Below are 233,057 nucleotides of genomic sequence, written 5' to 3' on the forward strand. Positions count from 1 at the left end.
ATTAATAAAATTAAAAAACAAAAAAAAAAAAAGTTATTTTATACGTTTAAATTTAAAAATTATATCTTAAACTTGAAACTGAAAATAATTATTTAAAAAAAAATCCCAATAAGCCTACACCGTGTAAAATGAATATGTTAATAAGTGTTAGTGTAATAGTACCTTTAACTAATCTGATAAATAAATTAAAATATCACAGTGATTTCGGTTAGAATCTCAATTTTTGTTTATTACTATTGATGAATACATTGGTAGAGATACGGGTGATTTAAATGTGAATCAGTAGACTTACGCCCATCGTATAGATACTGACTTTGTTGTGTATTAAATAATGGCGATACAAAACGTTGTAAAAATCAGTAAATCAACCTTTACAGTACGAAGATGATTTCTCAGTGCATAACCCGACTGTTGGATAAATTAGAATACCGCAATAAGAATTTCGGTCACACTTTTTCCGCTCAATGAATCCGTTCAATCTCATGATGTCTAGATGATTTGACATTTATATACGTCGTCGTTATTATTTTGACGAAGAGAATCAGTGGACTAGCGCCAATCGTAGAGACTGATTTTGCGGTGTATTGAATTCCGATGAGAAAAAATTCGATTACTATTTACTACACCTACCTACACATTATTATATTATAAATACTCGCGTCTACCTACCCATAAAATAATTTATGATATGCAGCTCGGAGTCGTCGGCGGCGTCCATACGGAATTCCGTCGACGACAAACGGATTGCGACCGTCTGTGTATAGTTTAAATACGTGAGCACTCGCGAGGAAGCTCAGCAACGAACAATCGACAACTGAATAAAATGAAAAACGGGAGAAAACGAAAAAAAAAAAGAATCGTAATCAAACACGGGACTATGCGATATTTTTTCGTCGCAATAATGGTGACCGATCGGTCTCGTGCTTCCCATATCGCCGGTCAGTGTTTCACGCACGCATTATTGTCGACGACGTCCGGTATGCATAAAATATTATATTATGTACTTGACCTACGCCTATATTACTCCTATACGCTGACGACGGCGACGTGCCCGCCCGCCGATGACGACGCGTCTCCAAGAATAATATCGTCGTATCGAGGACGACCGTGTGGAGCACGGAAACACGAGTAACGATACAGAGTCCAATGCACTATACCACCAGAGCCTTACCTACCTAATAATAATAATAAGTAATTGTAATTCGGAACACGAGCATTACGGGATCGCATGTGCCCATTGTGCACCACAACGCGTATATTGTAAGCACACACTAACACAGTACAACCAGACAATCGAGCACGTACAAAAAGGCGCGTTCTTCCCTAAAGGTATACTATATAATATTGTTATTATTATTATAACCTATGCATGGTGGATGAGCGGCGGCACCGCGAGCGGTTTATAATAATTGGGAGTCAGATGAATTAATGTTCGGTAATGGCCAGACGACCTAAATCGATCGCACAGAATGCGACACTCCGCCGTCCATCAAATACGCGTTGTTAATTCAATCAAACCATCAGAATGCCAAAAAGTTCGCAAGAAGTAACCTAACCTAACGATTAGGTAATAATTACAAAAATAAAAATACGAAAATAAATATAATAATAATAATAATTTGAATAGACATATCGAAATAGTTGCAAACTTGCCACATAGTACTACTCAAAGATCCAATTACCTATAGTCGTATATATTTTATAACGCGCTATCAATCGAACCGCTTCTTGATCTATGGTAAAAGTTTTCAAAACCAGAACGAATTCCATTTCGCCGTTTCCATAAAACAAATTATATTTTATTCCCACTGCAGTCATGTATACAATGTTCATATTTACAAATAATGTAGTGACGTTATAAATTTATATTACATATTTTCGTATTTTCTCTCACATAACATGATAATATACCTTCTATGAAATAAATTATTTTAATATTATGTAGTTTTAGTATACTTCTACAAGACCAGTAAAATAAACTATAAGTACCTAACTAAATTATTAGTATTAATTTTATTTCACAAATGACTTTTGTCAATGGCATATATTAATACAATTATCTACCCAACGGTTAATATATTTTAACTCACGAAATTTAATTGTTCTAATAGACGATCGTACGCGCCATCAATATTCTTAACTGTAGTTATAACGAGAAGAATAGTCAATCAAACTATATTCAAAAAGTAGGTATGTCATGAAAATATATTCACATATATGAGTATTATACACATTTTTATTAATTTATACCAACTACGAACGATAAATTTAATACTTAATATCATTCCATAAAATATATACATGTATAAATTTGTATACATCATTTTTAATTGATTTCATTAGCTACATTCTAAAACTTAATAGTTTAAATCTTAAATTGAATAATAATTATTGAGCTATGCAATTCCTATACCAATACGTGTATAAAACTTTAGGTGTATTGTATTAAAATAAAAATTTGCATATCATAAACAATTAATACTAAGAAAGTACCAATCAATAATGTTTGCATACGACAGAAAATTGCATTTTTAGACTTTAGTTAATGTTAATTTAATTGCATATACTAAGAAAATAGATTATACACGCCTCCTACACCTAAGTTAACTTTTATGAATTCATAAATATAGAACGGCAACAAAATAAAATTCGTTTTAAAAGTTATAACAAGTTTATGGTAATGAGAATTTCGTAAATACGACAATTGTTTACTTACAAAACATTTAGTCAATCAAGGTCAATTAATATAGAATAAATATGTTTTTGAGTTGTTTAAATTACCTTTATAATAGAATTTTTATTAAACCGAGATTAAAACATATTATTCTTAATATTTCAATTTACCCATTACTATTTTATATGTTTAAAAATATGTTTATAATAGATCTTTTAAATAACAATTAATTGGCCATTAAATAATTTAATATAATTTTTAATGGATTGCTCAAAATGGCATTTTTTCATAACTATTCATCATTACTATTGGGCTATTTAATAATTTCCCACATATTATAAAATTATTGATTTGATTAAACTTTAAAACATAGTTTTAAAAATCATTTATTTATTTGAATAAAACTAATGTGATGTAAAATTATTATTCATTAAATTAATTAATTACCAGTTTAAAATTATTTTACCATGGGAAATTAAACATCGATATTTAAATATTATGTATTTTATCTGTTGCATTTAATTAATATTGAAAAAAAATATTGACTCTAGACGATAAAAAAAAAAAATGAATTTTCAAACATTTTATTATTTTATTAAAGATAGAATTCTGGCCTAATTGTGATTTTTGTACAGAATAGGCAAGACAAAAATTAAAACAAAATAAAAACTTATTAAATTTTAAAAAATAAAAGGTAATCCTTCTTTAACCAATACAGAAACTAAAATAAAAAAAAGGAACTTATTATAGTAATTTATTGAGGTGTTCTTAAATTTTAAAAACAAGCAAAACTCCTCCACGATTCTCAGACATTTAAACCATTGTTTATAAGTATACCGCAAAAAATCAATAGATTAACAGATATAATAGAAATTATTATTTTTAAAATGTGAATAATAATTTATCACAACAAAAAACACTGTATGCGCAGTGTTCGTGACCGCGCATTAAAATCTTTAATACCTAGCTAGGTATGCACCCGCTCTAAAATTGAATTTTTTTTTTAACGAAAATGTTTTATTAATGTTTAATAACAATTATTTATGTCATATTAGTTTTCAGACCTCTTGATAATGCGTAACCAAGGTTTGATTTTACTTACAATTTCAATATATAGTTATATATTAGTTATAGGTATAGCCGGCATAGGTAGGCATGTCAAGGAAGAAAATAATATTAAAAGTAACATTTTTCAGATTGTAATTTGATTTCCAAAAAGGTTTTCAATGTTATTGATATATTTCGTTAAAAATAAACTGATTAGTGAACGCAGTATTCAGCGCCACGTAAAAAATAATAAATCTTTTTACTCAGACTCACCAGTTGGATATAATACAATATTATAGTGTCACCTGCGTTTCTCAGCAACTCGAATGGTATGCATCACACTCACTATATTATTATCTAATTACACATTAAACTAAACTAACGGAACGAAATTAAACAACAAATAACACTTAAGAGAATAACATTCAATAAACAAAATCGGTAATCACGAAAAATATTTTCGACTAAATTCTCAAACGAACGCACTACACGTAGATATCGGCCGTAAGAATCGACTTATGCCTGACTGGGCAGTGTTATTGTTTTGGATCTGGTGTAGCGTGGCAGTATCACGTTGATAGCTGCTGCTGCTCACCATACCTGTTTAATCCTACCTACCTGTCGAACCGGAGTGAGATCGTTTCACGTACACATCCACAGTGCAGCCAACGGAATTGCTACAGACGGGAGATAGCCCGGATAATAATACTGTTTTTCATGATATTATAATGCATAGATACCTATACGTGTATTAAATACCAATATACCATAACATCGTAAATAATACAATTTTCTCGTAATAATTTGTTCAACTAATAAGTTATGACTAAAAATAATATGCAAATTGTATTGTCTATTTACCTATAATTATCATGTATATTTATTGTATTGCCATAATATCGTTTGAAATTTGTTTCACTTTTTTTAATTAAAAATATTTACCAAGGTATCCATCTACTCTAATGGTTAGGTACCTAATCATATAATATTCATATACCTAATACCTAGTCGGAAAATAGTTATCGATTTTGTAATATTGAATTTTTTTTTTTTTTTTTTTATTTGCTAGTAAATATTATGCCAGACTAATAAATACTGTACGTTGACTTAGATTATTTCCAAATACAATGTTTTCACTTATTGGTAAGCTTATGTATAAGTACGAGTATAATAATATTATTTTATAGGTACCTAGGTACCATAGTGTTTTTTAAGTTTTTATCCTTTATTAATAAAAAAAAAGACTGAAATATTTTAAAAGCTTAAAAAATAATATGAATTAAAAGACTTTTATATATATACTTAAGTGACTATAGATATAATATACCTACTTAATATACTAAAAAGTTTTGATTACAAATTAACTTACAAACTTATCTTTTTTAAGTGCCTATTTTCATACGTAGGTATGAAATAATAAATTATAAATAAGTTCATATCAAAAATCATTATTTATTGAAGGCAACTAGTATTTAATAATCATATTTGTATATGTTCATTGTTCAATTATATTTATTAATAATTCATAATACAATATCCATAAATATAAATATCTATATACATTGAATAATATAGAACAAGATACTTCTACATTTTTTCTGATATCGGATTCCATCTATTCTCTACATTCTATCGTTGCTGTATTTTTTATCACAATTCAAAATTGATGTTAAAATTATAACTGCTGAGAATATCGACTACCTACAATTTTTAAGTTATCATAAAGTACTATATAAAAACAAGTATTAATGTAATTATTAAAAAAATTAAAAAAAACTCAAATTAAACAAAAATTAATATTGTACATTTCAAGTTTTTAGATTTTAAAGAAAACATTTGTTAAATAATATTTACGTTATTTTGATGATTTAAATGCACACTTAGATTTATCAATATAGTATTATTGAATAACACAATTTGAGAACACATTCATTGTAACGGGTAGGTACTCTCGTTGAAGTCTCCGTAATAATTTATTGAAGTATCATAATAATATCATTATTACGGTTGTGAGTTATTTGATATACCTAGTTCAATTATACAATTTAAACATCGCATGATAATTTAAATAGGGACTACTCGAGCTTATATAATAAAAATAAATAGTGCAAAAATAATTATTTTTAAACATACGTTTCCAACCTTGTATACAAATATACAAAACACATTATATTTATTTTACCAGCATTTGTATTTGTGTATACCTATATACATTTATATATATTTATATATATAGTATATAGTGTATTTTGAGTGGCCCATAAATGTCATAGTAGATTGATAATTTTGTTATAATAATATAATTTAATTTAAATTCAAAGTAAGTAAAAAAAGATACGAATTATTATTCATGGTATAGTATGGTATAGTATGATTTAATTTATTGACCATCTTGTATTATTAAGTAATAATGAATTGAGTTCTAGTGTTATTTACATATATACACGTATTATATACATCTTTCAGTCATCATCAACTTATTGCAGAGTATTTTAAACTAATTGTAATTTAATTATTTGATGTAATGTAACCGCTTAATAAAGCTGTCGTTTATTTAGATAGGTATACAATTTTACTGAATAGCATACTTACAATAGTAATCAATAATATCACAGAACAATTCAATTTCCAATATGATTTATATTGGTTATATTATAAATTAATTTTTAACTTAAATTTGGTTAAGTCGATTACAAAAGGTACAGTTTTTGTATAATGTGTGCCAAGATTTAAACCTAATTGACCAATAGTAAACTATAAACATTTAATTACTAAATGTACATTTTGTGATTCAATGTTTTTTATATTATAAAATTATACACTTCTATGTCAATTGAGAAAAAATAATCATGAATACTAATTCCATTGTTGTTTTAAAATTTGGCATTGCCTAATAAAAAACTATCTAAACATCGAATAATATAAAAGTATATTAACATGTTTTTCTCTGTAATGTTATACTTATTTATTTCTATTTTAACTACAAGCAAACAATAATAAGGTGATTAAAATTCAATTTTGGCTTTAATATTTATAACTGTATATTTTTAAAATACTTAATATTTTACATGTTATTTATTTATTTATTTTCATTAAATTTTTCACACAGTGCATAGTGTATAGGTAGGTATGTAATGTATATTAATACATTTCATTAATAGAAAATTATTATAGTACAAATAAACAATAAGCTAAATAAGCAAGGTACTATACAAAAATTTACAATTCCAACACGAAATCAGAAATATTAATTGCGTTAGGGTCGTAGTATTATATAATATAATATTATTCAGCTAATATCTAAAGATAAATAGTTCGGAATACAGCTGGTGCATTATTACCTAAAAAGTGTGGTAATTTAAAAAATAAAACCGATATAAGTAACCAAAATATTTGTTTTTGGATGCGTTCCAATCGCTTAATTATACTACGTTTTAAGTAAAGATTTCATATACCTACCTAACGACGCTGTACTTAAGTAGTCAAGTATAACTACAATATAATAATGTATTTTAAAGCACCAAAAAATAACATTATATAGAATTTAAAGCTGCACATTATATTAGATCTGCCAAAACCACTGAAAGGCTTTGCTGAAAATTAAATTGATGTAAATACGAAAGGATATTCATATAATATATTATTAAGTATGGGTTTCTACAAAACACCATTTTTTTTTTTTTTGACAAAGTTTAACTGTAAGAACATAATACACGATTAATAATATATACAAAAAAAATCATAAAAATACATTTTATTTATTTATATTTTATACTTAATACACCTAATTCCCATGAAGACAAAACGTATAGTACCTTCAAAATACATGTCTTCTGTAAAAGTATTTCGCAGAAAAAGTATTAAAAGACTTATACAAAATAATATTATTTGGTTTCTATCAATGAATGGCTTCTTTACTCATATCATTCATGTAATCTGTATATTTCTTTATCATATTTCCTTATTGTGCATTACTAGCAAAGATTTTTATTTTGTTTATATTTTTATTATTGTAATTTTATCGAAAAATAAAAATCATATAAACTTCCATCTTTAAAAAGTAAAATTTTAAATGTAACAGATTATTCAGATTTTATTCAATTATAATTGACAATAATCAATATTATATTATGCTTTTATTTTATGGTTTACTGTTATTAAAATTTAGGTACATAATACTATTACATAGATAAAATTATATTTGTATTTCTTTTTCTGCCTAATTCATGAATTCGGCAACACATTATTCGATGACACTATTTTATAGATGGCACGATTCGCATGTGTACCCCATTAAGAAGGTATTATGAGCTCATCGTTATCAAGTTATCTTAATGGAATATATAATTATATTATTTAACGATAATAGACGATATGATATGCGTAATGGCATACAATAATAATAACAATATTATTTTATTGAATAATTCGCATCTTAAATATTTTACCTCAATTGTTATTTTTATTATAACTTTAAAAAAATAATGTACCTACGGATTACGACCAACATTACATGGTATGTACTCTATCAATTCAATTTACAAGTGTTGAAGTTAACAGTAGGTATACTGTATGGACTTTTTTAACAGGCGCTCACGTTGGTATATTAATTTTTAGCAACGATGGATTTGAAGCAGACAGCAGAATGAGATGCTGAAATATAAACGTTTTAACTAACGATCGTCTGTTAAAATGTTAGACCTAATGAATACTATGCGAAATAATTTGAAGTTAGAAATTTAAACTGATGTAGAGGTAGAGTTAAGCATAGTTTCTGATCATTCTTCTGAAATGCGATGCAAGATTACAGTGCGAAATTTAAAGCATCAAGTAGACAAGATGATAAACAAAGATATTTTCTTTCCTTAAAAAGTTGGTGGTAATGTTCTATTGGCTATCCCATTAGTGAACTGGGAGCATAGGGAGCAGCTAATTATCTCTTTCTGTAATTATCGAGGAGAAAGTGGACAATTTCATACTGTAACTAGAGAAAAGTTCTAAGTACAGGGCTGGAAAAGAACAACTTTAATACTACGAAGTATAGTTCACAAACGATTGTAGGTGTCAAAATAGACGAATTTTTGTTACGGGAACTCATTCAGTTAGGTTCAATAGGAACGGAGCATGATTACCGACGATGCATATATGTCGTATAAATTGCACATCAAGTAGAAGTTTAGATGTAAAAACAAAAATTAAATTCTATATGTTAGGATGTCACCCCAATTGTAGTAGTTAACATTTGTAATTTTATAATCTTGATTTGAATGCTAAAGATTTAGAACTATTTCCTTCATTGACAACAGTACAATATATAGTATTATGTAACTTAAATTATATAAAACACTTGCCTCAGATTAATGATAAAATACTAAAATGTATTATTATCTGTAAAGATTTCAAGACATAGGAATTAAAAAATAAAAATAAGAAATACAAACATCATTTTTTTTTTTTTTTTGAGTGTAAGTTAATTTTAATCGTTAGTGATTAAGTTTTCCAAACAGATAATAATATTTTATTTATGTAAAACTAATATATTTTTTGTAATTGTAGTTTTACTTTGAAAAATTCTTTAATATTATTTTATTAGAATTTAGATAATTTTTTATTATTACATTATTCAATCGTAAAATGCCAAAAAGTAAAAAATAAATAAATAAATAAAAATGTTTGTACCATTCATGAGAAGAAGAAAACATAATCTATTATCGCATAAAATATTATACATTTATATAATGTCCTAAAGTATTATTTGAAATTGTATAATAATTATTGGCATTGTGCAATCTTTCATAAAGCCTGTAAATTAACTAAACAATTTATATAGTCATGCATTTGAACATATTATGATTACTGCTCCATTTTGGTTTTGGTAATTTTATAATTAGTGATGTATTGTGCGGTATAGGTATTCAAACTGTAGTAGTAAGTTGTTTTATGTATTTATAACGACCGCAATGGCCCAATGTTTTAAATGTTATTTCATTCTACCTAAAATTTAAACTAATGAACTTATAAACCTAATTATGTTTTCAGTATACTTGTGAAGTTTGACGTAATTTGTTTGTTAAGACATTCCACATCATAAACTTATATCGAAATTAAAACAAAAAAAACAAGTGCTGATATTACAAAAATATTCATTTATAATCAACGAATCAACATTTGTAAGTTATAATTATTATTTTAAGTATCAATATAATACCTTATGTTTATATAAATAATATACCTATAATTATAAATTTTGCTTGATACTAGTATTTATTTTAATATGAAAATATGTATAACTTTATTCATATGGTAGGACTTTTTTAAATAATATGTAATAAAAAATAATAATAGATAATAATAATATATTATTATATTAGGTATATGGTATATTAAAAATAAATTACTATAAGACAGGATAATTATCATCAAAAATAAATTTTCAAACTAATACACTGATAAAAAAACTAATAAAAATTACATAACTGAAGAAAAGTAAAATATATATCATGGCTGAAAATAAATTTGTAGTTAGAAATATCTAATAAATATTATTTTATCATATTGTTATTCGAGATATTTATAAGTTAATTGTTGTGTTGTATATTATAATATAAATATACAGATTAAATAATAATATAGACATATTTTAGCTTAAAATGTATTTTATAGTATATAATGAAGTAAATGATCATTAGTTTTAGTTTTTGTATATTAACATTATTATATAGGAATTATAATAATAACTTAAACGTACTTTAAAAGCTATTATGGCAATTATTGTTATAAAACAGAGATAATATTATAAACTCTTAAAATATTATACTACAGCTGTTGGATAACTTTTTTACCTAAATAAATCATATATAAGTTCAAAAGCAAGTTGTATTTAAATTAAAATATGTACAAAAAATTACTTATATATATATTTATATAAGAAACTATTTGTAGCAATTTCAGTCGGTAACAAATAATAAATAATCTTTGATGATAAAGATTTTACTTATAGGCCGTGATTCTCGTTTACACGATTTATATTATAGTAAGATAGTAGGTTACCATTATGAGTTTTAAACTATACCTCTATTATTAAAAAATAAATAAATAAATAAAATAGTGTCGTTCCCAACGTATATAATAATAAATACAATATATTATGTAACAAAACTCCCTAGCCCCTTAGCCATAGTTCTTAATTTTTACTTATATCTCAGTTTCACCAACAAATTTAAAGAAAACGTTAAGATTTTTTTTTTATGTATATAATAATAACTTTATTAAAAAAAAAGATATGATATATTTTATAAATATTTAACTTCTAGTCGCCATAGTTTATGTTTGTGATATGTAAGAAGGAAAAATCGTTTATTATATATGTATATCACTAAGATTTAACTGAAAATTATTAATTTCTAAAATTGTGTTTATCTTGCACCAATTTATTGAATTTGTTCATCGCATGGTGGTTATAGTTACTATTCAATTAATAAAATAAGTACAACCCTAATTTAACTAGTTAATCTAAAAAATAACTTACAAGTGTTAGTTATTTATGTATAAGATAACTTTTCTGTATAATATTCAGTAAGTTTATTATTTATTATGTATTATGGATATTTATCGAATTTAGATTTTGACATTATATAAAAAAAATTCAATCTTTCAAACGTGTTTATTACAGTCTGGTTAAAGACAGTATATTAATGTAATATTTTTAATTTACACAAATATAATATTGTTGTTATTAATAATTGTCGACGCCTGTCGGGGAGTCGTATACAAAACAGTCAATAGCAAAGATGTAGATAAAAATGTATCTGTGGTCAATAATAAATTTAATAAATTGGAGTTTTAACCATTTATGACTGAAAACATTTAAATTGGTATTAAAAATAAAAATTTATTTTTAACATTTGTAAACTTGTAGGAGGATCCTTGGAACCCCCACCCCCTTAAATTTGGCTTTGGTAATTATAATATTGTTACAATATCTTAAAGGCTATACTTTCCAGTACATACTGTATTAAAAGATATTGCATTATTTTGTTTATTAACATTTGATACCTATTGAGTTGTTGATTTCAGTTAAAATTTAACGATTCCTATGGGATATTTGTTTATTTCAGGAAAATTTAAGACTATGTGAAATTACGAATACCTAAACCTAAAATTAATAGACACATAACCCAAAACCATTTTCAACCCTTTTTTATCTGATTACTCATGGGATTTTGTTAATTTATTATTATCAAATTATATACATTTTTTTTTTTTACTCAAAAGATTCTACATATTTTTATTACAAAATGGTACACTTTTTTCCGGAACTCTTGACGTGAATATTTCATAGAAAACATCGGTTAAGGATCCCTGCGATATAATTTATCGTTTATGTACATTTTATATGATATATAATTTATAATATACATTTATATGCACATAATTTAAAAAAAAAATAATGCATAAATAATATGGGTAACGTTCTAAACGGTTTTGTATAGAAGTTGTTGGCAACGTTGAACCCCGTGTATTTTAGTAGGAACGTTTACTTTTTCTAGACTTTTTATATATGAACCAACATGGGGTGTGGTTTTAGAACTCTGTTCTAAATATATAAATAATAGGCTCATACATACAAACATATTAAAACATATCGATGACCAGAATGCGATCGTAATAATTTTGTAAATTAAACGCCCTCTAGATAAGATACATTTTAAGTGTAGCAATAAAATAAGCATGAACAATGGTTATGGATTTAATTGCTGTTTAAAATTTTAATTATGCTTTAAATGCTGTATATAAGAGTGCACTTGTTCAGGTAGATTAGAAACTACTTTCACGGCACAATATATATTACAAATAGGTATAAATTTATTTACAGTAATTAAAATAATTTATATATTATATATAAAAAAAAACGTTTTGCGCAATAAATTAATTGTATTTTCTTTATTTTATTTAGTTTTATATTATCAAATATTGATCAACAAAAATATAAGCAATACAAATTTATTTCATGAGTCATAGAAAAGGGGCTGTTAGCTAAAATTGATTACGACACTCATTGTGACTAAATAACATTGATGACTATTTTATAATACTAAAATATGTTGATTCTGAAAGTGGCTTTATTTCATTAACTTACTTTGTTACATTTTAAACTAAATAAATTTTAACACAAAATTCATAATTCAAGTCAAAGAACAATAATATAACTTGCTCGCTCTAGTAAATTTAACGATCCATTTGGTCTTGATGTAAAAAATTCTGAATATTTATCACATTACTTCACTAACAAACTATAGTCACTGATCAATCACACAAAACATTAAATTCCTTAAAAGAGGTGATGAATCTAAATGTCAAATACCTATCAGTTGTATTATTTTACTAAAAAACTTTCATACGACGGTTATTGATGTAATTATATATAATATTAGAAAGTTTATACTTTACAATAACAGAATTTTTTTTTTCATTCTTGTTGGTATTGAATTATATAGCTATATCTATTCAAAATTGATGGCATAATAAGTTCAAGCTACATGCAGTATTAAAAAACACACTAATAATAATATACATTTAATAAAACTTATTTTTAAATATTTCTATTGATGCTGACCTCCCTATTTATTTCTCTCAGAATTGTTTTTCATATTATACAAATATAATTTATCATTAAATTAAAATTGAGCACATCATTAAAATAACCTTTTCAATGACGAGGTATACTCGTTATATATCATAATACTGTAAAGACGTATTATAACAAAACCTCCTTTAATACTGTAAAAACATAAATTAATCGTATCAGATCACAACGCTAATGCATAAACAGTAACCTTTTCAAAATATTTGATCAAAATATGGTTGAAAATATTGTAATTAAAAAAAAAGAAAAAATATATATATTCTCTCTGAGCACGGTTCATTGCTCACAATATGCATAAAACGCTTGTACGATACAAATAAAAATTACCCACACTGCAATTGCAACAGTTAGTGAAGAATTTTCTAATATTCATGACAATGATATAAGTGATTTTAATACTTACTTTTTTTCATAGATTTTTCACAAATGTATATTACTTCATAGAAGGCTTATTAAAATAATGTGAAGTTTGTTTTGATTCATCTGAATAACTAACTGCCAATATATAAAATTTAAAAAAGAACGACAATAGTATTCGAAAACGAATATGAAAATTTATATAATATATTATAAAAGCTGATAACCTGAATTTGCCCGAAAATAAATAAAAAATATAAAATATGGTTCTATAAAAGTATATCTTGGTTTTAATGTACCCACCTTAGTTCATGGGAAATTCGGTGACCTACCTCGCTTTGTCAACTAATTAAAACAAGATAAAGGCAATCTGTTTAAAATAATTGTTCGTAATTTTAGTTGTTAAATATAATACACTGTATAAATTTAAAAAAAATAGTAAAATCTTATAGATATGTAATATTATTAATTAAAGCACATCGATGTTGTACAGACTTTAAGTGGAGCTTAGCTGTTTTTAACTAATTTATAGAAAGCTAGGGTCTAACGTTTAAATGATAAAACTACATTATTTCATGTCCATAAAATGCCAAATATAACTTCTATAATATGTGAATTATAAAATATCCTTTTTATGTTAAGTATGTACTTACTTTTTACTTTTAAATACTTATTTGTGAAATGTCCATTCAATAATATCGTTAGTATGTTATTAATATTAAAAGAGTATAGATTATGGCTTTAAATGATTAATAAACAATAATAATAATAATAAATCATTACTTATTAGGTAATACAGTATAAAAGTTCAAGTATTAAATTTGAATTTAATGAATAATGATGTGTAATTAGGTACGAAAAACGACTCTGATCGAAGACGGTCTATCAGCCTAAATCATTAAGCACATTTCATGAAATTATATTTTTATGACATCGCTATTGAAGAAATTTCACTAATAGTATTACGATAAGTTGATTAAATTTTTGCTAAAAATGCATTACATTTATTATTAATATTTAATTGTTATAATAGTATGAATTTATCCTACATAGTTTATTAAAAACTATATTATTGTTATTTACTTTTTAATTAAAACATCTTATCATAAACAGAGTTAATAAATCAATGGAAGAAATAAGCAATAAATTAAAAATAATATATACATATTTAAAAAAAGGTATTATGTATATAAAATTCATAATATACGTAAATATTTTAAGTTCTCATGAATAATTAAATTAAATTATAATCTATAACAAAATAACTAACATCCATATTCTTCGTTTAAATATGTAATTTTGTCCAAATATTAATTAAAGACGAATTTCATCTATACATATTTTTTTAAATTTTTATCTACATGAATTACTATTAGTAACAACTTTTTAATACATTTCTAGTTTTTAGCTTTAAAAAATAAAATTAGCTTTAAATAATTTCAAATGTTCATGACATTTTATTTAAGTTTTCAAGAATTTTGACCTAGGAATCATATTTCTATTTATTATTTTATTGTATTAATACTAGATAGCATATTTTTTTTTAATCAGAAAATATATGATCACACGGCGTTATGGATAGGTTATATAGCTACATTACTGTAATAATATGTTGTTTCTAAAAAAATTCAACAATAATATTATAATAATGATGATCACACGGCGTCCTGGTTAGGCTATTTAGCTACACATTATCATAACCACGGTACCATATTATATTAATATACCATGGTCACCACTGTTGTATATTAATTTTTCCAGTAAATCATAATTAACATAATAAAAACTGCTAATATATGACGAGGGGCATTAGGTACTTCGGCAGATTAGTATTAGTCAGTGTGGGTACTTATAGCATTCCTGAACTTTAAATAGTAGATTTTAGTGTATTCAAATCATTACTAATGATCGAATTATAATTTATAACCAATAAATTATCATCCATAAGTTAAATCGATTATGACTACACAATATAACAACAGACATCAACATTTTAATATTATCTATATTTTTATTTTTATGCTTTTAAAATTAAGACCTTTTATATAGGTAAAATAAAATCAGTGTATCAATTGTAAACACTACAAAATGATATTAAATTATAAATTGTTTAATAGGTTATGAGATTTTTTTCACACTTGGCTTAATGGTAATAAATGTTATAGACATTTTTCTGATTTACAGAAAACTTTTAAAATATTTATTTTCAATTAATACGATTTTATTTTATCTTCAAATTTATATAACAGTATTAATAGTATTCTTATATACCTACGTTATTCTTTGCTAAGTATTATAAATGATAGAATAATTTTAAAAACAATAAGATTGGGTTAAGTACATTTATATATTTTTTCAAATGATTTTATTAGTATTAAAATACTTAAATATTTTTCTCTACGGGACCGATGATAATATCATAAACCTTATATTATAAAGGCTGAGAAAAAAATTTTAATTAACAGTTTGTTTTCTAAAGTTGTTTGATTGAACTATTCTTAATATTTTTAATTATTGTGAATATACTATTTGTTATAATATTATTATACGTTTTAATAATACTATTAATAATTTTACTTTAAGTATTTTATGTTATTATCCTACATAATTATAATACTAAAAACTGTGTGATAACTTTTACAAGTGCACGAATTATTCATTAATCTATTATCATTGCTTTCGAAATTTAAAATATCGCTGAAAAATAATAATTATTGGCAATTTAATAAACGAGATAAATTGTAGGGATTAAATGACTTGGTACAGATTGCACAGCCATCATATGTTTTCATACCGTATTTGAATTTAGATGTACTTTAAATGATTTGATTAGTTGAACATATCGCTTGGAACCACACGATTATACAGTGCAAAAAAAGAAGACGACAACTATGAAACGCATGAATACTGAATCTAACAGATTTTGATTAGTGGCTGACGCCTTAATTATTAATAAACAAATAATCCGAATACTAGACAACGAAGCTATAAACACGGTTTAAGTTGGGAAATTAATAGGTAACCGTGATATAATATTATGAGGTACCTACTATTATATTCCTTTAGTTATATATAATAACAATAATAATAATAATAATATGTTATTACACTTTTTTATTTTATGACTATTCGTGCAAGCGCGGACACAGGTAAGGCTATTTTCCTCTTTCTATTTTGTAAATATTGAATATTATTACACATTTATTTACATAATTAATAGTTCATAATGAGTATTATAGATTTTAAAATGTATAAATTTATAACATAAAAAAAAATTGTCAGTATTGGAATAACACCAAAATACTAATGGTATATTTTAACATCTTTTATGTACTAATTTTTAATTGTAATTTTTTTTTTAAAAAATTTAGTTAAAAGCCATGCGATGATCACGACATGATAATAATTACAAAGCAATAAAGAATTATACCAACCGACATAATAATTGCGTTCACGTATGTTGGTACCTCTTATAATACGATAATGATTTTCTCAAAGACGTTAGAAAAATGTTTCGATATTTAAATCATACGTAAAAGTTTATAATTTTTACGATTCACGATTTATGGTCGATAATGACCCGACAGTGGCTGTTTCAAATAAACAGAGTCGTGTGTGTAATTATTAGTTAATTTGACTAAGCTATTTATAATCTTGCTCTTTTTTTCATAGCTTTTTTTGTTATGACATGAAACATAAAAGAATAAAACTGTGATTTTTACATATCTGTCACGAAAAAAAACAATGATTTTCAAACCGCTAGTGATCTACGAACCATCTGCATACGGCCGCCACCAAAGGTAAGAGAATATTAATATTGTACAATTTAAAGTGTATGAATTATTACAATAAGGTATTGAAAGTATATGTTATAAAAAAAATCAAAATTTATCATGCATTAATAACACGTACAATATACATTGTACATACAAAAATAAATAAACTTAACTGGGTAATTTTTTTACCTTAAAATTAAAAAAAAAAATTGGTTGATTTTCTCATCTATACGTATAATCAATAAAAATAAAAATAAAACTTATAATTTTATGGTACAGCAACTAAATACAATTTATTTATTATGGTATTCTAAGCAAAACAATGAATATATTCATTTTAAAATGATGAATTTTTTCTGTTTGTTTTTGTTGTCTGTCATCTCTTTTTGGATCAGCAAAATTGTTTAGATCTTCAACTTCAGTATAAGTAAAATAAAATTTTCTAAGATTATTCATATTATTCACAATTAAAATTAATTGTTCAATAAAAAAAAAAAAAAAAACATATAATTTATATATATTTGATATAGATGATAAAATATTTAAATCTATCTAGGTTAGGTTTACTTTTAGTTTCTGAGTAAACTGACGATTATTTTACAAAATATAATGTTTCAGAACAGTATGTTTTTTTTTTATATATTATGTTTAGAAACGTTTTATAGAAATTATTAATATTTTGTTTTCTATAATTCAATATAATTTTTTAGTAAAAATTGAATCTAATAGATAATGTAAGGAGTTACGCATTTTTTATTTATTATTATGAAATAAAACATAGTGGTTACTTATTTATATTTATTGAAGTAAATACTTGTTAAATTCTTTTTTCATACATCAATAATGGTAAGCTTTTGGTGTACCAGAAAGTTTATACGTTCCAACCAATCACAGAAAAGTATTTTTATGCACGTACACGTACACGTATGTAGTGGAAACTCGCCTTAAGATAATTTTAAATAGGTTAGGTTAGGTTAGAGAACTAGGTTTTTTTACTACAACATAATTTTAAGTTGAAGTTTTTGATTTTTAAGTATAAAATTTATTTATAGGCAATATTATTTTCTATTTTTATGAATTTTACAGTTAGTTTATTTTAAAGTAACTATACAGATGTACAAATGCATAATTATTTATTGTTATAAATATTTCATATATTTTCCGATAAACGTAAAAAGCATGCATAATTTGGAATTTCTACTATATATTATATGGGTTAAAGTAACAGCTTATCCGATTACAGCGTAATTGTTTGTGTAACTCATATCTGGAGGCTTTTAAGGTTTTATTTGTATTGATAAAATAGCTTTATCTGTATTAGGTATTAGAATATCAATTATTATCTAATAGTTATTATTAATTCTAATTTTAGGTTAAAATATAATGTATTGTATATAAATACAAAATACTTAGTTATTTATCTTTCTAAAACTTTCTTAGTATATTCTAGAAGGCACTTACGCCTTTCGTCACATATTAGATGTCAGACAATATTGGATTATAACAACAATTGCACTCCGCTACCATTGCATTAAAATAATAAATAAAAACTATAGAATTATGATACAGTGGTAGAAAAACTCTAAGTCTAACTTATCTGTGTTCCTTTGCTAATTTACAAAGAATGTTTTTTTTCCCAGTCATGTTATTTTATTTTTAGACAGTATAATATAAGTTACATTTTTGTGGCGCCAAGAGAATATTGTCGTATGGTCAAACATTAACATTTTGTAAATTCTTACTGAATAACACCTTTTGCGGTTTCTAAACATTCCAAGAGAAAATTCCAGGCTACATCTATTAATTTGGTGTAGTCTGGTCGACTTACAAGGCACTATTGACTTGATTGGTTACTTAATCCAATCTCCTTTTCTTTCTTTTTTTCTAAAGATTCCGCCACAAATTTCATGTAGGTACTCAAACATAATATTATTCCACAGACGCAATACAATAATATAAGAGCAAATAGATAATCTAATTTTAAAAAACTTTACTGTGATAAACATTTTCTGTTACTCTATGACCAACTTTCTTATCAAACAAAAATGTATTGTGTCATTGTAACGTCAAAATAAGTGTATATATTTTGCTACATTAACCGTTAGTACATAGTTTATTTTGTTCAAGGTAGTGCTGTAGGAAGCATTTTTCATGTGTCCCGAGTACAACACTACCATTAATAGTGTTCACGTGTATGTAATGCATATTCTCCTGACGGGCTTGTACTCTTTTATAAGGGTCGATTTATCGGTATAAAATATATTTGTCAATCTCAGCGTAAATTTTTATTTTCAAAATATAGGTAGGTATCTCGCTGAAATGATACAGTTACTTTTTTTAAAATTATTTTCAACATTTTACAAAACATCTTCCTATCTAAAATAACCTGTAACTATGTATAATAATAATAAGTACCAATACAGTTAAAATATATTTTGTTTATTTTTTTCTGTTATTTTAATGAAAGCTATTGTTATATAGTAAAATATACTGTAATTGTTATTTTCACTATAAGCTATAAAGCCTAAAAAACATTGTATAGTTATTAATTGTTAGTTGTTCAACTAAAATACAAAAAACCTAATGACGACATTTCGCACCAGTCTCATCATATACACATTTCAACAGAGAAAAAATTGATTTTCGAATTTGTTTTTAGTATTTTCATCGGTATAAAATACCTGTATATTCAACTTCAATTTGAAACAAGGCCAAAATTGTGTCTTTAGAACTGTTTATTCGTGTAAATTGTACAAATATAATAGACTAAGGTAATCGGAGCAGTATATGACTTAAATCGATCCAAATTGTAAAGAAAGATAAATTTGTATCTTGCGTTAAAAATGAAGCATTGAAAACGATAGACATTATTAATTTTATTAATACTTAAAAATATCTTTAAATTATTCATCGGATGTAATAATACTGGTACACCTATTAGCATACATTTAACTAAAATTAACCACCAGCCAGTAGTGGACCCTAAATGAGTGGAACATATATGATAAAAATAATTTTTACTTCCAATTATTTTAATTTCACTCTCTTTCAAAAAAAAAAAAAAAAAACAAAAACAATAAGTTAAAGAATAAAAATAAGTTTTCAAACAATAATCGTTTTCAGTCACATCGTGCTATATGAAAACTTAGTATACATTACCGGCGTCGTTGAAATTCGCTTATGCATTATGTTAGTATCACTGTGTAGGCACAGTTAACGGGTCCATTACTAAAAAAAGGGCTATGCTTCTGTCATCATTGTCATTTGCGTACGAATATTGTGGGATGGTGGCGGTGACAACGTTACATACTGCCGGACAACGAGAGTCTAGCGTACGTGTGCGTGTCCAAAAACGTGTGATGGGGTGGGTCTTAAGGGGTCGTTACGGCGCGTGGGTAGATTATATATGTATGTGTATAAACCATGGCGGTATGAGCGCCCGCTGTGCCTGCTACTCGACCGTGTGGTGGGTAGGTGGGTAGGTGGGTATTAAGGGCGAGCGGGATAGGGCATGCGTTCTGTGGACGGGGCGTGCGCGAGGTGTTCGTCGCGTTTGATCACAGCGCGATGCGTGTTCGTCGCGCGGTGCCGAATAAGAACCACGGCAGTTTGTCGCCGCGCACCGCCAAACGCGAACGCCGCGCCACCGCTAGCCACCGTCTGCGCTGTATAGGCCCATTCGTCGAGACTATCTTCGCGTAAAAAGATACGATACGGACGTCACGCGAACGTCGCACTCGCGTTCCTTTATTCCCGACCTCGCACCGTCACTAATCCCGACCGATGATCCGTTGAACTGACCATCGTCATATCTGAAGACCGCTCTCACTCGTCGCCTCGTCCTTTAATCCCGAACGCCAACCTTCATATTATCCCACAACAAGACCGGCCGACCTCGCGTAACCATGAACCCGACCGCCGGCATGCCCACCGCACTCGAGGGCACCGCGATGTACAGGTACGAGATGTGCTGGAACATATCGGCCGGCAGCTTTCCGTTATGTGTCAACAGCACTGAGTTTAATGACTTCAACGAAACCGACGACGAGATCCTCCAGGTATAGACGAGCGCAAACAACGGGTGCAAACGATATTCTTTTTTTTTTTTTTGTTTCTCGTATCTTTTCGCATTTAAAACGTGACAGAATTTATTTCGATACGAATTCTTGTAGAAATACAAACCTGGTCGTAGTCTATCCCGTCGTGTGTAGTATGCTTGTATATAATTCACAACTATTCATAGCGTTGGCAAGTTGTGATTAAGAATACTGACAAGTATAGAATCATTTTTTTTGGGGATAATCCATTAATTATCTCATCAAAATTTAGGTATACCTATCAATAGATAAAAACTTGCAATTATTGGAACTCAAAATAACACACAAACTTCAATAAGTGTTGGATTCTCATTACACTTAAAATTTTTAATCTAGTATAATATATGTATAAATCTATGGATAATTCAAATATTGTCGTTATTGCATGGATATTGCTATGTATTATTATGCCAGTTGTAATTGTTGCGAAATATCTATCGCAAGGACGGATATTCAGTGAAACAACAGTATAAGACCTCGTGTAAGTTTAGTAGTAGGTAATATGGAATAAACAAAAATATGACAACAGGTTCACTAACAAGGAACATCTCACTGTGATTTACTTAATATTTTTAGCTTATTTCTTATATTTCTCTTATTTCTTCTAAAATAATATATTTTATAGATGTTTATTCTAATTTTATTGATTATTTACTATAACTGAGTTGGCGTATAATTTACGTAATAACCGGAAATATTTTCGATAACACTACGATATACGTGATGGTGCTTATCGTTTGTTGTCCCCATTGGTTTCACAGTACAATATTGTCTTCGTGATGTGTATTAAAATTGTTAATACTTCGAAGGGTTTTTCAATGAAAAACGAATACCTACGCGTGTTATAGCCATTGAAACATTTTCCGTACATTTATATATATATATATAAGAACAAACTATATTATTATTACAATAGTTCTATATGAAATAGTCGTTATAGGCATGGGCGATTACTTGAAAACTTTAAAGTATAATCTCTATAAATACCACGAATTCTTTGGATTTATTAAAATATGTCCCATAAACAGTGTTGTTTTTTTATGGACATGTTACTTTACTCTAAAATGCTCGTAAATGTATAATATTAAACAATTATATGCAACGTTTTTAATTATAATTTTATTAAGGCATACGTAGAATGCATATTTAAGTTATGTAAGTAAATGTTAGTATTTATTAATAAATAAGACGTTTTTAATATACGATTAATTAAATTTCGATTTTTGTTAAACTACCTACCTAATTTATTTAGTCGTTACTTTTTAGTACCTACTAAGTACTAATTATATACTCGTAATTAATAAACGATAAATTCTGTTTACGAATTATGTATTATAATAAATAATAATTGAATCTTTTAAATCTCACTAGAAATTTATATATTAAAATTGGATTTAATTTAATTTTATAATTGGACAAAGCACTGTCATTATTTGTTGCTCTTTGTATTATTTAAAAATGATTTATGCTACATCTTGTTTTTATTTTAAATATATGATTAGTTAAATAAATCTTATCATTGTCCGATTAATTAAGCATAATGAAGAATATTATTACTTATAAATTATAAAAAATGTATAAGCAAAATAGAAATTGATGAAAATTATTTTACTATAAAAATAATAACGATTTAATACAAAATAACCTTATTTCTATAATAATCTTAAAAATATAACTGAGTATAAGGTAAGAGATCTTTGACAGAAAAACATTATAGATTCAAAGATTTAAAATTAAAAATTAAATTGATCAGAGCTACTTAAACATGTTGATAAATCAAATTACACCAAGTCCATTTTTTATAAACAAGTCTAAAATAAATTTATGAAGTACTCGGTGTATTGTAATAAGTAAAAATAAATGAAAATGTATTTTATTATAGTTTAAGATGAGGTAACAAATTCTATATAGGTTCATATGAACCTTACATTGATTATGTATATCTATTAGCTATTTGCGTACATTAATCGAGAAGAGTTATTAAATAAAGATATTAACTAAATTTTGCAATCACTAATTACTAAGTAAAGATAAATTAAATATTAAATTATTTTTCTCCAATGTAAATATATATTTTTGTTTTTTAGTTCATATTTGTATGAAAATATTTAAAATAGCAATTACATTAAACTAATGATCACTATACAATAAAAAAAGTTATTTTCGTATGGATATTTCATAATTTAGTAGATCAAAAATATTTCACCATACCAATAAATTCATAAATAATGAATATATTTTTTATTTTAATTTGTCAATAAAATGACACAAGGTCCGCGTGTTCAAATAATTTCAAACGAAATTACCCATAACAACGCATGTATGGGTAATTGTATCCTAAAAAGCTTAGTTCGATTGTATAAAATGCTTTTTTATTATATTTCAAACTAAACAGAATTCGATAAATTATAGCAACGTATTAATAAATGTAACAAAAACATTAAAACTTAAAACCAAGAACGAAACACATTAGTAAAAATAATGATAAAATATCAAACTATGTATGTTTAAAATGATTTAAAAATTTAAAACCTTTATTAAATTGTATTATAAAACTATTGCTATTTGATAATCCTATTGACATTATACATTTTATATCTTATAAGTTATAATAATAATAAAAAAAAAGAAATTAGAAAGATTCACAATGATAATGAAATATGTTTGACAATAATTTAGAATTATTGTATTAATAAGAATTTGTATTAAGTATATTTTTCAAACAAAGATAAAAGTATTATAAGTACTTAATGCTTATACCATCAATATTTGTTATTAAATAACTTATATTAAAGCTTAAAATTTGTAATACTTCTATATACTTTAATACAGCCGATAAATCAATATTTGAAGCTAGTAAATCTTTATACTTTAAAATAAAATACTAAAATAATAAGATCTATTGGAAGACGAGGTAAAAAAAAATAACTGATAAACTAGTTTCAAAAATATTACATCAAGTTTAGAAGACTAAATCGTTTTAATTATTTTAATAGAGTAATATACATGGTACAGTATACTTACTTGTATAAATAACTACTTTTAGTATACTTTTTTTTTTTAATTTACATTCTGAATTATAAACTACGTATAACATGAATATATTGTATAGCATAAGTTTCGACACTAAAATGACTTTTATATAGGTATCTACTTTTTACATACATTATAAATGCACTTATACTGTTATTAAAAAAAAGTATTTTTAATATTTTCTATAATAATATTACATTTATCTTAGATGCATAAATTTTATAGTCAGTTGTCATCCTATTATTGTTTTTATTTATTTTTATTTTATAAGTCTAAAATTTGATAGTTTAAAAAACTTTTATACTTAGTTATTTTGCATATAATATTTATAAGTTACTACTAAAAAAAAAAATAAAAATAGATGGAAAACACATATCTACACCATGCGGATTGTTTTAAATAATCGGTCTTGTCAATTATATTTTCTCTTAACAACTATAAACATGTAAACCTTAAAAATAAACTTCCCTTATACAAATTTTTCCTCCTCAAATCAAAATGGACTTATGGCATTCAATTATGGGGTGCCACCAAACACTCCAATATTACTAACATCTAATCATTCCAATCTAAATTCCTGCTACAAATAAATAAAATCCCATACTTTGTATCCAACAACACTCTCCATAAATACCTATCTATCCAAACAGTTAAAAACGTTGCCAAGATTTTCTACAAACGCATGCACTCCAATCTCCACAATCATTGCAACCCCTTGATTTCAGATTATTTGTTCCCACTATTCTTAATGACCCCAGAAGGTATCTAAAACGAACATGGTGCCATAATCTACTATTAGAATAATCTCCACCACCACATGTCATGAAATACCATCAATTTTCTAGTTAAAAAAAAAAAAACTAATACAAATATTTTTTCATAGGCTATAGGTATTTTAAAAGTAATTATTCATTTTCTTCATTTTTTAGATGTATTCACAATCGATTCAAATTAATTATGATTTAAAAAAAAAATGTGCAATCATCTTTATTATATGAGAAGTTATAACAAATAGATTTCATATATATTATTTAATTGACCTTATAAACTCTTGTATCTAGTTAGTAGTTGAATCTATATCACTCATAGAAATAGTTTATATTAGGCTAAATAAGCTAAAAATAGGATAAAATTAAAAACACTTTAATTACGACCAAAAAAATATACTATCAAATGTTTATTAAAAAATAATAATTGAACATTTTATAGAAGCTATGCTATAAAAGCTTTAAACAATTGTATGACTATTATTATAATATATTTTGTGTATTGATATTAAATAGTTAGATTAGACATCTTAATACCATATTTTTGTTATGCATGCAGCATGCCTATGCCTATAGTATGATATACAATATAAATTAACTCAAATTGTTAAATATTTATACAAATAGCTTGAGTTAAATTATAAAAATGCAAACACTAATATATCTTCAAATTTATATTCTAGCACTTACCTATATAAATATGAAATTAATATGTATAAAATATTGTGTTACATAAACAAAATATTCAAAGTACGCTAGAAAAGTCTGGTATTTTGTTGAATATCATATTTCAAATGTAATACACATATTTTTGTGTAATACGAAGAGCTGGTTTAAATTGAACTAGCTCACTAAAAAGTATTTAAATTGATTTATAATTTTTGTATATTCTTATATCAGTGATAAAAAAAAAGAAACAACTCTTATACATGTATGTGTAAATGTGTAATAGTAAAATAGTATTTAAATATCTGCTGTAATGATGAGTGAATCAAACATTTGTGATAGTTATAAACATTGTGTATCTATCTATATTCTAAAATAATTGTTTGATACCATTACATTTTTTTAATAATATGGTATATGAATAGATTTTTTTTTCAATTATAATATATTATATGTTATAGTCATTACTATTATATTAATATATTAAAATATATTGTACAGGTTATTTATGGATTGGAAATGTATTTATTTTATTTATTCATTTATTTTCTTATTTATTTCTTTCTATAGTTATAATTTATCGTTATATTAAATAATTTGAGTACTTCTTGAAATATAAAGAGTACTTTCTTTTAGCATATGGATCAAAATTATAATCAACCAATCTTAACTAAGTTCCGTTTATAATCGTTTTTATATGATTATTTATCATTGTTTTAAAAATTAAAATCACAGAATACATTAAGCACACCCACTGCAATATCAGCTGTTTTTAATATAATACAATAGAAAATTATAGAGCATTAATGCTTAACATTTTAAAAAATTAATAAAATTATAATTTATACATAAAACGTATTATACTTTACAATAATTAATTCATGATGATGTATATAATTAGGTACTAAACATGTCTTCCACTTTGGAAGAATTTTACATTCTGTTTTATAAATAATTTACTTCAAAAATTTACAGTAACTACACTTTTATAGAATCTTATTATTATCATATAATAAATATCATATTAATTTATAATACACTACAATACGAATATTAAATAACTTCGTTTGTAACATTATGGTCAATGTTAATTTTTATTAATTTATAATAGAATTATGTGTAATGTGTGCTTATTTGGTAAAATTATTTCGATTAACAAAATAATATTAGCGAAATTGTGCAAAATTGTACATAAATGTTGTGTCGTTATTTTAACATAGTAATAAGATGCAGGTGGATGCTCATTATAATATTGTTTGTTGGTGAGCAGATGAGAATAAGTTGGCCGTTAATTTTATCAAATGCGAAAGAATATAGTTTTCTATAATTTATACAGTTCATTAAGAAATATAGTACCTAGTAATATTATAAAATTTATGATAGTCAACATTTTAGGAAGTGTTAATACCAAAATAGTTAAAGCTTAAATGTAAAATAAATTATATAATACTATTTAATATATTTGCCTTTGAGTTCATGTTTTTTTTTAAAACTATTTTGAATTTAATAATTCAATTTTATTGATGCCATATTATTATTATTTTGGTTTGGTATATTTTTATAAAGTCCATTCAGTTCATATTGAAAAAATGTAAGAATCAGTCTGAATTTTATTTAAAAATCAGTCGCAGGCATTAGCGAATCTAAGGAGGAAGGGGGTTAATAGGGTAAATGCACCCCCTCTTAAACTTTTTTTATATAAAAATTTATTACATAGTGACTTGTGAAAAATACTATTTATATTTAGCGTTACGTATCGTATTACCCCCCTTGATAAATTTCTGGATTCGCCTCTGGTCGCAGGTTGGGTTTTAAATAAAACGAATTTCATCAATTTTGTTTGTTTATGCATTATAATTTATAGATCACACATTTATACCGAAAATTCTATAGAGATTTTATGTGTGATTTTTAATTTATACTTTATATTGCATAATATCAGATCCTAAGACAAACTATGATATTTATTCAAAGTTAAGTATACGTTATAATTTCATTTTTAATTCTAACATGCACCTCCGACTATCTATAAAATGAACCAATGATGCGTTTTATGTCGTCCAAACCCAGTTTTTGTTTTTATATAAAGTATTTGTATTTTTAATTATCATTTTATATTATTTCATGTTGTAAATGTTGTAATATTAATAAATTTAAATGTATATCTTACCTTAAATGTAGGTAGAAGGATAATATCTATTAAAATATAAATAAATAATACTACCTATAATAGATTTTAAATTAAGTGATTGCACAACAAACGTTAAAACTTAGTCAATAATAATTTATTAAGATATAGACGGATTTTCTGAGATTATATCGTAATATTTAATAAGCTACATAGTATAAACACAATAAATGAGAAATATCATCAGCATAATGCCATAATACACCAACAATATATTCCCAAAATGTTCATTATATTATTAAAGAAATCGTAATGTCACACACATTTTATTCAATTTAATAAAACGAATAAATTCTGCAGACATAACCCAAAATCGTTTTTTTTATTTTTATTTCATGAAGTTGAAGATATGAATTTCCATTTCTTGAAATGGATAAGAATTATTGTCGATATTATATGTATCAGCACCATACTCATTTTCACCTCAAAGATACATTTTATAAACGGGATATCCCGTTCATGATAAAATGTATTCACTAAATGGATGTGACATATTACCTATTATACATAATATATCATTATATTATATAATATTATAGTGGAAACATTGAAAATATCTGTGCATATTTTATAACGTAAACTACTTACTATAGTATTTTAGATTTCGCAAAGTAAAACAAAATGTCGCTTAGTGCAGAATTTATTTATGTATATACCCATATTATATAAAAAATATATAAATAATAATTATGCCATACATTAGTGTGTTTTACTATAGTGCTCTTTTTTTATCACCTATCTTTAATGTAATAATAATATAAATAAATAATATTGCGCTAATTTTAGATAATTAGTATTACATTTTAAAATACCTATTCATTTCATTTGAAATGTAATCCAACAAAAGGTTTACGAGTTAAGTAGGTATTTATAGGATACACAATACTACATTATAATATAATATGCACATTACACATATAGGTACTAATCTGCAGTGTACTTGCAATTCTATGGAATTAAAATGTATACGAATGTATTGTTTTTTTTTTTTTTTGTCATTTGCGTAACTGCATCTTATTACAATGTCGTTTTACGTATTTCAACTTCTAATTTAAAATAGGAGTTAGTTGGTCATTTCATGCTTAGAGGAAGCTGTCGGAGGTTGATTCGAATAAGTGTTAGTGATAATGAACTGATAGCTGATTAATTTAATTAAACTAACAACAATAGTGATTTATGTAAAGTTAATGGATTTTACAATATATTGTGATATTCTAAATACTTAATAAAGTTGATTACATACCTATTATTATACAGATAATAATTTGGGAGCACCATAACTGCAAACGATTCACTATCATTTAATAAAATAACATCTTAACTTTGTAACAAAATATATATATTTACTTGTACTTATTTTTATCGATATATTATTCAAGTGTATTGTTTATTTAATTAAACTATATAATTAATGATAAAATAAATATACAAATATATTATAATAATAATATACATAAATTACATAATATAATTTAAATTAAAAATGTTTATTATTTAATACACAGATAGATGATAAAATAATCATTTAAAAAATAAAGTAGTTATACGTTACAAAAACAAAGCATAACATTTTACAAAGTCATAATAACTACGCATTTTTTATTTTCATTGCATAATGTCATTTTTATTTATTTTTTAAATTCATTTTCTGTTGATCTCTAATTATATTAAATTCATTACTATTAGCAATGTTCATTCGTGTATAAAAGTCCGTCTGCATAACTAATATACTTTTAATGAAAATCGTAATTTTGGGATGTGTCGAAAATTCACATAAAAAGAATCACAGTAATTTATTTTTCTCTCTAATTTTACTTCTCTAGTTTATCTCAATACTGAATTGACATTTTGCATCATTTTTATTGTTACTATTTTTGTAAGAGAATTATGTCCTTTTTCTTTTATATAATTTATAATAGTTTATCAAATAAACGATTTGGTGCCAATGTTTTCATGTGTGTATGTATCTGATTTTTGTCGATTCTATTTGAAAACAAATTCAATCTTATATGATTTTTTAAAGTACCTATTTTCATTTCATAAATTTTAATTTTGTTTTTTTTTTATAAAAATATAAATAAAATGTATGATTTTTATTTGATATTTTATAATAATATGAACTATTATAAGCATTAGTTTTTATTAATACATTTTGTATTTCTTTCTATATTGAAAATGGATGAAAATAATTTTTAAAAATGTATTTACTTATATTAACATTATTATTATTATTATTATGTTTATTCAGAATGTAAATACCTACTGGTAATTTTCATTTTTGTTTTTTAATATACTTAAATGTATACAAAAATATATTTTCTTAAATAAGCTAATAAATTATTACTAAAATTATATATGTTTGTTCTGTGATTTAACAATAATTATTATCAATATTGAAGAATAATAAAACAATTAAATACATAATTTAACATTGTAGTATATTAAGTAGTTATTAACTACCTATATAATCTGATTGTTTGTATAATAATAAGTAATAACCTTTGAAAAAAATATAAACGATCAATCATATTTCAAATTAAATCCATTTTTTAAGTATTATCGTTCATTTTTTATAGTTAATTGGGATTAAATCATACGTATTCACCATGTATAGTCTAACAACATTGGCTTTTTGCTTAATTAAAATACAATATTATTTAATTGTGATTGTATTTACGTTGAATTTTTTTTTATTAATTTAATGTAGCTTAATGTTAGCAGAATTGTTTAGTTTTTTTTTTTCATAATACATAATTTTATATAGATATGCAGTATTTATATAGTATGTATGTACAAATATGTAAAAACATACCTACATTCATCATTCTGTTCAGAATCTAAAATATGCAAACTGACGGGAATTAAATGTAACATAGAAAATACTCATAAATTAATTTAACTATGAATAAAAATAAAAGTCAAAAGACCAAATTATTCATATACTATATAAATACTAATACATAAATTCAGAGAAAATAACTAATAAGTATTAACAATTATACTTTGAAAAATATGTAATAACTATTATATTTATAATAGTTATTATAAACTTACAAATCTAAAAGAAAATAAAGGATGTAAAAAGCTAACTTTTACTAAGCTCTCCATGTTTATTGAAAATGACTTAAGAGCATTTTGTGGTATATTAGGTAATGGGTTAGTATCTTAAAATGTGTGTTAATTAAATTACGGTTGACATTTGTGAGCTATTAATAACTTAAATTAATATTATATCTACTAATATACAGCCATATATTACTCTTTCTCTCTCTCTTTGTTGTCACAATCTTAATTTTAATGTGATAAGAAAATACAGAATTATTCAATTATTTATCTATAATTTAAGATATTTATTTTATTTATAAATTTATATTTCCGTACTGAAAAAATAAATTCATTTATTAAGTCATATATCATTTAGAATAATTGTGTTTTAATGGCCTAGAAATTTGAACACTACAACATGTTTTAAAATTTACAATTCATTTTTTTTTTTAAAAAAAACCATTTTAAAATAAATCTATAAGACATACTCTAAGAATTCTAAAAAAATTTTTAATATGACTTTAGTATATATTATATATTATATATTATATTTTTGCTGGTACATGAGTGCATATTAGAAATAAGTAAGAAGGTAAAAAGGAATACGAAGTAAAAAAATGAGAGTGATGTGAATCCACCAGTAAAAATTTAATGTAAAGGTTAATTTGCGAAGTCAGTGTAGTATCATAAATAAATTATGGAACAATGAAGTGTTGTTTATATTTATTTTATGGATAGCAACATGTGTTAACCGATAAAAGATATACGTGAAATATAATGCAGTATAACGATAATGCCATGTGGCGCGTCAACCAATGGCGTAGCACAAAAACCTAGGCCTTCTCTTGAAGGAATAAAAATTTGGCCCTAAAAATTTTTCTCAAGTAACACATAAACTAAAGTGTAAGGCATACTTGACTTATTTAGTTAGTTTCAAAACACTAAATAAATATTTTTTAGTTTGTTTTAATTAGAATTGTGTTATGCTCGATAAAAAAAATACAATATATATTTACTATTACAATTATTTGATTAATTCAAATGAATGACATAAAAGTTATCATTATAGGAGATACATCAGATACTTAATATTTTAAGAATTTTTTCAAGTGATATAGCGATAAATGCTAATTTGGTAAATGTTTTATTTCCGATTACGGTTGGTGATAGTAGATACACAATTATAAGCTATATATTATTATAGCTATATTTACTGTACGATGTACACTGAGAAATATACATAATAATAATTATTATAGGCAAAGATGATATAGAATTTAATTTAAAAAAAGCTCATTCTATGCTAATATATATTATTTTAGTTTTATTTACTTTATAAGTTTCGCATAAGGGCTAAAAATGTTATCATGAATAACTACAACGTAGGGGATAAAAATCTTATATGGCATTTTATAAAAGCTTAAAAATACATATTGTCGATTGAATTTTTTAAAAAAATGTAGTTATTTAATTTTACTATACTCTTATATTATAAAATATATTATGCATAAACGATTACGCTATAATATAATGCACTATTGCAATAGTCTATTATATTCATATACGCAATATATAGATAATAGATTTAATCACCGATCTCAACATCTCTGTTATTATTAAATTGGATATACACCATAATTTATAGTAAAATACGATACTTCAATAACAGCTAAACATGGGTAAGAATGAAAATTTAATTTAATTTAATAATTTAATTAGTTTAGAATCTATAGGTTAGGTTTTTAAATATTTTTTTTAATTTCTACATAATGTTATGTATGTCATGATCCGAGTGTTGTGTGTATACGTGATTATTCTATTAAGAATTATTTTTATGCGTGCAAATGTATATGTTTTCACATACTTAGTATTTACTTTCATCGTTAACTACCACTAGTCACTACTATCTGTAATAAACTCCATAGCTAATTATGTGACCATAGATATTTCTTTGTTAGGCTTGGTTCGGTATCACAAAAATATATATTATCAATTTTGCGTTTTTGAATTGGATCGATACGCAATTTTACACTTTCGATGGGTGTGATAAACAATAAAATATTATTATTAACTGGAAATTATAAAATATTATGTATATGATTTTATGTGCTGTGTCACATATTTAAGTGCTATGCAATCGAGTAGGGGTTTATCAAACACTGTTTAGTTTATGGATGCTTATTTCTTGGAAGTTTTAATTCTTGGTATTTTATCCGTTATAATAACAAACATTGAAACTGGGAATTTGAATACTATACATATATAAAAAAGTGTGTCAATAAGGTCGTAGCTCAAGATATACGTCTTTAATAATTTAACCTAGATATTTTAATAATAATAAGGCTTATATATACCAACTGATATCTATTAATAGTTGATTAAGATCCAATGTAATCTTAATATTGATAATTTACCCTGTGTATAATCTATGTTAGGCAAGTACACCTGAAATGTAAATACGTGTGCGATTCTTCATCTCATATGATCATACATATAGAACTATATTAAAGTTTACTATTATCTATTTTTGTTTCAACATAATATTTTACGGATAAAATATTGTGTGCAACAAATAACAATTGTTATGAAATGATGTTCTTGGGTTTGACTGAGTAAAACGCTATATAAATAAATATTTATGTATATACCTATATCATATATCCCGAGGTGATGTATCTTTTTCTTTGTGTATCAACTATTCTATACAAACGTATATTTAAATGACACTATAAATGTAACAAATACAATATTTATAAGTTGTGGACATTTCGAGAACTATGCATTTCTTTGCATTAACTCAATGGGAACTTTCTTTGCTGGCGAAACGAAGAAAAACACGTGTATATTATGTAAAAAATAAAAAAAAAATTCTATTTTGATCCTAACGTTAGTTTCACACTCGCGTGAAGCTATACAATAAAGATACATATTTTTTCTTTATAAAATACATTGAAATATTTATATATAAAAAAAACACAGGCACCTCAAGGTGGATTTAATGCGCTCACAGCCAGTTCCGGTTCAGGCCATGGTCGGATCGTCTGTGGGGTAGATGGACCGCCATAATCCTCCGGACGAATCTCATAAGTCGTCTAACCACAGCCGGAAGGGCAAAAAGGGACTAATACAACGCAAACGCGCGCGTGTATGTAGGAATTATATTTAAAATCTTTAAAACGATGCGTGTTGTCTAAAATATATTATTTAAAAATAATAACAATACCTCTGTAATTGTTGAATTAACAACGATTTAAATACAATAATAACAATAACCCATAAATATATATATATATATATTTATTTATTATCCTGGTATTTGTAATATTTATAAATAAATAAATAAAAAAAAAAAAAAATAGCTCGTATTGGTAAATAGTTGCGCAAGGGTGCAGCTTTTATTACATTTGAATCCGACATAGTTACTAACACCAAAAAAACGGTCAATATTTGGCCAAGGCCTTTACTCACACTTCTTTGCTGTTGGTTTTTTTTTTATGTGCCGATTTAAAAACGACATATAACATATAATAATGTTTTGTATTCGAATGTTTTCAAAGGCTTAACTGCTTTTCTGATGAATAAAATACTAAATCCGACATGGCCATAGTCATAGTATTATGCGTGCTATCTTCAATTTAAACATATATTCTTATATAAAAACAATTCATATTTATAAATTGATCGTAGAAAAAATCATATCTACCCTCCCCTCCACGCCAAAGACAAATACGCAGGCACAGATATGATTAAATATTTTATGCTGTCAAGCATCATAATCGTATCCCTAGCAAAACAAACATTTTTAGGACCAGGGCATGGCGTTTTATCTTAATAGAAATTTCGAGGAGATAAAAACAATAACCCACGCGACATCGCTTTAAGGCCGATAATTTGTTACATAATATATATAGCTAAGAAGTTTGACTAGGATACTTAATAATTGTATTTGTCATGCCGATGCCCGTGGATATATTTTTAACATTTTTAATATTATTTTAAAACAAAATCCGTACGAATTACGATTATTATACCGCGAAACATTGAAAACGTTTCAATATATTTCTTGAAAATTCGTTAAGGGCTGTTTTTAAGCCTCGCTGAGCTAATATAATAAGCATATTATATTTTAAGCTATTTTTTTAACGTTTTTTTTATTCGTACGCGATGTGTTACGCAATAAACGGTTAAAAGATAATAATATCATCGCGTGTGACGCAGTGTTTTATACGTATAATATTATTGTCTCGTTGCAGGTGCAGCGCATCGTTTCGCTGGCCGTGCCCATACTGTTCGGCATCATCGTGGTGGTCGGGCTGCTGGGCAACCTGCTCGTGGTGATCGTGGTGATGGCCAACCAGCAGATGCGGAGCACCACCAACCTGCTGATCATCAACCTGGCGCTGGCCGACCTGCTGTTCATCGTGTTCTGCGTGCCGTTCACCGCCGTCGATTACATGCTGCCGTACTGGCCGTTCGGCGACGTCTGGTGCAAAATGGTCCAGTACCTGATCGTGGTCACCGCGTACGCGAGCGTCTACACGCTGGTGCTCATGTCGCTGGATCGGTTCCTGGCCGTCGTCCACCCGATCGCCTCCATATACGTGCGCACCGAGCGCAACGCGTCCTCCGCCATACTCGTCACGTGGGTGCTGATCGTGCTGCTCGCGCTACCGGTGCTCGCCAGACACGGCGAGGTCACGTACACGTTCTCCAGCACCCAGCACACGGCGTGCATATTCCTCGACCGCGACCAGAAGACCCGACCGGACGGTTACAACAAGCCGGCGTACCAGGTAACCGTTTAACTCACGATTATAATATTATTAGTTATATTGCGTTATATATTAGTTATATAACATAATAGACTACTGTGGCGGTATTAAAATTCTGAATGGTAAAATATATAACATCTTACGATATCAACCGAGTAATAATTGCACGTGCGGGTCTGTCACGTATAATATAGGTAAACATAGTAATAGTAAAAATCAAATAGGTAATTTATGAGCAAAAAAAGGAAATTAGCACGTATATTAAACGTAATTTAATTTGTTTTCTATAGAAAAATATAATGTAAAATCAGTTATATTTACATAAATTATTTAGATTAATCTTGGTCATATTCAATATGTTGTTGATTATTTTTATTTTAAAGGCATAATTACATAATATATAATGCATCTTATCACGATTTTACATAATAATAATTATTTGGCAGCGTAAATAATTGTGAAAAACTGTTTGGTTTTACAATTTTTTTTTTATTAATTAATATACTTAATGATAGGTAAATAATTCATATTATTCTATACAGAAACAGTCTTAAAAAAGTTCGATTCCTTTTTATTGTCATTACATTTAGTATTTTTAAAAATCGACATTATTGTGAACAATATTATAAACCTGAACACGTTCGTAATATAATCTTGACAATTTTTGGATACATAAAACTTTGTTCAAATATAACGATTTAACTTTATAGATATAAAATTGGGTGACGCACCAAGCTTCTGTGAATCACTATTTTACTGCGTGTGATGGGAATACTTTCATACATGAATAATATCTTATACCTTTATAATATTTGATCTTGCCATTAACGACTGAACTGGAAATTTGTATAGTGGAATAGTGAATTGCATCAAAGCATTATAAACAAATTGATGTTTTTAGAAATATTATGAAGATATTCATTTATCTTCAACGGTGCATATGATAATCGATCACCTCACACTAGAAAATCATATTTATGGGGATTCATGCAATGTAATTAAAACAAAACTAGGAGAATGTTGATAAAATATAGTAGCTTTATTTTCTTTAACTTCTCCAAATTTTTGAACACAATATGCCGTTATTATGTATTGGTTTTATAGATTATAGAATATTCGCATAATAATTTTTAAATATACACATACACTACATATTATATTCTAGGTACTGGTACCTATGCATCTACATAAATAACTGGCAATTAAATCAATTAACGTTATTTATTTGACGGTTACTGTGAAACTCGTTTAGATGTATTCATACAAAATAATAAAATGAGTGTTATAAATTTTTTTCTATAGTTAAAATAAGTAATAAATCATTTGTACACATATACATACTTTAACCTTATTGAAAATACCGTGTGTCGCCTATTGGTGAAATAGAATTAACACATACATTTATTTTTAGTATTTAATATTTTATTGTCACTGTAATATATTACGTGGGTAGGTAACTATTATATATAGTCATAGTATAGGATACTTTAAACCACCATTATTTTTATTGAAAAGTAATTTAAAAATCAATGAGAACGTATTACATTTATATAACGTAATATTTTTGTCCATATACCATATAATATTATTTGAATACCTACTGGCTTTGTTGTGACCCTTTTTTCATTATTTCTTGAAGTTTGAATTGTTTTTTTTATTAAATGTTCATTTTAATACTCAATTTAAATTATTTATACTAAAATTAAACTTATTAATCCGCTGATTAACATACCTAGTAAAATATTATAGCTGTTCAATGCATATATACATTTTTTTAAACATTAAATTAATTTCAATATTTATCGAATTTAATGTTAGTGTATAATAAAAAGTTAAATTACCAATCTCAATTTTTATGATTTCATTGAGTTTCAAAAATATTTGGTAATCAAATAATATAAACTTTTACAAATTAGTATCATTTAAAAGTTTAAAGTACAAAGAATATTGACAAATAATAAAATAATTTTAATTTTTATAAAATAAACAAAAAACTTAATGCATTTAAAAATACCAAGAAATACAATACATTTCTGAATTTTTACTCATACGAATGATAAATGTATTTTATTCCATACTGGTTTTTTATAAATTGTATAAATTATAAACCGTTTTATTATTATTAATTTTATATTTGGTTTCTACAAATAACATACCAATATCAAACTTACCTAGTTAACATCGTCTTCCTTAGGTATTAATTTTAAATCAAAATTGAGCTTTCATAATCTATACATTTAAAAATGTCATTATTGTTATATTAAAATGTAATAATATATATTATAATATTTTTGAATGTTACATGATTAGAAAATTGCATCTAAATATCTATTAACCTTTAAAATTTAGATTTTATGTAAGTATATAATTTATATTAAAATTAGGTGTACATTTTTTATGCACATTAAAATTAAATTAAAAAATTTAAATACAATTAATATAAGAAAGTACATGTGTTAGAGAAACATTTCTTTATCAATTTACGTTTTAATAGATAATTTTTAATCATATAATTCAAATTAATCATTTTTACTAATAGTTATTGGATATTAATTCATCTTTTTTCTCTTGTAGCATTACAAAAGAAAGTGCCTTGTTATTTTGTATGAATTTGAGAACAATTATAAATCATTTATTTAAAAAATATATTCCATTCAGAGTTCTATTTAGTGACATCACAATAAAAATATTCTATAAATTATCTCGCAAAAGTATGCTGAATATATAATATGTTCAATTTCCAATTCATAGTTAGTTCTGCATGCAAATTCTGAACCATACAATGTAATATAAATACGCTCATGTCATTGTAAACCCAATACGTTCCTTGCTATTTTGGAATATAGCATAGACCAGATTAGGTACATTATGTTGAGTTTTAAATTTAAATGCGTTTGTATTCAAAAATAACATTTGGTTGAAAAAAAACCTACATTTTATAAAACGAAAAAAAGATCTGGAGGAATTTAAATGTCGCCACATAACCTAGTGGAAAAAATAAAAATAATAATAAAATAGTGCCATACAATATCAAGACTATTCTTTAATTATATTTATCTATTTTCTTGTAAGCTTATTATGCAAGGAATTTATTTTATGATGGTTAGTATTATAATTACAGCATCCATTAATTATTTTTTAATTCTAATTTTTCTTCTGTTCTTGTGTAAGTACTTAATATATATGTATACCTAATTTTAATTAAGTGCATACAAATTTAATGGTATAGTAGTCTATAAAAAAAAATAAATAACATTTATTCTACCCTATAAAAATATCAACAAAATAGAAAAGTATATTTGTTTTACCAATTAGAATTATTATTTATAAATACTTACCTTATACGAAACGATATTTTTCTTGAAACCTAATTTTGACTATATGTATATATATATTATATTATTATTTTCTATTGTTACACAATTTAACATATGTAAATAATTGTTAATAAGAATTATTCCAAAAGAAAATAAGTATAAACCAATATTTTTATTTAATTGATAATTTACGAAAGCAATTTCTTATTAATTTTATCTAAATTTCAAAATGTAGTATTACAAAATAGTCACCAAACCATAAACGTTATAGCCTAAAAGTATAAAATTTAAAAATATATTTAATGTACCTATATTAATATTAATTTATAAGCATATGAATAAAACATCTTTATTTATACAACTTTACTATTCGATTTAGTTAACACTTTTTAAGTTTATAGGTCTTTAATACTTAGTTTTATATTAAATATTATGTATTTTTTTTTCAATTTTTTAATATTTTTTTTTTTTTTAAATACCTATTATAATATATAATATATTATGGTATTCTTTAAAAACTTTATTTTAATTTAAACTAAATAATATTTTTATCTAATCCATATTTAGAAGCCTAGAAACTGTCAATATTGTCAAATGATACAATTTATTGTTATCGTTTTATTAAGGGATTTATTCTATTATTGTTTAATATTTTTTTGACAAAGTTTGAACAATAATGTCAATCATTATTATAATTGATAATTTAAGTATTTTATTATTATTATACTACGCTTAATACTTATCCAAATATATTAAATCCTAACATATACAATTGCCACACGGAAAAGTACTAAAAAGTAATTTTTTAATAAAAATCTAATGCTTTAGAGTTGTGAGTAGAGTAATTAATACATTAATTATATTGAAATAATTACAAATTACCATTGTAAATATTCGTTGGTTGAGTGCATTGATTAATTAAGGTGCTGCTGACTTAGTTATTTTTTTATTTTATTATTTTTATTCAAATAAACCGTGATAATTGTTTTCAAATTTAAACTATTTAGAGTCCATACTTAGATGCTATTATAAGGACAACTTAAATACTCTCCATCTTCCTGGTTTACTAATGAAACTGGAGAGAGTGTATTACGAGTATATATTACTTTGGATATTAGGATGTTATATAACTCTGTAATAAATTATTACACTTTGGTATTTTCCTAGTGAAATTAAAATTATTTTACGCTCAACCTGAATTAAATAAATAAAATGTGTAAAAAGTAAAAAGTGATCATTTAATCTTCAAAATAATTTATGTATTGGAGCAATTATTTTCTTTAACCATTAAATTGCTAATCTATTTCACGTACAGATCATCATAATATTAGTAATTTTTTTATAATCGAATTGTATGATTGAAGTATTAAATTAAAGTTACAGCAGTTTATACTAAACTTTACAATATAAAATAATTGTCTATTTGTATGTATAAAACATTTTATTCTTATATTTCCTTTATGTAGGTATGTTGTATTCACAATTTATAATTGGTCAATAATTTTGAGTAATTAGCTTGAAATCATAAATATATTATATTACTAATGGAATAATATTATTTATTGTATCGTTTTAGCATACAATAATATGGTAAATGTAATAACTATATAAACCTAAATGATAAATACCATAAAATTTATTTATTAGTAGTGTTTTGTTACTTATTTTTAAAGTAAATATTATGCAATCTTTGACTTTAATAATTAATCTTTAAATTGTACTATAATTTTTTCTAATACATTGGTATCACGAGTCGAGCATTATTAAATAACACTTTTATATCATATCTAGGTAATATATTGATGACAACTTTTTATTAATAATTATATTTTTTAAATAATTTTATAATTATCCATGTCCATCAGTAGATTGCTAAGCAATTGTAAATATTATTACTAATTTAACAAACATTATAATATAACTAACTATATTTTAAATTACTTCGTGAAACTTAAGTATTTTCGAAAAATTATTAATTAGGAAATGTGAATTTATAATTAATTTAACTATTTTATACGTGAAAAATACGATTTGGATCATTTTTAATACTATGATATACCAACGACAATATCATAATATATTAAACTATAAAAAGAACTAGTTATTTATTTTTATGTAAGTTTCTTAATTATATGCGTAGGATAGATAAATATAACAAAACATGCTACCTATATTCCAAAAACAATATAACTGAATAAAATATTATTTATGATTTATGTATTAGAATGTTAATTTATGTTTGAGATGTTATAACTATTAATATTAATAATTTATGACATACATTTACAAAAATAGTACTTAAAAATAATATTTAGTATTATAAAAAGTTTTGTTTGACATCATTTCACTTTAAATAAACATTACAAAAGTTAATACATCAAATCATATAAATATTTAATAGCAAACCATTTATTCAGGTAGGTATTAATATTGGGGTAACCTATGTAGGTATTTATAGTGACCATAAAGGTCAAGCTAATATATGGTCCAAAATGTTTTCCTCCTAGGTAAGGCTTTAAGTATAATCGTGGTAATGTATACTTTTGACCTATTGTGTTAGGTTGAATAGGATGGTGTATTATTAATTTAATAGCTATTTTACAAACTATACTACGCAACATAACACTATAAAATGAATTTTTAGATTTTTTTTCACATCGATATTTTCTATAGATAATTTCTTTAGAATTTACTAGAAAATCAATTTTTGTCTCTGTCAGACCATTTACTTATGTACACATTTAGCAACAAAACTACACTATTGGGATTTCAAAATGTTTGGTAATACAGTTCAATGATTGTAAATATGGTAAGTATAGACATAGCACAAAGATCATAATATTCAGAAAATTATTATCTAGCTTTCTACAAGCATAGTTTTGAATATAAGTAATATTAATATTTAAATTTGAACTTAATAATTTAAACATTTAAATTATAAACAAAATTTCTTACAAATGGTATACCAAAATCGGAACAAAAAAAATGTGTAATAATTTATGTTATGGAGTATTAAATTAAATAAAGGTAGGTCGTAATATACGATATAGCTGCTATCATTTTAAACGTAATTAAATTAAGTGGTGTACAATATACCTTCTCGTAAGTAAGAAAAAAAATTAATACATAATTGTAACAAATGTTTAAATGTTTTCACTAAAAAAGGAAACGGTCAAAGATGTGAATGAACTTAATACTTTAAATTAATTTATATCTGTTGAAAATAATAAAGAAAAAAGACCTTTTATAAGAAAATTAAATTTAAATGATGATGATATTCCTAATTATTTTAAACAAATTCATACATGAGACCAATTAAATTTATCTATATTTTGAAGTTATATAGTACCCAGATAAATCTTATGAAATTTCTAACATTAAAAATGAAATTTAAAATTTCAATCTTTCTTAATGAGAGTGGTATAGTACTATTCAAAATAATAAACAGAACATTTTGTAAAAATTACTTTTTTTTTTTTTTGATTTACATTATATAGGTAATAGGAAAGTAGTATTCGACTTAAATACTCTTTTTCTTAAATGTATAGGAGATATAGATATTTTTCGTAATCATAAAATTGGGTATTTTGAAAAAATAAATATCCAATTAATAAATAACTAGTTTCTTTTTTAAAATTACAAATACAAGATAAATAATCATTCAAAATCATTATCCCTAGTTGAAATTATATTATTTTGTAGATGAAAAAATATTTTTTTTCGAATGCATGGGGATTTTGCAGTGTTTGATTAAAAAAAAAAATAATTTAAAACGGTGGAAATTGTCATGCCTTAGTTTGATTAAAAATAAAAATTATTTAATTTAACATATAATACTATATTACAGAGGTTCCCAAACTGTGGGTCACGATTATATTTTTAGTGGTTCGCGCTATATTTTCATATTAAAAGTAAATAGGTATATATTTTTTGTTATAAGCAGCTGATCCACTAAAAAAAAGTTCATTAATTGATATTGTGGGTAGCTAAATTTCAAAAATTCCCAAAATGGGTCGTACAATAAAAAGTTTGAGAACCTCTGCTATATTAGTCTCAAAATTCAAGATGAAATTAATATTGATTTCTATTTTCATTTAGTTTACATTTAGCTCTATCGAAATTCTCTCCAACCTAACCTCCATCATAAATTAATTTCTTTCTGGTATATTAACAAACAAATAATTAAGGCATTAACCATCCTCAATTATTTTTGAAGTTAATATTCCGTAATTGCATTTATTTTCTTATCCGATATTTATCATTGTTATTATTATATTATTATGTTAATTACTTTACATTTACTTTATGTGTTCATATATAAACTGTACAAATTAATTATTATAATTTTTGAACTAACATAGTTGTACTAAAAGTTCTAAAAAAATAAATATAACTGTATTGTACCTTTCAAAATTAAATTTTTGTTTGAAACATTGTAGTATATCAAAAATATTATAAACAATTGTTTTTGTTAAATTTATGCTACACGGCCAACACTGTCCCCTCCACTCACCCGTAAACAAACTAAACTCTGCATAATATACTATTGTGTCTTACGACTGATGACAATTCATTAACTCATTTCGTACTAAACATCAAATATACCTAAACCATTTCTCGTTATAATAAATAATAAAAATGAATAAAATACCTATATTCAATAAATAACCATAGTTTTACACGTATTTCAATAATATATAGTTAAACTACTCTCATGCTAGTTAATTCCCTTCATGAGAATTCCGCACCCTACTGTTTACATTAGTTACACATTACCTTTACTGACCTTACTGACAAAAACAGCAGTTACCACTTACAGCATGCAAATTACTCCTACGAATATTATCAAAATACAAACAAAAATAATAAAAAATAATTTGTAATGATATATGTACTAAAAAAATTTAAACGCATATTTTAGATTCTGAACGGAGTGATGAATATATTTTTTAATTGATATTTAATTGAATGAATGAGGGGGAATATAACAATTTGGCTGTGGTTCATTGGTTCAATGGTTACTTATAAGTAATCATTTTTAATGATATTGTTTCTATACAGACAAATAATAAAAAAATTTTTATTAATAATTATTTCAAAAATATTTTTCCAATGTAAAATACATCGAATATTTAGATAACAAGATTACACGAGTCTAAAATATGTCTATATAATATTATATTGTATGTATTCTGAATAAATAAAATTATAATTAAAATATTTTAGCTCATTAAATCCTCAAAATAAAATATAAAATTTAATTAAATTCTTAATTTAATTATTTATAAAATTCAGCTTTTCTTACTTTATCATTTAATTATTCAAAAATAAATAAAATTTAAGAATGCAAGTAAATTAAATTTTTAGTGTTACACTAAAAATAATATAATTTAAAATTATAATAATCTGCAAGACTAAAGAATTTCTCAGTTCTGATTTAAAAAGATCGATTATTTGTATCTTATATTTGTAATAATAAAGTAAAGTTAATGGCATTTTAAAAATGTTACACAATCATCGTATAACGCAAAAATTATTTTTTAAGTACAATTTATAATCGGATAATCGGTTGTAATATTCAACTAAGGAAAATATGGAATTTTAAAATTAATATGTCACTATTCTCGCTATAAAAAATTGTTATTTTAAATAGTATCATAAAAAAAAAGTTAGTTTTTATAACTATAAGTAACACAATATGGTGTATGTATGTGTGTATGTCTATATATATATATATATAAAAAATGATTTCTTTATTTAGTTACTACTACTCTATTTTTAGTTTTACTTTTTTAAATTACTCGTATGTTCGCTCAGAAAGAGATATTGGTTTTCGAATAGTGTGTGTTTTAGATTCCAACTGAAGTAAGATACGTAATTCTATTGGTTTTACAATAATATTTTTATTATTATATTTTTTCGTGAACACATTTTCTTGTAGAAAGGGTGCTCAAAACGTTTCAAGTAGTACCTTTAAAGATTGGAAATTGAACAACAATTGGACTGAAATGTCTTCATTTTCGAATTTGTAGATAAGATAGATAGTTTTTGAGATAACCGCGAAAAATCCAATGATGAAATTTAAACCTTATAGTCTGAATATTTGTAAAAATATCAATTGTACTTCAATTAATTCTTTTAATGAATCTTAATTGCTTTTTTATTTTTAATAAAATAGGTGTTTATTATTGTAATCAATTTTAAAGAGATGTTGGTTGGATATTTTTAACTATAACAGAGGCCCATAAAACTAATATAATATTAAATATGTATGCTATACCCGATTCATATTATTTAAAAGATCTAACGTAAATACTAAAAAATATTATTACATTAAGATTAAGCTATTTAGTCTTCATTATTGAAATTTTAATTCATAAAATATAATCATAGTAATATTTGAAATTTTGGACTAATATAGAAATAGAACGTTGAGTTGAGTTAATGACTTCTATACAATAAAAGTAATAAATATTTTAGTCTAACCAGACATATTACTTTTAAATACAAATAAAAATGTATTGTTTAAATGTTTTTTATTTGACAATCATGAAATCACATTTGAAAAATTATTCCTATAAATCCTAATCAAGATCAATATAATGGTCTTTTTTTCTGATTCTTATACTACGAGTATATTTTCTTAGTTGTTCAATTAATATATTTCTATTTTATTCGTTCAAACCTGATCTATAACAGCAATATTTAATGTACATTATTAATCGATAGTCTAGGACACTATTATAAGCAGTATTGATCAGAACATAAACCACGCACTTGGTTTATTATATACTACATAGGTACTGATATGTTCCACAAGAGCGTGGGTATATTGAATGTAATAGAATTGAGCTAGTGTTATGATTAGAATTTGCAACTGCTATATAATATTGATTTTACAAAATGATACAAGAGACAATTTGTTACATCGTATACTGTGAAAATATGTAGCAGATACGATTTGAAGATGCTTTCAACAATATTGAACGATTTATTAAGATAATTGAAAATCGAAATTTAATAAATCTATACTTTGAAAAATATAGGAAATAATTATTTTATTATTAGATTCTGTAGGAACTTGTTCATGTCATTTTATTTATTTATTTATAACTTAAAAGTAAGGTCTATATGTACAAGATATTTAATAATATCGCTTATAATAATATTTTATATAATAACATACAGTTCCCTAGTATTTAAATTCTAATCAAAAACTAGGAATGTATTGGTTTACAATTATTATGGATCATTTTTTTATTTTTTACAAAAGATGACTTCAAAAATTTACAGTAGTACAATTTATTGATTAAATATTGCATCTACTTAGTATAAAAAAAGAACGGACTATCACTCCGCTTAGAATCTAAAAATAAAATATATTTTTTTTTCTAGCTATGTATTAAATTTTATAAAACCAAATAATTTAAACACATTTAAATAAGTTATTTTGTTTAAGCGTCATTTTTACTTTATTTCACCTATGAACTACAATTTCTCATGATCTCCAATTAAGATAGGGGATAAACATTATAGTATATAATATAATCTACGTATACGATACTATTTTTATTCAATTGATATCTATACATATTTTAGTGTTTTTAAATTTTAAGTAAGATAGTTTTTAGTCTAATATCTAGATTGATACTTCTTTTATACATTAGTATTTACAATTATTGTCAGTATAATTTAATCAACTCTACCTATATTGATTAGATTTAATTATAATTATCTATAAATTTTAAAATAGTTTAAATTAAGTTGGTTTCAGAACAAATTATATAGAAATATAGAAAATGAATTATTATAATATCATATTTTTTTATGTTGCATAGTCTATAATATAATATTACACCATTAATACATGTTTAATAAAACCAAAATCTAACAATTATATTCTGAAAAATACGTGATTGATGCGTACTTCTTATACCTTATTGTTATTTTTTAAGAAAGTAAATGTTTATTTTTTTTAATTTAAAGTAATGGATAGCTAATATTAATGTATCGGTCAGCAGTTACTAATCGTATAGTTTGTATTAAATAAATACATATATGTCATGTAACATATTTATTTTTATAATTGTTACACCAGATAATGATTTAACATTCAATACATTTGAGTGTTATGATAATTTATTATTTCTTCTTCTTTTGTTTTCAAAAAAACTTCAGTTAAATAGTCATAATATAACAATAATTTTGATGAAAATACCTTTCGCGTACATCAAATCATACCAATAAATATTCTGTACGGTGTACCTATAACACAATAATCCGTTCTATGACATTATAAGTTGAACTAACCCTATTACCCTATGAAAAACAAAATTATTTTTCTTTGTTTAGTGAACATTTTCTTTTATGAACTATTTTGTAGTTTTTATATACAAAAATGTTATTTGTAATCCAATTTGAAGTTTTAGAACTTGTGTATATCCATGATTAAAACTGTTTTATGACACCTGTGTACCACATGTAATCATGACATTTTTGATATATTGGGCTTAACAAAAAATAAAGTCATCTTGCAATACGAAAGAGAATAAACAACTTATGAACAACACTTATGTATGACACCTGTGATATAGTAATATTATATAATATAGTAAATATATTATGTAAGCACATGGTATTTCGATTTAGTTTTAATTATAGTGTGTAACTTATTTTATGGAGAGTAAATTAATAGAAATCAAATTATGCCTGGAATAACAGTGTTAAATTTATAAAGAATGTTCAATCTATTCAAAGTATATCACTCTATTTTGAATTTAATATTATTCTTGTATTCTACACATTTTTTATTTAAAATTTGAATCTGCAATGGTTTATTTTGATATTATATCCAATGTTATAGGAGAATAAAAAATGTATTATATATTTACATAACACATCTTAAATTAAAAAAAAATTGTTATTTTAAAATCATAAATAAACCAATAGCTATCTATACTTATAATTGTAAATTTATTCATAATGATATATTTTGAATTAGTTTCAAAACAAATGATTATTTTCATAAAAACATAAATTACCATTTCAACTATCATTTTTTCTTAAAACGTTTATACCGAACAACTATAAGAAAATTATATTTTTTGCTTCATATTAATGGAACATTAGATGTATTATAACGTGATAAATGGAATAGATCATGTCTAGAAATAATAATTATTCTGATACAAATATAAAAAAAATATAGTCACTACAGCTACTATCTAAATCGAGTGGAAACCACACATCAGCCACATCATTAATCAAAATTTGAAGAAAAGAGGGAAAATTTAGTTGAAAAATGTCATATTATAGATCCAGTAAACAATATTGGACAATTGATATCATCAGCTCATCAGCATACGTCGTTACCGAATAATATGTTTTTTTTTAAAGTACATTTATAAGCATAAAATTATCAATTTTATTAGTTAAATGTACCTAAAAAAAAAAAAAAAAAAATACTATCAATCATATTTTACTAAATTAAAACTTTAAAAAGTATTTTTTTTATTAGCATTCACTTTTAATTCCTTTAAAGTGGATAAAAGTATCGAAAATAGGCTGAATATATATTGTACATAGGTACCTATTTTTAATTAAAAATTATTGATTTGTTTTTCATAAGATTACATAACAATTATTCTTACTATAATTTGAACCATATTTTTCTTAAAACATCACCAATATTTTTAAACATATTACATTTAACTGTAATATATTAAAAAAACTATAAAAGTAAATGTTTATGGGTTTGATTATACTTAATATTATTATATGTTTTTGTACTATCTATTAGTATACGCACCAATAAAAAAATATATATTATAAATAATTGATATAATAAATATAGAAAACTATAAAAATTATTAATAAATGGATGGATTGTAAATTTGAAACTAACAAATATTACGTTAAGTCAAATAACTCTAAAAAAAAAAAGCATAAATAGTGAATACTGCATAATATTAATACGCTACTATATTGATGCACAGATCCATGGATAGGCTACACATTTTTATTTTTTAGCTAGTCATGTGCTTAGATTGAAACAAATTTTGTTTGACTGTTTATAGTAATGGTAGTTTCATTTGTATAATTGATTCACCTCTTTTAGTTTATAAAGTTAAATATAATAGTTTTCTCAAAATAAAAATATAAATACAAATTATCTGTTTTTGATGTTTTATATACTATTTTTATACCAATATAATATTTACTTTATTTGCTTCTATACTATGTAAAAATAAATATAATTAGTATATTATGCTACATCAAAACATTCAAAACTGTATAAATGAAAAAAATTAAGGCAATAAAATACATACAAATATTTATAGACTACGATATTATATTATATTTTATGCGTGAATATGAATTATCGATTTATTTAGAAAGACAACAATAATATTAATTAACTGCTTTTTTAATTTGATTTAGAATTTCGGAAATGAAAATAAAGAAATAAAAACGAGTGTTCGGCTTGATATTAATTTGTTTTATCTTATCATGTCTAACTAATATGAAAGTAATAACACAATTATTATTTACATCATATCAAATTAAAATATATTTTTATGTTTCATAGGAAGATAATTTTTAATATCGAATTCAACTTAATTTAATATATTTTTAGTTCAGAAGTTATTGTATAATATTATCTGGTAATAAAATAATAACAATAATAACTTTATTTCAGAAACTTGATATACATTTAGAATTTTGAATATATTACATTTAATTATTTTTCTACGACATTGACAAGTGATACATATCATTTAAATTATATTTTTATAATATTCTATATATTTAATATGTAAACTAATTATTCATATAACATTTCAAATAAATTCATAAAATGGTTTTGAAACGTAGACAAATTGTTTGGTAAACCGTTCTTTTAATATAATGGAGGAATTCAATATTTTAAAATTGATTATCAAATTAAACTTCGTTTAAAGTGTTTTAGACAGTTGAATTAATATCAGATTCTACCATATCTTTATTATAGTCATTGTTAGCGCGGTGAATCAAGGAACCGCGGAAATCAGACGAAGATTGATTGACTTAAAAGCTTGAATAGTCAGGTTTGCATTAAATGGTTTGGCTGTTATCCAAATTTTTGACATTATCTCCAAGTCAGTGTAAATTATTTTTAATTTTTCTTTGTAAGAAATTTAAAAACCTACACTAACAGTTTTATGATATTATTCTTTATTTATATAGATTTTAATGTTTGATTTCATAATACATTTTAAACTATTTTAATTAGGTATTTATAAATCTATATAATACACAATATTATAATATGAAACATTGAATTATGCAATATACAAGAATTATAATTCTATGGTACCTAATAATTTATTCCAATGTTCACGCTATAATATCATGGAATCTGTAATACAATTTAATTTTACAATTTTATATTTAATATCATGGACTTTATTCAAAAGTATACATTATCAAGGAGGTTAATTTAAATATTTAAATTTGAAAGAGTACAGGTACATACAGAAATAAATTTAGAGTTCAACACACTATCGGTGATATTAAATATAGCATAATACAACGATTATTTAGATTTATTTGTATTTAGGAATTTAACCATGAGTTATTATTATCACACCAATTGTTTTCCCTAAAAAAGTAGGTATTAATATTTGAAGCGTTTTATGAGTTATCGCGATATTTTATAAACGCGTTATACATATTTTAGAAACCTACACGTCATAGACGGAGCATAGAGTTTCTGTCGATGTGAATCCTCAGTATTGTGAACTGTATAATAATATTAAATAAATGCTAGACGCAATAAAATGTATATAATCTTAGATAATAGATGACAGTGCGAATAAATCACATACAAACAATAGAGAATGGACTTGCGGTGCCCCGACGGACAGTCGTACAATGACGTAATGGTTACGCCATTTCATCCGCCGGTGACTCCAACGTCCCTCGTCTGTGGGGAATTTCGAAAGTTCGTGAAGGTGTAATGATTGATACTCAGCCCTAAACGACTTTTCTGTATTCGTGCACGCACCCTTCAGTTTCTTACCCCTTTTAAGTAGGTAAGTATCTACTACGCGTATTCATACGAAACACGGAAAATGCGTTGACCAGATTAAGGTCTCGTGACGTATACTTATACACTTTGTCATCTGTTGTCAGTCTAAACAGGACGCCTCCTGAATTAGAGTTAAATCTGAACAAAAAACCACCAGGGTAACCATATATATACTGTGAAACTCAACAGCTCCCTTGGATTAATAAGTGATAACAGCAATGCATGTATATAAAAAGAACATGATGTATTTAATCGGTGAATCGGAGAATTTCAAAACAATTTCGTAAGTTTGATAATTAATAAACTTAATAAATATTTAATTATAAAAATACACTGTAGACTTTTTCGTGTTCCTATCTATATTTCTATATTGTATAGGTATAATAACTTTAATAACTTTCGTGTTATTTATTTATTTTTCTTGAGATGATGTATTCAATATTCATCAGTCAACCAGTATTCACTATTCACTAAGACGTAATTATAAGATGCATACATTTATGAATACATTAGAGCGTAGGTAGTTATGAAGAACCTTACTCATTATTTCCAATTATGCTATTTAAATTAACACAATATTTACTATCAGAAATCGAGATTATACGGAATATTATAATATTCAGCAATTTCTGGGTGCCCATTGATGACGTGTAATCGTTTGACGTCAATGCCGAAAAAGTTTTAATGTGGCTTCGTACGATAGGTACTTGCGTCAAACACTTTGTAGCACTCAGCGGATTAAGAATTATTATTATTATTTTGTTTTTTTTGTAGCTTATATTGTTTTTTCCCACTTACATGAGTACATGACAGCAAAATTATTTTGAATGATTATTCTGTTGGTTATTATTAATATAAAACTGTTAAAATTTATAAAGTCCTAATATTATGCATAGTGATGACTATAATGCCAGATTCGCATCTCCGAGAATCCCTTGATATAATTTCAATTTATCACTGCAGTAAGTACAGTACACGTTGATATTTTTGGAGAAAAAATCATTAATTTTATTCATTTATCCAAACAAATTTGTACGAATCATTTTTTTTTTATCGTGTCATAATATTAATAAATGCTGGCGAGATGATCACTTCAGCCAAATCGTGTTATCTTTAAAAAACGTAGACTTAACATATTTTTAATTTAATATATTATTTTAATTTACCGATTTATTTGAATATAATCTTAAAATCAAAAATTATAATACATTATAAAAAGGTAGATAATTTTATTTTACAAGCTTTAAGACAAGATATCTGTTAAGTTTATTAAATTACGACTTTTATCTTTGATGTAATAAATATTATTTTATATCGAAATTTCTTAACAGGTGTTTCATTGCATAAGAACTTCATTTTATTATAATTTAACAAACTACCCACTTGAATATCTGTTAAATAAATACCATCCGCAAAAGTGTTGTTGTTCCGATTTTATTTATTTTTCATTGTAAATAATTTATGTTGTAATATTTACCTCGAGCATTTCAATTTATGTGTGCATTGCGAATGTTAATACAATCTGAAATATTTATTTTTCGTCGCAAATTTAAAAAAGCGCATATTTCAATACGTATTTAAAAATAAAAAATAAAAAAAATACAATTATATGGGATTAGTGTTATTTTATTTGGAAAACTGTATTAAATAGCTTAAGCTTATTACGATCATATTATTATAATTTATGACTTAAATTTTATTTTTCTTACTTAAATATTAGTATGGTACTTGATTTTTGAAACGGTCACAAATAATAATGTAGATTTAATATTGTATGTTGACTCATACATTTTATTATTTTAAGATTATTGTTATTAATAATTTATATCGTATTTATTATTTATAGGAACTGTACAAACTAAAACTTTAAAATTTTAAACAAGTTATGGCAATAGTATGGAATAGTGAGATATTTTAGAAATATATTTTGCGTACATTTGGAAATAATATATGGATAACATATAGTTATTGGCTATACAATTAATAAAGATTATAATTTAATTTATATCACTGTTAACTAACAATTATTAATCGGTTAAAATTATTACCCCATATTATTTATGTTAGTAATTTAAATTTAGTGTTATATATTAGTTTTTAATTTATTTATTTCAATATATATTTAAAATTGATTATATAATATATTATATTTTATTTTAAATATATATTATCAATTTTTTTTAGAGAATAATGATTATTATATAACTCAGCTTCTAAGATTTTTTATTTAACATGGTATATTATTTTTGAAGGATAATTTTTATTTTTTGTAAACATATTGAATATAATGACACGACCCACTTATATCAACAAAATCAATTTTAATTACCTATCCAAAAAATAACTATTTTAATAGGTACTTAAAATTGTTAACTATTAACTACATAATACTTTATAAATAATATTATATTAATGTTATATAATTAATTATTTATTTTTTTTTTTTTATCATTTAATTCATTAATTAAAACTATTAATTTTCATAATTTTTTAAACGATACACCAACGTACACAGGCACGTACATAAAAAAAAATTTCGAGGGGGGGGGATTCATAAAAAAATTTACAATAATCAATGTTTATCGATGAATGATGATATAAATAAACTACACAACTATTAATTTTCGTGGGGGGGGGGAATTGAACCCCTAAAACCAACTTTGTATACGTGCCTGAAGGTACAGTATTTCTTATTTTTTTTTTCATTTTTTATTTTTAATTTTAAATACAAATATTGAACTTTAAATATTGTATTCTTATGACAGTTAAACAATTCTTGAATCTCAGAAAATAAACCATAAATATAGAAACTTATTTTTGTTTATGAATACAAGATAAGTTCAAAATCAAAAATAAATATTATATTTCTTAACCGTTTATCCAGACCAATATTTCATTGCTGTTACTATACTGATTTCGACTAATGTATAATTTGATTTTAGATCATTTAAGATTGATGAATGCTATATAAGGATTATGTTCGATTCAAATTTCAAACCATAAGACAGTACAGGTAGGAATTCAAATATTTTCTGATGTAGCAGAACAAGGATAACGAATAGTGATGGACAATAACCCCCTCTCACTAGAAAATCCAAGTAAAACTTGACCAATGATAAAATAAACAAAAGTCAATCTGGGTACCTAACAATATCGGCCTAGTTACTGATCCTGTTTAGTGAGGCATGGAAAATTACGATAATGGGAAGAAGGGATTGTACAAAGGTATAGCTACAAATCGGAGTCATCACTGGACAATGTTATCCGTCTCTCGGGTGATATTCGGAAAGCTTTCAAGTATCCACAAATCTTAACTCTCATTTCTTTAATGACGCGGTCATTCCAGTTAACTGCGTTCAACGATTCTATGAAAAGTTCACGGGAGACGTTTTGTTGGGGCTGATCGTCCTCTCTTCTCAAAATGTGACGTCTCTTGGGGACCGGCCGTCATACTGTAGTTGACATGCGATCAGTGGCTTTTGAGGTCATACCGATCTGGTTTCAGACATTTCTAAGTGACATTTGTATAATAATATAATAATACCACGATAATGTATAATAATAACGGTTTTCGGTTAGCAGTATCAAAACGGCAATGCCAACAAATGCTGGGGGGGCGTTGATTCTTGTGGTGGCATACGGTCTTTCGCCGCAGTCAGTCTATACCTTTCCGGTACGACATCATCTAAATCCATGATCGCTATTAGTGCGCCGATGTTGTGATGAGTGTATCGATGTTTATTTGATCAAAATATAATATATAAAAAAATAGACATATTACAAGCTAAATATTTATTAAGATCATACTGTTCAGTTTTTTTTTTTTTTGTCTCATTGAAATATAGTAAAGATTACTGACAAGTATTAAGGACTCTCTCATTAAAATAATCATTGATTTTTTTTTAATATCATCGAGTGTTTTAAAGAAATTTATTAATTTATAGCCAAGGAGAAAAAAATGATATCCGTTGATGACCAACAATCAGTAAATACAAAATTGAATTGTCAATACAAGGTTAGCTTAAACTTTGTTTAATATTATGAAAAATAACGTATTATTAATTAAATTGATTTGTAATTAATGAAATTATGTGTAGAAAACTCAATAATGACATTTTATTGTATAAGTCCTTAAAAAAAATCTGAACATCATTACCAATAAAATGAAAGATCTACAAATATTCAAAAGGCAGGTTTTAATAAAGATTAGGTTTCTAATTTTAATAATTTAAAATTTAAATTTAATATTATTTATAAAGTATCAATAATTAAATAAAGATGAAAAATTAAAGATTTGAAGAAAAAATCATCAATCACTACTGTGATATGAATGTTATTTGTTTTGTTTATTTATCATTTTAATTTTTGTGAGAAAGTTTGTGATTTTTATACTGTTTTATTCATTTAATTCATTTGAAATACATAAAATAACTATTTTAGTTTACACAATTTTATTATACATTAATTATTATACATTATTATAGAGTATAATAACTGTATAATTATACATTATTTAGAACTTTATATATTAATATTATAATATTGCTCATGTAATTTCTTCTTTGTGATTTTATCATAGTTATGTATAGGCACCTACTTAAAAATAATAATAATGAATGATAATATATTTTATAATTTAAAATTGCATTTTTATGTCATATAGCATAATAGTACTGAACTAACTCACTCGTATTAAATTTTGGTTTAATATTATTTTCAAAAATAAAACAATCTAAAGCTGTTTTTTACGGAAATGAACAAATAGATTTATAAATATAAAGAAGGATGATATTATATAGGTACATAAAATATATAGAAATATGCTGTCTCACTATATTTTTTGCACTTAAATCGCTGCATATGAGTACGGGTGTGGAAAAACAAAAATTGCTATAATTTTTTTTTTTCAACTGATTACTTAAGTAATAGTTAAATGAGATATCTAATATCATACAGATATTATATAAGTTATATAGTTCAAAATAAATATAAAAAACGGTAATACTGTAGGATTTGCTATCAAAAACAATCATTATAATGTATTACGTATAAAAAAAATAATTATACTTAATTTTAATTTAATTTTTTTTTAATTTTCTTATTTTTAATTTTTTTTTTGTTTTAAAAAATGTCTTTTATTATTCTAAGATATTTTTGGAAAATAAATGGCTCATCTCTACAAATATTAGAACCAACCGTTCAGAATAATTTACAACTTAAAAGCAAATATTTGATTAAAAAGTATATTTTTCATTTTAGAATTCGTTTTATGAAATAAACTACTGTACATCTTCATATAATATTTATATAATGGTGTATATAATTGTTATAAAAAATATCTACTAACTAAATGTATTTGGATTGTATATTTGCGCGTGGTATACTGATATAATTCTAAACAAATATTTACATTAAAGTATAGAATTTATGGACATGACGTAATTATAAAAAAAAAAAATTTTCAATAATTAGATATTATTAGTTTAAAAATAAAAATAATCTAAATTATAGATTCAAATTATGCTATTTATTTTCAATGAATTTATTGCATTTATTATACACTCCGTGTTTCCATTATTTATTATAATATTATGATTGGTTAATATTTTCTAAAAACTCAAACAAAAATTTCAATGTGTTGGCTTTGATCAATATAAATTTTAAACATAGTAGAATTCAAATATTAATATTAATATTACTTAAATATCATATAATAATTACAAATAAATTAGAAATGAAATTTTATCAATTTTACATTTATATGTATTAAATATTTAATATATACGAGTAATATACGTAGTAATATTATTTCACTACTATTATAAGGTATAAGTAAAAAAAAAAATAGAATTACTATGAGTAAGTGATTGTCAGTCAAAACGATTACGAGATGGATAAATATTATTTTTTTAAACATTTATTAGAGTACAACAAAATATTAAAAATATAATATACAAGTAAAAGTCGTAAATCACTTAGTTGACAGATACACATTTTAACACACTTATATTTTCAGACAATTTATACGAATTTTTTCACTTTTTATACGTTTTGTTTAAATGTATTAATTTTATTTTTATATTTATTAATTAGTAGAAAAATTACTTAAGGTTAATATTTATGCTATATAAATAATTTCAAAAATGAATTAAATGCTAACGCGTGGCCATTTGATGAAGTGAGGGTACATGAAAAGTCAATTTGGTCATTTTTATTAATCCGCTATATAATAGAAAAATATGTTAAATATTTGATTTACCTTGTTTCTTAAAAGAGATTATCTAATAAACTAAACAAACTTTATAAGAATTATAAAGTATATAACTTAATAAGAATAATAATTATAATCAAGATAATAATTAAATATTTATTATTATATGGTCATAATTCAAGATCCATAATATTTCTATTGTGATATGCTATAAACTAAACAATATAGACGATAATTAATGTATTGGTCAGTCACTTAGTTGTTACTATTATTATTTTATTCATTAATTACCAATGTCGTAACTACCCTCCGTGGCGAATTTTATTTTGGTGCTTATTTTTGTTTTATTTCATAGGTACCTATCTATAATTTTTATATAAATATAATAATATTACATTTTCACGTGTTAATCAGAATACTGTCAAATTTTTTTAAATAATCGAGTCTTAAAACAAAAAAAAAAAAAAACATTTTTATTTAACTCAAATGCGCCGCTTACATTACTGCGCCCATGTCATCAAGCTCTAATTACGGCACAGTAATAATTACTTATTGAATTGCGTAAATAGCTTAGTTCAAGTATAAAAACCATACTAAACATAACTTTAAAATTCATTGTTGAAACGTATTATTGAAAACTTTATATTTAACATAACCAAAAAAGAACATGGAATAAATAAATATTTGTGTTTTTATGAAAACAAAAATTTTAATTTTGTTTACATTTTGTTTTATATTTCTAAGAAATATCAGACTGATGTTATGATAATATAATTTTATAAGTATAATAGGTTACTATAATACATATAGGTACTGATTTTATTACTACGAATATGATAATTCTTCAAACAACTAAAATTATTTAAACTTAATCAATTTACTCGTTGTTAGAAAAATAGATTTTATATCTTTTCCGGACAGAAAAACGATAATAATATAATATAATAGATAAGCTCTTTTCAAAATCTAAGTCTATTCAGAATTGTAATCGGTAAAAATAATAGCAAAGTTATTACAGATTATTATAACAATAAAACAGTTTTATTGTTTTTAAACTTTTCGTAATACTACTTTACCCATAGCCAATAATACAATACGTATGCGTTTTTGACGCTAAAACAGATGATGAATATTAACTCACAAACTATGTTTTATATAAACATAATTATTATTATAATATATTATGGGTTCTAAATATAACAAAATATAATTGATGGGTAATAAAAATAATATTAATTATTATAATTTCACGCATAACTATTCTAATGTAAAAAAATATGTAGTATTTTAGAAAAATGTTATATAGATCTAATTTATATAAATTATTATATGTGTGTAAACATATTATATAAATATATGTTATTTTATATATAGGTATTTCAATATATTATGTAATTTATAAGTAAAAAAATAAAAATATCGTTCACACTAATAATATTATAGTAATAATTTAAATTCAAAATTATGATTGGTCTTCAAACCATTTTTTTTTTTACCAATAATATAATGTTGTATGTAATACAGTGGAAATGATCTACACATTTTTGTTGTTATTTTTAAAACGTGCATTGATATTTTAAACAAATTCTGTGAAAACGTCCGACGGTTTCCAATATTATTGCATGGGTACACGTATCGTCGTTATTATATTATACTCGTATTGGCCTTACCGCATAATAATGTCATTGTTATTTTTATATAGTCTACTACTTTTGCGTACACGAATACAATCGATTGCGTTTATCAAAATTTCAGATATTCTTCTTTCTCACGTCGTACGCGATACCACTGGCAATCATATGCATTCTCTACGTGCTGATGCTGATGAGACTGTGGAAAGGAGTGAACCCTGGCGGGCAGCCACCTTCGGCTGAGAGTCGGAGAGGCAAGAAGCGAGTAACCCGAATGGTAGTCGTCGTGGTCGCCATATTCGCTTTCTGCTGGTTTCCGATACAGGTACGTAGTTATATAATGTGTATATTTATAAAAGATGATTTTATGATTATCACCGTTCCGTTTTGGCACGATTGTCCATAAGTATACGTTTTACGAAACACAGTTTCGTACGGTTTTCCATATGCATTGTTATTGCCTATTAATTACAATACTATATAGTATATACCTAATAATTGTCGAGAATGGTTGTGTTAAAAAAATTATATACATATTTTTTCGAATTAATTAAATCAACTTTCAATATTTCTAAATATTAAAACTACCTACGCATTTTGAATGTTTTTTAAACTAGGTATTTGTTCGTATTGGACTCTAACTGCATGTAGTACTTGTATGGTTTAAATAATGTTTATTATTATACATGTATAATAACATACAATAACCCAAATAAATTATAAAACCGAGTATTATATTATAAGCATTTTTATTTAAATTGTGTTTCACTATAAGATAAAATTCAAAACAAAATTACGTTTTTCTTATAAGTATAACAAAAAAAATAAAAAAAATATAATACATTTTTATATTTTTATGTTTGTATGATCGTAATTTATTTATATGTTTAACTAAAACAACTTAACAAGTTTCGTTAACTTACAGATTATAAATTAATAATTATTAATTTAATTTATATAATGTAAAATACTCTCGACATTGCATGCTAATGAGGAAAAACTGTAAAACGTGATAGAGTATTTACCATTTTAACATTACGATTGAGCATACGTTATTTTAAGCAATATTGCCACTTTTAAACCAAATTGTAAACACATTTTTAGTTTCGAGTATTTATTTTATACAAAGTACCTATTATTACAATTATTATTATGTACAATTATCGAAAACTTAACCGATTTATAAATTGGTTGTATTATAAAACTTCCGTTAAAATGATCACAATGTTAGTTTCATATATGATATTGACCATTATAAGCTTAAAGAACTCATTTAAACATTTGGCACTGGTCAAACGTTCACATTGGGTATTAAAGTTTTCAAAATAAGTAACTCTAAGTAATTCCCAATTGTAATCGTGTACTTTAAAATGTGCTCAATTTCTATGCTTGATAATACGATCAGTACGCAATAGTGTTGTATTCATTTAGTCATTTTAATTCGGGTTTAATCTCTCAACTGTCGTACTTCACCCTTGATCTCAGTAAAAAGTTACCAACATCGTCTGGTGGTTTTGTTTTTTTTTCACTTTCGGTTTTGGTTCTGGTTCTGGCTCTAATACTCAATTATTTTTATTAAATTTATAAGGAGTAACTGACTAAGGTTAAGGCTCAGGTTATGACCGATAGTAAATGATTTAAACTTTACATATTTAAACTTCATGAACTCTAAAATATTTTAAATAATTAAATACTATTAGTCCATCAGCAATACTTCTTCTATTCTTTAAATTTTTCCTTTTACCAAAAAAAGGTAAAATTAAAAATTGATAAGGTATATCTGTAAAACCCTACGTTTTTCAATTAAAAATACTGTTCCATTTTGACTTTGGTTGTATGAAAATATTTTATTGTATAATAATTGTATTTTTATTCCTATTAGGTACCAGCTCCGATTATTTTATAGTTATTTGTGTTCTAGAACTAGCTACTTTCGGTTCGGTTCCACTACTGGTTAGTGGTTGCTAGTACGCAGGTATTATAGTTTACAATAATTGAACAATTACAATTTACATATCTGACAATCGAGTTAAAATTATTTGTCTGAACATATTATATATTGCAATATTTATTACTATAACATACAGGATTGCCCAATAACGATAAATATTCAATTATCCATCTTCCTGGTGTGTTATTTTTTCTGTTATTTTATTATAGTTACCATCATCGTTGTTACTATTTTTAGATTTATACTTATTAATCCGATTTTTACTTTTCAAACACGTACCTAAGTGATCTGCAACACTAAATTAATAGCAAATATCAAAGCCACCAAAACTCTTAAGAAATAATCCAGCCACTTCTTTTGGGGTCATAAATAAAGTCTTTTATTATCCACCATAATGTGCTAGTTCAAAAACATAGAAAATAATAATGTAGTAAAATAGACATACGCATATGCTATTAGCTTACTTAATGCGTCTAGTGAAAAATAAATTACGATCGGTCGTGCCAACGAAGATACATTACCAGAGAGTCATAACAATAATAGTTAAGAAACGGTTTAGACGACATTTGAGATTTATTTTACAATGATCCTAATCTGCTAACGATATAATCGACTTCATATTTTTGAATTATTCCTCCTCCCTTACTTGTAAAAATTCCTATCTTAAACCTCATTAATAGAAAACATATTATACAAACGTATAAGGTATTTTTCAGTATACGTTTTCACTAAAAATATTATATTGTTAACATGTTTAATTTCTCAAATTATCTTACCAACTGATGTTGAAGAAAACGATTTTATAATACAGTCACTTAAAGGCCTTATCAACTATCCGCAACCGAGAAATAATTGTTGGTATAGCTATGAAATAATATTATTAATTAAAACTGTTACACTCAATAAAAATGTTGTTCAATCTACAATCACAATAAATATGCTGTAAGTATTTAAAATAATGATGCATATTATATTTATCGACTGGCATGGTGAAGTTTCAATAATATTTTCTATACTCCAATATTTCATTCAATAAAAAAGTTCAAGTATCTTGTATTAGATAATTTATTGTAAGTAAAATTTGGTTAACTGTATGTAAGATTAAATTAATATGGAGGTTTCTTTAAATTTGTATATACTTCAACATCATTAAAGGTTATAAGTAAAACATTAAAATATTACAACTTATATTATATTATAATCATTCAAGCTGCTGTAAAATAAATAAACTAATTTTTCATTTTAATGAATTATGCTTGTTGGTTATTACCATTTTTGAAAGCTTGAAGTTTCGTTTTTAAGTTTATTAAACATAATTTTATAAGTTGTAAAATAACTAAATAAACTCTGGGTATACTAGTATAAACTTTTATCGCAATTAACTTTAGAAGTCTGTTTTTAAAACATAATAATCTTAGTCATTTTTTTTTTTTATACATATATAATACTTTATATTGAAAGTACTATGAGTACTACTAGTATAATATACTTAACACGATGTCTAGACTTTAAAAACTGAAATATTCAAGTTGATTTAGTTTATTGAATATCTTATAAAAACACATTAATATAGAGTTGTAAACATGAACATTAAATCAATTCGGAGTTAGTTTTATACTGAAAATATTACAGAAATATTCGTATTTCAATAAAGTAGAGAGGATTACATAATATGACTTGTGTAATCCACACAATTTTTGTGATATACATTTAATTAATTTAAATAGGTACTATGTAAATTAAAAAATATTTACTCACTTTCACATACATAGAATGAACACAACATAAAAAGTAGGTTTGAGCTGTTGATATTTTAATGGTATTACGTTAGTTATAGACTTATAGTTATATGTTCTTAAACTCTAATAATAGTAATGTATTTTAAAGGTGTAATTTTAAAGAAGCTAATATTATAACGTTTATAATAGAATATCCGTGGTTTTTATAAGTAAAACTTTGAAACAAGGTGGATAAAGTTTTATAAGTTTAAAATATAATATTAAATACATAGGTTGAAATTGAAAAATAATTTTGAAATGCACTTTTAAATTTATACTAAATTGTGTTAGCATAAACAAACAAGTAAAATAAATTTAAAAAGAGTTTACGTGCACATTACATAAATACGTACACATATTATATAATATAATATATTCGTTTATTGTCATATTGTATTTTACTGTAGTATGCAGTGCACTGTAAAACAAATCGTAAAATGAATAATACAACTTAGAATACGAAACCAACATTTTATAATAATACGCTTTCACGATGCGTATACATTTTTTCTTTGACATTTTAAAATTGATATCAACATAGAGACTATAGTTTCTCATGATAAGAAAAGAAAAATGCCCAACTCTATATTATAATCTATTTAACCAAACTGTTCAACTAAAAAATATACATATAACACATACTATATGTTGTGGTATATTATAAAAGTTTTTTTCATTTATTTTATTTTATTTTTATGTTTTTGCACATGTACGAAACTTTTTATTTCTATCATCATTCCAGAGAGATGAAAGAGAATAATTTGAGTGTCAAAGAAAAAGTTTAATGTCCTGCGATTTCTAACCGGAAACAGCTAGGTATGTATATTGGAATTATAAATAGTGACTGTATCCATTTTGCAATAGCGACAAATCGTTAAATTGTTTTTTTCACTATGTATTTGAAAACTACTTTTATTAATATTTAGGTACCCTCGTGTGTTAAAATTGGTAAACTTAACAAAACTTAATTAAAATTTAAGGACAAATTATTCTGTGTGGTTAAAACAACTTCATTGTACTGTGCTAATTTTCAAGTCGAAAAATCGATGTATCTTGAATATATTATTATGATAAATAACTAATTATAGAAAGAGTCAAGAACAAAGCAGTTAAGTTAAAATTAATGCATCATAATTTGAACTTTTATCCATGAAGTATGTATATTTATAGAATAATCAGTATAAAAAATATGTATATTATTTTGTAGCTTGTGTTAATTGAACATTAATATAATTGAAACTTAAAACATTGAGCTTATCATATATACGTACAAGTGAAATTCCTATAATGTAAATAATTATTATAATTAAAACTATATTTCTTTATAATATACACAGATGGAACAATTTTAGTTTAAATAAAAAGTTTAATGTTGTAAGCCTGTCAAAGGGGGTAAAATAATTTAACTTGATAAAAAATTAGTTTATTTGGACATACATAATATAAAATAATATGTTTCCTTATTTCCAGAAGTAACACTATAAATGTATGTACCTTTTAAAAAACCAATTTAATAATAATTAACTTACTTAGAGCTCAAATTTACAATTTATATATACTTGTACTACTGATGTAAAGTACTTAATTTTTATGATATATTCAAATTCTAAATTGAGCAATATAATAAATAATTACTATTACTAATTATTTACTCTATTCTTAAATGACATGACATTTTAATTGTAAAATATTAAATTTTTCATTTTAATGGATGTAATCAACATATTAATTAGGTAGTTTGTTATTGTAGACAATGGTGTAATGTTTTGATTAATTTATGTCCAAGCAATATTTTGTCTCCGGTCACTATGTCATTATAATTGTTTCATAAATGTGTTTACATTTCTACATCATAAGTCTTCATTCATATTAAGCAGGTGAAAAATAGTTCATGTTGTTCAATAACTACACATACCAACATTGACTCTGTAATGTGCTAAATATAATTAACATTTCCATAGTTTTATTTTAACGGAAACATGATATATTTGTCTCTAACATGTTAATTTATATAAGATGGATATTCAATGAAATTAAATTTTATATGATATATTGTATTTAAAACATAATATAGTTATAATTGTTTTGAATAACATTATTTATTATTATTTTTAAACTAGATTATAGATGATAAAATAACAATAATATGTGTTCCGATATTTCCCTTATACATACCAAGCTATTTTCCTATTATTTCGTCTCTCCCTTTGCCTCTCTCTCTCTCACTCTGTCTGATTGTTAATTTTCGAAACATTAAAATGTGTTGGATAATGTGTGGTTACAACGTCATAATATCTTATTTTACTTAATTTTTCAGTAAGATCAAGTACTTCACGTTATTGTAAAAAATTATAATACAACCATATTTTACATGACAATAGAATGCAATGCTATTTATAAAACTGCAAAATCGTCATTATTTTGCAAAGTAATCGATATCTGAACAAACGATTATAATTTATCTACCTTTACTATCAAATTTATAATTAAAACTCAACTCTTTTTTTTCGCTGAGATGAACGATGCTGAGTGCAAAACGTACCCATCACATCTTTCGCGCTTGCGCCTTGTCTTGTTTTTTTTTAACCTATTACTATGATTTTTACTCACATATTTTTATTGCGTACTTGATGCAATTCGTACAATTAAAAATGTATACCTAATTCAATCGTCTGAGTGTGCCTTTATTGCTTTATAGATTTCGACGTAACACATATATTTTTTTAACTATTACCATCACATCATTGGTTGGGCGTGCGTACTCACAAAGCCATTTACAACGAGTTGATATATTTTTTCGTTTCGTTTCGTCTCGTCGGCTTAACCGACTAAAGTGAGTTTTTCTCGATCTAGTACGATCCATCACCAACGCAAAACTGTAGACGTATTACGTATAACAATGTGGTAGTCACCATAATACATAGAGATGTCGTGGAACAACGAATAACCCCTGCACAGCTCACACATTTTGCCGTAGTCTGCTTGTGGTCAGCGAAATCAATTTCAAGGAGGGTCCTTTCTGCGTGCCTACACATAACGCTCTTCAGAGGAGAAATGATAAATGTGACACGTCACCGCAGATCGTTATTTGTTAAGTGACACAAACAATCAGCTATAATGATTCAAATAAGTCTACTTGGACTATAGCAGTAAACAAAAATATTGTTTATACCGAATCAATTAATATTATCCAACACTTAATCTTGAACTCATTGCTGATATTAACATTTAAATATTATTCAAAAAGAATATCGATTGCTCATCAAGTTTTGTAGTATATATAAATAAATATACAAATTAAGTATAAATGCATCATTCACGGTCACCAGATAGGTATTTTCTTAAGAATACGAGTAAAACTAAAATTTTGATGAACAGGCAGTATACGCAATAGTGTAAAGTGTAATGACGTGGAAAAATTTATTTTATGTATCAATAACTAAATTATTAAATCTAAGTGGATATCGCAGAGCAAGTCTCAAACAAGAACGATTATTAAACAAAAATCACAGTTTTTTCAGCTCACTATAAAACACATTTAATAGCCATTAAAACTATTAAACATAAACTCAAGATTTTTGTGATATTTAAACTGCTTAAATAGTTATGTATCGTCTCAAATAAAACATTTATTTCAACGATTTCGTTATCGTGTTCTTACAACACTGATTAAAGGCATTTAATTCATTTTTATCAAAACTTGTGATCAGAAGAGCAGCCAATACAATGATTTACTGTATCTATTTTGCTATAAAAGGTCGTGGACAGAAATAAAGTCAATGAATCTTCGGGACTACATTTTCACACACTATCAAACGAATTATAAACGGTAGTTTTAACCGAAGGTCGATTAGTGGCTATGGGTGAAGAGAAAATGTTAAGCTCATGATTTTTTTTTTAGATATCGAACCGACCATTGCAGGTTTCGAAGTATACGGCTGGGATCATAGACTTTACTCATCTGTAAACCAGATATGTAATGTTGTTGATGACTGTGTTGTATGACTATTCCATAGAAATTCGTCTTATTTCAAATAAAATAAATGCACAAACAGTCAGTGCAGTAATATGAAGTTATTTGTAAATTACATGTTCATAAATAAAATTACGAGAAATAAAATCGGGCAAAATTTTATAAAAACATTTAAAATCTCGTTAAAACATATATATATATATATATTTATTCGTTACATGTATTTTTTTATTATTATTACGAGTATATTATTATTCATGAATCAATAAATTCTTAATCTTAACAGTTTAAAATTATTTAAAAATTATATTGAATATTCTCTACTCATTTTAAGCTTTGTGACAGTAATATTAGTTTTTAATAATTAGAAAAAGTTCCAAAAAATGACATAATACATGTATTTTAAAATAATCAGAGTAAAAAAATAGAATAAAATTATTCAAGTAGTTATGATCATATTTAATTTAACTCGTGATGATTAATAGTTTATTTTAAAAGTATTTAAAAAAATATCGCAAATATGGAGATAGAAACATTGTTGCTTACTTATTACTCATATACATTTTTTTTTTCATTGGATAGGTACCATATTATCAATTTTGGGTAGTTACACAACAGTAAGAGTAATATTTTATTTGTTGTTGTATCAGTTGTATGGATATGGATATCTACTATTCACACGTATTTCGGATCATTGCGTTGTTGTTATTAATTTTGGACTTAAGTTATGTTACTCAACCGAATGCAATATACTTACACACATTTTGTCACCACGCATTGTTCTATATACAAAATTTACTGACGATAATATTATATAAAAGAGGAAATGTAAAATGCATTTTTAATACCGGTGTATTAATGAAATTAATACGTAATAAGAATTCCCCGTGACTTTCCGCTTATATAGTCTGATGAATCGAGCACGCTCGTCACTATCATTGTTATTCTTTGGTAATACATTTTTAAAAATATTAATAGTATCTTAAAAACGGTATTTTCGAATATTCAGACTTATAGGACAATTTAGGGAGTGTCTTTAACCATACTAATTCATTATTCAAACATTCATCGCCTCATTTATTGATAATTGTAAAGCTGATATTTTTTTAAAAATAGTTTATACATCTTTACATTTTCATCTCGACATTTTATTATATAACTAAAGATATAAATAGGTACAATTGCAAAATCAAATAGTTTTAAGAAACGTTTCTACTGTGTATTAACAGAGTGGACCTTGCTATTTAGTTTTTTTTATCATGTTGATTAAACAAGCATCAGGGATAAGATCGCGCGCTACACTATTTATGTGTATACCTACATATATTTTTTTCATATGACTATTACGCTGAAAACCTATTCATATAGTAAAATTGATAGGAACGTACAATAATTTTATTACTCGTTAAAGTACATCTCGCTTTATAGAAACGTTTTACATAAAAAACACATGAACTTTTTAACCTGTTAAATGGTCAGGTGGTGTCACTATATAACGGTCAAAATATTACGCTCTAAAAACAAAGAGACTTTACAACCCAATTAGTAAGTTCTTTTCGGTGTTCGGTTTAACACGTCAAACCGAAATAATATGACGGGTGAAAGTTGCTTATATTTTATTTATTTTTTAAGTTTTTTTTAAATAATATACTAATAAGCAATAAAAATAAATATAAGTAAGCCACTAAACAAGTTTTAAAATTCAAATTATAGATTTATAATTTCAAAGTTTTTACAACAATATTTAGACATAAGAAAAGTTTTTATTTTTCTTGACATATTATGAGTTTAAATTTAATGTATTGATTCGATAATATTTTAAATATGTTACAGGACTTTCCATATTTATAATAATGATATGTATTGTACAGCATTATTAAATAAAATATTATATTCTAGATGTTTATGCATATTACACTTACACATATTTATTTATATACCAATATAAATTAATATAATATATAATAGATATAAATAAACCTAAAATTTTAAAATACCAATAATATTACAATAAGGTTTCAAAACAATGTGAATAATTAATATTTTAGAAACTATGTTGATAAATGTATTATGTATTTATATAATATAAAAAATTGTCTAACTGGATAGTTTTAAATTTAAAAAAAAAAGATTCAAAATATATCAGTTTGAATTAAACTATTCTCATAGTTATCAATTATTATCCAAAATATATTATTTTTTATTATTGAATAATTTTACGGTATCACTTTTTTACAAACTCGTAAATTAATATTTTAGTTGTGCATAAAACAACAACTATTTAAATAATTTGATCCAATTTTTTCGTATGTTACAATAATATGTTGTAATTAAAAAATAATAATATTTGATTAAAAAGTATATTTTAAAATAAATTGATGTGATAGAATAATTGGAATGTAAACAATATTAATTGTTTTTAAGTGAACTTAAAAAAGAGGCATTACTTCAAGTTGCGTACAATTAAATATATTATGTGATAAAAATAAAAAACTTTTTTTGAATAAAATAAATATAAATAGAGTATGTTTCGATCAATACGTGTGAGCTGGAGCTCATAAAAATACAATAAGACGTTAGATAAAAAAATATTTTTATTGCTTATTAGTCGGTCAAAATGGACATACCTTTTTTTTTTAACCAAAATCGAAGTATAACTATTTTTTATTTTATTTTATTTTGTTACAATATAACAACATCGTATATACGGGTTCCACGTTACCCGCAATGAAATTTCTAAAGAAAGTATCACTATTACCAATTGTAATAATATAAATATTTTTACTTGAATTCACTTGCAATATCCGTGTGTTCGCCTTGCCTTCCGACATACGATCAATTACTGTTGAATTTGGTTCAAAATATAAAATAATAATAATAATAAAACCATACGTGGTATGAAAATATTTCTGGTTAACGGAATGGATACTTTCGGAGCTCCATTTATCACAAACTCGTTAAAGTGTCGACGATTCGACGGTCAATGTCACATGGCGGTGTCGTCCGAAAATAATAATATCAATATACATCCGATATGTATTTATTTTTTTTTTTTTAATATCAATCGTCTTCTTTTCTGACAGCAGGCCACCCTATTGAATGGCTATATCAATTATTATGGTATATTAATATATTATATACTACATATGTACAGGATTTCTCAGCATATTTCTCCCTTCAACAATAATCTTTTCCAATTTGAAATATGACATTTGAAAATTGTAGTTTCGTTATATATGTATAACCAAACTTGAAGTCAAAAAAATAAATATATATATTATATATCAAAATGAAAAGTACCTACTGTTCGGTACGGTATGCGCACACACACAATTTGCGCTCCGGTGCACTGTCGTGTGTTGTCGTCCGCACAAGTGTTTGTGATTTCCATCGTTTAGCGCGGCGATGAGCTTTCTTCACGTCCGCCGGACAGCCGCCGTACGTCGTCACTTATCAACTAAAAAACTCGCGTACAATATTTTGTTTTTTATGGCTGTCCGTCGTCATTGTCGTAAACCCACCGCTATCCAGTGCGCTCCAGCCATTTTCGGATTTTCATCATGACTCGCCATGTATGCGACTTGTTGTTGACCATCAGTGTCCAGCAACGGACGTTTTGTTTTATAAATCTGTTTGTGTCGTCGTCGTCCGTCCAATTTAGGTAATACGACCCGTCGTTCACGGCCATATTATGCGTTTTGGTTCCTGCACGTCCGTTCGCCCGTTCGTATTCAATTTTTCGTTTTATTGTTCTTCGTCGTTTTTTGCTGCGTCCTACTCCGGCGACAACACCTTTTACCCTTAGTGGCTCGTCGTATTCTGTCGATCTGACATTTTTGTCACAAAGCTTACCAGCCGCCGAAGTGTAGTTTCAGCGCCGCCCTGAACTACGCTCGACCTGTGCGATACCGGCGCAAACGTAGCCCACCCGGTAACCAGCAACATTTCAACTGGTCCTTCCGTCAGCCGTCATTCACCTTATTATCATCAACCGCGGTTCCGGATTCAGGTCCGATCAGGTCGTACACAATTTTATACACCTTTGTACTTTTTCATTACGCATATTGTCGCGGTAATATTATTTATCTCCTTTTTTTTTGGTGTCGATCGATCTATGATCGATCTATGATCGTATTATTCTATGTTTACTAACCCTAGCGTTTAAGAAATATTAGCTGTAGTATGGCAATACATTTCTTTTCATATCATTTCATTATCAAAAACATTGTTATTTTCTTTCCTATCTCATCTATACCTATATAGTCCACTTTCAAAAGGTTCGTGTACAACCCAGTCGCACGAGTACCTACTTGAAAGTCTAAAATAATTTATAATTATTATTATTTATTTATGTAAATATTCTTATACTTGAGTTAGTAATGTCCATTTATTATTATATATAAATTGAAATGTATATAATATATATACATATATATTAAAATGTGGAAACATAATTTTGTAATAGGCGGATGCATACGCACACTGACAATTACAAACTGAAGTACCTGTAAAAAAAATGAAAAATTTAATTTTAACATTTTCCACACAATAGAATATTTTAATATTTTACATTTTCATTTATATTATAGGAGCGCAAAAAAAAAATAAGGGTAAAATTATCATTATATAATTTAATGTTCTCAAGTCTGTGGAATATAATATAATTATCTATGATAATATAATATTATATAGAAACATATAAAAAAATGTGATTTAAATCCATACTATTATATAATGCGTATATTATATTCCGTTCTGTTAAGTGGTAATTCCACGAAAATAGAATATATATGTATACATATTACTATAGTAATATGAAAAGCTATCTGCTGATGTTTCAAAACTTCTACTTATTAAAAATATAACAATTTCGCGTGAATAATATTTTATATTTTACATAAATTTTACTGTAAGAACGCACGATAAATATTAAAATCATTTGTTTATAAATATTATTCTGTAAATCAATAAATAATAAAAAAAAAGTTATTTATTTAGATATTATATTATAATTGAAAAAGTCAACTTTTTTAGAAACTGAACGAAGTGATGAATGTATTAATTTTACAATGTGTGTTTTTTTTGTGTGTCTGCGTACAGCATAACTTGTCAAATTAATGCTTCAATTTAAAACTTTAGGGGTGGTTTACAATGGCAAAGTGAATATCTTTGATGCATTATAAAGGTCAAAAGTAACCAACAGTTTTCAAAAAATTCGAGAAAAACAAAAAAATAAGTGACGAAAAAACGGTAATTTTTACGCAAAACCAATTTTTTCATATGGTTGTTACTCAAAAACTAATCACTGTAAATACTTGAAAATTTCACCAAATGTTTATATAAGTATTATCTATATACAGTTAAATTTTTGATTTGTTTTAGCTATTTATAGACAATTGAAATTTTCGATTTTCTAAGAATTTTTTTTTTTTTTTTAGTGTCGATAATATCTTGAAAATTTAATATACGGTTTCTTATGAGTTTTTCTTATTGAAGTTAAAAAAAAAAAATCGCTAGTCGAAATGTTTGTGTGTATATCTAAGGTTAAAAAATTCAACACTACGTTTTCCTTCAAATAGCTCATTCAAAAAAAAAGAGCAAGCTCGAAACATCATTATTGGATAAATTGTATATGCGCTTATGCGCTTGAATTTCAAATTTTTACGAAATTTCGTAACGATAACGGTTTATTCTCAAACGATTTTAAATATTTGTTATTATTCAAAAAGTATAAGTCGTACTTGAAAATTTCACTAGTTATTTAGATTGGCATTTTCTTTACATGATTTAATTTTCAAAATATTTTGCTAACTTTAAGGCTATTTATAGGCATTTGAAATATTCGTTTTCGTTTAGCCTTTTTTTTTTTTATAAATATCGATAAAATTTTTTTGGCTCAGTCAAAATACTTGAAAATTGAATACGAAATTCCTCATAAGATAGTCTTATAGTGATTCAAAAATTATATGAATACATAGGCACAATTTTTTTTATTAGCATTTGAAGTTCAAATATTGACAACAATTCGTCAACATCATGAATATATTTAGCAAATTATTTTGTAGGTTTAATTCATAAAAATGTTTGAATAAGTAGCTAAGAGTTAAAAATGTAATACACGATTAAACCACGTTTTTTATCAACCACTGGTAATTTTATCCTAGGCTGACTACGTTGAGAATCGTAGAACTATTTTTCATATACAATTATACCTCTCATTGGATTCAAATTTAATATATAAATTATAGTGACCTACTATACAGCATAGATGTATCCACTTCACCACTCTTTTTTATTGTTATCGCTATTATGGTTACGCCCATGTGCACAAATAAATACGTTAAACAAACATTATATATCTATTTTATAATGATATTTTAAATATTGTTTGGTTTTAATGACAATTTTGAAAAATAAATAATTTAATATTGATTGGTTTTGTGCAGTTTAATTTTGTTCAATTAAACAAATGATTAAGCATGTTATGATATATTGTTTTTTTTTTTTTTTTTGAAATAACGATCTTACTATAGCGTTTGTTCTCACACATTATAAAAAAAAAACTTACACTATGCAGCCAACTAAGTGTACAGACAACCCTTCGTTCAATCATCTAAAGTCGAATTTTCCACTGGTACCAATATAATCAACAAACTGTGTTATAATAATATAAGCCCAGTATATAATATTGTACTCAGAACGCTTGAAAAACAATTCATTTAGTATCGTCATCGCAATGCCTAAATCCTGAGATCATATAAACTTTTATTCTATTACCGAAATGCTTCATTGCATTGATCCCGTAAACCATACCGCATAAAATACTCTATTTACCTCTCCCGTCCAATACCACACACAGGAAGATTTACCATCTAAATCTATTGACCTCGCACCATATGCAGTCTTGGACGTATCACTACACTATCCGAGTTTATTGATATTTTCGAAGCTATTTATGCTATTAATATTTTCTTCTTTCTTTCACACAACTATTGTTTATTTCTACATTTTTAACAAATTGACAATTATTATTCGTTTTATGTTTTTCTATCACCCAAACACGCTAGTATAGTATATCATTTTAGATTCTGAACGAAGTGATGAATGTATTGATTTTACAATGATGTGTGTTTTTTTTTTTTTTTTTTTTTGTGTCTGTGTACAGCATAACTAGTCGAAATAATGCTCCAATTTCAAACTATGGGGGTGGTTTCCGATGTAAAAGTGAATATCCTTGGTGCATTATAGAGGTAAAAAGTTAACATTTTCCAACATTTTTCAAAAAAATCGAGAAAAACCAAAAAAAAATGACGGAAAAAAGGGAATTTTAACGCAAAACCAATTTTCGACCAAATCGATTTTTTTTATGGTTGTAATTCAAAAACTAATCACTGAAAATACTTGAAATTTTCACCAAATGTTAATGTCAGTGGTATCCGTATATAGTTAAATTTTCAAAAAATTTTGACTTTTTTTGAGTTATTTATAGACCACTGAAATTTTCGATTTTTTTGAGAAATTTTTTTTAAAGTGTCGATAAAAAATTTTTGGTCATCCAAAAAGTTTTGAAAATTTAATACAAGGTTCCTTATGAGTTGTTTTTAATGTAGCTAAAAAAAATTAAAAATCGTTAGTCACAATTTTTTTTTATAAGCGTTTTTAGTTCAAATTTTTACGAAATCTGTCGAAAACGCGAAAATTTGCAAGTAATTTTGAAGTTGAAAAATCATAAAAATTTTTTCTTTTATAACTAAGTTTTGAAAATTTGGTACAAGGTTTTCCATACATTTTTCTTCAAATATCTGTAAAAAAAACTCTACCGGATTCAGACAAAAAATTTTTATGAGTGTTTGAAATTTAAATTTTTACAAAAACCGCGTTAAATAACAGTTTAGCCTCAAACGATTTTTGATATTTGTTATTATTCAAAAAGTATAAGTCGTAGATACTTAAAAATTTTACCAGTTATTAAGATTCGCGTTTTCTTTACGTGATTTAAATTTCAAAATATTTTGACTTTTTTTGAGCTATTTATAGACAACTGAAATTTTCAATTTTTCTGAAAAAATATTTTTGAAGTGTCGATAAAATTTTTTTGGCCCTATCAAAATACTTGAAAATTTAATACAAAGTTCCTCATATGTTATTCTTATAGTGATTAAAAAATTATAAGAATACTTAGGCACAATTTTTTTTTATTAGCATTTGAAGTTCAAATTTTGACGAAAATTCGTCAAAATTATGAATATTTGCGAAATATTTGAAGTTGAAAAATCATAAAATTTTTTGTGTTTATAACTAAGGATTAAAAACACAACACTAAGTTTTCCATAAGTTTACCTTCAAGTATCTATAGAGAAAACTCGAAGCATCATTATAGGAAAAATTTTAAGTGCGTTTGAATTTTAAATTTTAACGAAATAGCGTAACGATAACGATTTATCCTCAAACGATTTTAAATATTTGTTATTATTCAAAAAGTATAAGTCGTAGATACTTGAAAATTTTACCAGTTATTAAGATTCGCGTTTTCTTTACGTGATTTAATTTTCAAAATATTTTTTAATATAAGCTGGTTTTTTTAAACCACCTTTTTCACCAACCACTAGAAATTATATCCTAGGCTGACAAATCATCTTCGTTCAGAATCGTTTTTCGTATACAATGATAACTATCATTGGATTCAAATTTAACACTCCTATAATATATAATAATGATCCATACGGCACCTAATGTACAGCAGAGCGGTACTCACTTGCCCACTTTTTTTAGGTATTATTTTGGATGGATTCTGTGGTTCAACTAAATTCGTTTAGAAGAAATCTATTATTTCGTCTTTGGAAAAATATTACTCATCTCATTGAACAAAGATAATTCTATAAGTGAAAAACATTCTTAAAACCATACTTGGATGTTTAAAATTAATTTTATTTTTATCGAATATTAAGTTTAAATAGCTTGTCTAGAAATTTCTCAGAAAAAATATTATACGAGTAGATTGTTTTTTAATAATTAACATCTTAACCCATTTGGATTGTTTTCATTATTATTTTCAGTAAATTCCGTTTTCATAACAACTCTTTTAAAAAAAAAAATTACATTTTAATGAATATCAATAATACACAAATGAACTGATTTAGGTATTCGCGTTTACTTAATTTTCTTTTGAAAGCACTTGAAAAAGTTTAATTAATTTATACTATCTCAGTAAAATGAGAAAATGCTTGGCTTTACAGTGTTTTTTTTTTAAAAATATTTTGTTTTTAATTATTTTAATATTCATAGAATGTTTCACCAGAGCTGTAACATTCTTCCACTAATTCTTTATTGATTGAAAATTAGATACAAATCAGCTATAACAGATGGTACTTTTAAATTTATTTTATGTGAATTTCTATATAGTTGTAGAAGAATGTTGAAAACTACAGAAAATCAATTATATTCTTGGCAACCCTATTTTTAAACTTCCTTAATCTTGTTTACTTTATTGGAATTTAATTGTGAATTTTGAATAGGTCTCTTATCTGAGTATTAAAATTTTTTAGGAAACATAAAAAGCTGTTTTCTATTTGAAAAATTTTACTTGTTTTAGCAATAATTTGATTTTTAAAAGTATAAACTATACCTACTGTACCTACTGTTATATAACGTTATATCAATGTAAAATACATTTTAGAATATTTTACTAAAAATATTGTGTATAAGATTTTAGAGATAAATTCTTTTTAAAATCTATAAAAAGATGTCTGTAATTTAAATATTGAACTAAATATTGGCACTTTATATTTATAAAATAGGTATCTGTTTAACACTGTACACGTAAAAAATTTGGTTAAGACTAATTTGATAGCAGAATGGATCTAGATATGCTCTTTTTGAAAAATCAAAAGAGAAATTGTTTTATTTTCTGTGGAGGTAAAAGTCAATATCAACTTCTTATTCTATTATGATATTAAATTATCGAATCATATATCGTACTTTTAAGATCCTCTATAACACCATGCATCTCGGTTGTCTGTACACAAATGAAAGAATTATGACGTTATTGACTAATAATAACCTCCATTATATTACTCTTTCTCATATTAGAATCATAAGTACAAAATTATAAATTACTTAATATACAGTGTACTTCGCTAAGTATGCTCACTCCACTATAACCATTTAACAAGACATAAATTCAAATTCTGATTATTGGAATTAGTAGGTACCTATACTTAAAAACCACATTTAAGAAACCTCAGTTTTTACTTTAATATGAACAAGTATTCTGTAACGAATTTGATTATTTTTATTTATTGAAAATGTTGATGTATGTTTTGAATTATTTAACTTTATTTAGGTACTAAAGAATAATAAAACTTGGCTAAAATTGATGTTATAATATAATACAATTTATTAAAATAAATATAATATTTAGACTAGTTGTTATTATATCCAAACAATTTTTATAAATTATATGTGTGTAATAGTTAATTCTATTATTACTATAATATTTAAATTATCATAGCTTCTATATCTCCTATAACTTATATCGCATGCAAGTATTCTTAAAATATTCATTTAAAATTTAAAATATGATAAAATACTCGTTAAAAATTCATTTATATACATTAGTCTTTGAAAAAAAATACAGAAACAACTTGATTCTAAATTCAAAACTTAAATAAATCTATTTTTAAAGAAAAAAAAATTTGGTTGAAAATTCTTGGTGAATTACAAACTTTATAAATATCCATTGAAAACTTCACTTTTTTTTTCCTGAGTGTTGGGTGAGTATCGTCGAGTGCATGCATACTATTCTGCATCAGTCTTACACCGTTTTATTAATCACTATATGTCCTTAACTTCTGTATTTAGTTAAAGTTTGAACCATTGTCTCAGAAACTCTTTTAGTGAGATTTACCAAATAATGGTGGTTACCAAATATTCATAAGCATACGCACAAAACACCGTGCAATATCTATTATAGTTTTACGCTTAGCTATATTGTCAACAGAGAGTCGAGACCGAAGTCATTAGTAGGTAATTGCTACTGCAGTTATTTCAACAATAATTAACAACGTTTAATTGCACTGTTTTGTTGTTTGGCCGTGACCAGAATTTGCTGCAGTAGATACTTATATAAATATTATTCAATGATACGTACAATATGAAATATATTTTTATTTTATTTAAATATTCAAACCTAATTTTCTACCAACATTTTTCATGGACCATTCTTACAATTCATTCGAATATTAGTTGACATTACGCATTTTATAACAAAAATAATTTTTGCAATGTAAAAGTTATTATATTTTTAAAATATTACCTATTCAATTTTAATTAGCTCTGTAGTGTAATTAGTAATTATACAAACTATTTAAAGTAATTTGATATTATTATAGGTACCAACTATTTAGTTAATTTTCAACTAATATGATGATTACCTATTTTATCCTTTCGATCGTATTTATATATAATAGTTTTGACACTTACAATTTTGTATTTTTCACAAAATTACATGTTGAATCAAACAAACGTAGATAAGTTGTAAAACAATTATGCGTTCTACGATAAAATTAACTTACATAATATTATTATTTCCATTATTTGTTTTTACTGTTAACTAAAATACAGTTCACAATTAACAATAAAGTGTACATAAAATGTAATGAGATACAATTTTAATAAATGCTAACTAAGAAATAATGTAAATCACCAGACTGGTTTTATTAAATATATTATGAAAAACCATTAAAGAATACGATTGGTTAAAACCACCATGCTGGCTCAAAATACATTATTTCTTTAACGCTACTTTGCAATATTAGGTACTATATGCTTCATGACGTAACTAATACAAAAATGTATTAATACCACATATTAAAAGGACAATCAAAAATAAAAATAATTATATTTGTCTGTTCTATAAATTAATGATATCGTATAAATGATAAATCATTTTCGAATTAATACAATAATATTATATAAAAAAAATGTAGGAATAAAGTGAATTAGCGTAAAGCAGGACTATATTTTCTAGGAAACGGTTTTCTAACATTTTTTTTTTTTTTTGCACAATTGGTTACTAAATCTGTATGCTTAGCAAAATAATTCAATAACATGTCGGGAGATTCATCGTTGATTAGATTTTCCTTTTGAAGTTTAAGAAATATAAACTTTATGGAAGCAATTTTCTTATTCTGACGTATTGCTGTTTATTGGAGTAACTTCAATTTTTTATCCTTTAGTTTTACTTAATTTGATAATTGAGAAAGACCGTGTTTTAAAAATAGTCGTCTGGGAGTATCGTAATAATCAAAATCAAAAGCAGCCACAAATGAAGAAATTTAATTTTTCTAAAATGCATAAAATCATATTATAAACAAATTAAAATAGATAATAAAGATAAAAACAAATACCGGTACAGTTGTACACGATTCATCATGTTTAGATTTATTCATCATATTTGAATTCTCAAGTGTTAGAGGCATCTCTCCACATTTCTTAATATTATCTACATTAATGGTACAGACTACACCTTTTTAGACATATTCAAACTTGAATGCTTAGATTTTAAAATAGATATTTCACATTTATTAACATTAATAGAAATCTATAAATTAAATTGTTAAATAATAATATTATTGTTTAACAATTAAAACAGATTATACAACCAATTATTATTACTTGATCTTTGAGTTCCTGTTTCCTGCCTGTGCTTTACAATTTGTTTATAAAGTTTGTAATACTTAAAAATTGTATGATTTTTGAGGTTTAGTTTTCGGCGAGCGCTTTTGCTATATTGGGTGGAATGTTGAGGTTGGTGCGTGTTGATGAGTATTGTATGCTCTTTAACACTATGTATTTGATGGTTAGTGCAGGATGGCATGAGTCGCATATTGGTTGGGGTTCTATACTAATTAAATATGAGCGGGTCCTAAAGGCGTGTTGGATACAGGTGCGAGTTATTTCAATGACTTGACGTCGGTTAAAATTGAAAGGAGTGTTCCATTTTTGGTTGTTTTTTTTATAATTTTGAGTTTGTTGATCGAAGGTATTGAATTCCAGTGGTTTTGCCAAGCTAAAAGGATTTTATGTTTTATGGAATTTTGTATGTCATTGGTGAGTATGTTGTTTATTATTATATACTATTTTATTATTTTATTTATTGGAATTTGAAGGAAAATAGAAAATGGTGGAAAATGAACAGTGGAGGAAAATGGATCCTCCCATTATAATTTAGAATTTGTCATTTGATACTCACCTACACAAATATATTACCTATATTTAAAGATAAAATCTTATACTACCTATCACTTGCTAACTTAACTACTGGTTTTTAAATAAATATAAGTAAAATAATTTACTTAAACTTTTAAGCCGGTATTTAATTTAATTTAAGATTAAGTATTCTGAATATTATACATGTATATTAAATAAAAAAAATACTATATCTGATTACAATCAAATAAATAATAAATATATGATACGGATTTTTATTAAAACAAATAATTATTTCAATATTACCACAAATAGGTATTAATTTTTTTATTATTATTTAAATAGAATTTGTAAGTATAAGCTTACAACTCTAATAACTTAAAATTTTTAATAAATACATACATATTGTAATAAGTTTTCTTAAATATTTTTAAACAATTTTTAAGTATAAATAAAAGTATATCTAGTATATATGAAAAAAAAATTGGTTGATACTGTTAGTAGATTTGTTTCTATACTTATAACAAGCAACTGGTTGCTATGTAAAATTTAAAAATATAATAAATAACAAAAATATATATATATATTATATATACTGTAGGTAAATTTAATTTGCCTACAGTTTAATCCTCTTCTCCTCGTATCTAATTCTTATGTCAACTGTATTCAGTAGAAACAGCCATATACAATATACATGTAACGATGTATCTGCATATAGTGTAGATATAATATAGTTTTTTGGCATACATTTATACCTAATAGACTTTTATTACACCAACGATCAATTCTAATTTATTTATTACCAACTGCAATAGTGTTAAATAAAAATATAGTTACCAGCTAAATTAAACCATAATAATAATATCATATACATTATTTAAATATAAGTTAAAATATTTTACATTGTTATCTATTATGTTTTAATGTAACACATTTTGACCTAAAAAATAAATTGTTTTGGAATGTATTTTTTTTAATTTCGAGCCAAGAGTGACTTGGCGTTAAAGAGTTTAGCCAATGAGTTTGACATGAATGTAAAAGTTTTTCGTTTAATTTATTCACAAACAGGCTTCCGATATTATTTTCTCGGAAAAGTAACAGCTTTAGGGTATTTAATGAATGCCATAATTACTTTGGTCGAGCCAAAATATACACTATATTTAAAGTATACACCAAATCATAAAAAATGAATACCTTTAGTTATTATTTTTCATCTTATAAAATCATCGAATATCAAAAAAATATATTAGTAGCATTAATAATTACGCAGTATTTAGAATCTGCGTATTTCAGCAAGTTTTAGGTAAAAATAAATCTTCTGCTATTTTGAATTTTAAAAAGGGAGAATTTAATCAATACCTATATATTTAAATATTTAATAAATAAATATTTTTTGAAATATAATCATATTTAAGATAAACATATATATATATTTTTTTTTTTTTTGAAGTACAAATAATCTCAATCTTAATCTAATAATATAATTTTGTTACACATAGTTGTGCACAATAATATATAATATATATACATATTGGACTTGTTTTCATATCTTTTTTGACTAATGAAAAACTAACAGATCAAAGTATATATTTAGGTAGTTTGATCTATATGATGTTCTTTTAAATGCACGGGAGATATCAATATTAAATACTAAAATTCCTAATTGAAAATATCCGATAGATAAAAATCGCCAATACAATAAGATAAAAAATCGTATTTTATAATAATTTTACTTTTTTTAAAAATGTGTAACGGGTCACATATTGTGGCCCGTGAGCCGCGAGTTAGACACCACTGGTACATATTATATTACATATTACATATATTATATATATATATTATGTATGTATTTATATTGGAACAACATTTTTTCTCTGAGTATACAGTTTTATATTACTAATGGTAAAATGCGCTGAATGTAATGTATAAGACCTTAACATAGATATTAGGTGCGTTTTTTTTTATAAAATGCACATAAAAATCGATCCTTACAATTTTTTGGTTAGTCACTTGTAAGTACTATAAAAACCAAATTCTAAGAAAAATGTTTAATGTATATATAATATATATAAGTATATAAACAATATTAAAATAGTTAAAAAAAAAAATTATTATTTTGTTTTAATTTTGACAATTATTGGCCATTTAATACGTTTTAAATCTATTAAAAATAATAAATATTATATTTTAGTGAGCCACCATGGTTAAAGATAATCAAATGAGAATACAATGAAAGAACTTTGAATTATAAAATAAGTTAAAAACTAGTGTGATAAACAAATAATTATCATATTTTATTTTTGATCGTTTGAAATCGTATAGTTAAATTTTATAAAATTATATTATAATTTAATTTTAACAAAAAAACTAAAATCACTTTTAAATTTAGCTCCAATTTCAAAATCAATATGAAATGTGTTGATTTGCAATTTTTTCGCGTAATTGTAAACATAAATTATTTAAAAATTGCTATATTTTAACATATATACCTACCTAGTTTTATTTTGTAGCAAAAAGTAAACAAGTGTTAAGTGTTATCCATTTTTATATCCATGTACGGGTATTATATTATACAATTTAATAAAATATTTTAGAGCATAATTAAATGTGACATCGCCAAAATATTCAGTACAATTATTTGTCATAAATTGTATACTTTGTTTCGTAGTTACATATACAAAATTATCATCGGTCGGTATGTAAATATGAATTGTTAACCCTTATATTTAAAACAATCTTCATTTTGTAAGTTTTTTAATTGGTAAGTTGCTTCATCTGTAGAAGTTGGTAATTTAGGATAGGTCTCCTTCCGTTTATTATACATTGCTTTCCATACATTTTGACTATTTAAATTTGTTGTTGAAGATGAATTTAAAAGTTCGGTGCGAATAATTTTAATTGACCGAGTGGAAATTGATGCTTCAGCTTTTAACCAGGTCCGTGACGACGATCACTAACCATTTTGAGTGACAAGACAAAATATTTTTTTTAAGACTTAAGTAACAACACAGATTTCAAGCCTACATTTAATTAATACTTAACAAAAAGTATAAATATAATATATTACCTATATACATTACATTTTAATACTGATTTAGATACATAATTGATTTGACTATAAGATCAAAAATTTAAAAACTTTGTAACAAAAATTATAAATATTTCTACTTAATAAAGCACATTCAAAACACCCGAAAATTATTTTTAAGTATTCAAACCATAGGTAATCCATTTAATAACAGTATAATATCAGTATATCACACAATTTGATTAAGGGTTTATTTTTAATATTTATGTTCAAAATTATTAAATTATTATAAATATTATTAAGAAGTGTTTGTAACAGTATAGTAAGTTACCGTACTAATATTATTTCATTGTTAATCACATCTCATAAAATTTATTAGATAGCTGTACAAATATTTAGATTGAAAAAATAATAACAGAACACCTCAGAAAAAAAGTATTAATATTAAACTATTAATTTAAGTAAATCAATAAGTAAATTTTACAAGATGTATTAACAATTTAAAAATATTAGTAATATTATAATTAAACTAATAGTTAAATATTACATTTTTTCTCTAAAGTGTTCTGTTATATTTTTTTCAATTCAAATATTTGTACGGGCTAACTAATATCCGATTAAAATCAGTAACGTTCTACTGCTACTTACTAGGTACTAGTTAAAATTTATTATTTTTTTAATGAAATTGAAGTAAATTTAATGTTTAACTTTTTATACCTCAGTGTTAGATACATAACATTGAACTTATTTGTATAACGCACCCCACGAAGATCTGTAAGAATCTAATATAATAATTTAGTTTCCGTTGTTTCCAGTAAAGAAAAATTAAATTGCTTCAGTAAGTCACTCTGTTTATTATTGAATTCCTTATAATTTGTTAAGTCATATACATAATTTTGAATTATTATATTCGTTTAAATAAAATATTTCTATGTTTTCTAAAATATAATTAAAATAAATTAAATATTGTATTATCCGAACAACTTTTGTGGTACCTATTTATTTTCAAAGTGATAAAATCAAGTAAGTTTAAAATATTTATTTTAATATTATGTTAAGCCAGTTTAATAACCAAATTGTTTTAAACGTGGCTATTGAATTGTATTTTGTTTTTAATACAATTTAATATTTAGAATATAAAAATACTTATATTATTTAGAGTAAATGACCAATTAAAATTGTAAAACTGTTTGACACTTATTTTCTCAATTCATTTGATTTCATCGACCAATGGTTGAATGTTAACCATGTAATTCTTTAGGTATATATAACAAAATAATAATAATATTAATTGAATTCTAAAGTCTGTATAATATATATATATAAACAATAATAGGTGTATCAATAATTAATTGTAAAAAGCAATTGTAAGATTTTGTCAAACAAAGATATCTGAATGTCATTTTAAATCACAATTCATATTATTATATGTTATATTATTTTTGTAATATTATATTCACGAAAGCAAATTAAGACTGTATAGTGTTTACTTTCTATAATTGTTGTTTATTTATAAATAATAACTGTTTGGTACCCGGTACCATCCATCGTGCGATAAGGATACTTGGGCGATTCGTAGAAATTTCATAAAGTATCCCACTCCCCGCCGCCACGACAGACAACCGGCTCGCGGCTTTTTCGCGTTCGGCCGGGCGAGCACTAGGCCTAGCTCGAGAAGTCGAGACTATCTTCTAGTTTTCCGCGAGCCGTCGTTGTCGTCGTATCGTGTCCGTCGCTCGTAATTTGTATTTGCTATTTTTTTTTTTTTTTTGTGCGTTTCTTCGATATACCACTTGGCCAGTGTGCTGTAATTTGTCATCGGTGGCATGATGAACGCCATCGGCCGGATTTAAGATATTCCGTGACGTTGATATTTAGTGCGCGCGGGTGCAAAAAGTGTATCTCATCATAAACGCGCGGGCGTTGTGTTATACGGATCGCTGAATCCGAACCGGGCGAAGGCGGCGGTACGAGTGTTGCAGACATGCGGTAACAAGACAGTCAGCTACCACGGTAACCTATGATTATTTTAATTAGCGGTATCTCTTTTGATACCATAAGTGTACATAATAATATACGATATACATTATACATATTTATATATATTATATGATATTATAAGAAAAAATATTCTGTCTTGTCGTTCGAATATTTTGTGAACACAGTTCACTTGTTTATTAGTAGGTATACAGCAAACCGAACTGTTCTTTTTTATTTTTATTTTCATTAACAATATTTAATTGCACGGTATAACAATAATTATAATGTTAATGATTATGTAAACTGAAATAAAAACTATGGTTTTTAAAGTAAAAAAAAAACCCTTAGATAAATGTAATACGATATTTAAAAATCACAGTGAAAAAATTTAATGTCACGATGTGTAATATACATGTTCGGTGTTTTCTAGTTGAGTTTTAAAACTTGATGCCTAACATTATTGTAGTTGCAGAAGTTCTATGTAACATTTAATAGGTATTTATTGCGTCTTTAAACGATTAAACGAATTTTTGGTTCAAATGAAAATAATAATTTATAATGTAGAGAGGTGTTACCAACTTATGTTGCTATAATATGATATTTTACACTAAAAATCGATACACTTCGATTTATGGGTTAATTTTATGATTCGTTTGATACAGATCAATAGTGTTATTATTGATTATAATAATATGAATCGTGAAATAAAGCCTTAGTCAAATTAACACTAATCAAATAATATAATATTTTTACAATTTTACTTCTAGTAAACCTGCAACAGTAATTCATATTTTTTATTTTTTTATGAACCTTGCTTACTAATAAAAAACGAAACAAAAAAATCACTTGACTAATCAATATCAAGACAAAATTCGCGTGAAATGAAATTCGTTTACTTATTATTAATAAATTTATTGTTCAAATACACAATTTAAAAATGTGTTTGATGTTAAAATAATCAAAGTATAAATTATAACCTGTAGTTTGTATCCAGTATATTCATAACACATTTGCCTATTCAATTTTTATGATATCGATTCTTATATTTAATTTTTTGTTAAATCTTGACCACTGTATAAATTTATAGAACAGGTAATATAAAATATATTATCCAAACATCTATTTTATAGCACCATTTTTCAATAGATGATATTCTTGTACAAAAGAATTATGATGTATTTAATGAATGCTCTTTTATAATCAAACATAATAATATGTAAATTCATGTAATTTGACCACATACTAATAAAGTCTCTTTTAGTTCTATAACCATAACTTATTATTTATCAAAAGGATATTTATTTATAGAGCCTTGAATTATTATAATGTACCTACATTATACTGATTGTACGGCATATTTAAATTATAAAACTTACAAATACTGTACTTTGTTATTACAAATTAATATAAATTAATATACCTATAGTAATGCTTACAAAATATTTATAACCAATATTTAAAACTTGGCTACGTATTATTAATAAATGGCTAATGACTAGGGTCCGGAACTTGATGCATTTGCATCTTTTTTTCTAATGTTCACATCGAGGTTCACATTCAAGACTCTTCTATACCTACAGCAATTTGATTCATAAAGTATATAATTTAATTGTACAATTTTTATTTTGCATTTTTAGGAGATTTTATGCTTTAAGGTCAATTTTTAGTACTTTTGGTGTATTTAAAAAACTTTAGACTAAACCAGACTAAAACGCGAAACAAAATTCAATATCCAACTTCTAGTATATTATTCACACAGATGCATCACTAATTTATTGTTAGTGCTCAAAAATTGTAGATACGTATACGTAGAGATGTCACGATATTTCCGCTAGTACATTTGATCGATAAATACATGATTATATATTTTTTATAGACTGAAAATATAAACTACGATACATTTAGGTACATTGTAGATGCGAATTTGGCAATTTGTTAAGATTTATAAAATTAATATACCTATCTACTAAAATTTACATCTCGAGTTTAGTATACATGGATGATACATTTTAGATGCGGTCCTGTGCCTATAGTATTAAATGATAATATTATTATTATTTCCACAGTTTACCGTACGATTTATATTTGCTTAATTCGGCTCCGTTTACTTTAGGTAGGTACCTTTATCATTGCCATTAGTGTAGTTTCTTCAATCTGTAGTACAAACAGTAACAATATGTTATATGCCTCCAATCCGACCACAATACTGTGTATGTAAAGTGTAAGTTTATGATAATAAATAAATGTATATTCATAAATATCACCATGCTTGCGTTCTATAAAATACCAAAGCCATTTCGGGGCTTCGAATAAATCATTAAAGTAATAAGAAACGGTTTTAAACAATCATTTAGAATCATATATGTACCGTTTTTCATTGCAGAGGGTACGAGGCGCGCACTATTGTTATTATTACATCGAAGATATTTTATGAAAGCTTTAGACGTTTGCCGAGCATAAAATATTTCTAGTAATTAATGTCAAACGCTGTATTAAACCATTGGCATTCTAGCTTCCATCGGAGTCGTGTTGTACAATAATTATTAGTCGTAAGTTACGCTACGACGAGCGTTTACGTCTGTAGTTCTTTATGCAAAAGAGTTAACGTCTCTCAATTCTCAGTGGATTGTAAACGAGTATGGTGTGTTTTACAACATGCACGATGAAGGTATTATAATAACTTAGGGTATAATATTGGATAAGACGTTTTCGTATGCCGTCTGTATACGTATTTAATTATGACTTGACTCCAATATTAAAACAACGGTTTCGTATAGGTACAATTATAAAATATGTTATAAACGTTCAAAAGTGTTACGAATAATTTATTATTTATACCTAAACAATAGGGATCGATTAATAATTATTTAATATTCATAATTTGTATGAATGTTTTTAGAGCTTTTAAAGAGCTTAAAAATACATAAACTTATTTTATTACCGAGAACGTAATGCATAACTTTGTTAAGACACTGTGTATGTAAGTCAGTATAAGATGTATACCTAAGTGTGTATAAAATATGAGGAAGCAGTTTAAAATACTTAACACTTGATTTCAAAATATTATATCGTATTTTATTACATTTGACCATTTGACAGTTAATTATAATGTTAGTTTATAATTTATAAAAAAAAATGTAAAACCATGGCTGTCGTATTTATTTATACCACACGAAATTTATCAAACGACGTGCAGGGAAAGAACGAGAACAACTATGTTAAAGCAATTTTGTATAAAGCACTCAAGAGAGCCTTTGGGCCACTAGTCGCATTGCTATATTATATGAGCGGTGTTTAAACCAGAGTTCGTCCAAAGAAAATCTATACGTTTTATTTCTCGGTCGTTTATTAAAAAAATATATCTATAAAATAAAATATTGCCGTTGCTCACATAAAAGAAAACCGTTTGATTTTTACAAGACATAATAAGATTTTCGAAAGTCCTTTAAAAGGTTTTCTCCGTTTAAGACATTCTAGGGATACAGAGAGAGGGAGTCTCGACCCTTGTTTTCTAATACTCAGCAATATTAATTTTATCTGATAGGTCAAACATGATAATATCTACGCTGGAGATGACTCATCGAGTGAGATCCGAAACATTATTGATGTCGACTTACAAGTTACTGTTCAGCATTATGTATTCGCGATTTCGCTTTTGGTTTGGTTGTTCTAATGTTTATTATTAGGCACTTACGTACTTTTTTCTATAACCGAATTCATTATTATGTAAGAATACGAATAACCCAAGCTTATCGTATTACTTGGAAATAAAGGCAATCCCGTTCCGGTACGCGTATACAATCACATGGGACGCGAGCGTGCACAGCACATAAAATACGGTTTTGCCCAGTCACTAATTGACAGTTTTCCAGCCAAAACGTAATACATTTATTCATGTAACATTGTAACGTCCTTTAAATATACGATTCCCCGGGTGGTTTGACAAATGGTAATGTGTACAAGACACGGAACAATATTGTGGGAAAAGGGCGCGTCGTATTCTATGCGCCGAAAACAAAAAACAAAATGATGATCTAGTGGTAATTTGTAAAACAAGACTTTTTAACTCGACATGACTTTTATAATTTATCATAAACCTTTCAAGTTTGGTAGACGTTTTGTTGCATTCACTGTAAATCGCCGTTTAAGTAAAATATAATTGTTTTCTCTTTTTCTCCACGTTACAGTTTATTTATTACGAAAGTCTCGGGCTCATAGAATTCGAGTTATCAATATTTATATTCAATTTTAATGATAAAATGTGATTAAAAAGGTATCTACATAAAATTATATTAAAATATTATAGTGAGTTGGATAAAAATTAACAAAGTTGTATAAGAAAGTATTTCCTTCTCTAATTGTAACCACAAAATATTTATGTTTATATTATATGTATATATATATATAAACCGTCAAAAATGTAATCAAAATAAATTGAATAGGATCTTTTAATGAAAACAATTTAAACTATTTGGCATAGAAATATTAAAGACCAAAAAAAAATAAAAACATATAAAAATAATAATTAAATTAATTAATGAATAATAATAATAAAATAAAACATTTAACAATATATGTAGTTTGTATACCATAATAAAATATATAAACGGTTACTGTGTGGATATATTTCACACTTAAATGGGATAATGGACTTAACTGCAGCGTAAAAATGATACCAATTGAAAAATGTAACGAAGTGCTAAATATATTAAAGGACAATGGTTACATATTGCCTATAAATTATAATAGATTCATATTTTAAATACCTAGAACAAATTTATAGTTGTTTAAACAAAGTAATATTCTTAAGTAAAGAATGAGAAACAAACTAAGTGCTAAATTTTAATATTCACATAATCACATTTGAACATAATTTTAGAATTTCTAAGTATCGTATAAAAATGTTTAAGAAAAATTTACATATTCAAAACTTCTCTACCTACAAGTGAACAATCTAAACGATAAATCTGATAGTTTTAATTATATAAAAGGTTAGTAACTTTATAAAAGTTTATCACATAAACATTTTTACATTGCATTTCGTTTTATGTTATTACAGAAAAACATACAATATTTAATTTAATTTAAAACTAAAATACCTTTTTTGGTTATCAGATATAAAAATTAAAAAAAAAAATAGTAGGTTTATGGTAATTATTTAATAAAATTAAATAAAGTAAAAGATCGTTGGTTAAAACAATACAAAAAAAATTTTAAATGTTTTTTTTTTTTAATATTATTAAAACTTAAAAATCTACTATGCTCATTTTTTAACTTGGATAAAATTAAAATATATAATTTTCAAATAAAAAGTGGTAGTCATGAACTAAAATAACTAGGTATATTAATGGCTAATGCTGTATAATTATTTAATGATTAGTTTGAGATACCTTCACAGCTTAAAGTTTACAAAGAATTTCGTACAACATCCGACACATTCCATTCTCTCAAAGTTCACCAAAAAATAACATTGTTTATTTAATAAGGAAAACAAAATTCGTACCAACGGCAACGGTTATTTCAATATACCTAGACTGAACAACAAACAATGAAACAGCATGTATTAAGGATTTAAGCGTGGATTTAAGTTATACATTTACCATGTTTTATTAAACTAGGATTTTGTTGGCACACTTGTTGCTTACATTGAGTTCATTTTCTAAGTCTGCAATCGTCTACTTAGTATTCAGAAAAAAATACTTGACCAACACATTTTATTTATTTTTTATGTACAAAAAATGTATGTATATATTTTACATAATAAACTTTTTTAATACAGTTTTATTATTTTTAAATCGATATTTCCAATAATGAGTGTATTTGAGAAAACAATTGAAAAAAATATATTTAGTAAGATGGTTAGGTATAATATTCAATGTCCATAAACAGACAAAATCACACATTTTATCATATTCAATTAGGTATGCATGGGGTATTTAAGTTCATACGTAGTTTCAAATTATGAATTTAATAAGAAAATAAACGTTGATGTCATTCAACCAAATAATTATAATATATTTCACATGCACTACACAACAAGCGAGATTTTGGTATTTGGTGGTTAAAACCCGGACACTCAAATGATACTATGCTATTCGTTGGGTCATATTTATTATGATATTTTATCCGAATTTCACCTAACGGATTTCTTCATTATCACATTTGAGACAATACATCTTCGAAATAAACTTTTACTGAGTTCAGCTTACGGCATTCAGATTGTAAAATTCACCGTTCAGTTTTCGCTTAGAACATGTACGAGTACATAACATACGCCAATCTGTACGTAGAAAACTTTCGATTAGATCAATCAGCGTACCGCGTTTATACGCTAAAATAACAAAAAGAAATACAGTTTCTCTATTATTTTATCTACATGTCCATGTATTATTAAATCTCAAGTTACATTTATATAGAACAAAATTCGATGGTTATTTTTCTTTTGTATCCGTTTTGTTTCGCTGTGCATCCTTTATCTGTTTCTCACTGCGCAGAAATAAATCAGTCTTCAGTAATCCCGCGGGATCTGAACAATTCATTTGGTTCGAAAATAAATATTACGATTTGTTTCAGTTCATACACACTCGCTATCCACGTACATACAGTCTAACTGTGTAAGCATTTTCCCGATGAGTGTACTACTCGTATATGCAAAACTGACCGACAAACCGCACCCGTTCGCCCGAAGAATCCATCACGTACCGTCCAAAGTATTTGTATATATGACCAGGAGTAATCGCGGTAACGACAATGCTCCCATCAGTCTTCGACTATTACGCAGGCACGCGTAATTGGAAATTGCCACCGCCGGACGTTATTATATTTTCAATTTCCCTCCGAGTTACTGGGGATAGTATTTACGGTGATGAGCCAGCTGGAACGGTTGTATTATCGCTTTAAAATTCCAAATTGTTGTTCATTGTGATCCCCCCAGTTTCTGAAAATTTAAATTTGTGCACGGAATAATTTATGACTCAATAACAAATGTAAACCACAAACAGCTATTACGAAAATATAGGTATTATATCTGTCATCAGATTATTTATTAGATAATTATATTGTATACTTAACCCGATCACTCACGTGTTTTGATTTTACGTGACTGCTTTCGTGTTACATTTTTTTTTAACTATATTTATTAATTTATATAATTTCGTTGCAAAGTGAATTCCATTTTTTCGAAATTTATATTTATTGCTTAATAAACTAGACAGTGATGCCCAACCCTTTTCCGTAGCCAGGCCACTTTGATGAACAATTACTTTCGACTGGGCCACCAAGCATAAAACTATAAAAGTACGAATAATCTCAATATAATTTTGTTACCCATAGTTGTGTTCAATATATATATATATATGTATATAGTATATATATTATATACTATGTAGATTGTAGATATATATTGGACGACTTGTTTTCATATCTTTTTTGACTAATGAAAAAATTACAGTTTGAAGTATATATTAAGTAGTTTAATCTATATGATCTTTTAAATGCAGGGGTGATCGATAATAAATAATAAAATTTCTAATTTAAAATCTCTGATAGAAAAAAATCACTAATACAATAAGATAAAAAATCATATTTTGTAATAACTTTACTTTTTTAAATTTTTATTTTTATTTTAAAAATGTATAACTAGCCGCGGGTTTGGCATCACTAAAATAGACAGTTGTATGTTTTGACATCTCATTCCCCCATCCATTACAAAAATATTGTACTTAAAAAAAATATAATAGGTAATCATAGTATTGGTAAACACCATTATTACCACTTGTGGTATATACGTGATTTATGATACTAATATGGGTGCATAACGCATGGCTATGTCACTATTGTACCTATTGTGTGTATATTTGTGTAGACGGTAATTTTTAATTTTGTTTTGTTGTGTCTAATTAACACGTGGTTAGTTTATTTTCTCAAAAATCAATAATTTCTGTAATAAGGCGTACCTACTTATGTGATTTTTTCGATATTATTCTTATTTGAGCACATTTATTTATTGAAATACCACATCTAATTAATTCATTTTTTAATATTTTAAAAAATCATCCGGTAGAAGCATAATAGACTCATAAAGAATTCCATATCTTTTTTAAAAATTATAATCGGATTTCGTTAACACCTTTAAAACAAGGAAATGCAAAGCACCTATAATGCATATAAAAATAATAGTGTTGCGGCCCTTTATATCAGGTATTTAAACTCATAGTACGAAATATATGAAATATTTATTTTTTATAAAATTGACGATAATTTATTTATACAACAATAAAAAAATTTAAAAATACATACTTTATTTCGACAGTGATTTCATACATATTGTAGTTTTTACTTCACATTGAAATTATTGGCTTCGATTTAAATCCTTTTATAAAATACGTAGTTTTGTAAAAATTAAGACGTATATTGGTATATTGATTATTTATATTATATAAAAACAATATTTTATATTTGTAAAAATATATTATACATTAATTTATGAATTAAATCTTCAAAAAAAAAAAAAAACAATAAACTATCAAATATTATACTTCATAATTCTTTGTTATTATATTTTAATTGTATAGGTAACAAGAGAAAAGATTTAGACAAAATGGTAAAAACAATAATTTTTACTTGATTGTAAATATTATACTTGTAGCTATTTGAAATTATCGATCCCATCAGATGAACATTATTGATATTATGCTTATTTAGTTATTTACTCTCTTATACACATATATACTATATAATATATTTATCATATATGCAATATGCATATATATAATATGTTGACTTTAGACTTACTAAAAATGATGCTTACTATTTTATGATGAGATAATAGAATTTCTATTGCTCTACTAAATTATAATAGGTAGGTTAAGTACATTATTTATCAGATACCGTTGCTGTATGTACAATGTACATGGTACATATTATTATATTTGTTATTACATAGACTACGTGTGTATAGTGTATACTGTATACGAGAGATAAACAAGATAAATATTACATTAAATTGTACGCGATCTGCTAACGTACGTAATTCTCATGTATGTATTTGTCGAGGTATTTGTATTATCACGAATCATATTTTATCGTATACTACGGAGGTGTAGGATAAACTTATTAATTTATTTATTTCAACATTATTCTATAAAAAATTAACTTGGAGTAAGTTACAGTAATAACAGCTAATTCCTATTCCAAATGAGCTAAGCTCGAATCTGATAATTTCTCAATAATAATTATTTTAACCTAAATGCTCACTTTTATATCGTTGTTAATCTTCTTGAATATAATTTATTACTTCGAAGACAACATGTCGATTAATTTTATTATGTACGTTTTACTTAGAAAAATAGAATCAAGAATATAGATACTATAAACTACTTAATTCATGCATAAATATCGTTATACATTATAATTATATCTGCGCGAAAGTCTAATATAAACAAATCACATAATTTTCATCCAAATATGATATGACACACTTACATATTAATATATTCATGTTATCTTAACGAATTGGTATGGATAATAGAAGCGTACCAGGAATTAATTAGTGGCCGTCGAATCGATAGCAGTAATACGGACGGGATAAAACTAAAAAAAAAGAAATGTACATATAAAATAATATTATGCGTGATCGTGAAATGCATATTGCGATTTATATCAGTTTACAATACACGTGGTTAGTGAAAATGTTTAAATATTATATTTATCAAAAATAATTTCTGTAGTATACGTACACAACAATTGTTTGCTATTATTATTTTTTTCTCAACATTTTATATTATACCATTTGTTACGATATTATGAACAATATAAGCTTAGGTGATAATACTATAATAGATAATAGATAATATAGAAAGACGTAGAGAAGAGGCCTCCCATAGGAGAAGAACTTTATTGTGAATATATTATTATTACGTTCGCTCGTGTCCATCGACGAAGCCGCATCGCTGTAAACCGATTGCGGTTTAACGGCCCTCATGAACAATAATTATTTTAAGCGTCGACAACAATAATGTATCAAATATTATCATCGTATATTGTTATATCAGTTTAACAAACTCGATTAGTGAATTTATTTACTCTTCGTCTCGACGTTAAAATTGATGAAAATTGAAATATTGTTAGATTTCAATTTAACATTTTATTTTCCGTTACCACTACAATAGGCACGCACACACGCACACGTAAGTTCAAGTATGTTTGTGTTCACTTAATACCGCTAGCCTATATACCTACTTAACGTTAAGCCGACTCTTTTATCACGATTCGTGTTTTTTTTTGTTCGTCTTGATTGGTTTTTTATTCTATCTATCTTCTCTTATGCATCCGAATTTAGTACCCGGTATTACATTCGTCGTATCTCGTAACATTAACAACTAATCTCTGAACAATGTGTTTCGTTTGGATTTACGGTTTATTAGAAAGACTCAGACACACGAAGTCATCAATTTCGATAACATTGCGAAAGTGGATATCGTTGAATACGATTTCCTATTTTTCTGGAATCCCTATATATGTGTGTGTGTGTGTGTGTGTGTGTGTACTTGACTTATAAAGTATGGGTAGCTTGTAAAAATATAACTATTCTTCGACTTTTGGTTTTTGTTTGAAATATAAAACAGTATCAAACGTGACATTTATTCAGTTTTAAAATAACTGACAAATATATATATATACAATTCGTTAAGAATGGCATATTAAATTCACCTCGAAATTTAATATTTATTTTTATATTAAATCAAACTACAGTAACAGTAAAAAAAAAAAAATTATGCGAATTTTTTGAGGACGCTATACCCGCATAATATATATTATGTCTGTCTTATACACGCGTTACATAGTTAAAAACTATTTTACGTGGGATGACTTTACTCTCTCAATATTTGTATAAAAATTACCCGAATTATAAATTGCATTGGGAAGAACTTTACCTGTGTCGTAGCGTTTTAATTTTCTTGACAGTAGTTACCAATAATTTTTTTATAATTAAATGAAAAAACCTAAAGTTTTCAAACCGATTACCCTAATTGTATTCATGTTATCAACAAAATTAAAACGCTACAACACAGGTAAAATTCTTCTCAACGCAATTTATAATTTTAGTAATTTTGATATAAATATAGAGAGAATAAAGTCATTCCACGAAAAACAGTTTTTAACTATGTTACGCATGTTTAAGGCAGAGACTACGTATTTTATTTATGATAAAATACGTAATATTAAAAATGTAAAAATACTGAAAACTTTTTTTTTTATAAGAAATATACAATCTGTACCCTGAGGCACAATGAGAATATGGGCTATTTTACAATTACATGATTGAGTTGTTGGAAGAAGCCACCCAGTAGTGACACTTCCTAGACTGAAAACTTAAGATAAAACTAAAGTTTTAATTTTAATATTTACGATTTATGATTTATGATAAATAAAATAAATATCAACAACTTATCTACTAATATTATTTAAGTATAATTTAGAATATAATTTAATCTAATGTTTTATTACTGTTTTAAAATCATATTTAAAAACCCAAGTTCAAAACATGTTTTCCTCGATGTTTTCTTGTAATAACAAAACAATATTAAAAATTAATTGTTAAGACTTGTTGTCGTGCATTTTATACATTTTTTCTAACTCTTGAGATACTGTTAATATAATATACTTTTGTATTATATAATATTACCTGACAAAGAAAAAAATCCAATCAATTAAATAGAATACTTGATTTTAAACTAGGTAAAAAAAAAGTAAGAAAATATAAAAATATATCATTTTAAAACAAATTATTTATTATTTTTTATTGTTATTTAGTAGTTTACTATTATAGGAATTATATCGTTTTTCGCAGTTATATTCTATATTTCTAACGTCCTGAGATTAAAAAAATTGCTATTTTATTTAAAATTTATTTTGTGTTAATAAGCTAAGTGGAAATACTTTCAATCGTTGGAAAAGATGTGTCATTGCAATTTTAAAATTCAAAAATGAGAAGTTGAGCATTAAAAAAATATACGTGTTTAAATAAAAAAAAGGCTTCACTTTAAATGGATTTCATATTAAACCGTCAGGTTATACTTACTCACCTTTTCAAAAAATAAATCTTTAATAAAAAATTAAGTATAAGATATATTTCCATTTTTTTAATAATAATAATAAAAAAAAAAAAAATGATTTTATTATTTTTATTGAAGAAGACTATACTATTATACCTTCGAGTTTTTAATACAAAATTTAAAATTCACACGTACTCACCATGTAGAAGATAATAAATAAATAAATAAATGAATATGTTTCTACCAAATAAAAATATGGTCAATTATTATTCATGAGTAACTGCATGTGGCATATTCTTGATATATCAGGCATTCGTATATTATTATATTTAAATTACAATCAATATACTCGTATACTATGACTACGTGTATATTCTTCACAAACACATAATTTCATTTGTATTCTCTTTCTGTACATGTACACAGTGTTTGAATTCGCAAAATAAAAATGTTAGAACTTTGTTTAATTATAAAATAACGTTCCCGTCATTTTTTGTACCTTATGTATCTTATTATAGATACTATAGCCCCAACACGACATTCCTCATCATTCCGATATCTCACCTTCATTCATACTAAAATACATAAATACGTTTAAAACAACGTTCATATTACTTTTAGTGAATAAATAAATTGAATAGCATAGCTTAGTATAAAACAGTAGTTCTCAACCATAGGATCGCGACCCAATTTTGGGTCACCAATGATGTTTAATAGATTGACAAAAAATTAAAATGTTGATATTACAACGCTATTTATAAAAAGGTCACATGAAAAATTGGGTAAATATCTTGGATGAGTAATATACAAAGGATGAGAACTGCTGGTATAAAACATTGGTGATCATAACATCAACGATTTTATTCCAACGATTATACCACTAATAATATCACCACATATTTCATATAAATATAAATTTTACTATTTTAACTATTAGTAAAAAAATAATTAAATAAATAATCGAGATACTTCTGAAAAATTTGTTATGATACTAAGTTCTCCGACGAAATCGTTTACCCCTTTTACCAATATAACTAGCCAACACCAATTCGATACTTGCTTAATTCTTATTCAGTAACAAATGTATTAACACATAATTTGTACTTCAATACATCTTATTTAATAATGTTAATAATGATTTAATGACTTGAGACTATATTTAAAACCTGTAAACCTACAACGTTGGTTGTTTTTTACAAATCTATTTATTGTATTATTATTATTAGGTTCTTTAATTCACCAAATGAAAAATAAATTATGTAAAATAATGCAATTTGTAATTTTTTAACAGATTACAATACATAATATGAACATAATTGGTTATTTATCTTTTTATTATTGTTATTATTGTTATTAATAATAAAATTAAGGTTCCTTGTGATTAAAATTCAGAAAATAATAAATAGCTTATTCATTTATTCATAGAGTACTTAGTAAACATTCTTTATTATCTAAACAATCATCAGTTTAACCTGTAGAAATCCACTATGTATTAAGTTTCCAACTATAAAAACCAATGGAAACGAAATTTTGCAAGATGTATAAAAACTATTATTTATAATTTGTCTAAAATTTCATTTCAAAGCATAAAACATGGTAAAATAATATGAATACAAATTAGATAAAATATGCCTAAAAGTAGGTATATTTTGTATGTATTATTATGAAAAAAAAAAAAAATAGCAAAACAATTCAATTTTAAAGTGCCATTTAACTATTTTACAAGTTAATTTATAATTGTTTTCAGTATTAATGTGTAATATATATTTAAAAATCTAGTAGTATAAAATATAAATATTTATATATTAATATATATTAATATTAATTAATATTCTACTTATTATAAATAAATTAGTATTAATGTAAAATCTATAAAAACGTTAAGTCTACACATTGATCATTGGTGTTGAATGATTTGAATAATAAATTATAAATATTTAAATATTAACTATATCTTCACAAAGTACATATTTGTTATGCGATTTTTTTACTTCAACGATTGAAAGAATAACAATTATTTAACCGTTATTTTAATTTTACTAATGGAATAAAATTTTTAGTTTAATTTAATTAGATTCGTATATTGTGATATAACGCCCAAATACATATTTCACAAAAACCATTATTATTCGCAAACTGTGTAAAATTAATCCTAGTATAGTATACGTAACATAGGTTGGGTTGATTATGGCGAATAGCCGTGTTACATATTTGCTGAAGTTGTTTATGGTCGATTTGGAGCCATTGCATTTAGATAATGAGTTGTGAATGATTTTTTAACTTCAGATTTAAACAGTGCATCAGAGTTTCGTTTTATTTGGCAACTGACATACATAATTTATTCGGAACTTGGAATTTTGAGTAGAAATAGCACAAATATCTTAAATACACCCCAGGGAAAACACCTGTAACTTTTATGTTTATTCCTGAAAAACACTTCCAGTTTTTATTTGAAAAAAGTTCTACTGGTTTTCTGACGTACAAAACTTACTTCTTATAATATAATTTTTAACTTTTAATAGAACATAAATTATAAATTGCTTTTATAACTATTTTTATTTCGATCGTATAAAAAATATTTATTAAAATTAACAGATATTTTTATAAATAAAAAAAAAATAGCATTAAATTTTTTTAACCATTGGCATATTTGAAAATAATGAAAATTTTAAGAAATTTAAGTTCAAAAAACCCCAAAATTTCCAAAATAGTGGGTGAATTTTCATCTGCCTTTCCATACCTCGATCACAAATACAAAATTGTAAATTATTTACTTAAGAACAGGAACAATTCCAAAAATCGAATTACACTCTCTTGTCCCGTTTCATATTGTACAGCTTTTAAATTTTGTTTGCGTATATAATATCTTCTGCATTCCTTTCACAAATAAATATGAAACCATAATCTCCACATTAGATAAAGTAGCAGCGTTGCTAAATAAACAAAGTCATAAAGTCATAGTCAAACGAGTTTTAATGTATTATTATTTACTACAAATAATCTTCTATTGTAAAATTCAATACATTTTGACATAAAAACGATAAAAACAACTTATTATTACCTTTTTATTAGTTAAAATTTAATTCAGCGTTTTAAACATGATGAGAATTAATGTTACTTAACTTGTACTTATATATACTCACATTCACATATTATGCGATGTAGACCATAGTTCGATGCATTTCAATCAAATATATATATATTATTTAAATAAAAATGAAAATATTTTACCAATAAATTGATCACTCCAAATACATTTCCACTGCAATGACGACGCTAGATTGCTTATGTAAGACACCATTTAAATATACTTTTATTTATATTTAAGAAAAAAGACATCCGTCTTTTGAGCTCAAAAAATGTTTTGAATGTAAAAAATACATCTTTCGAAAGGCATTTAAATTTTAGAGTATTGTGATCTTTCATGTTATCGTTAATTTAATAAATGATCAATAAATTATTAAAAACTATCTAGTATATTAATTATATTTAAAATTGATAAAAACGTGTTTCGACTTTTTTAAATCACAAAAATTTTAGGTTATTTTTTATTGTTAGTTTCACATAAAATATTTAATATTTATAATGGGCAATTTGATTATAACCAGATATCTATCAAAAATAGTGATCTTTAAGTTTCAGTTTAACTACTTTGGTATTTGACTTACTAAAATAATGAACCTATAAATTATATATGTTAATTATAACTGATCCTAATTCAAGTGACTGGAAATCGTATAGCTAAAGGCAATAATATAGGTAATCTAAATTCACATTTAATTAATTTATTGTACCTACTTGGAATAATTAATTGTTAGACAAAATTAACATAGTAAGCTCGGTACATAATATTAATAAATTATAATTAATTTTAACAGTAAGTAACCAGATTATGAGAACAAAAATAATAAACTAGACTTACACAACGTTAAATAAAACATAATTGATAGGTAATTAATAGAGATATAAAACATTTTGTATTAATGTGTACAATCGTTTTTTTCTTTTTCGGCGTTTAAAAATCATAACCATGTTATTAAGTAGTAACACAGTAAGCAAAAAAAAAAATAATAAATATTTTTAAAATATTTTTTTATGAATTACTCAGTAAATTAGTAAAATATAAAAATATAATTAACGTTTTTATAACAATATCTTAATAATTTTTGTTAAACATATTTTTATAGTTTTACTCAACATTTCTTTTGGGATGAAACTACTTATTGTTATTTCAAATATGAAGATACTCACCTCAGCGTTAAATAAAACTATTTAATTGAAAAATGTTAACAATTAATTTTATAATCTACTTTCAAATATTTCGATTGCAATCACATAAATTTTGTATTTTACATAGGGTTACAAAATATGACTGTAATAGCAATAGTAATTGCTCATTATTAATTCTTAATACAATTATGTCCTACAATCCAAAAAAGTATTATAAGTAATTGAAAATGAAACATCGAAGTATATAAATATACATACACTAGGTTAAATTTAGCAGAACCTTATAAAGTTTCTTTAGTGACATCATAGATAAAATATAAACTTTGACCAAAATCGGAAATCCTTTAGCCTTAAATAAATGCTTTGATAAAGTTTTAGTAAAAACGAAAACTATATTAACTAAACTTAGTAAATGAGAAACTCTTTGAGACTTGTTTTGATATCTTATTGATAAAAAAATGATAAGTTTTATTCAAGCACTTTTATTAAGAAGTAATACTTATTCTTTTGGACAAACTAAAATTAATAACAGTTGTAATTTAATTTTAAGGATGAATATTATGTAAAAGGAATAATTTTTTTTTTTTTTTTATAATAATTATACAATCTATACTTCTTAGCATAATAAGTATAAGTGAAAAGAGACAGAAAACATGTTATGCGTGATTAAGAAGTCACCCATTATTGACTCTTTGCGTGAGGAAAAAGGAATAATGAGTGATCAATAAATGCATATAGCATAATACTTTTATACTATACTATGTTATGGTATAGTCTTAATATTTTAAACAAAAAATGTATGTTAATATTATCAGCATCATATTTTATAATAATTTGCACATAATATGATAAAAAAATAAATGAAAAAAAAATCTACGAATCTCTCGCTATATTTGAAACATTTAGTAAATAGCTCATAAAGAATAAAAAATCTTTTCGAATTCCTGTCACAGACCAATACTGAAATCATCATCAGGTTTTTCATCAATTTCTGGTTATCCTAAATGTTGGGCACTATTTTAAATTTAAACTTTAAAGTGATAAAAATAAATTCTGTATGTATAATTTTTGGATTGAATATCTTCTGAAATAGAAATAAATCCATTCTGATTGAATATCGATCATGAGCATTAAAATATTTAAACAAATACATTATTAGTATTTATTGATTATGTTCGCAAGGTAACGATGAACTTAAAAGCCCATTTAAGGATTTTTAGTAAAGACTGAGGGTAAATAATATTATAATACCTTAAAACTTATCTTTGTGAGCCTGTAATAAATATAAATAGAAGGGTGACTTCTAATTAGTGAAAAATATGAAACCTTCAAGTTTAGTACAAATAATTATGATTGACACGGGTAGTTTCGAAGAAAATGTAATGGCTTTTAATCATACCGATTATCACTTTTAACTTCGTTGTGTCCCATGATTGTTGTTATTATGACCCTATTAAGGCATTTATAATATCATATTATTTAAGAGACTGTCATTCTTCAATATATTAAATATGTACCAAAGCAGAGCACTAAATAAACTTTCTTATGAAATTCTATGAGTTTACAATGACCATGTTATCATCCTCGTTAAAATAAATATTTTCTATAAAATATCAAATCGATATCGGAGAGTCGTCTGTTTTTTTATTAGATAAATGGAAACTAAAAATATAGCATTATTATGTACGTCTTAAAATTTTAGCAATGATATAATAATTTCAGGATAAAATTCCTAAATATTTTACTATGCATGTCATCAAAATCTAGCATCTCAAAATAAAATACTTCATGACTTGAAAATTAAAATTGCAAATTTCAAATAAAAATACATAATATAATATTATGATAATTATCAAAAATTATTTTCAAATCATAAACTAACTATTACCGTTACCAATACATTTTCTTTTGATGACTTAATTTAGTATTTATTTGTATTATTTAATGTCGATTTTTAATTTTTTAAATAGGAAAATTTATATTATGTAAATTTCTAAGTTAATTTTATATATTAAATAAATGCAATTATTCATAAATTAATATTTATTATTGCTGCGTTCAAAAAATTAATATAACGATATCATTCCTGACTTAAAATACATTTTATGTTTATAAATACAATATGCTAATTTAGTATAAAGCTAATAAGAAACCAAAAACTTAAAATTGAAATTCATCAATTAGTAAAATATAATTTATTCAATATATTAAAAATGATATTATATTGTTGTTATAATTTGATTGTATTGTATTTTTATTTTCTAACTAATAAGAAATCAGTTATTGAACCATTTTTCATAAGTAAATTTGAAGAAAATAAATAAAAATACTATTCACTCGTGAGTGAACTACTAATGTAGATTACATATCACTGAAGTAAGCTTGGATAACTAACCTAACCCAACAAGGGTTCATGGTATTCTAATTAAACTAAATACGTTAACAGGGACTCAAAAGTAGTTATGGTTTTAATTTACCACTGTAACATGATACAACTCGTTCAATTACACTAATAAGATTTCATTCGTTTTGTTTCGTTTAGAACATTATCTGAAAATTAATTTTTACTCGTATATTTAACACTGAATGTAGTGGCTTTAGTACGTGATCCAAGAGTAATTTTGTCAGCAGATTAATATACGTTGTCGTAGATCTGATCAATAACAGTCTGTTAGTCTAGGATATTATTGTATAGGTAATACTGTATTTATAATGTCATTAGTAATACGGTAGATAAATAATTGATGCCAAGAACAGAAAACAAAAATGTTTTGCACGAGGTTTTGCATATGTACGTTAATTAAAAAATTATCATTATTATTTATTATTATCAATGATGACTGAAAAATAATATAGTTAAATGTAAAATCGGATTGTTATTAGAACCAGTGCATACATATTACTATAAAAAATCATTTTTTTTGAAACTGAATATGTGAAAAAATTCACGTTTTTTTTTTTAATGTTTATATTTTTTACACTTAGGTATTAAGGGAATTTCAAACAGACAGTTTTTAAGGAATTCAGTTTTGGCAATAATATAAGTGCATGCGTGCGTGCAAACTTAGGCGTAGTAAATGATCATTAGTGACAACGTCTTTCAATGAATTATTGAGAATTTTTACTTTAAAACCTCAAAAGTATCGTCTAGGTACAATTTTCTAGAAACCAACTGCAAAGTTAGGTTAGGTAAACTTCAAAGTTAACATTTTTAGTGCTCCATAAAATGACGATAGACATATAAAAACAAACATCATTGTATAAATTAATGTATACATTACTCGAGACATTACTCTAATCAGAATCTAAAATACGTGAGGATATAGATTAATATGTAGACATATTATTAACCGAGTTAGTGTTATTTTAATATTTATATCTGATGATTCAGAGTAGGAGTTTCAATTATCATATATAATTAAGAATACTATGAAAGAGTTTTAAAATGAATAAAATAATGTATTTTCTGTTTATTTTGAAAAATTAACAAATAAAATTAAAGAAGCAACCAAGGCTTACGTAAATATTTACCTCGTTCACCGAGAAAAGTGATAAAATTAAGCAGTTTAAATACACAAGCATTTGTCACACCTTACGTAATACATATTAAACTTATTCGAACTATATAAAATACAATAATTGTTTTAAAACTATTAAAAAAAGGTACTAAGAAACTAAGTGAAATGTGTACGTATTTTTTAACAATAAAATTGCATGAATATAATTTATATGATGAATTTCAAACATGGAATGATGATATGATCTAATATAAACTTTTATTTGGTCCATAAAACGTAAACGGATGAAGGTAATCAGAAATATTATACCTTATGGAAACAAATGAGATGTAAAACTATTTATTTGATACAAATGATACAATGGTGATAACAGTAAAGCACCTCAACAAAACTCAGTCAGTTAAAAACTAAAACAGTATTATTACGTATTTCAAATGCGATATTTTTTTTTATTGAGTCCTTTTGAAAATTCAGTACAAATCAATAAGCCCATACATGGTATTAAGTATAAGAATAAATAAAAAAACGTGATCAAAAAACAAAGAATTTTTATAAGTTTTATCGCACATACAATTACATTAAAATAAAGAAAAGAGTGATTGTAAACTATAATTAGCGTTTAAATATTATTATATGTACCTAATACGAAAAAAAAATAATAACATTTTATAAATTTTATATAATTTCATGTTTAATATATTTGTACTAAAGTACTAAATACAATAACGGCTATGGTAATTTTAAGCATAAGACAAAATGATTTTGTCTCAAAATTAACTTTTGAATTTTTGTTGTCCTTATTAGATTGTATTAGCGAATTATTAATAATTAATTAATAATTATACATTTTTATATATCAAAACATTTTAAAAGCAATTTAATGTCTACAACAGCGGTTCTTAACCTGTGGTCCGCAGCTCCCTGGCGGTCCGCGATACTCGTGTCCGGGGTTCGCGGCAGCCTTAATACGTCGTAATTTGTATTCGAAAAAAATTGATAAGGAGGTCAGTGGTATCTAAAAAATTTTCATCGGGGGTCCGTGATCTACAAAAGGTTAAGAACCATTGGTCTAAAATATTTATAAATGTATGTATTTTAATATTCTAACTATTGCTCACTGTATATATAACTGCAATGAAATTCTTATTTTATTATAAGGTATAATATTACAATGATAATATAAAGAAAATATTTTAAGGTCATTATATTTGTATGTTTATTATTTAAAAACAAAGTATATAATTTTACACTATCTACATTAATATTAATTACAACAGTTTAAATTTTTATTTTTTTATGATATTTATCATACATTAGGTAAAAATTGTTTTACCTTATGAATATTATTTTATATATTATTCTATATATTCATGTATATTCTATAATATAGTTTCACATGATCAACTTATATTAAAATTAATGTCATGAAAACAAACATACACTACTTGGTCTAATAATATTAAGTAGAAATCTGTATATTGTTTCAGTGTAAATATGTACATCACGTACTTAATTTACATGAAATCTGTAGATAAGGACATCAAAATGTATTTAATACTAACTACAATAATTCCCACTTTTATATGGAATGCTAATGATGCAAATCGTTAGTAAGTTTCTTACTTGAGCCAAAATCGTACAGTAATAGCTTAGAAAAAAAAAAAATCACCGTCAAATGGTTCACCAAATATTTTGTTTACAGATGCCAAGACCAAACATTTTTGTTAATGACTGCATGTGAAGTTTTCAGACATTTAACTTTCGACCAGGTCAAGAAAAACAAAATTCGAGTCGTTTCCTACGCACGACTGCACTTACATACATACATATTTGCTGTGCATTCGTCTCGAATATCTCAAAACGAAAAATTGTGTTAAGATATACGTTTCTATGATGTTCTATGTCGTTAAAATACAGTGCAAAATTGAGAATACACTGAATTGTTTCTAAGTAAACTTTTATCGAATGAAGTACATAAAAGATGAAATTAAATATGTACATTGTACACTCCTTAAGATAATGGTATTTAATAAATTTAAATTTAGCTTTCAAATAGTTGTAAACTTTTACTGTTTTTTCAACTATAGAAGACGTGGTGCATCTTTCTTAAAAAGTTTTATCAATTTCTAAAAATAAGTCAGTGACTACATAACCACTTTTACGTCAAAAATAAGAAATCCTAAATTATATTTCGTAAATGTTCTGAAGTAGATAACATTTTTAACTAATATAACCAGACCATTTTTACTCTCTTTGTGTTGGAATTTTTTTATATATTTAATGCAAAACAACATTTCATTTCTCATATTATTCTATTAATTCCTCACATCTTTATGAATATCACTAATTATGTTGAAAATCAACCATTTCGTCGTTACAAATTACAAGCTCTTTTAATAATACTAATTTGTATTCCATATTTTTATTACTTTTAAAATCTGAATGTCATTTATTAACAAAAAAATAAATAATAAATAAAATTAATTTAATATACCTGACCTTTCGGTTTTTCATACATACATTGGTTTTATTGTTATAGTGCTTAAATTTTAATGTAGTTTTCAATCCATTACTAACATATTTTTATTGACTTAGCAAAAAAAATATATATATATTTTATAGCAATCATTTTCTCGTTAGATATATCTATCAATATTCAAACTTGTTTATGACGTGGATATAATATATTAAATAAAAATAAAAAATATTATATTTTTTATAGGTCACATAAAATAGGTATTGTATTTCAACATAATTTAATGATTTTTTTGACTAAACAAAATTAAATATTGTGTGTAATACTTCAATATTTTGAGCAGATCAAACTTTAATTTTCTTACTTTTTAGACCCAGTATAATTAGTATGCCAAATAAAGTACGGACTTGTTTTGTTATTGATTTTTTTCTAATTTTATTATCTTCTAGGTATTAGATATTTAAATCAGCAGTACTCATGGTATGCGCTAAATAGGTATTTAAATCCACTAGCCAGTTATTCTTCAGTATCTCATCAAGAACCTATAAGATAATAATGAATTCTTAAGTAATTATTGTAAAAACTTATAGTATATTGTACGAGTAGATTAAACTCACTTAAGATACTTTTAGACATAAATCAAATTTTCTTAGAGATTTGGTCAAAAACAATTTATCTAAATACATATAAGTAAATAATTTGTAGTAAAAATAAATTCGATTTTATAACTGACTAGGTTAGTTTAAAATACATTTTCATCAATTATAATATTATACGTGATTATTATATTTTTGATTAATAAACAAGTTTTATGATTTCACTTTGATCAACATTTGAAATATTTTTGCAAATAAAATATTATATTACACGCAATTACATATTCAAACCAACAATTAAAATGGACAAGTATCGTTAGAGTTGTCATTAAGTTTTGAAAACCACTAGGGCGTTATCGGTTAGTTTTGTTCAAAAAGTTCTCGTTAACATATCGTAGCACATCCTAACTGTATATAGTATACACTATATAGTTATTCAAGTTGTTCGAAATTTAACAGTGGGATAAACTTTATAAGCGCTATTGTAACCGAAATCCTGATTTATAAAACCAGGTCATTGAATATGATACTAACAGCAGCTGATCCGAATATAGATATTATAATATAGAAAAAGCAGAATATTTTTTTTATTTTGTATATAAATATAGAACATTATATTAAGCAAAGGACGGGGGTGGCTGATATTATATTAATAAAAAAAAATACACTAAATATTGATTATTGATAAATTCGAAACATGATTCTGAGAAAATTCTTTTCAAACCGCGTATAGACATATGAGCAATGTATTACCGTATTTGAGGCTATATAAGTATGAAAAATGACTATGTGCATATAAATGATGTATTATCTTGTCACGTATCATATGAAGATTTGTTCTGCTTCTATATTTATTAATTCAGTGCTTGAAACCGATTTAAAAATAATATATCGTATAAAAAATGTTTATTATTAATATTCGAAATTCATATCGAAATTTAAATTGATAATGAAGTATACCTAAACAATAATAAATATAATTTTAGTATATAAATCGATTTAAATTTAATAAAAAGAATAAAATTAAAAATTAAACTCAACAATAGCGAACAAGTATATAATAATAATAAAATAATAATATTATATTATGGTACGTCATTAATAATATATTATTATTTTAAATGTAAAAGCAGTATATATAATGATTATAGATAGAAAATATTATAACTATATACCTTATAAAATTATAAAAATTTAAAGTAGTATTTAAAATTCTACTATAACCAAAAAAAAAAAATAAAATAATAATACTTATAATAATCAAGACTCTATAATTTTTTTTTTTATTGTCTTAAAATATAACTCGGCAGCAAGGGCCATATTTAGTTAATCGCTTAAATACTAATTAAAATTGTTGCAAGGTTTACATAATGTTACATTATTTTAACAATTACAATAATATTTTATCTTTAAGGTTGGTTAGTTTGAAGAAGGTTATAATTTTTTGTTTTGATCTGGATTTGGTCCAAAAATATCATCGAGTGTTTCCATCAAATTGAGATTTGTGTGTTCCTGTTAGTACGCATGACATTCTGTGATAATATTGTGTTTGACTGTGATCTGAGTATTGCAAGCTTCGGAGATGGGGTTCATTGTTTTATATCTGGAACCCGTGCGTTATCCTGGTAGGTATGTCCAGCAGAACACTATTTTATCAATATAATAACATAAATTATAATAGCTTCAAGTTATACTAAATAAATAAAAGTTTATATACTTATTAATTACGAGTATTTGTATTAGTTATCAATTATATTTTTAATATTCATTGTAACACAATCTACTGAATAAAAAACTTAATATCGTGTCCTAATATATACTAAAAAAAAAACCAAAATATCAAGAGATCATCAAAACTACTATTTTAATTCCAGTAAGTTTCTGTTAACAATATATGTAAATTATTTACGAAGTTTCCTCTGGAGTTTAATGGATTTCATTAATTTAAAATATTTTTTTAATTAATCTAAAAAAGTAGTTTTAAAACTTTTTCAGTTTTAAATTTATTTAAGAAACATTGGAATTTGTTAATATTGTGCCTCTTGGCAGTACCCGTTGTTTTATTTAAATATAAATATTATTTATTTATTTTTAATATAGTATCATAATAATAAATTATTAGTAATATCCTTACCGTGACAATCTTAGTTAAGTATAAAAGTATAAGTTACTAAATATATAATGTTTTTAATTTTAATGGAATAATACATTTTATACTGACTCAAGCTGAACTACCCAAATTATAAGTAAAATATAGTTAATAGAAATTACATATTAAACTATATTAAACATAAAATTAACCCTACATGTTATCTGTTTGACTATCACAGCCACTACAAATACAAAAAAACAAATTATTCTACAATCATTATGTGATCTTATATCTATTTGTAATTGTCCAGCCATGGTTGAAACATGTTGCAACATCTTTTTTGAAATAAATATAACATTAAAAAATCCATATAATATATTTAAGTCAAAATATATTTTTTTTTGGTTTCGAACTTAACTGCTCTTGATAAACCGTTTAATATTATCTACCTGCTATCAAAAATACTTACTTTAACATTATGTATGCACTATTTTTCATGTTAATTAAAACTTTCATAATAATTAAAATGCTGGAAAATATAAAATTATATACATAATATGATTGGTAAAAATTCAAAATCTCAATGTATCATCTAAATTTGGGTGACCACATAATAAATTGTATATAACACTGTATGATAATATTATGGGCATTAAATCTGTACTATATAGACACATAAACTTAAATCTAATTTCAAAATAGAAAAATATTTTGAATTTTTCTCCACTCCTTAAGTATCTTAAAACGTAAACATAAAATAGCTGAATAGTTTACCAATATCAAAACCCTTTATAAATAAATTAGTTTCCCGATCTTGTGAGTCCGATATGTATTCAATTTACGAACTTTAAGCCTTGCGTACGTGATTCTAAATAATTTTTCATATCGTAAAAGTGACAAAATATACGAGTGTATTATGCAAATTTTTATAAATTAATAACAAAAAATCACGAAATGTATACGTGTCAACAGTTTTTAGGCCCCAACGTATTATATATTATGTATTTCTTATTGCATAAACTTAGTTTCTTTCGTCACATAAAATATACATATATATACATGCTATAGTGTGTGAAAATCATGCTTGGAAACAACCTCTTCTCTTTTTAATGAATATTTTCCGACATATCATTATATATGCTTCCAGTTACAGTTACTCGACCCTTCAACAAAAATAACATACACAAATATTGTTATTTGATCAAAAAATAAAAAAAAAATAGTCAGTAGTAATAGTTTTTATATTACAAACTGTTTAATAATACAACAAAATTAAAATATTTATTTGATTAGAATTATGGATAAAAAATTTTAATAAATTGTCTTTAGTGTCTAAAAACTATATGTTTATACTTACTATTAAAAGCATAATAAAATATTTCATATAGGTAGGAACTCATAACAAATATTTAAAATTTTAGAACTGAAGACTAATATTTTAAACGTTATTTTATTATTTCAAAATAGTCAATAATTATTTCAAATTATTAAAGTTAATTTGCTAAACATAATAGTTATATTTTTTAGTTGAATTATTATATAGAAGAAAATACTTCGAATGACATTTTATTTTAAAACAGAACTATAGTTTATAAGGAGGAAAGTTAATTTAATTTACATGTTTTGTTTGACATTGTTTTGGAAAATTCCTGTTTGAACATTCAAAATTACCCGAACTATTCAAGTTTTTTTACCCAACTGTGTACACCAAAGTATTTAATACATAAATGTAGTACTTTTAAATGAAAATATTTTAGAAGTATTATTTTAAATTAAAAACATAAATTTAACTTAAATGTGATTAAATAGTTATTACAGATCACTTATTTGTAGAATAGTATACTTGACTTTTAAGTTTATAATTATTTTTAACGTAGCATATTTATATTAATGTGACTGTTGAATGTGTTTGCTAGATTTTATTTAAATATTAAATCTTTTGAAATTTCTTTTATTCCAATATGTATTGTCTTTTTAATTTAATTTTTAAATATTATGAACTTATAAAAACTCTAATAGCATACATAAATAAAGTAAAACAATAAAATTAAATTAAATAAATTGTATTATATATGTAGGTATGCCTTTTTTTAACTCACTTTCCCAAACGGTTTTTGAAAACTAATTTTATTCAATTTTTATGCATAATGAATTATTAAGTTCAACTTATTAGATATATATTTTTTTTTAAATTACTAAGGATCAATTTTTCATAAGAAATAACTTGAAATATACTAAAATGTAAACATATGTATTCAATTATGCACTACAATATAGTTATTTCCATCGTACATTAGGTGAATCGTTTACATTATTCGTTTTTATATAGAATCTAAACATTAATTTTTAAAGTCAAAATAACTACTACAACAGTATATAATTTATTTAAAAAACATTTAACCCTGATTTAATATAAATATATTAATATAGAAAGCGCAGTTTTTAGACCACGCTGGAGGATTTAAAAATTTAAATTACATTTTTTTATGTATTATCTAATATACTCTACTTTTGGTCGTTTACTTCTTTGGCCGCGTCTGTGTGACAATTGTTTTGTTTGTTGTTCTTAAAAAAATTTTCATTTAGCTATATTTTAAAATATTTCCTTATATTTTGTTTCTCATATAATTCGTTTTAATTAGAAAGAAAAAATCAATTTGCTGTGACTTTAAGTAATTAAAATACATGTTTATTATCTACTGATTACTACAAAGCCAGATTATAACAACAGTATATTAGATAAACGAATTGTTTTCATCTAAAACTTTCCTGGATTTTCAGCTTATTTAATTTATCCATAATAACTGTCTAAAAATACAATTGTTTTCACTCGTCAACTAGGTAGACACGTGTTAGATATTATAGTTTACATGAATCAAGAGTTATTGCCTAATTGGTTACATGTTATCCAATGTATTATTGATCTACACGTTGGGTGTATTCATTTAAATTATGCATTTAATATAAAATAAACAGTTATAATATCGTCGAACGCAATAAATTATTATGTATTAACCATATATAATATTGCGAGATTTATACAAATTAATTTTTTTTATAAAACAATAACAAAGAAATCTACTCCTTACAAAAATATCAAATTGGATTATGGATAAAAATTTAATCCAATATGAATTAAACGTACCAAATTAATATGCATGTATAAATTAAATAGCGATTTCAAATTCTATTTTAAATGCTTTCTAAATCCTACCAAACTATTTCTTAATGTTAATATAATTTTTGGCAAAGTTTTGAAGTCTCTTTAAAGTAGCTAGTTACACTTAATCTTTTCTCCGTTTTCTCTACACTTATATCCATTAATGGTTATTGTTTATTTCATTGAAGAGTCTTAAATATGATTTTTAGTTATCAAATTCAAACCAAATAACTTGGGAATAAGAAAAAAAAGATTAAATTAAAATGAATTTCACTATTAATACTTATTTTTAAAATACTACAAGAACTAAGATTTTATATTATGATAGCATAGTTATGATTATAATAATAAAATTCAAACGGTGTACTGGTGTATTGGGTCTGAATATAATCTTAGCACAGTTAAGTATTTTTAGATATAAAAATAAATGCAGTATTAAGTCGTCATTTCAATATCACTAATCAAACAGTCCTCAATTATTATTATTACATTAAAACTTTGAAACTATTTGAAATGTATAAATTGCAGTTAAATATTTTGATTATTTGTTGTATTAAATAAATAATACCCTATTATTATTATTATTATATAACTATATAAGCAACTTTGTACTTTATTTATAAATAAAAACCAAATATAATTTTTAAAAAAATATTCGTAATTTAATTTAAACTTAAATCTCTAAAAAGGTTTCAATGAATCGTGTATTCTAATTAAAATAACTTGTGATTGACCTTGTCATAATATATTCTAGAACTTTGGTCTTAGTTATACATACTTTTAACAAAACACAAAAAATAAACAACAAATTATCGAAATTCTACTAATTTCTTAAAAGTGTCCAACATTTTAAAATAAAACTTTTAAAGCACTTCTATTAAAAAAAAAAGAAAAAAATAATAATAAGTTGGGTAATTAGCTACCTAATTAAATGTAAATAACAAATATGCCATCTTACAAAACATATATTTTTCAAAAAGCTATAACAAATAATTGTTTATTTATATATTTACTTTTAAAAAATTTTGTTTTTTGAATATATTACTATAAATAAATTATAACTCCAAAATTAGTTTTAGAAAATGAATGCAATCGATATAATATTACATAATTACTTATTTATTTTTGTTTTTAAAGTATTTTTACATGTTATATTATTTAAAATAAAATATACATAGGTAAATATTATACAATTGTTGATTCAATACAATAAGGTCTTAATATCTTTTAATGCAAAAGTTACCTACAAACTCAAAAAAGACATTTAAATTATATTTATTATAGCTTAAAAATTGGAAAAACAAATTAATTTTTTATTTTTATGGTATTTTTACTACAATATTTGTTCTTGTTTTGTTATGGACGTACTAATTGATTACTAATTCAGTAATACTTATCGAGGTCTTAAAAATTGTTTTTTTTCTTTTATGAGAAGTAAAGCTTCACATAAATAGTATTACATAAATTACAACAATATTAGAAATAGTAGAAAAAAAAATGTAAATTTACAAAATGTATTTGGATTTAAAGACTACTGAAAAATATTTGTATTGAGCGAGTCGCTTAAAATTAAAATATCATTTGAGGTGATCGTGTTGGCTAATATAATAGCTTCATAAATAGCTTTGGTTTCAATTGAGATTGATATACATGTTTCAAGTGGAAGTTTATGGAGTATAGTGTGATATTATCTTGGAAAATTTCAAATCCGACACTATGTTCGAATTTTGATACATCCGTTTATATTTTCATGAAGTGTAGGTATTTGGTATGGAGCTTAAAATTGTTATCGAAGATAACTTGTCGTGTTATATAATTTATTATTCGTATCGTCGGTAGTTTGCCGAAAGTCTCTTGTTAATTCTCATTAACTTTATTAATAAATTGTGAAAAATGCTCTAAAAACTAAGAAAATGCAAAAAAAAAATTACTCTAAAAGAATCAGTTTCACCCAAAACACATTTTAATAAAATTCAAGTATTATACGTAATATTGTATAGTTAAGTTTAAAAATAGTGTTCGAAATATAATTCACATATTATAACTTTTAATAGCCATTTTTAAACTCATAAACACATGAACAAAAAACTTAAAATATATATTAAATATAATATTTATAATCATGAGTACCTACTTAATAATTTATACATCAACAGGTATCCAGCCAAGTGCACATTGTTTATGCTTCTAGCACGAAGTCCAAGAAATTTAATTTATGTTCAAACTTTTCTTAAACAGTGTTAAGAATTTCCTTAATTTATTTTAGCAGTGCATATTCATTATATGGTCAACTAATTAAATACCTACATTACATTAATGATTGTTATAATACTAACTTAACAGTTAAAATGATTAAGATTAAAAGTTGTTTTTAGTCTAATAACTATTATCTATGATGTTTAACAATAAAAATTTAATAATATATTTATTTAATGATGTGAAGATGATAATTTTTGAGATAATATGTTTATTGTTGTTTATTTATACTGACACACTAATTGATACGTTTTAACATCTCTAAGTCATCACCATAATAAAAACACAGATTCCTTCACTTAATGTGTTATATCATTTAAAATGTAACGATTTTTCATTTCATTGGAATTAAAAATAAAAATACACCACTATAGTGGTTAGACTATAGTCTGTCTAAAAGAGTATAAAACGATTCAAAAACCCGACTAAAAAAGACCTGATCTCTAAAATCCATTCTGATTTTTATAATTGAAAAATAATATTATTATTCTACGTATAACATCCGTTACCGATTAAGAAACCTAAAAAATATCCATTTATATTAGTAGAAGTATTCATATGATTGAGCCCTAAAATTCGGCCAGTAGAAAAACAGTTTGCAAAAGATTATCTTTTTATTACTTCTTATTCAATAACTATATTAATGTTTTATTTTTTTAATTTGAAAGTATTAAAAGTTGTTGTTAAGTAATATATAACATAAAATATAACATTTAATAACTTAATGAACTACTCGAATTTATACTTAAAGAGTTCATCTGAATCAAACATCATAATATTTATTTTAAATATTTCTATAGCTAAATTATCGTCATTATAAATTATTTATTCATAGTAATTTAATGTTAAAAACATTGTTAAATCTTAATACTATTACCAGTTTAGTTAACTATTTTTAAACACATAAATTAAAATAAAATTATACTATAATAATTTTGTATTGTTTGAATAAGTGAGAAAAACTATCTACATCAGTATATAATAAATTAATAGAATGTCAAACTATACAAAAGGATTTTTGACCCCATACTTTTAAGTGTAAAAATATTTTATCCTAATAGCTATTTTATAGTTATTATTTATTTTTTGGGATTTAAATATAATAAATAGCCAAAAAATGCCATAAAAATATGAAGGATGTAAATGTCAATGTGGGGGCTTATGTTGTAGTGTAGTAACTAACAAATATAAAAAATAAAATATTTTAATAGTGTGAAAAATGTGCAAATAAAGTATTGTAATAAGCTTATGAAAAAAAAAATAAGTATTCGAATGATATTAATAATTGTAAACAAAATAATTATTAAAATAATATTTCATTAACAATTTATAACTGATTTCAAATAATATTTTAACTATGTGACTTAGATTTAAAAAAACCGTATAAGTATTGTTTTCATACGTCACTGACTTATTTTATTTGAATGTTTTAACTTCACACATTAAATTACAGTTAATAACTATAACAGCTTTGGTATCATAAACGATTAAGTAGATAATATATTGGCTAATGTGTATGTATAATTGAATATAAAAACAGTTTTAGTCTCGTAATGTTATCATCAATCATCCTTAATATTATTTATCACCTTAATCTACCCTCCATCACATTTATGAACTCATCATAATCAAGTTAATTTCAAAAAGCGATTCCGTTTTCTATTATAGTTAACACTCGACATTATTGTTACATAAATATGGCTGTATTAAATAATATTATATATTTTGAACGTTACGAGTTGTAAATATTTTATTTAACATTAAAATGTATTGATTGATGCTTAATTTTTTATAAGAAAAAAAAAATCACGATACAGTATGCACGAAACACGATCTATATATTATTATAAATACTCAATACATACAATAAAAAAAAAACGTGAGAAAACCAAAGAAAATCAAATTGCAATGTATTTTTTTGTTTTGAATAACCATCTAGTTAGATATTTTTGGATTTCAAAAAAATAACAAAAATATCTATATTTCATAAAAAAAGGGATCACTTCAAATATTATAATTTTCTTACATTTGTATTTGAAGTTTTTCCTTGTTTTATAAAAACTTTTATAAATATAAAAAAATATCCATAGCTAAACACAATATATTATATAATATAGATAAACTTAAATTTATTGAAACAATCATTTTGTTTGAAAAATAATAACAGTACTTAAATAAAAGTCTACCTACTCAACTAAAAATGACTCAAATATCGTTATAATACCAAAATAATTATATTTTTTGTTTTGAACTTGGAAATAAAAAGTGGTAAGGTAATAAAATCATTTAATGTTAAAAAATATATATTATAATATTGGTTTATCAAATATTTAAAATATATTTAAATATAATCTCCGTTTATAACATATTTTGTAATTATGAAAAATTTAATTATTTATTATAATATGTAATTTTAAATAATAATAATAAAATAAAATCATGCAATTCTCATTTAACTTATTATGTCAATATTACAAAACAATTGTATTTCAAATTATCGTCTTTCAATTATAAATATAATATCATATTAGATATTATTATTAACAAGTCTGATACATCACAATTTGTTAAACAGTAATAATAAATGTATTAATATACTTTTCTTATTTTTTTTTTTATTTTTTGGAAAAAGAATAAATTATTATTTTATTCCATTTTTCATAACCCCGAGTTTAATGGACTTAATGTACTGTAACAAATGTTCGAATGTGTTTAATAAAAAGCAAGCGTATGTGCGAGATTTTTTCATTTGATAAAGTAAAAAACTGGATTCTAGTTATGAATGACTATTACATTAAGTTCTATAACAAAAATTCTATTATTAAATTTACAAGGTTTTTATTTTTATTTTTTTTCAATTTTTTCATTTGCTTGGAAATCATTCAGTGATACTAAACACATTATGAAAGAAACATTTAATACAATGTAATAGATAATTTAAAGTAATAAAAATGGCAAATTAAATGTATTCTAATGGTGTGATGCAGTAATGTAGATTCTAAGCAGTTTAATATAATTAAGTAGTTAATTCATTTACAATTTCGTATTCAAGATGTTTGATAAAAATGTTATAACTAACGTATCAAAAAGATTTATTATTATTATAATAAATTATGATTTTAATATGATAATTTTATCAATAACATCATAAATTACATGATTTATAAAATTTCAATATTCTTATTTTACTTTTGTTTGTAATGCTCATATAGTTTTTAATCACGGCTCTCTTGATTTTACATCATTATATTAAATATAAAATGAACATTTATTAAAGTTAAATTCTTAAACGCAATTTCTTTGCGACGTGTCACCAATTCTAAAGTTCCATCTAACAACTGACCTTTAAAAGTAAGGGTCGCCACCTAAGGCTGGGTAATTGTAATGATAAAACACCATGTATTTTTTTTTGATAGAATGAAAACTTTTTTGAAATAAAATATAAGGAAATGTGGAAAACGAACAAACAATAATAAATATTATAATAATGAATGATAAACAACCAATTATAACGAAAGATGATATTAGGTTATCGGTGATTCTATATTTTTGTCGCTCATTTAACTGCATTATAAATTTATAAAATAATAATAACTAGTGTGCGATTTTAATGGAAATTAAAGTCCACCAAATATGCATGCGAGTAGGCACATAAAAAATCTTAAATATGTTAATAAAAATCAAAAATTGTTATTTGTCACAAAACGTATATTAGTATGTAAAATATTGTTTTAATAAAAATAACTATGAAATAATGAATGTGGTGGAAAACTACTTCGTGTTCGCATTAGAAAAATATACCAAAACCAAGATATAATCAAAAAGTTTGTTATAGTTACTAATTTTTAATAGTTTACATTACCTAACTTTAAAAAAGCCTACGTCCTATAATTGAGTATGGAATTTATAGATACCAAAAGAAAAACTGATTAATAAAAATTAGTTACCTACCTAGTAGAATGTTCTTTCTATCGTTCCGCCATATCAAATTGCCGGTAATGCATCCCGGCAGGCTAACAACGATACTACGTAGATTTTATAAAACGAACAATATAACTTTTTTTAAAAGAAAAGAAATTTTTACTATAGTGTTGTAATATACCATCATTAAGGAATCTGACCAACATTATAACTAAATGTTCATTTAAATACTATTAATTTACCCAACAGAAGAATAAATTGTTTGTTTTATGCTTCGTGCACCATGGATAATAATTCATATTTCCTCCCCCGCAACGTTTAAATATCTTAATAAACAAACTACGTTTAACAGCTAAACTAAGCAATGCATTGCAATTTTAAATACAATTAATGATGATACATGACAGTTAAAATGAATAAAGGTATTACCTATGCTCATCATATTATATATATATATATATATAGTTACACGCATAGTGTGTGTAGTAAGTATATAACTAATAAGTGGGTATAATCGCAGATAATTTCATATACCTACGTTTTAGTATATTATCTCTTTTTCTTTATATTATTATATCTATATTTTAACCATTAATATAAAGAAATAAAAAATTACACTATTAACACGCCAACTAATATAAAGCCTTTAGATATTTAAAATAAAAATATTCTGATAAGTCAATCTGCTATATAACGATAAACTGTTGAATATAAATATAGATTATGAACCTAGACGATGTTTCAACATCTGTTTCTCAGAATATATTATATTTTCTTTTCTTTAGTACAATTGAACTAATTTTTACCAAAAATGTCAAATATAATATAATATCATAAATTAAATCAATACCACATAAAACAATGAAAATAGCTGCATAGTATATAAATATTTTCAAATTAATTAAGCTCTAAATAATATGTTAAATATTTTATGACAAATAGATTCAAATCACTTCGATTAATATTATTTTGAATTACAACACAATGACTAAAATTAGTAAAATTCTTATATATTTTTGATATTTAAGAACCTTGTTTCAATTATCAAGCCTCAAATATTAAAATTAAAATTTTTATGTATTTGTAACTACGAAATGAATTAGGTACTTGGTATTTGGAACTTCTATGATTTTAATGAATTTACAAAAAAATCCATCTCAAAATTGAAGTTTTTACTGCTCTAAAAGTGACGTCAATCATAAAAAATAAATAAACACCTATTTTATTGTAAAACCAATACATTTATCGCTCCACTCAGAATCTAAAATGTAATTAGATAATTTAAGACACAAGCAACAAAAAGTTGAACCTTGTGTTAGGAAAAAAAATATTAGCTAAAAGGCAATGGGAGTTATGAAATACGCGTCGTATATGTACAGGGAAGAAAACAATATCAAAAAGACCATGGTCCAAAACCAAAAAAAAAAAAGAAAAAGAATGTTTAAATGTACTCCGTAAAAGAAAAATATCATCATAAACTACGTGACAGTCATAACGTTCAATTACAGTGTTATACAAAAGTGCATACTGCATCTCTAAAACGTAGAATAATATTGGGTAAAGAGTAGACTCGAGGGCCAAAACGAATGCGCAAAACCGTACAAATGTACATGCGCAATAGGTCGAGAGGAACACACGTGCGTACGCACAATGTGATTAAATTTAGCTTCTTTGATCACGTTTAGCCGAGTGCGACGTCATTAAATTTTGCCCGGAATACGCATAACAGTATAATGTGGTATGCAATTTCGGAGTACCTACACCCACCGTATATATCTATTCTATTGATACCTACTCGTTTTATCGGCGCGGATATTGTCTGGCGCTCACGTACGTATGAGTATATTATAATATAATATCACGTATTTATTTATTGTACTTGGTTTCCGGTCGATTGTAGTTTACCGTATCAAACATTCGCTACACCGTCTACCGCAGTTAACTGCCAACGCATCAATTAATCATCAAAAGGATCTAATTATAATTTATTATTAACCGTTGTTTGTTTGCGACACTGCCGAGAAGACGACGGTGGCCGTATGATGGCTTTACGGCCTGTTTAATACGTCTCCCATCTAGGATTGCTTATGAGATAACAAAAATCGATTTCCTGAATATAATGCACTTAAATGTTAGGTATGTTATAAGTAGATCGTTTCACGCTGCAGTGACCTTTAACGTCAAACAACGTCGGTACTCAGCTGGTTGTCACCTCTATTAAATTGCTCGGTGCAACACTCTACCAAAGTGTTGACCGTCTTAATTAAAATCCTCCATGGAAATAGTCGAATGATTTTGGCAATTATGACATAAGTTATAAATTGAGATATTGTCAAAAATAAAATATTCATACTACCTAGATAATTTAAATACCGTGTAATATCAATCAATAGTTGATGTATCAATAAAAACCTATGCTGATATTTTTAATATCGATAATATGTGTATAAAAAATATGTATCATATATTCTATTCTATAATATTTAGTATTTACATAATAAAAAAAAAAAGTATAAATAAAATACTTATTTATAATTGATTAGTTCAAAATTAAAATAACAATAATTATACATTTTATATAATTTTTTTTGACACGCTCTTTGAAACACTGATTCGGAAGGTACTTAAATTGCCAATATGCTATAATATTTACCAATATTTGATCGTGTGATTATTAGATTCGTATAGACAAGTACATACTAGTATATAACTATACACAATAATTTTATTATTAAGAACTCGTATAATATATTTTATTCATACTTGTTGAATAAATCATTCGATTATTCCTATGACTACATTTAAAATGATTTCTTCCAAACCCATTCGGTAATAGCTGTAATAGCTGTATCATTTAATTTTTCTTAACTAATGTTCAATAGTATTTACATACATTGAATGTGTAATATATCTCCAACAGCATCTTGTGATAATTTTTTTTTCAAATACATTTTTTTATATTATATATCATGAGAAAACAAGAAATTAAAATAGCAAATATGAAAATAAAAATAAAAAATAGCTGTGTATAATGTATATTGTATGTATTATATTTATTTATTGAGTTATTTTTTGGTTGGGCAATTAGACATATTTTTCAAAATTGCGATGGCCTAAGCGTTGGATGAACGCCCAACTCTAACTACCCAACCACATTACTGGTAAAATTATTATTATGAGTATTAAATTAAAGTGAACGTATATTATATGCAATACAATGTTTGAATATAACTGCAGTTGGCCCGTGCTTTTAAATATATAAATAATACAAAGCAGCGATCGCGTGTCCTACAAATGGATAGGTACTCAACCGGCGATTGTGCTCCAAATTTACGTAGCTTGGTGCAACATAAACAATAATATAATATGCCCATTGAACAAAATTCTCATTCATAATTCATATTAAAAAACTGAATATTATAAAAAAAAAATGTATATTCGTTTATAAACTAAAACCCGAGAAAACAAAAACAATAAAGCGTTTGTAGCGTTTTATAGTAGTATCTATATGAGCAATATTTTCGCACTGCTATAGGCGAGGCGTAATATTTACGACAATTTTGACAACAGATTTAGTTTGCAGAAATATATTATACGTTTTTAGAATTAACCATATTTGGTGTGCTTAAGAGCTAAAAGTTTAATGAAAACAATTTTTGCTGCATTAATTATAATACATATTTTGACATCCGTTTTTTCTTCAGAAGAGTTTTCTCTACTCGTATTAAAACGTTGCATCATACCTATATTATTATACAACACGGCAAAAACGAAATACATACAATTTAATAGCATTATATTAAGAACACATTATACATCACAAATTAAAATATACACTTTTAAGTAATAAGATTAATATGTAATTCTACGCTGTGGTTACAGATAAAAATAAATTAATAACCCAAGAATTCATTTTTTACTGAAAACCAGGATAAATTGCATATAAACGCACTGCAAATTTTACAGAAAGTAAAGTAGTTAAATATTCGTCAAACTCGTGTAGGTATTTTAATGCACTACTTTTTAGTAAAATTCAAAAGAACGCCAATTAATTAACCGAGACAAAGTTGATTTGGGATGTTTATTTAGTATATTTTGTGCGAGATGAGAAATCTGTTTAAAAGGTTAGTTTATCTAAAAACAATTACGTTGGTCACGTTTTTAATATAAATTACTATACTGTCTAAAGTTAGTAATTTATCCAGATTATGCAAAACGATCATTTAATAATGATGTGTATTCGTGGGTTTAGATTGTATCTCATATAACTGACATTTTTTTGTTTACGTTAAATATAAAGTTAAATAATATCAACAATTTAGAGGTGAGAAGATAATAATAAAAAAATATATGTATAGTATTATTTTATTTTTATAGCAGCTCAAAAAATGTAACAATAACACTCTAACAGATTTTGAAATAATTTTAATGATACACAACATAAACTATTAATGATAGTTAAATTATATCCGAATAAAAGTTTTTCGTAACGATGATCATAAACATTTTCAAAGTTTACTCAATTATATCTCTGGGGAATCTCAAAAAGCAAAAGGTATATATTTGCTATAGAAAATTTATGGGCTTACAAAAATTATAGATAAACGTTTAGGCGACTGACAGAGATTTAAAAGTTCAATGTACTAGTATGTTCAAAACTTTGGATTAGAAAATAAAAACTGAGAAAACTTATTGAAAAAAAAAGTTTGTTTCTAAATATAAAATATAAATTTTATTTGAAAACATATTAATAGTTAAAGTTCTCAAATGAATTTCAAAAGATAAATTAATGTTCGATTAAAATATTTTAAAATATTTTGCAGTATTTAAAATATTGACTTTTAAACAATATTAAATTTTATTGTCAATAATTATGTACTAAAATTATTGAAAATGCTGTATAATACAATCTGAGTCCAATATCTAAATAAAAAATAATAAAAATATTTAGATTTACTTTTTTTTTACAATCCAGAAAAATGTTCTCAAAAATATATCAAGCTAGATTTTCTCCCCCTTCCTTAATTCAGTTCCACCTTCTTTAGAAAAATTATAAACTTAATACTATAATATACATATACATATAGGTACTTAAATACGTATTTTAATACAATTAATTGAAAAAAATTACTATGTAAATTAAATAATATTTCTAATTCTAAGGCATATATAATATACATCTCAACATAATTTAATTAATATTATCAATCTATTTTAATACAAAAATATAAAAAAAAGTCGATATATATTTAGCTCGATGGTCATTAAAGTACATGCATAATAATTTTCTGTTTATACTACAGCTTGCGCACATACATTATGTATATCTAAAAAAAAAATAAACACAACCATCAATATCAATTTATATTATTCACATTTTCTGTAGTACCAAACAATATGCACACGGTCTCGTATATAAATATAGCCCGGTGAATCCTATACTACCGCTAACTCTGTTTACGATCGACATGCCATCAGGAGAAGAATATTTAAGTACAATAATTTTACGAGTATCATATGAATTTAACAGGATACATTATTACTGCACAAAATGTGATAAAACATGTGACGGTTCTTTCGTACTAGGCCATTTCACTCTGGTCGCAAAAGACTCAAATGTGACGACGAACAGTAATAATTCGTTAGATATCTAAAGTTTTGTGCTTTAGTAGGCACATATACACCACTTACGTGAAAGTCTGACTAGGCACATTGGTCAAAATGTATTATTTTAACACTAGAAATCCATACAACATTACACATGTCACTTTGGTTTAGTTTAAACACGTGAACTCTGCCGTGAATCGGATGTCGGTTTGGTTTATTGTCCATAAATAAAATAAATGCGCGCAACGCTCATTGTGTAATATAAAAACCTGAACACGAAATAGTATATAATACTAATGCATTCTATTATATAATATTGTTTACTAGAAGAATTCAATTGAAAATGTGCATCCGAAAAGTTATCTACAATAAAAAAGTAACAGTATACAGCAGTCGTATAAAGTTTTTGAGTAAACGTATTCAAATACTTTTTAAATTGAGTATTTGGAAAATATTTTAAATACTTTTTTGGACGTACTATTAGTATTAGTTGAAAATCGAATACTTAGACGAAAGTGCTTTTCATAACTCAAAAGAATTATTCGTCACATTTAAGGTTGTTCTTTATAATATTTTATTTATATATATATCATTAACAACCGTTTTAATTACCTATTAAAATACCGTATTATTTCAATATTTCAGAATTAAAATATAACAATATATTTTTATTAATTTTCAATTTTCAGTAAAAATAATTAAACAGATAGTTCTAATGAATATAAACATATTTTAATTTTAAATTAATAATAACTAAAAACAAAATTAATTTTCTCATCTATTTGTTTAATTAACAAAATAAGAAAAATTAAAATAGTATTTATAATAATATCTGAAAAACATTTAATGTATGCTAGCATGTCAAGTATTTGTATATGTTCTTAAATGCTTTTTTAATGAAAGTATTGTATTTGTATCGTCTACTGTATTTTTTGTATTTAAATACAATTTCAAAAGTATTTGTTACAACGTTTCAGTACAAATATGTATACGTATTTTTATTTTTTTAAATGTAATTCATAAAAACTATAATAGGATAGGTACCGTCATTTGTTTAAATACTCCTCTAAACTATGTCTCCAAACTCATTGTTTATTGTAGGTTTTTACCACTTTTTAATATAAATGGAAGTAAAATATTATAATATGTACATTTTATGTCATTTATAAATGTTACGTTCAATTAAAATATGAATGAAAAACAAAATAGTTTTAAAACACCATTAAAAACAATATAATATGTAAATGTATTATTTACTTTCTTTCTTTATATAATATAATATATACACAAACCATTCGAGATGCTCAGCCAACTGAGGTGTGAATTTATTATTAGGTAGGTACTATAAATACTAGTTTTTAATAACTTTTGTTTCTCTGTACAATAAACGGTAAGATATTACATAATACTACGCTTAAATACAGTTGTCTTATAAATAAGTAATATAGAAAGAAAAGAAAAGATGAAGTAATAATTACTTGAGCCAGAATAGAACATATTTATTTCACTCACCACTCACTCATCGTTCCTCATCACCAAAGAACCAACATCCATGAAAAATCTTAATTGATTCAGCCTCACTTCAATATGCAAATTAACAAAAAAAATATGTAACTGACATATTCGTATTTATATATTTCCAGAATATAAACTTAAGTAAAACCTAATGAACAATTTTAAATAATGTTATTTCGTTTTACTTATAATCTGTATAACTAATTTAAAAGTGGACTTATACCTTTTGTTTTAAACCTTAACAGCTGATAATAATAATGAAAAAAAAACAAAAATAATAATATTATATTTTAGTAATTATTTTAGACTTGTAAATTTTTTTAAACTGATTATTCATCTTGAGACAAACCAGCTGCTTATTATATACCATCTTCAATACTTATGGCGTTCATATGTTACGTTTAATGATGTTATACTGGAAAATAATGTTATTCGCCGGTTATTAACGTTATTTAACTACGAATGTGGAAGTTATTGTTATTTTCTAGAGAATAACGTTAATAACCGTATAAAATGGGAAATTTTAATTATAATTTATAAAATAGATTTCCAACGAGCAATGATAAGATGACCGCTAAACTAATTATTGTGGTACTAACTGGGTAAACTAATAAAACTTTATCGCGCATAGATAAGGTGTACTGTATACGTACATATTATATTATAAAGGTAGTCTAACATTGATGGAGATAAAATTTGAAACTGTCATACTTAACGAAAAATGATGTACTTGATTATACCTTAGTATGTGTACAACTGTCGTCATATGTACCGATTTTAAACGGCTAATTACATATAAACTATTTGTACACATTTTCACGAAAAAATTTAAAACACCCTCTTATGTACAATAACGGGAGGATAATAACTCTTTTTTGTCTACTAATGATTATAGTGATATTATTCAACAAAATAGAAAATCAAAAATATATTATGTATGTGGTTTTAATTAGATACTATTTCACATATATTAAGTAATATTATTGTATTTTTCAGGTTATATTGGTGCTAAAAAGCATTAATTATTATGAAATCACGGCTATCAGTGTTATCGTTCAGATAGTCAGCCATTGTCTTGCGTACACCAACTCATGTCTGAATCCAATTTTATACGCGTTCTTGTCAGAGAATTTCCGGAAAGCATTCAGAAAAGTGATAATTCCATGGAGACCGGAAGTGAATGTCCAAGGAAGATTTGCAAATGGAGATGCCCGGTCGATGGCTGTCACTAGGACGACTAGGACGACTAACAACGACATACTTTGAAATACTGGAAAGAAAACATCAAAATAAAACTAAGAATACAACATTTAAGGTAATTATTTTTTAAATTATAAATATTTTAGTATAGAAGAAGTGTATAAATTCAGTATAATTTAGTGGGGTCAGATGGGGTTAATCGTTAATGTAACGTGATAAAGTAAATTCTATATAAAATGCATTACTACAGTTCCCCTTTCAATCATGCTGTTTAACTTTCTGAGGATTAAATAGTAATAAGCAAACAGATAAAATATTTAATGTTAAACTAATTTTAATATGTACTTTTAGTCGAAATAAAATAAAATCTAAAACACAATTACAAAATCGAATCATTATTTCAACTGTAAGTCCCATGAGAAATATTAGTAGAACTAACTAAATAAAACATCTAAAAAATACCATTTTGAATTAGTTATTGTTTCATATAGATACTAAACTAACTTATAAAAACGTTTTCAATAATAATGAACTTCCTCGATGTTACGTTAATATTATCATCACTTTTCATTGTTGAGTATTTTTAGTTAACCCAAACATTTTTTTTTTTTTTGAAAATGTAATAAATAAAACATAATCTTAATTGTATTTTGTTTTTGTCTCATTAACTACCAAATTCAATTAATAATTGAATAAAAAAATAATAAAACAATAAGTGATTTAAAAAACAGTGTATTTTTAAAAAATAAATTAATGTATTTATGGTTATAATAACAAATACAATATATTAAAAAATTCTTAATAATGTTTACTCGATAATAATACCATTGGTATGTAAAAATAATGATATTAACAGAATTATTATCTTCGATTTTACATATACCCAACCTGACTATAAGTTTCAGTATATTTAAAAAATAATTATTTACTCGTACAAGTAATTAACGTATTTTTCAGTATTTAATTCATATAAAGTTACTTATAATATGTGCAAATAATAGTGTTTGTTAGAATTATTACACGCTGCCTTAAATTTTTAGGAAGAAAGAAAATTGACTACTCTGTTGCATTGTACATTTGCGTATATATACTAAAATAAGTGATTCAGCAAACGTGGTTTACTTACTGCCAAAATGTATATTGAAATCTTACTATAAATTCATTAAGTAAACATTTTTATTAAATTGGAATGGGACTATTTTTCAAATATTATAATAACTTTATAGGATATGTTTTTGATTTGTACAAGTAACCGAATCGAATGGAGACCATTATATTTAATTATGCTTAAAAGTGTTTACCAATTCATTACATAATTGCTATTAGATAAATAATATATGATTGGAGAGTACTGGTAAAATGAATGAGTGTTACATATTTTAAACTGGCTGGTGTCTTATAAATTGTATACTTCGAAAAGAAATCATATATTACATAATATAAGCTTTGGTTAACCAGTTTTGGTATGGCATTACAAAAATGAAATGCTAGATACTTCTGGATTTTTATTACGAAATAAAATGAAAAATGACTGAGTTTTCTTGCGTAGGAAACTGGTGAGATTTTATTATTAATTTAAAAAGTAGATTCAATATATATTTTAAAAGTTGACTAATATTAGTGTACTTTTATAAGCCATTTATCCTGCTCAATAATAATTTTAGTAATAAATGGAACTAATTGGCTTATCATTAAAATATAATATCGATATTTATTTTGAGCTGTATTTCAAATTAAATTCAAATGGTAAAATACTTCATAAGGCTATTAACAAATGTAAGTGTGTACTTTGGTTAAAATAAATGTGAACTATTCACTTTTTAGTCATAATTTATTATGTAAGCATAGAACCTATAGTATTTATATTATTGATGAATTATTTTTTTTAAATATAAAACCATAAAAAATAAATTAACAACGTAGGTACTTTAGTTAATACTTAATAATTACTTGTTAATAAACGCAAATTTGTAGTTAACTTCTTTTTAAGCTACCTAAATAATTGTTTAATTTACGTGTACACTGTACCTACGTATTTTTTTTTATTCTCCATTTTTTTTCAATATTGCATTTTAATAGGTACTTTATAAAATATTTGATAAACACAATACAGTTAACGCAATATATTGTAAATTGAATTACATATAAAAAACTTTTTTTTCGCTTATATTTTGAAGATTTTTTAAGTATATAAATTTATAATATAAAAAGTGGAGAAGTAAATAATTGCTCCGCTCTGCAGTAAGCGAGGAGTGTACTTTAAGTGTTGATAAGTCGCTGTATTGGATATGTTAAATTTTAATTCAATAATAAATCTTTGCATACTTTTCATAGTTTTTACTATTCAAATCAAAGAGGATCTAAAGCCTATATTACTAAGTACAAGTATGTTTGATTATATATTCGCACTACTATAATGGATATTATAAGTAATGTAAAAGGTTAACGAAAACATCGCATTTATCATATTATTAATATTTAGTTATTAAAACAGTAACTATGATATATACATATATACTATATATATCATATCTTATCATATCTTTTTTATTATTTTTAACTTTTAAATCAGCAGCGGGCTTTATGTAGAATGGCGTGAATGGGTTCGTTTTATAAATAGGCAATAGCTTAAAATTAATCTAAACATTTTGAAAATTTCATTGTGTAAATAAAGATTACCGTATGTTTTCCCTAATATGCATACCCGAATAACTATATTGTGATAAATGTATATAATACAATAGAAATATACTTAAAAATTGCAAATCCCATTGAATAATATTTTTGAATTACAGCTAATTAACTAAAATTATTATTCTTTGCTTGAATATTTAATTTTCTCCAAATCTAAATTTAAAATATCTATAAAAAAATAATAATTATGGTTATCTATATATATATATTAGATTTATAAACAGCCATAAAAAAATTTTACATAAAATATTTTATTAAATTTTCAAGCTTTTCTACCTAAAAAACGAAAAAAAAAATAAGGGGTATGCAAATGAATATCACTGATGTCGAGTTAGTCATTATTATGCGTGGTATACGAAGAACGATTCTGAGCAGAGTATAAATACATATATTATATAATGTGATTTTTTTTATACAGCTATTAAGTAATTTATTTTAATTATAATAATTATTACCGAAAATGTTTCATTTATTATATTTTCAATATTTGATTATTTTATGTATTTATAACATATTATATCAACTTACATTACTCAAAATGTAATAATATCTATAATATGTAAATACCTTAAACAGTAAAAATAGATTTATAGTGTTAATAAATTATATCTTAAAATAAGCCAAAAATGTCATTGTACATAGTAAAATAATTCATAATAATATATAATATACGTAAAAGTTTTAAGTTTCCACATTTAATATTTTTAAATTATAACAAATAATTAACATCGTTATTTATCGTTCAAATAAGTAATTTCGTCCAAATTTGAACTTTAAATATCTTTAAAAAAAAAAAAAAATAATTGCCTTTATATATTTTTATATTTTATGGTTTCAGTATGAACTACTTATGAGGAATCTTGTATTAAATTTTCAAACTGATGTAAAAGAAAAGTTTTTATAAATTTCTAACTACAAAATAGTGTTGCTTTTTTTACGATTTCGACGAATTTCGTCGATTACATTTTATATTAATAAGAAAATTAAATTTTTAAGTATTTCTACTATCGAATAATTTTTAATCGATATTTATAGAAGAAAAAAAACTAAAAAGTAATTATGTAATTAACCTATGAACCCTTTTCGGATATTTAAAACATAAAGTTATTATTACAATAATTTTTTTAAAAATTTCAAGTAGATATTATACACTGCTGCTCCATATGAATAAGTTAAATATAATTTATAATTTGTGTTAACAAACTCCATTATAAACTTTGTTTCTCATTTTCTCTGGTTATAGGTATGATTCCAACTGTGTCAGCTAATAATATAATATACAGTATAGGTATATAATATAATATAAGTATATATTGTTTAGGTAGTGATATATGATACAATATTTATAAATAATTTTTATAGTCTTATTGATATACTTTCGGTATGACTATTTATAGTATATTATTAAGATATTTATCTTGAATCTATAAGTATTCAAAGAATTATTTTGAATTTTTAAAAATCAAATAAACTGTTAGTAACTATATAATTTCTAAACATAATGTATTATAAACAGCTTTAAAAGCTTTAAGTTAGTCTAAATATTTTTAAAATACCATCGTACCTATATGTATATAAAAAAATAATAATGTAAATAACAGAAAAAAAATTGTCGAACAATTTTTAGTTTTCATTTAACATACCAAACCTATGAAAATTTAAACATTGACAGTCATAGAAAATGAAAGATTTTTTTTATAATTTTAAATTTTGAAAAAACATATTAAATTCTCAATCTTTTTAGAAATTCAAAAATAAAATAAATTAAGTAAATACAAATATTCCAATTATTATGAAAATTACTAAATTATCCTTATTTTTAAACCCCTTCCGTTCACAACGGAATAGCTACTACATCAAATTTTCAAGCAGACCATCCTTAGTATTATAAATTGAACAAAATTTCCTATACTAACTCATGATGAAAGACCAAAAAAATCCCCATACAAACATTATCATAGGACAGATACATTCTTCGCTACACCTAGAATCAAAAAAGTACCAGTGTGGTGTCTATGTTCCAAATAAAAAACAATTAATGTTATTTTTTAATGAACATTTCTTTACATATATTATCATTGCATTACGGAATTATGTTTTGATATATTATATATTTTTCAATTCTAATATTTATTTGCATTACAAATACCTAGCATTTTAAGCTATATTCAAAGTGAAGGTCCTGATATTATAACCTCATAAAATGTGATGACTATTATTTTTATAATAGTTAAAATACCCATATAATTTTAATATCATAACACTTCAGCTCATAGAAGTTTTTTATAGCACACTAAAAGCTGTAACTTACTTAATCTACATGAAATATTTTATATTATAATATGAAATGCGATTTCGGATCCAGACTTAGCATGATATACTACATTACTATAGGTACCTATCTTAATGAATTAAATTATATTTTAAGTATTATTTTTATTACTAAATATTTAGATTTTGAAGTCATCTAATGATTATTTCAGTTATTTCAGTCGATACTTATTATCATATATGCACGTAATACGGTGTAAAAATAATATATATTATATAAATATATTTTTTATGTATCTTTAAAAATGAACCAACACTTAAAAACAGTTCCTTCAACTTTTTCCAGACAAAAACTAATAAAAATATATACTAGTATGTTATAAACGATACCTATACCAGAATCGTCAGACAAAAAATGTATGGATAAAAATACATCATCGATTATTATAACATGACAAAAAAGTGTATTTTATTTCAAAAAATATATATCTTAAGGAATCTGCTTATTTGTAGTTATTTTAGCTGATAGAAGATTAAAATTTACTTACTGTAATAATTAAACTAATTATTATAATAATCGTTTGATTACCTATTAATAATATACGTAATTCTAAGTATGTTTAAAACGCTGATATTGTTAAAAAAATATTCAGTTAATAAATAATAAGATATATCTAATAATAATCTACAGTTATTTGATAATAATACTTAAATATTATAGCGATAATCATAATAATAATTAAATTAGCAAACAGTTGAACATTTTAAACACTTAAAATACTACAATTTTGCTTTTTTAGCTTTATACAATACTATTATTTATAAAATATTTTTTACAGTGTTAAAAAATGTACTATTGTTATAGATAGGTAATGGTTTTTGCTTAACTTAAAATGTCTAGAAAATATTTTTATAAATACATATTTTTTCAACTGCTCTATCAATTTTATTTTAAGGAATATATTTATAAAAATTCTTTAAATATTAAAAGTTTTCTTGTTCAGATCAGCTTTACCAGTATAATATAGTTAAGGTTATTAAATGCGCATTTTAATTTACTAACATTTTTGTTATATAATGTATAAAAAGAAAATAATAACTGTATTAAAAAGATTAACACTTTGGCCAAAAATCGTATTATAATATTTAAAAGACATAATATAGTGTATAATATATTATACTATATTTATTTACTTATTTTAAACGGATTATTAAAACCCTTTAGGAAAATACTTAATGATTGTGTGTACATTTTCTACTTAACTTAATAATAATATTATTTAAATAGCGTATGTATAATGTATATGTATATATACATAAATGAATAGCAAAATTATACAAAAATTAATTATGTATTAATAATTATAAAAATAATCTAAAGGTAACAACCAATAATTTAAACGAATAAATTTAAAAACATAAACATTCTATCTAAATACATTCCGTGACATAGAAAAAAATTAATATTTTCCGATACACGAGTGACACTATTACGTTAAAGTTAGAACTATGCAGTGAATTTATTTAAATTAGAAGGTTTGTTAGATTTCAAACATTTTTGGAAGCTTGTTGAGCGCACGTAGATATTTTAAATACATTATTTCGTGTTCACGAGTAATGTCATACAAATTAAATCAATGTTTAAATATTACTCAAAAACATGCTAGTGCGTTTGAAAATGAATACAATTTTTTCCCGACCCAGAATTTATTATATCTAATGCAGTGCATGCAAATATACATATATCTACAGTTGTATAAGGCTTATATTGTATGAAAATAAAAACTTATAAATATATCGTGAAATTGATTTTATTATCAGCAACAATGGAGTGGAAACGAATTGAATGCTGTAGTAAGTTAAACAGTATTCTGATGATGAAGGATTGGGGTGTGCATTAAATTATTCTTAAAGCTTCGTGTCAGTTATGATTTTGAAAATTTGAAAAACATTACAGCATTAGATTGAACAACCAAATGGCTCAACAAAGAGCAAGCAGCGTTTTTAAACCGTATTGAAAAAGTGAATTCTTATGAGTACTAAGCGAAAAAAACTATCTATACAACATTATTATGGAAATATATACTTATACACTCCATACGACTCGTATTCAATTATTACTCGATGTAAGTTGGTAATATTTTTATTATGAAAAATATATTATTTTTTCTTCGAATATTTTATTTTTAATTTAATTCAAAAATAGCAGTAGACTTTATAGAGAAATAAATTAAACAAATAGCTGGTTCAATAAAAAAAATATATATATTTATTATTCAACATTAAATAATAATAATTTATTATTTAGTATATTATCTTTTATACAGAAACTCATTACTTATACATTTGATAGATCAGTCGCTTGAATGCAAATCATTAGCCATTAATGGGAAATTCTAAATATTGTATGTTATATAACATAAAATATTTTACTAAATGTAATTTTTAACTCGAGTTTGTTATTATTATTCACCAATATAAAATATTCGTACACCACAAATCTCAGTCTGTTCATAGTATAAATATAAATTGCTTCATGCACGAGCTAAATTTTAGATTTTTAGATTTATTTATTTATTTTATTTATTTAGTACATTTATTTATTAGATTCTGTATGGGTACAATTTTAGAGCCTTGTGTATGCTTAGCAAATTTAAATCAGCGCCCTCCAAGTATACGTCTTTTATGCTTTTTATTTTATAACAAAAGAAGAAAAATATAGTATAATATCAAAAGCAGCAACTATTAAATATTATTTTATTATTGAATGAAGAAGAGGACGAAGTTAATCATTATGTAGTCAATAATCACAAAGCTAACTGAAGAAATAAGGGACTACAACAATCACAATGTTTTCATTTAAATTTCACCCCTAGCCTTCTATATTATACATATAAAACATCTTATAATACCCGTAGGGTTGACTGAGCTAGTTGGCTACTGACCCACGGGAAGATATATATATTGCCATATGACCCCTCTATTAAGTTTCTAAGAAATGTTCATTTTTGTTTTATGAAACAATACGCTGACTTTTTTTTTGTAGTCAACTTGGTTAATAAATTAAATTCATGTCTATTTAGAAATATTTTTTTCTCTGAAACAGTGGTATATACTTTTATACTTTTATATACCACTACACATATTTCTAGAGAAAAGATGGGTAGATCACCTCACTTTTTTTCTTTTTTGACAAACGGATTAGTTATAGTCAAACAAAATTGGAAATAAAAAAATTAATGTTTCGTACTTAAATTTAATCTACTAGTGAATTCCGTTAAAATAATATATCGCCTTAATAACTAAGAATGGTTATAGAAAAACACGAGACACCAATAATATTTTAATATTGATTATTTTTTTTTTATAGCCGTCTTTATTTGTCTTCTAATTTACCTACTTTTGCAACAACCTATGACATCATACATTAAGTGATTTTAGGTTTATAGGTTACAAAACACAATATTTATTATAAGAGTAGTTTATTACTATTGTTTTAAAAAATTAAAATGATTTATATCCGGTTGAAAGTGTTTTCCAGAACACTATGGTTCAGTTGTGTACATACGACTTTAACAATACTGTCTGTTGAAGTTAATTATTCTATTACTGACGTACTTACAAACCATCTGAGAAATGTTAAACATCTTTAGCATGCGTGTTTATTACAAATGATTCCCATCGTCTTAATAGCCGTAAGGCTTACCACAGTTCCACCACATACAGTAATTGAGCCACAGACCAAGTTTCGGTTAATTATCAAGTTTCTAAAATAATCATCTTGCCCCTGATCTGCTATTTCAATATTTAGATTTCTGAATTTTGTATTCTAGTCTCGTCAACAATGAGTTACTTAAATTAATTAACCACTATTGATTTATACTAATTAATTTCCTCAGATTCATACTTTATACTTGACCTGATATCTAAATCATGGTGATGATTTGTTTATTGAATTTTATCTGATTTTGTATTCGTCTAGATATTTTGTTATATTGATAGACATTTTTGATACTAATTAGAATACTAAGAGAGTCGCTGTGTGTAATGGCTTTGGTTATTTGTTTTTTTTTTTTTAGTGATAAATGGTAGATTTCTAGAATAGTATTCACATTATATTATTATTTATATGGCTGTTATTAATTGTTAGTTAATACGCAATCAATTGCTGATTGAATAAATAAATGAATATATGAAAATATAAAAATTTTCAATAATCTGAGTTGGGAATCTTATAGTTCAAATTAGAATTAAGTAATAAGTAATAAAATCGCTCATGATAGTGACACTACTACACGATGATTATGTTTAAAACATATCAACGCTTACCTTAAAATGAGTTTACACATGCCATATTCTCGATTTTCGTTTGTTTGATACCGATAAAACTTAACATAATTACGTATTCGAATCAGTATGTTTATAGTTTATTATTATTGTTATTATGACAAAACCATTCTTGGAATCATAACAAATTCTTATTGGATTTTACAAGCAGTTAATTTGGACGATAATTTCAGTCTGTCACCTAAGACACCACAATCAGACAAATTAATTTCAAAAGTTTACGCCAAAATAACTTATTACATTATAAATATGCTGTAATATTCACCATGATCCTTATTGATATCAATTTGTGTAAAGCAAACTTTATTAGCACCCACTCAACTCCCTCGAACAAAATGTTTGTGGTATCAACGTTTCCTAGTAGATTTCAAGTGTAAAATAGTCCAATCACGTAGGAAATAAAAAAGATCACCCAAACATAAACCGTGCACTTGTGTACGATATATATAGAATATACTAGTTATATATTATATTGTACGTACGTATAGAAAATAACAACAAGCCGAAATAGACATGGCAAAAACTTTTTTTTGTTAAACTCAGTATAGCAATTTTAAAGATGTAAAAAAAAAATGATAGAATTTCATTATAATCAAATAATATTAAAATTCAATTAATTTTTAAAACAAAGTAAATCCATTGAAGTGTGTTATAGAAAGTTGTAAAAAGTATTTATATATAGATTAATAGTAATTACGATTTTGAATAAAAAAGTACAAGTAGGTATTAAATATAAAGTTTGAGACTGAATGGTAATATAAAAGTATAGATAGGTAAAAAAAAGTTGAAAAACAAATCAATAATTTTAAAACCTATAAAAACATAATGTATTGATTTTATATGTCTTAAATCATAAATATAATTACAGTATTTTCCACAACTAAATTCAGAATTGCATCGTAAATCCTTTTTTTGTTCTATGTCCCTCTTAAATGTATAAGTTTAACATCTATAGCTAATAATTATGGAATAAATTTACAATATTATAACTTCTTTTCATGTATTTTTATTGGATATTATATAATAGCTTCCGTGAAAACATACAATAAAAAAGTACATTAGACACTTTACGTACAAAATACTTAGTGTTAAACTCCAATTTGTATCACCATTAAGTTAAACTTCATTGTAGAAATTTATTTCAACTAGTCTCGAAAATTCAATTAGTAATTATTCGTTTTCATTATTTTTTAAATGGCTTATAAACTTAAACCATGTTCTTATTCATAAAACATAGTAAATTAAAATCAAGCTGAGTACCTATTTATTCGTTATAAACGACAGCTACCTAATTAAATTAAACTGTAAAATTCGTTTTACATATTGTCATTAATTTATTTTCGTAGAATTTAATATTTAATTTTTCTGTTACCTCAAGGATTTTAGAATTCTAATATATGTATAATAAATCGAAAAAATAATAAGCTCAGTTTTTAACTCATAACAGCTTAAAATTTGAGTACCACATACAATATTATGTTTATGGTATAATATACCTGGTGTATGTATAATATATCGTATATTAGTGGATTAATTACCAAAAACAGTTATTAATATTTATATTTAAAAAAAACTAAAATTAAAAGTTACTAATTATTTAGTATAGTCAATTATTATTAAATTAGTTCTTTAATAATTTTAACACATTTCTTTTAGTTTTTACTTATATATTAGATACTATACTGTTTATAGTTTTATATATTTTGTCATGCATAATGAATTTATTAACTACAATTGTGCTTAAGACTTCATAATTATTTTATTTTTTAATAAAAAATTGATAAAATTTCCTTTTAAAATTGTAATATTAAACAAATAAGCTCCTTGTTGATGTAATCAAATCATAAGTAAAAAAAAATGTCGAAGACAATAAAACAAAGTCCTGAAAAATAACATCAATAGAATATTTTTATATAAAAAAAAAAATTTGATATATTCAAATTAACCAAACTGGAAAATTTATAGGACACTTTGTAAGTTATGAAATTTGTTCTAAAAACCTATAGTTTCAAAATTTAATTTTTGCAATGAAACCTTAAATATTTCTTAGGGAATATAAATTCCTATAATGCAATTTTTTAATAGGTGTAAGATTTTTTTTAAAATCTATAAAAAACTCAATAACCACACCCCTATAAATAAATATCAATCCTCGTGTAAGACTTTTCAATATTGACCAAATTATATGTTATACATTATTTTCGACTATATTAAATTACCATAATATGTTATGATTTCTCTTATCATGCATGTCCAAACCGTTAAATGTAAAAACTATATAAAGGAAAAATGTTCTTATGCATCTTTATTTTAATTAATAAAAGTGTCTAAACTAAAAATGATAAAAAAAATTTTTATTCTTCATATATTTTAAAAATTTGTACAAATGATTTTGATTCATGAATTAATAAAAAGCTTAAGGAATTAGACGAAAATCATTTAATTAACAATAATGTCTTGTCATTTGCTCTTTATTATGTATTAACAAAAGCACTTTCACTGTATTTTGAATTAATTATTAAAATTCAGTAATATAATTTCATAAATATTTTCATTGGTTTATACAATATAAACATTTAATTGAAAGTTGTAGATCTACAAAACTGCTTTCTTTGAAATTTTAGTTTTTAATTATAAATCGTATGTTTGTGTTGTTTTAAAATATATAACATACCTAATGACTTCAAAGCTTGTTGAACTTTTATTTTTCAATCAGAGAGTGAATCATATCATAAAACCATACCAATGTTTGATATTTTGATTTATTTATATATTTCAAGTATATAAATTCGAATTTTTATAATAAATCAAATAATATGTTATAAAATAATTATCATCAATGATATCCCAACAAAAAATTAATATTTGTATCTTTAAAGTATATTGATATTTATTCAAACCTTAAATACATAAAATGTATAATACCTGAGCTTGTATGAAACTCCACCAGAAATTTTCTCTGAAATACGTACATCGGTATTATCGGATATGAAATGTAATATCATATTAATACTTTAACGTTTTATTATTATATACAACTGCGTCAATATATTATAATTAATGTATAGTGTAACGGAATTAAAAATTATTGTAAAATTGCATTTAATACGATCATAAAACGTTAAATTTAATTCCATAATATTTATCAGTACCTACCTAGTATATATTTTTGGTAAAATAATAACTTCCCCTGATCTATTATTATTGCATAATAAGTAATTATAAAATAACCTTTTCAATTAAAAATTAAATTAGAAAATCATATCATCGAAACGATTTTGTTTATTATACGTAGATTTGTATTATATGATTTTAAAATGATCAACAGAGCAAATGTGAGTACAACGTGTCAAAAAACATTTGTCGTTAGTGATAGTTTAAATACACATACGAATACCCATATCATGGTAAAACCTTTAACATTTGACGTATGTTAAGACAGTTATAATTAAGCCTGCGAGTTATACTTTAAAATGTAAAATTTTTCAAGGATTTACGGTAAATAAAATTTATTTTTATTACATTTGTATCGAAAAAATATTTATGCGTGAAAAAATTAACTTTTGTACCTTAAATCATTATTTTTTGAATAAATTTTATTGAGTTTACATTATTTAGATATAATTCTATCATACATTTTCCAAACAGGTTTATTGATCATTCATTAACTATATTATACTAACCAGAAAGATTATTTAGAACAAGTGTTTAAGTACCCACGTATGATCCAATAGGGGAAGTGAGTAGACTAATCCACAAAAAAAAAGTCCCTCTTCAAATAAATAACTAATTTGTGCCTATATTTACCTAATTTTAATATGTTTTTATCAATAAGTTAGGAACTAACTAGATAATTTTACTTTTCCTTATAACTGAAATGTAATGCAATTTAAGTGATTTTATATTTTTATTATTTTTTTTTTCATTATTGCATAACCATCAACAATAAGGCAATTATTAGCTAATAATTAATCAACATTATATTATGTTATATAATTGAGTATTTTTTTTTTATCGAGAAGGTTATTTTTAATATCAAATTATAGTCAAAATTACTTTGTAAAGTAAAAATCGCAATGTTATACAAATTGGTTATTACCAATATTTAAATACCGTATAAGTTTTCTAATTGATTCACACTATTTATCACACAATATAACACACTATTTACTATTCATAAATAATATTACTTCTCTAAAAACCGTTATTTACCACAGACTATAACCTTGTTTTTATTTAAATACATAAATGTATAGTATATTTTTATCTATATTGTGTAATACTTTTTTCAAAATGTAATTTGATTTTAATACATTTAACATTTTTTAATGCATTAAAATATCATAAAGCTAAATCATTTCCTTATCTATTTCGTTATTAACTAATTAATAATAAATAAATTCCCATATAATCTCTTACACTCGTGATTTGAAAATCTTAATCTGATTGATCGCCAAATATTCGTTTTCTCCCATCCTAAATTACCCCAAAATATAATTTTCTCATTTATTCACTATTTACGGTCATCTGGTCTATCGATTTACTATCCTTTAAAATATTTTGTTTAATAGCAATGATATATGCAACTTTAAATATAGTATTTCTTCAAACGAAATCTATGTTTTTCTGAAATTTTTTTTAAAATTCAAAAAAAACTTACCTAACTTTATTTATGTAGTATGATTATTAAATAAAATTATGTTTTTTATATAACGCATATTTTTTTTACTCCAGAGAGTGCTAAGCAAGTTTCGTACAACACTTTAAAAGTCAAAAATGACATTAAGATGGTATTTTGTAATAAATATCGTTTTTATTATTATTTCTTCGAGATTTTTTATATTTTAAGTTGAGGAAAATAAACAACTATCGAAAAATGTTGAAGGAATGTCAGTATGCGTTATTTTTTATCTGAAAGAATTGTTTTTAAAATGCAATGATTCGTCGTTAATGTCAAATTTAATATCACAACACTCCAATACCCTGTACTGGATTTAGAAAATCAAGACGGGTGTCTAACATGGTTTCACGTTTATTTCATATGTTAATTAGATATTGATTTTTAGCATTAGTTTTTTTTACATTATTTACATAGGTATGTTTCATAAACTATGAAATATCTCGTGATGTTTATCTTGCTTATTATGCTAGAAAATAATAACTATACTATGTTTGATAAAAATAAAAGTTTGGTCTACTATTCTATAATGGTAATTTACAGTTGAAACATACTAACCAAATTGTAATTTAACTCATCGTAATAATATCAAACGCATATGAACCATAGATAAAACTAATTGAATTAAAAGAGGATTGTAGTTTAGTGTAATTTTATTTATGTTTAATTTTAAAAAATATTTGTTTGTTAATCGTATGTATAGCACAGTTTTACTTTAAATAGTCAATCATTTTTTAAAATCAAAAACTTTGAATTCATTGTTTAAATTAATTATATGTTATATTTAATTATAATACATTTACCATAGTGGTTTCAATCTATATATTTCTATTAATTGTATTATTTTCTATTCTTAATCGATTATACCCCAAAATCGATAAAATAATCAATATGGAATATTTATACTATCTTTATTCGTGATTATTAAACATATTATTATACTGAAATTATAATTATTCTAGTTGATTCAGCAGTATAAGTTGACTAACTATGTAGTTTTTAAATGCATTTATTTAAATATAATATATATATTATAATAATGAAATTTATTTTAACAGCTATAATTGATTGTATAATCAGCGTTTTTGAGAATTGTTAATATTTTAGATATAACTAGTCATTTTAATCTCAGGGTTATTTCTAAAATTTAAGGTACTTTACAACCGCGAAAATTGCAAAAGGTTAATGATAATTTTCCAGACTGGACATAATGTGTTAATTACAGTATAATTCGCAAATATACGCAACCGTATTGTATTTACCTACCTAATTTAATTATTTAATTTAGAAACCATAATAAGATTATCTAAATAAACAGATAATTTTATTTAAATTATACGGAATAAACAAAATACCATTATTCTGAATTGAATTCTTTGAATTTTATCCGAAAAGACTACAATAAAGTGAGTGTATGCGTTTGTATTGATATTCTCAAATGTATTATAAAAAAAAAGAAGTAGGTATAGATGCTCTGCTGTACGCTATAGACGTCAAGAGTACCTTGTCATTGATAAAGTCACTGTAGTGTATGTGTTAAATTTGAACTCAATGATAAATTATAGCATAGGAAAAACGATTTTGAGTGATGACGATCAGTTATCACTAAGAATATTTTATGATATATTTATATAGCTATTAAAATAATTTATTTTACTATCAGTAATAAATATCAATTCATTTTTACTAAAAATATGTATTCATTATATTAATATTAGTATTCAGTTATTATAGAAGAATAAATTAATATATTACTTATCAGTATATACTTTTGAATCAATAACGATTTACCGTAAAATGAAGTGAATAAATTTACGGTGTAAAAGGAATATCGTAAAGTTAATCTAAATGTTTTAAAAATATTTTTATAACGTTTTGTATACTTATAAAATATTATAATAATATACCGTAGTAAAGCGAATAGACACGCTCGCGCAATATACGCGCAATATACATGTATTTACCTTCTTTTCACTTATATGTGATCTGCCGTTCATCATATACGCTTACGGTCTGGATTACTACTCTCTTATATGTATATACGTACACTCATGATTACGCATATACAGTATATACATATAAAGATTTTATTATATAGTAAATTAACTTACCCTTAATTGAATATCAGGTATTCGATGAAAGCAGGAATAAGAAATAGGTTTAATACTAATTAAAGACATAAGTAATATAATATTAAAGATATTAAGATCACTATTATTATTTAGAACACAAAAATACTTTTTGGTGGTGTATTATTATTTAACTCTTAACGTATGACCGCTATCAAAGGCGCACGCAGAGAGAGTGTCGTTATATGTGCAAGAACCCGATGGTCGATGGATATCGTTAGAGCCGGTGGAATTGTTTATTTTAAATAAAGATAAATACATAACAATGTATGATCATAATCATATAAACATCCGTGCGACTGTATTATTTAATAGTATGTTATATTTATTAAGGATTATGATAATGCCATTCTTTTTAGTATTGCTTAGTTATGAGAAGTGACTATATTACAATGCGTCAATAAAATCTCCACGAATTACGAAAACATAACAAGAAAATAAAATCAAATCATTATTTCACATTTAAATACCTATATGAATTTTAAATACTTATAAAACAAAAAACCATGCCTATGCATCGTTAATTATTTTTTAATAGCTACATTAAACATTTATGATGAATCTTTTATAAAATTATCATACTTTTGACCAATAACTATAGAAAGATAACTAAAAGAAAAATCAAACAAAAAATTCACATGATTTCATATCTCTAAAAAAAAACAATATATTTTGAAAATTTCAAATATTTAAAGTCATTTGTTTTTGAATTACAATAAAATAAGACAATTTTTTGGTTTTTTCCAATTACTGGGAATTTTTTACTGTAAAAAGTTTCTTTAAGAAACGAAAAAAAAATACTCATCATTGTAAAATCAATACATTATAATATAATCGCTTTGCTCAGAATTTGAAATGTATAAAATTATATTTATTTTTAAGATTACATTTTTAATTGATTTTCTGTAAAAACTAATATAATTTTGATAATTTTAAATCAATTTGCATAAATGCAATATGGAATATATTTTAATAAATTAATAGTATTTTTTTGTTTTTTCTGTTTCTCTTAAATATGGAATTTGTATATCTTGATTCAATTTCTGATATATTTTATTGTTCTATCCCATGTATATCATTTTACTGTATCCATTCCCATGTTTCATGGCCTTATATTATATATACATTAATTATCAAATTTAAACCCAAAGCAAAACGATTATTAAATTGTGTTTATTTAGAGAACTACAGGCTATAATTCTAAAAATAAATTAGTATTTTAAGTATAAATTTCAAAAATGAACATATACTTATTTTATGAACTGAAAAATAATATGTAATAAGAGTAAATGCAATTAATGAAGACTTAAACGAAATATTATAACAACTTTAAATTAATAGTTGCAATTAAGGTTTTTGATTACGGTCTAAATGTTTTAACCTCAACTTTCATTTAAATGGGTCAATAACAGAACTCTCCAGTTTATGCACTTCAAATTTATATACCATAAGACTTACTTCATTATTTGATTAATTTTTTTGCCTTCATTTTTGTCTAAAAAATGATTAAAATCTTCTAGACTCTTGTGCAATTTAAAATTAATATTTAATAGCGATAATGTTTTGTCTAACCATATTTTACAGTTTTAACAAAGTTTAGAAGTTAACTTTCATTCCAATTGTTACTAATTATTAATTATTAGTTACTAGTGTATTTAAAATAAAATAAAGTATTATTAAATATTACTTAGTTAAATACTACTATTATCAAATTATAATATTAGTCCTAGCAAATTCAGTGGTCGAAAAACAATGTTCGGAGTAAAGTTGTGGGATTTACTGTCTCAGTACAGCGTAACAACAATATGAGTACCAACAATTCAAATAATCGACACGTATATTTTAAGCAAACACGATTGGTTTCTTTTTTTCTTAAATAAACATTAAGCTTTTAACAGATTTCTATTTTTTACTTTTGTTTGACAAATAATACGCTTTCGACGAAAAGAATGTAGGTATATAGGTACATAATATATATGAACAACTTCAATTTTTATGTTCTACAATATTATTTTTTAAATAAAACTTTTGCTCCAACTGTTTTTCTATTACTCAATAACAATTGATCACCACGAGATTTTGATTCTAGGAAAGTACATATTATAGATACACTAGATTTGTTCCATTAAAGTTAATAATATGTTCAGTATAGTTAATAAAATAAAATAATTAAAAACTGCTCAATAACAGTCAACAGACTATATATTAGCTTGAATTGTATACTTAAGCCTAGACATACCATAACATGGACATCTATTTGGGTTGGAAAAACGCTCATGGCTGTTTATCATTTTAAACAAATAAACACTATTTATTTCAGTTCAAAAATAAATTGTTTTCATTTGAGCAGTCAGTCATTGGGCGTTCGAGAAGAACCCTCTTGAAGTGTTTTGTAGAGAAAAGGGTAATTTAGAAATAACGTTTTCGTTGCACGGTTTTCAAGCAAAACATTTACGCTTTGCGTTTTTAATTACCTCTATAGTATCTAGGTAGCGGAGGTGAAGGCGAATATTATGCCAACAGAACTCATCGCTCAGTCCGCTCGGGTAAAAATAAAACTGATGGTCAAAAGCTGAGTAAAAGCTGGTCATATACCTAAATAAAATATGTCACTGCAAGGATCAGGAAAAAAAACCTTTGATTTTTTTGTCCAGTCCTCTAACATATATGCTGCCTTTGTGAACAATTAGCGTGTATGTTGTATAGCAGTCTAGTTTTTCGTGTTTGCATTGGATAGCCGTCAAAACGCGTATATACGCGACAAACTGTGGTTGACAAATAACGCGTTATATTATCATATTATTATAGTGCCATCGCCAATATCGTTTTCCATTCAATGGATTTATGTTTCGTATAAAAACAAAGAACCGTTGTACCTACGATCCCAACCACAGGAATAAATAAATTTCAACCGCTCCCTTTATGTTTTCAAAACCATAGTCCAATGATATCCAGACAACCGATTGTTAGTCATAATATTTTTAACTAGCCTATAATTTTATGTATTATCATAATATTGTGTAATATATAATATAATTGATAATAAATCGTTTAAATCCGTTTGTAAAGAATATGAAACCAAACATACACACACACACATACATACATACATACATACATACATACATACATACATACACACACACACACACACACACACACACACACACACACACACACACACACACACACACACACACACACACACAAACATACATACATACATACATACATACATACGTACATACGTACATACATACAGCCCTACTGACAGATTCGACAACACAGCACAACTCACAAAATAATTGTATGTATTATTATAGAGTTGTATGTGAAACCAGAACTTGAAAAATATCTGCAACATACTTGAAACTCGGGGAGAGGGGGTATATGATAAGCCAGATATGTCACCGCATATACGAAATACGAGCCAAGGACAGCGAACTCACATTTTGAATTCCCAATACGTCGGGAAGGGGTTAATGGCGTGTATCATACATTACAGTAAATTTTTATTATACACTATCGTAATATACATGGGTAGCAAGCTGTTTTTAGGTTACGTTACACGTCACAAAATTTAAAGTGGACTTCTCATTCATAACAGTATCCACAGTTACTGAATGTTTTTTTTTCATTTTCCAATATAAAATAATAGCCTTTTAGCATAATTATTATTGTTGTACACTGAAAACCGAATAATTAACTGTCAAAACACAAAATATTATAGTTTGGTTAGTTTTATCCGATTTTCCGAGTACACCGATGCATCGTTTATCGATGTCTGAAAACACCAATCGGTGACCCATTTTATGATAAACAATTGACATTATATATTATATCAATCGATATCGTTATAACGCGGCGGTATTGAATCAGAGTTGAGCAATCATGCGTATTCGTAATGTACACGTTTCCGAAATTGGTATACCGCATTCATAATTAAATTGAAAACTGCTTTAAAATTTTACGTCATTTATCGTCATAATAGTTCATTCCGAGACCTCTAAACGATTTAATGCCTTTTAATTCCTCACAGCACCTACCTAACTTTTTGCTTAATATTTAGTCGAGCATAAACACAAAACGAAGTTAAAAACCGTTTACCTTTTTTGTTATCTACCTGGTTGTTGAGGCAAAATAAAACGTTTTGTAAAGACATATTTTTTATTGTACTAATTATTTTGGTAAATCTAGCAACTTTCCATAGTTTCATATGTTATGGTTTCAATAATAAAAAAAAAAAAACCCCAAAAGTGATACTATAACCGTAATAAATCGAAAAATAGATCTACCTACATGTTTTATTATTATTAGATGAGATAAACCACATAAATAAACAATTATAAAGAATGAATAATTTAAAAAGTTATTTATATAACAATTTTGATACTCTAAAATATGGTAAGAAATGAAGAAAAATAAAAAAAATAATAATGGCCGTTAGAATACTCAATATTTATGTATGATTTCAATTACCTGAAACTAACACGTTTAAAAAAAATAAATATCAATGGATTAGTTAGGACTTAAAATTAATATTTTTAGTAACTGAGCATATCCATAAAAATGGAATGGACATAATTTTTTATTCATACACATTAACATCTGTGGCCGAATTGTTTTATTTATATTAAAATACTATTTTAGATAAGTTTTTTAATCTTATTTGCATTTCACAGATGACCAAATCTTAATACATTTTTAAACTTTATCAACATTTAAACATTTTGTATAAAATAATAGAGTCCATGAATAAAACTTAAGCCAGAAGAGTCTAGTTACTACACTACTCATTTATTAACAATACTTATTTTATAAAACAACAAAAAGTGCTACGTTATTATATATTTGTTTATAAACTAAAAAGTTTTCCAAAATGTAATAATATAAAACTTTACATAAATTAGTAACAAAAAAATATAAAATTACTTAAGACACTCAAAAAAAAAACTTCAGAATAAAAAAAAACTATTGAATCTAAATTTCAATGAATGCTTACTTGAAAAGTATAAATACGTTATTATTACGATTATCTATTATTATCAAATAATTTTAAATATTTCTTTTATTAAAACTGCATTCATTTACTTCATACATAAAATAATACATAAATTCAGTACAATAAAAAATGTATTTTATATAAAATAAATCGTCTCATTAAAACAATATGCAATAATAGTCAACTTAAAAAATAAGAAATGACTAAAATTCTATACAAACTATCAAATATTCCAATACATTAATATTCGCTATACGCTATACTACTCAAAGTACTCTTTCTAGAATACTTAATAGAAAGTAGTGCAAAGAATTAAAAATTTAACCAACCCGTCAGTCTAAAGAAAAAAATTAAATCAAAGTGAAGAGGTATTTGGGCTGTTTTTTCTTCATGTATATTAAGTTATATCACATATTATATATATTATGTAACAATATTTAAAAAAACTAATAAAACAATATAACTCGTTGATATAAAAAACCTACCCCGTGGTTGGTAATATTTTTTAATTATAATAATATAAGTGCCTAATAAAACAAATATTAGTACCTAACTACTCGAGATACTTAATTAGACATTTATTATATATTGTTATAATACTATGTACTTATAGTTATTATATATATATACATATAGAATATAGATGACTATAAACATATATTATACAAGTTAGCGTATAACTTGTTAAATTCCAATCTATGTGTCAAATTATAAATTATTTGCATCACTTTATACGATTGTTTGTACATTTCTTCTCATTCGATAAAATCAATATCGTCCAAATGTTATGCACTAATATACAACCATCAGTTGACAAGACCAGCGGGACTCCACATCAAACTATATTATTTTAAATCCCACACCAATGACCCTTAGATACGGGTGAATGTTATTATTTTTTTTTTTTCATGATATACCACTACCCCTGAAGCTTTTCCAGTACATGTTTGGCTCTAGTCCTGCAAGTTACCCAACAATATTGAACACACACACACACACAAACGCTTATAATATGTGTAAACGTGACATGGCAACTCGTTAAAAATCGTTTGCATTAATCATACGCAAAAAAGGGAATGAAAATTACCATACCTATCTAATAAAACCAAAACGGGTGCCAATAATCACATTTAACCCTTCAAATAAACCTAATATATATATGCTGTTTAGGATCGTCGACATTTCTGGTAAGGTAAATATTTTCTGACCAATATAAAGTATATATATACTAGGCCTAGGGAATTACTATGTATTTTTTTAAAATTATATGAATTTTATTTAAAAAAAAATCTTTTAAGTATATCTATAAAAAAAGATGTCCATCACTTCTTATTTAATTAACAGAAATTTATTTTTAAATGTGGATTTAAGAATGTCTACTTGAAGTTATTATTCTTAGACTTCGCAAACGAAGTGATTTTACTTTATGTAGTACATATGATTTTTAGCTTTTATGCGAACTTCACTTGTAGGCTTTTAAACATTTCCCCTGAAACAAAAGTAATATCTATTCACTTCTGCATACAACAGTATTTTCATATAAATCTTACGTAGAATCATTCAGTTTTTACTCCTTAGTTTTAAAATTATTAAGCAACTCAATCTAATTAAATTTCTTCTTTCAAACTTTCAAACATTGACATTAAGTCTTGAATACTAATATAATTATTAATTATTTTATTATACCAGTTCTATAAACGCCTTGAAATAAATACAATTTTCTCATCTAAATTATCGAAGCATAAAAACAATAACATTCTACTGTTCAGATGTAATATTCTATACATCATCCTAAAAATATAATGTAACACGGCGTATCGTATAGGCAATATAGGTACATGAGGATATTAATGTGTCTAACAATATTTTAACAAAAGTTTTCAGTTAATTTTTCCTATTTTTATGATTGCATACTTAACTTATTTTTAAATTTTATAAGGTACTGTTTTCATTTAATAATTAAATGAAAAAAATTGTAAATATGCTGGGTTGAGTGGCTAATATGTTGCATTTATAATTATAATAATCTACTATCAACAAAAATGTCATAGAAATTTTAAAAAATTATTTTATAATAAAACAGATTATTAAATTTATAGATGCCCCAACTAAATATTATTGTGTGAATCGCAGTCAAATGCATGACCACTGTGCCACTTCAGCCCCCTAACGACCATGATTAGATAAAAAATTAGAGAACCAATGACATTCCACTCGATCAATAAATGCCTGTCTATATCTATTTACGAACAATATAATATCTATAAATTCTAACTGTAACACAAAAAAGAGCAGCTATCCAACTACAAAAACAACTAGACTTCGTACTGGACAGGTACAATAAGTAATGATTCAACATCAATATTCCAAAAATGGTCGTAGTTAGGGTTATAATAATCTCAGAGACTTCACGTCTCTTCAGTTTAAAATAAAAGATAGCGTAATTTCCATTTATTATTTAAACCTGAAATTTATATCGTTTTGTGCACGGCATTTCAAATTGTATTGAAAACAAATTAAATAAATTATAATATAAATCACATTATATAATTGAAATTATTAATATCTAGTATCTTTTATCTATTATACCAAAATCTACAAAACAAAACTAATGTTAAATAGTTAACAAATACATTGTTTTGGATAATAATAAATTTAACTGCGTAGATTGAATTTTATAAAAATAATCAAGTACATATATATTTTTATCTTTCTAAAAACAAAAATAAAACAAAATAAAACGACCAAAAATCATCTGAAAAATTCGCAATCTTATTTAGGTTTGGTCATCATGATTTTACTATTGTGGACATCATCTCCAGCCTATAAAGCAAGTTAAACTATAAAATGAAAATAAAGGAAACAGTCACACCCACTCAGAATGATGACATCTGTTTTATTGCTCTACGACACTTGGCCATTCCAACAGACAGTTTCAATTTTCATCTTATTCTTAGTGTCGTATACTGAAAAATAATTGATGATTATTAATAGTTTCTAAAACTTCTGACTAAATTAATAGTTTTTATTTACACCTCCTATAGATAAATAAGGAAAAAACATTTTCTAAAACTAAAAGTAATTTATACACAAATTTCATAATACTGTTTTTTTAAAAAAATAAAAAATAATATTATTAAGATACGACGATAATAATAATTATTTTTTAACATGGAAAAATGAATAAACATTTATTCGGTTAAACTATCAAATAATAAAATATTTAATACACATTATTCTCAAATGATATTTTTGTTATTTAATTGAATACATTAACCAATGTGCACGCAATTTACTTAATTACAATATACGTGTTTATAACATAATATATATATATAATGTAAGTAGAGTGATTTATAAAATTAAATCTATACTGTTTATTTTTTTTATAAATAGATTTCTTTATTTTATTTTAATAATATAGAAACATTTTATATTGTAATAAATGAAAAATAATTAAAATGTTTATAGTTTTCTTAAACTTATATTGCATTAAATGTACTTCTAAATCTGAACTATACTAACTCTAATTATAAATATGTATATTTTGGTATATATGTTAGACAATAAATTGTTTTTCTTAAAAGATCTTAAAATGTAATTAACAACATAAATAATTTAATAATGTATGAACTTTAACTTCAAATCTATGTTTTCTTTTTTGTTGAGTAATTTTTCATAATTATATGGCATGCTTTACATTATGGTAAGCGAATCAAGTACCAAGTACCGTAGTCCATAGAATAACCATTTTTTTTTTTTATATAGCCTTCAATATTTAAATAACGTACCTTTTATATTGACAGTGCTTTTATATTTACACGATAGAAAAAGTCTTCTAAAAATCCATTTTTTATTTTTATAACTTAACTATTTTGTCCCTATAGATGTTATTTTCACGTTTTTGTTTAAAGTTTATAACAAAATAGATGACTATACATAGTTACTGTACGATTCAATTCGCTATACTCTCCGAATATGTTTTTCTATCGGTCCTAAGCAAATATTTTTTCATCCCAATTCGAATTTTTACCATTCAAACGTACAACAGCCCTAGGCTCATTCTAGTGGCTTAGGCATCACCACGCGTGAAAACTTTATTCCCCAAGAACAAATTGTAACGTCAAAAATGAAATTATAAACCCTAGGGGGCAAAGACAAGACGTCTATAATAAAGATGTTAAAGAATATTCCAAAAATACAAACAACTGTCATTGATGATTGGAGAATTAAATTAAAGTTTTAAAAAGTAAACAGTATTATAATAATAATTAACAAAGTAACAGATAAATTGAAAAATTTAATTAAATTCGACTGAATATAATTCTGAATGACCAGAACGTCTTTAATCCTTGCCAAACTCTTAAACTGGGTGGAGACTCTCTGCTCTCTCCCTCTCTAAAAATATATCAAGACAAGTCTGTTGGTTTTAATTGATTGATTAGAAAAATATTATTTTCATTCAGAAAAATATAAAATCTTTTAAGCAGTTATTTATGGACAAATTATAAACTTTATACGAATCAACTTATTTATTTAAATTTTGATTTATCCAACTTAAATTTTAAACAATTAATTTTGAGTTATTTAATTTTGTTTAAGTACAAAGAATAACAAAATAATAAATAATAATAGTATAATGGTACTTTAATTATATTGATACTTAAAAAACCTACGAAGTTACCTCCTAAATATTATTCTCTATAAATTTCATACTGAGTACTTTAACATTAAAACCACTTTTTGATGCCATTTTATTTGTTTTTCATAAATAAGTTTTTACCATTGAAAACAACCAGTGTAGCGTTCCTCTTAACAGTTAATAGAATATAAAATATATTCATACAAAATAATTTGTGATATCAAAATAAATTACTTATAACAGTACTAAATTTAATATGAGTAAATTGAATTATATTTTATTTTAAGCCGTTATTAAAATATAAGAATAAGTAGCGTTTAAAAAAGTAATAAGTGTAAATATAAACATTTCAACTTTTTCTTATTAGTTTATTGAAAATGAATACCTCAATATATTATTAATTTAACTACTTCTTATGTATTTGATTTTCTAAGACATTCACATTCATAAATCATTGTGTACATAGCTGTCATAATTTGCATCAAAGTTTATCTAGTTTTCAGAATATGGTCTAAAAAAATCAATATACCTTTATTATCCTTCAAACTATCTAGAAAGATACTATAATATTATATATTATAATATTGTTGTCATAACGCAATGAATATATTCACAGGAATATTTAGTGTAATTATATATAGGGTGATTTTTTTATCAAATTACACTCATTATTTCAAGAAGTATAGATTTTTTTCTAATTTTTTTTTTCATTCTTATATTTAATAGTAAAAAAACTCAACTTTTGATTTTCAAATGGCAACCTTTATTAATGATTGCATTGAATTAATAAAGCCATTTTTTTCATGAATTTTTACGTTGAAATTTTTAACTTTCATTGATCCGTCGGCAAGTTATAGCTGCTCAAAGTTGGTTGGTTTTAGAAGGTTTTTAGGTGTTATACATCAATACTAATTAGCACCTTCAGATCTGGGAATTACTTTTGTAAAATCCAGTAGCTATAATAGTAATGAATTCGATATCGTCGATCCCATGATGTAGCGATAATAGTGCTGATAATAATTGTTACTGTTATTACCTGTCATATAGCTTATTATCAATTTCCATATAATTATAATTAATTAGACTAATATTCCTACTTATTACTAATTATCTACTGACAATTTATCTACTTACACATTTACACTCAATAAACACTTTCCAAAACTACCCAACTTTGAAAAGATATATATCATCAACGGATTAACAAAAAATGAAAAATTAAATGTGATAATTCCTAAAAAAAAAAAAAAAAAAATCATTAATTTATGAAATTTTAAAAATAGGTTGTCATTTGAAAACCAAATAGTTGATCGTGGTTTATCTTATAAATACAACGGTGAAAATATGGAAGAGTTCTACAACTCTAGAATAGTATGGTGCAAATCCCATTTGTACACGTATTCTCAATGGTTGGACAAAGTTTCCAATATTTGAGTCCCTCCTCAAATCGAATGAAACCAAAAGTTGTTAGAATTTTCGATTTCACTGTAAATCAAAAAAGAACCAAATTTTTTGAGACTGGTAATATAAATTAATACTTACAGCTGTTCTTCTAAAAGGTTTGGTTCCTTTTTAAATCATAAAAAAATTAAGCATTTTATGATTTTTTTCATTAATTAAGTGATTTCAAAAAAAAAAAATTATTTATTATAAATTATTAAGACATTTATTAAATATAAATTTAAATACCAATACGTACACATAATATATTAGAGTACACTATATATTATATAGACCTATTAAAGTTATATATTTTTATTCAGTATACTTTTTTTGTTTAAATGTATTTAAAGTATTAGTAGTTTAATATAATGTAATTTAAGAATATTTATTTTTGTAGTAAAATATTAACTATTACAGTAACTAGCTAGGTATATAATAAATTGTTTAAAATTATGGTTATCTTATTTATAGTATTAAAAAAATTGTATTTAAGAGTTTATTTTAAATTTATTTAATTAAATTTTAAAATATACTATTATTTGTATTATTATAAATATTATTACTTCAGTTATTATTCGTTTCGATAAATATATGTTAAGTAAGAAAAGAAAAAGAAATGGCATACAAGCATTTATGTAACGGTAAATTTTCACTTGAGTTTTTTACTATACCGATCAAAATATTTTAAGAAATAGGGACGGTTTTTAAGACACTAAACTTCAATATTGGAATAGACCCAAAAATTAGCATACCAAATATGAAATGACCAACCATATGTGAGCCTTATAAATAGAGGTTATGTCACTTTCAGACCCCAGTGCTTTTGAATCATGGTTAGTACCGATGAGTTAATTTAAATAAAAGGTATTCAACCAAAAACATTGTCTAAAGATATAAAAAGTCGAATTGAAAATAATTATTATTTGTTTATTACCAAACTTATATATTTGTTGTAAACATTATAAACCATATAAGATAATTACTTTCATAAATGTATAATTTTCAATTAATTTAATCCTATTATAAATCAAAAACTACTACAAATATCTCAAAATAATTGAAATTGACATACGTAAACTGCGCCCAAATGACCTTTTTTTTTGTAAACTGAGCCCGAATTTTCATCTATGTTAAAAAGATGTAATGTAAGCTGCACCTGACTTATTAACTTATTAAATTTTGACTTATTAAAGTCTCTATGTTTGACAATTATATACTTTTTCAAGTATATCACAGAATTTATTTTCGTTAAAAAATACCACCACGTTATCCAAATATTTTCATATTCATAAAAAAGTTAAAATAAATTCAAATAGAAGTAGGTATATATCAAACTAAATAGTATAAATGAACCCTTTAAATACCAAAATTCTAAAATAAAAAAAAAACGCGAAAAGTTATAAAATATAATTAATAAATATAATAGTAATCAAAACTTCAATTGATGAATTTGTATCCACAATATTTTATTGTTTGTAATATTTGTAATTATTTTACTTTTTAAAATAATATATTTTTTTAATTCCTAATTATATTTTATTTTTAATTATTCATATTATATGGCTGTAACGAATTAAGTATACACTAAAGATAATTTTGCAAGAATTGATTTTTTAAATTTTACCCGGGCGCAGTTTACAATCGCCGATTGAAATTATTAATTTTAATAATATGATTTTTACTTAAATTTTACGAAATCAAAGATTCGTGATACAAAAGAAAATTCAATAAATCAACTATCTAAATCAATGTACAATTAAGAATTTAACATGAAACCAATAACAGCCGATTACTAATTTAAAATAAGCTATTATTAGTATGAAATTGTCAGGTTATTTCACATTATCCTATACCCTGTAATCATTCCTCGAAATAGGACTAAAATATACTAAATACTCAATCAATCAATCAATCAGCTAATTACCAGTGCATAGTATTACTTATTAAAATAAAAGAAAATAACAATAGGTATATATAGGTAGTTATATCAATTAATTTATAGTCGTATAATACGCATATAAACTAAACTAAGAAAATAGTATAAAAAAAATTTAATTTCGATCCGTTGCATTAAAATACCATACCTAGGTCAGTAATAAATATATATTATAAGGAAAAAAACTCAAAAAAAAATATTTACATTGTAGGTATTATAAAAATTAAGTAATACAATTTTAACTGGGTGTCTGGACGTAAGAATATATTATATCTCTGTATAAATATTATATCGGTAGTAATATAGTGAAACAGATCAAATTCGAGTCTACAGCGCAGTAAACAGTATAAAATACTAATCGCATATAAATATAAATTCAACGAATTGTATTGAACTCTTGTAAATAAAATAAAGTTTATTCATTTTGATATCATTTTTTTTTTCATTTCACGGAACGAATAACTCGATAAATCAACAGTAGATAATAATGATATATTGTATTTACCGTGTACGTGTGTGTCCCACACGTGAGTTTCAAATATATATATATATAAAGTACGGATGTGCGTTGAGCGGGCAGGGGGGGGGAGAAAAAATTCTTAGTTGATTTTTATTTATTTTTCTTACCCCAAACATGCGTTCGTAGACGCGTAAGTGAAAGCATAAAAAAAAAAAAAAGAAAACGTGGAACAAGACCAGCAGTAGTGCATTTTTCACCGTCATCTGCGCGTCGCACCAACGCCGCGTGTTTATACATCACAATAATATTGTTATAATATAATATAATATATTATTATTATTATTATTATTATTATTATTGTAACGTAAACGGCTATGCGGCGGGCGGCGAGAATGGAACAACACATAGCTCGCGTGTTATTTCCGACAGCCGTTTCCTGTGGGGGGGAGACCGGGCGGCTAGCGGGTTGCGCGCGCGTGTTGCGATTTTACAAAACGAATATTACAGCGAGAAACGAACACACGACATCGTTTGTTACACTACCCGAGACGTGAATAAATCATATTACACGAGAAACTTACACTGTACACTCTGTGCGTGTGCGTGTGTATTCTCCACAGCTGGTCCATACGTATATTGTATGTATATATTACCTACTATCACATACATATTATTATTATTACATAGAAGGAAGGTATAGTCGCTTCCCCCCCCCCCCGCACACCATCTCACCATGACGATACACATCCGACCGAACACCCCGCGAGTTAGGTTAGCCTGACCTTACCTAGCCACCGACAGACGCGATATTTTGTCGGATAATAATAATAATAATAATAACAATAAAAATTATTCAAACATAAAGGAGCTTAGGTACTTGTTGCGCGTTCAGTTTTCGGAAGACGGAAGTATATTATAATATAATCCTTTCGCTGTAGACGAGATTCCATCATTTTTGTATGTTCGATAAATCTGCACGTACATTATTCGCGACCATGGCCTATGGTAGTTATTTACGTAGTTTTGTTATCAGTTTTTGTAAATATTTTTCAAATCGTTCCATAATATTATTTGTAAGTATTTACATTTTTTATTATTTTAATGTTTTTAAGTTTTTATTTATTTCGAATAACAGCGTGTATTTTCAATTTCATATTTCTCAGTAAAATATTTGTTTTTAAGTATTTCAAATTTCAATACCTAGCTATGATTTGGTGAGCTGTGTAGAGGACCAATATTTTACACGTTACCTCTGTTGCATTTCACTTAAATTATTTTAACTTTAAAATAAATACTTATTACTTACTCATACACACAAACTACTACTAAACCGAAATTTGATTTTTATATCATTCAAAAAATCAAAAACTTCAACATATGATAGTTATTAAAAGTTATAAGAATATAGAAATATGTAAAAAATGTATTTTCAGAATCTGATAATGAAAATCCTATGAAAATTACGATTTTACTTCTGATCATGAGAAATGTATAGGAAACTATAATAGTATGATAATATGTTTATTTATATTCATGTATTATTATTATATTATTATTGTCGATATGTCTTGCGTTTCTACTTCTGTCCATACTAATACGGATTTTTATTGTTCGAAAACGTATTTCACGTGAACGCTCTTAACTCCAACTTACAATCAATAGTTTAATTTTAGGAATCTAGAATAAATTAAGAACAAAAATATAGTACATAATCAATATATTATAGTATAAAATTAATACGTAGTACGTATAGGTTATATAGTATTATAGTTTTATGACGAAAATTACAAATTACGAGTATCTGATGTATAAATACACAATCGATATAAGTAAAATAAAATTGCGCTAGAAAACTTTAACTGCAAACTTCCACTGTAAATTCTTTAGACCTATTACCAATCTTAAATATAATTACATAACACTTATCTATGTTTGACTTTTTATTTGATTTTTTAATAAATTATAATATTTTACGTACTCCTTGTAACATCCTTAACAAACATCGAAAATGACAGAATATCGCGCTTTGGTAATAAGCACAATAGCACATATTATTTTATCTTATATTCCCAGTAACCTAGTTAAAATTATTTCTGTGGTTCATTAATTGAACTACTATCGTGTATTTATTTATTATTTTATAAATATCAACAATAACTGTAATCGATATTTTATTTCACTATATAAGGCTTTAGCCCGTTAAATGAATAGTAATAAATAATAATAACTCGCGTAAAAATGTAAATATCATAATAAGACGATATATACATACAAACAATAATAATATTCTTGTCATTAAATTGGTTCACTCCATTCACACGCTAACCACGCAAATTTGTTCCTGATGAACTCAAATTTATGTATCTATGTATCCTCTATTACGTATTTGATATTTTACAACATAAATTTAATTAAAATAAACTTGATTATGTAAATTATTTAACGTTTTAAATAAATTTCTATTATTGCTTTCAGAGTTCATTGTTTTTTACGAATGCTATAAACATAATTTCATTTACAGCCGGTATTAGACACGATCATTAAATTTCAACAATAGAAAAAATACTCTTAATAGACAACAAACGAGTACAAAATTATGCAAACCAAATCCACATATTCCTTTTTGGAAGTTTTAAAGTAAAAATATTGTGAAAAGTTTCAACGATTTAAGTTGAAAATATAGCCCATTAAAATTCATTCATCCATAGAAAAACATCACAAATCAGCCAACACTTAAAACTTTGTTCCACAAAACTCTGTACGATAAATAAGTGTTACATTGGCTGATTAATGTTTATTTTAAGTTGTAACTATTTGAAGAAACACATTTTAAATACCTTACACTTTTCAATATTATTTATTCCACGATCATTGACGAGTGACTACTACTTTATCAGCCTGAATCATATTTTACCTGACATTTTTCTCTTAAATTTCAACTAAAACTTTTATTTATATACTAATAAAAATTTAACATCATAAATAATCATTTTTCAATTTCCTCGTCGAATAATAATTACTGTCAATCGAAAAAAAAACCAAAAAGGTTATCCATGTCATGTCAAAATGAATCATGACAGAAACCTTTCTTTTGAATAATCGGAAATATTTTTTATTTTTATTATTATAAAAGATAATTATAAAAGTCAATAACCTCATTAATAAATATAATAATATTATCAAACTTTGAAATACTGTGGGATTTTGACGTTTTTTTTTCAATACAAAAAAAATTTAAATTAAATCAATTTCAAAATATTTTTTTTGTAAATATATTTTTTTTTTTTTAATAACGTGGCGCTATTCCAAAAACTACATTGTGATATATTTAGTTTATAATTAGTTCACCCGACATATTATATTATATGAACGAAAAAAATTGATAAAATACAAATTACATTACCTACCTCTATTCTTCAAAATATTTTCCCTAACGAACATTCTTCAATAATAAATGTATATAGCATGATAAGTTTTTTCGCCATAATAGTATACATCAAGTAACTCTAAATTTTCTTCTTTTTAAGTTTTTAGTTTCTAATAACGACAATAAGATAATCATCATTGACTCTACATTACATTACTAGATTTTCCACTGCAGTATTTAGTATTTAGTTTATAACTGTTTTTCATTCCCAACCATTAATTAAAACTTAATTAAAGATTATCCTATGATTTAACATTTAACTATAATTTATTAAGAATGAAAGTTTCCATTATTTTATTTTTATAAAATTCTTGGTGAAAAAATATTTTTCTTAAAATTATATGAAAATATCTATGTTACAATATTAATTATGTAATTATATTATTAATATATTACATCATATATTCCCAAATGTTATTAAAGTTATAAATAAGTTCGATTATATTTATATTATTCCATAGACATTATATTTATATAAATTGTATATTATTTAGGTGTACGAGGTATTTTTAAGAATTAAATACATAAAAATATAGTTAAATCGATAAAATGAAAAACAAACTTGGGAATTTGATTAGTATTTTTCAAATTTGCTCTACGAACTTAATTTTAATCTTAACGTTTTCATATTCTAGACTATAGGGTTGTGTAAACTAAAAATAATTAAATAACTATCAAAATTAAATGACAATAAGAATTTTAAACGAACTTAGTATTTTACTACCGGTTTATTTCTAGATGCACAACGCTTTATCCGGTTGGTCAAAAATTAATACCATGTATTATATAAGTTTCAATTGTGTTTATTTTATCGTTTATGGTTTTAAATAATTTTTTTAAATCTAAGCTTTATGACTAATTGGTTTGTTTTTAAAGACAATTAAAATGCACACACTTTTCACTAGTGAGAAGTTAATTTAAAAAAAAATAGTACAATTCAAATATTTTAAAGCCATTGTGAGTATAATGTACGTATTTCAAAAGAATGCCGATAAAAATAATTTATATAAATTGTTTTGATAAATATTATTAATTTAAATATGATTTAAAAACCATCATAGTTTCATATAATACGTTAAATATTATCATGAACAAATACCTATGATTTTCTCACCCTGAGTAGTAAAATATAAAACATAATTATTATTATAAATAGTATATGATCATCTAGTCATCTATATAGATTTTTTTATTTCATTACAATTAAAGACTATTTTAAACAAAAACGTATAGAATTTGTTTTCTTTCATATCATTAAAAAAACTAGCATTTAAAGTATTAATAATTGTTTCTAAGTTCTTGGCTTTGAGATAAAGATTCTTTTGATAGGAAATTAGAACACCTTTATCAGTTTCAATAATCGTGAAAATTGCGGGAAATTTAAGTCATTGGATTATTGTTGACTAAAATAAATTAATCTAAAGAGCTTGTATAATACGTGTGCAGTACTGCAAGGGATTGTAAGGATTTTATGATTAAATAGTTATACTGACTCGATGGGTAGGTTTGTCTGAGATCACCCCTGTTAGCCTTCTTGGCCGACGGTGTATGGTAATTCAGAAATGATCTCACAGCCTATAAATTAACTTGTGTCAAATATCCCTTTGATGTAATTCTTTTAAATAGATCACAGCTATTCATTCTCGTAGCTCAATAATCTCCTTTAAGTTAGGCAAAACCAAAACTGTAGACTGTAGAGAAATTTAAGTCGTATAATACACATAAGTAATATTCATCGGGACCTACATTATAAATAGGTCGTTTCAATTAATTTCACAGTTGAATTACTTATTCAAACCTAGATTAATTTAATTTATAAATATCTACTTTATTTCTAAAATGTTTTATGAACAAATAGTTGTTTTAAATATAGTATTTGCCTTAAAAAAAAAAAATAATATTAATAATGGATTTAGAAAGTAGAGTAAAATCATTTAGAATAAATATATAAATACATGTGTACCTAATACATTTTAAATGCTAATATTTGATCTTATAGTCCATAAGAAATAAAATATTCTCTGTAATAAATCTTATAACAAACAGTAAATTAATAATTTTAAAGTTTTAAGTTAATAGTCTTATACAGTTTGACTAATTATATAATAGTTAGTCCATTATTAGATTCTATCACAATTTATCATGACCGCGGCGGTTAATAATAATAGACATAATAACCCTAGATGGTAAACCTTATAAACTAAAGAAAACGTCTTCAAGTTCATGATAAACTTATAGTGAATTGCTTAAAGACCTTATTATACGATTTTAATTTATTTTCACTATTAATCAGTTTTAAACCACCCTTAGGTATGATATTTGTACTTATATGATAAATAAATATTTATATTAATAAGATGTCCTTTATTATTATACTAAAGTTGTACAAAAAAAAAAAAAAAACTAAAACTAATATCTATAATCTAAATAGTATTCTATTTTTTATTAATTTATGATGATTGATGATATACTAATATTTCAAGAGTATCGTAAAATATTATAAATATAATATAGGTAATGTATATAACGGCCAATCGCTAAATAAAACCAAACAATTTACAAAGATGTATTGCATAAAAAAAACAAATGACAAAAACACAAATAAACTGTTAATAAATCAACTATATTTTATTTATTTGTTTAAAATATTATCTTACCTTATTCTATACCACAAAATCTTTTTTTTTAGTTATTCATTATTTAAATTACCTATGACGATAACTAATAACAACATAATAATAATGCGTAAGATTATGCTGTATTTTCAATCTTTTAATAATTGACAAATATGTTGACATTTTTCACCTTATTTATGGGTTTATTATCAATCAAAGCTATAACAAATAAATAGTATACTGTTGATTATGGTTAGATACTAAAAGATTGTTTTGTTCCTGCAGATACGAGTGATATCTTACCGGCTTCGCAGACTAACAACTTCAGTAATGATTACTATCCGACTTGTATTGTCTTCATGGTGTGTATGTGCGTGTGTGTAATGTTTTCATTAACCAAGATGTTAATTTTCAGATATGAAACACGGTAGTTCTACAATTAATTTGAATTATAAACACTGACTAAAATGTAACTGCCATTAAAACTATTGTATGATAAATAGTAATGAAACGATAAATCATGATGTTGTTAAAAAAACATATAGCTATAGGAATGAAAATGATAAGTATAACAATATATAAACCCGAAGTAATTAAAACAAACGATCGATGTTATTTGATTGATTGATGCGTATTTTAATTCCCTAAAAAGTTTATTAGTTTACTTTATTAAATGTACCAATGTTTATTAGATAATACAATAGAATAGGTACACTTAGTTTATGGCTGTTTATTTAGACATAATGGAGTTACTTCCGTAGGAACTGAAAAACAGTGTAAGAAATATCAATAAATTAGTTTAGTTATGTTTTATTACAACAAATAAAGGTTATCATTGATTTGAAATACTATAAATAACATACCAAACAAAACGAGACACACATCTTTTTTTACGAAGAACTTTCTATTTTTTTTTTTTTTATTTGTGTATAATACAATTGTATTCACATAAATATAATACTTAAACTAATATAAAAATCAATATTAATAGATCAAATGTATATCACATAACCTCAGCTGCTTGTGATAATTTTAAGGGGAATTCGATTCAAAACTTTATAAGTTCTATAATCTTATTACATATTTATTTTAAATAAAGTAACTCAGACGTATATTTAAGTACTTGGTGTATTTAAAATTGACATCATTTATCTAAAACAAGTTATGAAGTATTATTTATTCATACTCCCATTGTTCTGTCCGTAGCAAATTACTCACAGAATAAATTATTCAATTAAACAATTTATCTTCTTTGACATTCAAATGTAAATGCTATACATATTTTATTATTTGCACATCATTACCAATCACCGAAATATACATACTAAATACTAAATATCCACTTTACCAATAAACTGCAATATAATATCAAGTGTTTACACTATTCCCAATATCAATAATTTGATTCCAATATACCAATATTTTCAATTTTGATTTATTATGCATAAGCTATTTTATATATGTGAATCATATTTAATTATAGAGATCATAATAATTATTATAATGTAAAAAAACAAAAATCATCTTAGAAAAGTTTTAATTTAGTATCGGTGTTTTATCAGATAATTAAATTACTTCGATTAGATTAGCAATTTAATGTAATCGTTATGTAATGTAAGTTGTAACTAGGTTCTAAAACAGTACAAATTAAATATAAAATAAAAATATCACCGAAGAAAGACACTTACTGAAATTATCGAATCGTTGTCAGTGTTTATGTTCTTTCTTCTATTGAAGAACCCTCTGTTTCTCGCTCTGATCCAGCTGCATAATCCGGCTTTACCAAGTTTTAGCCGATAAATAACCCCCTCGTATACCGGATGGTATAATTATATATACAGTTGAAGCCATGAGGAAAGAGCTCCTTGTGCCGACTACGTTGGAAAAGGTGTATTTAATTTAGGAAATGCAATTTAAAGTAGGTGGCATATTGTACACGAATCAGCCTCTAGTCCAAATTAGGTTACAGCTCAGCAACTTAAAGTGGATTGTAAAGGTTAAGCGAAACTGAAGGCCGGAGACTCAAATATAGTATGTTGACTTTAATTGAAAAATTTAATTTGCTTACGTGCATTACGAATACGCCTAAAAGCGATCAAAATAATTGAAAAATACCTTTTATGTTAATTTAAATAAATTTTAATTTATGAACGATATAAGGACGAAAATCCTGGACAAATATCAAATATGACTTAATAACAAAGTTTAAAGCTTCAACCAAAGACACCATGCTTTCATTTCAACTATTGTAGGCTATAATACCGACTGACAAGAACAAAGTTACATAATATATCAATAGTATACAATACTGTGTTTGATTTTAAAGCAAAATAACGTTGTAATTTACGTAAAATAAATTTAACCAGAATCGTCGTCATCATTAAATTCTAATACTCTTATGACAGTTTGGATGTTCGTTAATTTATGAAAGTACGTTTCAGTTTATTGATGTATTGATCTGGTAATTCATTCAAACTAGTTTACGACACTTTTATGAGACAACCTATATTCGTATGTAAATAAAATTAATGTTTAAATAGGTGCTTATCCTAATAATATATAATGACTAACGAATAAATAATTATTATAACTATTTAAAAAAATTTTACTGACAATTTTATTTTTTGATTAAGCTCACCAAATTGTAATTGGACTAAATTTTATTGATTTTTATTAGAGCCAGTTAAAATGTCTTTTTATAAATCGCAAGAAACGCATTCAATGAATTATGATAAGTTATAAAACACCAGACACCATCGAAATTAAAAACGTAGTACAAATTAAAAATTATCTTAACATACTTAATACCTTCTATAAAAATTATTTTATAATTTTTCTATAGCATATACTGAAAAAAAATGTATCTCAAACTATTTATTTGTTATTAAAAATTCAAAATATAGCTATATTATAAAAATATAAAACACGAAATGTGTAGTTTTATTTTCTAAATTAATCTAGTTATTTAGTGTAGAATAGATATGTAGACGTCCAATAATCAAAAGCATTCTCTCTCTAAAAAAAAAAAAAAAAACGGTAAAACGATTTTACATAAAAAATTCATAATATTATACAAATCACTTTATTTCTTCAGCTCATCATCCTCATTCCTATCATTTCTATACATAAATATATATTCAAATATTCACACATGTAAGTAATTTAAAAACCAAAACGGTAAATCAGATTGTTACCAAACACTACAAAATACATATCTCTCCATAGTACAAACACATACAAATATTTTAATCCTACAGCTCTCTCTCATCCACCATACTCCTCAGATATCTAATTCGAAAAAACAAACAAAAAAATATTGAAATCATGAAGCCTATAATTTTTTTTTCACTATTTTTATTTGGAATCCAAAAGTAACGAATACAAACTGTAAACTTGATTAGTTAATTGAAATAACAACGAAAAATGTACATACTTTGCCGATGTAAAAAATATTTTTATTTTGTATGGAAATTTTGAACAAATCATTTCATTAATGATTAAAACCATAGATATAAATGTATAATACATACTAATTTAACTTTGATAAAATAATTTTGTATGTTTAAAAATATGTTATCTACAAAATATGTAAAAATTGTGATTATATTGAAAGTCTAAACATAATATTATAGTTAAATTATATAGACACTAATAAACTTATAGATATAGATATTAATTATTGAATGCAGTTTTTAATTATAAAAATCATATTTTGAAAAAATGAGTAATAAAAGTATTTTTATACAATATTCATATATTTTTTTCATTATTATATAATTATATTTAAATTTTTTTGAAAAAAACATACATCTATTCGAACTTAAATCAAACAAACATAAAAACTATAGAAAATAGTACCTATTTTAATGACCAACGTTATTAAGGGATGATTTTATTGTTAGTAATACTTCCGCAAGAAATTAAAGATAATGACTAGTTATCAATATAATTAAAATATTCCATAGAAATACATTTTATCATAGTTATAATATCCACTTTCTCATTATAAATGTACTGTTTTGATAAAGTTTTATACTTTTGTAGAATAAAAAAAATTAATATTGTTTTGAATTCTTCTTTCAAATATTAATTGATTTGATTTTTAAATTAGAACAATTTTATATGACATATTGTTATATATTCATAACTAAAAATTACAAATTTTATTAATTACAATTTCTAATAACCATTTGTATTAGATTGTAACATTTAGTTAGTTAACCAAATCTATAAATTCAATGCTTCATATTTTTAAAAATGAATCTAATAAATTTGGATTACCTATCTTTAAATGTTTTGAATGATTATTAAAAAACAGATTTATATAAAAACAAATATATTATATTAATTTATTGTTTTACTGTTATATAAAGCTCCTAATTACAATAAGCAATTGAAACAATATCCATCTCATAGTTACAAAAAAAAAATAATTAAAAAAAAAGCTCATCACTTTAAAACCATTAACCCCTTTCACTTTATATAATATAAAATTATAAAATTAAAAGGTACACATAAGTTAAAATGTTGAAATTGGCAGTTAAAACAATTAAATTAAAATAAGTGAATGATTAAGAACTACCAGAGATTTTACTTTTCAAACTTCTTCAAATAACTGTAGCTTCGAAACAGAAATTGTGACAACTGTATATAAGATCTGTTTGACATTTTACCACATTATACTCATGTACATTTAAGATGAGAATATAAGAAAGCACAAAGCAGTACATAGCCTTGGTCCTAGAGATTTCCAATTTTACTTTTGAATATAACCTTTTTTTATTATTCATACATAATATTCTACAATATGTATACATATTATATTATTTTTACGAATCATTTTTGTCACGATAAAATCATTCTATAAAATGACTACAATGATTCAAAAAGTAAAGTGACGAATAAACTTTTTTCATTTCAAATAATATTATGTAAAAACTATTAACGAAATTTAAAGTTACAACACAGATATACAATTATTTTGAAACTTAAATTACATATTTTACTATCTTGGACAAGAATAAATTTGAACTCAAATATACCACATTCGAAAATCAAAATACAAAAAAAATATAAATTTTAATTATCAAGAATACTAAACATAATAAAAATAAATTAAAAATCCTCATTTAGTTTACACCAAAGCTTTCAAAAATAATTACTAATTAAAGTTATGCCAGTCTTATGAAATACCCATTTCTGTTCACTTCGTTGCCTCTACTAGCGTTTTCGCCACAAAAGCCACATCCATACAAAAAACAATCAAGCAAATATTCAAACAAATCAATCAAAAAATTATTATTGCACTAGATTTCTTAAACGTATTGACTGCTATATTTAATAACTAAAAAACATGTAAAATAATAACTAACAAAATTCAACAGATATATAATATATTTTAATCCACGATTATAAAATATGTATGTAGAAAGACGATAGATCACCTTATTTACTGACACCAAAGAGAAGAAACAACAACACAACTAAACCAAATACCCTATCAATAAAGTCGTATTAGAGTCGAAATTTGATATTGTAAAAGACTATAAGATAAAGGATTAAAAACTAAAGAAAACTGGAAACCTTCAAAATCGCTAGATTATAGTATAATATATATTAATATATACATTATACAGGTCATTTAATAAGTTTTAAAACAGTCATTTGACGAAATTGGATTGATAAATAATAACATTATGATTTATGATATAACCTAATGAAGTTATTAAGATATGCATACAGTAATTAAGCGTTTCCAAACTTATTGAATACCTTGTATATATATAATTATGTATATGTTACAGGGGAGTTTCATCACACTATAGTAATAACTAATAAGTTATTCATGTATTATTATAAAACAAAACTATTTTGAATTTAAAAAATCCATGTTTACGAATATAACATTTTTATTATTAATACATTTTATTATTTTAAAAAAATTAAAAATATCAAAATATAAATTGGCTTATTTAGCTAAATAAATATATTCAATTCAAATCGATTTTAGATTATCTACGTATTTTTGTTTTAAATATAAATGTATTATTAATGTCTAGGCTGACATGATGTAGTCAATCGGATTATTAGATGCTTTACGTTTAAATTAATTCATACCAGATGCTGCTAAATCCCAAATGGGTGACCGGCAATTGGGATTTCGAACAGCTATATAATATGTAATGCATACATGTTCTCTCTCTTTATCGTCGACACAAGCTTTGCGTTTCATGAGATAAATATTAACATTTTCATCTGTAAAAAAAATGTTATTTTAATTCGGATATTCAAAATTAAGAATTTACTTTTTTTTTTTAAATTAAGTGTATTCTTAATAACAAGTAAAATCGGAATACACATATTTATATCTCAAATTGACAAAAAATGAAGGTCATTATCAATAAGTAGGTAATAATATTCACGAGACACTACCAATAAACAGATAATATTAAATCGGAACACTATTATATGAATATGCCTTTACATAAAATAACTAATGCTATATCAAGAATACTAAACATAAATTAATTTTGCAAATGGCTACTAATATAGCATTAATTAATTAATTATAATATTACAGATTAAACAGTACCTAATAAATTTATAAACCTGGACAATATTTCATTGTTTATGTATTTTTATTATTTATGAATCTTATTCAGTGTAGTAATAACATAAATATATAATATACTAAAATAACTATACCGTAATTAAACTTACCTATAAAAATTTGATGAAGTTTAAATCAATATTTGTAAGATCGTTTTATGAAAACCACTTAACTATAAGTACGAGAATGAATTTCTATAAATTGAGTCACCTTCTGTCCATTCCTGATGACTATTAAGCTTAACATTTTACTTTTTGGAAAGAAAGTGGTATTTTTAAGAGGTATATTAAATTTTTTATTCCCCTTTCTAATTTGTATCCTTGGAAATTTAACACACAAATATGTTATTTTTGCAATAAAAGTCCATTCGCGAATTATTGTAAATTAGACAATATGAATACATCTATATCGAAAACTTTCGGGCTAAACATATGGTGCAAACGTTTAGTACAAAATAGTTCATCAAATACACAAAACAGTATATTTGTATTATATTATTTACCATCTAGCAATGTTTTATATTATAGTACATCTTTGATTTATTTCTTAGATACCATATTATTATTTGAACATAAATTTTAGAAAATATTATATATAAACAAGATTTATTAGATTTAGTTGCTCTATATATAGGAATTAATTTCTATAAAGAAAACGTATAACAACTTATAAATAAAACACGAATATTTCAGATAGAGACGTGTATTTTAAATAACGAATAGTATAAATAAAAATTAACTTAATTAACACCAAGAAACTACAAAAACATTGTTAATAAAGGATTATTTGTTAATTCTGTAATTTTTTTAATGTGACTAATAAACTAATGGACTCAAACATTAATACATTATTTTAAAGACAATTTATTATCAAATAAATGTTTTTAATGGTGTATTTAAAATTATAATCATGATTTTTCTTAACAGAAAAAACTAAACTTTAAGTTGCTGTATTTAATTTTCTTCAAAATAAACTTTACTTCTACATTAAAATGTAAAAACAATCCACTTTAACGATAATATTAGTAAATTAAATCAACATAATATTATCTTACTCATTTATGCCGGAAATATTAACAAAAATACACCATCAATAGTGTTTTATCATCATATTATTAATATAATTTTTTAAACATTAATTCAATCATTTCAATAAGTTTCATAAAAAATTAAAACAAAAAAAATATATTTGCTTTTATCTTATCATAAATCAAATTAAATTATTTTCAAATATTATTTTTTAAGCTCTTATATAATATTATGTAAAAATAAGAATAACTCATTTTAATATTTCATATTACTTTTTTTTTCACTATTATTTTTAAAAAAGCTAATTTTATTTTATTTTATTGAATTTAAGCTATTCAAATTATGTGAAAACAAATTATTTATTTAATGAAATATGTAAAATGTTTTAAAATGTAATTATTTTTGCTGGTCATGAATACAAATATTATATCTCAGAACTTCAAATTTATTTCTAATCTATTCCTCAAAAATATTTTAAAACGAAACATAAGATATTTACAAATAAGACAGTATAAATAAGTAATAATAAAGTACTATAAGTACTGAAATATTTTTTTTTAGTGGCGAATATTATTCTATAGAATACTAACATTGATTTTAACAATCTATGTTTAAAATGTAAATACAAGCCAACAAATATATTTATAGAGCTTTGAAGTTAACACTATTCCCTGAAAAAATATGAACTGTATAATATGGTAGGACAAATAGTAAATCAGCTTCTAAATAATTATTTAAGAAAAAATACATAATAATATAACAGTGGACCGATTTATTTATTTTAATCGATACTATGAACATGAAATAAATATTATCAATATAATACTTAAATCATTTAAATCTTTTTTAGAAATACAATTTATAGTGATGATGAGTTATTATATAAAGTTTATCAAAATATAATTTATATTTTAAAAGTAATTTAACTTAAAATACCCAAGTATTGATTTGTTCTTGGTTAAGATAGCGATCACATGTAATTTTTTGGCAAAGTAAAATATGAACCTTTTCAAATATCATACATTTTAATAGGCTCTAATAATATTTTCAAATGTTTTTGAGTTCGTGTTTTTAAATTTTTACAACCTAATTTATTATATGTGAAAAAATAAGATGTCTGTGAAATCAAAATATGTTTCTCCTTCATTCAAATTCAAAAGGAAACAATCATGATCCCTTTTCATGTTAACATTTCATTTCAACCCTTGAGCTGTGAAACAGAATGGTATTATAAAGTTATATTAGTCACCTAATTATAGTTGTAATAAGTTAGATTATTCCTTACATCATCAACATTCCTTATATCAAGTATAACTTCTTACAAGTACTATAATTTTCAAATTTTCCAACTACCAATATAATAGCAGTCCCTCCACTGTTAATTTGTTGGATTAGACTATTCGCTATATTATGCAATTACAAGTTACATAAAAACATGTTGAACGTTGATGTTTGAATTGGTTATATTGTTTATCAATGGCCATATTTTATATTGCAGCCTTAAAAGTGTATTTGTGTAATTATATATATTATTTTCTATACTAAGAAAGTTTTTTGGTTTCATCTGAAAGTGAAATGAAAATATTTTAGATACTTTGAACCGTATTTTTGTTACATTTTCACTAAAATCTTATCCTAACGTCAAAGAATAATACAAACAAATTAATTAGTTATAGTTATTTTATATTTACTTACAACGTATTATGAAGAATATTTTGGTATTCAATTGTTATTAAGGTTGAAAATTCAATTTTTTAATACGCAATTTATCTGATTTATAACTAACTTCTAAAATTATAAATTTCAATTTTACAGATTTAATTATAATACATAATTACATAAGTATCAATATTACACCTAATTATTATTTACTATAACCATTTCTGACTATTTATAAAAAAAAACAATTGTATTCGAATATTTCATTACTTTGGTAATAGAATTAAAATAAAAGTTTATAGGGTTCTAATTAAATATACATACCTAGGAAATGATGAAAGACATGTTGGATAGACTTAGTTGATAATTTGAAAAACATTTCAATTCTTAAGAATTGAAGTAGTGGAATGAGTCGTGTTAGTACTACAGGTACCGGAAGAGTAACTCGTCAGGGAGTTTTGTTGAAGTTTGTCAGCTAACGTGGTTCGATTTTCTTTCTCTTCCTATTCACAATAACTAACACAATATTAAATACTATATTATTCAATAACAAATGTAATATTACATTAAAAATGGATTGATTTAATCTGCATAAGACATTTTTTAATGTGTTTTAAAAATTAAACCTGAAGTATCTTTAGATAGCGTCATTTAAAAACCGGAAATTAAACCAAACTTTTACAATATCAATAATTATCAAAAAATTTTCTCAATATAACACAATTCAAAATACTGATATAAAAATATTTTAATACTATTAATTTATTAATAAACGTATAATCCAAATTAGCTACACTGTTGTGTGGATAAAAAAACCTATTAAAATAAACTACAATAATAATATGAATTAATTGTAGAATTATTAATATTATATATTTTTGCATCAAATTTAAATGAAATATTCGTAAATACTTCATAGTATAAAAATTTAAAATATTTAAAAAGTGATTATACAAGCATGCTTACCCCAATTTTTTTCATTTAATAAAAAATTTAATTAAATTTGTCTTTTGGAATTTTTAAATTACACTTAAACACCATATTTCTAATTTATCGAGATTTTTTTTACAATTTAAGGAGTATACTGTAACAATACAAATTAATTTTTTCAATGTAAATTATTTAATGAATAACTATTAATTAATAGTTATTTATTATTTAATTTAAAACTATTGATGTACCTAATTCAAAATTTCAACATTAAAAATATTTGTATAAATGAAAAAAATCTTATTAAACAATTTTATAAATATTAAATTATTAAAACGTTTGAATTTTAATAGCTCTTATATCTGTCAAACTCATTATAATGGACCTATTATACTTAGTACTCAAAGTTAAATAACTCAATAACTGTTGGTTTGATTTTAATACATCAACAATTTCAAAAATAAATGATCCTATAAATATAATTTACTGTTTAAAATGAAGATCGTTACTTTAAAAAAAGAAATTTATATCTTCACATGAAATCATTTAAATAGTACAAAAATATTTTTTAAAAAAAACTTAAAATATAGTCTTTCGGTATATTTAATAATTCCAAAACAAGATTTTGAATATCTGCAGTATTTAAAAAGAAAAATTGGTCGAGTATGCTTGGTAAATCACTCTGTATTGCTGTATAAACTATAAATACCTATATCATAAATCTATAATAAAAAAAATAGTAATAGGTACATAACAGTATTTTCTGCTATGAACGTATTTTATTTCTCTAACCTGAATAGAGTTTTAAAATAAACGTCATCATTCGGTATAAAAACATACTAAACCCAATGTAATTAGTTATTTATTATAACAATAAAATATATTCATTTTATGTGTATAAATAATTTGCTTTATTACAAAAAATTTTTATACAAACTAACATTAAAATCAAAAATACGTATATTACTCTGTATTTACCCTATTACAATAAACGTTAGTTTCACAATAATAGATTATAATTTATTACATTTAAGCAAATAATTCATTCGATTTACAAAACAGTTGTTATTAACAACAATTAAGTACAATTAAACAATATTTTTTAAACAGTTGAGATAAATTTAAAATTGTACCTATAAACAACATTTTATATATTTTTTTTGTTTAAACTATAAATGTATTAAAATAATTTAAAATATCTTATATACGCATAATTATTTTTGTATTTTAATAACAGCAAAAATAAATTTGTTAATTCATTATTAAATTGATTAATTTAAATATATTTCATTAGAAGGTATCAAATAATAATATAATTTTAGTCAACTGCCATTATAACTATTTAGCTGTAAAAATAAATATAATAATAACATGTGATATTATAATTGTTATTATTCATTACATTCTAATAAATGTAAGTATTCCTCAAAGCTTAAATTAATATTTATTTTGGTTTTTCCTAAATTAATAATAAATAATACCAATATTATATACCTAAAAATATTTAACTTATAAATATTTTCTATTTGCTTCTCCAAAACAAAAAAATGAAAACATAATTTAAATTGAACCTTGAATAAAAAAATCTAATAAAATCATATTACTGTAAATTAAGAATAAAAATATTTAATTATAAATTGGTTATGTTCATTACTTAACATTTAAGACTATTAATTTCTGGAATTATCAAAATACACACCATAAGTTCATAATAATAAAGGTTGGTACTTAATGCATAATAAAATGTGCAGTTAAGTCTTATACAGTAAAATAAATTAGTACTGTCATACTAAAACCTTGACTGACGGTAAACTAATACAAAATAATCAATATCTGATTAAAATTAAAGTCATATTTATTTAAACAATTAATTTGTATTTGTTGATTAACATGGTTTTTCCAATTAATTCCATATTTTCAAGTAGCAGTACAAATATGTCAAAAAGAATAAACTTTTAAAAACCTTTTTATAAGCACGAAAAATATAACTCAAATAAAGAATTGTCCTTCAAAATGTTTACCGTTGGTCCGTAGATAGTACAACGATGTATTGTACGTCATAAAGTCAAAAAAAAATTGTGTACGTAAGTTAATTAAAATTATTCTTATATATGCTTAAAACTATCAAATATATCAACCAATAATTGTATTTAGTAATTTATTATTTTATTTGAAAGTTTCTTTTTTTTCAGTAAACACCGAGGTTAGGTAGATTATTAAAAACATGACAACTTATGACTAAAAATTTATATTTATATACCGAAAAAAATATTGTAACTTCAAACATACTTCATAAATTAAACATACACAATACACATACATATTTATATATTTAATGCATACTCCTCTTCTTCTAAATAATAAACTACAATGTTTTTATAGTTAGGTTAATATAAAGTTTAAAGTTAATATAAAATAATGCATATAGGTAATAATATTACATATGCATTATTTTTATTATTAGCCTACCTAATATAGATAATTCCGTTGGCATGGTTTTGGAATGGAACGTACAAGTACAGTTAAAGAACAAAATACTCTCTTTCATGAACATGACCTTGATGGAACAAAACCAAATACTTTAATAAACTCTATATTTACCCATAGGTAATTTCGTTATAAACCATTATGACCAAATTTTGCTATGGAATGAAACGTTCTTTGAACTTTATACTGAAGAACGTTATGAATTATTATATTTACAAATTTTGAACAGTATTCAAAGAATGATATTATAACAATAATAATATTCTTTATTACCAAAATAATGTTCCAATTACAATTATTTTTATTATGGTAGTATTTTTAATAATCTAAAATCTAAATAATAACCTAATATATTCATTGAAAACATTTGTCAAATATTTGAGCAATTTTGTAATTTTATTCTTAGATATTATTTCATAAGGTTCCTTCTTCAGGTAAAATTGTCATGAACGTAATACTTTATAACGTTTGAAAACAAAAATGTTATAACATCCACGATTCTTTTTAGAAAATGTTCAACAAATAAAAATATTTTTAATATTCTTCTATTATATTTTTAGTGAACTTTTATTTTTTTTATAAGTATTTTAAAAAATCGTCTGCTAACCATTTCATATACTATATATATTATTTACATATAATATAACTCAGTATATAATTAGTATGTCTCAAAATTCTACGAAAAATATTTTAATTTAAATAATTAAATTAAAAATATCTGTTGTCATTCAACAAAGTGGTGAATTTAAAAAAATTAATTTTTTTAAATGTTTTTTATTCGATTATAAATTATATAGAAATAAAACGTTTTTAAAAACATTAATAGATTTTAAAATAATGAATGATGTTCGATAAAAGAATCATCTTGTAATGCATTATATTAATAACCGTTCATTGGGCATAGATTTATAAAATAGACATACTATAAAGTAATAATAATAATAATAATATAAGCATATTTACTAAAAAATAAATCTTTAATAAACTAATTAACAGAACTAAAAATGAACGTTTACAGGTACCCCATGCTCGTTGGTTATTTCAATATATTTATTGTATAAGAAGTATTTTTCAAATCATTCAATGATTTTCAACATATTAATAGAGAACGAAGCTCGATGTTTTGGCGCATTTAAAAATATAACACCAAATCCGAGTAAGAATATTTAAAATTCAGCTATTAGAAAATGCAGTTTCACAAAAATTAACCATTAAAAAGATAAGTAGAGAAGTTTTTCAAATAAAATAACACGCGTCAACATTTTTTAATTTTATAATGTATCTACCTTTGTTAGCACATCAATGGTATTGTTCTAGTCAATGTATTTTCCAATTTTGTACATCAATAACATTAACCGTAAAACGCACATAGAATAGTATTGAAGGTATTGTACACAATAGTACAACACGTGTGTTATTTAATATTCTAACACTATTTGTTTGAATTTCCTTGAAGATTCATTCACATATCACACACCTGAATCGCGAATAAACAAAACCAGCAATATACAAATTATAAGCACAATATATAAAACTGTAATACAAAACACGGCAATTTCGAAAACAAATACCTTTTACAATATTTATTCGTTGCTGTGTAGGAAAATTTTTACTTGGTAATAAAATTACCTTTTTTCCTCCTCAAACATCCAATACGTTTTCTATCGGAAACCATCTTCAAATTTTAAAATTGAAGAAATTTTATAGCATTAAAAGACAATAAAAATAAAATAAAAATTTAAATATATACTCAAAATTTAAAATAAGAGCTGGATTTATTATGTTATTAAATAATAAACATAATTATTAATCAAAAATATTGTATATATTATAGTGTATAAAATACTAGTAACTAAAATTAATTAAAATAATTAACACCCGTTTTGTTTATCGTCTACTGTTAATATTATTACATATTACCTTATGTCTAACACTATAGTTTATAATAATGTACCTTGTTTCTTTAGCTTTTAAAACATTTAAAAGGTCATTGACGTTCGGAAATAGAATGTATATCTTAAGAAAGTATCACACTCACTCAAAGATCTATCTTTTATAATTAAATATCTGCCCCCGGACAAATGCAATAACCGTAAAGTTTAATGTTAGCAACTATTTATCAACGCCTATAGTAATATTGTTAGGTGTGTAGGTATGTCACTAGATAGGTTAAGACCCATAAATGAAATCTTATTTAGTTCATTTTGTATACTTAGGATTAAAATGGCTTTAACAAAAATAATAAACAAAATGCTACGTACCCTTTAATTGGTAGATACATGTAAATAAATTATTTGACAAGATTAATTAACTAGATGTTATGTGCTGATAAATTATCGAAATAAAAATACCGAGTAAGTCACTTTGCTTTATAATAGGTTTTAAGTGTAACTATCACTATTGAGTAAGACACTTTATTAGATGAGTTAAATTTTACATTAATAATAAATCAATGCAAAAAAAAAAATTCCAAATGAATATAATGATGGGGAGAACAGCACTGAACAAATAAGTGGAAGGTGCATAGACATTATCTGGTCTCGTGGTAAAAAAAGTTCACGCTGTTACTGATTAATAGACTATAAATAACTTAAAATGTAAGATATTCAAATTTAATAGTTAATTAATGAATATAAACTTTCTGATTCAAGTACTCAACATTATATATGTATCATATTGGTCGGTTCACAAAAATACCTAACAAACAAATAACTTAGGTACCATACGCATTAGTAATTTACCGGTCAATCATCTTTCTGTACAACGAAATAAATAATTACAAGAATTTATAATACCTAAATTTTATTATTAAAATCTACTACAAAATATTTAAATACTCAAGGAACATTCCAAGAACTTTTTATGCAAAATTTAGAACGATAGTATTTTGATTTTAATTTTTACTACATAAATATAAAATAACTCTTAGATATGTACATTTGACATCAATATTTACTTATGAATAATTTATAGAGGCATAAGATAAATTCAAAACATACGTCTTGATTTATGAACTCATTTTTCTTAATAAAAATAATATTATTTCAGGAAATATGTTAAACACAATCCAAACTTTCTCTTGTGTATATAACGAGTTACGAGTAACAACATATCAAACAATTTCAAACATAACATAGTATAAACGTACAACGATCAATATCAGAAACCAGATAAAAAATACTAATAATAATCCGAATACCTACTCATTTTATTATTAGATCAGATTTAAAAACTTTAACATAACTATATAAACTCGTAACAAAGAATGAATGTAATAAAATTTATGATACAAAATTTTAATATAATATATTATAAATTTATTCTCAAACAATAATAAAAGAACTATTTCTGATCTAAAAAAAAACATAAAAGTTATTCAACAAGCATACTCACGGCTCACCTAAATTGTATTCATTAAAAGTACATATTTTATTCGAAATCCTAATTTTTATTTCAAATACCAATTTTTTTTTTTTGTACATACTAAGGATAATAATTTTCAATGAAAGTTTTACATAAAATATAAAATACATCCATACAATGTTTAGTGAAGTTTTTATTATACTTTGATAATTTTTAAATCGTAATACTCCCCATATCTTCCATACCTATATAATATTATCCTAGACTATAATCATTTGCACTAAGTTTAATAATTATGAAACTACTTGCAATTTATAATAAAAAAATATGCTAGGTTCTTATTAAAAAAAAAGTTGATATCAAATCTTAGATTTCATAAAAAATACATAATACATAAAAATTTCAAAAACCAAATTTAATTTAATTAATTATAAAAGGAAAACATAGTTATAAGTATGCGATAAATATCTGTTTAGTATTTATATAATATATTTATTGTTCTCGATAACAATAGTACATTTTTATAAATTTAAACCAATAAATACATACTGATATCTATTATAATTTTTTTGACAGTTCTATTAAAAATTCAAAGAGGTTCGATTTCTTTAAGAATTAATGTTTAATTATTAAAGTATACACTGAATAATACGAACAGAAAATTGTGTTTAGGTACTTATATCTTCAAAATATCGCAACTACTGCATTAACCATTAAATAGGTAAAGCTTGCGTTATTTTTTTCTATCGATAAACTATAAAATTTCCTGAATTATTAACATACTCGGTATTATACACAATATACATATCCGTTTTAATATTGCACGATATAAAATTATTTATAAGTTTTATTATTTTTATAGTTGTATAGAAAAATAAAAAAATATATCCCACTGTTAAACTTTAAAACAAGTACACATCATTAATTTTATTTTATTGTGTTTAACATTAAATCATCAATATAATATATATATATATTAGTATGTGTTAAATGCAGTATATTTTTTATGTAAATAAAAGAGTTCAAATTTAAAATAGATTCCAAGAAAATTTAATTTCCAATTTTTTTTTTTTTTTAACTTAAGTTTGCTATTATGGCATTATAGATTAATCTTTTTGAAGATTTCACATAAGTAAAAAATTTAAAAATAATAAAAATAAAAACTGAAAAGGTACACTAGAAACAGAATAATGCTATATTTTATTATATGATCTGATTTCACCGAATAGCAATAATTACTTATAATTTGTATAACATCATGCAGAATATGCTGCGCTAGACACAAAATATTGTTCTCTATGTATTCAAAATTTTTTATACATAATAAATATAAAATAAACAATTAAATAAACTCTTCACTTGGCTTAGAATAGTACGTCATATTCTTAATAGTATCTTCTAAAAAAATTCATTATTGTGATTTTACAACATACATAAAAACTTCATATTTGAATCATAATATTTTCAATGTCATTGGTTTAATGGATTATTATTCTAAGTGAAGATCTAATTTTACTATAATATAATTAGTATTTAATCAAGACGTGATAATAAGAGTATAGTAGATAATATTTAAAACTTGATTATAAATATTAATCTACAGTTTTTAATTTTCATACTAAAAACCATTACTTCCTGATAAACACGAAATGTATAAATGTAACTTCATTAAAAATAATAGTTCGATAAGTGGTATACAAGATATTATTGATTAAAAAAAAAAAAAACCATTATACTTTAAAATGATAAATAATCAAGAACCTAAAGAAAAATAAAAACTTTTAAAATAATAAATTTAAAAATGTGTAAAACCTATAATTTTTTTTCAAATTATGATAATTTTATTTATATTAAACTCCTATAATAATGCTAGTTTTTCAATTGAAATCTAAATTTTAAATTTATTTCTCAGAATAATACTCTTATATATTTAAAAATAAAAGATTAAAGGTACAGAGTCAGTATTAAAATTTAAAATAACTTTTAACAACAAAAAAGCGCATCATTATAAAACCGATTGCCTTCTAGTTTTCAATCGGTTCAATGTTTAAATATTTAAATTCGTTTTAGATGTTGATTTTGCTATAGTGTGTATTTATCTGTCTGGAATTTTTAAGACTGTACTTGGCATTATTTTTCAATTTTTTATAATCCTGAATTTTTTTAGAATTTTTATTAATATTAATTACAAATTAAAATGTTTTGATTAATTTGAAACTATTTATATTGCACTCGCGTATTCTAAGATTCAAGAATAAAAATTTAGATATTATTTACATTTATAAAATAGTGAATTTGATGTTTATAATTCTACCTACTATATTAAAAATATTAAGAAAATGTGTTAACATAATGTAAACTGTAAATTCACTATTTTATTGAAGTGTCAGATCCAAATCAAATATGACAATTTAATATTATTTGTTAAAACACAATGTGACCAATTTACTTAAAAGAATATTCCAGCTTGCTTATTTGCAAAAACTTGTAAAAATTAAAACAAAATAACTCATCTATGAAATCTTAGAATATGAATTCAGTATTATAGTTAACTAGAACCTAATTTGTGTCTTATCCCTCTAAAACACATCATTATTACAAACGTTGTTTATAATTCTGAATAAAAAAAATAGTATTATCTAACAGTATTATAATTATAGATGTTTCAGATTCAAACGTATTATATAACGCATTCTCCAGTGATACGAGGTTCGACAAACCACTTAGCTATTAATTAACTTTTTAAATTATAATTGGTTATCTCAATTCAATAATCAAACTCCACTATAGAAAATACTAAAAAATATTAATTAACCCGCATCAAGGTGAATAAAACAAAATGAGTTTTATTTATAAAAAAATGTTAACCAGGCTGATAAATATTTTATTTTATCTTCAATGTTATAAAGATTTCAAGCTTCCCAATCCCAAAGTATAAACAGTTCTAGCTATACGTGACTGTACATAGCTCTTCTCTTGACTTGTAAACTTATGTAGCGCATGAAGATATAAATGAACCTTGTTACACTAGCTAGTATATTATATTATTTAAAGTATATCAATAGTACAGTACTATTGTGTCATACATATTACATGGTATTATAATGCCGCGAAAGGTGTCAAACATCATTCAAGTAGGTGCTTACTTGGGTAATGTGATACAATCAGTGTAAAACGTAAACAGCTTTAGGTACTGTTGTACTACTCTGAACGTGACATTAAGCATATACATATTGTCATTCAAGTCGTGCGATGGTTACATTCGTTATTGGCGTTATTGTGCTGGGCATGAAACTCGTGTTTATTAACGTTTGTATACTTGACTTGTTTAAATATCAGTTAGAATTGAGTATGGACAACGTATCGGGATATGATTTAGTTACGCAGAAACTATTGCAATCGGTTTGCATAATTTAGGCTGTGTTTGATAATTCTGTAATACCCTTTCAAAACAAGAAATAATATGTCAGTAAAAAAGTTAGTTTAATCTACCATACTAAAAGAAAAATATTACTAATAGCTATATAAATAAATTATAAAACATCGTTAAAATTAAATAAAAAGGTTTCTACTCAGAATTGTTTTTCTTATACAATAATTATTATTGAATTAAAATTTAACACCTATTACAGTGACTGACTACCCAATAACGAGATTAACTCAAAATCTTCCATACAGCTAAGTAACATACCTTGTTTTATGTTTTTATACTTATTAAGTTATTATATATTACATGATTTATTTATATATATATATATATATATATATATATATACATTATACATATTTATATATTATAAACTATACTTTATAAATATTTAGTTATATTGGAAAATACAATTCAAGTTATATAATTTTTTCCTAAACAGCTCTATTTATTTTAATTTTTGAAAGATTATTTTTAATTGCCTACCTAACAATTTTAACACGTAATATTTAAGTGTGAATATTTTGAACGACCGCAGAGAAAAGTAGCCTCCATGGCAATTTAGTTTTAAAACACGTTTATTTACATTTTTATAGGAGCAATAAAAAAAATCCAGAACGACACTTTAACAAAAAAAAAAGAATAATTTTCAAATGACAAAACGAATAACCAAGATGCCGAAGAAAACTCATCGACTCAGAATAGTTTTATTACTTTTTTTCTTTTATACTTACCCTTACAACCTTGTTTTTTCATGTCGGATATTTTTCTACGATTTTTCAACAAGAAGAATTCCATTAACGGTTTGGTCCCCTCCCAAAAGAAATGCATACACATATCAAAGTATAATCATAGCTGCTTAGATGACAAATACAATTTATTGAGCATAGAGAAGACCTTTTTGTATGTAAATGAATTTACAGGAAAATAATATGCGTAAGTGGATGGTTTTATAGCACACCATCCCTTGAAAACGAGTTTGAAAATAAGTTTTTAAATGTTATTTCTTTAATAATAAATGAAATATTTCATTTTATTTAGCGAGAATACTGATAGTTACCTAATAAAAATAAACTAATTACAAGTAAATCCTAATACCACTTTTAAAATAATATGTATGTAAAAAACATAAAAATAAAACCTTAATAACTTTTTTAATAAATTAAAAAGCGAAACACTTCTTTTTAACTTTAATAAAAGAATTAATATTAGTAATAATAGTAAAACATACACCTACTAGTTTTTTTTTCAAAAAAATGAATATATTATATAAAACATATATACGTTAATTAATTTTAGTATATTTTTGTTCAACAACTAACGTAAATAGTCAAGCTAATTCGTAAATTATAAAAAAAAAAATGTAGCCATTTCCCGAGATTCGTAACTATCTATTTACATGTTTAAGGCGTAACAAAATCACAATAAATATAACTAAAACATCGTCAGTTTATCACACATGTGTTTATTGTGTATATATATATACTGTACAGTGTACACAATTATATTAAACAATAATTATTCCTTAAATTTATAAATATACTAATCAGAACACAATATAACATTATAACTGTATTCAAATATGGGGAAGAAGACAAGAAATGTATAACAATTGTAATCCAACATTTGTTACAAGTATACTATTTTACTAAAAAATAATTCTTTGTAAATTTTAATAATTACTTTTTAAGATTACAAGAATAAATATGAAACTGTATAAATTATTAATGATTCTCTCCTGTAAGTCAGAAATATTTTAAGTATTTAATCATTTTCATTCACAATTATTATTATACACTATAATATTTGTACGCAGTAATAAAATAAATAACAAATAATACAAAATATATTTTTATAAGACGGCGTATTGAATATGCAATTTTAATACATACAATAGAATTGAAAACATTTAGATATAGAAAAACCATCGCCTCTTATAAGCCAATAGATTACCGCATCGTTGCAAATAAATAATTAATAAATTATACCCAACAAAGCTTATTTAATTAAAAATAATGCCAATAATAATATAATATAATATTCAAGTTTAAAGGTCGATACACATAAAAAACTGATGTACAACGACCTCATTGCCAGGTATTTGGCAATGCAAATATACCTATAATTGTTCACTCCAATAATTATTGAAATTCACAAAAAATTTAATAATTTTCCGTAACTCATAACAAAAGCGTCTTTATAATAAAAGATATTTATACCAATTTCACGGTTTAAATAATTATCTATATTTAAATTGAATTGAATTTTCAAAAATGCAGATTATTTTTTCGCAGCAAAATAGTTTAAATTTATTGATTTTTTTTAATGAATGAATGATCAAAAAAACATTTTCATTGATGGAGTGTTATCATTAATATTATGACGTGTTAAGATGAATACAACTAAGATTGTATAACTAATACTAATTAAAAGTTGTTTATGATATCTTTTGTAACGAATAAATTGTACATTATTTACCGAAAGGTAGGTAACATTTTTTATTCCTACATTTAATTTCCGTTCAACAACTAATTTACTGCGCAACTGCTCATAAAAATAATTATAATATAAATGCAATCTTCCCAATGTAATGTAATTATAGAAGAATAAATTTCTTGATCAATCGATTCTGAATAATAATAATACTTTTATCCTTTGAAAATAATGTATTTAATAATTATTGTTAATTAAATTAGATTTTATATAAAAAAAAAAATGAACTTACAGTTCGAAGTTTTCAGTATTAGCATTGTCATATTATCCTCATTCCATTTTCCAATCGTTATCCAACTTGTTTGTCAATATCTCAACAAAGTTTATATGGTCATTCAAAGTTTTTTCATTAGTCTACTAACGGGTTTTATTAAAAACAATATTTAACACAAGTCACTAGAACTATAAACTTAACTTTGATCAACGTTCCAAATTTCTAATATAAAAACTTCCTGTAAATATATTTCAGTATTAATTCTATTTTAAAAGAGAAAACAATAATAATCATGATGTCTCATTTACTATGTGACATGACAAAGGCGTATGCTAAATGAATCAATTAAAAAAAAAAGATGCACTAATCACACTCTTTGAGCATAATAATATAAAAACCATTATATTGAAATAATAAAATTTTAGTTTATATTCAATATAGCAAAATAATAAAATACATTAATCAAACTTCACAAAATTATTCAAAGATAATATAATCAATAACCAATATTTTAACTCAGTGAACCATACAGCAAACATGATACTTTTAACAATGAAGTTTTGACTTTAAAACCAAGTGAGTGATAAGAACATTATAAAGATGTAACTATAATGGTATTAAAATTGTAACTGAGATGTGCGAATTCAAATACACAAGTAGGTACAAAACCGTTCATATTAAATGTGATCGTTAGAAAATGATAAATATTAGTCAGTGAAACAAAATACGTACCTCGTCGAAATATTTATACCATCTAAAAAAATTTAATGCGTTTGATATGGAAAAATAAACTATTATTTTAGTATATGAAATCGTTTTTCTTTTGTGTGTATTAATAATAAATGCAACATGATAAATACATAATGTTCAATTTTGTTTTCAAATTATAAACCTCATATTATTCATGGATTACATACATTTTAATCTAAGAATAATTTTAATTATATATTTTAGATTCCGAGTGGAGAGATTAATGAATTGGTTTAACAATTAGGTGTGTGTTCTTTTTTTTAATTTTTTTTCTTTCGGTGTATGTCATTGTCTTTTGCGGCAGTATGAATGCTTCGAGCCACAACTTTCTAATAGATTTCTGGTAGAAAATTAGATTTGGTCGGCGCTTATGGGGTCTTATGTATTTATTGACCTACTCGATGATGAGGTACACTTGACTGCAAAGCTACTTACCTGACTTTTTAAATTTTATAATTTATGTGGAATTAAAAATCGTATTGTCGTATAATAACACCACTGTTCAATCTTTATTTACTATAATTGAGTATTAACTACCTAATAAATATAAATACCTACTACAAACCAAAATTCAATTTATCTGTCTTTTGGATATAAGAAAATTGTAGACGTCAAAGATACGAGTAAGAACTAAAAACCATTAAATCACAATACCATTCACAATATACCTATATTTATTTTTATAAACAACATAATAAAAAGTCAGTCGTATTATATGTTTATCATAAACTACAATATTACTAAATTATATAAATATTTGACAGGTTTAATGGCGAGCTCTGATAATTCTTTAATATTATAATATCTCTGGAAATACAATTCACAATCCGTATAACGCATTTGACAGTTCTGCTGGATTTCAATAATTATGTTTGAAAATAAAATACAAACATATTTTGCCCGAGTATGAAAAATAACGATTACTAGAATTAAATTCGAATATGACAAACATTACGTAAAGCAAAATCGTATTAAATATACAATTCAATTTTTAACTGAAATTTATAAGACACAACATCGCTCTTATTTTCGATGTCAGTTGTGTAAAGTAAGGTTATTTATATACTAATTTATTGAGAATGGTCGGTATGCAAAACAACAACGGGTGTGAGGTAAACAATTGATGAGAGACGGATATATTATATCCTTGGCCCTTGCTGAATACCGAGGATATAAACCTTCTACCCAAACACACCACAATCGTCTACCATGCGGCGAAAAGGTATATGTATTTTATTTTCCATTATTCACAAGCCGCTTTAGTAGTATACATATTATGTACAATTTAACTTCCCTCCCCTAATGACCGAGTATCGTAGTAATGCTAAATCTATACCAATATTTCCCATACGCATGTTACACGATGTGTTTAAAAATACAAAGCTTAATTCCTGATTTCTGACCATAATGGTGAATGATCAAAGTAAAATATGGTAATATAAAATGTATAATTAAATCGTATTTTTTTTTTTTTAACTAAATTTAAAAGGTAACCCTTATTTATGATAGCCTATACCGAGGTTAAGTATAGATTTTAGGTACACTAAAATACTGAATTCCAAGCCACTTAGGTGTGCCCTCGACAATTATTTTCGATACGGTCTGATATAAAGTCGTTTATCGAAACTCGGCCGCGTATTACCGACCGAACACCTCAGTTATTGCGACTAGAAATCAATTTCGCTTAGAAAAGAGGGTTGCAGCCATAGCACGCGGGACCAACGATATACATTTCTTTTTGCGTCTCGACAGTCTGTTGCAGGAAATCACTGGCTACGAAAAAACGCGACGTGTTGCAGATGATAGGATATAATATTATATATTACATATACTGTCTCGACACACTCATACGAATGGAAAATCGTGTTTTTGTCGTGCACTGTATGCATTATTATAGAACTACGCCACACTCGCATAACTATTATATATTACATATTACACCGTAGTCCGTAGTGCAGGGTACGCGTCAACTTCTCCGATAATATTGTAGCCTATACGCAGGTACCTCGATGTGACCGTTCGTAATAGCTATATATATATATGATTCTCGGAGTTCGTGGACTATGTACATAATATATATAATCATAAACGAAACGACCGCGTATATAAATCTTTAAACTATAGACTGCATAAAAAATACAGTGTACATGCGTGCATACACAGTGTTATATTATATATATTTTGTTATATATATTCGCCAAACTGAAGTGCATATATATTATCCAAACACGTTTCGGTATTTGTGATACTATACTATATTATGATAGTGATAGGGGATGCAAAAGTTTCGTCGCGTAAAATAAATAAGTTCGTTGCAGTGTGCATAATATCGTGACTCGAGTCTCGCAACATTTATATTATGTACGTCATATTATTATATTATAGATTCCAATTTTCTACACAGTACGCCATAATATCACTATAATTGTACCTAACGCATTAGTGGAACAAACAATTTTGACTCGATAAGATCTCCGTGCGCGCGATTTATAATATTATTATCGGTACACATAATTTTAATCTTGACGTTCGCCGAACCCCGATCACTATAGTATACAATATTTCCTTTTAACGCCTGTGGACATTTATACCCCCTCCTCGTATTTGTCCGCGTAAACGTTGACGATCGTCACTGTTTTGTGAACGAGTAAAAACATAATTGATTTTTGCATCAGATTATAACCGGACCGCGATGAGGCCACTCATTCGAACAGTATTTAAATACACATATTGACAGTTGTCGTTTAATACAGTTAAACAAATTTCGTTGGCTATATCGTCCTTATATAAAGGTGTACCGTATATGCGTCCATCGTGGGTTCCTACAATTTTATGTGTATTATTTTATACCGAATTTGTGCACTCTGTGGACCAAAAAACAACTTCGCATGAGTTCGTTATACTTTCTATATCTCTGCTCGCGTGCGCCCAAATAAGTTTATAGGTTCACATAATTGCGTTCAGGACGTTTACCCGTCCCTTCATTATTGCCTTTTTAACCCTATGTATATTAATATCGCCATCCTTATATTATTCATTTAAATAAACATTGACAACCGCAATTTTTCAACTGTCGATGTTTAGTAATGTTTGTAATTAAGTCAAATAGACCTCGTCTGGTAGATCACGTGTGTGTGGGTAAATGAAAAAAAATCACAAGTATAATTTATTTCTGCACCATCTAAAGATCGGACAGAGTCACTCTATCGATCAATTTAAATCAAAATATCCGTTGAATTTTTACACAAACTGTCGTGCGATGTATATAAGCCGCAGGATAAATGAAAATAAATCAAACAGTTATTCTTACGAGGTGTGGAGATGACCTATAGTCAGAGGATAATATTATTGCCAAGTGTTGTGGAAACCACTCAACGAGGAAGACAGCACGAGGTGAAAGTCCGAAAATCCATTATTTTGGTCTTTGTGACGCACTCGAGTATAATATTTAATATTTATATGATATTTATAGTTTAACGCTTTGACATATTTTACAGACGAAATAATTAAATTATAATCTAAATGCCATTTAAAGTTTCTCAAGCATTTTGAACACACCTCTAGCTATTTCTAAATAACATTAAAACAAAGTATGCAGCCGTTTATAACAGCAATAATGCCCATACTATATAATAACAATAAATATATATAAATATAAAGAGGTGCATTTACTGGTGCATTGTTTGAAATTATATATATTAATATTTTTTTTTTTTGATAAATAATTTTAACACGTTGTTTTTATGAATCTTTATAGTATTTATTAAAACGCCGTTGTTATATTTTAATAAGTTTTATTAAAGCACAATAAAAATATTCTTAAAGGCCGATTGGACTATGCCGTATAAATAAAATCTACACATTTCTTTCGGGACAAACGACAGATTATAAAACTTATTATTACCATTTGTTGTAGCTTAAATTCACGTACACAATATCGTATTGAATAAAGCTATACCTAGGTTTAACAAAATAAAAGTTATACCTACATTGTTTACAACATAATAGTACATAATGCCAAAGTTTAAAGAACAACACGTTACCGCGAACAAAGGAATAAAGTCAATCGTTTGAAAATAACAACAGAAATCCACTTCGATTGTTTGTCAACAAAATTTGAATTTTATCCAAGTTGGTTAGGTTTACCTTTGAAAAACATACAATGTTATTGAACTAAACACGAATGTTGCTTCGTATTGCATTCAACGTTTTAATGGATATTAGTTTAATACAAGTAATATGTATAGTAATATGTAAGTAATATATAAATATATTAACCCGTACCAGTTTCACATAAATCTTAATACACAGTACCTATGTTTGAAAAATTCAAAAACCAAATTTTTTTGTGCTGATTCTCCGTGAATTCGTTCCAAGGGGACAAACGATAAGTGCTAAGTTTTATTTGGGAGTGATGAAGCTCCCGATATATCGTATTCGTCGAATCCGACCCGAATACCACTAATCCGGACAGTCGAACTCTCTTGCATGACAATACTCCAGCTCACATAGCAACACTTTTAACTCGTTTTCACGCCGAAAATCAGATCACCGTCCTATTCGTCCGATTTGGCTCCAGCAGATTATTTTTTATTTCCAAAGTTCAAACTGAAGATGAAAGGTCACATTTTATACGACATTCCAGAGATTCAATGAGCTTGTACAGAACAATTAAAGGCAGTTCCACATAATGAGTTGTCCAGAACGTTCGAACAGCTTTACCGGCGATGTAACGAGTGCATAACTAATCGAGATCTTTATGTAGAGGGTTGATGTAAATAAATTCGTTTATCTTAAAATCTTTGTTTTTATTAAATTTATAGTTCGAGAACTTTTCAGACATATTGTGTATAATATTCAAATGAATTCGTGATAGTCCATCAAAAAAACTCATTATAAACATTTGAATTTTATGTTTTTATTACAATGGGTTTTAGTTGTAATTTATTTCATTTTTGATACTAATACGTAAGGCATATAAAAAAAATTGGTTCTTATATTAATGAGATGGTTAAAATTTCTTATTTTGATAATCCAAAACAAATGGTCAATCTTTGAATTTTCAAAGGAAAATAACTAAGGCCGGTTAGTTGATGCTTTTCGGGAGATGGTACTATCCTACAGCGAACAATGATAAACCGCTGATCGTTTCGTATTGTTGTACATAATAATGTAATCATCCCGTAAAGATAGACAAAAGGATGATGGTTGGGCGGTAGCGAACTATCATTAACGTCAGCCCCAATAAATAGAACTATTTTATAAAGTTAAAGCTGAGCTCCGATTTAATCACCTTTGTAGTATAATATATATAGATGAAAAACAATTAACGATCTTATTATTTATTTACAGTTATTGTTTTGCAGATTTTAATGATTAAAATAGTAATGAGTTACGAAATACCAAAACAACTAAGCACTAAATCTTATTCGCGCGCATTGCTATGATAATAAATTAATTGAAAATAAAATATTTCATATTTTTCTCTCGTTTAATATTCAACCGAGACGACGTATTTTAATAATTATAAAATAACTTAACCAAAATAATGGCTTCAGATGTCGTCGTATAATGTAGTGTAACGTCACTGCACAATAATAACACACAAAATTAACATTTATAGTTTATCCCCATTGGCGTGTTTATATAGCTTTTTGACAGTACCCTCTCCCCTGCTATACTACCCATCCCTGTCCTACAACCGTCACCCACATTGTTGCCAAAACAATATTTCAACGTATTCAATTTAATTTAAGATCACTATTATCACGTGATTTAACCACCGCCCCTATAAATCTTGCCACCGGGCGCAGGTGATCCACTTCAGTATACTACTGCTTGAATACAAACGACACTGCAACAGTTATACGACGGGCAGTAAAACATTTCTCGCTAGTCTATTGTTGATTATATATAGGCCTGGGTATTTGAGTACGATGTCATTTTTTTCTGATACTTTAAAACATACGCTCCGTAAGTAAAAAAATGTGTTTTAGAGAATTCTGACTATTTTAATGATATTTTTATTTTTATATGTTTTTTATGGCATCTATCAAGATTTCGAGACATTTTTCATAGTTTATTTTTGAAGTGAATATAAATCGCACTGCACAACATTTATTTTTGAAATAAAATCTAGCATAATATGTGTATTGGTATGAGTGCATAGTTTGCAGTCGTATAGTGTAATTCTTTTTTCGTGTATACCTGTATGTAATTAGTGGACCAGGTTAGACGTTTATTGAACGTTATTCCTAGATAAGTTTAGTTTTTTGTGCAATGGGTTTGTTAATTAATGTTGCGTTTGTACAATATCCATTTCTTGATGAAATCGTCATTGAAAGTTAGTTGATCAAAGGAGTATTATTATTAAAATAATAGAAGAAAAAAAGAAGTCTTGATTGATCGTCGAGGAACACCAATCTTGTATTGGATTAACGTGAAAAAAATCTGATTTGACGTGAACTATAAAAGTTCGTTCGATTAGGTAGGATTTAGTATTATTAAATAATACGATAGAGCCAGAATCAATTTTGTTTTTAAAAAAATGGACCTTGGTGCCATGCGCGATCGAAAGGTCTAGACAGGCAGCTGTGCAATGTTCTTTACTTTCGAGAGCTGTCGCCATTTTATACGTGAGTGGCCAGCAGCGTTGTACATCAGACTATATAATAATGTTTTCTAAACGAAAGCCTTACATAATAGTTTGCTTTCGTGTGCGCGCCTTAGACTTTGAAAACTACTTAGTTATAGGTGTATATCCGTGATAAACGTGACTATTTCCGTGATTTAAAGAAAAGCGACAAAACCTTTGTAAAATCCGAACAGCTAAATCGAGCTGTCAAAATGTATTTTCTTGTTTCACTGGTAGGTATAATCCACTCGCAAAACGATAGGTTCAGTCATCAAACAATAATAATATTTTGTTTTGTGTTTTCGTTAAAATGCGATGAACTTTCCCCAGTTTTATCCAGTTTTTCATCTTATAAGTAGGTATACCTACCAATATATTATCGGGTAAAATGTTTTCATCGATTCTCAATTAATTTATGACCATATTTGTATTTTATATACATGAATTAGTACACGGGGTGTGTAACGAATGAATATAAAAGTCATTGCGGACTTTTGATGTTTTTTGTAAAAAAAAAAAAAAAGAAAGAAATAGTGCCTTTAAATATTCCCTTTAAGTCCTGCAATCAAAAAGCAAACGAAAAAACTATAGACACCTATATTATGTTATCGGCTGCACGGAAAGTCATTGAACCTTATTTATGTTTTTGGCTATAACTATTATTATAGCTAATCAAGCGAGATCATTGTTTTATCTTTTATTTTTTTTAGTATATCTAAGTTGTGACATTACAAATAGGCGGACGCGGAAATAAATCAATGAACTTTTGCATCGGCAAGTGACATATAATTTACATATTAAAAATCTGATGTTCACACAACCAAAAGGTTATGTTGATACATATAAATCTTAATGTATAATGTATATCATTGCAATCATGACGAGTAATTAGATCATTCCACTTGATTTGTTTTTGGTTTTTAATTCTTTTTAATAGGCCAATATAAAATATCTATATAGACACAAGAAATTGGAACGAAATATAAACATTTTAATGGCAAAATTCTCGTCACACACAAACTTGCGGTATAAAATTACCCATTTATAATCAAAGTACAGTGTATACAGTGAGAATGTTCACTACCTACTGCAAATTTTTAACGATACCATTTTTTTTTTTTTTTTAATGACCAAAATACACGTATATCATGATTACGCAACACACAGCGAAGCTTATTTTTATTTCTGTTGGTTGTTTTTATTGTTTGTAACGTAAGCGAGATGTGCTTGGAAATATTATAGCTGTTGAAAACCGTTGTTAAAAATAATGAAATAATCATTTTGGAATTTTGTCTCCCTTTTTTATTTTAAATTGGCATTTATAAAAAAAAAAAATGAAAATGCCCTTGTTAATACGATCGTTTACAATACAAAACCATACAAATATAATACAAATGTTTATTTGGTTTTTATTTTAATAGATAAAAATGTAACACTTACACTAGCCTTCGTTTAATGCGATATTAAAAACGGTATCAAAATGTATGATATACCAACTCAAAGTCAAATTTTTGCATTACACAACAAATAGCCAATTAATAATCTATTTTGATAAATTACTAAGATGTGTTATATTATTTTGTTTCAGATTCGCGTGATACACGAGAACGTATAAAAAACACGGAGCTCAATACAGAATGAAAACGAATATTGCATGTTACTATACATAAATGTAGTCAAAATACAATACTATAATGTTATAGATGTTAAATAAATATGTTAAAAAGAATAAGATTATTTTAAGTTACCTATATCGTAAATCAAATTATATTACCACTTTGTTGCTTTCGTGTTAAATCGTATGTTTTTTTTTTTTTTAAATACCAACACCTTAGAATCTACTTAAACGTATGATTTACGTATAATCCTGTTATAAAAAAAATTTCAGAATTTTTTTTCTTATGTAAATAAAAACTCGATTGTATACAATAAAAAAAAAATTAAATATATTAACCTTATATTATAAATATCGTATATAAGTACTTACTATATATTAAATAAACACACACATTATACATATTATATAAGTTTATGTAATGTGTAGTATTTTTAATGCTATACAAGATTAAAATACAATTGCAATTTCATACATTGAATAAAAATTAATGTTCAGAAATCTTAAATACTGCCAAGTAATAGTTTTTACATCAGTCTTCTCATTGTTGTTGATGTATGTTCATTGTTCACTCACATTCATAATTAAAATTATGTTTTGAACCACCTATTATACCGATAGAAAAAATACTCTTTAAAATGTAAGTGCTCAAAATCTAACAATTTGTAATTTGTTATTTATTGTGAAATTATCATACTCATTAAGGATATTATCAAATGTACGTACCTATTCTATAATAAATATTAACATATAATATTATAATATGTGTGTACATCTATTATACCTACATTACATTTATTTAAGTTGGGAATGAGAAAAATAAATAAATAAATATAATAATATATATATATACTACTGGGCTGTCACACGATTCGAGGAATAAAGTCGGAGATATATGAGGTGTTCACGACGCAAAAAAAAATGGAATCCAAGTATTTTCTCACTGCGTTGAATTCGCGAATCGTTAATATTTTTAAAGCAGAAATCAGATAATTCTTTAACATCGTAAACAAGACCACCGGTATAATATGTGGTTCAAATTAGTTACTACACACTTAATATTATATAGTACGTAAGTATACAATATAAACATTGAAACGTGTCAATAATAGTCAAATATGTGAATATACACACAACCATTAACACGCGTGTATACGCAATTTATTTAAACTCTAAAATTATGGTATTTTAGTACCTTATTAAACAAAAACAAAATATATTACATTTAGAGTAGTTAATTTATGACTTAGTAAAATACTACTCCATTCTTTTGGATGGCAAAAAACCGTTCTTTCATTCAACTCGCTTAGTGTTATTTCTATTGCTCGTGATGATCATGATGAACGGAACGTCTGTAACAGTAACAAAAACATTATTCCTAACTAAACTTCACATAAAATATTAGTTTTTTTTCGTATTATGTAAGTGTATTCTACGGCGTTATACACATATAAAGTAAATATCTATAGTTAGCAGGGCATGCCCAGAACCTCGTATTTAAAACAATAAATAGTAAATTAGGTACATGTAGGTATGTTAAACTGTTTTTTAAATCTTTAATTATGAAGAAAATAATAAAAAATACTAAATACATTGAAAATTTTCAGCGTTATCTAATTGTTAAGAGGACGCCACGCCGCATGTGATGTCTTCAGGCTTTGATGATCTAGATTATATTCTCACCTTTAAGTTTGATAATAGCTAAACATAAATGTGCTATACTATATTATGTATGATGGAAACAACACGAGTAAGACGTCCTCTTTATCAATAACCATGGTCCATGAATTATGTTTGTAAACGATCATAATTGGCATCTCACAATGTATAGCCAGGTATAGAGTAAGATTATTTCTGAATTTGGGAAACGTGATTTATATTCTATAATTAAATTTTATCACAAAAATGTCGCTGTTGTTGAGTTAATATTATTATTTTACTACATCACTAATACTTTTAAAGCCAAGAATTATGATTACAATGTCAATACCCCACAACTGAATTCCAAAAGGTCAAGTTTTAGTTTTTCTAAACTAAAAATAATTAGAAATTAGTTAAGGACTACAATAGTTCAAAACGGGAGATGATATTTTGCACCAATTGTATAAGTTATAATTGGCTTTACCAATAGGTACACTTTAACGCGTATGCAATTTGCACCAAAATATAAAAATTAAACATGTAATCTGAGCCACACGTTCAACATTAATTTTTTACCAGCAGATAACTAGTTATCACTACAAATGCTTGCGAATCATATCATTCACGTTTCAATTCCGAGTTCTATCACCCACATCCTACTATTTATCACTTTTTGGATGTACTAAAAGAATTTCAAACAGAAACATTGAATAAAATTAAAAAACAAAATTCTACTATAAATAAAAATCAGTTGGAAAATGTTTTACAAATGTAATAAAATTATAATGTTAATTACAATTAAATATTATTAGATAAAGCTAAAATCTTAACAAAATCATATCTATCAATTTGGCTGTCGTTATATAATTTTATTTTTTTATTTATAAATTGCATATTGGTTTTTTGTTGAATTCTAATTATCCTTTTATTCCTACCTTCATGATTAGATAATATAATAGTTTAAATTCAACAAGGTTTTACACAGTGATTAATTTTAATTAATTTTATGGTAGGTGGACTTTTGGTGTTAAGAATATTTTTAGAATGCGGAACTATATGGTAAGTGATTATTTTTTTATTACTAAAATCACAACATTGTGGTAATTATTAAAACTATACCAAATACTAAATTAGTAAACTTCACAGGGTTTGAAATGCATGAAAATATTTTTTTAATAAATATTGAACTGTGCAATGTGCTAACATTATAAAATAAATATAACAACGTATTCGAAATAGATATTGAATATATTTGTTATTACAAAAGCGAGTAAAAATATTATCTTAGCGTTAGATTTTAAATTGGAATGGACGGGCATATCAATAATATTTTGTCTCAATCCTCGCAAATCTTAAAAACGACCCTGAATGTTTGATACCTTTACACAATGTCAAATAATTTTATCATAACATCTACTCGTATAGGTCAGTTACTTATAATCGTTAAACCTAACAGCGAACATTTTATTAAACCAAATATTTAGAAAAATAATCAAATTATTTCTTAATTTACATCCCTAAATAAATTTTGAAAATAGCCGGTAATTAAATAATAAACTGTATGTTTAGGATTTTACTCCTCGCTTCACCTATATTAATTTTTCAAACACAGTTCGAATAAAATACCTTACAAGGTCCTTACAGTTTAATATTCTTTTGAACAACCCAAGCTAGGTTAAAGGATATCATATTTAATTTTCTCATGCATTTTAACTGTTATTATTTCTTAGCGTCTCACAGTTATTTGATCAATGCAATTTAGTAGGTATACGAACAATTATATTATAAATTACAATACAAATTATATAAATAAATCTGAGTTTGTACTTTTAATATATAATAATAGGTATAAATAAAATAAATATAAATATCAAATTGCTCTAGAAAGTGTATAATTTTAGCCAATTATTTGAATATTTAAACTATAATTATTAGGTACTTATTTTATTTTAAACTTAATCTACAGTATTACTCAAAATATTTTCAAGTACTTTTCGATTATCGTATCCCAACGTACAATCCTGAATAAATGAAACAAATTAAAAAAGTCATTGTGAAATAAATCAATATTCTTCTTCTTACTCGATATAAATATTTAAGATTTAGAAGAAATTAAGTGTATAAATCATTATATAAGTATGAAAATATTTCATAATTAATTTGACGATAGATCGTTAACTTTTTAAATAGTATGGTAACTAGTACTTCATTTTATTTTTCAAGAAAAAGATAATACATATTATGTATACTTTCAGTTCTAAAATACTTAAAAACTATTTAACACTTATTCAAATTATAGGACTTCAGCACGTAGTTAACGTATAATTCGAGTCAGTCGAGTAATTTGTTGAGTAGGTAATCATTTGTACAACTCATTTAGCATAACAATTTAAAATATATACGTTTAAGTATAAATGCTCACATGCATTATTGCATTAAAATTAAACATAAAACATATTTCATATAATATGCAAAACTAAATAAAACAAATACATGATGATGATTATTCAAATGGTAAGCATTCAGCAGATATTAAAACAATAAAATAAACTTTTTGGTATTTTGTGGGGTAACACTTACGTACAACAGCGCTATTTAGTTTTTACTATAATACAAGTTTTATTCAAAATATACATTATACGTGGATAGACGTTTCAGATTTGATTGGCTACAGTCGATATACGGTGTATACAAATATTATGTACCTACAGAATTTTTATCCGTGAAAAAAATACCAGCTTTGTACGCCAAGTACACAATCCAGCGATAAAAATGCTATCTGATTCCGAAACTTCTATTAACTGTTTGTCGAAATTATGCAGATAACTACAAGGTTGTACTAAAAATCATAAAACAATCTACCAGTTCGAGGTTATGCTGAAGAAAAAAATCCACAATCAAAACACATCAACCAAAATCAGGAAAATTCACTTTAAAATGATTAAAGGCGAAAAATAGACATGTAGCTGGACTAGAAAAACTAAAATGACTAGTTTAACCAAGACTAGCTTATTTTTCTTTCTAAAACAAATTATGCGTAGGTATCGCTCGTTTACCCAAAAATCACAAAATACATTTAATGTATCCACCACTTGCTTATAATGTGCTGATTTGGTCTACATAATTAATTATAGCATCTAAGCAACTTACCTATAATAATATATTAGAATGTGTAAAAATATGAACAAAAACTTTAAAATTTAAAAATATTTGAAAATATAGTTTTCTTAATATTTTTTATTAGGAATAAAGCCTTCTTTTAACTATTCACTATGACTAAAATGTCTACAGTTAACATATTACTCACTTTAAACATTAACAATCATTTATATCTCAATATGAAAGAAATATACAATGTATAATATATATATGTGTATGTACTATGTATACATATTATATAAACAATATATTATGTATATGTATAGTGTACACATATTATAATATATTATATTTACATTTTATAACCTTGTAAGATCCAAATACCCATAACCGATAATGGGTATTATTTGTTATAATTACAATAATTTAATAAATAGGTAATTAATTTAACATATAACAAATATGCACTATTGCTACAAAATATTATACTAATTACCAATACATGAATATATTTTATAATCATTATTATATTATTATTTATTAATATTATTACTTTATACCTACCTATTTGTTACCCTAAGTGTTAAGTACCTAACTCAAAAATAATTAAGTCTGATTACATTTACTTTGTGTATAATCAGTACCTAACATGGGCGGGGCCCCATAAGTAACATTTTAGGGGGGTCAAAATAAAAAAATTCTCAAATGTAAGGTAATAAAGATAATAATATTATGGTAATATTTATTGAGCAACAAGTTTTAAATATTGTTTGTTTAGGGGAGGGGGACAAGTGCCCTATCTTGCCCCTCCCAATGGGCGCTCATGGTACCTAGTATTATAAAATAAAAATAAGATCCTTAACATATGTTATGTATACATATATATATATAAATGTATATTAATTTAGAGTAGCAATACAATTGTTTAGTTATAAACTCATAACCCTTCTATCCTAACCTGAATAATAGTCTTTTATTGTCACTTCTTATATTTTAATGAAAAAAAGTTAAAATAGATTACAGTTTTAATTAAGATAATTAATTTTCAACAACTAATGAAAAAAATGTTCTCTATTTAATATGTAAATTAATTTTAAATTAAATTATAAAATATTTAGGTACATATTACTTAATACTTTGTTTACTAAGAACACAAATTCATAAAAACCAAAACCAGTAGGATATTAACTTTACAAAACTTGTATTTTCTCTTTTAGTTAGAAACTAAAATATAAATAATATAATAATAATATATAATGATATTATTTTCTGAAGAAAATTTCAGTGTTATACCTGTTTATCCTAGCAACACATGCTAACTATAACAAAACTGCTCTTTGAGATTCTCATTTAATGTCCAAAACTATTTAAATTATGTAAATAAAAACAATTTTACAATAATTAGCAATATGATGCTAATAATTCAAAACTTTCTACGTTTTCCCAACATTTTATTTTATTTTTTAATATATATCTAGTTGCTAATCTGGTATAAGTTATATTCAACCAATTGACGATAACAATGAGTTTTGACTATACTTTTAATAGTTAATCTAAATAGTTTGCCTGGATATTGAAAATTTAACAAACAATTTTCTTGCCTTCTTAAAATTGTATGCTAATAAAATATATTTATGTTATTTAAAATATTTGAACCTATACTAAAAATTTTAAATGCTCACCTAATAGCAATCCTGTCATTTTGATTATTGACATACTCTTGCAATGCTACTTGCAAGTCTTCAAATGCAATCAAGCTGACATCAGAAGAGGAAGATATATCTGAATATGAATCAATGCTATCATCAACACCTTCATCATCATCGTCATCGTCATCGTCATCGTCGTCATCCTCATCCATATTATGTACTCTGACTTCCTCTTCGGGTGCACCAATAGTTATTTGAACGTTGCGACTGAACGTAAAACTGATAGAAGCTTCAATTTGCATCTGTGTATCAAACAGCCAAAACGCAGTAAACACCATCATGGGTATGAGAAATCTGGAACGGGCGCAAAGGTTCAACAGCAGCGACTTGCCACTTTTAGACGCGGAATCGGACAGCAGACGAGGCTTGATCCAGTGCACGTATGCGGATACCAAGCATATCGCTGGCAAGATCTTCTTCTTGACATTCATCTGAAAAATTTGACAAATATTAGGCATCAACGACGCAATACAGAGGAAATAAACACTCACCTCGACGATCGGGAGTCCACAACAGTCCTCTACATATAAATATTATGTGTAATATTGATGAACTACGATTATAATTAATAAAACACAGAACGACTGGGCAACAGAAGCGTATGTGTATAAGTGTATTAACTATTAAGCAAGAAGCAACATTTAAAAAAAATTAGACTAACAAACAATACCTAATGATGATAATAATTATCAGTCGGATTACGAGTCATGGTGGTAGAAAAACGAAATAATATGTACAATGAAAACGACTGACACGATAAGCTTTCGTTGACTGTGATAAAAAATACGCGCCATCTGCCGCGAGAATATGACACTGATTTACTTTGCAGAATGCAGCTATCTACTACCGACCGACTTGCTACTTAGTACTTATTAAAAATTAAAATACTAAATTATTATTATTTTATTTTAATTCATTCTAACATAAAAAATTATGTTTTATTTTTATTCTATATTGTACATTACATTATAAGTTTCAAGTCATCCTTGTTACCTATTTACATACTATAAAATAGAAATTATTTAATTTTTTTTTTTCAAAATATTATTTTATTATTTTATAACAGTTAGGTGTCAGGCACGTAGCTAAGGGGTGGCCTGGGGTGGCCCGGCCACCCAAAATATTTACAGGCCACCCTGATGGCTACCCCATTATATTGCTGAAGTACCAAAGGCTTAAATAATTGATTGAAAAAAATTTTAACACACTTTAAAATGTCTACTATATTTGTTTTTACTTATTATTACATAATTACGCTATGTTCTCACGATGATTGCAAATATGAACATAACTGCGTTTAATTTAGAGCATCAGAAACAATTCGATTTTTGAACAGCATGGTAAAATTATCAGAACTCAAAATATAATTCGTTCACAGATACTCATCGTATTAACGTAGGATACAATGCATCTAAATTAATTATTATAAAGTCGCATACTCACATGAACTCGTTTTCCTATTTCAATAATAATTCGGTATTTCATTGATTAGTGTGGGTCCACGATAATTATTATGCATAATAATATTATAGTAGATATCTATTTATAATCTATATTTTATAAATATAAAACCAATCGCCGATTTTGTGATCTTGTGAACACTAAAAAGAATCCGAACAGAAAATCTAAATATTATATTAACTATTATTAATAATAATTATATCCGAGCTTTGTTGAACTCTGTCGACACGAGTAAACGATAACGCCAACGCTATCTATTGCAGTTGCAGTACAACTTTTAAACGCGACGAAACCAATGGCCCTGACACCGCTACAACTATACAGGCTACAATGATTGCCAAGTTCACAGGAAACTGGAAAGTACTCGTGTAGTCGCGTTCAAAGCAGTATTTACTGTTATCGTATACCTCTTGAAAATGTTCGATACCTCCCCCCACTGGGATAGAAGATTTGAAATAATAACACTATTTTAATACTGATTCAAAGATTGAACAAGACGTGATTGAACTTGGCCAACTCGAACAAAAATTTCTCGGTAAATCGTGGCTCACGAATGATATCACGATAACTAAGACCATTCACAAAAAAAAATACTTCATACAACAGACGATGTAACAATTAGTCTAAAACTGTAAGCCGGATTACCCGATATTGAATGAATAAGGTTAGGTAGGTGATATTGACTAGGTACCAAACGAAAATAAACTTGTTAAATTTGATGACAAATAGATTATTATTATAAGGCACTTAGGCACCTGTACCACTGTGACTTTTCAATAGGTACCATACTAGTATACTATATAGTATGAACAGTATGACTTAAATATATCGTTTTTATAATAAAAAAAAAAAACAAAGTATTTAATATAATGAATAAGGTACATGCACTTTTTTTAAATAAATAGTTAGTGGGTAGTTAACTTATTATTCAAATAGATGATTTGAATCAATGACTCGAAGACAAAAAATACAATAATACATTTTTATCGGGAATAAAAACAATCATAAAAACATTTGATGAAAATTTCAAGTAGATAGTTAGGTACTGTTATTTGTTTTAGAGTAACAGCAAAATCTATTTTATCAAAATTTGGATTTGGTAAAAATCCCCGTTTTAGCTTAATTTTTTTTTGTTTTCCCGTTATAAAATTTACTTTTGACCCCTAAAATACTAACTAGATTTAATTTTCTACCAGAAATCACCTCCATTTTTGAAAACCAAAGCATTTTTAAATCCCCAAAAAAAATTAACATATACAAAAAGTACACATACACATCGTTGTAAAATCAATACATTCATAACTCCACTTAAGTCCAAGGATCTAAAAATCATTACATTTAAAACAATTTTAATTCACAACTTTTTGTATCAGATAATAAGTATTTTGTTATTTTAAGAGGGGGAGGTAACTGACAAACATTTTAATATGTTAATCTAAAATAAATTATGTAAATAAGTTCATGCATATTATGTAAAATAACAGAAATAATTTAAATACTTACAAAGAAATATTAATGCTAAAAAACAATTTCTTAGAAAAATATACAATATGCTATACAATATACCTAATAAATAAAAATGTATAAATAGGTATATTATAAAAGTGATTACTGATTAATTACATTTTATAGGTATGCATAACTCAATACCATCGTATTAAAATACAAATATTAATTACTCTTTGACAAGATATATAAGACTTATGTGCCTAGTGTGTCTACTGTCTATATAGTATATAGAGGTTAATTAATAGTAGGTTAACTACCATAGGCGCTCGGAGGGGAAGGGGTAAGCTGAGGCATTTGCCCCCCCTGACTTTTCAAAAATATTTTTAACTGGCGGGGCGATAACAAACAAGTACCATATTTTTTAAATTGAATGTTTTAAGAAAATTACTATTTACTATATAACAAATCCTTACGCAATCCCCTCCTACAAAAATTTCTGCGAGCGCCTATATTAACTACCTATACTTATTAGTTATAATTATACTTATTGCTTATTAATGAGGATTGAGGAATGACCTTTATGATAGATAATATCAATAAAAAACTAAAATATGAATACTTTTATTTCTTTATTATTTAATAATTCAAACACTTGAAACATTTGATATAAAAAAATAATAGTAATAAAATGTTGTTAGTCTTAAAGTTTGTCTTAAGATTTTATTATTTAATAAAAAACACAAAATCAAAATGAACATACACAATGTACAAAAAAAAATAAACCTTATAAATACCTAAATTGTTTAAATACTAATATAAAATTTTTATGAATTTCTTGCTTCTTTTCTCTTCAAGTTTCCAGGTACACTGGAAATTGAGACATGTCACCACTAACTCACCAGTTAATAATTTTGATCCCTGTCATTGCATTAGATCCATTATTGAATATCCAAGGAAAATATAAAACACAATACTGTAGATCACATTTAACAAATTCTAAATTATGTTCTTAAAATTATTTTTATTCAATTATATTTAATTCTAGAATCAATAAAATTATTATTTTAAACAAAATGATTCTATACTGTCATTTTCCATTTAATAATAGGTTTATTTAAATTCTGATTTAAGTATATAATATAAGTACCTATCATGTTTTAAAATACCTAAATAATGTACACAATCTATGTTCATTGGGTAGTGGCGATACAAACTTATTTTTCAAATTATTGCTTTTTTACTGTAAATTATGAAGCAGATGGTTGTTTTTGAAAATGTTAATGTATTGAACTAAATCCAAATTCTAACAAGTAAATATTGAGTTGTTGAAATATAAATATTAGATCTTAAAAATGGTTTTACAAAACTATAAAATGTTGATGTTGATTGATTTAAATTAGATAGATACAATAACTTCAAATTACAATAATTCCAAACTTATTATTATAATTTTTTTTTATGATTGACAATACTCACTAGCTACCCCTGTTGGCTGTTAGGTTAGGGTGCTTGCGTACTGCCATAACTTATTTTAATAAACAAAAATCAAAACAGTTTATTAAATAAATATAACAGTAATGGTTCAAAATACAATAAAAAATTATCATGAACCTATTATCTTTGATGCACACAAAAACTGATTCAAATTACAATTTGGAAACGTCAACGTTTTCACCAAAAAATCCACTACACAACAATTTTCATGAAAACGGGATATCTTTGATTGGAAAAGTTAGTATCGCCACAGAAAACTCATTAAATGGACAAATGGTATAGGTACCTACAAAATCTAAGTAATTGAAAATAATTGAAAATAAGGTAATTGTACTTCATCATTGAATGAAAAAATTTTAAAACATAGGTACTTAATTTAATTTATAAGTCAGTTCAACATTATATACCAATCATATACGATAACAATTTCCCAATCGAAACTGTTCAGTACCTTTGATGAACTGTTTAAAATGCATTAATGCATATTATATTGGTATCCTATGGGTGGCAATTCATGTGCGTTTAATATTCACATTCACTATACCTATCTATTGATTTGATTTGCAGAAATTAAAATAATTATTTAAAAAACAACAAATAAAAGGTTGTTTTAATATATTTTCCAGTCGGAGTCGGCACCGATGCTGTTGGGAACTTGGGACATTTGCGGTCGGCACCTTTTTCATGCCGTTTGCGGTCAGATTATTTTTATCTAGCCATCTAGGTATACCTGATTATCAAATTTAAGATATATATATTTTATTATGTACTAAATAATTATATAATAAATTGATTCAATACAGTATATAATATATTTATTGTAAAAATATAATTAAAAGCGTATTCAGTGGCTGCGATAAGCGTGGGCGGTGTGATGGGCCATTGCCCACGGCCTCGCACCTCAAAGGACCTCACGTTCTTTGTTACTTAAATAATGTTTACTAAAAAATTTTTAAAAAGGGTCTCTTTAAGTCTACTTCACCCACATATAAATTTTACCTCGCCCCACAACTGAAGAGTATTATTACCTATTGAATATAGGTACAGACTTTTGCTACTTGGTTGTTTATAAGTTTCATTGTAGATAGTTTTGAAAAATCGAATTATGTCGATTATTATATAGTTAAACAGCATCGATATCCGTCGATAACATTTACCCACTCAGTCTTTAATATAGTATACACCTTTGTATAGAGTTCGGTATATGGTGTTTTTAAAATGAATGAATCTTTTGAAATTTTGGAAAATATTAAAGGCAATGCTTTAGTAGTACACAACAGTTACCAATATATTACATAATACATCCTGAATCATTTACATTACACTTTGAAATTTCGGCCAAATTCTGATTTGTTATATGTATATGAACGCAGTTATTTAAACATGAATGGCAAAAGGAGAAAAAAACTATTATACAATTAGACCAAAGAATTAAAAAAACATTAGCTGCATATGAATTGGACAAAAATTTGAAAAAATGCTTGAAAATCATAGCCAAAATACAAAAGCTAGAATAAGTACCTAATATAATATTAATAATAATAATAATAATAATATTTTAAACACTAAAACACGCCAGTCCTAAGTCTGGAAAAGTGTAAAGGGAAGTTTAAATATAACATATTGTATCTATAATAGTATATAGAATCAATTTAGTATATTATACATAATATACCTTAAATTTGATATTTATCTAACAGGTAGATAGAAATAAACTGATCGCAAACGGCACGAAAAAGGAGCCGACCGCAAATGTCCCGGAACCTTTCCAGTCAGTATTTAAATTTTTATGGCTAACTTCACTACGCGTTAGTGGGTTACTAACTTAGTGTATTAATTTGTGAGTTGACCCAAAAGCGTAATTACGGGGGTGTTCGAAGTGCACTTACACCCCCTAGCATTATATAAAAGGTTGAAACAGACTGAGTTCAAAAAACCGGTAAAATACGATTGAGAACGCTTATGTTTTTTTATTTTTCTCCAACGTTGCCAAATGTAATCGATCGATAATATGAGCACATTAGTCTATTGATATTTATCGGATTTTCCGGATGTTAATAGTAACTTAGATACCAGATACAAGAGATTGACGGTAACATTTGCAGTTCTGCAGTTTGCTGTTCTCGTACAAACTATTCGTTACTTAATAATATAATATACTACTTTGAAAATGGAAAATAACGAAATTAAAATTATAAAAAGTGAACGAGGTGAAGACCTATTATTAGACAATAATAAATTTCGTTTTATTCGGAAACGTAAGAACACGATGATTTTATTTATACATATACGCAATTAATATGCTATTACATAATATTATATTTATTTCATTTTAATACATAAAAATTTCACAATTTTAAAAGTTCTGCTTATTTTACATTTTTTTCTTTTATACAAATTTACACTTAGTGTATATATTACACTATACAGGTATTATATATTTGTATAAGTGCTACATATTTTAAATTTTTTATTCATATTATATATTACATATTATTAGGCGCTTATTTGTATACGATTATAATTATTAATTTATGACTTTTTTCAAGAATATTTATTTTGTGTAGGTATACTGAGTTTTTCAAAAGCCAAATAAATGATATGGCAACGTTGCACTTAAATTCGTTCTCAATCGTATTGTTTTTAGAGTTTTTTTTGGGGGGGGGGGGTCAACGGTAAGTTCTTTATTAATTTTAAGTATTCTCCATTGTTCGGCCAAAAAGGTATAACGTCTCAATCGTTCGATAGCCCAAAATACAAATACTATGAAAATATAATTCTTAAGTAATAGATATATATTATTATAATGTAGAAATATTCATTTTTCTACGAATCCAGAACTAAGTCTCTGTCTTGTTTACCCACAATACATTTTTCCTGTTACAATAAATATGATAAAAACAAAAATAACAATTAATATAGGTACGCGGACTAAAAATTTTGGTTTGACAAATATTAATTCCAAGTTCGCTTTTCGAACAGTAAAAGATGATTGATAACTCGATTCGATATTCGAACAGTTCGACCCATCACTAAAAAAAATATTACATTTAACTCATATTATATAAATACATACATCTAAAACGTTTAAACTTTAATATACATATTATATAAATTACGATTAATTTTAGTATAAAATTAATATACCTACTAACTTAGTTTCTAAATTTGTTTGGCATTGAATAAAAATACATTAAGTGAGTGGCTTTGAATATGAATTAATTAATCTTTTTGATTATTGAACCTATGAAAGCTTTGTACCTGCTAAAAGTTAATGAAATTACGCCAATGAGTTGAACCATAGTGAAAATATTAATATTTTTTTAGTGTACCATGTCTAATACACACAAAGATAGCTTAAGGAGATATGTTATGGAGAGGCTTAACTTCCTTAAATAATTCAAAGCTCCACTCTCTTCTAATCACAGAAAATAAAAAATTAAAATAAAATATATACATTACCACATTGACGAGTGTTTGAGTTCTTAAATCTTTTCTATTATTTGATTATTTAATTCATTTTAGTTTCTATTACGGTCTACTTTTGGAGTCGATATTTTTAACTTTTCCCAGAAATATTAACTGTTTTGAATGTCAACAATGAACAAAACATGTATATTTTAATAATAAATATTAATTAATAAATCAATCTATACTTGTCTTTAGCCTGTGCGGCTATATTTACCAATTACCAGTTATCACCAGGCATTCAATAAAATATAGCACTAATCACTAATCTGTACTCAGTAGATGTCAATATTGTATTGAACTACTACGTACTGCTTAGACTATAACTACTATTAATTATAGAATAGAGAGTATTATAGTTACTATTTTAAAGCGCCAAAACAGTAAGAATGATCAAATTATTTTATTATTTTATTTCATTGTTTCATAAATTTTATTTTAAATTTGTTAATGTATAAAATGTATTTTGCTAGTAATTAATAATTATACATGTTTTTAATTTGCACATTCATAAATACTTGACTGTTGAGCAATACTTTTGTTATTGTAGTTAGGTAGTATAATTCGTAACTAAATAATTGTATACTGTAAAGGTACATACATATTAAATAGGTACTGAATATTCTTTAAAAAATAGAAATATTGCTTTTAAGTTATTATTTATTATTTTGACTGTTAAGTAAAAAAATATTTTAATATTATTGTTACCTATAGATATAAGTTCACATAATCTAAATTTGGTATTTTTTAAATGTTCATTTTTAGTACTATAACTCTATAATTTCTATAAATAAGTCACATTAATTCAGATATTATACTAGCCTTTATAGCAACAGGCAACTACTAAAAAAATTTGGTTTTACAGTAATTATTTATTAATTTATTTTTTTGCTATGACAGGTTAAGCTCCATTAGAAATTGTGATATCCTACATGATAATTTCCAATCAATTCTTCTAAAATTTTCAATTTTTTTTTTTAAATTATTTATAAATTTATAATAATATAAAAAACAACTATTTATGTAATTATTTTACTAACACTACTTTAATATATTACCATAATAAAAACACCAAGAGTTTGACTTCAATATCCTATATGAGCCTGTCACATATTAACAATAGAGTATCTATTAATACAGTATAATATACCTATTTGCAATACCATTTGAGCTTAATCTGTAATAAAAAATAAATAAATATTAACTAATATTATTACTTATCTTAATTAAATTTTTTTATTTATTTATTGACCATAATCTTAAATTTATATTTTAAAAAGTGATATTGGTACTCGACCTTTTTGTATTAAGCCTCAAATTTAATTCAATTTGCAATAGTTAAGTTTTTCTGTTTCTTACGATTTTCAAGAAATGATTGAGTATTTATAGTATTGATAGCTGTTATAAAAATTGTAAGTGCCCTCTTCTGTTAAAAGAATTTTTAAAAAGTTTTTAAGCACTAACTTTTTATTATTTTCTGATAAAATAACAGAATTATAAAGTAATGTTGTTGTGTTCAAAAATTAAAATAAATTATTTGTTATGGACTTGTGGTATATGTGTGTTGGCAATGAAAATTATGGAATAATTTCAATAATTAGAAGTATTATTAATAACTAATAAGAAATCTGTAGTTAAAGTACTTGAAATAATTTCCAAATAATTAATTAATCCATTTTTAAATGTAATATTTCATTTTGTTACCTGTATGGATACCAATTATGGATACATAGCCATTTTGATTTGTCCCTCTCTATCTCTGTTTGGTAACCCTGAAAAATGAACAACTTACAAAGAATTTAAAACTGTAAATATTTACTATATCTTATATAGTTTAAGGGTAAGGAGGTTTTTTGAGATTCCTCATTAGTGACAACTCCAGACTTTTTATAAAAATTTTCTATTGGAAAATGATCAGAAATGTTTTTTTAGAAAATGAATAATAAATATACCAGATACATAGTCTAAATTGTATTCTAGATTCAATCCAATTTGATTAAAATCTGGAACTGCCACAAACCAACCAAGTATAAACCAACATTCATAGAAGATAACTATTATAGACAATTTAATTGACTTAGGTGTTGGTGTTAAAATTTTCTAATTAAAGCGTTAAATTTAGATTTCCTGATGATTATCGTTTAATTACCAAAAAAACATTGGAGGAGAAATGATTTTGTCAATTCCTATGAGTTGTATGATTTTTCGAGTTAGCTTTCATTCTGCAAAACAAACAAAAACTGTTAGATAGAAAGAATTCTGTTGAAAAGAATAATATCAACACACGGAATAAATAAAATACAAAATAGAAATGTTAAGATTATTTTTCAAAATTGTACTTTATTATTAACAATATTTTGTCATCTTGTAACTACAATATAAAGGTCATAAAACGACCAATTTGAGGTAAAATTATTTAATTATTTATATTTATAGTTGAAAAGAAAAAATAATTGTGTACAAAATAATGTAAGTGAAAAATAATTTAAAATACGAAAAATTCTAATAAGTTTTATATTTTGACTCGACAGAATCAAAAGAATAATCAGTGTTTCAAGTTAATTTTTCTAAGCATAACTACGAGCACTGATCAATTTTTTTCCGATATGAACGGATGTACCAAAGCCTGTGATATGCCAATACGTTTTGAAGAATCCAAAGTCAGTATTTTATCAAGCAAGTCCTTCAACTGTCCAACTTTACGAATTTGCTCCTCTGGTAATTTTTGGTTTCCCAATAATTCAGTATATAAATCTCGACTGGGATTTATTGAAGACATGGTTATAACTTTTTCCTAAAAAACAAAAAAAATTCAAATAATTCAAAAATATTATAGGCTTAAATATTATAACTATATTAATGTATAACATTGTGTGATTCAATGATACCAAAATTGCAATGGATACAATCTACCTATTTATTCAAATTTGAAAATTTTGAATAAGGAAATAATGTAAAACTATTAAAAGAATAATAATTACTTAAGTCCATTTTAAGATTATCAACTACTCTAATTATTATATATTATTTAACATTATATTATATAACTTAATTTCTAGCAAAATATATTTTATACTTTAAAGATGCTTTAATAAAAAGTTTACTAAAACATGTTAAAAAAATTATAAATTATTTTTGCAAAGACATTGGCCAAAATTTAATAAATAAATTCTGGAATTCCGTTTTGCTTATAACTCAATAATAAAATTGTGCAAATGTGGCCTCTCATTCTAAAAACAGTCAGGTAAAACCTTTATCCATACTAATAATGAAATAAACAGCATTATAAAAGTTTAAAAAAATTCAACCAGAAGTGTTTTGCTTCAATATTTATCAGCCATCACCAATTATAATATTAAAATTATTATTATTTTTTTTTTAGTAACATATTCTTAAACGTAAGCCCGAAGTATTTAAAGTAAAATTGTAATTTAAATCAAAAAACTTTAATAACAATAGTTCATTATTAAAACACAAATAATAAAAATTATGAAATTTATGTTGCAAAGACTATGGCCAGAAATATAAAAATAAATTCTGGAATTCCGTTTTGCTTGTAACTCAATAATAAAATTGTGGCCTCTTATTCCGAAAAAATCAGGTAGAACTTTTTAATCCAAACTATTAATGAAATAATATGGAGCATAAACAACATAATGAAAGTTTACAAAAATTCAATCAGAAGTTTTTTACAACAATATTCATCAGTCATTATCAATTGGCTACAATTTTGGGTAAATATGAAGCCAAATCCTAGAATTGGCTCCCGAAAAATGTATATTTAAATTGACTCCCTAAACTGTAAAATAGTATTTAATAAGGGATTCTTATATTATATGCATATACTAATAAGACATCATGAAATTTTGCATTTTTTAAACATATTATATAGTATCACGCTGATACAATAATTATTACAAAAAGTTCCAATATAATTAAACCACAATGTAAAGATTATGTAAATACAATGTAAAGTATTAGAGATAAAATAAAATTTTTAGAAAATGAAATTTGAAAATATGAGACTATTGTAAATTCAAAGTTTCAATACATAAAAATACTAACCAATAAGTATAAGCCACGAAAAATAGTTTAATATACCATTTTTATTTAACTTAATAATTTTTATTTATAAGCACATGATACTTATATTTTATAAAAACGCGTTCTCAACTATAATTTTTTTTATAATATAATATATTAACTATTGAATTATTGTTTGGCTTTTATTTTTTATAATTAAATTTTTGTACTATTTTTATTAAATAGTTTTGTGGCAATGTAACAATGTAATACATACATTTAACTTTAATTTATTAATAATATTTTGGTAAACTATGTAGTTTTGAAAAAATTATGAAGCGAGCCAATTTAATAGTAAATTCTTAGCAAAAAATTCAAAGATACTTATTAAAGACAAAATAATGAATACCTGTATTTATGAACAAATTCAATTGTGCTGCATCAATTATAATACTAAAATTATTTTGTTTTTAATAACACATTCTTAAACGTTTACCCAAACAATTTAAAGTAAAATTGTAATTTAAATCGAAAAACTTTAATAACAATAGTTTATTATTAAAACACAAATAATAAAAATTATAAAATTAGTGTTGCAAAGACAATGGCCAGAAATAAATAAATAAAATCTGGAATTCCGTTTTGCGTATATTTAAATCATAGAGTAATTACTCTATGATTTAAATTAAGTTGCTATCAATTATAATATAATAAAATATAATAAAATAAAATAAAGTTATTGATAATAATGTATACTTGAAATACCATAGACAATAACATTAATTTATTCAATGTAATTTTAAATGAACCATAATAATTATTTTTATTAATATCAATAATCTTGTTACTTCTAGGTCAAAACGTTTTTATTTTTAAAATGTATAGTGCATGTATACTTAAATAAACTTACTCGCTCTGTAACTTTGTCAACTTCGTGATACAGAAAATTACAATTGCTATCAAAATGTTGATCTTTGAACATTCCCTTTCGAATAGTTTTGTTAGCCATTTTTCCTTTTAAATCCATAAAAAACTTCAACATCTAGTGATAAAAATAATAATGTAAATTTATAACATATGCATCAAAACTGTATAAATAAAAAATTCACTGCAATTACTTGGTTATTGGTTTTTCCAGGAAATAATATTTTTCCAGTATAAAGTTCATAAATAGTACAACCAGCAGACCACATATCTATACCAAATTCACATTGAATACCTAAAACTAAAACAAAACGCATACTTAAAACTTGTATAATACTTATAAACCAGCGGTTCTTTAAACTTTTGAAATACTTCTGATAAGACTTTTTTTAACAGCACAGACCCTCCATACAAATTTATTTCAAATAACTATTTTTTTTTTTTTTTAATTGTCTACAATAATTTTTACACTAATAAGAATATGATAAGTTATATGAAAATAAATTGCAATAATCTAAGTTTAAAATAATAAATATATTTCAAGTAATTGAATTGTATTTTGGAGACTGGAATCACTGATAATATTTAAGAACCACAAATAATGCAACAGAATACTTACTTATTTCAGGAGACCGGTAAAATCGACTAACCAGATATGGTGTGATTTCATTATCAGTTATGTGTGATGCTGATCCAAAATCGCATAATTTCAATACTAACTTACTTTCATTTACCTAAAATAGAAATAAAAGTAATATATTTATGAAAAAAATATTATTAATGTTTTATTTTTTGTTATTATAACCAGGAGTATGAGATTCGCAGGAACTGCAGACCACACAAATAAATTTTTCCAAGGAGTTGTATCATAGTTGAACTGGACTTGGTAATACCTAATTACCAAAAGGCAAATAATGTCAATAATATGATCATAATTTTGCAATGACAATGGCCAGAAATCAATAACTAAATCCTGGAATTCCGTCTTGCTAAACTTAAATCTAAATCCTAAATTTATGTTAGTAAAAAACTCACCAAAATATTATCAGGCTTGATGTCAGCATGTAATATATTTGCTTTTTTCATCAATTTCAATGCCAAAAACAACTGCTGACTATATGAACGAACAGCTTTAATATGCAATCCTATGTCTTTACCATATTTCTTCAACACCTATAATAATTTTAAATAATAATAAAAAAAAAATATTTATTTGTAAAAATAAATGATATCAATAAACAATAAAAATATAAAAGAGTAAAAAAATAATCTTTTATGTTTCAAATTCAAAAGTATTATTTTTCAAATAAAACTAACTAAATTGAATTTATCAGTTTTCTTATTAACCTTTAGATATGTGCAGGTAATTTAACCCCTAGCTAATTTTGAATATAATTAACTAATTTTATAAGTTTTCTATGCTCAATTAAGGCATATGCTATCATATAGTCAGTAGCATACCTACATAATGTAGGACTCCACTTACTGACAACCATTATATGGAGATGAGAAAGCTACTAGAAATAACTAAAAATAATTTAGATCTCAAAAAATATTTATAAGTGTTACTTCTTGACCAAAAAGGTAATTCCTAATACATAGCAATGTCTTAAGTTAGGTCTAGCTCCAGAATGTCATCTGAGTAAGGCCCATGTCGAGTGTTACCTATATAATAGTGATGAGACATAAATTCGAATTTCAGATTATGCAACCAGAATTTTAAGTTAATGAATTTCAAAATCCAAATTTCGAGTTTAAGAGGATGTCACACCTCATGTGTTCTTTTAATTTTTATATCAGACTAAATAGACCTATTATCAAACTTATGATTAAGAACATTAATCAGTGTTTTCTCATTTGTTTTTACAATATTTAAATTTTTAAGTGAGTAATGACTTTATGAGTATGTAAAATATTAAATATTTGAAAATGCTCATAATTCACTTTAAAATTAAAATACATATAGTAAAAAACCAACAAAAGAACATAGATAATGTTCTTACCTTAAAGTTTAATTATAGCCTATAGGTTAATACTCTAATATCAAAAGTAAAATAACACATTATTGAAAGTTATAAACAAAAATTTATTCGTGTAAAACGGTGACAACATTATTATTTGGGTTTGATGTCCTCTTAATGTTGTAGATTTCTGTACTCTAAACAAAAAATTCTATTTTTTTTTTCTTTTGGTATATAATCTAAAATAACTTAACTATTTTATAAATAGAAAATACAAAATCAATGTTTTAAAATACGGATTTTGGATTTCAAGAACTCAGATTTTCCTTTCTACTATAGGTCCTTCCTCACTAATGGTCAAACCCCTTGTCAGATGATACACGTTGATGAGTTCTCATTGTTCGTAAATAATATTATTATATGTCCAACGATCAAATTTCTTTCTATTAAACAATGTATATATCACGTTAAAATCCATTAGACCACAATTTTTACGTGCAGCTGCATCTAGTTAAAATTACTAAAACTCATTGCACCTAACAAGTTGATTTATCTCTTTATTAATTGGATTTTATAATATAAAGATATATACACAATTACTAATTTTATCAACACTCAAAAAAAAAAAAAAAAACATATACCTATAATTGCTATACATACCAAACTTAATACAATAATTACTTAGATTAGTTATATTGCATCTGTATAAAATGTATAGGATATCAGAGCACATACATTATAAAGGTATTAAAGTATTATTTTTCTTTATATAACAAAAACTAAAAATAAATAAATTTATATGTAATAGAATTTTATAAATTATATTAATGAAATATACCTCAACAATACATAAAAAAAATTATTATTTGTAATATCTTAATAAACAATTAATATAATTCAGTAAAAAGTTACTCCATGCACCAAACTAGGTATGTGGTCTGATACATAAGTTACTAAAAACGAAACAAGTAAAGTTAAAAATCAAGTTTTGATTAAAAATTCTTCAATTTGCAAATATTTTTTTTCATTTATAGTAAGGGAGACTTTAGGAGAATGAAAAGTGAGAGCTTATTAATAGAGGATTTTTAAAGGCGAGCATATTTTTAATTATAAAATGCTGTATAAAAGTTTGATCAAAAAATTATGTATATTAAACAAAGCCACCAGATGTTTACTAACCAGTAACCACCTGCCAAGTGACTGACTGAGAATCCCTGGTTGGAAAACAGGTTGCCAACATAATTTGCCAGCAGACACTTTTCATTCACACCACACTTCTAACTACAATTAATTACATTTTGTCATTTAAAATTTTTTTTTAAATATTTTACTGAAACCTTAATAAAATAAAATAATAATTATAATTCTTATGATTTACTTTACCTCTCTAAGATTCATACTGAGTGGTTCAAAAACCATGCATAAATGTTGTTTGTGGAAAAAGTGACGGTATAAACGAAGACAATGAAACCTATCGTCAGGATCCGAATCATTTAACCGTTTAAGAATTTCTAATTCTTTCAATCCTGTTTTATGCCTGAATTAAAATAAAGTACAACATTTATAATTATTAATGATGACTATATAAAATTACTCACATAATTTCATTGTTTCGTATAATCTTAACAGCCACATCTTGATTATCACGTGCAGCGTCTCTAGCACGAACAACATTTGAAAATACTCCTTGCCCGGTATATCCATAGACAGTATAACGTGAATCCATTGTTTCACCAATTCTCACGCGATAATATCCTTCTGCATCATCCCAGTTGTCAGTTAAAGAAGGATTTTCTGGTACACTTTTGTTTCCATTAGATATACCATCTGGTTGAGGAGTCTGAACAAGAATCAAAAAAAAATTATTAAATATTAATACAACTATCGAATAATTTAAATACAAAACTTAATGAATTATTTAATTACATGTTGTGTAGCATGAAATGAATCAGCTTCGGCAAACATATCCCATTTGCCTTTTATTAAATCAGGATTTAATACATGATCAGGCTTTGTGGTTTCTTTATCTGTTGCTGAATCAGAATCATTTATTTTTTTATCAGTTTCTTTAGGAGATGGAGGTTCTGGAGAATGTTGAATAGATGCTTCAGTTGCATAACTTCCATGTGGAGAAGGATTCATAGAATCTTCACTATGCAAATTACTATTATTTGCTCCTAACCTCTAAACAACAATTTCAATTCAATAAAATTAAATAATTATTGAAATAATAAAGTATAATAAAAAATTACCTTTAATAACTCTTCCCTTTGCTTTCTTCTTTTTTCAATAATTTCTTCTTCGTTTTCATCTTCCGCAATATTAATATTTACATCAATGCTATAACATAATTTTATTGTAAATTATGTTAATATTATTAAACAATAGAAAACTATTACTAATTCGTAAAACCCAGATATTAACTTTATTTATATGATTAAAAATAAATAAATTTATGAAGGTATAGTAGTATACTAATATACATTGTATATTTAAATTATTTTAAACATAATATAATATGTAAGAAATTATAGTATAATAAACTTAAAAAATGTACTCACTCAGAATCTGAAGATGACTTATCATCTCGTTTAAGACCTTCAGAAAAACTGTCTTTATATTTATCTCCTCTATCTTTACCTCTATGAGATCTAGAATCATCAAAAATATAATAAATTCAATTTAAATGCATATAATTTAAATTACCTTTCACAAATTAATGCAAATTGTAATCGAAACTTATGCTTACCTAGAATACCGTTCTTTACTATGTGATCTCTTATCATATTTTCTATTGTATCTCTTATCTCGTTCTCTGTCCCTATCTCTATCTCTATCCCTATCCCTATCTCTTTCTCTTTCTCTATCACGATCACGATCACGTTCACGATCACGGTCTCTATGCCTATTAGAAGCTATAACAAAAATTAATTTAAAAAATTAATTATATTGTATTTATAAAGTAATTAAAAATAAATAAATAAATAAAATATAAATAAGGGTTTATGAAAAATAAATTATAAATTAGCAATAATTCATAAAAATATAGTTTATCAATTTTATAAGTAATAATAATAAATAAATCTTACCAGGTGGACTTCTCACACGGTCTCTATTAGCTTAAAAAAAAAAAAAAAAAAATGTGAATAATAAAAAAAATTAAATAGGTAGTAATTTTTAAATCATTATAAAATGTCCAATGCTTACATATAGGACTTTTAATACGGTCTCGTCTCCGTCTTAATTGATCTTCACGTTGCTTTATCTGTTCTTCTCGTCTTCTGACTTCTTCTGCTCGTCTTTTTGCTTCTTCTTCTATCTCTTTTATTTCTTCATCTCGTCTTCTTTGTTCACGTCTTCTTAAATCGTCTTCTCTTTTTTTAATTTCCTCTTCTTTACGTCTAATTTCACGTCGTTTTTCATCTTCCAAATGTTTGATTTTTCTTTGTCTGTCTTTATCTTTTTCTCGACACCTATCATGTTCTTTATCACCACGATCTCTTTCTTTTTCACGCTCTTTTTCTTTTTTTAAGCGATCTGACTTTGAATGAATTAAATCTTTACTCACACTTCTATCTCTTGTTTTTTTAATATCTTGACTAGAACCATGATGACGTTTTAATGGACTCCTTACACTATAATATAAAAATAATTTATCTAATAAAATATGACATTACATAATTTTTACAATTTATCACCAGCATACCGTTCACAAATTTTATTTTTATATTCTTCATCTGATTCGTCATCAATTAAGTTTATGGTTTCAACTGATTTTTTAGCACTTGGTTTTTTTTTTTTATTCGTTTTATCACCTTCTTCTGATTCTGATAAATAAGCTCCTAATCTTGCTTGAAGTAAAGCCTAAACATATCAATTAAAATATTATTCAATCATATTATCTGACCTTATAAATATTTAATATATTAATATTCTAAAACAAGTGGTTATTTATTATTAAATAGAAAATCTTAATTAGAATAATATAATATATATAATTCTAACTATAAACAAATTAATTTTTAGATATTCTATAAAATTTATAAAATTCATTTTAAGATTACTTGTAATCATATTCCAATTAATATCTTAAATAACTACTTAAATAGATATATATATATATATCAAATATTATCTTAGAACAATATCCATTGATGTATAAAATACATCATGACTCCACATTTTATTTAAATAGGTTCATTGTTATATGTATTCAATATACTAATATTACAAAAATGCAATAATTTATTAACAATATCAAATTTGAATAATAAGATTCATTTTAGATAAAGTAATATTTTAAAATGACATACAAAATAATCCGACTTAATCTGAAAAAAAATTATTTATCATTTTTACAAAATGTTGTTCAGCTGAATAAATAAAATATCATACATTAATCCTTATTATTAAGGTATATTTGTATCAGTGAATGTTATAATGTTATTAAAACATAATTCATAAAAAAAATAGTGGTTTAAAAGTTTTCTATAAATGTTTATTAATTCTTAGGCATTTATTAAAAATGAAAATTATTGATTTTTAAATATTTTAACTAGTTTTTGTAATAGAACAGTTGTAAAATCATTTGAATACACAAAGTTCAAAACTTCTTAAATTTGTATGTTTTATAGTAACTATTAAGCTGCATATTTTGTTTACTTATTTACAAATTAAAAATTTATTATTTGAAAAATCTTATAAGAGAATTAAGAGCCTTCACACATTTATATTTTAAATAATGTCTAGATTTAATTATTGAATTTTAATATTTATTGTATTTAAATTTAATAAAAATAAAAAAGAATATACTATTAATACTATTTAATTTTTAAAAGTTATTTGTAATATAAGTAAATTAATATTTTATAAAAAAAATAGTTATACATTAAACATTGTTTAGTCCGGCACATAACAATGGAATATTTTATTTATATTTATAAAATCTACCTTTTGCTTAATTAATTCTTCTAAATTCATCTCTTCTTCGTCCAAAGTGATTTCTGTTATTGTGGGTCCTTCAATTTTTTTCTTTTTACTGATGTCAGGTGATGGTGGAGATGGTGGTCTTTTTTGCTTCCCGTTCTGAACATAGTCACCATTCAATTTTTTTTTATCCTTTAATTTAGTTTCGCCATTTTCTTTCTTTGTTTTTTTATGTTTTCTATAAATAATTGAATAACTATTAGCTAATAATTAATTATACTTTAAAATTAAATTACATTAATTCTAATCATAATTCTAAAATGAAAACATCTATAGTTCACATAGACCGTTTAACAAAAAATGCAATCAATTATTATAGTACTCAAGACCATGTGGTTAAGTATGCTAATAATTAATGTACCTATAATGTAATATAATTAAATTAAATATTTTCAATATTTTATAAATATTGTATAGGTCAATATTAAATTTACCGTTCACTTCTATGCTTGTGTTTCTTTTTCTTTTTCTTCTTATCTAATCGGCTGGTATCGACTATTTTACCAGATTCTGCAGAAGAATCATCTGACATACTGTCAACTCTACAATTTATGTTACAAAAGCAAGTTAAAAAAATGATTGAATGAAAACAACGTATTAATCAAGTTTAACTTACGCCATGTTTGTTGATAGGAGAAAATAAAAAACAGTAAACGGCTCAAAATTGTTTTTTTAGTATATCATGAAAAGTACTGTCTTGTCATTTCGCGTTCATAAAACAATTAACTATAAACTTACACAAAATCAAATCACAGTCACATAAACAAGTTACAACAATAATAATGGTTCCTATCACATCAAGATTTTGGACACGAACTTAATCAAACCCACTTTATTATTTTATAGAGTAGAGCTATTAAAAAAAGAAGTGTGCATAGTAAATGACTGCTGCCAGTGCCTATGGAAGTATGGAATAAGGCTACGTCCTACCTACCTATTATTTGTTTACGATATTATGTATAGTGGTTTCAGTTAAAAGCAATGTAAAAAATATAGAGTGACCAACATTAAAATTTATCAGAATGAGGTCACATAGTACACCATTTATTTAAACCTAAATATATATATATATATATTATATTGCACAATTCATCTTAGTTTTTTTACATTTTAATTTACAGTTATCTAAATCAACAACGTAGTTTTTAAAATTGAAATAAAAATTACTAAAAACCACAAGAGACTATAAAATAATTAATTACTTTCAAATATGGTTCTACTGTAGTACTATCAATCTTTTAACGTGGAGTTTCTGATATCACAACATTTCAATATTTTTAATTATTTTTTAAATAAAAATAAAAATTATTCATTTAGTACAAACTTAACTTTGTTTTGAGTTTATGACATAAGTTCTAAATCTATACATACTAATTAGAGTATTGATCCTCGAATCCATTAATTTTAAGTATTTACGGTGCTTGTAAACTTATTTTTATCATTTTCTATTTTCTGAATTGTGTATATTCTATGGTCATTTATTCTAATTTTTTATTATTGTTTTTTAATAGTGACTTAAATTATTAAAAAAGTTTTTATTCATAGGTAAATAATTATCTAATAATATCCAATTAGTACCTAATGTATCAAATCATAAAAATAAATATTTATTTTAGCACCTATTTTTGATTTCTTAGTTTAATAAGCAACTTAAATTATTTTTATTTAGATATTGCTTATGCATGCCTTTTTTATTTAGCATTTAAAAATTATTTTCATTTTACTAGTAGCTAGTATTAGTTTTAATATTATCTTTTTCATTTAATCACAAATTCTGCTTAAAATTAATGACAATTTTAAGTTAGCAAAATATGTATAATACAAATATTTATTATTTGCCTTGAACATTTATCCATACCTCGAGTAAATTGAGACTTGATTGCTCAAATAATTTAATATACCTATGTTAAGCTCAAAGTTTATCATTAATTTATAACTTATAAGGTTAGATATACTTAATACTTATATTATATATTAAAAAAATAGGCAATGTCCAGTCAGTTGATCTGATAATAATAAAAATAATTTTTTAAATACTATGTTCAATATAATATTACAATAATATTTGTATTTTTAATTATTTTACCTATAATAAGTTATTTTCAATAATTTCAACTGATTTTAATAGGTTTCATCTAAGAAATGATGTTAAAAATATTTATTTTTAATTTTGTATGGCATAATATTTACTATTTATTTAGATTTGTTTATTAATTCATTTTAAAATAAAGTCATTACTGTTTCACATTTTTACATTTAAATTTTTATTGTTTAGTTATTACCTTAGAATTTCGAAACTGTAGCTGTATTTAAAGTTTTAAGAAATGCATGAACTGTTTACACAAGTATTGAACTACAAAGATTTGTCCAAGGTATAATTTAATTAACAGGAAGTTTGTGTTTATTTGAATTCTTATTTATTAAAAATTAAATTAATTTACAGGCTGGTGATTTGTTTACTGTTTCTGATGATGCTATTGTGAATGATTTATCTGAAGTTATTAATATAATTTGTGAAATCACAAGCTTACCTGATTATGTATACAATGACAATGACCAAAGTGTTGTTGAAATATGCATCACAAGAGTTACTACTGCTATTAGGTATTATATATGATAATATATGTGTATTATGTTATTTTAAGTTTTATATATAATTATGTGTTGAGTAAGTACCTTACTATAATATATTATAATTTTGTGATTTATTATATAATAAACAAAAATTTAGATTAATTTATTCTTAAAATATTTACACTAGGTACATAATTTCTACTCAAAATACATTAAATATTATTCACCTGATTTTAATAATATTTTAATAATTTTAATATTGTCTGAAGAAATTACTCTATGAAATGTAGAATATACCAAAAACTTATTCCAATATTTTTAAACTAATGTATGGTATAATTAATTTGTTAGAGAAACCGGATCAATGGAACAGCATGCTGAAGCCCTGGTTACATTATTGGAATCATGTCTTAATCATAATCTTAAACCATCACAAAAGGAAGAAGATCCACCTCATGCTAAAATATCATCAGACATAATATCCTGCATGTTTCTTGTTAGTATACAATTATAATTAAAAATTTTTAAATGGGTTAGGTATGTATATTTTATTTGCGAAAAATAATCGTTAAAATCCACAAACAAATCTTTATTTTAGAATTATAGCAAAAAAGAAGTTATGAAAAGAGTATTACCAGTAGCTGTGAAATTTTTACATAAAGGAAACAAAGTATTATCGAGAAACATGGCTTCATATCTATCACTGGCCGCAATTGACAACTCTCCATTACTATCAAATCATATACAGCTTATTATAGATTCTATAATTTCAGGTAATTATTTTCAACAAGTTTATATCAAAGCAAAATTTACTTAATAATGTAACATTATAGGTAATTATCCATTATGTCGAGTCCTTCCTCAAATTTATGAAGTAACAAGAGACCCAATTCATGACCATGCAATGGCTTTAGTTTCTTTACTTCCTTTATGTGAACTGACTGAAAAGTTGGCTTTATTACAACTTTGTTCTCTTATAGCCAACAATAAACCTTCTGTATGTATACTTCTATAATAAAATCATATTTAATTATTTCAGGAAAATAACTATAATAATTTTAAAAAAATGTTTAGTTATTGGAAGCTAGTTTGCCACAATTGTGCGAATATTTATGTACATCTCAAACAGTTATTCCTACATTACAAGTGTTTCTTAATTTAGCAAAAAACCAACCACAACTTTTATCTGATTATGTTATAAAAATTAAAAAAGCTGCTGAATGTAATCCAAATGCTCTGTGCATTGCTGCTCAAGTTTTATCAGCCGTTGGAAAAATTAACAAGGTATTTTTATTATCATTGTCTGTTGTATTTAATTTTGAAGCCATCAATAAAATAATGAATTATATTTTTTTTTATACAGACTAAAGCTCAAGAAGCATTAAATTTTATTATGGATCATTTAGCTAAAGTAGATCGAGGAAGTCAAAGTCTATTAGTAAGAGAAGCTACATTTCTCTGTTCCTGTTTTCCAATTTTATTTACTGATAAGATATTAGATGGAGTTATACAAATTAGTCGAACTACTAAGTAATTATGAATATTTTATTAGTATTAAAAATGTACTTTAGTTCTAATCAGTCAATAATAATTGTCTTCTGTAGGTCTCATGTAAATCAAATATCTGGTGGAATAACTATAGTTAAAGTTGGTGGAAATCAATCACCAACTAATTCAAATATTACTAGAACGACTCAAACAGATAATAGTGGAAGAAATTCAAGGTTGGTTTTTATACAATATACATTTAATTTAAAAGATTTCATAGAAATAATGCACTTATTTTTATTTAATAGAATTGTGATTACACCAAGGCCTAGGTTAATGGCAGATAGTCGTAGTACTGGAAGATTACAATCATCAAATGCTCACCGTAGTATGACGCGCTTAAATGCAGGTAAAAAGAAAATAATAACTGTTTATGTCACAAAAAATGATAAAGTTTATCAATAATATGCAAATAATTAAAAATTATCCACACTGTAGATAAATTTAAAATTAATAAGTAAAAACTACTGTTGTAGATCTTGCTTTCTTCGCCTAATTTCTATACAATAAAATTAAAATGTACATTTATTATTTATTATTTATAACTAAGGCCTAGATTTGTTTGTCAACATATTGTTAAATATTCTCATACCAATTCAAAAATATAAGAAAAACCTCTTTATTACTCATTAAATAGGACTTAACATCTTAAAAACAATTACAATATGTATAATGTAAAAAAAAAAGATAGAAGTAAAAGAAATGTAAAATATAATTAAAATTACAAACTATTACTTTTAATAATATAAATTTAAAATTAATGACAGATAACATAATATTGATTTTGGAACAATTATGAACACAAAAAATGTAATTTAAGATTTTCAAAATAGAAACTTCAGCAAATAGTAATATAGCATAACATAAAATTATATTTAGTGAAACTTCTTTCTACATTGCATAATACTGTATGTGCATATGTTAACAAGAAATGTCTTCAAGTGACAACTCTTCGATACTTATTTTTGCTTATTTCATCACTTAATTGTCCATAAGTTTTTTTAATTTGCAAATTCCCTAATTTTTTTAATCATACTTGTAATATTTTATATTAAGCAACTTCTATGCCTTTACCACCTTTACTAAAACTTCTGTTCAACACTGAGCTAATACAAAAGTTTCTCTAATGTGAGTTAGTTTAAGATCAAACACTAAACATTTTGTTTAATTTGACCATATTATATGGGCAGCATCTGTGACATTATTATTACTTTTTCAAGTCACAATAATCTCAGAGTCATTGAATAATTATTGTACTACTTTAAAGTTAGCCTTTTTTTAGTGTTCAAGCTATTGGTTTTATCAAAAATATTAAAAATAATTAATTTTATGAAACTGTCAACATTTACTACAAAAATATTAGTACACTATTTATAAAATATACAATTTTTTTGCAAACAAATAGAATTATGCAACTTATAACTATTTTTACTTAAACATGCAAAATTAAAAATTAACCATAACTCTATCTTATAAAATGTCAACATTTGTTATTAAAATTATTCTTGGTGACTTATTAGAAGAATATGCATTCACATAGAAATTTGAGCTCTGTTTTATAATTATTAAATTTGTGTGTACTATATAAAATAGTAAATACTATTCATTTTTTAACTTAATGTGATATAATATATCTATATTGTTAAATAATTTTACATAAACTTAATTTATTGAATATTATTTTTAGCATCTGGTAGTAGAGTGGGATCAGTTGGAGGTTTGCATAAAAGCATGACTAAATTAAGCTCTAATCAAGTTTGTATTGCTAATACATCAAACCGTAATAAACCTTCTACAACTAAAATATCAAGTGGTGGTGTAACTGTTACTACACCTTTGTAAGTTTATTTACCTAAATTACAATAATTACATTATTTATTTTATAAATCTAATCTAAATTTTAAATGTATTATTGTTTAAGAGGAACTGAAAATATAATAACTACAAACTTCAATTACAGTACAAACTCTAAAGATTCATTGGCTAATTCACTTAGTCAAACTTTGGCTGGACGTGTACAAAACTCGGTGTCTCGACCTTTAAGTACTGCTGGAAGTTCTCCATTAAATCAAAGTTTAACTTCTCAAGGACCTATTCAATCAAGTGGACCAAGTCTAAATGTAGACCCTAGTGGAGTTAATACAGGCATTTATTCAACAGTTACTCCAAGAAGAAATCACAATACCAGTGTTACAATAATTAATTCAAGTGTTTCTCAAGTAATTAAATAAAGAATACAGTGATTCTTTTATCAAACACTCATTATTTCAAAATTTCTTAATATTTTTTAAATTATTTTCAGTCGAAATAAAACAACAATTTAAAAAAATATATATATTTTTTTATTATGTTTTAAGTTTTTTACTTTTTTGAATAACAACATACTTTTTTAATTTTATGGTTTGATACAGAATATTTTTTTAGTATTTCAATACATTATAATCAAAATTCGGATAAGTAATTTATAAGTTATTACTTATTAGAATTTAATTAAGGTAAACTGAGTAGTAAACCAACATTTTGCCAGGTGTCTACTTACCACTCTGATCTACTCACCCAAACTTTAAATACTTATTATGTTTTAACTCATAATATACTTGTCTGAATTTTGATTTTTATATATTGAATTATTACAAAAAATATTCTTTAGAATATGAAATTTAAAATATAATTAAAATGCCATTTTATTTTGAATGAAAATTATGTAAAAAAAAAATTGTTCAATAACATTAATAAATTTTGAAATAATGAGTGTTACAGTATTTACATACTATTTATTTATGTTATTGTATTTTAGAGAATTAGTGTATTTGAACCGTATCCAATGAGAGATACTATGCAGCATTTTTGTGAAAAACATTTAGATAAAATTAAAGCTTACATGGAAAAGGTTTCAGTTAGAATTCCTCCTCCTGCTAAATGCACAATTGAGGGTTTGTATTGATAAACAATTATTTTGATTATTGTTCGTTTAAAAAAATAATATTTTGTCAACTTTTTAGAAAGAAGAGCGAAAAAGACGGCAAAACTACATTTTGCTTGTGAAGGTCGAGGTGAACATTGCCTCTATAATCGTGCTTTATTTACTGTACGTACACGACATCCTCGTGTTTGGATTCACCTTATGTTTCTTGCTCTTCAAGCAAGATCATCGTCAGCACTTAGTTCACGTCATCCATCTGTCAGTGCCTTAAAAAACTGCTGGGATATTCTCAAGTGTGAAACTAGGCCATTTCTGACATTAGTAACCTCTGCATTTCCATGCTCAAAAGATCAAGATGCTGTCTTAAATGAACTACGTAACAGTGGTTACTTTGATGTATTTGAACATTGTACTGTAAATGCTGGTGGTGGTTGGGGTTGCTTTTTATGTAATCATCCAGAACGAGCAGTTGGTTTTCTACAAGATAGTCAACCAGTAATTGAAGGTCAGCTTAAAGAAAAAAAAGGAAGGTGGAGAATATTTAGAAGATGGAGAACACGATATTTTACACTGTCTGGAGCACATCTCTCTTATAAAGGCTCAGTAAGTCAATAATTATTTATTATATTCACTATAAGCTAACTATAGTTTTAAAAATATACCATACATAATGTAAGATGTATTAATGTACTGTGATTAGTTATAAATACACAATAATTCATAGATTTAGTATAGTTCTAAATTTTTAATTTAATAACAAGCATAAATGTGATTCAGTCGTGTGTCTATTTTTACTAAACTGCATTTGTAGGTTACTAAATCTGAAAGTGTTTGAAAATATTTTCAACAATATTAGAAGTCATATTTATATATAAAAAAACCATTTTCTACTGTATTATTAACAATGATATTTTAAAAATGTTAAACTAACATTTATTTATATTGCATTTAGCCTACTGTATTACTAATAATAAAATAAATTACTCAAAACTTATTATATTCCAGAGTAAGTTCCCCAATTTGCTTATGCTGAGTATGAAGAAACAATCCAATTTTAATTTTCTTACTCTTTAAATCAGGCATGCCCACCTTTTTGCAACTTGCAGGCCATATTCAAAAAAAAAAAAAAATTTATACTGCGGTTCGTATATACATCATGATTTTTGATCATGGTAATTTTGATAAAATGAACATTTTTCTGTATTCAATTTTAATAATTAAAATTAAAAATTGTACAATATTTTTTAATCCTTAAAAGCTTATTTAGTTTAGTAAAAATAAATAAATTTAAAATAATTTTTAAACTACCTATTATTTTTATTTTTTTTTTTTCACCTATACGAATTTCTAATTTTTATAAAATAGTCACGGGCCGGTTGGAATACTCTACGAGCCGCAGATTGGGCACTCCTATATTTAAATTATGCTTACATAAAATAAATTTATATTTTTTGAAAATTAAGAAATTGACATTTACTTATAAATAATACTGTGTTGTTCTTCACCCCCTAGGGCCCCTTCCCTTAAAAACCAATCGAATTATTATTTTAAAAAACTTAGAATTTTTACATAATAAATAATTAGAAATAAATTGTTTTGAAAACTATTATTATGGATACCACAATTTTCCAAAAACCTGTTGTCTTCTATTTTTATATAATTTAAAAAGGAAGTACAATCATAGACTACTATTGAATAGTCAAAATTTGATTATTTTGTTATACCAATTTTATTAATTTATTTTTACTTATGATTTTTCTTTTGTTTTTATATAAATAAACATCTTATTTAAACTGTTCTCTATTATGCTATTATGTGTAATTAAATATTTTATTTGTTTTTTGTTAAAGAAAAATGACAAAGAAGGAACTCCTATTGACATTCATCAGATTCGTAGTGTAAAAGTAAGTCGTGGTGCTCGAAATATACCTAAAGCTTTTGAAATATTTACTGGAGAAGAATCTCTTATACTGAAACCTAAAGGTGGTAAAAACGCTGAAGAATGGGTACAGTGTTTATCTGTTGTTGTAGCACATTCACATTCAAAAGATACCACAAATTCAAGAAATTCAAGTTTAGTTAGGACTACGATATGAATGAAAAATTATTATTATTTCAATATAAAATATTAAATTTGTAATTTTATTTAATATTATATATGTTGAAACTAGTAAGATGTTATAAAATTATAAATGAACAAGACATCCAAATGATATGATAGTATTTTAATTAAACTAAATTTTGACAATTTATATTTTAAAATTTATTAAGTGTATTATTATTAAACTAGACATTTTATATATCTATATATTATTTATTTATTTTATTTTTTATACTTTAAAAAATGTAAATATATTTACTTACTATGTAAAGAAATCTGGTCTATTGATATGTTCTAGATTAAAAACAATTTCCCGGCTGCTTAATTAATTATAAATATCATTATTAATTTTATTGTATTAAATATATGGAATAATGTACAACCTTTAGAACATGATATAAACATAAATTAAACAATTTATAAAATTTTTTTTGTCTAGATAAGACTAAAAAAAATGATCTGGTATTATGTTTAAAATAATTACCTATATAAGGTAAAGTTATTATCATCTGTTCAGTAACAAGATTTTAATTTTTTTTTTTTTTTTTGTACTATTTATACCACTCATTAAAATATTTTAATTTGTGACTTGTACAACTCGTACTTTTTACTAATTTTTTTTTACCCATTACAGGCTAAAAAGAAGAAAAATATACATTTATTAATTTATTATTAGTATTATTAATTATTATACATAAGTAAAAATACTAAAAATTTATAGGTAATTTTGTTCACTTCAAAAATCATATGATTAAGAATTAATTTTTTTAAATTTTATTTTTGTGCATTGAAAAATCACTCGTATTTTTTCTATATAATACATTGATTTAATAATTAAATTTGGTACTCATATTTTTATTTATTTACTCGAAAAAAGAAAAATTAGTCCCCCCCCCCCCCCCCCGTGATCTCGACTCATTGACTTAAATACACCCTTGGGATAGCCATCCGTATCCCATTATCTGTGTCTAGAATGAACGTAGACAATCGGTGTGGAAAATCTTTTTTCACTGATTCCGAATTGGACGTCGTATTGTCTTCTTTCAGATATGGGAATATCGACGGATATTGACACAACGTAAATAAGTATATAATTCAAGGTTAATTATTAAATTATGTATTGAAGTAAGTAACTACTGTTTCGGTGGGTTGGAGTTGGAGTGGTCGGCAAACAATATGAGACACCTTGGTAAATAGGTAGGGTAGGTACTCTATGATATTATTTGGCAAGTCTAATGAACTCCACAGCAGCACTATTATACGTCATTATTAACTTTAAATTATAAATACATTAATATAATTGATTATAGAACAAATAATTATATTATATAATCAATACAATTAAATTAGATGTTCATAAATCATATTATGTACCTACGTCATGCGACTGTAATGTTCTACACAAATTCTTACATGTGATATGAACGCCGGATGTAATAATTATCTTAACGATTTAACAAATTAATTTAAGAAGATAATTTATGTTTACTGGTTTGTCCATTTACGATTAACGACACTTGACATTTAACAATAGAATCGTTTAGACGTACGAAAAAATGAGATTAATTTACAAGACATTCTTGTTTTACCATTTATTATTATATTTATCCATATATTTTTAAACACCTATTACGTTGTTCCTGGGTACTAATTTATTATTAAATGTTCTAACATTAAACCTTCGAAGATTGAATATAATATGAGGATTATTGTTATGTATAAGCAACTATTTTGCTAAGACTCAAATAATTTATTAAAGTTAACGGTGCGGGCTTCATTTAAAAATTATAATTTCGAAAGGACTGATTTCATAATTAATATAAATTGGTCATTAGTCATTAGAGTAGTGAAGAACTCTTAATGTATTAAAAGATTTTTCACATCGGGATATCGAGTTTGGTTGAGCATGATATCGGTCCATTATTTATCCAGAACTCTAATATAGGAAAAATAAAATACAAAATCAATGACAATACTCAATACTGCCACCGAGGAATGTTGATGGTAGTCGTCAGACATCATGATATGTATGTCTGACTAACTACTAAAGGATATATATAGGTAATAACTAATAGATTATATTATGGTAACCAGTGACATATTTATTGATAGAGTCTACTAATATTTAAATTTACTTCAATAGTTTTACAAATATACATATTATTGTTACAAGTATATCATTTAGTGATTTGGCGACAACTAGAAACAATAATTTCAGAGCCTAATCACCATTATTTTCAAATCAACCATTTAATAGAAAATTTATTAATTAAGAAGTACACTATTTTTAAATTCCATTTTATAAGCAAAGTAATGAATATATAGGCATTGATTTTAAAAAGATGTATGCTTTTTTAGCTTGTCATCCCTCATCACCTCTTGAAATGGTAAAAACGTTTCAATTTTCCACTTTGTATGTGGATTTTTAGTAGCAAATTAGATCTATTGGATATTCTTAGGGCTAAAAGTACTTTTCAAAATAATCGAAATAAATAAAATTAAAAAAACACAAATTTTTACTCAAAACCAAGTCCTTGATAAAGTTTTATTTATTTTGTTACAATTCAAAAATGAATTACCATAATAACTTGAAATTTTCACCAAGTTTTTAAATTATTATTTTCAAAATACTTTTACTGTTTTTGAGTTATTTATAGGTACTTAAGATTTTCATTTTTTTTTTTTTTTTTTTTTTATGTCAATAAAAACGTTTTTGCTCAATCAAACGTATTCACACGGTTTTAAAATTCAATATAAGGCTCCTCATGAGTTGTTCTTATATATTTATATAAAAATACATAGGAACAGATTTTTTATATACACGCAAGTTCAAGTTTAGATGAAATTACTTTAACGATGAAAAACGTTGTTCATTTTATTTTTTTTCTGTTATAAATTAATAACATTATTAGCGATGACTTGAAACGCTTATGTTTATTATGAATTTAAGTATTTTTTAATTTTTTTTTTTTTAAATAGGCAATAATATCTTTAAATTA

General features: G+C 24.7%; 4 protein-coding genes across 12 annotated transcripts; 2 read left to right on the forward strand and 2 right to left on the reverse strand.

The window, feature by feature from the left end:
- The first annotated feature begins 21,073 nt into the window (after window positions 1-21,073).
- On the forward strand, window positions 21,074-194,812 carry LOC114128607 (allatostatin-A receptor-like). 3 transcript variants are annotated; one of them, XR_007605229.1, is made up of 6 exons: window positions 21,076-21,558; window positions 35,550-36,089; window positions 59,422-59,622; window positions 127,640-127,958; window positions 163,773-163,849; window positions 194,671-194,809. XR_007605229.1 is itself a non-coding variant. In XM_050204405.1 (5 exons), the coding sequence occupies exons 1-4, from the start codon at window positions 21,406-21,408 to the stop codon at window positions 127,907-127,909; spliced, it is 1,164 nt and encodes a 387-aa protein (XP_050060362.1). In that variant the 5' UTR covers window positions 21,077-21,405; the 3' UTR covers window positions 127,910-127,958; window positions 194,671-194,812. The 3 variants fall into 3 exon arrangements, 2 of the variants coding, with proteins under 2 accessions (XP_050060363.1, XP_050060362.1); XM_050204405.1 differs by lacking the exon at window positions 163,773-163,849 and having other exon boundaries at window positions 21,077-21,558; window positions 194,671-194,812; XM_050204406.1 differs by lacking the exons at window positions 127,640-127,958; window positions 163,773-163,849; window positions 194,671-194,809 and adding an exon at window positions 106,723-106,951 and having other exon boundaries at window positions 21,074-21,558.
- A 189-nt stretch (window positions 194,813-195,001) lies between these two features.
- LOC114122350 (uncharacterized) lies at window positions 195,002-201,998 on the reverse strand. Its single transcript, XM_027984985.2, has 3 exons — window positions 201,638-201,998; window positions 201,120-201,577; window positions 195,002-196,049 (listed from the first exon to the last, which is right to left on the reverse strand). Exons 2-3 carry the CDS (start codon window positions 201,575-201,577, stop codon window positions 196,016-196,018), a joined length of 492 nt encoding a protein of 163 aa, XP_027840786.2. The 5' UTR covers window positions 201,638-201,998; the 3' UTR covers window positions 195,002-196,015.
- A 2,670-nt stretch (window positions 201,999-204,668) lies between these two features.
- On the reverse strand, window positions 204,669-221,835 carry LOC114122346 (serine/threonine-protein kinase PRP4 homolog). Of its 4 annotated transcripts, none has more exons than XM_050204402.1 (20): window positions 221,529-221,834; window positions 221,347-221,454; window positions 220,877-221,090; window positions 219,633-219,790; window positions 219,134-219,561; window positions 219,016-219,045; window positions 218,676-218,841; window positions 218,488-218,577; window positions 218,179-218,266; window positions 217,853-218,110; window positions 217,525-217,766; window positions 217,310-217,463; window positions 215,001-215,138; window positions 214,585-214,699; window positions 214,160-214,266; window positions 213,952-214,083; window positions 211,639-211,812; window positions 211,168-211,240; window positions 210,723-210,790; window positions 204,669-208,582 (listed from the first exon to the last, which is right to left on the reverse strand). In XM_050204402.1, exons 1-18 carry the CDS (start codon window positions 221,531-221,533, stop codon window positions 211,229-211,231), a joined length of 2,619 nt encoding a protein of 872 aa, XP_050060359.1. In that variant the 5' UTR covers window positions 221,534-221,834; the 3' UTR covers window positions 204,669-208,582; window positions 210,723-210,790; window positions 211,168-211,228. The 4 variants fall into 4 exon arrangements, with proteins under 4 accessions (XP_050060359.1, XP_050060358.1, XP_027840777.2 ...); XM_050204401.1 differs by having other exon boundaries at window positions 204,669-210,195; XM_027984976.2 differs by lacking the exons at window positions 204,669-208,582; window positions 210,723-210,790; window positions 211,168-211,240 and having other exon boundaries at window positions 211,339-211,812.
- A 383-nt stretch (window positions 221,836-222,218) lies between these two features.
- Window positions 222,219-230,333, forward strand: LOC114122352 (protein melted). Of its 4 annotated transcripts, none has more exons than XM_027984987.2 (15): window positions 222,219-222,457; window positions 223,188-223,284; window positions 223,356-223,516; window positions 223,838-223,982; window positions 224,085-224,259; window positions 224,320-224,483; window positions 224,561-224,770; window positions 224,850-225,016; window positions 225,091-225,210; window positions 225,283-225,383; window positions 226,722-226,872; window positions 226,956-227,253; window positions 227,832-227,967; window positions 228,037-228,560; window positions 229,808-230,333. In XM_027984987.2, the coding sequence occupies exons 2-15, from the start codon at window positions 223,237-223,239 to the stop codon at window positions 230,051-230,053; spliced, it is 2,646 nt and encodes an 881-aa protein (XP_027840788.1). In that variant the 5' UTR covers window positions 222,219-222,457; window positions 223,188-223,236; the 3' UTR covers window positions 230,054-230,333. The 4 variants fall into 4 exon arrangements, with proteins under 4 accessions (XP_027840788.1, XP_027840789.1, XP_027840790.1 ...); XM_027984988.2 differs by having other exon boundaries at window positions 226,995-227,253; XM_027984989.2 differs by lacking the exon at window positions 223,188-223,284 and having other exon boundaries at window positions 222,235-222,457.
- The last annotated feature ends 2,724 nt before the right edge of the window (window positions 230,334-233,057 follow it).

Source organism: Aphis gossypii, chromosome 3, assembly GCF_020184175.1.
Source record: "Aphis gossypii isolate Hap1 chromosome 3, ASM2018417v2, whole genome shotgun sequence".
Lineage (NCBI taxonomy): Eukaryota > Metazoa > Arthropoda > Insecta > Hemiptera > Aphididae > Aphis > Aphis gossypii.

Coding starts and splice junctions, on each gene's coding strand:
- LOC114122350 (XM_027984985.2), bottom strand. CDS start 201,577: ATGAATGTCAAGAAGAAGATCTTGCCAGCGATATGCTTGGTATCCGCA. Junction 196,050..201,119: donor AATGACAGGATTGCTATTAG/GTGAGCATTTAA, acceptor TTACTGTTACAG/ACGTTCCGTTCATCATGATC.
- LOC114122346 (XM_027984976.2), bottom strand. Junction 219,562..219,632: donor AAAAATAAAATTTGTGAACG/GTATGCTGGTGA, acceptor TTTATATTATAG/TGTAAGGAGTCCATTAAAAC. Junction 214,084..214,159: donor CTGGAAAAACCAATAACCAA/GTAATTGCAGTG, acceptor TTTTATCACTAG/ATGTTGAAGTTTTTTATGGA.
- LOC114128607 (XM_050204405.1), top strand. CDS start 21,406: ATGAACCCGACCGCCGGCATGCCCACCGCACTCGAGGGCACCGCGATG. Junction 21,559..35,549: donor CCGACGACGAGATCCTCCAG/GTATAGACGAGC, acceptor GTCTCGTTGCAG/GTGCAGCGCATCGTTTCGCT. Junction 59,623..127,639: donor TCTGCTGGTTTCCGATACAG/GTACGTAGTTAT, acceptor TGTATTTTTCAG/GTTATATTGGTGCTAAAAAG.
- LOC114122352 (XM_027984987.2), top strand. CDS start 223,237: ATGCATGAACTGTTTACACAAGTATTGAACTACAAAGATTTGTCCAAG. Junction 223,517..223,837: donor AGAGTTACTACTGCTATTAG/GTATTATATATG, acceptor TTAATTTGTTAG/AGAAACCGGATCAATGGAAC. Junction 224,771..224,849: donor CCGTTGGAAAAATTAACAAG/GTATTTTTATTA, acceptor TTTTTTATACAG/ACTAAAGCTCAAGAAGCATT.